This window comes from Melospiza melodia, chromosome Z, assembly GCF_035770615.1.
Source record: "Melospiza melodia melodia isolate bMelMel2 chromosome Z, bMelMel2.pri, whole genome shotgun sequence".
NCBI lineage: Eukaryota > Metazoa > Chordata > Aves > Passeriformes > Passerellidae > Melospiza > Melospiza melodia.
The window spans coordinates 50,991,667-51,198,533 of record NC_086226.1 but is presented as its reverse complement, the minus strand read 5'-3'; the positions used below and the strand labels follow the sequence as shown (position 1 = coordinate 51,198,533).

At 39.9% G+C, this 206,867-nt stretch overlaps 6 protein-coding genes, 1 long non-coding RNA gene and 1 other non-coding gene across 16 annotated transcripts; 6 read left to right on the top strand and 2 right to left on the bottom strand.

Moving 5' to 3' along the window:
• Positions 1–27,451: 27,451 nt before the first annotated feature.
• On the bottom strand, positions 27,452–46,165 carry ACER2 (alkaline ceramidase 2). Of its 3 annotated transcripts, XM_063179775.1 has the most exons (8): positions 46,046–46,083; positions 45,055–45,114; positions 44,693–44,822; positions 40,244–40,358; positions 39,254–39,395; positions 35,397–35,534; positions 31,397–31,534; positions 27,452–30,698 (listed from the first exon to the last, which is right to left on the bottom strand). In XM_063179775.1, exons 3-8 carry the CDS (start codon positions 44,729–44,731, stop codon positions 30,512–30,514), a joined length of 759 nt encoding a protein of 252 aa, XP_063035845.1. In that variant the 5' UTR covers positions 44,732–44,822; positions 45,055–45,114; positions 46,046–46,083; the 3' UTR covers positions 27,452–30,511. The 3 variants fall into 3 exon arrangements, with proteins under 3 accessions (XP_063035845.1, XP_063035846.1, XP_063035844.1); XM_063179776.1 differs by lacking the exon at positions 45,055–45,114 and having other exon boundaries at positions 46,046–46,155; XM_063179774.1 differs by lacking the exons at positions 44,693–44,822; positions 45,055–45,114 and having other exon boundaries at positions 46,046–46,165.
• A 1,219-nt stretch (positions 46,166–47,384) lies between these two features.
• RPS6 (ribosomal protein S6) lies at positions 47,385–52,247 on the top strand. The gene is made up of 6 exons (XM_063179756.1): positions 47,385–47,506; positions 48,264–48,395; positions 49,257–49,467; positions 49,842–49,988; positions 51,101–51,258; positions 52,088–52,247. The coding sequence occupies exons 1-6, from the start codon at positions 47,501–47,503 to the stop codon at positions 52,181–52,183; spliced, it is 750 nt and encodes a 249-aa protein (XP_063035826.1). The 5' UTR covers positions 47,385–47,500; the 3' UTR covers positions 52,184–52,247.
• A 4,317-nt stretch (positions 52,248–56,564) lies between these two features.
• Positions 56,565–129,554, bottom strand: DENND4C (DENN domain containing 4C). 3 transcript variants are annotated; one of them, XM_063180684.1, is made up of 33 exons: positions 129,516–129,554; positions 109,400–109,727; positions 103,100–103,352; positions 102,040–102,109; positions 101,082–101,251; positions 99,358–99,599; positions 98,448–98,514; positions 97,764–97,822; positions 96,250–96,394; positions 95,737–95,912; positions 92,067–92,167; positions 88,828–89,046; positions 87,695–87,840; positions 86,545–86,580; positions 86,190–86,320; positions 85,224–85,356; positions 84,593–84,799; positions 83,357–83,485; positions 82,502–82,646; positions 82,032–82,178; positions 79,723–79,848; positions 78,756–78,896; positions 76,322–77,457; positions 75,261–75,441; positions 73,503–73,612; positions 70,698–70,873; positions 69,502–69,684; positions 67,814–68,003; positions 66,526–66,771; positions 65,087–65,204; positions 63,234–63,387; positions 62,087–62,151; positions 56,565–61,370 (listed from the first exon to the last, which is right to left on the bottom strand). In XM_063180684.1, the coding sequence occupies exons 2-33, from the start codon at positions 109,708–109,710 to the stop codon at positions 61,234–61,236; spliced, it is 5,850 nt and encodes a 1,949-aa protein (XP_063036754.1). In that variant the 5' UTR covers positions 109,711–109,727; positions 129,516–129,554; the 3' UTR covers positions 56,565–61,233. The 3 variants fall into 3 exon arrangements, with proteins under 3 accessions (XP_063036754.1, XP_063036753.1, XP_063036756.1); XM_063180683.1 differs by lacking the exon at positions 129,516–129,554 and adding an exon at positions 120,536–120,683; XM_063180686.1 differs by lacking the exons at positions 82,032–82,178; positions 129,516–129,554 and adding an exon at positions 120,536–120,684.
• Positions 129,555–134,437: 4,883 nt separating this feature from the next.
• LOC134432126 (uncharacterized) lies at positions 134,438–153,568 on the top strand. Its single transcript, XR_010031230.1, has 2 exons — positions 134,438–136,953; positions 147,627–153,568. It is a non-coding gene; the product is annotated as an uncharacterized LOC134432126 (long non-coding RNA).
• Positions 153,569–153,999: 431 nt separating this feature from the next.
• PLIN2 (perilipin 2) lies at positions 154,000–167,427 on the top strand. 4 transcript variants are annotated; one of them, XM_063181477.1, is made up of 9 exons: positions 154,001–154,084; positions 156,129–156,185; positions 156,266–156,461; positions 157,102–157,184; positions 157,699–157,984; positions 158,311–158,495; positions 159,255–159,389; positions 160,038–160,328; positions 166,467–167,427. In XM_063181477.1, exons 2-9 carry the CDS (start codon positions 156,156–156,158, stop codon positions 166,599–166,601), a joined length of 1,341 nt encoding a protein of 446 aa, XP_063037547.1. In that variant the 5' UTR covers positions 154,001–154,084; positions 156,129–156,155; the 3' UTR covers positions 166,602–167,427. The 4 variants fall into 4 exon arrangements, with proteins under 4 accessions (XP_063037549.1, XP_063037550.1, XP_063037547.1 ...); XM_063181479.1 differs by lacking the exon at positions 159,255–159,389 and having other exon boundaries at positions 154,000–154,084; XM_063181478.1 differs by lacking the exon at positions 166,467–167,427 and having other exon boundaries at positions 160,038–161,353.
• Positions 167,428–168,082: 655 nt separating this feature from the next.
• Positions 168,083–189,461, top strand: HAUS6 (HAUS augmin like complex subunit 6). 2 transcript variants are annotated; one of them, XM_063181279.1, is made up of 17 exons: positions 168,083–168,230; positions 169,304–169,399; positions 170,180–170,234; positions 171,206–171,332; positions 171,892–172,039; positions 175,222–175,287; positions 175,415–175,466; positions 175,662–175,835; positions 176,458–176,639; positions 177,223–177,352; positions 177,938–178,007; positions 179,780–179,870; positions 181,144–181,204; positions 181,866–182,045; positions 183,261–183,396; positions 183,739–184,686; positions 187,994–189,461. In XM_063181279.1, the coding sequence occupies exons 1-16, from the start codon at positions 168,097–168,099 to the stop codon at positions 184,653–184,655; spliced, it is 2,619 nt and encodes an 872-aa protein (XP_063037349.1). In that variant the 5' UTR covers positions 168,083–168,096; the 3' UTR covers positions 184,656–184,686; positions 187,994–189,461. The 2 variants fall into 2 exon arrangements, with proteins under 2 accessions (XP_063037349.1, XP_063037350.1); XM_063181280.1 differs by lacking the exon at positions 187,994–189,461 and adding an exon at positions 185,706–186,054.
• Positions 180,922–181,052, top strand: LOC134432642 (small Cajal body-specific RNA 8). Its single transcript, XR_010031383.1, has one exon. It is a non-coding gene; the product is annotated as a small Cajal body-specific RNA 8 (non-coding RNA).
• On the top strand, positions 186,415–204,605 carry SAXO1 (stabilizer of axonemal microtubules 1). The gene is given in 10 exon segments (XM_063181381.1): positions 186,415–186,453; positions 187,994–188,091; positions 198,342–198,437; positions 198,439–198,536; positions 198,908–199,041; positions 202,894–203,074; positions 203,851–204,014; positions 204,016–204,296; positions 204,298–204,496; positions 204,498–204,605. Coding segments are annotated over 10 exon segments (1,398 nt in total).
• The last annotated feature ends 2,262 nt before the right edge of the window (positions 204,606–206,867 follow it).

The window sequence follows — 206,867 nt, the reverse complement described above, 5'->3', positions numbered from 1 at the left end:
TTACTTTGACACCTTGTTTAATCTCCAGGCTGCACAGTCTATTGTCCTTGCCAGCTAGGCTTTTTGTTCTGTTTTGGTTTTGTTATGGTTTTGGGTTTTTTGTTGGTTTTTGTTTGTTTGTTTGTTTGTTTGTTTTTGGTTGGGTTTTTTTGTTGTTTGTTTGTTTTTTGGTTTTTTGTTGGGGTTTTTTTGGTTGTTTGTTTGGGGTTTTTTGGTGGTGGTGGTGGTGGTTTTTGTTATTTTGGTTGTTTTTTTATGGTGGTGGTTTGATTTTTTTTTAGTCTGTCCTTGGGTGAATTATGCATTTAAATGATCTTCAATAAATTACAGTAAAAGAAAGTCAACAATACTAGCATTTTCTCATAATCAACCAAAATTTCCATCTTCACAAGTTACAAAACATTGCACATGGACATTATTACTTAATATTTCTCCAGTTGTAGCCCAGGAAGTCGTCCTCCCCAATGAATTAAGGTGGTTTTTATGAGGCATCATGCCAACGCTGAAGGTGTGAGCTCAGGAGAGTGGTTTTTCATTCATCTTTAACTTTACTAGAGCCTTAAAGTTTTATAATGAAAACAAAAGAAATTTGCAGATAGCTTAGGAGCTGAGAATGATGATTACCCTGAGACAACCATGCCTGCCAAGCAACAAAAAACAACAAGGTAAAACACATCGTACAAAACCTAAAATTGGCTCCAAGTCACAGAGGCACATGTGGGATGTTTCAAAATTTAGATTGGAGATGGAGAGTTTGTAAAAAGACATTTAGTCTTTATCTGAGGAGTGAACATGCATACATACACACAGAGGTGTTCACAGCTTTGCTCTATGGGTGTGTGTTTTCTTACCCTACTGCTTGCTGACATTTGATCCCTTCCTCAACTGCAGTGACTTTTGTAAAACGGAGGATTTTAAATCCTTCAGTGCCACAGCAGGCCTTGATGCTATATGACTGGGTAGAGCAGGAAGAAAAGAAAAACAAATTATGTATCCACCACAATCCTGCCTGGGCGAATGAAGGCAAGTTGCCTAACTATGTGTCCACAAGCAAGTACTTCACTGCCCTAACTGTAGTGCTGAAAAAACCATTTACTATAACTTTTCTCCTTTACAAGTAGTTGCAATTGGATTGTTAATTAACAAGGAGAAAAGCAATGTGCCCATTAAAACTGAATTCAAACTTTCCTTCTGTGGAAACACTTCAGAATCTCCCTTTAAAACAAAGAATTCCTTTTCTGTCAACACATACCTCAGAGAAATAAATATTTGTGCAGAAACTTGCAAAGAGTACAGATTTTAGCCCTGAAGAGATGTTCTTCCCTTCATCTCTTATTTATGCAAATTTTCACATCACGGTTTGAACAACACATCTATTTTATGGACAACGGGATGTTTTTTGGCAGGATGAAACCTACAGTATTGCTTCTGAGGCATCAAACCCAAACCAAACCTTTTCTTGTTAGGTAAATATGAAGATAGTCAGAGAAGTTATCGGCATCCTGTCAGTTTAAATCACTCCAAATAGGATGTTTGAACAACAGTTTTACAGTGAATGAAACTTCAAATGAAGAAGTGTCCCACAAACCCTTGGGTTGCTTGCAATCACTTGTTGCCTGTCCACCAGCAATGATGAGCAAATACTGGCCCTCAGCTACAACCTTCCACTCACTAACTGCTGCTAAAAATGTGAAACTGCAAGTGCTGGCTCTGCTGTGCTGGAGGATTCCCCATAGTGGGGTTGTGTCAGAGCAAAGAGCAGGTCTGGGCTTGCTGAGTGGGGCAGAGGAGGAGGTGGGTGGGCAGGTGGGCCCTGTCTAGCATGGGAAAACAGGCCACTTCATTGGACTTGAATTGACACTGTGATCCAGAGAGCAGGAGGGAAGACTATGGGAAAAACTGACATAAAATTCCATTAAAATTTATGTCTAAAAAGACATATAATAGGTGGTTTTCCCTCCTGGCTCTCTGCAGCCCAGTTTAATTTTGCTGTAAAATGAAGGAGTACAACCCTGAGTAACATTCTCTAGGGGACACTGTGTAAGCAGGGAGGTTGGACTCGATGAGCCCAGTGGTGATGCCTTCCAACCAAATACAGTGATTCTGTGAATGGTTTAGTGAAAAAAATGCTCCCACTGCCCATTCCTCACCCCCACTTATTTCCTATTCTTTGTTACCAACTAGTATGAGGGAAAAAGGAAATTACTCCCAAAATTGTCTAATTCCCTGTGAAGATCTGGACCTGCTCTTGCACTGTACTGCCCGCCTGCTTGCCTGCCTACCTTGATACCATGCCATAGTGATGGTCAGAATTTGTCTCTCACAGCAGTGACCAACTCCTGCCAATTTTGTAGCTTGATTCTCAAGACTAAGAGATTGTAGTCTGATTCTCTGGAACTAGGACATACTGCTGGCCAAAACTATCTCGAAAGAGTTTCACTGAAGTTCACAAAACACAAGACTGTTGAAGAAAAATCAGTTTGAGTCTTGGAAAAATTAGCTTGTTCCAGGCTAACGTGCTGTAGGATTCAGCATTCACGCCTCAGTCAAAAGTATTAGTAAACCCATTTTCTGTTGTTATATAATGAATTTTTGAAAAATTATTCCCTAAAATTCACTTTATTTTCCACTCAGAAGAATAACTTTCAGCAAAGATTTTACCAGAAACTGACTGGAAACAGAAATTGCTAAAGATTAATGATTGTTAATATGCAATTTTTCCAAAAAGAAATTTCCTGGACAGCTTTTCCCCACCACCTGTCCTGCTAAAAACCTATTAAAACATGCCAGGGTGTTGTTGTTCTGAGAAAAGCCAGGACAAGCATGGTGAAGCCAAATCTTCCCTGTCCTCAGGCCTGTTTTTACTGCTCTGGCTCCCTCTACACTCCTGTCCTCTCTGTTCCTCACTCTACTCAGCATCCAAAAGAATTCCTGTCACAAATGGTGCCCCAGCAAGTGGAGGCAGGTGATGCTCAGAGTGAGAAGGTCTCAGGCCAGGCAAGGCCAGCTTTTCCCAGCTGGCACCACAGCTGACACCACTTCTAGCTGTCTGTGGTATCACTTGGCAGCTAAACACAGAGCGGCAAGGTCAGCTCTGCACCAGGCACTGTGGAAGGACCAGAGAGCAACCGGCAGAAGCAGGGCGCCCTCAGTTGTTTCACAGTGGGTTTGTGCAAAGTCTGGGTGCCAACAGAAAGGTGATGCCGAGCACGTGCACCCACTGCCTCACCTGCCCTGGTGAGCTCTGCCATTCCTGCCCTACAGAAAGTTTACTGGCATGAAGGTACTTTGGCACCTGTACCAACCTGTCTAGAGCTGCTGAAGTAACAAACCCCAATATGCATGCCTTGTGAGTGGACACTTCTGGAAAAGGGGAAAAAAATCTCTTCATCACCAGGCCTGCCACAAAATCAAGAAAAGATGAGCACAGTGATCTCCCAGAGAAACATTAATCTTGTAGAATGTCAGAGGAAGTAGATGGACTGAAACACAAACAGGTCATGTCCTCAGTGCATGAAAGGTGGCTTATCTGGATTAATAACTTGTGCTGGCATGGTTGCTGAAGCTTTCATTTTCTTGGAATTACCTTAATAGCAAAGTGTCTGGTAGCAGGTGTGCTTGCGGACATTTGCAGAAAATTATCTCTGCTGACAAGGAGATATAATAAAACCCTTAATGCAGGAAGAGAGCAAGGCACAGCCAGGCAAGGACATTAAGCAGGGCAGTACATCTCATCATGTCCTTGTTCCAAATATATATTTAGCATTACAGCAGCTGTTCTCCAGTCAAAACCCCTGCTGGCCTTCATTGCAACAAAAGCATCCTCCTCTGGGCTGATCTCAATACTAAATGTTAAAGAATAAGGGCAGCGATAGAGATCATAAAGAGTGCAGTAAATTGTTATTACATTTGCCAATACAGGGCTGGTACCTAAACAAATCTCTAGGTTTCTCTAGGCTCCTGCACTAGCCCAAGATACGATAAAGAGCAGCTGGGCTTGCATGGAACTTTGCCTTTTGTTGTAAGGACCCATGTAGGGAATGTCTTAACTTAACTCTCACATGGGGTGAATTTTCCTCAGCCCCACCAATCACCTCTGAATAGCTGTGAATTGTATTTCCCTTCTAGACTGAGGTTCAACAGATTTCCTTCTGTTCACTATGTTTTCTGGTTGCCATGCCAAGTAATGGAGTGAATCCCATCATTTCCTGGGGAAGGGATGGTGAAGGTCTCCGCACCTCCAGGAGGGCTCTGGGTGAAAGCACACATCTGCTCAACATTCCGAGCTACACAAACCCACTGTGCAGCATGCAGCCTGCCAGCAGGCTGCAGGGAACAACTTGTCCAGACTGGCTGCATCTGAAAGCCTTGCTGATTTTGATCTGTGTTCTGAACAGTGAGTCAGCAGCAGAGTAAAATCCTGATGTCTTTGAGAAGCTTGTCAAACTACACTGAGCTAGAAACTGCAAAAGAAGTAGGTTCAATCAACCTCTCTCTTTCTTCTACAGTGCTCTCTGGTTTTAATGTAAGTTAATATGCAGCTAATTCGAAAGAAATAAAAAAAACGGAAAGTCAAATTCATATAAGAAAAGTAATTTTTCTACCCTAAACTATACACCTTCCTCAATTTCTCGTTTATTGGGTAGAGAGTAGGTCTGAGAAGATAACACCTTTCTTTGGCACCAGAAAAAGCAGTCTAACCACAACTAGGTGAAATCAAGTGAGTGTATTTAAACTGGCCTTTCTGTAGAATTGGGAGACAATATCTGGGCATGAATTTCTTGCTTGGAAGTTCGGCTTTGCATGCCAATAAGGACATATTGTCACCAAAACTGAAACTCTCCAACAACATCTTTTCAGTGTCAGAGAATCAAGACATTACCTCATTCTGGCCAGGATGTGCAACTGAAATCATTCCATGCGTCTTTACCAGACTTTTCACATACCTATACTGACAAAACCCAAAGAAATTCTCAGAAATTCATCCTAAATTACACAGTTCTTAGTATTCAGTCTCCTATTGGCTATTGATCCCTTCACCTCCAATGCTGACTTGGTCCTCCCTCTTTGGTTCTCTTATCAATCTTTTCCCAGACCAGGTGTCTCATCAGGGGATGATGTCTGGGGTAATATTTGTTAATGTTCATTTCTGTCATGTGCATCTTCTGGCTACTCCCCATCCACAGATCTTAAACTCATCAGGCCTCTCCCTGAGAACAGAGTCTTTTGTAGAGAAACTTCAATTCCCCTGCCCCTGAGCAAAGGGAAACAAACCCTTTACTAAAGTTACAGTAATTTTTTTTTTTTTAAGTTGTATAATTTCCAACAGTATCTGCTATGGAATAAGGCAAATTTTTTTTAACACAAAATTGCAAACAAAACCATTCCAGGCTTACAGCTATTTAGAATATTGGAAATAGTGCAAATGTATGTTTGTTTCCACCAGAATTACAAAAGAATTATTAAAAATATATCTGGCCTTTATGGTACTTAGTGTCCTTCACCTCGAGTATGATTTGTCCTCATGTAACAATGCCCCTTTAATTTACCCCCTCCCCTGTCCCTGTCTCTCATGAACCAGAAGATGGAGTTACAGGATGTCTGACAACTTGTTTCACATGCACTGCTGGAAAATAGCTTATGCTGCAATTTTCAGGCATTCAGTTGATGCCCTGCTTCTAATAGGAAGGATTGGTGCTAATCTCTTTACAAACAATTTGATGGGTGAGGGTCTTCAGGAGAAATGGGTGTTAATGTCTTTGAAATGGATCTTAATGTCTCTATGACCCTCAAGCCCCACAAGTTTGTTACAGAACCTGGTTGGTTTGACTCCTGAACTTCGGCTAATACGCAAATGGGTCGGCACAAAGTCTGTTGCAGAACCCAGATAGCCTGAATTTTCAAACACTGGAGGAAAATTACATTCTCAAGGGGGGAATATGTGGTAGGTGATTTGGGAAGGCTGTACCTTCCTGGTACCTCAGCCAATGTGGAAAGGAAGGGAGCAACATGTGGCTGAGAGTTGAGGACAAAGCTGCATCCTCTGGAAACTGGAGAGAGGGAAATCCCACAGCACTCCTCTGCCCCTCTGGTTTTCTCCCTTTATACAAATAAAGTTGCAGGATTCCTCTGTCTCCTTTATGGACTGCCTTTTCATAGTGTGATTTCCACACATTTCTTTTGCATTGCCTTCATAGATTGCTGTAGCAAATGTTTTCCTGGCATAACTACTCCTGCCTGCCTATTTTTTGCCATGGACAGTGGCACAGTGACTTTCTGAGGTTACAGCGCCTCATCTTCCTCTGGCTTATGAAATGGTTAATCTCTTGTTTTGTTCTATTTAAAGTCATCTTCCAGAGATTCTCATCTTTATGTTTTTGAATATCTGCTTTAAATAAAACCCTGTTCTGGCATAAGGTATCTGCTGTCTGTGGACTATGACAGGAAGAGATACAGAAATCTATGGGAGAGAAACACTTGGATCCCTTGCACTGCCAGGCCTGTTGACATCTTTCTGCCCTTATACCCCAGCAACTAGGATAAAAATCTAGCAGAACAATCACATTTTTATTAGGCTGATAGTGTTTTTCAACCAGAAAAATCAAATACTGCTGGAAACCACTATATAGTTCATTTTTCAGGGCAACATATGGCAAACAGCAAAGCTTCCTCCGCCAAAACAGGTTTGAGGTAGGTGACTTTGCAGGAAATTATATGACTTTTAATATTCTTTAATGTAACTTTAGTAAAGGGTTTGTTTCCCTTTGCCCAGGGGCAGGGGAATTAAAGTTTCTCTACAAAAGACTCTGTTCTCAAGGAGAGGCCTGATGAGTTTAAGATCTGTGGATGGGGAGTAGCCAGAAGATGCACATGACAGAAATGAACATTAACAAATATTACCCCAAACATCATCCCCTGATGAGACACCTGGTCTGGGAAAAGATTGATAAGAGAACTGTTATGGTTTGGGCCTGGCAAAGCCAGAGCCCCCATGAGTACACCTTCTCCCCGGTGTCTGCTGTGAGATGTGACCATGAATAGGCAAAGCAGGCTCCAAACTTAAACATAAAGAAAATTTTATTAACTAAGCTACACACAAACAATTACTAAACTACACACAAAAGAAGAAAGAAAGAAAAAAACAAAACACGAGGAAAATGAAAACCTCACAAAAAACACTCTCCCCTTCCTCCCCCCCTAAATTCCCAATACAATACATCCTCCAAAAAATCACCAATTCTAGGTCCAACACCACCCTCTAGATTGCTCAAACTTTCAGCTCCTCAAGAGGAGAGGGAGTCCTTCCATGTGTCGTGGTGGCCTTTTCCGTCCTTGTTCTGGTGCTCTCACCACCGAACAGGAACCAGGGCTGCTTCCAGGGTTGTCTTTTTAAGGATGCTTTGTCCAGTTCCAGAAAAGCACAGTATCTCACCTTCCCACCTTTGGGACATCTATCCCCCCCATATTTTATATACCCCCTGGGGCTGAGGGGTACCCACCCTGAATCTTCTTTGGCTCTGGGACATTTCTCCCCCTGGACTCAGTCTCTGTATCACACGGAAACATGGCTCTGTCCATGGCTACACGAAAGAGTCCAGCATAAAATGCCACTCCATCTTCTCCATCTTTCCAACATCTCTCACTCTCTTTCTCTCTGGTCCAGACCTCCATCACTCGCTCATTTCCTTCATCCTCCTCCACTCTTATCACTCGTCTAGGAAGGATTAATGTTCTGTAAGGTTTTCATTGTCCAAAAAAGGGTTAAAAAACTCCTCCAGGCGGCTGGACTCCTGGCTGCACCCCCCCCATCTCCTCAGCTGGGCTGCCCGCTGCCTGCACATGTTTACTGAGTTTCAAGGTAACGACACAGGCTGCACTCTCTCTCTCTCTCTGTCTGTCTCCAAGGGGGGGGGGGGGGGGGATGGCTGCCCGATGTCTCTTGGGGCTCCTCCACCCTTCCATCCTCCAAGGCCTTCTCACCCCCATCTCTGTCCAGGCCCAGGCCTACCACATGGCTGCCCCTCCCCCGCCCAGCAGCAGCGGCTGGACGGGGGAAGGGAGATCCGACCTCAGTCCCTCAAAGTCCCAAGGGAGCCTCCCAGGGCCGAAGCTCTGCTTTTAACCCCTGTGTGTTCTCGGAGGTGTGTCCTAAAACCCACTGGCTACACCAGGTGCCAATATTAAAATCCGAGCACCCATTGGTTTGACCACAACATCCCAGAATTCCCACTTCTTCCTGGTCAAACCACCACAGAACTAAAGAGGGAGGACCAAGTCAGCATTGGAGGTGAAAGGATCAATAGCAATAGGAGACTGAATACTAAGAACTGTGTAATTTAGGATGAATTTTTGAGAATTTCTTTGGGTTTTGTCAGTATAGGTATGTGAAAAGACGCATGGAATGATTTCAGTTGCACATCCTGGCCAGAATGAGGCAATGCCTTGATTCTCTAACACTGAAAAGATGTTGTTGGAGAGTTTCTGGTTTTCCCAGTTTTAATGACAACTTGACTGATAGCATTTCTGTTACTGACTTTTCTTTAATCTGATACCACAAGCTCTAACATGCATTTCAGATTGTTGCCCACAGCAGTATTACTGAGAACCCACGAGGAATGATGAACTCTCCTTCCTAAGGCACCTACCCGAAGCAATACACAGTACATTTTTGCAATTGACAATGTCTGAAGGAAGGTATTTCTGCTGTGTATAGTCAGTGCTCAGTCCTGGAAGCTGAAGAACTGCTGTGAGTTCTCCTAACTGTAGGATGTTATTTGGGTCAAGGGCAATACTGGGAATCATAGGATTAACAGAAAGGAGAGGAAAATGTTCCCTGAGCAGCTGCAAAGAACAACCTGTTCATTTTACCTACAGTGCCTTTGTCAAACGGACAACTGGGGAAAGTTCAGGAGGCAGGAGACTTCAATGACAGAGCACTCTAAAGTCCTCAGATCAAAGCCACAGACAGTACAGCTGTGCTGCCTGAGCAACGATCATCTTCCTGCAAATAGGTCAGGGAGAGAATACAAAAGGGAAAGAGTTTTCTTCATGACACGGTCCCTTGTCTTGTTTCTGTCAGGTCTACAGTTCTTTGTTCTTTTAAACTGGTCTGCATTACTCCTACTGGAGTCTACATTCCCTTAATTTTGTGCAGTGCAAACTCAGTGCAGCCTGAGTTAACCAAGCTAGCTTATTTCACAGTCTGAACAGTGTCTACTGGCCTTGTCATCAGACATAGCAAAATCCCCATGGACTTCACAGTGGGAGATGAAGTAGATGCATGAAGAGTGAGCCTAAAAGAGTGACTTCGTCTCTTACTTGCTGGACTGTTGCATTCAGAGATTGCATGAGGAGAACTAAAAGCAAGATAAATCCATTAGAGCCAACAAAAGATTAAAACTACTCTCAGATGGATATAATTTGTGCAGTACTTCTTCATGAACAAAAGGGCTAGGGTGGCAGTACAGGAGTTCAAATTCATTGTGTTGCTGTAGGGAAAAAAAAGACAAAATGCATCCTGTGGAATGGTAATTGCTGATTTTAGACAATTACCTCTGTCTTCCAAAGTATAATGAAGAAATATCCAGAAGGTATGAAGTCTGCTGCAGCTAAAACAAGTGGGGATCAACAGAAAGGGATTTCCCAGTATCTCGGTTATCTCTCTTTCCTTTAAGAGTCTGATATGATTTCCTTGGAAAATATGACAGGATGCCTGCCTCTTCCAGTGACGACATATTCTTGTATTTTACTCATTGGCTAGTTTCACTCAGATATGACACAAAGGTGAAGACCCCAAAGGCAATCCAGTTTCCATGAGCTACATGGAAGCCAATACCTTAGTGTAGAGCAAATAGTTGCTATCAAGTGCCTCTGTTTAAAAAGAGGTCAATGACATTCTGCACTTTTAAGCATAGAGAATTCATGGGAGGGAGAGACAGAGACATTATCAAAGACATGAAGGCTTTCAATTTGTAAGGCAGAGAACTGTTCTAAGTTCAAGTTCTTCAGCTTGTGGAGCTCCCTGTTTGCTTTTCCTGCCTGGCTAGCTGGCTGGCTTTTGCAGTAACTAAAGCTTTTTCTGTAGCAGCAGTCATGCAAGTGTTGGGGTCAGCAAAAGCAGGGAGTGTTGGAGGGTATGGTTCTGAAGACACAGATTACCTGCTACAAGATCCTACCCAGACACCCCAGGCTGGGGCTGAGGTAGGCACCAGTCCAGTGGCAGTGCCAGCTATAGGCAGGCAGCAGGGGGTGCAGGACTGATTGTTAGCCCGGGTGATTGCTCCCCAGCAGGGCTAACAGTTTAGCACTGCTGCATATACAGTCAGTCTCCTCAGTGGAAGAACTATATGAGTTTTTAAACAAGAAAAACCCGAGCTGTGTATCATGCTCCGTTGCAATGAGGTAAGTAGATGCCTGAGCCTGCAAGACATGCCTAGAGCCTTGAGAAGATAGAGAGGTCAGCAGGAGAGCATCTGAAGGGCAGCTTTAAGGAATTCCAGCCACATCAGACAGAAAGTCAGCCTCATTCGGGGCCCAATTTAAATGTCTCTATGCTAATGCAGACAGTGACATGGGGAATAACCAGGAGGAAAAAGAAACGCGTGCCCACCTGCAAGGCTATGGCTTTACTGGCATCACACAAGCAGGGTGAGATGATTCGTATGACTGGAGTGTTGGAATGGAAGGAACAGGCTCTTTAAGAAGGATGGGCAGGGGAGGCAGGGAGGCAGTCTTGCCATCTATGTCAGCGACCATCTGGAGTGAATGGAGCTCCACCAGGAGCTGGATAAAGAGCTTAGAACTTATGGGTCAGCAATAAAGGGAAGGCAAGGACAGGTGACTTTATAGTGGAAGTCTGCTATGGGCCACCTGACCAGGAAGACTAAGCAAATGAGGCCCTCTAAGACAGAGAGGAGCAGCCTCACATTCACAAATCCTGGTCCTCATGGGGAACTTCAACAACCTGACATCTGTCAGAAGGAGACTTGGTTGACCAAGACATGGAGAGGGCCAAGGAATTCAACTGCTTTTTTGCCTCCATTTTCACCAGCAAATACTCCAGTTGCGTAAAGGTGAGATCAGAGACTGGGAGAATGAAGAACCACCTGCTCTAGAAGACTGGGTTTGAGACCATTTAAGGAAAATGAAGGTTCACATGTCCAAGGGACCTAATGAGATACATCTACAGGTCTTGATGGAACTGGCCGAGGAAATAGGTAAGCCACTATCCATCACATTTGAGAAGTCGTGGCAGTCTGGTGAAGTTTCCACTGAATGGAAAAGGGAAAAAAGGGGAAAAAACACCTCCTCTTTTAAAGGGTAAATAGTCATGTGTGACATCCTTGTCTCTCAGTTGGAAAGACATGGATTTGACATATTGACTATTCAATGGATAAGGAATTTTCTGGAGTTGCAGTCAACGATCTGTTGTCGAAGTGGAGACCAGGGATGAGTGGGGCTCCTCAGGTGTCAGTATTCATAGCAGTCCAGTTTAAAATCTTTATCAGTGTCATGGACAGTGGTATTGAGTGCACTCCCAGCAAGGCTGCTAACAACACCAAGCTGTGTGGTACAGTCAACACGCTGGATGGAAGGGATGTCATCCAGAGGGACCTTGACAGGCCTGAGAGGCGGGCATGTGTGGACCTCATGAAGTCCAACAAAGCAAAGTGCATGGTTCCACACCTGGGTCAGCGCTATATCAAGTACAAACACAGGCGGGGTGGAGAAGGACTTGGAGTTGGTGATGGATGAGAAGCTCAGTATGACCTGGTGTGGTGGTTTGACAGGAAGTAGGTTTTTCTGGGATCCTGTGGTCAAACCAATGGGTGCTCAGATTTTAATACAGGCACCTACTGTGGCCACTGGGACATTGGATCTGCCTCTGAGAACATAGGGGTTAAAAGCAGAGCTCTCCCCTGAGAAGCTCTCTTGGGTTTTCTGGCGGGAAGAGTTCGGATCTCTCCCCCAGCCCAGCTGCTGTCTGGGTGAGGGGAGGAGAAAGCCACGCGGCCTGGGAGAGGTGGGCCTGACCCTGAGGGGCCCAAGGGTGGAAGAGAGAAGTACCGGGAGGCACCAGGCAGCCCATCCCATCCTGTCCCCATCCCCCGACCCCCCCCCCCGACCCCCTGCCCTGGGAGACAGAGAGAGAAGGCAGCCTGTGCTTGTGACTGTGTTACCTTGAAACTTGATAAACATGTGCTGGCAGCAGGCAGCATGGCTGAGAAGGAGGAGAAGGGGGGTTGCACCGAGCAGTCTGGCCGCTTGTAGGAGCTTTTAACCCTTTGTGGACAATGAAAACTTTGCAGAGCATTGACCTTTCCTGGAGGGGAGATGGAGAATGAAGAGGGAACTGTGCAAGTGTTGAAGGTCTGAGCAAGGGAGAGATATGAAAAGAATAGGGAAGAACCTTGGGTGGAAGAGATGATGGAGTGGCATTTTTGCTGGACTCTTTTTATATAGCCATGGACAGAACCATGTTTCCTAGTGATACAGAGACTGCATTCCAGGGGGAGGCAAGGCCTCAGAACCAGGAGGGTGCAGTGTGGGTACCCCTCGGCCCCAAGGAGTGAAAAAATGTGGGGGGGGGGGACAGGTGTCCCAAAGGAGAGACTGTGCCCTTTTTGGAATGGGACAAAACATCCTTAAAAGATGACCCTAGAAGCAGCTCTGGTCCATGTGCAGTGGTCAGAGCACTGGACATGAAGGAAGAGGTCACCATGGCACAAGAAGGACTCCTTGCCTCTTGATGAACTGAGGATTGATTGTCTAAAGGGTGGTGCTGGACCGAGACTTGGTGATTTGGGGGATGTATTGTATTGGAGATTTGGTGGGGAGGAGAAGGAGGAGATGTATTTGTAAGGTTTTCATTTTCCTTGTGTGTTTCCTTTTTTTTTCTTGTAGTTTAGTTAATAAAGTCTTCTTTATTTCTAAGTGGGACCCTGCTTTGCTTATTCCTGATCACATTTCACAGCAGACACCAGGGAGAATGTATTTTCATGGGGGCACTGGCATTGTGCCAGCATCAAACCATGACACCTGGCAATACTGCACACTATACTACTCTGTACTACAGTACTTGCAGCCCAGAGACACATCTGCATCCTGGGCTGCATCCAAAGCAGTGTGGCCAACAGGGCGAGGGAGAGGATTTGCTTAACATGGTAGGATTTTTCATCTGGGTACTAAGCAACTTCAAACATTAAATAGACTGAGAAACGCCTGACATTTCAGAAATTTTTTTCCACAGTCTTTATTAAAAAGGCTATCAGGATTATATCAAGAAGGAAATTTGACATCTGTTTTCTCCTATTGAGGACATATGGAAAGAAACATACAGAAAGACAGCTGACCTTTATATTTGAACTGAAGACTTAATACTGATGGAGGGTAACAGTTTTGTAAAGTCTTCCTTCTCCAGTGGTTGCCTATGGGGTTAACTCCTAGTCTTCTGATTAAAGTTCAACTAAGTATGTTTTGAGGGACAAAAGATACAAATTTTCTTTCTCTAGTGAGAAACTTCAATAGAAATGTGTGATTATCTGCCACTTCTCGTGGTTTTATCATGGATCTCTAGTGGCAGAGAATTACACTGAGAAGACATTTCCAGAGGCCTTTCCCCAATGGTGACTGAAAGCAGGAGAAACCTTGCAACCTGTCTTCCTCCTAGTATCCAATTAGCAATGGCCTGATGAATTTGCATCATAAGCCTCACCCACTGAGGTTTTATTTGGTTTTAATACCTTCCTTCTTGAAGCAAGCTGTTGTGATTTGACACTGGCCAAAAGCCAGGCACCTATGAAAAATTTATTCACTCATTCTCCTCTGCTATAGTTGAGCAGAGGAGGGGAAGGAAAAGTCAAAGGGCTCATGAGTTGAGATAAAAATTAGGAAGAAAAACTCTAAGGGCAAAATAGGCTCAAATTTAAATTATATAGATAAAATTTATTAATAAAATTAAAAGATTACAATGACAACTAAATTAAACCTTTAGAACACCTTTTTTTCCCAGTCCCTCCCTCTTTTTCACCAACAGCATAGAGACACAAAGCACAGGTTTTTAGTGCGCTTGTTATTTCTACAAATCTTTCTTCAGTATGCTTAGGGAAAGGAGGGGTTTTTTTCTGCTGTGCTTCCCATGGAAGACAGTTTTCTGTGAGCTTCTCCAGAGTGGTTTTAATTTTCACAAGCAGCAGTCCTACCTGACCTGCTGCAATGTGAGTCCCTCCCCACCATGGGGAAACAGTCTTCCCACAATTGTTTTGCATGGGTCATTAGTTTCATGGGGTGTAGTCTTTTAAGGATGAGCTGTTCTAATTTGGAAGCAAGGGTCCTCTATCTTCTCTCTCAATTTGAGTTTCCCACTAGATTATAGCTTTTCAGCATCGACTCTCTCTAGTGTAACTGTGGCCACAGCTCTCCACAGAAAGCAGCAGGCACAACTTTCCCTGGAAAAATCCTGGGGAAGGCTGTGAGAAAGTTCAGCAAAAGAAGAAAAAGCAATTCTCATCTTCACTTGCTGCATCTGTTGTTTGGCACGTGTGGAATGTGTTATGGAGATTGTTTACCAAAGAGGGATTGCTTGATTGGACTCTGGTGATGGTTGCTTGGATTGATTGATGAGTTAGGTCAAAGCTGTGTTGTGACTGTCTGTAAGGGGTTTTTCATTAGTATAGTATTAGTATAGTAGTAGTACAGTGTAATATAGTATGGCTTAAAAAAGCATCGAACAGCCTTCTGCAATCATGGAGTCAAAGTTCTTTATTCCCTGACTGGGGGTTGCTCTGCAACAATAGATGAGGACCTTTACTCATGGGCTGCAGGTGAATTTTGCATCCCCCCTTGCGCTTCCTGAATTACAGGGGAACAGTTTGTTGTATTATAGTCCTCACCACAGTTTGCAGAGGAATCTCACTTCCAATGTTTGGAGCACCTCCTCTCCCTCCTTCCCCTCACTGACCTTAGTGTCACCATATTGCTCTCCTCATGTGTTTCCACTTTTTATTTTCTCTGACTCAGGAGAAAATTGTTGCCCGCAAATTTGTTTGTTCTCAAGGTCCATCAGTTGAAAAGTTCACACAGGGTTTTCCAGTGTTGAAAGGTTGATCTCCTCTGGGCTGCATACCAGGGAATTGCTCACCATGCTCTTTGCTGTTGGCCATGTGGTCCCCATCAGCGCCAGATGGGCAGTGCCAGAGTGTGCCACAGCAGTGCCTCCCTCCATGCAGGGCGCTGAAAAGGAGAAGCTGCTGCCACTGCTTCTGCCCTTCTGCTGGCAGCACGGCTGGTTAAAAGTGGCTAAGCAGACAAATTACCTGACGAGCCACGGCGGCGGCCGCATGACCCGAGTGCGTGGTCCTGGCTGTGACGCCTTGGCCGTGTGGGTCCAGCATGGCCTTGTGGTGCCAGGAGGGCCCCAGCCATGGCACCTCCCCACCCCTCCCAAGGAGAAGGACTGCTGGTTTTTTCCTTCTTAAATATGTCATCACAGAGATGTTACCAACTTCTCTAACTGGGCCAGCAAATGTCCATTGTCAGAGCCTTCACAGATTGGCTCTGCTGGATATAGTAGAAGCTTTGAGGAGCTTTCTCTCTCAGAAGCTGCTCCATGGTGTCCTCCACCCATACTAAAAGGCAGCACACAAGGAATGAATAATCTGCCTCACAGAGAACCAATCCTGCATGCTGTCAACAAGACTTCTCTAATAGCTAGCATGAATTTGGTACTCAGGTACTATGGTGTTTACTGACTGTCTTACCCATTTTTCTTAAAGCTTTGGCCTTATAAAAGCAGGACTGTACAATTTTTCACTTGCACATTTTTACAGTCACAAATAACGCCATATATGCTTACATTTACCTATGCTTTACATGTACAGTATATGCTTTACATTTACGGTTTTCTATTGTAGGAGCCATCTTTTTCCTAAAATGAACATTTGGGGTCAGAGAATGGAGGAGCAATGGGAACAGATAAAAAAATGAGATGACTGCAGAATATTTCAAAATTTTTTTCTGCTAGAATATCCACTTTTTCCTGAGAGTGTGGTTATTGCTAGGAACAGTTTAAGGGTCAATCATATATTTCATTATGAATGGAGGAGCAAAGAGCTGGTTTCTCACAGAGAGAGCCTGACATGAGGTCTCCTGGAGCACCTAAGCTGTCATTCAGCTGCAAACGTGTCAGTGATTTCAAAGCTGTTCCACAGTTAAGGCATTTTTTTCTATGCATTTTCTTCACACTATCAAGATGCTATCACCCACATATTCCAGTTAAATGTTATAAAAAAATGACAGCTCATACTGCAGTTCTGCCCTTTCCATTTCTGATTCCAGCTGAGAGACTAAATGGGCTGAAATTCCCTAGGTTGCAGTTACTTCCTAAATGCTGTTTAAGAAATAACATCACTGATACTGCATATAGAGTCTTTTCTAAAATGTAATACTTCTTTCTGCCACAAATGCCACCAGGGGAGAAGACTTCTGTGATTTTCCCTGGTCCATCTTTCACTCTGTTACATTTGCCAATGTCCTGCCTATGCTACAGCTTTGATTGCTGCAGTAATCAGTGAGATCACAGAGTGACTTGTATTACTAACATCACATCCAACCTTCCCAAAAGGAAATAGCAATAAAAGCAGATTATACTGTACTCTAAATAAGTAAATAAAATGTGGTTAATTAAGATAGTAAGAACTATTTACTTATTTAAATGCTCAACTTTATTAGAAACAGTCATAGAGCCTTATAGCAAAAACTAACACTTGCATTCAATTTCTGACCAGGATAAAACATGCATTTTTAAGCTATCTTTATTATTATTCATATTGCAGATAATTATCAGCTATAAAACAGCATGCTACAGTCTGAGGACTGACTGACCTTTACTCCTCAGTTTTACAAGTTGTCTTGGTTTAGAGGAAATTTGGGAGGAAACTTCCAAAGGGAAGTTTTCCTCTAGAAAGCAGATTCAAGCAGTCTCCCCCCCCCCCCCCCCCCCCCCCCACTGGTTCAGGAAAAGATTTCACCTCATGACACAAGTATAAAATATTGAATAAAAAAAACATTTAACACTTGTAAAAATGAACAAAATCTCACACTTTACAATTAAATTCTGAGATTCATAGTTAAAGTTATATTTTATTTGAGTCAGGCATTCATCACCAGTCCTCAGTGGAGGACTAGCATTTCATATAATTTACAGCAATGTGCAGTATTAAGATAACATAGTCTTTAGAGAGCAGCTGATCTCCCCCTTTGCAAGTGATGCAACACCTTTCACTTTCGGCAGAGCATTGCTTGTGGAAGGGTCTTTATATTATGACTTACATTAAAATTTATTTTGTATGCTCAGGTCCAATGTATATTATGTATTTAGACATTTCTATGCTGCTGAACACTGCAGCCACAAACTACCACCAGTATCAGCAGGTTAGAAGATATCTAACAGCTCTGCTGTCTGTATTAATTCTCAGTGTAGCAATCACTGGCAGTGGTTGCACAGACAGAGAATTAAAGATTTAAGAACTCAGTCTAGGAGAGGTATGAGTTTGAGAGCCAGGACACAGGAGTTTTATTTGCTGTGGTGACTAAGAGAGAGAGGAAAAGAGAACTACAAAGACACTGAATTGTGAGAGCACACATCAGGTTAACTAGCAAAATAGGTAACTACCAAGGGAAGATTTGATGAAAAAGTACCAAGCAGTAAGGTCAAAGGACAAGGCTGCTGTGCCACATGGTCTACAATTGCAAAACACCATGAAAGTGCTCACCAACATCACTTATGACACTGTGAAATATTTTCCTTTCCTATGCATTTTATTCCTTGTGTATTTCTCCCTTTCTGCAGTCAAGCTAAAACTGGTATTGTCAACGCATGTTGCAGCTCTTTTCTGGCACACTAGCTTCTTCCCTCCCCAGGTGATTTATTCCTTTCCTTCAGTGGTAAGACATACTGCCATCCATCATAGTTCAGGGAGTGACAAAATTAACACAGACATGAAGTAAGAAACAAGTGTTTGTTAGACAGATAGCAGATGCAACCTTGCCTTTGGTGGATGCCTCATGTCATGCTCTATGAGGCGCTGCAGTGCCATTAACCCTCTCCTCCTCCCTTGTGCTGTGGAGAAGACATGAGCCACTTACCCAGTTTGCTCCTCACGATCTCAACTGAACAGACTTCCTGTGACAGACACCCAATGGATTTTTGTCTTCAAGAGAAGACCATTTATAAAGACACCTTAGTTTGACATGGGTACAGCACTACAGTGTGAAAATAAACATGTGTTAAGCATGGATTGATGCCATGCTACAGTTCAGAGACCAGGAGAACCCAAGCAAGAGAAGCTCTGGCTTCTTCATTCATTCTCCTGAATGGATGAAGGATGGGTCACCCTGGCTTCTTGATGGTAGGCCTCAGTTCTGCATATGGATTGTGATGTCTGGCTCCACAGAAGCAACATGAACTGTTGACTTTAGGCTCAAAGATATAGCTTTTACTTAAAACAAGGAATGGAAATATTGCATGAGTGTGTAAGGTAATACCAGAAAAAAGTCTTAATTGTCTAAGGTTAAAATAGTGTAGCTTTTGACACAAACTTCACGATCTTGGGGAAAGACTCGCAATAACCTATATAGAGCCTGATTGGCTTGACTTCATACGTGGTCCTCAGATGTCTAAGATACAGGACGTGTCACTGACTTGAAAGGGAATTTACCTAATCACCTGCAAGCAGAGTTGGACAGCAGCATATCAGCAAGTCTCTGGAGTTATGAGATATGGTTACAGTAGCATTTAATAGGATTCACACAAACCCATATTTGAATATGCTAGGGTGGTCCTATTGTGGTATGTTTTTAAAGGTATAGGAAACTGATTATGCACTGCCAGAGGAAGGATATACTTTCAAAGGTAAGATAGCACCTTAACACAGACAAAAAAATCAATTCAGTAGCTCTTCATAACACTGCAGCTTCATGACTACCAGGAAAACCACAAGTTAGGGCATCCAGAGATAGAGAATCCTGCTTACAGGTTTAATTAACATTTCATTCTTCCAGCGGCCCTAATAACTACCAAGCGTTTACAGTAATCAAGATAAACAATTCCATTAATAAAATTACTGCAGGCTCTGGAATCAGATTGCTTCAATCCAACTTTCAAATTAAACTTTTCTTCACATCACTGCCTCTTTATTTATTTCAAATAATAGTACTACAAAGATAGTCCAAATTATGTACTCCATTTTTCAGGATCAGGGTTTATTCAGATTATGCAAGTGGATTAGTAAAAGTCCTGTTGTGATTACACCTCTCTATTTTTACAGGAAGATATAATAGGCATCACTAACATACTGAGTGACTTCTGCCATGGCTTTTTTTGGTTTGTTTTTTTGAGGGTTTTGGTGGGGTTTTTTTTGTTTTGTTCTTTTTTTGCTGTTTTTGTTTTCTTTGTGGTTTGTATTTTTTCGTTGGTTGGTTTTAGGGTTTCTTTTACAGTTAAATTCAGAAGGCAAGCCTAAGTTAGCACCTTCTCACCCGTAGCCTGATCCATCCCTTTCACTGCAGTTCACAAAGGTGGCAAACTAGCTAGCATGTTACCCAGGGGACTTCTGCACCATTAAAGCCCTGACTCAGCCAGACATGTGAATGTAGGACAGCAGGAAGCCTTGCCCTACGAAATCCTTCTTCCTCATACTGCACAAATGTGCTGGTAGTAAGTCTTGCACTCTGTTTGCCCACTGTTCCCTTCTGACTGTGTGACTGGAACAAGGGGGAAATGTAGCTACTGCAGCACTGGCATTTTTGAACAGGCTAGGCAAAAACCTTCCTGAGGCTTTTTGAAGGAAAAAACCTTTTGAAGGGCTGAACTTGCTTTTGAGCTTCTGTTGATTTACGTGACTTCCTGATATGATTTCTAGCCCTATTTTGGCATCATTTCATGACAGCAGACTTACACACGGGTTATGCTGTATTGATCAACTTCTCTCCTTTTAGCAAAATAGCTTAGCAATTGACAAAGGTGGTCCAGATACTGTGGTTAGTGAAACAGACCACACCACTTTGCTGTGGAGATATTATGTGCAGCTATGACAGCACAATATTAAAACACTGCGTTGTCTGTTTGCCTAAGACACTGCAATCCTTGCTTGGTGCATGGCCAGCAGAGAAGCAGACCACAGTTCTGTAGACAGACTTATAAGGAGTGCATCACTCCAAAATGTGTTCATGTGGAGAATCACGTTGCAGTGCTGTATGGGTTTCTACAAAAAACTAGGTCATCTTCCCTCCTCTGCAGTCCTCTTACAACGCCCACACTTTGTTTTAGGTTTTTCCCTTCATAGTCTCTCCCCTAGGCAGTTGTCTGCTTGTGACTCTTCCCCTCCTGCCTACCAGTAAGCCCATCATTCACAGTTTCTTTCCCACTTCTCTCACAGACAACTTAGCAACTGACCTCTTGTCAGCAGAAGATCTTCCCTGAACAGACAGTCACCCCTATCACAGCCCTCTTTTCCCCACAGATGACGAGTAAGGCACTTGTTTTGCATCCCAGCTGTTAAGTAATTTCTCCAAGTAGTCCTTATTTTCAATAACAGGTATCACTTCTATACAAACACAATATCTAGCCTTGTGCAGATTTTGCCCTCTGGTGCATTGTTCAAATATGCACTCTTTTTTATTTCTCTCAGAAAACAGGTTTTTTCAAGATCATGTCACTCATCACACTGTAAACTAGCATCTGCAAGGGCTTGTAACTTCCTTTTTCATGGAGAAAGTCTACCCGACACACATTGTGACAACGTGGTCACAAATGATACATTACAAGCAGAGTGAAGTCCCACAGCAAATTATGTAAATATTGAGTGTATGTAGTGTTTTCAAGTAATTTTTATCTTTTTTCATTAAATATACATTTTCTTTTATCCAAGTGCTTTTCCTTCTGTTTTGTACCTGTGTGGTTGCTGAAGACGTGTCTTTCAATACTTGAATTGTTCATGCTGTGACCATTTTGCACCATTCTTTCTTGATCAAAATATGTTTTACCTTTCATCCAGTCACATGAAAGTCATCCAGAGAAAACTTCCAGACCTTTTATATTCTTTGAACTCTTCACAGTCCTCATTGATACCAAGGTTATATGAGAATATGAGGATCAAAACAACTCCCTTAGAATTTTGTTCTTGTTTTTGTAGGTTGTTGATATTTTCCTTCTTTAGTATTTATTAAATGGATCACTTTCTAATTCTAAGAATGTTTTACATGAGCTACATGAAAAACAGAGTTAACTGACTGTGTTGGTTCGGCACAGCCTGGTTTTTGGCAACAGTGGGGCCACTGTGAGGAGCTGCTAGAATCTTCCACCATGTCTGACAGAGCCAATTTCTGATGGCTCTGAAAATGGACATGCTGCTGGCCCAATTAGAAAGGTTGGTAACGCCTCTGTGATAACATATTTAAGAAGAAAATCTAAACAGTGCAGGCAGAGTTTTTTTCCAGGGGTGGTGAAGCACCATCACTGGGAGCCGTCCCCGGCGTGGTGCATGGCAATGCGCTGCTGCAGCTGCCACCATCTCGGTGCAGCCCGTGGCTTCTCCCTGCCTGGCTGCCCTAGCCAGCCATGCTGCAGGTGAAAGGGTGGTGTGGCAGTGGCAGCAGCTTCCCCTTCCTGGCGCCCTGCAGGAAGAGAGGTGTTAAATAGCACCAGCACCGCGGCAGCCACCACTGCCTTGCAATGGCAGTGGGGTCATCTGGCCGGTAGTAGATGAATGACAAGTGATTTCCTGATACAGAACCTAGACAAAATCAACTTCTTGGCGCTGCAGGATCTGGCAAGAATCTTTGAATTGGTGGGACTTGTTGACAATGGTGCCTATAAACAGCAGTTTTTCTTCTAGTCAGAGGAGGAAGGGAGGACATGTGAGGGAAAACAACATGGTGACACCAAGGTCAGTGGAGAAGAAAGAGGAGGAGAAGGTGCTTCAAGTGTCAGGGCCAAGATTCTTCTGCAAGCCATGATGAGGACCATGGTAAAACAAACCGTCCCCTTGTAAGGCACAAAGTCCATGGGGGATGCAGAGATCCACCCACAGCCCATGAGAAAACTCCTCACACTGGAGCAGGTGGATGTTAGAGAAAGCTGTGATCTAGTGGGAGACCCAAAGACAGAAAGAGAGAGAGAAGGCCTTTGCTTCCAAACTAGAGCAGACTGCACACCATGGACAAGTGACCCATGCCACAACAGTTTTGAGAAGACTGCCTGTGGGAGGAACCCCACAGCATAGCAGAGAAACTACTTGCTTCTGCGAGTGAACAGAAAAAAATACCTTCAAATTTGAACCCGTTTTGCTCTTAGAGTGTTTTTTTCTCCCAATCCTTATCTCAACCCCTGAACCCTTCATTAATCTTTTTTCCCTCTCCTCTGCCCAACTATAGCAAAAGACGGTGAATGACTATCATGGGTACCTGGTGTTTGGCCAAATATCAAACCACAACACTGACTTAACAGAACCTTTGCAACACAATAAAGCACTATACTTACTTTGGCACTGAGGTAGGAACCCTGGCATAAAAATACTTAAGATAATGGGAATAGAGACAGAGCCACACTACTTCTCAAAATGTTTTGTAAGCATCTTTAGAGAATGGTAGACTCATAGAATGCTAGGATTGAAGGCATCTTAAAGATCTCCTAGTTCCAGCCTCCCTGCCCTGCAGAGGGATGCCTTCCACTAGACCAGGCTGCTTAGAGCCCCATCCAGTCTGGTCTTGAATGCTTCCAGAGATGGGGCATCCACAGCTTCTCTGGCAAACCAGTTCCAGAGTCTAACTGTCCTCACAGTAAAGAATTTCTTGCTAACATCTATGGTAAGTCTCCTTTTTCAGTTCATTTCCCCTTGTCCTGTCACAACATGCTCTTGTAAATAGTCTGTCTTTTTTTAAGTTCCCTTCAGATAGGCCACAATTAGGTGACCTCAAAGCCTTCTCTTCTTGAGGCCTAACAATTCCAATTCTTTCAGCCTTTCCTCATACAACAGGTGTCCCATCCCTCTAATCAACTGGATCCTTCTCTGGACATGCTCCAACAGGTTCATGTCCCCTCCTGTGCTGGGGACCCAAGAGCTAGACACAGAACTCCGGGTGGGCCAGAGACTGAAATGTTACAATTCATGGCTCAAACACTGTCATAAAGATTTTTGCCCATTATGGCAAAATTGTATAACAAAGCTGCAGCACCAAAGCCCACCCTGAATGGGTCTCCTGACTGAAAACCTTAACTGTGAGTTAAACTGCCTAAGGCTACTCCAGATAAAAGTGACACTACTGTTCAAAGCATCTCACGCCTAGGAAGTAATGGATAAGGCTAGGAGAGCTTTCATAGAAGCCACAAGCCCAGCAGCTTCGGGGTGGAGGTCACAGCTCCAGGCTTATCTGTTGCTAGATTTGTACAGACACTCCACCATGGGGGAGAAGGAGGGTTTTGGCTGCATGTGAAAACCTCTGATCAGAGGGAGTGAGCATCCATCCTCTGCTGTGCACATCTACACAACATTCACGTGAGTAGTAACAGAGTGTGTCATGGCCCATCAAAGGCCCCCGTAAAGGGTTCCCTAGACCCTGCACCAGAGCACTGCATGTGATGCAAAATAATACAACTGATCCAAAGTTGAACCTGGCCATGGCTCTTCTTGAGAGACAACTCTCCATACTGGATTGACTTACTGATGCAGAGGGAAATTCCTCCACCACTCCTTCCTCCCCTGTACATTCTGAACAGCCTGCAGCCATCCACAGCTGTACTACAGAAAGTTATTTCATGGGATTCATCCCACCAACTTTCAGTAATGGCAGCAAGATCATAACTTTCTAGCAGCACAGTGGCTTCCAACTCCAGCTTATTGCCCATGGTGTGAGGATTGGTATAAAGGCACCTCAGCTGGACTGTCAGCAGCGCCGCCTTCTTAGAGGTGCACCCCTTAATTCTTTTGAGATACTTCCTGGTGTTTCTCTGTTGGCTCCTCTTACCTCAGGAGTCTCTGGCTCATCTCTGTAAGACAGCAGGTGCGCTCCAGCACAGTTCACACTCTGAGGGCCCTTGCCAGCACCCTGTCTAACCTTTGCCTCTCATCCTACAGCTTGCCAGGGACAAGACTGATACCGTCCCCCTCTCCCATCAGGTCTAGTTTAAAGCTCTGCCAGTGAGCCCTGCTAGCTCCCAAGCAGTCTCTCCTCCTTTGCTGAGGAAAGTGAGTCCCATCTGATGTCAGCACAACCAGTGCTATGTGGGCCTTTCCATTTTTAAAAATTAGCTCAGTTGGTTAGAGAATAGTGCTGATTACACTATGGTCAAGGTTTGATCCCCATACAGGCCATTTGCCTAAGAGCTGGACTCAATGATACTTTTGAGTACCTTTCTAGTCAGAATATCCTGTGTGATTTTGTGTATTCTGTGCTCTCCAAACAGACTGGACTTTGTAAACTGTCAGTGTCACAGCAGATTTCCCATAAGCATGATCATGGCTTGACCTTTGTGCTTCTGGGGTCTTCCTAACCTAAGAATCTACACAAATTTCAATGGCAATTACTTTCCAGTAATGCCCACAATTATACTGTTATGTACAGGTGGTATTGCTCTGCCAGTGCAATCAGGCCAAGTACCCATCTTCACCTCTGCCCACAATCCATTCTGTCCAGCCCATGGGCACAGCAACAAGAGGAAAAAAAATATCAGTGTCTGAGCATCTGGACTGCCACCAACCCTGGAATTGTTTTAACCCCTCAGGGAAATCCCAAGGGCCTTGCTCTGGAAGCATATACCATAGAGTCTCCACCTCAGCTGAAAGAAAAGGCTTCCCCATGGAGCCTTGCAACACTGATCCACCTCAGTTTGCCTTCCCCGTATGTCCCAAATTCTCATAGTTTCTCCTTTCTCTGTTTCCTCATTGGCTGTGGTATCCCTAGTGGCCAGCCCTGTTTTCCCTGTAGGCCAATGACCTTTATCCTGTCCCTTGTGCTGCCCCTGTGCCCTCAGACCACTGACCCCTACTTAACCTTGTGCACACCACATGGCCTAGTCTTTTGTGGCTGATTTCCCCTTTGGGACGCTGGAATAAACCTTAGCTGGAACTTATCATACAAAAGGCCCTTCTGCCTCTCTTCACTGAGCTAGCCATGCTAAGTGTGGTGTGTGGACTTGACTTCTTTGTCTGAATGTCTACCCAAGCGGCTTTTCCACAGGACATCCTTATTGGGAAATAGGAAGAAGCATCCACCATCTAAACCCCCATGCAGCTACAACCAACTACTCCATCTCTCCCAAGGCAGGATCAGCAGTCCATGTCCTACACAAATGCCTACAGCTTCTCCAATTGCTCCTTAAATATCTGTCTTCATGAAGAGATAGAGATACTGACCCTCCACAGTCTACTCCTGTTTCCTGCACCTACCCTCTCCTAATGCCTGACTCTTTGCACACTTCCTTCTACATACTTGCATCACATTCATATCTATTTCACACTGGTTTTTAAGGCTAAGTTTCTTTCTCCATACATGCCTTTTGTTTTTTCCAATTGTTGGTAATCCTCATCAGTACACTCTGAAGGAAAGGATTTATTCCTGTCTTAAAGGCTTTTTTCAGAATGATTTTGGGTTTTTTCTTTTTAATGAGGTGATATGTTATTGTATTATATTTGGCTCCTGATCCACACTAGTCCTTCAGTTCTTGTACTAAGAACTTCTCCTTTCCTAGTTATTCTGCATTTGGCACTGTCAATAATAACTATACAGATTCAATACACTGTTTTTGGTTTTGGTTCTTGGGTTTTTTTTTCACAATTCAGCCAACCACCTTTGAATTTCAGACTTCTTTCTCAAGGTATCCACAAATATTCCAAGACTTTATCAGTAACTTTTAGTGTGTACTGCTAAGCAATTAACAGAAGGTGACCCAAGAAGGACTCTACTGAAGTCCACTTTGTACCTTTTTCTCATTTTATCATGGATCATCTAGGACAGCTCAGGAACAGCTATTCAAACAATTTTACATAAATCCACAGACAGAACTTCTATCAAAAACAGATTTTCTAGCACTTTCATACTAATGTCCTGTCAAACCATGCTAAAATGCTTTTGTGTCAAAATCTAACAGTTCAGTTTCTTCTATAGCCACATGGACAGAAAATACCCCGTTGTAGAAAAAAACTAAATTAGGTAGACACAACTTGTTTTTAACCAACACCTACTCATCTCCTCACTACATACTGGAAGTTTACAAACAGGTTTTTGTGGTTTCTGAGTTTGTGACATGGAAGTCACCTCCTTCAAACTGCAGTCTTTCTCAGCTTGCACTGTGACAGCCTGGAGCACAGCAATACAAGACATTGCCAACCAACCTCTTGATGGAGTTTCTGCCTTGTAAGTTTGGAGCAAAATGTTGATCTCTGTGTGTTACACAAGAAAGTAATTCCTCTATCCCTGGAACAGAAGCATGTGAAATTCCTTCCATGTGTAAGGAGCTCCAGATGCTGTAGCTGGTACAAACTACAGGAAAAGCAAATCCAGAACCTGAGCACTGCTTAGATTTCCTTCCTGGGTAAATTGTCTATTATTTTAACAATAGCTTGTCTCAGAGGCCTGGCTTTTTTACCTGACTATCTTTTGCACAGTTAGTAGAAAATTACCTGCAAGGCTCTTGCCTTTGTCAGATTTGGACAAAATAAGCATGGAGCTCTGAAGCTGTCAGGGAAGTGTAGTGGTATGATGATGTTCCTCTTGTCTCCATGGGAAACCATGTCCATAAATTCCACATAGGAGCAGACTGAGTGACACAACAATGTATGAACCAACCCACCAGCTGTTTTTGAATTTTTAGCAGCTACAGACATTAATTCTGAGTGAGTAACATTCTTGAATTACAGCTATGCTTTCACACAACAGTTATTTCTAGCTTGATTATAATTGCTTATGAGGACCATGAATGTCTCAAAAATGGTCTTTTAAATGATGTGAGAGGAACCATGGTAAAAGGGAAGCAGGAGGGGAAGGGAGGGGCAAGGCTACCATGTAGCCACAACCTCACTCCCTTAAATTCAAAGTTCAATCTTAGGTAACACTGAAGATCCCCACTTTGTTCTCCCAGATGTACACACTCTGACCCAGTTTTGTCTATTTGTGGAAATACAGGCCACTCATTTTTAACCATTTATTGCTACTTGTCTTCATTGATTCACAGGCTTGCAGTTTTCAAATAGTTGTACTAGTTGCAAAAAAACCTTTGATACACAAAGAAATCACTATCTCACTAATTAATGATCTTCTATCTAATGCAGTCTCCCCCTTCCTCACTGAGTCAGAATTGCTGATAACTGTAAGGAAACAATTATCCTTTTATTTTAAGGCATAATACTGGCAGCTACATTCTTCTCCACAAACACGACGCCTGAAAATGCAAACTATATTTGCTCCAAATACAGTTTAATGTTGCAAAGTATTACATGTTTTCCACAAACATTTAGTATACAGACTTAAATGGAGACGGAAGAAACTCCCAATCCTACACCAGTCCTTACACAGTACTTCTTGAGTTGTTAATGACTGCAAATTGGGTGTTTGCTACCACTGAAAACTAACCATCCTTTTGTAAAAAAACCTAAGTTCAACATTCAAGGAATGATGGATATCACATGTCAATATTTACAATACTGTGTTGAGTGTATTACATCCCACAAAACAGACTAAAATACCACCTGAAGCTAAACACCAGGAACTACTCACCTCCTGCTGGCAGGGGAAGAAAACATTCTGGGCATTTAAAACCTGCAGGTGCATATAAATCACTTTATACTGCAATGTAATACAGCTCCTTGTGCACTCTCTATCAATCTGTACAATCCAGTGCACAAACCCTTCTGTATGTCAACCATATACTTGAGTACTAATATTATTGTGTAGGTGCAATCTGTAAAATTGTGAATCTTGTAAAAATTGTATGTTTTTTATTTTTTAAAATAAGTGTAGTTATGTAGTTTCAGTTATATACGCTAATACTAATTAAATGTAAAGTGTGATAGCTAAATAGATGATAGCTAAATCGGAAAGTGGTGAGCTGCTGCTACAGAAAAATACTCCAACCAATTCTACAGTTAAACTTTGAACAACACATAGTGGCCTTTGTTCACAAAATCTCCCATAAAGGATAAAAAGGCTAGATAATAAAAATACAGAAGGTTATTCTTGGCCTGTTATCTGCATTTATTTACTTCTTCAATAGCTGAATGCCCTACAGAGATTTTTTTTAAATTACAAAATTACTTCTTTGTGAGTTGTCAGACCCTGCAGAGTAGAAGACAGCAACTGACAGCAGATTAACTAGAGGCCTTTGAGTCAGAGGTTGCTTTCAAGCAAAATATTAAGTAGAAAGGCTCAAATTTTTTTAATAGTACGCTATGTCTGCAGTTATTAGGTTCTCAAGCAATACTGAAAAAACAACTCACTTACCATAACATAATAATTTAGCAAACACTATCAAAAAGTCTTACTCAACGTAGGACCATGTTAGGCATCAGAAAACTTAGCTGGGTTCCAGCCAGCACCCTACCTGTATAAGGATCTAATAATAGAACTTTTAATACCTGAGAAGTGTTTGAAGCTGAGCATTTCGTAATTGGGGGAGAGGAAGGAAAAGGAAAAAATAGCTGTGTTTCAAAGAGTAACAAACATCACTACACACATTTTTATAAATAGGTTTCATACAAAAATTGTATCACCTTGTGTCAAAAAAAAAGATGTTTCAAATCTACTACCAAGTGGTATAAATATGAACTGTTCCATTAGAAAAATTCTATGGTGCTTTTATGATTTTGCAGTCATCTACTGCAGTAGTCTACTCATCTATTTTGAAGGTCTCATTAAAAAAATGTCTTATCTCCCACTAACAATTTGCTTCAAGAGTAAGCATACACCTTACTTCTTGCTTTCTAAGCATAAATTTTAATACAAAAGTTTTAAAGGTTTCAAAATGCTTGAAAATTAATTCAGCCCAAAGTTCTTGCTAAAAGTAACTTTCATAAAGATGACACAGCATAGAATACATTTTTGCATTGATAAAAAACAAAACATAAGACGTGTAAACAAAAGAGAAAACCATATTTCATAATGCTAAAAAAGGAAATAACACATTAATAGTAGTGTACATTCAAAGCCTTAACCCACTTAGAGTTTTGATATCAGAGTTCTGAGGAATGTGAATAGACCCTTTTTTCTCCAAAACTGCAGGTATTAGCAGCTACAATTGCTCATACTTGAAAAACATGCCTAACTTTGCACCATTTTTTTAAATAGGCCTTGTATTAATTGCTTGCAAGAACTATAGCCATTCCTGAACCTCAACACTAATAATCTTAAAACTAAACGGACCTAGACACCCCTTATCTTTACAAAATGGACTGAAAAAACCTGGAAAATCCCAATCTTTTGCAAGAATGCAAGATTCAATATTACATCTCACAGCTCACTGAAATGTAGGTCTTCAGCTTGGTTTTTAAGCAGTTATCTACTTTTTTCCTAAGTATAACTAGCAGAGCTCTGGACTATTTTTGACATCACTTGGAATGCATTGGTGAGAAGTCAGCTCTTAAATTAGATGTGCAGCTAGGCATCTAGGAGTCTTTATAGTTTAATCACACTGTCAGTCAATGCTGACCTGAGATCATACTGAAGGTAATTTTCACACTTCAATGTGAGCACTTCAATGCCAAATTCAAGACCAAACATGTCTCAAGAGGTAGAGAGGGATTCTGTGACATTTCTGCAAGAAAATATGCAGCATACAAGTATTCACAGGACAGTGGAAATACAATAAAATCCTCAAACTACTACATAGTTTTAGGGACTTCTGTTAGCTCCCTCTGCATTTACACTGCCTAATTGCACTTACATAGAAATCCAGCTGCAAACACTCATCTCCTGCTGTACTTGAGGAAGCAACCATGTATTCTGTGATCCAAAGTGATGCACAGCCTGGGTTCCACACAGCCTGGGTTCACCAGGCTGGGAATAGCATGGGCTTTGAGCACACTCTTGTGGCCATGTGTAAGTGCAGCAAAATCAGAGCTAAGAAGGACACAGGATGGCACGTAGGCATCTTGGACCGCCTTCTTTCGCAAAGGAAGTTACAAAAGAAGTGGATCAAGCACCAAAGGTGACCTACTACAAAAAGATCATTCTTTGACCCTGGTATTTGAAAAGAGCTTTTATCAAGAGAAATGCTACATCAAAAACACAGTGCAAAAAACAAAGAAGCCATTTTGTTACTTTAATGTTCAAGTGCCCCCATGTTCCTGCTTCCTCTCTTTTCTTCAGAGGAATGAAAACACTTCCCTCCTCTTCCTATGACACCTGAAGTACTGCCTATCTTAGGAAGAAAAGAAAATACAACACTAGTAATTTATCACTATATAAATATTCTCTGTGCTGGAATATAAGTTGAAAATCCATCCCCATTCCATGGCCTCCAAGTTCATGCAATCTTCACAGATGTTCTTTTGTGTGCGCAGAGGAGCGTGACGTAGGGAACTCCAATGAACGCCCACCTTTCACTGGGCCAGAACTTTATGACAGGGCCCTGCTCGGGGATCTCGGAGGCAGCATCAAAGTAAGCAAAGCAGACACATCCTAGATATGCCGCAAGGCAAATCAAAATGTGCCTGAGAACAGCCACCCACACACCAAGATAGGACAAAAAAAAGGAAAGAAAAAAATAATCAATAACATAAATTCAGTAAAGTAATCAACTGTATCACCATACTTTAAAATCAGTCAGTCCTTCAGCATCTTCTCACAAGCCCCCCATAGGATTGTTGTCTGTCCTTTGCATGGAGGCAAAGAATATTTGGAAAGGAAAACCACAAAACTGTAGTTTATCCCTGGTCTAAACGGGCTCCAGTTTTTTGGCTTCTCTTCACCTGTCATATTTGTGCAGAAATGCTGAGATATGGCACCTCAAGTAAGTAACCATGATTTGCTGGGTGGTAAAAGAGAAAAGGCATCAATGCCCTTTACTGCTTCTCCACTTCACCATCATTAATTAATCACTAATCCACATTCATCATGAGGATTACCATCATCATCTATGGCAGTTTAAGTTTTCATAGTCACAGCTATGGTTTTTAGTAACCAGTATGGCATGGAATTCAGTTACAATTAATGAACGTAGTGGCTTAAGAATACAACCAGGCCTAAATCTGCCACCCTGAATAGCGCAAGACTTGTTCTGGGCTTATAAAATCTTACTATATATTCTGTCTAGAGCTAATCAGAAATAGCCACAAGCAGCACAGAAGGGTAATGTGGTGAGAATGGATCATATTTGAATCAAATTCTGGATTTTATACACACCACTTACCATACACAGTGCAAATAGGGAAAGTTAAATGAGGACCAGATCTCACAAAACGCTTTGTCACTGATCCAGCAGAAAAGAGCTAGCATCCACCAAAGACCTGAAAAGAGACCCAGTTTGTATACACGCAGGTTTTCACACCTAAGGAGAAAAACATAGATAAATGATTAAACAATGTCAGACATGCATCATTAAAATGATTCCACCATAAATGTACTTAAAATATTATCTTCATTTACAGTCTGGCTCTGATGCAAGGCAGAGATGAGGTAACAAAACAAGCCTTTTTATCAGTAGCTGTGTTTTAAGACACATTATTGTCTTAAATACCAGTGTATCAATGGTCGGCAAACATCAAATTATTCCTATACCTAGGAAGGGTGTAACTAGTGATTAGTTACATATGCTGTTCATTAACCACCAGCCATGCAGCAAATGGTCAGATTTGCTCGTATTTGTTAGTGTATAAAGACTTCTGTTAATGCTAAGGCATTTATATTCTTCAGTGAGAGGTACTACTGTTCCTAACAGCATTAAACCATGAACCTAAGCAGATAGGCACATGAATCAATTTTGTTTTTCTGATGGATAAAACCAGACTACTGAGATGGAGTACTTGTGTGCTCTGACAAAGGAAAGGGTGTGTGTATTGAGAATGAGGGTTTCCTGGACATATCTGAAGGAGACAAACACATGCAACTGCATCCCTTTTAAGAGGGTTTGAGGGTTAAGAGGGATAAGAGGTTTGGCCTCACACTTAAGGTCTTTTAGTCAGGACCTGACTACCTGAATTCCAGGAGGAAAAGGCAATTAACCTGTGTGGTTCAAAGAACTCAAGGCTGCAAAGGAAAACTGGAGACTTACTTACCCAGTACAAGATCAGCCATAGCAAAGGTACAGACTGTAAAGACAGGTTTGCTCAGTGCCACCATCACATACTTCAAATTACTTTTATAAACTTAAGACAATATTGTAGAGTGCTCTGCAAAGGACTACCTTAAGGTGGAAAGATCACAACGAGAAGAGCACAGCCTGCTGATCTCTGTAATACCCCTGGGTTTTCTGAGATCAGCCATCATGGAGTTTTCAGTTTCTGCAGTAAGTGTGCTTCACATGGGTGAGGACATGCTTGCTGACGAAGCAGGAGACTGCTTCTACTACAATGAAGAGACGTAATGCAAATACCACCTGGACATGTAGCCTTTCTTTTATTTCTCAACAGACATGGATACTGATAAGAACTAAAATAGGACTTGTTAGCTGAGGGTCTAAAAGACATATTCATGCTGCCCTTATCCTATCCTACTCTATTCTGAAAGATAATGGATCCCACAAATCTTCTGCTTCCATTTCCCTTTCATCTACACTGCACAATGTTCTCTGCTTAACAAAACAGTTATTCAAATTTCAGTATTTCTGCAAACATTTGTGAGATCCAGTCATTTGCTATTTATTTAAATACATACTTCCAGCAGCATTATCTTCTGATATCTTGAAACCCACAAAAAAGCATTACAGCTTTTCTTCAAACCAGTGCAATGTTGATTAATTGAATTTTACACAGATATCTCCCTTTCTATCCTAAGGAATATTTAAACTTTTAACTAGCTTAACCTTTTAGTCAAGGGAATAAAGAAACCAGCAGTAATGAAGCAAGGCTCTCCCCAGAGTCAGATTTCTAGTAGAAGAATCAAATAATAATGGTCAGACCAGAAGCTAAGGTAAACCTTCACTACTCAAGGCTCAGAAGTCAGCTGAGCAACAATATTCTAGCAACCATCTGCACATGGAGGACATTATCTCCCTAAACAGTTACTAATTTGATGACATTATAATCTCAATGGCTCGGACTAAGCAAATCAAAGGATACACATCCACCTTTCCACTGATTTCACCTTCTAGTACAGCTTTTTCTTTTTAGATACACAGGAAGGAACTTGCTGTGACAGAAATGAGAATAAAGTTTAACAATTTCTTTGTCTTTCAGGGACACTTGACTATCTTTCACCCTTTTGATCGCCTCCTACCCACAATACTTCCCAGCCATACACTCGACCTTACCAGGTCCACATCTAAGAACTTCATGCTCTTTTGCGACAATATTATCTTCTCACCAAAGACAAACATAAAGCAAAAAAATTTTGTTTGAAACTCAGTAGTTTTGATCCCCCAGAATTCTGTACAAAATTGACACAGCCTAGAATAGGAATAACAACAAGGAGTTGTGGCCTAAAATACCAAAAACTTCAGCATGGAACAGAAGCAATTTTTCTTCCCCAAATATCTATTTCACAGAAAAATTTCCACTGCAGCCTGCCAGACTTGGATGTGAAGTTCCCTCCTGGCTATGGTAGCACAGAATGGAAAAACAGCAAATCTTTTCAATAATGGTTAAAATAATTTTCCTCCTGCAGAAGGGGATGACTCCTTACCTCCCAGTTTACCAGAATGTAACTCTTTAAATTTCAAAAGGATCAGCATAGCTTAAAAGAAAAGTTTTATTTGTCTTTTGCACTTAAAAATTCAACTACAAATATCAGTAGTATTAAACCATTCCAATGCATAGCCAGAGAAGGTCCTATGTCACTTCTGGCCCCTTTTTATCCACCAATGGGAAAATAAGGTCAATCTCTGTCCTTAATTTTCTCCCTGAAAAAAACATCACCAGGAAACTCCAGACATTTTTGTAATAAATGACTGTCTTGGGGTGGCTTTGTGATACTAGATTTCCTCTCAAACCAGGACAATGACCCTGCAGAAAGAGTTTTAAAAAAACAAATACTTATAGGCATACCAATTCCTAGATGTGAAACAACAGTACTCAAACTTAGGAGACACTAACTTGTCCTTTCAAGTTTCTCAGGAGCTCATGCCTGGAAAACTGATATGGAACGGACAGAGAATTCACAGATTATCCCACGCCACAAACAGATGTCCCTCTGCCCTGTCAGTAGTTCTTTGTGCCATCATCAAAATGAGATACCACCAATATTGTTCCACTACTGACCTTGTCCACAACTAACTTGTGCGCTGTTTCCAAGTGTCTTTTACCAAAGAAATACACAGAAGGATGCCTAAAGAGAAACGACTCATGAACACCTTTACAAAACATTGTTTGGAGAGGCTTCCATTCTATAGCAGTGGCAGATCATTACAGGGTAATGTAGCAAACAGAAAAGTCTCTATTCTAACAGACACAATTAGAATGAAGACATTTTGTTCTAACTAATTTTGATGGACATATGCAACATATAAGAACAAGTGTAAGTTGTAAAATTTTTCTCAGACAATGGAGAAGAGGTGAAAAAAAAACAAGTTCAAATGCTAGTACTCCTCTGGTCCTTTTTGCAGTGGGTGAAGAGATGGAAAAAAGGTCTCTGGACAGCTGCTGGTATCACTATAACAGAACAACTCTCTAAAATGTGGAAATCAGTCTCAGGTTCTTCTCTATTTGCATTCTGGTTTTATGATTTCTACAGCCTTGACTGACACCTATCCTCCAAAATGTAGTGATTAACCTTCTCTTTGTAACTCTGACTCCATCACATTATTCATATCAGATGAGACTCACAGTACAACTTGGGGAGTTGGAAAAACTTCCACATGTGCTTGGGCCTTTCTCCCACTAGCATCCAAACTGCAACCATGCCACCACCTCACCCTTATGCACACTATATAGTAAAAATGCTGTTGATAAAACAAAAGCCAGGCCCTAATTTCACAATGAATAAACAAATTTGAGTTAAATCAGGTTGCAGCAAGAGCTATGTTGCAAGAACACACAGAAAAGATCTGACCGACTACAAAGTCCTAGGGAAAAGAAATCCTTGTCAAAAAATGTCTGAACTGCCAAGAAAATTTATACTAGATTTGCTCTTGCTTGTGGCAGAAGCATTTCTGATCTGCTGTGACATGCACTGAAGCCAGATATAGTGTATCACCTCACAGTGTCCTAAGGATCTGAGAAGGCAATGCTGCCTGCATTCTGGAGAACTGCACTTACCTCTTCAACTCAGCAATGAGCAAAGCTGTGCAGGGAACTCCCAGCGTCATTAGCGAGATGTTGTTAATGGCAGGCTTAATGAAAGCCAGGCAGGTGGTAACTCCAGACAGGACACCCACAGCAGCTTTAAATCGGCTCCTGAGTAGAATTTATACGAGCAGAAAAATTTCTTTTAATTCAAAACTTTAAATTACTAAACTCAGAAATTTCAACATTATTAAAATAAGGTAACAAAATTGAGGTCTACCCCTGTACAGAGCACTGTACTTCTTTGAAAATGTTCTGTCTCATCATTCCTCAGGCTCTTACCATGGATTTTTAGGGTATTTTCTTATTGTTAATGCCTCAACTTCTACAGCTATGTCACAGCACTCTGAACATTCTTTTATCTCTTTAGAGCCTTCAAAGATACTGAAACTTACATGCTATATTGGATCACTTCCTTAACCAAATTCAACAGTAGGTGAGAAATTCCCAGAATTTTTTATAAAACCAAGATTTGGTATATTCTTAGCAAACATGAAATCACTGTTGCACCCTATGTAGACAGCCTGACAACTTTGAAATTAAATATATGTTAACTGTTGTTTAAACTCCAGATCTGCATTTCAAACAACCCATTCCAGTCTATGGCTGAAAAAGAGGCCTTTTAACTATTGGCCCATAGCTTTTTAAAATTGCTGTCCAAGGATGGCCTTCTATGTTTGAAGTAGGGTCTCAATATACTTGTATGGTACCATTCCATGGCCACAACTGCTAGGCTCATTTCATTTGCCTTTTGCTTTAAAGGTTTTCATTCTGCTGGAAAGCAACAAGTTATTTAAGTAGGAAGTTCTGATATGACATGAATGTCTAAATGAATAAATACATCACAAATTGATCATGATAGATAATAACATTTTCAGCAGTAAAAATTCAGAGTGTGATGAGGATGATCAAAGTGAACAGTACAGCGGTGAGCACATGATACACATAATACTAGAGGATTAGTCAGGCAAAGCAAAAAACTCGAAAGTATTGACCAAACCTGTTCTAGGTTAGGGCTTTGTCTTGGGTTACAATGTAAGGTATGCATTCTATCACCACCAATAGAACCTTCTGATGAGCTGTTAATGGTCAGTTGTTTCCAACAGCTGCTCAATGCACACTCAGCCTAAAGCAGAGTCATCTCCGCTCATGGGCCATCAAGGACTCCCCAGAATGTGCCACAGAATTACATCATCCCACTGTGAGATATCCACCCTGGGGGGAGGTACCTAACATTCTTACCTGTATATAATCTGGGACCTGGGCACCATGATACCACCAGAGGATTCCCAGTGGACAAGAGCTCTCAATGACCACCACTAGACCTCCAAAGAAGAACAAGACCTTTCTACAGGATCACCGCTTCGACAAGATCACATCCCTCACTCCAACGGGACAGCTGCCACCACCCTGACCAACGGGGTCATATTCTGACTTTGTCCGTTTAAGCCAGTGCTTCTGTACTATTGCCTTTATCGCACATTTTTCCTATTAAATTGTAATTCTTACTTGGAATCCCTCACAACATGTTTGTGTGGAGTTAATTCCTTTGGCTGGTTTGCCTTCAAACTAGCACAGGTTTGTTGCCCAGAGTGTCTGCATACTTCAGAAAGGATTCAAGACCTTCCCTAAAAAGTAACTGTTTTGACACATTCTCTGAGAAGTGAAAGGATATGATAGGATCTTTCATATCAGTATTTACAGTTTTAACACAAAGTTAAACAGAAACAGTATTTTACCCCAGAAGTGTTGTGATTCCTTTACAAACCAATAGTTTACCATACTTGTCCATACTGTGAACCTACCCTGCAATATCAGAAGACACTAATTGGCAAAATGTAACCTCTAGGAATCTGAGAGCTCATTTACAGAGTTTACATAAATTACACATAAATTTAGGACTCTGAATTCTTCACTTGAACTGAACATCTAAGAGTCACACCATAAACAAAGACACCACTAAAGCTTGTTAAGTTGATGATGTTCTCTAACAACATTATACTGTAATATGCAGAAGGACTAAATTTACACCAATGCAAAAAAGCCATACAGAATCATAGAAGATGCTGAGTTGGAAGGCACCCAGCAGGATAACACCTCCAATTCCTAGCCCTGCACAGCACCATCCCCAAGAGTCCCCCATATGCCTGAGAGCACTGTCCAAACGCTTCTTGAACTGTCAGGCTGGTGCTGTGACCACTTCCCTGGGGAGCTGTTCCAGTGCCCAACCACACTCTTGGGTGAAAAACCTTTTCCTGATATTCCACCTAAACCTCCCCTGACTCAACTTCAGGACATTCCCTCAGGTCCTGTCACTGGTCACCACAGAAGGGAGACTGGCTCTTGCTCTCACTAAGGTGTTGAAGACTACAGTGAAGTCTCCCCTCAATCTTGTCTTCATCAAACTGAGCAGACCAAGTGACCTCAGCCACTCCTCACACAGCTTCCCCTCAAGGCCCTCCACCATCCTTGTTACCTCCCTTGGATGCTCTCTAATATTTTAATGTTTTTCTTATATTGCAGGTGCCCAAACCAGCCCCCAGCACGGGAGGTGAGGCTGCCCCAGCTCAGAGCAGGGCAGGACAATCCCCTCCCTTGCCCAGCTGTGATGCTGTGCCTGATGCACCCCAGGACAGGGTTGGCCCTCCTGGCTGCCAGGGCACTGCTGACCCATGTTCAACTTGCCAGGAACCCCAGGTCCCTTTCCATGGCACTGCTTACAGTGTCTCATTCTCATACATTCAGGATTGCCCCATCTCAGAATCCAGCAATTTCTCTTGCTGAACTTCACCTGGTTGGTGATTGCTGTCATTTGTTGAGGCCTCTCTGCCCTCAGGGAATTTAACAGCTCCTCCCAATTTGGTGTGGTCATGAAACTTACTTAGTATTCCTTCCAGTCTTGTGTCGAAGTCCAAGTCATTTATGATGATGCTGAAGAGAAGTGGGCCATGCACATAGGCTGTATACAGTAATTATAGGTACACTGTACCCAGTGCAAGCTATTTTGAGGTATGGTCAGTCTAGGCACCAAACTTCTCTCCATGCATTAGCAACTTCTAATCTGGCATATTGTCAAGAATAAACCAACCAACCAAAAGCCCCAACAATCAAACAAACAAATAAAAAATTAATGCAGAGAGTAACACTGTAAGAATGCAAAAGGCAACAGTCTTAGCAATCTTCAGAGGGAACAACACTGATGCTGCAAATCAAGCCTCTCCATTACCTCAATTTCTTTACTGCATAAAAGAGCAACACAATGGTTTTATTGTGGAGGGGAGCAAACCACAATCAAATGGTTTAAACTGGCTATAAAGTATTTTTTATACCTGCAAGAAAAAAAAAAACCTTTACAACAATAGATTTCTAAAGAAACACTTAGCCTTTGAATACTGAAACACCATTTTTAATCACCATTTTAAAAATTCACATGAACATTAAGCCGACTTCCATAGGTTCACTTGTATATATCCTTCAGGACATACAAAAGGAAGAGTAAAGGACAGCTTCTCCTACATTAGCTGTAAGTTATATAAACTACCCATCATAAAAGTCTCCCTAGAATCAACAAGAAGAGACATTTCCAGAGGCAAGTCATCTCATCTAATCACCTGAAGTTACAGGACATAAATCCCACTACCAGCAACTGCTGACTCAGGAATTTTGAACAAAATGGGCTGAATGAGATACAAGCAACTGCAAGACAATGGAGAGAGAAAAATAGCAGTGACAATGGTAAGATTGATAACTTGGTGCAATTATGTGCAGATTTAAGTGTTAGCACAGGAAGTTTCAAAAAACATGAAAGTGCATATGTACCATTGTATTACCTGTCATTGCGAAAAACTCTGGGCAGGTATCTCCTAGGGAACCACATGGCAAGAGCACACATCAGAACCCAGAGAATGGCCAGCTCATCCAGCATCTGGCCCAAGAAACTGAGGGTAGCATGAAAATAAACAGATCCAATTCCTGGACAAATGAATCAAGAGACAGTATTATGAACAGCTGCAGTACTGGAATAGACTGAAACACCCTGCTCACGCTCAGAATGTCACAGGAAATGGTAGCTACAGGAAATGGTCTACAAAAGGTTACAAAAAACACCAACTTTACTAAGAGGCAATCCAAGCTATCATACTCTTGCTAATCATGAAGAAAAAGTACATTACAAAAGTAGATTACAAAAGTGGCAGCTAAAAATGTAAGCTCCTACTAGAAAAGATGTGCCTGAAGAAACACCACGTGGAAAAGTATAAAGCAAAACCAATTAAAAAATAAATGCCAAATGCTGCTTTGGAATTTTCTCAATAGCACAAGAATGGGTAAGAAAAGAGAAAAAGCAGCAGTATCATGGATACTCTCTACCCATGATACTGATTTACATACAGGTGGAAAGTGTCACACTACCCCAGAGGGCTCAGATTATCCCCTTGAAGTGCCTCCAGGAATGAACAAAATTCAGAATCTCACATCTACATCTCTGGGCCTTCTCAGTACAAACCCTATTCCTCTCCTAAGTTGCGCTGGCACTTCAGCTTTTATTTAAGCAATGAAAACCCAAACACAAGAAAAAAAAAGTATTCAAGGAAGGACTGGAAGGGAACAAAACTATTGTCAAATTTCCCATCAACCTCAGTTTGCAGAAGGCATTTTCCCTCCAGAAATTATGGCTGCTTTGGCTTTAAACAAATACAAGCAAATTCTTCCATAGATATCAGGACTGCTTTGTTTTAAAAAACAGTCAAGTACAAGCAGGAAAAACTGATGTCCTCTCTCAGTTCACACAGGAGTTGGCAAATACAGAGTAATCAACTTACCAACCACGACTAGCAGAATCCATATTAAATATATTCCACTGTTGAAGCAGATTGCGTATTGACGGAACAAGCACATACATATGGGTGGTAAAATGAAAAACAAGATGTTGCTTATCTAGGAAAAAAAACAACAAACAGTCTCACAAAGACAGAAAATAAACAAATCTTAAATATCTTTAGGCTTTCTATAATACCATTTTGTCATTCAGTGAAGCCCCAGTTCAACAAATTATGACCCACTGTTTCTGCCTAAGCTGAGCTGTTTTTGCAAAAGCATTGATTTGTTTTGTTTAACATCATTAAATTAGTAGCAGTATAAAAACTTTCAACAATGTAAGATGTGGCTCTTCAAGTCACAACTCAAGTCAATTCCCAAAGGAGTTTCACTGAGAATATACATTCAAGACTGTGTACAAGATCAAGCTATTGAGGACCAGTGACCTGTCCTCTCACTGGCTATCAAGCCTAACATGGAAAAAGCACTAGAAGTACAAGACAGAGCTAGACAAGCTTTGTGGAAGTCAAATTATTGAGCAATAGTTATTGTCTGGGAAGGTCTGAAATACAATGCTAGGCTAAGAGTTAGAACCCTTTTTGCACAGGGTAAAGAATGCCTGGAGCTTTAAGTCCTTTTACACTTCAATTTTTTTTCCCTTGGTTCTACACTACAGAACATGACTGAAAACTAATTATAGGAAGGTGGAAAGGCTATAATTAGGACGACTGCAAGGTGGTCTAATTTTTTAATTCAATATGCTTGATTTGAATAGAGACATGTTTTCTGTTTTTTCTTGCTTACAAACAATCTAAAGCATGATTCTGTAAATACTGGATACAGTTTACTATCAATTAGCAGGAACTGTCATTGTAGTAGTGATCACTTGGTTCTTCCCGGGAGCTGCCAGCGCCGAGAGCCAGCCATGGCACAGTAATTGAGCAGTTATGAAAAGACTCTATTGCTGCTTCACAATGGGCCAAAGGACAGGAGGAGCCTCCAGCCTCAGCTTTCTCATGTTTGCCTGCTGAGCCCAAGCACAACAGAATATCACCTGTGACAAAACTGCTCTGAAGCTGATGTAGAAAATAACTCTCGGTCAAAAAAATCCTTTGGGACAGATTGCCTCTTCACAGGTTACAAACTTGTGCCAACAATAATGAAAATTTAGTGGAGAACTAGTAAAGAATAACATCGGAATTTTTTCATTCACCTACTGTTGTCAACCTCTTAACACAGTCTGAGAAAAGATTTTAAGAGGCAGATCAAGTTGTTTAAACTCATGTAAAGCAACACATTCAACAAAACAGGTTCACGTGAGAAACTTTCATACACAAAACACCCCACTCAGTCTCCATGCAGCAGAGACTGCCAGCAAAGTTGAGAATACCGTCATGGACCAGGATCCCAGTGCATGATGTCCTGGCACATACACAGAACAGGAAGACTTCCCTCACTCCAAAGCAGGTAGGAAGCATATACAGCGACAGCAGGGATGATGGAATACGAATGAGTCCTCTGGGGGCCTGGGAGTGCCCTATGCTTTTTAGGCTTTTACACACAGTTAGGCTGAAGGGAGGTGTCAAGGGGCAAAAACAGGTGGTTATAAACCAAGTGGTTTGGAAGAAAACTTTTCCATCTCTACAGTTGAAACTGACCACTGTCTATCAAAATTTGGCTAGAAAGTCCGTATTCCAACTAGGAACAAGATGATAAAGGACACACTAGATATACTCACCACAAGTGTAGCAATGTAGATTTATGCAAGTGATTAGCCACCAAGGGAGCAGTTATGTGTTATGGTAGTGCTCCTCTAGGAATGAACTCCCACTCATGCTAAGGTCCTGCCTGCAAATGCAAGAAATCTCTTGCAAACTGGAGCCTGAGCATGACTTGTACTCTTTGCAGTGGTCATCAGGAGGATTTCCTAACATCTCAGAAGCTGATATAATTGTAGTACTAAAAAATATTAAAGTATGGCTTCAGAAAGTACACCGCATGAGCATTTTTTAATATTAATACATCATTGGCCTCCATGATTTGGTAATGTACAATTCAAATACTTTGATAATTAAAATAAGTGCAAAAATTTACATCAGTAGTCCAGAAGATTTCCTTTGGCATCTGCAAAAGGCAATGATTAGATGTTACAGTTATGGCAATATGTTACAAAATAGGCAAGCAGTCCTGCAGTAACAGTGCATTCTTTTGGCTTCATACAATTCTGGACCTTTAGTTTTAATTTTCAGCTAATTAATTATATAATAGAAATTCAGGACATAAGCCTATAGGACAGAGAGAATAGGCTTGCTTAGATCATGATCATACAACTTCACTCACATCTGGCCACTGTCTTGACACAGATGCTTCCTGCAGTCCTTATGTATTTGTCACTACTGATTACATCTCCCAGAGAGCAGCTGCAGAATTCAACTACCACAGGAAAACCTACTGCACCATGTCCTTCTGAGCAGAAAGCAAGACTGGACTAAAGTAGCTGCCAGTAACATCAGAGGGTGTGTATTCTCCACATCCTGGTACCTAAACATGACATCCACATACACTAAAACTCTTCTGTGGTAAAAAAGGATGTGGTGGGGAGAGTACAAATACTCTCTCACACTCTTAAGACTACCTCATAACTTTTTATAACTTTTATTTCCATGCCACCGGGGAGCAAAAGAAGAAGAATAAAACCCTCGCAATTCCCTCAGTAAATGGAAATTACAAGTACAACTAAATGCAACATATTGAATTGCTAGATAGTGACTCTGCCAGGAAAAAATACTGGTTTTAGGTATTTAAAACATAAGCAATATCTTTTATTTTGTAAATACCTCTTCACAGAAAAAATTTGTTTTGATCATTTGGAGACTTTTGTTATGGTGTGGAGTAGGGTTACACTGCATCAGAACACATTACTTTATTAATTTCAGAAAGAAAAAAATAGAAAAAAATGTACTGTTTTTATAACTATTCTTTCAATTTGAGCTACAGAGTGTTTTGTGGCCTCACTTCAGCTAGACAAAAATCATGTTAAGTCTAGCTTGTGTATGTTTTAAAAAATTAGTTTGATCAACTTATACAAAACTTCAAAACAGTTTTCTCCTACAGATTTAATTCTGTTGAACGCTTTTTGTTTTCTGTTTAAGCCCCACCAGAGTACATAATTAATTTTTTAAAAAATACATAAGCAGCAGATAAGCTGTTCCAGTTTGTGCTTACATGAATATTGCATGAGACCTCAACCACAACTCTGACCTCAGCCATGGCAATTTAAAATGCGGATTAGCAAGGTTTTAATCTAAAGCTTAATGACCCAGATGCCAGAGTCAGGTCTGCTGAAGAGAGCTTCCTGGAACTTCAAGGGAGTTTGAATCAGTCAGAACAAATCCACCCTAGAAGGAATATAATTTAGGTGCTACCTAAGGTACTTTTTAGAGTAGGGCCAAAACTTCGTAACTGTCCTGTAAGTATCTGGTTTTTTGAGGACACAGTTGCACAATCCCATCAATCCACTGCAACTCACTGTTTTAATTAGCAGAAGTTGCTAACAGAGAAATCAAGCCATAACAATAACATGGTATTGCTGAAGAGAGCCTAAACATGACTAGTCTCAACACTGCCTCTTGTTCTCCTCCTCTTTCAGCAAACAGCTTACTGATTTGTACACAGCTGCCACAACACAGCAGGCTCCAGGGCAAACTTTCTTCTGTGTCTGTCCACCTGTCTGACACAAGTGCAGCTTCTAGCATTTTGGTAAGCTTCTATACTACTGCTAGTCAGCTCAGTACAGTGTTGTGATTTAATCCCATCCAGCAACTACACACTGCCCAGCTGCTTGTTCACTCCCTTCAGAGCAGGATGGAGAAAATCAGAAGGGTAAATGTGAAAAAACTTGTGGGGGTTGAGATAAGAACAGTCCAATAGGGAAAATATAAGCTCCTCACACAAACAAAGTGAAATAAGGAATTCATTCAGCACTCCCCATGGATAGGCAGGTGTTCTCCATCCCCAGCAAAGCAGGGCCCCTATCACACATAACAGTGATTTGGGAAGAAAAATGGCCTAAAGGCACAAACTGCTTCCTTCTTTTTCTTCCAGCTCTACATGCTGATCATGATGCCATATGGCCTGAAAAATCCACCAAGTCAGTTGGAATCAGCTGTCCCAGCGGTGTCCCCTCCAAATGCTTTCTGCACCCCCAGCCCACTTGCTGGTTGGGTGAGATGAGGAGCAGAAAAGGCCTGAGTAAGCCCTGCTCAGAAGTAATGAAAACATGCCTGAGTTACCAACCCTGTTTCCAGCACAAAACATACCCCCATACCAGGGCCTATAGGGAAAATTCACTCTACCCCAGACTGAAGCAGTGCATACAGTAGAAGGAAACCCATCCCCCTGCATAGTTGGCTACAAAACACATTTGCTGTCTTCAATATCTTGTTTATCCTGACCTTTTCCTCCCTTTGTTTTTGGTTCTTGCACAGTGACATCAGACACACAAAAAAAGCCGACAGTTTCCCTCACACACCCTCAAAATTCTTCAGTGTCATGGACCAGCCACGGTCTTTGGGACTTTGGCAGCTAAGAACAAGAAGAAAACAAGTTAGCAATGTACACAGTGCACCATGGAATTAATTACTTGCTCTGCATGTACAGAGTCTCCCGGGATACACACTCCATCCGGGGAAGCCAGACACCGATTTCTTCCACTATGTTCTGGCAGTCAAAGAGATGTGGCTTGAAAGGGGAACAGAGTTCAGACAAGGATGGAATTTGGGGAAAAAAAAAAAAACATAAACAAAAACCTGCTCACTTTAAAGTACAAGAGACAAAGGCAGTAGCTCCAGCTCCTCATTTGTGCACACACCGCCTCCTATAGAACAGAAAACAGACAGCATTTGCATGTCTGCCCCTGGACAGGTGATTCTCATGGAAGGGCAAACCACCCAAAAGCCCAATGGATTATCTTATTCTAGTGGATCTTTCACTGCCATTCTTTACATCAACAGGATGTCAGGAGCATTTCTCCCTTTCCAAGGTATGTGGTAAAGGGCAATCTGGCTCTGCTGCTCTGGCTGTTTTCATAAGTTCTCTCCAGCAGCTGAGAGGTATTGGGAATGTGTGAGAGGACTCAGGTGTAAACTATGACTAACTGGAAAGAAGCAACAATGACATTATTCCTCTTTCCTCTCTTCCATACTCCAGCTGCTCTCTGAAACAGGTATCTCTGTTGCTTCCAAAAATCCACTCCGGACTTCATCCTGCAACCTAAAGGCAAACTCTCCATGAAACCTTTGCCTTCTTGGAGTCAAACATGTCTGGGAGAAACCCAGTTTTGCCTCCAAACACCAAGGTACATTTTAATCTTGACCCATCACTGCTGTGCATGCCCATCAAGGCGCTGACACCTGTTTGCGTAAACAGGTGATAGACCAGGGCAATCTAGCACCAAAAACTTGGTGCTTGGCCACCACAAGTCTCAACAGAGACGAGGACAGGCCTGCTACACACTACTTACCGGCAGTAGCATGACTAGAAAATCTCCCTGTTTTATACCTGAGAAACTAGGAAAAAATTCCTTAATTTTAGGCATGCCAGCGACCGGAGAAGAAAAAGAAGTCGAAAGCCATAGAAAGGCATGCTACAATCCCAGGAAAACTCCGCAGGAGACGAAGCTGGCAGGCAGCAGGAGCGCCCCGGGCTGCAGCGGGTCCTGCCCGCCGCCGCACGCTCGCCCACCCGCAGCCCCCGCCGCCGAGGCGGCCGCCGCTCCCGCTCCGCCGGGCACCGCCGCCGCCACCCACCGTGTTGTAGAACTCGGCGATGGCAGGCACGATGGTGTAGTTGTCCTCACACCAGTCCACCTCCGAGCTGCCGGCCCGCAGCGGGTCCCACCACAGCAGCGCGCCCATCGCGCCCGCCCGACGGCCGCTCCGGCCCTGCCCTGCCCTGCCGTGCCCGGCAGCGCCGCGGGGCGGGGACCGCGCTGCCGCCCGCGCCTCTCTCCGCCGCCCGCGCAAGTGGCGGGGCGGGGCGGGGCGGGGTGGGCCCGGGCCGGCCCTCCGCGGGCAGAGGCGGCGGGGCCCCGTTCCGCTTGGGTTTCCCGAGCCTGTGCCGAAGGTGCCTGCCGGTGCGAGCGGTCGTTCCTCGCTCCCCGGCGGCTTTGAGCAGCCAGCTGCTCCACAGGCGTGGGCAGCATGCCCGTTGCCCTTGCACGCCTAGAAATATCTCACACAGAATCACAGAATTGTTACGTGTGGAATGGATCCCTGGAGAGGATCCAGTCCAACCTCTCTCCCAAGGGAGGGTCACCTAAAGCAGGTGACACAGGAACACGTCCAGGTGGGTTTTGAGTGTCTCAAAACAGGGAGACTCCACAACCTCCCCAGGCAGCTGTTCCAGTGCTCTGCCACCCTCAGTGTAAAGAAATTCTTCAGGTTAACGTGAAACTTCCCGTGTTTCGGTTTAGGGACATTATGCCACGGGGCACTACTGCAATTTGTCTGGCGCCATCTTCTGGCACCCACATTTGAGATTTTCCTATGTATTGATGAGATCCTCTTTGTCTTCTCCACACCAACCAGTCCCAGCTCCCAGAGTCTCTCCAACTAAGAGAGATGCTCCAGACCCCTGATCATCCTTGTGGCCCTCCGCAGTAGCTCCTTGTCTCTTTCGTGCTGCGGAGGCCAGAACTGGACAAAGGACACCTTGTCAGTTCCAGGCGTGTGATGGAGAGGAGCGGCCGCTCTCCGCACGCCCCTACTCCCGTGCGCAGCAAGTGCGGGACACGGCCGGCAGGGAACCGGGAAGCCCATCTGGGCGGGAGGCGCTAATACCGCGCAAAAAACGCGCCTTCCTCGAAAGCCGATGAGTCGCGTATTGATGGTGCTTCTTTTTACAGGTGCCAGAGCTCCCAGCCCCGGAGCGCCTGCCTGCTGTCCCCCTGGCCGCTCCTAGGGAACGCTTTCTCCCTGGCGAGCGGCGCCTCACGAAGCCGGTGACAGGCCCGGGCCTGGCCCAGGCAGGAGCCAATTGCCCGACGTCGGGCGCGCGGCAGCGCCGGGGCCTGGCCACGCACCGGGACCACGCCCCCGCCTGCTCCTCTTGCCCCCGCCCCTCGTCGTAAAAGCCTCGCTCGGAATTGGTCAGCTCCGGTCACGTGGGGCGCGGGCAGGACTGCTCTCGCGAGAGTTGTGGGTGTATGTAAGAAGTGCGGGCGGAAGTGCGGCCTTTTCCCGCGGCGTTGAGACGTGAGCAGGATGAAGGTGAGGCCGCACCGGGCCGGGGCCTCGGTCGGGCAGGGGGGCTTGGGCTCCCCCGCCGTAAATGGTGGCGGCTCGGCCCGCAGAGCCGCTCTCGGTGGCCGATGGTCCCTGGCGGCGGGGCTGGAGTGCAGCTGCAGGGCGGATGGGAGTGGATTGCTTGCGGGCCCCGTTTCTTCGGCCGGGGCTCTGCTGCCGCGGGGTTGCGGAGCGCCGGGCTTCCGGAGCAGCCGCTTGGCTCGGAAGGGGTTTTGCGGGTGAGAGGCCTGTGCAGGCGACTGCAGGGCCCGGTAGGGAGGTGCCGTGCGCGCTGTGCCCGCGGCAGTGGCGGCTGGCGGCCGTGCAGCGCTGCGCTCTGCGGCGGCCCCCGGGAGGTACGAGTGGTCCCCGCAGCAGGTGCTGCTGGTCCCTTGCAGTGACTTGCGGTTGTGTCTTAATGCGGCGTGTGCTGTGAGGGATTTGTAGGAAGAACGGAACGCAGGTTTCTGCTGCTCGCTTCTCTGATTCACCTCTAGCTGAAATAAAATCAGTTGCGACTGAAGGAGTTGTATATAGCTCTGTGCGGCCGAACCTGGACCTCTTTGCCTTGGCTCTCCCAAGTGTGGTAGTGACAGGTTTTTCTGGTGAGCATTTGTGTAAGCAGCTGGGGAATCTCAGCTTTCGAATGCTAAGCTCTAACCATCAGGTGAATTATAATTTTTGTTAAAATATTTCTGAGAAGTTTCAACCAGATTTTTTTTGGTTTTTTTTCCTTTGTTAGCTCAACATCTCTTTTCCGGCTACTGGCTGCCAAAAGCTCATTGAAGTAGATGATGAGCGTAAGCTCAGGACATTTTACGAAAAACGAATGGCCACGGAGGTGCTGGCTGATTCCCTTGGTGAGGAGTGGAAGGTAAGTAGTGCAGAAGAATGTGTAAGAGTTGTATTTGAGGAGCTTGAAATACAAAATTTCTCCAGTATGCACTTGTCAGCTGTAGTATGTGTATGGTGTGCATTTGGTGGTCAAGTTGACAGGTTCTCTTGCTGTGTGTGTACTGACCTTGCTGCTTAGGCTAGCCTCTTCCAGTATTTTACTTAATGGGGTGGGTTTGTTTTTAAAACCTTGTGGTTAGTTTCTCTCTCACAGCTCCCCTTCACAGTAGCTTATTGCTCTTCATTGGAGTGCTGTCTCTTGGTATTCAGGACAGGTTAAATCTGCAGTATAAAACTGCTGGTTGTTAAGAATTGATTTTGTTTAAACTGCTGCTAATGTGTGAGAAAAAACATGTTTGGCCTGGTGGACAGGCTTGGTCCATATTAGTGCTAATATGGACTGCGCAGCTGAACTTAAAGGATGTGATCTTTTCTGCTGCCATCTTCACAAGGAAAGTGGTCAGACTCTTTTCCTGTATATCACTACTCCAGACACTGCTGCGTTTTCAGTTTGTGACGATAACTGGCTTTATTTAAGCCTGCGGTTGCAGAAAAGCTAAATAATGGTAAGAGGTTTTGTGCTACTACTTTCCAACAAAACTTCAAAGTGATATAAATCACACTAACTGTAAGTTCTGGTATGCAGAGGTACTTTTTTACATTTTTAGAGTGAAATTGCTGAGCTGTTCCAGAGGTGTTGGTTAAAGTTGCATGCACTGCTGGTAGCAGTGACTCCAGCTGTATCATGGACATGCTGCTCCGTTGTTCCGTGCCGTCTCCTGTGGTATCTGCTGCTTGAGGGAATAAGGGCGTGAGTAACTCAGACGTGTTCCTGTCGCAGGGGTACGTTGTCCGGATAAGCGGTGGCAATGACAAGCAAGGCTTCCCCATGAAGCAGGGTGTCCTGACCCACGGGCGTGTCCGCCTCCTGCTCAGCAAGGGCCACTCCTGCTACCGCCCCCGGAGAACCGGCGAGAGGAAGCGCAAGTCTGTCCGTGGCTGCATCGTTGATGCGAACCTGAGTGTCCTGAACTTGGTCATAGTGAAAAAGGGTAAGAGTCTGAGTGGAACAGCCAGTACAGAGGTAGACATAGACACCAGGTAGGAGCCTGCTTGATAGTGGTTGGTAAGCTGTGTGGAGTGGAAATGGCAGTCCCAGTTTCAGAGCACAAATGCATCTTAGCAGTCCTGAGAGCATTGCATTCTTGTAATGCTAAAACTGGTTACTGAAGCACTTCTTGTTGCTGCAGAAATCTGATCATGTCAAAGGAGTTAAGAGTGGCTGGGGTGGTGCTATTGACAGCTGAACCCCAAAGATTACCTAGCATTACCTTGAATTCTTGCGTATTTTAAACGCAGGGTTTTGCTTCTGAACCTGGTGCTCAGTAGTGTAGTAATTGGCGTGTTTAAACTTACATTCCCAAAGGTGAAAAGGACATTCCTGGGCTGACTGACACAACTGTGCCCCGGCGTCTTGGTCCCAAGAGGGCCAGCAGGATCCGCAAGCTGTTCAACCTCTCTAAGGAAGATGATGTTCGCCAGTATGTTGTGAGGAAGCCTCTGAACAAAGAGGGTAAGAGCTCCCACTGGTCCAGCTCCTCGGGTTTCTGCGATTCCTGCCGAGCTGGCCAGCCCACTGCACTGGACAAAGCTCAGGCGGTAGTGCATCTAGGAAGTGACACTCACTGTATTTAAACTTCGTCAGCCATAACTGGTGGAAAAAAAACAGTTTCTTGGTTGCCTTATTTCCTTCACCCTTCTGCTATGTTTTGTCATGCTTCTCTAAAGTTTGATAGACTCTTTCGCTAGTGTTTCTAATTATAACCCAAAAGTAGTTGCTAATGAAAGTTTAATACAAGGTGGAATGTTACTAAAACTTCTATAGTGGGGGGGAGGGAAAGGCAGTGTAGTGCTAAGATTTTTTTCCCCCTCTGCTCATTCCAGGCAGTCTGAAATGAGGTCTTATTGGCAGGGCCCTGCTTTCCTTACTGCCTCTGTATTGCAGTGTAAGATTTTTAATTTGGGGTTTTTGCTTTTGATTGGGGGGGGGGAAGTGGATTTTTAGAAGAATATGATTAGACTTGTGTACTGTGGAAGTTTGGGGGGGAAAGGAAAACATCATAGGAAATGGTTTTATCCGTTAAAGAATATGGTCCTGGTGGGCATCACACTGTGGTGTATGACTTAGTCTGTCAGGATGGCTTAGTAAAATTTTATTTAAAGATATGTGTGGTAGTGTGTTTGCCCATTGTGGGCAAGTAATCTGTTTTCTGGGGTAAACAATGTCAAACCCCTAAGTAAAATTGTAGATGTCTTTTTAGTGCTGGAAACAAGGCTTGTTCTGAAAGCTATATAATGGAGTCCTTTATTATTAAAAAATCTAGGTCTAGGGGGGAGTTAAAGGACACAGGTCTTTTGAGAAGCTAGGAATTCTCACTTCATTTCTAATAATAAGTCCACAAGCATTAAGACAGTATGTTGTTAATGCTGTGTCTGGTGATAATTGATAATTTTTCTTGTAAAATTTGTGAAGGTGCTGAACTTTGTATAGTTGCTGTCATGTGTAGTACTCTAAATCATGTTATTGTAATAGTAAATCAGAGTTACTCTAAAGTTGTCTGGATGAGGCCTGTGGCCCCTTTGGAAGGTTCTGTGCCGCTTTGGCTGATTCCCAGTGGTTTTTAGGCAAGAAGCCCCGAACGAAGGCTCCCAAGATCCAGCGGCTGGTGACTCCCCGGGTGCTGCAGCACAAGCGCCGGCGTATCGCCCTGAAGAAGCAGCGCACTCAGAAGAACAAGGAGGAAGCTGCCGAGTACGCGAAGCTGTTGGCCAAGAGGATGAAGGTAGGTTTGCCATTCTAGCTCAGCTGTGTGGAATATAGCTCCAGAATCAAGGGATTTACTAAATTGGACTGTATGGCAAAGTAGCCCTATGCCTATGGCTGCTCTGCACCTGCTCATTTTGAATATAAGTGCCCAAATATGAGTATAAACATAGCTGGTCAGTTGAGGTTTTGGAATATTTCTTCTGTTTCTGTCATAGAGAATAGAAATTACCAAGCTCACTAATTTGAGAGCCTTTTTTGAAGAAAATTAACAGTTAGGGCCTCTGAGGATATTTTTTTCCATAGCTATTTTAGTTAAAATTAATTCAGGTTTAACCTCGAGATGCCCAAGCATTTGAAGGGTAGTGTGGAGAAATGAGACTCAGTGCTTGATCTTGATGGAGGATAAGTTGGCAAGAAAGTATTTGTTAGTGTGTTTGCCCTTGCTCCTAAAACTGCAGTGACTGCTGAAGCAATACTGAAAGCAGTACAGTTGAAATATTTGGCACAGTGCTTCCTGAATTTCATTACTTCCAGATAGAAACAGAGAGCTGCACCTTTGATGTGTTGGAAACTCTACATCAGTTTCTTAACTAAAATTTTGGGTGTCCAAAGTGACATATTTTGGTGTGCAGTGTAACATAGTTTTGAGTGTTTGCATACAGTGCAAAGACACAGGTCTGTGCTGGTTTGGATACTTTGCAGAATTCTGAGCTGTAGAAGGGAAATTATTTAGCGCTATTGAGTTATAGAATTCATTCCTTCAAGCTGCATTTTCCCTGGTTTGTTCCTTGGTATATGTTTTGAAGTGCTTGATGTGTAACATCCCTGTACTTCATGCCTTTCAGGAAGCCAAGGAGAAACGCCAGGAGCAGATTGCCAAGAGGCGCCGGCTTTCTTCTTTGAGAGCTTCTACATCCAAGTCTGAATCAAGTCAGAAGTAAAGATGTTGTGCACAATACAAAAAAGACTTACATTTAATAACCAATAAACTCCTTTGGTGGTAAACTTTCTGTATGAGACTTTGTAGTACATGTTGTTACTGGCAATTTCTTGAACAGGAGTTCAGACTACTGCATTATGCGCAGCAAACTAGAACCACAAACCATGGTCTTGATGCAGTTCTCTTATGAAAAGATTGTGTCACTCACTTTGATACTGAGTATAACATTGGTAAAACTTTACACCTTCAGCTGATTCTTGGCAGAATTAAGTGCAGTTCAGATGCTCACTGGAACTGGTTCCCCAAGAAATGGCCGTAAGCCTCTGCCAGAGTTGTGGGCATGTCTGGATGATGCTTAGTCAAAAGCTTTAGTGGTGGGTAGTCCTTTAAAGACCCCTGGTGTTCCTCTCTGATCCTTTTGGGTTACTGCAAACATGAGATGCTATGTATTGGAGCATTGTTCTTGAAATTGGTACTGAGCATGATAAGGCACCTTTTAAAGGTTTGACTTGAAAATTTGACTTCGGGATTAGAAACTGCAGTGGCCTTTATTTACTGGGTGAGGATAGTGGGAATTTGACTCAAAAATTCATGTGTTGGATGCTAAAGTGGTCTGCAGCTAAATCAATTGTCTTTGTTCTTAAAATAGTAATTTGGGTCCACTTGTGGTTTTGTTGAGTGTTTCTGTTTCTAGTAAATCAGGCTTCATTGCATCCTAAGAAGTTGGGACGATTTTTATTCCTCTGTGTGTGGCAAGGCTTTTCTGAGTTAGCGCCTCACCAAGCTAGAAGCAGATTTTAATGCATCAGATGAAAAATCTGGACTAACAAATCAAAAGTTGCAGAAGACAAGATCTGCTGCTCATGCATGAGGGGCACGGAAGGATCAAACCTGCGGTCCTTGAAATTTAATGCAGGATACTGGGATACCCATCTCTGACAAGGGCAGAATTTGCCATGAAGCACTTAGGTACAGTGGAACCTTGGACCAAGAGACTTTGCCAAAGCAGTTACCAAGCTTTAAGCCATCTTTCACAGCTGAACTGAGACTGTTACTGAAGGACAACTAATCAGAAAAGTTAAAGAGGGATGGTAATTGTGGTTATGCATGAGTTAAATAATGCTGGCTAGGTCAATAAAGTTTTAAAAGGGTACCATTTTACAATGTAATTTTTTTATGGAGACGATGTTCGTTGCCCACAGTTTAATAGTGAAGATCCATAGGCCCTGTTAAACCTGAGCTTCACTAAATGAAAAGGTCGCCTTTTACTCCACATCACTCAGCTGCAAAAATTAATACGGAGAAAATGCGGGGAAGAGAGTAACACTCAATAAATTCACAATGCTAAGAATTTTACAGTCTGCAGAAGGGAAATAACACTGCCTAGCTTCTTAATGCTAGTAAAATATACTTGCACACAGTTAAGAGGTGCTCTGGACAGGGTGTACAAGCACTGAGGCGTGTCCTGGACAAAAACAAGAATGTTTTGAACAGGCTACTGCTAAGTAGAGTAGTACAGGCTATTCTGTATGACCTGTCCTGCTATATAGGCTGTGATTGCATCTTCCTCTAAAGCACTGCAACTAATACCCAGTTGTATGATTGTGTGGAAAAGGTCAGTGAAGTCCTGGTTGTTTTTATCAAGCTTTGAGGATAAGTGGCCTTATCACTAGTAGCAAAAAAATCCTTTCTGCACTCTTCTCCTTCACTTGTTTCCGGGAACTGCCTCAGTACATCATCTGTTGCTTCCTTCTGCAGTTTTAGGCTTTCAGGTCCAAATTAGGCATGACTTGTAGACTCAAAGAACAATCCTGGCTTGAAGGGACCTTGAAAGATCATCTCGTCTGGCCTGTTCAGGTCTGGTTCTCCTTGCCCCCACGTCCTCCTCAACTGACATCAGTTAGTGACACAGCAAACGTGGTGAGGGTGCTTTTGCTCCTATCATCCAGATCATTCATGGAGATGTTACAACTTGGAGCCTGGTACTGATCCTTAGGGCACCCCCTTGGGACAGGCTGCCAGTCTCAGTACAACAAGCTGATCACCTATAAGATGATTCCTGCTTATCTCACGGATCAGCCCCATCCAGTCTATACTTGACATTTATATAGGAGGTGGCCATGGGAACCAGTGTCAAATGCTTTGCCAACGTCCAGCTGAACAATACTGCTCTCTTGACATGCTATTTTTCTGTAGCATTGAGCCTGGCATGATTTGCCTTTGATAAACTCACACTGAGTTTTCCCAGTCACCTACCTGCTTTGACCATGGCTTTAGGTCATGGATGACTCAAATGGCCAATCCGAAAGAGGCTAATGAAGAAGGAGCATGTTTTCTCTGCCCTCATGCAGTAGGAACTGCAGTAAAACCACAAGGCCAGCAGCTGCAATAGTCCCTTAACTGCTTAACAGCAGTTCAAAACCTGTGATACTAAACACAAGGCCAAGTGCTATCTGGGAATTGCAGCTTTTCCTTGCACGTCTCAGCAGTTTCAACAGGATTTCTGTTCTTTAACGGCAGATTTTCTGCAAGTCTGAAGCTTGGCTGCAAACTCAGACACACCTTAAGTTTCAGGGCAAGTAATGCACCCTGGTCAGAACCTGACCGGTTGCCATTTCACCTCTTTGCAACCAAAGGAACAGAATACACACACCATTGAATTACTTTAAATCAGCAAGGTCTGAATTTCGACAGTGTGACACAGAAAACAAATGAGGAAAAAATGGCAAAGGAAAGCATCTTGAAGAAACCTAAACAAAATGTTGGACCATCCTTCTGAGCTACTCTCGTAACTAGGTGAAGTGAGCCCCTGTTCTTCCCAGCAGTTTCTGTCTGCCACCCAACTCCATGGAACCACTGAGTCTCCTCCAGGCAACTCTGGAAAACAGTAATGTGCAAACACCCGCTGAAGCAGGACAGGGACTGGTCAAATCTGAGCACTTTTTAGAGCTGTCTCAGGGTCAGATTGATGCCCACCAGGAACACAAGGCCTTTCCTGCTCAGCTGCTCTGGCATATGCAATTATTCCTACACAGAGGCAAAACCTTTCAGATTACTTCTGGACTCTATCAGTTTTCCAGCCTGGCAAGTTGGCTCTTCCTTTTCTTTGCAGACAATAGAAGTTTGTCTTTACAGAGATGGAAGTAACTATTATTATTAGCAGGGAACTTGCACTCAAGGGTGTTCTGAACACATGAAGCATCAGAGCTTCCTGAAGCAAGCACCTTCTGCTATTTTACCATCACATTCCCTCAAATTTCCCACCAGATTCTGACAGAGGAAGTAGCAGTTCCTTTCTCTCTACAGCTTCAAACCCTGTGTTCATGCTTCTTTGGGGATTCCTCAAATGGAAGCATTTGTTCCTGTACAGCATTCTTCCTCTTCTGTCTCCTCCCTCAACGGGCCACATGAAGGGTAGGAAATGCTACGACAGGGTAACATTCTTAGCAAAGAGCAATATTGATCAGTCAGCAGTGACAAAAGCAGAGGAAAACAAGGAAAACCAGTGTGATGCTTGCAAGATACACAAATCCAAAAGACTAACTGTTCCTCAGCTCTCTGTCTAAAAATAGGACTAGAAATATGGGCTTATTATGAATCTGCTCCACAAGCTATCAATCTGTGCTATGCACAGCACTCTCATCAGCCAAGAAAGGCTTTTAGGGTCTTGTATTATTGTTTCTGTCAGATTAACGAACTCACTGCCATACATGAGGGGGTTTGAAAGTTGTGAAGGTGAAGGCCTGAGGCACTGGCAATTTCTACTACTTAAATTTCATCTCACCCTCACTCCTATCCTTGCCCCAAAAAAACCAAAACAAAACAAACTCAAAAGAAAACCCCTGGAAACTACATGTAATTCACAACTATGTTATGAGTCAAGAGGTCCACCAATGTTTTGAACAAGCTAGGATGCATCAGGTGAAAGCATCATTCTGTGATCCCGTTATGGAGCCACTGAGAAACCAGAACTCCTGGGAAGTGTTCTCCCAAGTAAAGCCACTAATACGCTGCAGAGAGCACCAGCTATCCTCAGGAAGCCAGAGGCCATGCTTTTCCTACAAACAAGAGTTCACAGATTGTCTGAGCCTGTTTTTCACCTGTTCTTACCTCTACTGCTGCCCAGTGCTTGCGGAAGGAGCCACAGAGCCATCCATACTCTCTAGAAGCCACATCTGCACAGGTGAGTCCCATTTTTTATTTCCCTCTCCCCTGCCTCTGCTCTTTCCCATCATTCAGAAGCCACTGATGTACTGTGAAATAATTACCCAAAAAGAGAGTCTGAAGTCTTTTGCTGAACGATAGGCTGAATTTACACTTAAAGATTAAATTCTGTCAGTCATTTGAACTCCAGAGGTGAAAAAAGCTGAACAATGGCACACTTTTTACACAGGATGCATATATACTTTATTTTGGGAACAACATTAAAAATTGTTTCTTAGTCTAGAATATCTATACAGAATTTAGGATATAGAGTGCCCTTTTAAACTCATTTTTTGTCAAATGTACAAAAATATTACAGAGAAACAATTGTTAATCAAAGCACAGTAAATGGATGCCATTTTTCAACAGTTCAAAACAGTCTCTAAACCAGTGCAAATTTTATTGCATTAAGCTTCCCAGCTCACTTAAGAGATTCATAATTTATTCACGCTACATCATTTCATCCTTGTTACAATATAGTTTATTTTAAGCTCCTAATAGGAGTTTAATGTGCTTCTAAACAACAGCAAACTATCCCTTTTATTTGCACCATTGGTTGATGCAGACTGAAAGAACAAATAAAAACGCCATCTGATCCTCTCATGTATGCATCACAATATACAGCACAGGAGACTACAGAACTGGAATCCAATTCAACCTTTCAGTTTCAACTCTTACAAGTTAAAAGGGTGTTTGTTTTTAAAAAGATACATAGTGAAAAGTGGATATACAGAATGCATTTTAAGATTTTTATTAGTTGAAAGAAAAAAAGAACCCTTTTGTTAAAAATACACAATTATGTGAATAAGATTACCTGCTTACTGTATATAAAATAGGAGTTATCTGCATTGAAATAATTGCTGAATTAAGAAGAAAAAACTACTGAGTGGATTCTTCAGTTCCTTACATTTTAACAATTTGTTTTAAAAATATAATTTCTATTATCTAATTTAATATACATTTTGAAAATATCCCCTATGTTGCAGTTATTCAAGGAAAGCAGTAAACTCAATGGAAGGTATATTCTTTTAGCTGCAGCAATACAAAAAGCCATTAATTCACAGTTAAAACAGAATATTACTCATTCACAAGTGCAATGTAGCTTGAGCTTAACCAATGTGAAATTCCACCAGGAACAAGACTAAGTTACTTGCAAAATTGATTTAGCTGGAAACCCATATAGTAAATAAAGTATTTCCATTACAACTGTATTGTCTAAATTTGTATTGTCTAAATTTAAGTTACATAAAATTTGAAGACAGGATATGATTATAAGTAACATACAGATGCTTCTAGTAACATCTAAAAGCTGTTACCAATTACTGCCCGAACACTGAAGCCACATCAGTCTCCTAGGCCTAAAAGGTTTTCAAAGTTGTCAGGTTTTGGTGATGTGCCAGAATGTAATTGATAAAGAAAATCTTTTTAACTTAAGAATCCTGATTTTAAACTTTTAAAGACCTCATTTGTTGTTTTAATTCCACAAAAAACCCAGCTCTTCGCCTGTGAGTTCACAAGCTGTATATGTAACTGATTTAAAGCTGGGGGAAAGGTGCAAGATAGTATCTTAGCACAACTGGCTGCAGTTCAACATCCTTATGGAAACAATTCAAGGAAGCTTCTCTGATAATTGTTCTTCCAGTACAAACTTTCTAAGTTCTTGGGCATACCTGAAATTCATTGTTTGCATCCACTTCTGTTATCAGGTTGCTCTACACCCTCATTTTGTCCACACATTGCATGTTTTGAAGTTAGTGCTGACTGATCTGCAAATGTTTTCCTCAGGCTGTATGTGGCAATTACAAAATATATAGACAGAAGACTCATCTCCTGAACACTGGCTGTTGAGGTACTAGAAAGAGTATGTGGTGGCAAGCGTTTTACAAGTGAGAAAAATGCTACTTTTTCTGTTTATATTGACAGAAAAACAGAACCAAAATCTAGCTTATCCTCATCTGTCCTCCACAACACTTTGCTCAGATCAGTAATGTATAACGGATTCAGATAAATTTCAATTCCTAGGAGTTGGGTGTCAAACAAGTTAGAAGCATTTGTATGTTACTAAGTCATCCCCATGTAGTTCAAGAAGTTCATCCTGTCAACTAAATTGCAGAAGTGTGCCTTTAGTGCCTAATTTTCAGAAGAACAAAAGTTTGCAATACACTCACAAAAATATTTTGGTTATTTTTGGCCAGATTTTGTGAAACTTACTTTCCCCCCCACTCCAATCAAAGCATCCTAGATGAAAACAAATTGTTTTCAGGTATCTCCCTTTTCATCTGAGCTATGGATTATATTAAAAAACCAACTGATTAATTAGCTACTCTAGAACCTAAGCATTAAGAACTCGCTATAGAAAGGAGAAGGTTTTCCTTTTTTTTATTCTATATTAAAGAATCAATTCCAATAGGCAGGTTCAAGATTTCAAGTAGCTACATGCAGGACTTCTACCACTCTGAAATCCAGGTGCCTACACCAGGAATAGCAGTTAATTTGTAGTGTACAAAAATGCCAATATGCAAGAAGCAAATCAAAGCAAGCCCAATTCTGCAGCTGATTTTTTCTCCTCCTTTTGTTGGGTTTTTTTGTTTGTTTAGTGTATATAGCTGGGAAAGGTTGGACAATTAACACTAGACATTGTGACACAATCTGCTTTGCTGTCTTTACAACACTACTCCCTTATTAGTCTATATTTTCAGCAACAGATGAGAAAGTTGTTTGGAAATGAAGATTATGTGTTTCCAGAAACTAGTTCATAACAATATTATTTACTATGTTTTAAAACTGTTTGGATGTCACGTATCTAAAACAGCACTCACTACACAGATTTTCCTTGTCATTTAATGAGTTGTGAGAATTTTAAAATTACTAAAGTGACTAAAACTTGATTACTTGCAAGTTGCATCACATAATCACATGGTTTGTCAATTTAATACTCAAAAATAATGGTCTTTGTGTAGCTGTCTGTTGAAAAATAATGCATAGAGTTACACAGAAAAATTTGCTGGCTTTGATTTGTAGAAATATCAATTTTTTGGATCAATGCTTTAGATAGACTTGTATTTTAGAAGGATGGAACCATGTCAATTATGTAACTGGAGAAGAGAGGAAAAGATGAAGAATCAAGGGCTGTTCTTTAATTGTGATGTAGGTCAGACATCAGCAAGCAACTGTGCATAAACCCAAAGAATAAAAAAAAATAATTATTGCGTGCTTTCTTGCTTTTAGTTGTTGAGAAAGCACAACAGTTTTATCAGGAGAGAATCTGTCCAGGTAATATCCCCATATTAACTTAGGATCAGCACTTGTAGACAAAATACCAGGCATCAGTCTATGATGTAAATACATTTTGTCATGTATAGTGCAACTCCCTTGTTTTCACCTCATGAAAAAAAAGTTGGTTTTATTGTTTCATATAAAAAATTGTTCCAGACAGATCTTCATCCCTCATCATTTTGAAGAATGAAAAGTTTTAAAAGTAGTATCAAGTAAATACATTCATACCTAGATGCAATTAGTATTTTAAGCTATGCTCCTTTTACATGCTACAAATATATTTTTTTCTCTATGAATTATTCCATTGTAAAAGCCATACCACTACCTTTCAGCAAAAACCTGGAATAAATCTTATCATATTCTTCAAGTAACAGGAACACTTACACTGTTGACCAGTATCCAGGCTTCCCTTGCCAAGACTACTACTACTGTAGTCTATTAAATATGTGAGGTGAGGAAGTGTCTTATCTACTAGAAGCAATACAAAAGATGGATACATCTTTTCAGATCATACACATAAGCACTTCATTTCTGCTAATATACACCTTGAAGACCACATTTATAAATACATCTTAATTGAAATATTGAATCTGGACTATCAGTGCAAAATAATTAACCCACAGGCTAGTACAAAACCAAGGGAGAGGGTGATAAAGAATTCAAGGAGGACACCTCTTAAACACACATGCAAATAGTATAAAGCATAATTTTTTTTTCAGGCAGTATCTGTTGACAACTCTTATGTGTATTCTAATACCATTTGAGCTTCCTACATAATTCTTAGAATGCCATCCATTTCTGAGCTGCTTTGTGTAGAAGCTTATCCTCCTTTGGAGAAAGCAGCCAGTACATTTACAGAATCTTAGTTTATCAGACAGAGAATACAGGAAAGTTGAGTGTAAGTCTCTGTTTTCTCACAGCTGTAGATACACACTTTGAATAGGTCAGCAAAGGTAATTCAGAATACTGACTGGGACAAGAGTCAGGAGAAGGGTAGCAATTTAATGTACTGTCTGATGAAATTTAATGTACTATCTGATGAAAGCAACTGCATTGCAGCTTCCAATCCAAGTTTTCAAATATTTACATTCATACAACCATACTACACATTAATAAAAGGACTCTTCTCTAGGTAAAGGTCATTTTAAAGAAGCATTGAGGAATCTGAGCCCTGGAAAAGTACTTCATTAAAATACACCAATATTGGTGGCTCTTAAGAAAGTCACCAACTATAGATTGCTGTTTCATCATCAGCCTTTTGAACAACTTGATAATATGGAGGAAAACTTTGAGGAAATTAAAGAATATATATAGGAGAAAAGTATATCAACCACTGAAATAAACCCATAATTTTAAAACATTTTGACAAATTTTACAATGTGCTCATGAGATGAATGAGAAGAATAAATGTTGCAGTTCAATGAAACTAATTTGACAAATTGCTCAATTAATACCTTTTGAGACTCAAAAGTGTATATGAGAGAGACTCAAAAGTGTCTATGTCACCATGCTCTTCGGTTTGTTCAGCTCTGCTTTTGTCTCTCCGAAGTACGGTGTGTGTCTTCCTTGTTTTTATATTAAAGGTGCTCCAAACCACTTCCTGCAACACTCAACCCTGCTGCTTGGTGGAGCATCTATTCTCTGCATCTTTTCAAGAATTTCCTCTGGTAGTTTTTTAAGTGCAAGTCTGTATTCACTATCAAAGACCTCTGAAATAGCAAAAGCACAATTGAGATTATTTAAGAAACACTGTACAATGCACACTACTATTCCTATAAAATGCTTTTGGTGATTTTTATATAGTAACAAAATTATCTTCATTAACTAGATGCTGATTTTCTTTCTTTTTTTTTTCAAAATGCACCTTCTCAGAGGACCTGGAAAGCATCCCCATAAGATGGCGTGGCACCACAACACACCACAGTGGATGCCCATTGCTTCTTTCCTGAAGTTCCATTTGCCTGTTCCCAGTGTAGTTCCCCTATCACATTCCATAAGGGAGTCACTTTGATTGTGTAGTACCAAACAGAAGACAGGATAGAAGAGATGAGTAGAGGGTGGGAAATCAGGTGTTTAGATAACAGGTCTTAGGTCTGATTTCAGATGCTAGGTCTGATATCAGGTTGCTAGGTCTGATATGTGGGTCAGAGAAAGATGGACAAGACTGGAAACAAGCTTTCAGATATGAAGAATTACAATTTCAAGCTCTTCAAATACTCTTTGTTTAAAATAACTCATTACTGGTTTCAAACAAAGTCAAAATTAATGGTTCCATCTGAATTATATTTACATAAGAGCAACACCTAAAGACTGACAGTGCAGTTTTTCACTAAAACACAACTGAATCTTAGAAACAGATTTTATACACTAGCTTTCACATAAAATATCCACAGGGACTATGCATTTCACAGTATTTTTTACTTACCAATGTCAATGTTTTCCCTTCCAAGAGACACCAGAGACAGGAAAAGAATTTCCCTGTAAAAACTCCTAGGGGAATATTTTGAAGGCTGAGTTAATGAAAGCTTCAACTATCCTGTTTCCAAAGTCAATATTGAAGACTTCTATTATGTAGCTTCTACAACTGTTCTGTTAACCTTGCTTGTGAAAAAAATGACCAATCTACATGACTACTAGCTTAAGGTTTTTTAATGCTTGAATACTTTTACTTGATGCAGAAAGCCACATTACTCCCAAATCCTAGTAGTTACATTTTCTACAAAAAAATCCTTTGCCATAGAAATGCCTAATAAATAAGAAATATTAAATTAACCACTTTTTTATTATTAATTAATTTCTGCCTGACCATGAAGCAATGTGTGGGTATGGATTTCTTTCAGATCATCCATACTTTTGTTTTTTGTTTCAGAATGTCATAGTCAATCTCAGACACAGGTATCATTAAATAATCAGATATTATTTTTTCCCCTTGTCAAAGTTATAAAGATGCTTCTCTGAGCAGAGCATTTTCTGTTTCTTTTTAGTAACTACAAAACACAGAAACAAAGATGACTTAGTATGACAAACTTCAAACACATCTTGTATTGGCTGTAATTTACTTCAGAGTCTCTTCTTTTGTACAAAGCCTTCCTTGAACTGCAGCGCAGGTTACAAAATACAAGAATTATTTACACATCTCCCTCTCTTTGAGATTCACACTGCATCCACTTTTCATAGCCAATACTCCAGATTGCTAGAATTTCAGAAGATATAACTAGGGAGAATGTTCCACACACTGCAACAGGACACTTGTATTCATCAATTTGCTAGATCTGGAGCAACATCAAAATCTGTGTAATTCATTCCTGCATTTTTCTCACTCATTGCAAAATGTCCATTTTTATTAAAGTATCACATTCATCCATTTGATCTGGATGAACTATGCATCTGCATATAGAGTGCATCTGTTCATAAAACACAGGTGTAAAAAAAAATACACATAGTTTTTGGTGGGCACAAATGAAACGGAATCTTCCCCAGAGGTCTTTATAAAATTATCACTATGAAATGTACACAGTCTGATCTTATTTAATTTTTAGTGGGGAAAAACTAAGAAGAGATTATACCCTCACCTCTGTCGTTTCACATCTGGCTTAACTTTCTGTAGGAGGAGGTTGATTGGCTTCATAACATCATTGTGTTGAATACTTAGTTTGATGCTCTCTAACAATGTGTTTGTTGCCCGCTGATCTTCTGCCAGTGTGGAGGGTTTCTTTTCAGAAGAATCTGGGAAGTGGAAATGTACAGACTATTACAGTAGTAAAGATTTTTTTTTCCCTTTAATAAGCAGAAGTATTTCCAAAGGTGAGATACACATGGGGAACCTCCACTCAATCTAGAGAAATTTGTTATAATGGAAGGACCTTGTCTGCCTATAGTCTTCACTCTGAAGTAACTTTATCCAGAAGTTACAGGATGCATCAAGTATCCATGTGCAAGAGGTCCAACATGACAGAGAAATACATGAGACTGAAGAGTACCCAGCATCAGATGTTGCCTGTGATGGTTTATTAGCTCAGTTTTATTTCTGTACTTAAAAATCAGGTTCACTGCAAGAAGATTATTGTTACACAAGGAAAAGAAACAGAAGTGTCACTTTTCTTAGCAAGGAAACTTTTCTTATCAAAGCCCTTCTTGAAAGCCACCTACAATTAACTGATAACTTTGGGATATATATTGAAATAGAAAATGCACAGTCAAATCAAACAGGAAAGAAAATGACCAAGACATTTACCATCATGATTTGTCACTTAAAATGCCACACTCAGAATAACACTAACTATTATTTTCTAGAAGACAGTGACTCATGAAGGAATAGTAAGTCCATATACTGGCAAAGAAGTAAATTTACAGATTAGGCAGTGAGTACATGGTGTGTAAATGAATTGCAGTCCAAGTCTAGTAATTTTCACTACATTGACATGATGTTTGCATCAAATTGACATATATGATACTTTACAAATGTAATTTTGTGTTTTCAGAATATTTTCTGACACTGCTGTATGGCCTGTCTATTTTTCTTCCACATCTCAAACAGGCCCTTTGCTCCTTTGTTTACATATATATATATACATACATATAAGCAATATAATACATATTTATATATGTAAACAATATATACATATTTGTAAACAATATATATACATATTTTTGCATCTTCATTCATGGCTAGATGATTTGGGGATGCTTTTCATCTACTGTGGTTACACCAATATGCTTTGTAGAATCTGAGGGAAATAACAAATGTTGTTCTGTGCTCTTAACTGTAATTTTCTGATCAGTCTCTTTATTTTAAGGACATTTTTCAATAAACACCTTTTAATTCCTTAGAACCAAAATTAGCACATGACATAGTTTTTAGCATAGTTTTTAAAAGTTAAAAGATGGAATTAGAAGGTTTTCTGATTATCAGAAGTAAGGAAGTCCTTAAGTTCTTATAAACAGTCTGCCTGTTTTTATGCTAGATGAGGCTTTCTTCTATTTTACTTTTTGACAGTCAGGAGAGCTACCAAATGTACCTTTAAAGGGACTGGTAATGTTTCATTCATTTACAGCAGCAAAAGATACTTTTTTGTAACTCAGCCTTCTTGTACATGCCTGCATAGCTATTACCAGATAATGCAGTGAAACTGAAGTGGAACTTAAGGCATTCAAATCAAGTGAGAGTTATTTAGCACCACATCTACAACAATCAGCAATTCCTCTCCTCTTGTAAGTGTATGACAGGTAATGAGCAGATCAAACTTATTTTCACAACAAATTTGATACCCAGACTATGTGAAGTACCTAAGGGATTGCATATGCTTCAGATACTAAAAAAGATACTGCAGATTGATGGGCTGTGTACGCTTCAGCCACTATAAACCAATCGTTTCTTTCCATAGTCTCTTCTTCCTCTGTTTTCTGTAGCATTGGTTTTACTTACTGAGATTTCTCCAAGATATATATAGGGGCTCCCCCGGCTCTTGGTGGAGGTTGATATTGTCCCACAGAAGATGGATGTATACAAGCTTGCTATCTTGAGCAAGAGATGTCAAAGGAAGCTAAAAACACACGAGGAAAGGGAATACATTTTAAAAACACCAGTACAGTGTTATGTTATTTAAAACTCCTGCCCTTTTACTATTTTTGTGAACAAAGCAGGTTAACTTTATTTAACTTGAATCTAACAAACAGGAGCAGATGTTGTCTCACTGCACTCAACCAGAGTAGTTATAAGTACTTCAGTATTTAATTGTCTTTTATAGTTTATCCTAATGTATGAAGAGCATTTAGTTTTCTACAGGCATCTGAAGAAAATATTTTTGAGTATGTATCTGGAAATATCTTTTGTGCATCAGACACAGTACTTGATCTATACTACTAATCATACCGTATTGCAATATTTTCTGACCTGATGAACATTTTGGTATGCATGTCTACGTACTGGCCTTCCCAAAAAGCAGAAAGGATCTTCATATGAATACAAATATGAACTATTTATTTCCATTAAAAATATATGGTGCTCAAAACAACACACATAATTATTTTATAAAATTAAGTGCCTCTGGAATTACTAATACAATAAGAATTATGAGGCAAGAAAAACTTCTCACTTAGTGTGTCTATTTACATAATAATTACATGATATTATGTTCCATCTTGCTGTTTTCCCTGTTAATGCATTGCAGTTTTCCAGGATGCTTTAGATTTCCTTAGTATTGTCTTCGACTTCTTGGAAAATTTTTCTCAGTTCTAGGTGGGCGTTTTTTTGAAAATCGAGGGAAAGAATTTAAAGTTCAAGTGTGTACAAGTATATAGGAAAATACTAATTTTTTGGCATGCACCAGATACAAACACATATTTAATTTCAATTTGTACCTACTCATAAAAATGATATAGGTTTCAATCTACTCCTTTAAATTAGAAAGGCAAAATACTCAAAAGATATATCTATTCTACATTCTTTTGTTCTAGTCATGTAATAATGAAACTTGGAGTTTGAATAGCAGAACGTATTCTTGGAAGAGAAAAAAAAATACTGTCCAGTAACTTTAAAGATTATAAACTCAAGTGTGTAACTCACTCTGTGTACTGCAATATATTACAGTTTTTGAGGTCTTTGCAGACACCTCTTGTTTCCTATTCTTCAATGAATCTCATTCTCTGGCTTTTCAGTAGAGACCATCTTGACTAGAACTTGAAGACTGTTTCACACATCTCCCTTCAAGAATCCTTGTGGGAAACAAACTTATCTACTTGTATGATAAAAACCCAAGAACTCATATTCAGCTGTTCAGGAATTATTTAGGCAGTTGTTTGGAACCCAGCTCCCAGTGTTGCTCACGGTAATACCCGCCGATCTAACACGAGGATGCCATTTACCTGCACTCCCTCATTGCAGTGCTCAGATGTCAGAATGAGTCCAGGTAAGTTGCTGGGCAGATCCAACCGTTGGAAATACCAGACTAGGTTCCAGAAGATTATGGGGTGTTGATTGATGAATTTGGATGTATGAATTACTTGCTCTCCCTCATTCTCCAGGAGTGATTCAAGCTCCTTACGCAGTACCAAAGGGCTCAAGTAGGGTACAGATACAGGGGCAGGGTTCTGTTGTTTTATTAAAGGATCCTAAAAACAGAACATGCACAAAAAAAATTTGGTTTGTTTTTTTGGTTTCATTTGTTTTGGGGTGGATTTTTGTTTGGTTGTTTATTGGGGGGGGGGGGGCTGTTTGTTTTTGCTTTTGACTTTGTTTTTTACAAAACCAAAGAAGATTTTTCTTCCAGAAATACTTTTCAGGATTACTTGCCCTGAAAACTTCCATTGCAGAGTTTCTTTTGACATTTGGAAGAAGCTCTGGAGCTACTGAATGCACAATAACTCTAATAGCATCACCAGTTTTTACCGTTGGAGAGTTCTTAATTTTAAAGAACAATCACCTATGCTTTTCCTATTATGTGAGCAAGAAAAAAAAATGCTAATTTGTTAGAACTTGTTCCCAGTTGTGCAGTTTTAAGCTATCTAAGCTGGTAGCCAGTACCAAGCCTGCAGCAGTGGAAAGTGAAGAGAAATGTCAGTAATTACATGAGCTGTGGAACTGAATCGTGACTTCACATGTTAAGGCAGTCTCTGGAAAATAACAAGTATCAAGAGAGAGGAGAAACACTTTTTTTCACAAGAAAGGCAGGAGTCTCAATACTGCCTCTCACCTTCTCCCATCCACTCCACAGGTAAGCCTAACAGAATATACAGTAGGATATAAGAATATAAGTAAATGCACAGAAACAGAACCAACGTTCCATCTTGCCACAGTAGGAGTATAAGTAAATGCACAGAAACAGAATCAACTTTCCATCTTGTCATGTGTTGCACTATTGTGTTTAGTCAGCTGTTGGCATTGCTTTACTACTGAACTTCCAGTTTTAGAAAGACAAAGACTAGCTTCATTCTGTTAGAGAGACCATTTCAAATCAAGTAGAACTGTTTGTTTGACAAAGTATTGGAAATCAATTTTAGATTAACTGAATTAAGACTTTCTTCAGTAGTTAGGTGAAAATATGCTTGGTCATTCCCATTCTGCAAATGGACAAGAATGCTACTAGTAGAATATTATTAAATTCATTGTTTTCAATATTCTTCTCTCAACTGCATATGCAGCTTCTAGACTTACCACAGCTTCCTGCAAACTGTTGGGAAGACTAACTGTTGAAATGCCATGAGACGGTCTCTGGGAGAGATCAATGTTTTGCAGAGGACCTCCCACACTGTGGCTCCGAGTCAAGGACACACCCCTTTTTGGAGGATTACTGGCATGTGTGGTAATGGTGGTGGGATCTGTAGTCTGTTCTTCTGCCAAATCACTGTGTGAATTTTAGAAGAAAATATGCTAATAGTTCAGCATTTCTATGGCAACAGGAAGGAAGCAGAGGAAGGCTGCCAAGATCCCAAACCAATTTTCTCTATTAATATGAAACTGTATTTTCCCAGTTAGTTCCATTGTTTAGGGATCACAGAACAAAATGCACCTCAGACCAGTATAAACATCCCTCCTGAAAAGCAGCTAGGTATAACTTGAGATATGCATTTGAAAGTACTGCAGTTCTGTACAGAAACCGTTGCTCTTGTATAACTTTACCTTGCTTTAAAAAAAACCCCAAAAAAAGCAGTCCACAGTTTTGCCAATCTGTGAAGATTTCCTCCTTTTGACTACACTCACCTTTACCTCCTCTTCCCTTTATGTCCTAAGTGTCATAAACAGAACAACAGTATAGCAGAAAGTAATTTAAAAATTGCACGCCAATGTAATAACAAAAAAATTGTGTCAAACTCATTGAGCAAGCTAATTTAAGTAAAGTCAGACTTTTCATATTTAATGCCGGCAATCAAGACATTTGCAGATCTGGGAATATTCGTTCGGTGCTCCTTTTAATTATAATGGATAAAATTACAGCTTCAACTACAGTGCAGAGGAACAAAGTGAAACAGAAAGTGTCTGCTTCCAGATAATCTGTAGAGAGCAAAGAGATTATTTAGCGGTGACTTTTGGTTCTAAATTTCACTGTAGTTAAAAATACATTGTCACAATATAAAGATGTTAACATAAGCAGTACCACCTCAAATGTTTAATGTATTAAGATTAACTACTATTGCATTGATTAAAGTTTTAGTTGTCTGACACAGGCATTAGCTCATTACTCTGAGGCACTAATACTCCAGAATTTCAAATTTGATGATTTAAAAAACACCCAAACAATTACAACAAAAGGTAACCATCCCAGCAAAAAGGTCACAATTCATTGCAGAATTATTTTAGTTCTTCCCTCATCCAACATGACACCTTCCCCTTAATGCTTTTTTCATCAAACTGTTTCAAAAATGATATTATTTTTCAGAGTTTCAGTTTTACACAGGTTTTGTTTGACATAGAACACTCAGCACAAGTCTTGAGTGCTCCCAGAACTTTCTCTCAAGCAAAGTATTCCAGCAAATGGACTTATTTTTTCCCATAGTGCCTTATTGTTAAATCATACGTACAAGGAAAGGAGGAGCAATGCTTGAATTTCTGTGTGAGTTTACAGGGTGATTGGGTTTTAACCACACTGAGTATAGGTTTTACCTATTGGTCAGTAGCCCGTGGACATGAAGATTTGTATCTCTAGAAGCTACTCACTTGATGGAATGAGCTTACTTCAAACTGATAAAAGCATGCTTTAAATATGCAGAAAGTGAGAAAGGAAAGAGATGATCATCAAGTTACAACTGTACTTCACCACATTTGGTATAAAAGCCAACCTTACCCCTATAAGTGTGGAAGTACTGATGCATTTCTGACAGAACTAACAATCTTGTTTTACCTACCCCTGCTCAGCTGCAGAGCTGGTTTCTTCAGCTATGGTGTGGCTGGACTGCAGGTGATCTGAAAAACTGATCAAGTCAGCAACAGCTGGACTGGTCAACAGTTTCTGCTCCAGAGGATCTGTGGTTAATGGAAGGGTGCCACTCTGTAAACTATCTCCTGAGGTACTTTGCTTCAGGAAAAAGCTGAAGTTACAACATGAATGGGAGGGAGAAAAATACAAAGGTAAAGATATAAGCATAAAATCATAAACTTATTATTTTCTACATTCACTTTTCAGAAGTAGCAAAAGAAGGAAGCACAACATTAAAAAGCTTGACAACGCACCATAAATTTCATCCTGTTCCCAGGCCTGCAACTTATACAGGCAGAGGAAATTAACACATACAGAGATTTGATTTGCAAAAGAAGACATCCTACACTGGACATAAACCATTACAAGTGAACTTAGTTTGTCATGGCTTCAAATCAGCAATAGTGTATTAATAGGTGACACATCACTGAAAATGGTTGCTTACTGTAATGTGACATTACAGACTACATGATCATACAGCATTCTAAGCACATGACAACACAAATGTGTCTTGCTTTGCTAAGTCTCTGAAGTACATACTCTACAGTTAATACAGATGTTCAATTTCTGCATTAGAGAACTAGTGGAACTTCTGTTTCATAGCAGACCAACCACTACAGTGAGAACTGGAACTTAATTTTAAGTTCCATTTTTCATAGTGCAACTAAAAGACGTTAAAAACAGCAAGCAGAGAAGCTTGAACTGCAGAAACAATAAGGTAGAGCATCGGGAACCAAGTGCTCCTAACAAATTTGGTCTGGGAAAAATTCTTTGCTGACAGATTTAAAAACCTCTTCCTATGCTTTTATAAAGTCCATAGGCTTTGTTTTAACATCAAAACAAAATGAAAACTGACTTAAAGCTTCCATACAGTTACGCTTAAAAAGAAAATATGAAACAAAAAAGTAATAAAATGGCAACCAGTTCTTTGGGTTTTAGCTGTTTAACAATGCTCAATAGTTTACACAATTTATAATTTCATTCAGTGCAATCATGACCATCGAATAGGCAGTAACATTCTTGCTAACATCTGGATGGGGAAAGATATCAAAGATCCTCTTGTGAAAAAATACAACCATGCACAGGTACAAAGACAGAAATTGAGTATTAGTAAAATGCACTGACCTTGCAGAGCCACGAAGGTCTTTAAATTCAACATTAAGCAAAGGTAGGAAGGTACTTTTACAAAAAGGGCAGGTAGTGTTCAGGTTTGAGTCATCTGCTGTCCACCCAGCCATGATTTCTTCATCATAAACCAAAGCATCACAAGCTCTACATTGAGAGCAGCTTGACATCAGGACCTAGAACAGCAAAGAATTAATATTATCAGGGCTCTTTTACAATTTTTATAGGCTTAGTACCCATAGAAGTTTAACAGGTTAACAGAAGTTTAACCAGAAGGCCAGTGGGGAGAAATAGTTCATCACTTCTTTCCCACCATACTCAGAATTATCTCATCCACATTAACTTTTACCTATGAAATAAAGATATAAGTAATTTATTTCTGACATGGAAAAAGCATTACCCCAAAAGGCCACTAATTTAGCATTTGCAATTGCTTGCTTCTATGAAGACTTCAGCATTTACAAATTGTTTTGAATTGTATAAGTAAATGCATGTTTACTTATCCAAAAGAGCAAAGAAATCCCACAAAACCAATCAAACACAGAAGAAACCTTTATAATAGTGTGGTGTGTCGACCCTGGCTGGATGCCAGGCACTCACCAAAGCCACTCTAGCAATCTACCTATTCAAGTGAATAGGAGAAGAAAAATATGACAAAAGGCTTGTGAGTCACAATAGGGACAAGGAGATCATTCATCAATTACTGTCACAATAAGGAAAACTAGGGGAAATTAATTTAATTTTCTACCAATTAGAAGTTCAAGTAGGTTAATGAGAAATTATCTCAAATTTTAAAACATGTTCCTGCTACCCCTCCCTTCTTCCCCGGCTTCACTTTAATTTCTGACTTCTCCACCTTCTTCTTTGAAATGGCACATGGAAATGGGGAAAGGGGATTGTGGTCAATTCATCCCATGTTTTTCTGACACTCCTCACACTCTTCCCCTGCTCCAGCATGGGGTTCCTCCCACAGGACATAGTCCTAACACAAACTTCTCCAGGGTAAGCCCTTCCCATGGGCTTCAGCTCCTTACTAGTTGCTCCAGCATGGATCTCCTGCAGAGTCACAAGCCCTGCTCCAGCCTGGGCTCCTCTCCCCATGAGGTCAAGGTGCAGCCAGGAGCACTGGCTCCTGTCTATAGCGTTAGCTTCCTTTGGGCACCCACCTGCTCCAGCACGGCACAGACGGCTGCAGGCGCACAGCTGTCTCGCTGTGGTCTGCACCACAGGCTGCAGGGAATCCCTGCCCTGGGCCTGGAGCACCTCCTATTCCTCCTTCTGCACTGACCTGGGTATCTGCAGAGGGATTTCCTGTCTCGTGTTTTCACTCCTCTCCTGCAGTTGCTGTTACACAGCATTCTTTTCCCCTTCTCAAACACACTATGCCAGCATTGCTGCCACTGTCACTGCCTTGGCCAGTGGGGAGTCCAGTCTGGAGCTGGCTGGCATTGGCTCTGTCAGACACGGGGGAAAGTTCTGGCAGCTCTTCTGCTACCCAATCCTTGCCATGCAAACCCAGCACAAGTGGAAAATCAGAATGTTGTGTCCTTACCTAATAGAAGTCTCACCACTAAGGTAGACGGATAACTGGAGAAAAATGGTAAAATTAATCCTGGACTAACTGGAGAATGGACCATATACCTTACTCTATCCTTTTACTTCATTGTTTCAGTCAGAGGGCCCCCAAAAACCAGCCTCAAACACAGCTTCCAATAAATTTTACAGCTAATAGATATTCATTATAATGAAATTTTTTACTTTGCTATACCCTTTATATAACACAGTGCAGAAGCTTGACAAGCCTAGATGTCCAGAACACTGAACATAAATGAAAATGACACAGGATATAGCAAAATAACTGCAGCTGAAAGAAAAGCAACCAAGGTAAATGCAGTGATCATTGCCTATGTATCTGAAATCTGAATGTATCTACAGGTAATAAATGAAATAGAGAACCATACTAAAACATAATTTAATTTGGCTGGGATAGAGTTAATTTTCTTGTGAGAATTCTCTGTAGTCCAGTGTTTCAGTCTTGTAACCAGCTCCATGTTAATTGATAACACTCCAATATTTTAGTTATTGCTGCATAGGGCTTTGTAGATCATCATGGACTTTTTTCATTATGTGCACAACTCAGCCAGCAGGCTGTGACAGGACACAGACAGGACAGCTGGCCTCAGCTGACCAAATGACACTGTGTAACATCAAGTTCAGAGATAAAACCCTGTGTTTTCCAAGGTAGCTCTTCCTTGAGGTGTCAGGGTGCTGACTGATCTCTGCATTATTATTTTCTTTTGATTGTGTCTCCCTGTTTTTTATTTTTTCCCCATAATTCATGTATTACATTGTCTTTATCTCAACTCTCAAGCTTTTTTCTTTTGCCCTTTCAATTCTGTCCTCCATTTAAAGGGGATTAAGCAAATACCTGTGTGAGGGCCTTGGTGCTGGCTGCTGTCAACTCATCACAATGATTTAGTAACACAATTTTCATAAGGAAAATAAAATCTAAAAGCCCACAAAAACTCCTGTTTCACCTCTAACTTCTCCTTCATTTCAAGTTTTGACCCTTCCCTCAACAACTTTTTCTCTATATATATGATGGATGCATAGAAGTATTTCAGACACTCTTCTTTTTTAAAGCTGCTGTCACACTGCAAGCTACAAGGATTAAGCATTTCTGCAGTAGAAACCAGGAAAAAAATGTTTTGAAAAAAACCAACCACAATGCAACTAAACAGGTAATCAATGCATACAGTACCATTGACTAATTATAGCTTTCATCTATGAGTTTATTAATCTTACCTCCATTGCATAGTTCTGGAAAATGCTGGATAAACTAGTATTATGTGAAGAGCTGTGCTCTGATTTCTCAGAATCTAGAAGTTTCATACTTTTTGGGAATGAAACTTCACCTGTACAAAAAGAGTCATTTGAGTTTGTTTTCAAGCAAAGAAAAATTAATCCATTCCCAAACAAAATAACTTCCGTTAAACCAAGGCAAGAAAATTGTTCCAAAAAATCTCCAAAGATATGAGTATCTCATTGACATTACAATTACAATATAGATAATGTTCACAATTAACATTTCTATGTTATTATTCTAATAATAGTATCACATTAATAATTAATATATCACAGATTAGTAAAAGAAAAACACAAAGAAAAAATAGACTGGTAAAGAGCAGTAAGATTGCTCAATGTATATTGACCAACTATAAAAAGTTGACTAGCCATGATTTCTTGAATAATACATCCATACGTAAACAGTAAATGTAAGGACAGCACCAGGTGAGGTGTATGATACCAAAAATGCCATTACTGCACATAGATTTTCCACTTCTAACACCGCACTAACCAAATATTTTTTTATTGGTAATGCTAGATTTTATGATTATGAACCTTGTCCAGGACAAGGGGAAAAGGAGTTGGAATGCATTCACTAGAAGGAAATGGATGGGATCACTCCTAGAAGGCAAAATTATCAGAATTATTTTTTTACAAGCCCAAATTTTTCTCAAGAAAAGAAATCACCGCCAGTATCCTCTCATCATAAAGAAGTCTCCTGTGTTTTTTCAGCTCAAGATTATGTTTGTGAACAAATTTTGCATATCCTGTTGACTGCCACTCTTTATAGTTAGTTCTAATAACCCTCCTAACTAACTGGAACTAGAAGACATCTTGTCAAGATTTTGTGATATGGGGGCACTTTATCTCCACTATGCAAGACAGTTCTTCCTCTCGTGATATTTCTCTCTCTGTAAAGCAGGCAGCTTTACCATATTTGCATCACTGAAGTACTGTATTACAAAGAGACCTAAACCAACCCCACAGCAGGTTCAGAAACACATCTTTTTTCTCAAAATAAGAATCAAATCTACCTGAATTAAATCTGAACTGAAAATTACTAGATTTATTTTTCAAGTTTTACATCTGGCAGAGAGGAGGGAAGGAAGGTTTGCAACAGGCTCACAGTCATGAACTATTTACCTACATAAGTTCAAATCAAGTATGTATCCAACAGTTCCTATTCCATGGTAAAGATGGATAATTTTAGCATGTATTGCTTTAGGTTTTTTGTGGGCATGAACTACAGGGTTGTTTTGTTGATTTGGTTTTGGTGGGTTTGCTTCTTTCCTCCCTCAAATGATCTGTCTCTGGTTAGTTATGAAACTATTTGCAGTTGCCAAACTGCTCAGCTTTTCTGTACTAATATTTCACTATTAATACTTCCATGAGTTTACATGAATGAGCAGGTGTTTCTTGCTATAACTAGCTAGTAATCTTCCTATCACATAGACAGGAAGTATTTTATGGTTAAACTCCTGCATATTCTATCAGCTTTTTATACATTCAACAAAGAGAGAAGCATTAGCTACTTGCTACTGCAAGAGAACAGTATAGAATGGAAGTAAAAACTTGCTTGTAATACTCTAAAGGGCTTGAAATATTTTCACATTAACATAGCTTCCATTGTTTTGAGTGATTTCATACACAACAGTTTTCCCTGATTGTTGTATTATAATCAAATTATCAGAGGAAAATACAACCAAATAATCTCACCTGCACTGTAATGCTGTCTTCCTACATCTCCACCACTGCTGCTACTACCAAGACTAGTAGTGCTTTGTGCAAGCTCATTTGTAAGTAGGCCTGAGACTCCAGTTCTTGATGACAGATTGTCTCCTAAAATACTATCTTCAAAGCCCACAGGGAAGTTATAGTCTGGTCGATGGCTTTCTTCCTTTAATGCAAGAAGAAAAAGTAGCATTTTTGAGTATCTCCACTTCCATTTTTATCCTAAAGAATAAATAATTAAACTAGCAGATTAAGATAAATCTCATTGTAACAAAAATTACCAGATGTAAGATTAAACTTTGTAGCCTCAAAAAGATACTGGACAAAGCAGGAGGATATTGAAAAACTGACAAACTGAGTGACAAAACAATAGTGATATAAATTTATTCATTACAGACAGGAAAAATGATGCAGACACATCATTTGAAGGCACAATAACAAGACATCACAAAAAAAAGAGGAAGTTACAATATTAATCTCTCTATATCTTCTTTCATTCTTGTCATTAGTATGTGAAATGTTTTACTCTGAAAAACACTCTGTTAGTCACAGAAGAACCATAACACTTAGTTTCCAAATTCCTGATAAGTAAATTTACTAGATCTCAGGCTGTACCTTATTACTTTCAACTTTGACCCTCACCAATCTGACTTTCTGGGTTTGTAATTTATTTTCACAACCTAGTTTTCTAAAGTAAGACAGGGCAATATGGCATCATTTAAGGTGACATAAATTTGTACTTTCCAGGGTTTCTTGGTTTGGTTTCTTTACATATAAATAAAAAGATTAATAAAGAAATGGGAGATTTTTGTTGAGAACAAAAAGCTAAAACTTACTGCATTGCAACCATCTAATTTCCTTTTGTCCGAAAGGTGAGCGTTTTTTAATGGCAAGGAAAAACACCATAGATAAAGTGTAGTTTTATTAACTAATAAAAGTCAATACTTAATTAAAAAGTAAAAACACCTAGAGAAGCAATCTTCTGGACATAGAAGTTAGCCCTCTAACTTTGTGTCCCCGAACTTTTCATACTGAAAAACACTTACCTCATCATCTGAGTAACTATACGCTGATGTTACCACTCCCCACATCTTACTGGCCACATTGGCAGCCTGCTTCATGCCTGATTTCAAAACATCAATTTTTGGTCCAGACAGTATATTGTCTAACTTCAGACTGGATAAAGTTGTTACGACAGTTCCCAGTGAGCCATGCGGGGAAGAACGAGCCAGTCCTGTCAAAGATGATGACCGCTCCTTTTGAACTTGTGGGTGAGTTTGTTGCTTTGATCGTACAGTGAATGTTTTGGATCTGCAGACAGAAGGACTTCTTCGACTTTCATAACACTTGGAGGATGGCAGGATGGGATCCAAGGGCAGGCTTGACCTTCGTTCTTGGGAGTGACCAAGTGTACCAGAAGCTTCTGCTTCCTTATCTGGCTTGTGCAGTTCCATGCTGGGAAACTTACTACCCAAGGGGTTCTTCAAATTCATATAGCTCTCTATTTCATCTGCCAAATTACGTGCTGCAACTGGTGACATCAACTTTTCCCCAGATTCTGGATAACCTGGTTGTATGCTGTCAGTAGCTAGCAAAGACAGAGGGTCCAAGCCTACTTCAACATCTTCCCTTTCAATAGGCTTAACCACTCCATAAAAGCTATTTCTTTTAGCAGTTGCATCTTTGGATTCAGGTTTCTGGTCTTTAAACTCAGCTGATTGCTCAAGATTTATGTCTTCCACTGTAGTCATGTTTCCATCTCGTCCATTCTCAAGATCCTCCTGTTCTAACCCAGGTTCTTCCAGCACTGGTGAAGACCTATGTTCTAGGTCCCAATCACTCTGAGTCACACCACTCCAAGTGCCACTCATGTCAGAAACCTGCTGGTCAGTGATATTTTCAAAGCTGTGGGATTTAGGTGAAGTTTTGGTCCCAGATAAAGCTGCTGTTAAGATCTTGGCATCTGCTCCCATCATTATTGCTATTTCTTTAGAATGCAAGTCCAAGCTGCCTTTTTTCAGCAGCATTCCAGCTCTGCTTTCACTACTGAAACTGCAGCTTCTCTCTGAAAACAACTTTTGTCTCTTCTGTCTTTTTTCACTTGTCTTCTTAGGAGAAACATCACCAAAGACTGAATCTTCAACTGAATCCTGAGTTATGAACAGTGGGCTAGAAATTGTTTCTGAAAGAGAAAATGCATTAATAATATGGTATCCATAGCCACCAAAAATGCTTATTTCCTGAAACCATGTGAAATCTCCTTAATCTCCTTACATAGAGAAGACTGGGAGTACTACATTTCCAATATATCCATTCAGAAGTTACACTAGCATGAACACGTTATTTCACTGCAAAGACATCCTGCATATCAAAAGCCACCTACTCTTTGGAATCAAAGCTGCTTATGGCTTCTACGTTCTTTCCATGTGCCAACACCCAGAGAGTAAGTACTACATCCATGAACTACAGGAAACTACAATTTTAAATAAAAGTTACTCTGGTTGATTTTGGTTCCCCCCACCAAGAGCCACATTCAAGATTTAAACACCAAGCACCACAGTTCATTCTGGTTCTGAAAAAAACTATAATGTGTGTCTGGTCAATACAGATGCATTATTTAATTTATGACACAGATGTATATTTAGAAAATACTAATTAAGTTTAGCATGTGGAAGCCATAAACAAATCTTATAAATGTTCCTATTTCCTATGGGTAATTTGGAATATTTACTACCTAGATAGTTGTGTTAGCAAAGTAAAAATCTTCATAAGTATGGAAATTCTACTATATTAGGACCTCAAGAGAAGACGTGTTGCACCACATCCACCTGCTGGAGAATGTTTGAGTCTCACATAAATGCTGCTTCTTAGCTAGACATGTGTTCTCATAATTGCCAAAATGTTCCAACAAACTTCTTACCTGCAACTCTATTCTGTGCTATCAAGCTACACTGAAGCTTGACTACCTTATCTTAGTAAAAAACGGACAGAAAGGCAGAAAAAAAAAAAATTGATCCCCAAGATTTGGCTTTTATATATCCATAAATCTTCTTCATCACAAATCTTGAGATAAGTAAATAAATTTTGCACAAAGACAACATACATTGTTCCTGCATTACAGAATGGCAATGTAAGCTGCAGGAATAGAGACAGACTTGTCCAAGATCAGCAAGGTTTAGATGACAAAATCAAGACTGGACACACTATTTCTCTTTGTTTCCTACTGTATTACTGAAACACTCTCAGTGCAGGGCAGGTAAAATCTTGATTTCAGTCTACAGAACAGTGATTTTCAACCTTAGAATCTAGAGGTTCCTTCTATGTTACCTGCACAGGGTAATGGTGGAAAGCAAACATTGTGCAAGACATCTGCACCTTGAAAGAAGTTCTATTTCTTTTCATAATATGAAACAGATTGCAAAACACTACAGCACAACAAGATCAGGACTTTAGCAAGCTCTGTTTCACCCAGTGACTCACCATCACTGCCCTTCCTTCCACTGCTATCAAAAATGCCTGATGGAACTTTCACAATACTGTTACCCCAAGCAGGTGGATCAGCTGGACTCGGAGTTTCTATATTCAGCTGTTGCTTTTCATAAGATTTTTCTGTACAAATCTCTGCAAGAAAGAGAATGTGAACATTAGGAGATAGATAGATATGGATATATAAAGTTAAGATTTAACTTAGTAATTATTTGCACTGGTACATAAAATATAAACTCCAACTGTCACCTTATGTAATAACAAACTAAAGGATCAGTCCTACTGGGTACTGAGCATTTCCTGGAAGCAATACTCAGAAAGGTTGCCAGCATTATGCAGAGAGTGCTTAGCTGTTCACAGGGTTGTAGCATTTGCCAATTCCTCCCTATGGTATGTTTTCAACTAACCAAAGCATAATAAGAACAGCAGTTCACAGATTTTCATGCAGGGCAATTTGTTTAATGAGAGCTTTAAAAGCCCTAACTCACATAATGGATCTCATAAGTCAGATATGAAACAAATTCAGTAAGGAAAACAACAAAATACAGAAAAAGTAAGGGCAAAATTTGAACAGAAGACAGGAGATGACCCTAAGGCTGTCTATAGCTGGGAAGAGTTTGTGAGAAAAAGTAGCACCTTTATTAGGTCAACAGGTACAGCTAAAAAAATTATCAAGATTTCAAACAGATAAAAGAGGGAAATTGAATGTAAATTACTGCATACCCCAACATTTGTCCATTTTTTCCATCTATATTAAGTTGATCTAATAAAAGGCTATTTCTACCTATACAGATTCCACTCCTATAATTTAGGACATAGAAGTAAAATAACTATATGAAATCTACTGTATTCTGAGCACTGGAATACTATTAATTCAATACACTGAGCATCTGTGGTATTCTAATGCATGAGACACATTTATTACCAAAAGCCTTCACCAACATAAACATGCATACTTAACCTCCTATTAAGTCTTCAAGGTTAGAAGAAATATCTTTCTCTATGTGTGTTTCAGTTGCAGGAAGACTATCCTCACCATCTCTCAAGAGTTCATCCTTGGATCTGTAACCCTGGTCTGAATGACCACCTGTTACAAGAAATACAAACACATGCTTCAAGCTCATTTTCCCTTCCTAAATTTGTTTCCAGTAAGAAAATAAAAGATCTGAAATTTATTTGTTTCACATGTTATCTCTCCAGAAAAGTTCATGTTAAGGTTTCCAAAATGTCTAATTTGTAGAAAGACCTACTCAACTCAGTGATGATAACACCAGAGATAATTCAGCTATACTAATCCAAATTTACTTTTCTAATTATACTAAATATGAGTTATTCGCCTAGGAGCACTATGGTGACTAACTATTTTCAATGCACTGTATCTGCTCTCCTTCCTTTCCTATCACATTAGCATGAAATGTTTATCTGCTGGGTAGGCTAAATTCTCAAATGCATTAACAAAAGAAATTTAGACAAGCACAGCCATAATTGAGCAAGCTTCTAACAGTGAATTCAGCCCTGGAAAAAACCTGTACTATAAACTGTGCTATATCTTTGCACTGTATGCCAAAGTATAAATTGTAATAGAAAAAAAAGTAAAACTACAAAGATTTTTTAATAAGTCTGTTCCTCTGCTATACTAGTTAAGCTTGCCAGCTGTAACTCACTAAAAACCCAAAAGTTTACAGTAATCAAAGAAATCTGTCACATGAAAAAAATACAGGAAGTCTCTTTTCTCTGTTTTTTTTTTTTTTTATCTGAAGTGCTGCTGCATGTGCAAAAAGACAAAAATTCTACATGGACACATTTCACAGCAACATGTTAAACTGGATTGTTCATACACTTCAGAGTACCTACTAGCACTCATTACTGCAATAAAAAAGATCAAAGTAAGTTATTGAGTGTGAAAGGTGTTAGGAAGCTCCATAAAATTTGGGTGACAAATACCATTCATCTACCATACATATCACTGCTATTTATTTTACCAACAAATAATAACTATGTTAAAAAGAATTAAAAATTTGAGAAGCCATCAATTAATACATTTGGCTACTATATTAGAAACTTTATATATAGAACATTGAGTTCTGACATTCGCAGGTGATTATTTTTTCCTCTGTCAGATTTTCAGTAATGTTAGTATCCCTGCCTTGAGCAGAAGTATCAATACCCCATCAATAAATGGGTGAATTACCTGCAGGAGTAACATTCAAGGGTAGAAATAATGCACACGTGCATCCAAGGCTTCACACCATAAGTCTGCACCCCACACCGTGATAGCCAAGGACAAATGCGGCACCCAAGAGACAGCAAAGAGCAAAAAGCAGAGCAACAAAGAGCAGAGAGAAGGGAAGTTCAGTAATCTAGGCAGACATATCAGATGAAGCACAGAGATCAGACTCAAAGTTCTCTTTACAGAAGGGCTCAAGATATTAAAAACATGAAGAGTGTGCAAGAATAATTTTGTGCATTAAGTTTTGAAGTACACACAGAAAGGAAGTTTAGTTGAAACTGCACAGGTAGGATGTGATCAGTACTAGAGCAGATAAGAAGAACCATGCATTTTGTCCTGTCATCCTAAATTATTAACTTCCTGTGCACTCTTTTTACTTCAGGTTGTCAGGAGCAGTGCACACTATGTTTAATGTGGAGTTTTCCTCCAGTTTATCACCTGCCTTTCCATTCCCACAGTGTCTCCTGAAAACTGTATGACAAGGTTCTGACAATTTCTGTATTTATTTCAAAGGTTAGCCACTACTATTAAGACACTTGAATACGGTGTTTAAAAGCATAGTTTTACCATAACCTAACATAACATACTAATTCCATGAATGCTAATTAGACCTTTCTGAGATGTTATCAAGGAAAAACATTTTCAAGTGTTACCTTCAAATCACCTCACCAAACATCATTCTTTTCACAGAAAGATTTTACTGACATGGACTACCACTTCTGTGAATAAATGACAGCATGCAAAAATTAAACAGCCTCATATGTCAGAGGCTTCATACCTTTTCTGAAACAGCAAAACATTTCTTTTCATATAACAGTATTTCTGCTATGGTACATTCTGAATTAAAGCATGATGTGAAGTAAAGGAGAAATGTTCAACAATAGTGTGCAACAAAGTGTACTTTTTTATGCAAGTTAACTCCACACTTCTCTACAGCCTCAAGAAGGGAAAGCAGTAGTTGTAAAGGGGAAATCAACAGGAGACTACAAAATTTAGCCTTTTGGGGAACTGTTAGTAGTAAACCCAGCAGAATCTAGTACCTGTGCTAGAGTGATTATCAGCGGAATCAAGCCTGACTAAGTCACTGACGAAGAGGGTGTGCTCCCCACTGTTAGCATCATTAGAACTATCCACGCTACCATGGCTCACCATGTCCCCATCACTTCCACCTGTGGGACTCCGCAGAACTAAAGACATGAACAAGAGCTGGTTAGTAAGAGAGGACTTAATTATTCAGATTTTTAAATAAATCTGACCTCTTCAGACAACAGTAAACACTTCTGCTCACACATATCAAATAAGAGTATTAAATTCTGACAACAGAAATCAAGATAATTAATTCTTCAGTATGCAAAATCCTGTTATAAGCATCAAGTTGGCAAATATCAATTTTTATAGATTTAAGGACAGATTTTCCACTTTCAAAAGCCACAATGTTAGCCGCAATCCCTCTGAAAGTACGTTATGCCCTTGTTCACCAGAAAAAAATCTATTTCAACTAAGTCATTACCTGGTATCACAGGCACTTGTGGGATCTGCATTGATTTCTTCAGGCACTGCCTAAACTGCACTGTGCCATGAACTACATTTCGTACCTTTGTCCACAGGAATATGCCACTGCGGTTACCACTAGGCCAAGAAGACTCTAAAACTGCCTGCAGAAAGAGACATTTTGAAATAACAGAAAACAGTATGGAAGTTACATTAAAAAAACACAGTACGGTGAGAAGCTTCACCCCTGCCACCAATAAAAAAAGCATTTAATGCCAACCATGTGAAGTAGGACAAAAGCCTAAATTTTTATGAGCTCTTCCCTTTTATTCCACAGGTCAGTACAAAATATTTGAGTATAACCAGACAATGGATCAAAATTACTTTAATTAAACAAGGTGGGTTTTGTTCTTATATTTTGATAGCAACAGAAGACCATAGTAACATCTCCTTTCTTTTTCTTTATATAGTTTACCATGAAGTGTCATCAGGAACTTGGAAGCAAGGAAAGAGAGGGAGGCTACTTCAAGTTGCCTAATTCCAGCCTTCATCCATTCTGGATCTTGCCATCTTAAAGAATACACCTTAGAATAGATTTATTGGATGTGGAAGCACTAGATGGTTCCAAAATTTGCAAATGGAAACAGTGTATATCTGTATTTCAATAGAATTTTTGGTTAGCCAAACAGCATGGGAATGTAAATTTAACATTGTAGAACCATTTAGTGTAGATTCAGCCATTCTGTAAGCATGTCCAAAAGGATGGCTTGACTAACAGAATCAGCAAGTCCAAGTGAAGAGCTGCAAGAAACAACCTTAAAAACATGCTACTGGACATTGGGAGTGACAACTGCAAAAGGCACTGGACCCTTACCTTATTGTAATAACCATAGGTGATGGCATTTGGCTGTATTCCAGCATTTTTCATTTCAAAAAGAACTCTCACAGCCTGAACAGGCTGACCCCACAGTCCACAGAGCTGCATTACTACTCTGTAACAGACCTGACAAGATACAGAAATGTGTAAATAGACTAAAGACGAGAATTTTGAAGTGTCTTAAGCTCTTTCATGATTTCCAACTTTTACGCATGTAAAAAGAAAAACTAAGAACAACTAGTTAGTCCATAACATGCTACAGCCAGAAGAGGGAGCAAAAATTAAAGAGCAAGTCACAGAAACTGAAATGACATCAACAGTCACACTGTTGACCATGTCAATTTTTTTTTCCACTCAGATCTGTTGTTTGAGAAATAAAGGAGATAAGGTGCCTGTTGGAGAATTTTGTTCAGACATGGCTTATAGAGTTTTGTTCAGACATGCCATAATCACAAACAGCTGGTTAAAAAGTAAAAGGCAGCTGTAAGCAGCAAGTTCTCAAGCTCGTTCCTGTAAACAGCAAAGTTCTCAGGCTTGTTTTTTAATAACAAGTAAATACCTTGTCCTTGGACAGTGATGGGAAAGCAAAGTGACAAACATGGAGGCCTTGAGAACAGTCAATAACAGGATGAGAAAAACAAGTTTTGGTCTCAATAAGAAACCACAGGTATTGAAAACAAAAGGAGGGGTTGGTGTGTAATCTGTAGCCAATATGTATGAACTTAATTAACACGATTATAAAAATGTGCATGCTGGATAAATAAATTGGAGTTCGATGCTGATCAATTAAGATGGGTTGGCTCATTTCGCTTCCTCAGGTGCCCACATGAAAAGCATGACAACTTGCTGCTATGTGCCAGGGGATACTACTGAAAGAATTGTATGCTGCACACAAACCCATCATCCCTTCAGTGCAGTAAGGCTGCAAAGCACTAATTAAAGTGCAATAAAAACCAGGGATATTCAATAACTTCCTTCTGGAAGTCATCTGTGAGAAGACTAGCAACACTGAGTTGGTGTAGACCCAGCATACACTATACTGGGGATAAAAAAGGAACTTAATTTCCAGTTGCTGTAGTTAATTTCCAGTTGCTGACTTGAGATGATTTTAAGGTGGCTTTAAACACAGGTCTAACCATAAGTATGCTTAACCTGGTGGTGTCAGCAAAACACACTGTGGTTGCACCTTGTCTTCTATTTCACAGTCATGGTAACTTTTTGATTTGCACTTGCCTCATCTAGTGGTTCTACTTCAGTTTTCCTCATTTTAATCAGAACATCATATGCCTGTTGCAGTGCTTTGACCTTGGGATGTGCAACTCTGACATAGGCTGGCAGGCAAATAAACCATAGGCTGTAACTATGACTGAAGAGACACTTAGCCCACTGAGAGGGGCTTACATAATATTTCTTGGCTAATTTATGGGCTGTTTTTATCTCCTGTAAGGGTGAAACAAAACACAAAATCAGATAAAAGACATAAGATCTTGAATCTAAAAATCTAACTTAGATGCTGGCTTCTGAGCATTTAACAAAAATAGACAGACATTCAGCTGAAGATCCCTTTTTACCATTCTCTTATTAAGATGCTCTGCAAACAAACTCTAGCATCAGGATCAATCTTTTTTTCCCACACTAAGCATTAATTTCAATTTAATTTTATATTACAGTCTAAATCTTAAAAATGCATTTGACAATAAACTGTAATCTGAGATGGTAATTTTTTAATCTCTTCTGTTTCTTTTATTTGTAAGTTACAGAGACCAAGTCTCTAACTTATAGTATAAACAGGCAGTGGCAGTTTTACCAAGAAAATTTGTATCTTTCAGTGATCACACAGTGATTACAGTGAGACTCATCTGACCTGTTTTGTCCTCTTTGCCATGAGTGCTGGACTATTTGAAATGCTGTTTCCAGCTGGGTGTCTGCTGAAGGAGAGCTTGAGCTCCTGTGGCCTGTCAAAGAGCTTGAAATCTAGCCGTGGGAAGTTTTTATAGCTATATGGATGATTTAAAAAAAAAAAAAAAAATAAAAGTTTTTCACATACCTGCTCATAGCAGGAAAGCCATACAAAGACAACTGATACGGGGAAAAATAACAAACAGGAGAATAAAGAACCAGGAGAAAAATAAACCAGCAAGATACTTTTAGCCTTATTCACAAATATGCTACAAGAAGATGCCTTGGACATTAAGCTGCCAAAGACAATGGAAATAAGAACCAGACTGCTAACCATGTCATGAAGGTCAGGAGAGCACAGATGGTGATCAACAAGGACAACAGCAAAAACCAGAACACTCATGATCCCATAATCAAGAGAGACAGGAAGAAACAAATTGCACCCAGTGTGTCTGAAACTCCACACTTCTTGCACAGGGCTGAAAAAGACTGAATGCAAGAAATCTGAAAAGCGGAGCACATGTTTTGCTTTTTTGGTTCACCATCTGCAGATCAATAGTACTCAGTAGAGTCATAACCCACCCTTCATCATTCCCAACATGGAAACAAAGAGCACTGCACTTGCTACAAAATACACACAAATGGTTCAAACAGGAAGAAGGACACTGAATACATGCAGAAAAGTATTACTATCAAGGTGGCAAGAAGTTATTGAAAAATTAATACCATATTCCACATGCCCTCACATATACACACCCAGAACACTGACTTCTAGAGGTTCAGAAACTTACCAGATTCTGGGCAGTTCATATCTTTCAAAGAGTTCTTCTGAATGCTGTCTTAAGGCAAGTCTTGCACCAGCACAGAACATCTGCCCTGCTAACCATCATAGACACCCTAGTTTCACTCTATGTGACTGTCTAACTTGTACCTGTATTTCGGTACTCGGTCCTGTCCATCATCAGCTGGTGGTTCTGGTGGCATTATGAACACTGTGTGTTCACTTTTTTGTGACTCATCAAGCTCAATCAAGCGTGTATCTTCAACAGAATCTACATCAACCTGAAAACAGAGTTTGGACATTAAGTACAGAGTTTATCTTTGTAACAAAATGTCCTTTACAATGTCAATTATGTTGGAATATGTAAAAATATATATTTAATATACACTGTATTTGTATATAAATTATACTTGTTCTAATTACTCAAATATCAAGTCTACAGCCTTGTATTTGCATTTTTATTTCATGATCAGATATTCCTAAACATTTTCAAGGGCAAAAGTACCTTCTCTCCTTTTTCCGTTCCTTTATCTGGAAAGAGCTGGGAAAAGAAAAAAAAGATTAAGAGTTTCTTCTCAATTCAAAATCAAAATCCTAAATAATTATATTAAACCTGTGCTACTTGCTGAAATATTAAAGAAGCAATGGCAATTTTCCATATAACTATAGAAGCAATTCACCTCTTTTTCAAATACTTCAGTGAAGAATCAGCAGTAATCAGTAATTCAGTAATCAGCATACTTTCAATCTGCTGACATTATCTACTGAATACAAAACCCTTAATCTATCAAAGGAAAATCCTTTCATTTTATTTAGTTGAGAGAAAGTCCTGTTTTGCAGCTTTTTCCAATATGACAACCTGTAGTAATAAATTATTAACAAAGTATTCTCTAGATGCATACCCCACATTTAGCAGAGAAAAGGAAAGGCAAATAAACTTTTGTCCATTCACAAATATTAATCTAATTAGAATCAACACTAAATCAAAGACTCACAGTCTATAATAACTTGTTAATTTGAAGGCTCAAAAACTTATTAATATGAAGGCTCTCCCAAAAAGAATCATGTACATATGCCTTAAAAAAATACAATTCTATAACTTGTAACTTTAATATTGTAAACTTGGAATTGCAGAGATGAGGCTATAAACTCTATTACCTACCTAGACCAAAACTATACTGATGTGACTACAATAAAAAAAATAAAAATAAAAAAAAGGAGCAATCTTTCTCCTAAAACATGCATGTAATGAAAAAACTACATAAACCAGTCCTGACCACATCTGAAATACTAGGCATGTTTAAAGTTGAAATTGTGGGAAAAACTACAATGATGTTTTTGGTCATGGCAGATGACCACTGGTAGCAATTCTACATTAGAGAGAGGAAATGGATGGTATTTTCCTGAAGTGTCAGCTACTGGCAATTCTCACATTATCTTATATATTGAAATCTTACAGGCCTTTAATTAAAATTTTCTCCAACAACACAGGAATTATGATCACACAAGAAGATGAAGAAAGGAAAAAGCAAAGACCACCAAGAATTCCAGTCCTTTTGAATACTCCCTGCAGAAGTTATGTACCTTCCCAACTAACGGACAGGACAGTAACACAAAGTGAACAGAAGAATATTATGTAGTAGTGTATTTTTCACCTTTTCTATGCAGTCATCAAAAAATGCCAAGCCAGTGTCCTTGTCACTCACAAAACTGCACTCTTCAATAAAGCGGCTGAATATCTGTGTCTTGGTGAGATGCGTGTAAAACTTTGTATAGGCCCGGTCTCTGCTTTTTAAAAATCCTGGTAATAAAAGGGAACACACAACTAAATACCAGTTAAAGTTCCATAAGAAATTAATACATGAAATGAGTTAATAAACATAAATCACATAAATCAATAATCAATATAAATTACTGAAGAGGCTAATACATAAGTGTTTGCTTTATCAATAACAACTACTTATATCTATTTGCATTCGGAAGATTAAAATTAACAGCATTTTTAATAGCTATTTTTTTTACATCCTTGGCCACCAGTCACACCCATGTAATCCTCTCTCACTCTGTTTGTTGATTCATTGCACAAAAAAAAGATTACCTTGTATAAAAGCATCCAACAGCTAAAACAATACTAAAATAAAAATTACGTTATTCTAAAAGGTGATGGGCTTGATAAAATTGAAAACTCTACAAATGATTACCTAAAAATCTCTTCTCAAATATCGTACCCAGTAATTTTTAAAAAATCAACAACGCCAAAAGAAGAAACAAGACCCAAAACACCACCACAGACAAAACCCCTGTGACATTTTATGTAGCATCTGACTCATGAACAGATCTGAATAGTTAACAGCGATAAGGGAAGTGACATTTGCCAAGTATCATTTATTGCTTGCCATATTTCGGATTTCTGCCCCATTTTCTACTATTTTGCCATTTCTATCAAGATCATTATTGAGTTTTTTAGCATTTTTGCATCATAGAGGCTGAGAAATATTTTTTAATTCCCAAGAGATGCCCTTGCAGAATATGCCATGATGAGAGGGAACCATGCTACTAAAAAAAAGCTTTTTCTAATACTGGAGCTAGGGCAAACCTGCAGTCCTATATGTATGTATCTGTGTTCCAATCAACTCTGAATAGCTTAACTTTAGACAACTGCAATTTTAAATATTGCCAAGAACTGTACTGCCAAAGGGAACTTTGACCTTTTACAGTTATGCAGCTCTTCAGCTCTGAAGCTGTAACACTGCCAATGCTATCAGCAGCTTGTTTGCCTCACCCTCACCTTGATGATCAAACAATGAATCAGCAGCAGTTGCTTTATTTGAAGGTGCCTGTGTGATTGGCTTGAGGAATGTTCTGTAACCCTTCAAAATAGATGCCATGAAACGGAGAAATGCTTCCTGGATCAACATCTCAAGTTCTATCATCTTCTTATGCCAGGAGAAATCTGCCTCTATAGGAGTCATTTCCACTGCAGAGCCTTCTTGAGTCTTCCTGTGAACTAGCAATGAGCAACACATACAAGCCTTTAATAAAGATTCAGTGCATTAAAAAATTTGTTTCTATTTGCCCATGTTCATAAGTGATAAGCACTAGAAATCCCGTGATTATTTTCCAGTTGAATGGGTTGACATTAAAGGTTACCTCAAAAGTGTGTTTTCCTAACTCATGTAGCAATCTGTGACACAAAACAAGGATGTCAGCTCAATTAATGTTACTTCATACTCAACTGAATATAGTCTTTAAATATAAACACAAAGCACCATGTGTGGTAGTTTTTTACACTCCCTGCCCCAGCCAAGCTCCTTTTGGGCTGCTTTACAACGTCCAGTTTCCTCAGGCATTCTCTCTAGGCCTTGGCAGTTCAGGTCCCCTTCAGCTCACCAGAAACACTGGCTGTTCTCAGGAACTGCTGCTGCTTAAAAAACAGTTCTTACCTAATGGATAGTCTTGGAACACTATTTGACTGAATCATAGCTTAAACAGATAATTATTATAATAATTATTTTTATTATTACTACTACTACTGGATTTTTTAGGAAAATTCCAGTAGTTTTCAGTCCACAGGATGAAGACTGACAGATGACTGAAGATATTAATTTTGTGACACTATGAAGATTAGTCCTAAGCCAGGTCCTCTTAGCTCTCCTGGGCAGCCATGACTGCACCAGCACCTAATTCTCAGTGGGACCTCTCTGAGCCCACCAGCTCTCTGGTTTGCCACACCATACTCTGAGGACCATGGCTGAAACCTGCTGACAGGGTCTGGGCTATCCCCTCCAGTACTGGGTACCACCCAACCCTCAAAGCTCAACCTGTCACCCCTTGAGTGTTGTCAAGGGATGGGATTACCTCACTGAACTCAAAGTGAATTTTCAACAAGTACATACACATTTGCATACAATTCTTTGGGTCTGTGTGCATGTGCGTGTCAATGGATTTAAACACACAATGGCAAGTACAGTGTCAATATTTCCATCTCAGATCTGTAATGAAGTTACTGTGGTGCTTACAGTAAATCTTAAATCACTTTGTAAATGTTATATCAGTCAAGGACTAAGTGGTGCTAAATCCTTTAGACAAACCTGGGGCTTAGTTTGGATTTGGCCCCTTGGTCTAAGGCTGACTTTGGATTCAGTTGCACCTAGGCTCCATCAGGAATTCAGAAAGCAAGTGGGTCCTCTCTGACTCTTGAGGTGTGCTACTCTACAGAAGTGCCTCCCCTAGCTGTTTATACCCTTGCACTTTTGCATTTCCAGACTTTGTTAAAATCATTCTACCTTGATTCTAATCTGATTTTTCTTTCATTCGTGATCAGTGATAGAGTGAATCTTGCTACTGAACTTTGTTGTGCTTTTGCAAATTCATATTAAGCCTGCTTTTGCCAATAGCTTTGTCGCTGATTCTTTAAGTGACCTAAACCGCTCATTTATTACACCATGTTTTTCCTGTTCTGAAGAATACACATCTAAAACTACTTTTCTAACATCAATCCTAACATTTTAGTGCACCAAATGGTGAAAATAAGTAAGTGACATCTAGAGTTTACTCTTGCATTCTTAAAAAACCAGCAGCAGGCATTGCTGAACATAACAGTTCCACACTTATAACAAAAATATCAGTTATAATAATAAAATATCTCTACATAAATATAAATAAATATTACAACACAGCTATTATAATATTGCCAAAATAGAAAAAAATATTTAACAGAGACCACTGGTTGTGCTCAAGACAGAATTAGGAAGTAATTCCTAATGAATGATATGCACTGCTGATAAACGTAAAAGTTAAGATTTTCTAACAGATGAAGTAAAGGCTATTTGAAAAAAAATCATAGAAAACTAAGGCAGGAACACCTATTTCTTAATTAATATCATTTTTTGCTTTTGTCATTTATGAATTTTCTGTATCTTAGGTACACCTATGAGGTCATTATAGTTTCCTTCCCCACAACAATATAACTTTACATACCCTGAACCATCTTACCTGAAAGAATCTATTTTCAGTTAGAAAGAAACGATACCTGAAAACTGTTACCAGTTAGAACTTTGCTCTTCTCTGTCAAAGACATCAGACTGAATACAGCCAGTCATTATTTTTCTTTTGACAAAACCATTTGCCAAAAATTAGCTACTCTGTTATTGTGGTAGAACAGTCATTATCTAAGCTATTCACAAGCACTGGACCCAGGCAACTACCATCCCATCAGCCTCCCTTCTGTGCCTGGGAAGATCATGGAATAGATCATCCTAGAAGCTATGCTAAGGCACAGGGAGAACAGGGAGGTGACTTGAGACAATAGCACAGCTTCACCAAGAGCAAGTCCTGCCTGCCCAACCCAGTGACCCTCTGTGATGCAGTGACTACATCAGTGGGCAACGGAAGGGCTAGAGATCTCTAGAACTGTGTAAAGCCTTTGACATAGACCCCCACAACATCTTCTCTCTAAACTGGAGACAGATGGATTTGACAGGTGGACTGCTAGATAAGAAATTGGTTAGTCCCATCCAGAGGTTAGTGGTGAATGGTTTAGATCCCTGATGGACATCAGTGGTGTCCCTCAGGCGTCCACATCAGGGTCTGTGTTGGTTATTTATCAATAACACAGACAAAGGGATCGAGTGCACCCGCAGCAAGTCTGAAGATGACATCAAGCTGAGTGATGCTGTTGACATGCCTGAGGAATGGGATGCCATCCAGAGGGACTTGAACAAACTCAGGAACTGAGCCCATGGAAATCTCGTAAGTTTTAACAAGACCAAGTGCAAGATGATGCACCCTGAGGTAGGGAAACCCCCAGTACCAGCACAGGCTGGGGGATGAACAGATCTCTGCCAAGGACCTGAGGGTGCTGCTGGATGAGAGGCTGGACATGACCATGACTAAAGAACAAAAAAAGAGATTCAATTCTAAGAATTCGTATTTTAAGAGTCTAACAAAAAAAATCACACTGCATGTGATAGGAGGAAATCATTACATTTATATACTACTCAGAAGTTCTTATTGCATCTATTTCACCTGCTGCAAGCTGTTGGTGCAGTTTCTTTAAGGTGCTGAGAAGACTTTTACATGGCTTTTTAGGGAACTGCTTCCAGTTGGTGTTCTTCTTATCATCTGATCTAAAGCACAGGAGAGATAAAAAAGGACATATAAAATAGAGACAATATAAAAAAGAATAATGTGAACAGCTTTAAGTTTCTTCATTTACAGAAGATGGTACCTTAAAATTATTTTGAAATCTTGTCACTGTACCTATTTGTTAAAAATAAAAATTGGGACTTACCTAACACAGAATTTTATTTATTCAGATACACAACAGCATAAAGTCAGTAATGAGTAGAGTTTCCTCCAGTCTGCAAGGAGATCTGCCTTCAGATTAATTTAGACTCTGTAGACGATTTCTCTTTCAGATTTTTTATCAGCCTTGCCAGTATTATTGAAGCACATTCTTCTGTATGTGATTATTATACAAAGTCTATTTCTAGACTATGCCAGTCCATAAATCGGCCACACTACTGCTCCTTCAAATAAAGGCAGTTCTGAGTACAACATGTTACTGAAAGAAGCCAGATCAGTCTGACAACTTGATGATCATACGGAACTTTGCTATATGTCTATGGCAACCCAGTTCCATCTTCACAGTCTAACAGGTACTAGAAAGACTGGGAATTCAGTTCACAGCTGGAAAATTATGTGCTTGATTAAGCAGTGGGGTAAATTGCTTAAAGGGATGCTCATCCACTTTATGGATAACAACAGATAAAATATAAATAAAATTAAGGGAATAAATCCCAAGAACTCCTATGCCTCTTTCTGGAAGGTAGAAGATGGGAGAGAATTGCTGTTACAGAGAATATAACAAACCTCTTTGCCCTGAAACCTAACCACTTATTACTACCCAAGCTGATACTGGGACTAGTTGTTTTTGCACTTTGCGTCTGTGTAATACTTGTTCCATTATTATTTGCTTTATTGCCATGAACAGAAATATCTTAGAAAGGAAGCCAATGTTCATGCAGTTGAAGAAAAAATTTCATCCTTTTGGATGCTTTTGCCCATTATTCCCCCACAATAATGGCATGCCTATAAACAATACAAGTAGTACCATTCCAAAAGTGACAGGAAAAAAGTCCTGCCTAGAAAATAAAACAAACTTTCAAATCTTTGCCCTAAAAAGGCTAGCCAACATTGAAGGCTCATTAAGTATCACAGAGAGAGTTAAAAAAATTAAAAATAATAAGGAAGATGCTGAATGAATAAAAGATATTTTTACTTATTTTTAAATTACTTGATTTTATTTTAGATATTTAGGTATTTTATTTATTATTTATTTTGACTAAAAGGTATTTAGTATTTTTTGGTACAGCTTAAGAAAGCAGTATACTTGCTCTGGAAATTGATTTTTCTATTACGCAGTCTTTCCAAGTCAGCAACAGTGCTATTAAATGCTTTCACACCTAAACAAACAAACAAATAAATCAAGCACTACTGCATTGCCATAGAACTACAAAGGGCCAGAAACTGATGTGGATAAAATCAAATGAAAAAAAATCTTTATTCAGTAACAACACAGTATTTTCATAATTCTATACTATTTTCAACACAAAGTGCTTTATGGAGATTTGGGCTTACTTACACACCTCAAAAACTGAAAGATACATTCATTGCCAGGTTAAAAATGCTTTATAATGCAGCTACCAATACCTCACATTTACCAAAGTCAAAAGTTACAGATGCCAAACTCCTCTGGAAGTCAAATATCTATAGATGGGCAGCAAAACCAGAAGAGATAAATTCATTACTGAAAGAGAAATGGGCTTATAAGACAGTAAAAGAAAGGGTGGGAAAGCCTTTCCAGCTGACTGCCTCATAAGAGGTCAGCCATTAGTAGATTTTTAGTTCAACAACCAATCCAAGTAATGTTGGCACTTGGTCTTTCTAACAGTCCTAAAGTATCTTGATATCCCTAACTCCCTGCAAATTTTCCTGGTTTCATCTCTATTTTTCTGCCACACAACCCTCAACTTCCATTCTACTTATGAACAAAAATACTGAGGTATTTTTCCCTGCAAGTATCTTCCAATGATTAAGTCATCTGTCATGACTTTATTCAATACATTCTTCTTTCACAATACCTACAATTACTCTCTTGGTGGCATAATACTTTGTTATAAACTGATGAAAAATTATTTTTGAAGTGTTTTTCATGGAGAGTTAGGGGAAGGAGAAAAAAACACCAGACAGAAAAAACAAACACAATTTGTTTCATTGTTTACCATTTCCTGTGATGCTACTAACAAAAAAATGAATGTCAGTAATGTAAAGGAAACATTGGCATCAGTAGAGGAAGGATCCTTCTGAGACAGTAAAAATCCAGCAAGCATTTCACTGTTCCACTGGTCAAATTACAAACTCTAACTCAAGTGAGTAAAAAAAAAGACAAAAGTTAAAAAATTACATGGTAAGTAAAACAAAATTTGCACAAAGATGTGCACTTGAATTAGTGATGATCACCCTCATCTTGAAGTAGCTTATATCCATCTTTCTATTTATGTTCTAGTTAAAAATGGAAAAGTAGTTACTAATACTGAAAAAAACAATTTTTCCTTTCTGTTATTTGTACTCACATTATAGAAACCCAGAAGAATTATTCTGGATTAGCTTCTCCTCAAGAAGGTGCAAAGAAACTGTTCAAAGAACACTTCAATTTAAGAAAAGTACTATATTACAATACAATAATTAAGTTAAAATACTTTTGAATTAATGTAGTGAGACACCAAATTTTGCTTGATTGGTCTCACAAAAAAACATGGTCCTTGTAACTTCAGAAAAATTTCTTTATGAACACTAATATAAAGTAACCCAAGTTCAAGATAGTGTCAAGAATTATTATGAAAGATTTGGAAGCATTCATATTCATCTAGGTTGCTTTAAGATGATCAAGTCTGACCACCTAAATAACACTGTCATGACTACCACAAAACTATGTCCATCACTAAAACAAGCAATGCATCTATATGTCTTTTAAATACCCTCTAGGGCTAGTGATTCAGCCACTTCTCTGAGCAGTCAATTCCAATGCCTGACCACAAGTGAACAAAGTTTTCCTACTATCTAATCTAAAGCTCCTGTGGTGCAACTTGAGGCCATTTCCTTTAGTCTTGCTGCTTGTTGCCTGGCACAAGAGACTGACCTCCACCTGGCTACAGCCTCCCTTCAGGCAGTTGTAGGGAGTGATAAGGTCTTCCTCAGGATCCTTTTCTACACACCACACAACCCCAGATCCCTCATCTGCTCCTCACACTCCTTGTGTTTCAGACCCTTCACCACCTTCTCTGGATATGCTCCAACACCTCAGTGTCCTTCTTGTGAAGTGCTCAGAACTGAACACAGCATTTGAGATATGGCCTCAGCAGCACCCAGTACAGGGGGAAAATCCTTTCCCTAGTTACTTACCATTGTTACTGCATTTATAGCAAGATCACACTTCCTATAAAAATGTGATGCAGAAGTGTTGATCCTTGACTTACTAAGTTGTAATTTACTTATAGTTTTAGAAATGAGAGAAAAAACAGGGACAGTAAGAAACAAACCATGTCGGATCAAACAGCGTTTAACAATTTTTTCTCCTGAGCACTTCAGCAATCTCTTCATCTACAGAAAAATGTAAAATCTCCATAGAACTTACATGTAGACCATGTTTGTGTCTAAGTCAACGCACACAATATCCTGTGGTGGATCGTACAGATCAAAGTATCGTGAATCAACTCCAACAATAAATGGAAGAGGTGCACTGAGTACGGTGGCCAGAGACAAAGGACAGAGGGGGATATATGGACATTGCCACTGAAACGGAAATATCATCTGAAGGAAAAATTAAATTAAATAAATGCATTAAAAAAAGACAACAGATACTGCACAAGAAAAAACAAGAAGTTACTTGCAGCACATTGAAATGGAATTACTAAAAGCTTTATAACACTATCAGAAAAAGGTCCCCAAGTTTGTTACTTTAATACATTATAACTCTCAGTTAGCTGTGCAAAAATCATGATCTCTAAGAGTTACTAGATAGAGCAATAGAACTAAATGCTGTTGTTATGACCATTTAGTACATCAGTAATTTTAATTTAAAGCCTTGTTACAACTGTGATATTTAAATCAATTTCTCTTACTGCAGTACAGAACACTTTGTACTTACAGCTACTACAGCTTCAGCCACTCCTGTCAACACAGCCGGTCTAAGGGAATGGAGGAGGATCTTGCCTTCTAGTAATACAAAGAGTAACAGAGTGGCACAGTTTTCTGGTCCAAGATTCATGAGTAGAGTGCTAAAGTTTGCTCCACTAAGGAGTGGATGGGAAAGGAGAAGAAAAGAAAAATATTATAGAGTTTAAAAAAAATTCACTACTATTAAATTTTCTGACAACTGCCAATGTTTGGGATCAACTAGTTGAATGGTGCTAATACACATCAAACACCATCTAACTAATAGCTATGACATCATTTTAAGGCTTGTACCACCCGAAAGAAACATAAATTTAAATTCTATTGCTAAAGAAACATACACTAAACCATGATAGTGCTAAATTTGCATTGTTTACAGCACTCTCTCTCAGACATGCACTCACATCTTGTCGTCACACCAACAAAGCAAAGCTAATTCCTAATTCAAACGAATATATCACCAGGAGTTTCATATGATCAGTTATCTCACACAAGAATCACAAACTAGAGTATCCATTTGATCTTAGAATCACAGCATCAAATTCCTGTGTGAGTCAAAATTAATCCATCATTCTCTTGGAGACATACTTTTATTTTCTGTGGTTTAGCCTCTAATCCATTTGTTGAGACTGTATGCATTAAGGAATGGCACTGACATCTATGAGTACACGGGTGTAAAATCTGTCCTTAGAAAGGTTCTTACATGTTGTTCGGCGATTTAGTGCCTGGATGCAATTTTTTATCCAAATGCTTGTGTAACAAATATGATTAAAGATGGGATTCTGCATAAAGAATATTATATGATAATGTTATCATCATATGAGGTTATCATCATATAATCATATGATTGTATGATAATGTTAGAATATTATATGATAATGGGTAGAGAGAATAAAAAGGGAGAAGATTTTGGTTTTTAACATGAAGACAAAGATGAACAGAAGTGTTAAAATAAAACCACGTGTCACAATCATAGGGAGGTCTAACCCTGAAGATGCAGGAAGCATCCACAGACACTGCATCAACCTTCAAGCACAAATACTAATTTGGAGGCATACCCTTGAATTCCCAAAATGTTTGCACACTTGTGCAAACAATGGATTTCACCTAACGGCTTGATCCAAAAAGGAGAAAAAAGCAACATAGCAGTCTCTATGCTATTAAATTTTGCTTACTACACTGGTTCTCGAAATACAAGATCTTTAAATACGGGTACTTTTCTCTCCTCACAAATGTCTTATTATTCCTTTAGAGTTCCTGCAATAATCTGGCAATTCATCTTTATTTCAGGGTAATTAGTGATCTTATACTTCCACAAGGGGCACGTGTATGTCAAGACAAGACTGCGTAACATTATAAACACATATTGAGCTTCCTGTTTATAATACCTCATGATATTGCACTAATATTTGACTTTCTTCTATGATTGACTCCTGCTTGCCTCTGATTTTTTCAAGTAGCATACATTTAAAGCATTAATAATGATACCTTAATGGCAATGGTGTAGAAACTGGCTGTGACAATATTAATGCATCATGGGCAGAAAGCTGAAACACATAAAGTAATATGTGATTGACAAGAACAACCCCAAAGTTAATACAGTATAACATTCCAATATAAATATATATCAATAGTCTCATAAACTGCCTGGCATACAGACACAGTGGCTTTGGGACTCGGGTTCACTAAGTGAACAGAGCTCATATTAGTCACCGAAAGAATTCTGAGAATTACAGGAAATCGTCTGTGACTCAGTGTTGAGCATGTAACTGCTGCTGGGTGACTAAACAGAGAAGCACAAGAGGCAGCACCCCAGGGGACTAACCTCTGCCCCACAGCAGTGGGTGGACAAATGAGGGGAAGTCAGAAAACAACTGAGGTAACGCAAATGGTGCCTATAAAATGAAACCATAATACTTGGCCGATATTTCAAAAGTGCAAGTAGAACACTTTTGCCATCCACACCACCTCAAGTATGAAAGAGTTTGTTTCCTTTGCTAAGTTGTCCTAGGATTATATCAATGTGAGAGAAGGCCAGCCCATCCACCCCCTCCCCTCTCTCTTCCAGGAGGTATGTGTTCAAACCCAAGTAAAAAAAATAAAGAAAGAAACCAAAGGAAAGAGGAGGTTTGCTGTTGCTGCAGGTTAAAATGAATGAAAATTGTTGCTTACCTGCACAAGAATCCTTGGCCTTTGTGGTGAAGGGAAAGGTATATTGTGCATAAAATGGGATATATGCCTGCAAAGAAGACAAGATACTAGAAAAACAGCACCAGGGTGTAATGAAGGCCTGTAAACAATGTTAACTAAATTTTAGAATTAATATAGTAGCATTTTTTAGAAAGACTTTTAAGATTTATTTACTCTTTTCAGAAGTCCAAGAGTCTGTTTATGCAAGCCAAAATGAAGAAGCTTCATTCACTCAATTTCATGTCTGAAAATTAATACTAGCAGCTTCAGATATGTAAGCAAAAGATAAGAACATACTGGCATTTAGGCAAGCCACTTCAAATCCCAGGCAGCCTAACCCTGTTCTCCAGTTTCTAAAGAGATTCTGCTAAGAGAAAGTATTTTGTTGGATTTCTTAACATCTATCTTACTTGAATGTAACATAATTTTCCAGCAAACTTTCAGGACCATGACAAGCATCCTCTGCACAGTTTGCACGCATAATCATAGACGTGAATTAGCAGTAATGCTTGGAAACAAACATAGATATTCACCACTGATGTACAGCATTACTGAGCTTACATTTACTAAACTAAAACACAGGACTGGAAATATAGCATGTATCACAGCACAGCCTGTTCTAGGCTTGATGTAGCTAAAAGAAAGGTAAACAGGCTTAACATACTCTAGAAAAGACCCAAACTAAAATCCAGTTAGCTTTGCTGGCACTGCAAGAGCCAATACTGTTAAACAGAAGCAGCAATAATTTGTACCAGTACAACATAAGCTAAACAGTGCGAACATGACGGTGGGTGAACTATAGCAACTATAGCAACTGTGACATGCACAAATCACATGATTTCTTGAGCTAATGACTACATTCCCACAGCAACTTCAAAAATGTTTTACATACTTTTCAATGGGAAGAGGATGAGGTCCAGAGACAGAGAGTTTGTAGATGAACATAAGAAATTTTCGAAATGCTTCAAAGAAAGGCCAGTGTGAGAGAAGACAGATGCATTTGTTTGAATTGATGGACTTGGAAGTAATCACTTTTCTCTCTACAGTTGTCAGAAGACCCAGCTGTGATTGCTGTTTCTCTGTTAGCAGCTCCCGGGGATAAGGCTCATAAAACTGGATAGCAGCACCGTAAACCTACAAGATGAAGTGAAACAGCTAAGCAGGCCCAGTATTTAACAGGAATATGGGCTAGAACTTTTGATGCACCTTTAAGTCTTTGGAGTTTGCACACACTACAGTGCTTTTGCTGGTACCTTATGAAATTACTTCATTTGTGTAATATGCACAAAGCAACCCTATAAACAAAATGCCTTGAACTTTCCTCTTCATTTTCATTGCACCTTCCTCAACCAGTGAGAACTCACTTGAAAGGGAAGGAACCAAACCTTCATTTTGTGACAAAACCTTATCCATGAATCATACGGGTCAAGAACATCCCCAAAATCTCAAACCCAAACCCTCATGAAATGTTACTGTTCAGTAAATTCCCCTCTCTTTACCAAACTAAACAATAAAACTATTTTAGCTTTGACTTCTCTCATTTTATTTAAAAATATATTTTCTAATACTCCTTATCTATTTGTCTGTGCTTCATAACTGAGTTATTCTGGCAAGCTTAGCAAAAATGAATAAGGAAAGAAACCAGTAGCAGCTACTGCATTCCTCCTAGCAAAAGAAGTATTAATATTTTGAAGCAATGTGGTTTTGTTCTGTTTGGAAATGGACAAGTGTGTAAATATTTTTATTAGGGGAGTGAGACAGAGTGGAAGTTGAGCTGTTATCACAACAGAGACAAACTGATTGAGAACTAATCAATCACACACTGATACAGAGAACCAATAACACATTACAGTCACTTACTCCCTCATACAGTTCACAGACATTCACAATTGGCAAGCTGAAACAATGGCTGGGAGACCAACCCTAAGCAAAGGCTCCCTTGCTTCATCAAGAGTACCTCTACTACCTTCCTGCCTGTAATCTAAGTCACACAATACATTTTTAGTGCCTTTGTATGCTGATGGCCTTATACAGATTCAGCAGACAAATCTGAATGTTAGAAGACAGAATTCAGATGTTCTGAATCTTTTCCTTCATGCAAATTAGAGTCTTTCACATACTACCTCTCAAAGCACACTTCTCTTGTCCCTGCCTTCCTGCTTTCTGGTAACTAGTTTTCAATTCACATGCAGAGATACGTACACGGCCCTATTACAGAAAGTCACAAACCCTGTTATATAAAGTCACATCGAAGTGTCTTTTAAGGTAACCAAGTAAAAATTGTAGCAATTGGCTACATCGCTAATACCTGTGTTAAATTCTCTTTCATATATAGACTACACTTCCATTCCCATCACATGAAAGAACAGGGAAAGCAATGTGCTGTGAGCTTTGGTTTTGTTAAGCGTACATTTCAACCTACATAGGAGTAAACAGCACGTACTCTTCAACTGCTTCCTGATTTGGTCCAGTTTCATCTTACATGAAGGCTTAAGAAATATAACTTTATAAGGGAAGTATTAGACAATGTATTTCTCAAACACAGAAGAAATAATCCCTATCTAGCTCCATAACAGCCATCTGAAATAAAAACAAAAACACGTTGTGGAGCCATACCTTTTCTGCTGAAGAGCAAGTCAGTACAAATGTTGAGAACACTGGTAGTGGATATTTGGTTTGAGGGTCCCAGCATTCAATAGTAGCTCCCATAGGAAGGCAGAAGAGAGGTACAGAGTCTGACAGTGGAAATGACTCATAGTTCTCTTGAGGATATCTGAAAAGTAAGCCTCAAAGAAAAAAGAAAAATAAGCACATTTGCTCTGTAGGCCATAAATATTACAAACAATATATTTTCCACAAAATATGGCCACATCTACACAACGCTGGGTTTATTATTGCTGCTGATCTTGCTTGTTCTGTGAACAGCAACTTCATTATCTATTCTTTCAACTTCTATTTGATAATTTACTCTTTTTAAAGGAATTTACTGTACTTACTACTCAGCAGAAATGCTTCTGTGAGTTTTTCTGGGCTTCTTCATAAACAAAAAATAATCTGTAGCAATGCATTAAAATTTTTTTTTAAAGCCAGACTTGTCATTTATTCAGAATATTTTTCACTCTCTTCAAACAAAGAACAAGAAAATAGTTGCAGAATTGAAGGAAAGGAACACATTAAATTTTCAAATTTAACAGAAGATGTTTAAGCATAGAATGAAATACAAGTAAACCTGAACAGGATTTTAATTATTCCTTCTCCATTATTACCAACAAAAAAATATGAAGTCATTTCTTACATGTGTAATGTTTGCAAAGACAAAAGTTTGCTAAAGCTCCTCAGTTAGCAAGCCTGTCATGATAAGAACTAAAATAATAAAGAGAAATGTTATTCCTTTTTTTTCCTGGGAAAAAATAAGGTGAGCAAAGAAGGCATTAGAGAAGCTGATTTCAACCAACATCCTCCAGGCCCGGTATTCTGACAGACAGCACTTAAATTTTTCAAATTATCATTTTATTTTAACAAGGCATTTGAATCCTTTTGTTAACATGTTTAGACAGTTTCTAAAATTACTTACCAGCTTTATATGCTAAAGAGTTAGAAGCTGGCACAGACTTCTTGTAACAAAGGTATACACTGGAACCCCACTGAAAAACACAAGTTTCATTGCAGAATCAGCAAAGATGACAACAAGGAACAGAAATCACGCATTTGAATAAACTCCCTTTACAAACAAATCAGGTATTTTAACAAAAAACACTACAGAATAAAATGACCAGCTGGCTGCTGAGTGCATGTAAATGACAAAAATGAGAACTCACCCTTCTCTCATTTTTAGACATTACAGGATTTACATAAAATAACCACACCACACACAACCACACTACTCTCTGACCTATTTCAACAAAAGAACAGGCAAAAGTGAAGCAGATAATTTCCACCTTGATGTTTCCTTGGTTATTTAAAAGTAGAGTCTTATGGGGACCCATTACAGGAAGTCAAGTTCTAATCATCCTAAATCATAATTTGAAGCTTTTATTGTACTTCTATAAACTGGTTATTGACACAGTGTTTTTTGCAGTTTGGCTACCTATACTCTATTAAAAACCTATTACTATTAAAAAAAACTCACTTATTCCACTACAAGTAAACTAAATGCAAAACAAACTAAAAAAAAGAGAGAACCAATTAAAGCAAAGCACACTGAGAAACTCTAAGTAGCAATTATCATCCTTACAATGCATTAGTAACACAGGCATTAATGAATCACTAAGAAAAAAGCGCTTCTGCTTCATCCCAAGTGTCAGCCTCTCCTAAGGCTGTGGGAGAGATAATTTTAAAAAAATAAATTAAAACTTCATTGCACTAATCCTATATAGCCCCTAAACATGAATATGCAAACTGAAGTAGCAAGTAATCAGTACGAAACAGTAATTTTCAACATGAAAGGAAATCAAAGCAACAAAACCTACAAAACATCTCACACATGGTATAAAGAATGAAGGAATTCTGATGTAGTGATAGAACACAATTACAATAGTACTAAGAAGAGTTTAAGGAGCCCCTCCTTTAAATATATGTGTTGGGCTAAAAAAGAAAAATGAAAGAAAAAGAAACTCAGTCTTACAGATACTCACCATACCACAATTTAAATTCTTATCCACTTTACAGAATGTGTGAGGAGGGGTTTCCCCTTTGCTGGTAACAATAACACAGATATCTGTCACTGCCAGGGAGTTCTGGGGTCGCACAGGAGGGGCCCTTCGGTAGGTGATGAAGATGCGTTGCGAAGAAGCTGAGCTGTTGTTAACGTTGGCGCAACGACCATACGGAGTAGCTTGGATCACCTCACAGCCCGAAATTATGCGGTCCTTCCCCTCGTAGAGAACTCTGCACAGGAAGGAAACACTATCATGAGCATTTGGAGAAACTGTCCATCCATTAGCAACCTAGGCCATCCTTGCAACATTTTATCATGAATCTTATATATTCTCTTTCATCCTGCAGTACCTGAGGTTGAAGAAACTGCTCAGAAATATTTAAAACTATACTGAACTCTCTGTGGGAACAAACCAGAGTTTCAGAAAAATAAAATCAAGCTACATTGAAAGGGATTTAGTTATAGAACTAGTTGGAATGCTGCACTATCAATGAAAAATAAATACATTTCACTTTAAATTGCTTGCACACATCACAGTGGATAACTTAATCACTAAAATCACTGCTAAGTCTTTTAAAACTTGGGTTTTTTCTGGGTTTTTTGTTAAGTATTTTTTGGGTTTGGGTGAGTTTTTTTGTTTGTTTGCTTTTTTAAAATAAATATTTTTGGAAAATCACAACAGAGGACAGAAGTCTGCTTCCTGTCTTGGAAGGAGACCCGGACACCAGCTGGTTCATCACAGGTCCAGTTTATTGAAAAAAAACATCAAACACTTATACAGCAAATAATAAGCTTATGAATATTCTGTGAGCCAGGCAATCTATTGGTTAAACTATACCATTAACTCATCCTCATTCCTTAGGGGTAACATCTCTCTTTTCTCATGTCTCTTTCACTATTTGTTATTATACTACAGCTAGGCCCAAGGACACACTATCTAGCAGGTGCAGAACTTGGAATTAGCCACGGTTTTGTATTTTTCCAGTCTCTAGCAGCTAAATTCTCAACAGCTTCCCAGATGAATTTTTACAGAAAAAAAACAATCCAAGCCCAGTAATAATTGGCATTCACACTTTGAATAACAGTGCTTAAGAAAATGGGGCAGGAAGACAAACTAATACTTTGTTCCACAATAAAGGAAGAAACAGTAAGTACAATTGACTGTACACCTAGAAAGCAGAATATATATTACATATCTCATATATCTTATACATGGCTGTACAGCAATATTCATGTGGTGCATGACTTTTTTCTTTTTGCAAGATCACTAACTTAGATCATCATATTTTTAGCAAAAACTGAAAGATCCTTAACAGCTTCACAGCAGCTAAATAAGCTATAATGTTTCTTTACCTAACATAAAGCTATTAGAAAGTCATTGTGAGAAAAAATGTGGAAGTTAAAGCGCACACCTAAACATTTCTAATGCACAGATGCTATTACAGGGCAAGCTTTATCTCCCATTCCACACCCAAATATGCAATGGCTCCATTTGCTTGGTTCTCTGCAGTATGTACAGAGTACCTGTCACCTTCAAATCAGTTTTTATCATAACAAGACATAGGATAAAGGTAACACATTAAACCTCTGTACTTTGTGATCTCCAGCTTCTCACTTATAGTCCCTCACAACGTTAAAATAAGAAATAACCAGGCAATATGTATTTACTGTCCCCAAATACCTTTGGTTAAATGTTTGACAGACTAGTACTAAGTACATATTTGAAAACTTCACGAAGTCATGTCTCTAAGCTAAAATAAGTCTTTTTTCATATCCAACTATTCCCAGAACTTAAAAAAAAAAAAATTACTAAACTTCCAAAATTACTTAAAGACTACTTCCACAATTACATTGGAATATGTAAAAATTACTGTTTATTATGATTTAACACAAAATACGTCTTGTCATAGTATTGATAAGAGACATAAATTACAGTCATAGAATACTTTAAAAAAGCAAAGAAATCACATGAGTTGGGACTATATTGATGTAGCTATCAGGCTGCCAATTTATTCACCTAGTTCATGGAGGACAGCAATATTCAACAATGGTTTCAGTGGTAAAGACTCTGACCATCAGACTTCATACATTTTAAACAATGTGTACTTTCAGAACCAGCCCAGTACCAGCATTTCCAAGTCACAACATTAGTGTTAATATACTATGTACTGGTTCAAGATATTTATAGAAAAAGTAGGTGTGCCTGAACTACTCCTAAGCTAAGTAAAATTCTGGAAGAATACTTATTTTGCTCCTCCATAAAGTTAAAGAGCCTCAAACAAAACAGAACCCAAACAACTACAATGGCGGCTGCTTTCAGGCCACATCCATTGTGCATAAGGGAGTTTACATGAATCCTTCACATCACTGTCTACATCAATCAGAAGAAAATACTAACAGAGCAATCTCCAATAAAACTTTCAGTTCAGTTTTATTTCAGTTTCATGTATTTTAAATAAAACAAAAATGATAAATTTATTCCAGAAACATTTATCAGCTGTCAGCTTATGAGAAGGAGCACAACATTAATCAGACTGTTTCAGCAGTCCAATTTAATAACTTTACAAGTATTGTAAGAAAATTACTTTAAGTGTTCAAGACTTTATCAGTGGGGTGACCTCTCACCAAATGAAAAAAGAAAATGAAAGCAATGTGCACCTCTGCATGTACACTGGAGAAGTATTATTAAACCCACACCATTTCCTAACCTCAAGCATAGTTCACAAGTTACAGTATGATGCTGTATCTGGAAGCAAACCGAAGAAAGCCACCACCCATGAACCACTCAAATTAAAACATGGTTTTAAGCATTCAGAGAAAACATTCAGAAGTGATGCGTAAAATAATGCACGACACCCTGTGTATACAATGTCCTCCCTGACAGGGTAAGTTTACTTCCATTTGTTTCAACTTCCAAGTGTCTGCCTTTGATTAATAATTACTGATCACAGTTAGACTTCTTTCCTGCCTTTTTACATATATAGTTTGGTGTCAATCCTAAGTACATATTATTTGCTACATTATTCTATCAATGTCAATACAGTTTCACTTCAAGCAAAATGTAAATCAGTTTCCTCTAGACGTCAGGTCCTTTGCAAGCAAAACCAAAAGAATCTTATCATCTCATTGTAAGACTGTTTGATATTGTATGTGGAAGTTCTCTCACACCCAGTTTTACTGATTTCAAAGTGTACTTCAATGCATCAGGTAATAGAATTTACAAAGAGGAAATACAACCTTGTGGCTGTTGAGCTAAAAATCATAAACCATAAAAAACTTTACTCTGGAAAATCATTTCAAAACAATCGGACTTCTGTAAATTGCATTTGTCTAACACTGCTGTTGAGTTTGACTCCTTCTCTAGGTCCAAACACAATCCTGTCTCTCACAGTTCCTAGGCAAAATACACCTTTATAACTCCTCTTCCTCTCTCATTTTTCAAGTATTGAAAAATGAAGGAATTTATATAAATATTGTAAGGTCAGAAAAGTGGTGGATTAAGAAAAGGGAAAAGACTGAAAGACTTTTTTAAAAGACTTTTACTTCTACTGCCGTCTCTAGTATTATTTGTCTGAACAAAAAAGTTACTAGTTTCATCATTATTACCCTACACTGTTCTAAACAACCAGCTGCTGTTGTCACAGTAGTGGGATTAAGGAACAATTGAAGATGCTGACTGCTAAGAACATCCTCCAGTTTCTATTACTCTTCTTGAAATTTGGGTTCATTTTCTTTCTTGAAATACCTCTCTAATAAAGAGCATCATCATCATCAATTTGTTTAGTTGATATGCCTGCAGACATTTTCAGAAATCAGGCATATAGAATCACAAGGGTCCTTAGCACAGAAACCCTAAATGAAAGCTTCCAATGCCACTTAAATTTTTTTTTTTAAAGTTTAAAAATCAGAATTTCTTTACTTACATAATGCAAGTCAGCTAACTTTTGCATTACTTGGTATTACAAGGACCTCTGCTTCAGGCAAGAAGTCTGGTATTCTTTCGTTTCTATACTAAGTGTTATGAATTGCAAAACAACTTCTATTTTAAAACAAACATTTCTCTGTCCAGTTTTTCTTCCATGTAAGAAACATATACTGAAGGGCTAACAGATCCCTAACTGAAGTGTAAAACATAGAAGTGAGATTTTGTTTGAAAGTCTCACTCCACCTAAACCAAAACAGATCTCAAATCTCAGTTCTTGTCTTTTTTTGGAACACCAGCAAAAAAAACTGGTGAAGAAAAGAACAGAATGACAGTAACTGAATTATTTCATAGACACACAAGCCTAAGATACTAAATTTTACAGCTACATTTATGAAGAGGATCTTAAGAGATCATTTATCCTAGGAATGAACCTTTATTTTTCCAACTAATATTTTTTCCAATTAATCTGATTAATTCTGGAAAATATAACATTCAAAGGCATGACACATGGCCTAACTGTGTGCAAGTGAGTAATTGCAGCACGAATTCACTCTTAGCAACTTACAGACACTTTGATTCAACAAGCAGTGGACAAATGGAAAGGAATGAAGATGGAGGGAACAGAAATACCAAACACAAGGACAGGGGCAGACAAACAGTAGAGCATATCCCTATATCCCTCTCTTCACCAAATGTCATTTTTCCCTGAAAATAACACTGAAGGAAATACAAAGACAGACAAAAACATTCATCAAGAATCACTTGAATGCTCCAACTATGACATAACTCAATTTTATACATACACTAACATAAGAGCACACATTTCACCCTTTCAAGGGATGTACTCTTCCTGTACATATTGAGTTCACTCACCATGTCAGACTGGCTCAAAGGTAAAACATTATTTCACACTGGTTCTTTAATAAAGTAATAGGAAACAGCATAAATTAGCCTTCAGACTGTACATGCATCGCTTGCCTGAACTCTGCTTTTATCTGAACACAATGGCATTCGAAGACAAAAAAAAACAAATAAAAAAAGATTGGTCTACCCATCTCTTGAACATAGTTGCAAAGCAGGAGGAACAGCAGGGGGAGAATATGCATCGTTGCTCAGAGAGAAAAGACTGCCATGATGTATTAGGTGCGACACCCTAACTTGATCTGTCTACAACAAAATACAGAATAAATACTATTTGCCAAATGCCATCATCTTAGCCAACTACTTGCCTACTTTGTTTACAAAATCACCCCAAGCATTCAAGCTGCCAAGGTCATAGGAGACACCAAATACACATATGCTAGCCAAGTTGCTTCCTTAAAGGCACATGCTGAAGACTGATTTTTCATTACTTCCTTTGAGGAAACACTCCCAGTAGAAATGTTTCCTTCTATAGGAACTTAATGAAGCTTAAAAAATCATCCAAAATGTAACTTCACACTGTAATGTCTCTTCTTACAGTGCCAGTCACACACATGGGAAAAGATTAGATTAAAAATCACCTACTGGAATGCAGGTTAGATGATCAAGATGAACACAAGTTAGAATGTACGAGCTTAATTTTACAACTCGAACTATAATCCTTAAGAGCGAACTATCTTGCCATGAAGCTGCTTTCATTATTCAGATTTCACTATCAGTCTCCTCCCTGACTGAACACTGTCAGTAAGCACATAAATTGTAGGTCAAAAACAGAATATGTAGGCTTCAAGCCAAAGCATTTAAGCTTATAAATGAAAATAACTAAATGGATTATAGCATATATATAGATGCATGATTTTTACTCCCTACTATTTATTTAATAACTAAGTAGGGAGAAAAATAAAATTCTTTATTTTGCCCTAATTGTAAAAGCACCCCACAACCAGGCTCTACTTTCTTTCTCGTTATACTTCCAGTCGCTCTACAATGTCCTTATACATTTTTAAGTTGTATCTTTCACCATAAGCATTAAAGTGAATTCCAAAGTGATAATTTTTGACTTCTGAAGTCATAATTTTCAGATAAAGCATGTTAATGTTTCTGGATTTACACTACATATTTTCTATAAATTAGTTCTGTGTTATTCAATTATCTTTCATAAAACTGCAGCAGAGAACTTAATTTCTCATTTTTATCAGCTTCATCTCTCCCATCCTTTCAACTAAAACATCATCGTTAATTTTAAAAAGAGAAATTCACTAGATGACTGACACTTTGTTCAATGTATTCAATACAGAAACACACAGTAAGCAATACAGATTCAAACAGGACTTTTAAAGATGTTTTCTCACAACTGTTTTCACCATCATCTACGAAGAATAAGATTTTATCATTATTTAAGGAGGAACTGAACTGCCATAGAAATCTCACCCGATGTCAGTAAGAGGTGGCTTGTCCCGGCCTCTCTTGTAGCACAGAAAAAGTTCAGGACTCTTTAGACTTCCATAGTTTAAGTTGGCTTGGAGGGCTGTAGGGGTGGCCTCAACACAGGTATATCCCTCTGGGACAGTTTCACCAGCTGATTTAATTATCACAGCAATGTCAGTAATTGGAGCCTTGGGACCAGTTGACTTTGTTTCATGTCGGCTGATTTCTTGGTCCAGGAGGGTTGCCGTGTCTGTATCAGTGAGCCCTGCCACTACGAAATAGTCAGCCACCCGTGGACCTTTGTCTTCTATCATGGTTATGTCAATACTTCCTGGGTAAAAGAAAGAGAGAAATCAAACACTGCGCTTTCAAACTCAAACCCTTCTCTCAGCAACTATGAGGATTTAGAACTTTTGAAAAAAATTTTTTCAACTAGAAAAGTACAGAGTTATATACAGAGTTCATGAAAATTCCATGAAAACTACAAAACAAACTTTGACTTCTGCTGCACAAAAAAGATACTGAAGGATATTGCAGGTAATCAGATTTCAGTTCTAGCACCACAATAGTAATGTTTTCGCACAAGGAAGTTTAAGTGAGATATAGGATAACTCAAAGCTCTTAACATAGCAGCTACACAGAAAAGTAATTTGTGTTATCTATTAGACCAAACTCTTCATGGGCTATACGTTGATGTATGTATCCTGGTCTGAAAGCATTCATATTTTTCTGCCTTTGCATGTGAGCAATATGACCACAGAACCAGGTTGCCTTTTTTTTTTTTTTTTGACACAGAGAGAACAATTCCAAGTACAGGCTCATCACTTTATCTTCTGCATAATTCATCCATTTTGTTTTATAACATAGGCCTAATAGCGAAGTCTTGAGACACTCAGCTGGCAACTGTAACATCTGGAAGTCATTTACAAAAATCACACATCCAAACCCGCATTTCATCAGCTGATCAGAAAGTACACATCACTGCTCAGCTGCACATTCCAGATCTGGAAAGAGCTGTTCTCTCAACACCACTGATGTTCACTAAGCATATGAAATTAAAGCAGTGAAACATAAGTTTCTTTTAGGACCATAAGTTTCTTTTAGGAACCTAGCTGACAGCCTATGCTCAGCTACCTCAAGTACTACTTCAAGTTCCCAAATCCAGTTACATCTTTGATTTTCATAAAATAAGTAAGACATATTTAAACAGTAGCAGTCAAGCAATGAGCCTGAATACTGTTATACCTCTTCAGAAAGCTAAGTATGAAATTTTTCTAGATCTTATTTCCATCACCGATTTTTGGGAATCCCATAGAAAAAGCAAATGAGTAATGGAAGTCTGGTTCCCATCTCTGAAAACAAGACAGCCATAGCTGCCAAGGTCCTACCTACCAAGGAGTGGTGGTTCATGGATACTACCACCAAAGTAATTAGTGCACAAATATTGTGAAATTTCTGGTATACCGAATGCCCAAGGTTGGTAACTGCAGAAACAATGGCCTCTGCTGAAAGAAAGGTAGTTTGGTGAAGGCAATATAATATTGTTCCCTGCAACCTGATTTATGCTCCTGTTCTTACCATGCTCTTTCTTACTAACATTATATTCAAAACGTATTTTCAATCTTCACAGCACACAAGACTTCTAAGACTTCTGATAATAAGGGTACTAAATACCCACCTGAGGTAAAAATCAGTTATCCATCCTGCATATTTACTAAGAAATTTTAGCATAAGATTATGCAACTTGTGTCCAGTGCTATATTGCAAGCAAGAGACAAAAGTAGGGAGAGGAAGGGAAATAACTTCATGTAAATTTGTTGCACCTCTATATTACAAGTACAGTTTTTATTTTCTTACACTGAAATAACAACTTTTCAAATCCCTTCAAACCTGAAAGGAGATGTACCTGCACCCTTTAAAATATTTTTCAATACTACTTTTCACAATATCACTACAATGTTCTCCAAGCACTTTGGCGAACAGCTTTGTAGGGTAATCCATATAGAGACAGAGAAGAGTTTGGCTCCCTTCAAAGGAGAATGCCAAGGGACAGTTATTTACATGACTGGATTTAGGCCTAAAACATGTAGATGCCATATCAACAGAACAATGAAAGGTTTATCAAATTTGTCAGGTCGTCATTTCCTTGCTCTTCAAGGGCCTACATCTCCTGAAGAACAAGGAAATTATTACAGAGCCACAGCTACCTGTGAAACTCCTATCACCTTTATGTACAAAACTTGCCTCAGTTTACTTTTACTTTCATAAAAAGCATGAAATCAGCAACAAAGTGCCTTACAGCTAAGCAAGTCAGCAAGAAATGCAGGGGGAGTGGCTTCAACTTCATCTCTATAAACTGGTCTTCAGTTAAAAGGTCCCTTCTCACACTGCCACGGCTCGTTTCCACCTTTGCTTCTATCTGGAACTATAGTTTGTGCAACCACATAAAGAAATGGAACAAGAAATTGCTCTGACTGAATGCTAACCTGGCAGAGACTTAGCGTTCAACCAGAGCAGCTCTCCAGCAATTGCCTGTGTCAGCACAAAAGCAGTAGCAGTATGACCCTTTCGGCAGCAGCACTGACTTACACTGGATTAATCATAAAACTGTGAAGTCTAAAATGTTTCAGTTTGCCTCTCAGATGCTTGGAATTGTTTGAAGAGTCATAAAAACAATAAAGAAATAAACTATCCACTCTCTGCTCCTCCTAAAAGAAAGTCCTAGGCTAGAATATCTTGCAATCTGTAAAATACCAAATTACTGGGAAAAGCTGATAAAAACAGCAGAAGAGTTGGCATCCTATTATTTGTTTGGTTTTTTTTACCAAAAACCTTTTTTAAATATTCGAGCCTTTTATTAACTGGGTCACATTCACACAGCTCAGTATCATGTTCTCTCAATGCAACACTAAAATCGTGGCCTACATTTACTTTTAGCACGCAGAGCAGCAAAAAAAAACCAAACAGTAACAATAACAGCATACATCAAAAACATCATAAGAGTTTATATCTTTAATCACAGCTCAAGTTTCTGGAATTGCACTGTTATCCTCAAATATGTTTTAAAAGGAGAACTTTGTTTTCCTGGGAAAATGGAGGAAAATTCAAAAGCACGTGAAAAAGTAAATACTAAGATTTGGAAAGTTAGAATGCAAATTAAGAGAATGCATTTGTAAATTTTCATCGGTGGGGATCAATAAAACTGTAGAAATTAGTTGCTAAGGAGCATACGCTTGTATCTCCTTGTGTACATTACACTTTTCTATTAGCCCTGGCTATGTTTTACCTCATAGAAACTTTGTGTAATATGTGGCAGGCAAAAGTCAGTCACCAGACAATTCAGCTGAGATATTTGGCACAAAAGCTTTGTATGTCAGCACAACATTTAGTGAGTTTTTCAAAATGTTACAAGTCTCTCAAAACAGTTCCTTTTCCACAAGGATAAATAAGGTTTCAAATAAGCACTACAAGTCAGCTCTTCAGGAATCTGTTCTCCAGTTTCAAAAAGACTTAAAGAAACAGGATCACTCAAAAGAGACCTGAAAGTAATAGCTCTTAATTAAGCCATGGTGATCTTCACTAATGCAACAGCTTTAGAAACATAAAGAGACAAAGAATTAGCAGACAACCACCAATTCAAATAGAAACAGCAGAATTCACCAAGTCCAAGAATACTCTGCCTTATGAACTGCAGGGAAAAAACCCCACAGGATTTGTAGGGAACAAAATGAATCCACTATTATTTTCCATTATTTTTGTGATGACTCACACAAGAACAAGTATGAACACTGCTCCTCTTAACAGACAGGGGAACAAACATTCTTCTAAGAGCCCATCAAGTAAGTTTTATCAAACCAACATTTCCCAAGAAGAACATCAAAAGCTACTGTCCTCCATCCATTTTCTATGAGCACTGCTCTGTACATCACAAGACTAAGAGAAAACCTCAACATTTAGAAAATATTGGGATTTCTATTGTAACACACAATAGTGTGTTTCCTTGCAGGAAAAAACCTAAATACAAAAACAATTCTCAAATTAAAAACTGCTTATCTTCAGGCTGGACAATGACAATGCAGGATGTATTGGAAAAAAAAGTCTGCATACAAGTCCCATGAAATATCTTTTTTTTAAAGTCTACAAAGATACCTAATTTTAAGCTAAATAAACTGAAAACAAAAATTGGGAATTCCATTTCAAGAACACGAGCAATAGTGCTCAAGGAATTGCTAACTTCAAGGTCCATAGGTTATGAAAAAAATTATTTAAATGAAGTTTGTTTTCTAATTTATTCATAGTCCACAATAGGAAAGTTTGCTGTGAGCAATTTAGGAACAAAATTATTTTATTTTTTTTAAATAAAGGAAGGGGAAAAAAAAGAAAAATGTATTCTGAATAAAAGATGCACTTTTAACACACAACTCCCCCCACCCCCTGTCATGTTCTTCTAAAGCGAATTCCCATGGGCAGTAATTAGTTTCATAAATGGAAAACAAAACCAGTCAGCACACACCACACTTTAAGGCACTTAGTACATCTAGCCTAAGACAAGATTTGTTTAGCAAAAATATGCAGCACTGAAGAAAACAACATATTTTCAGTGTTAAATGCCAGAAACATGACAAAGTGTTCTCTCCCACAGTTCACTTAAGGTTAGCTACTTTAAGAACATAATAATCTTTCTCACAATCAAAATGCAGTTTTATAATTCTTCATAAGGTTCTGCCAAAAATAAAGTTAAGTCGCTATTTTCTTCACAAAGGTGACTGATCTTTCTTAAGGAGAGGTTTCATAGGGAAACTGCCTTGGTGAAAAGGATTCCATTTTTATAAAAATAGTTTTTATAATTTTTGAAAAAAATTACTACATTAGAATTTGCTTCTGTTCTTTACTAGTCTCTAAAGCTTTGGTTAAATTCTAAAAAGGTATTAAGTGTCAAATTATCCTCTAAAATTAGGCTAGAAATGTGAGCATAAGTCAACAAAAAAATGGTACTGTTAAATGTAGTTTTTGACAAGTGTCCTAAAGAAAAGGAAGCATAAGCTTTGCTAGACTGTGTACAGAAGCAACCGAGGGAAAGGGTTTGTTACAAACCCAATCTGATAATTCGCACACAAATAATAACACCTTCAACTAACAAGAAGGCAGCATTCTTGGAAAACTATGTATATATTCACTCTGGAGTAAGAATGAGAGCTGGATTCAGATATAGCTGGTTTTAAGGCTTATGTGCAGGCAAGTCCTTGAGTACTGCTTGTTTCTTTCAGCTCTTGGAAAGTGCTGCAAATGCTGTTATCTCAATGCACAAAGCCAACAAAATAAACTTGCATCTAGATTGTGTGTGGATATCAAGGGGTATTTTTTTCAGCTTATTTCTAACTGGAATGCTAACCTTATGTACTCTCAAGAAAACCAGCACAGGGCTTAGGAGGCTAACTAGCATAGCTTTGCTCAAAATCAAGTTGGTCTTTAAAATCTTGTATTTCCACTTCAGTAAGTACTCTACTACCTGAAAAGGTAGTAATGTCTGTAAGTGATTAATGGCTAACACATGGCATTGCAATTTATTAAACTTGCATCTTCTTTCACATACTGACATCACCCACAAACAACTATATGTGTGGAAACTACTACTCACAAAGTACTTGCTGTGTGGAAGCTTCTAACATGCATACAGAGATGATGGAAGAACTTAGATGAGTTCTTTCCTTCATAACTAGAAATATTTTTGTAACCCAACTGCACAGGAAATGGGTTTTATTCCAGACCGAAGAATAACTTTGGCACTTTTTATTCACTGGAGTTGAAACATCTATTTTGTCAACAGTCTTCACAGTTAAAATTTTAAGCAAGGTAGATGTGAAAATTAACTCAGGACTTCTGTACAAATCTTTAACTTAGCAAGTGAATTATACTTGGCTATTGGCAGTTAAGAAGTTAAAAAATGCACATGCACTCTGCTCTGACATTTACTTTTAAAATTAACTGACCTAAATTCACTGAAAACACTAAATTTACCACACTAATTTGAGAGAGAAAGACATTACTGGATAGATAGAAGACAGTGCATTACAAGGTCATCTGCAAGACTTGGAAAACTTTTTGGCTACCATCTGAGTAAGAGAGAAGCATTACTATATTTCACAACCACTGCCCTAGGCAAAACTTTGTAGACAACACAATGATTACCACAGGCATCTCACTCCTCAATACAGAAATACAGCTATGTGACCAAGTCTTCTCTATTATTTCCAATGAATTAATGAGAAGAGAAAAAGGGTATACAGATTCTGAAAATACAGAAACTTTCCCTGGAGCGCTAAAGAAGGAAGATATCTCATTATTTATTCACACAGACCACTGTTTATCTGGTACTGAGATTAAATAGCACTATTTATGAAGGAATGAGAAGAACAATGTGTTTTCCCTTTGTATAAAAGAAGCTTCATCTATGCCAGCTAAACATTTATTTTATAACAAAACAACCAGTGCAGAATTTATTTTAATCAGTGAATTTGGAAGTGTGCCTTAAAACACACAAAAAGTATTACATAGTATGCACATACACCTCAGACAAGCACATCAAGAAACAAGAAATTATTGAGATAAACAGTATCAGCTTTCTGTTCAAGCTGAAAGGAGAAAAAATTTAAACAAGATTTGTAATTGCCTTTAAATACATGCTTGAAGAAGTTAAATCACTATCATACCCAGCAAAGAGATACTGCTGCTGAGCTGCATTAAGCCTTAATGCATACATTTGAAATACCAGAATCACAAAATTATTTGGGTTGGGAGCACAGTAACCTGAAATATCATCTAGTTCCAACCTCCCTTGCCAGGAGCAGGAGCACCTTCCATTACACCAGGTTGCTCACAGCCCCATCCAAAGTGCCCTTGAACACCTCCAGGGATGTGGCATCCACAGCTCTGGATACCCTGATTCTCTGGGCAAGCTGCACCTCACCAGCCCCACTGAGTCCTACGTACAATCTAAACTCCTCTTCTTTGAATTTAAAATTGTTGCCCCTTATTCTGTGACCTACCGGCCTTCTAAAAAAAATCTCCATGTAGCATTTCATAACAGTGGTAAAGATAACAGCATGACAAAACTGGTGGCAGGAAACAGATGATCAAAGAAGACCAATTTTGGTAGAAGCAAATCCTAAATCAGAACAATTAAGTTTAATCACCTAGGGCACGAGAAAGCAAAACCTGAAGGCCTGAACATAGCAAGTTTGATCAGCATTGAGGATTTAGACACTAAAAAGTTTTGTCTCAAAGACTGCTCATAAAAATCAAATCTAAATACAAATGCTAAAGGGCTGTATTACTGGATATAGTGGTTAGCATTAATACTATGAATTTGGTTTTTTAAAACTTCACATTAGCGAAATACATCAACAATAGTGCTTCCTTTGGCCTTTTTTTTTTTTTACTCTTTCCTAGCTGTATTCCACAGCAACACACAGAACACAGTGGAGGTGGTTCTCAATGTTAACTGTATTCAATAAATCTGCATGGTTGCTCTTATTCTAGTTGCCTCAGTTTTTGTCTCTGTTTGACTAGATTTCAAGACCAGGAAGTTGATAGTTGAGTTCACTCTGAAAAGCAGTAAGGAATGCAACTATACACTATACCTGCCAATCAAAACTTTTTATACTGTTTTGTTTGGTGGGTTTTTTTCCTAGACACAAAATCCAGTTATGATTTGAACACACTCATGTAGCCATACAGGCTTAAATGTGCACAGCAAGTGCAAACAGTCACCAGAACATACTGCAGCTGGCACTCCAGTTGCTTGTCTGCTCCAGCATACCTTTCATTGCTACTGCTCACATCACTGTGCTTGTCCATATCACACTCACTTCTAAGCAAACCCATTTCTACTCCAATAAGTGTGCAATTCCAGCTTATGCATCTCCTTTTCACAGCAGACCTTGCACGCGCATTACAGACAACTTAATATTATGACAGAATGGAATATTATAAACTAGACTATCCCACAAAGTTAAGTGAGTTCAGGAGTAATTATTGAGCAAGGAAGTGATCAAACACTTAAAATGGCACTTGCAGCACACAGGGAAGTCACAGAGACATATCCATAGGTAAGTTCTCTGAAGCATATTTTACAAGGTGTAAGAACATAAAGTGCATCCATATACACACACACACATATACACACCTTAACAAAAGACAAGGTAAAGCAACATTACTTCCAGCATACCATTAGGACTGAACAGGATTAAAATTGAAAAAAAGATGTCCACAAATTATTAGCCAGTCAGTCAGTAGCAAGAGGAAAAATTATTAGAAATGTTTATAAAGACCACCTTTTTTAGATTGCATTATCAGATTGTTATAAAAATTAATAAAGTAACAGTTACAGTCACTTGAGTAAATTACATGAGGATTAGAAAAATCAGAATTGCAAAAATAACTTCAGAGATGAACTGCCATCTGTTATTATAGGACACGAAACAACACAAGTGCACACACTGGTTTTTTAGGGTGAAGAAAGGGAAGTTTATTTTTTGACTTTAACATTTATAGATTTTTAAAAGTGATAGTGGATTGGAGGGTGAAAGTGCTACTTTTCTAATGACACTAGAAAAACTGTTTATCAAATTACTTTATTTTAAAAAAATGCAAAATAATAAGTTATTTACAGAAAGTGCGTAAGAAAGTTTGGAGTGTGAACATCAGAAAGCTTACAAAATTTTTTAAAAATCAGAGCAACAGGTCTCCTTCTGCCTGTCTTAACACATCCAGCTGTGGAACAGGAATGGCTGGATGTCACCTGCATTTTGGTCTGAACATGCAAATATGCAAATACAGGACCATTCCTTCCTAGCAGTTCTCAAGTAAACATTGCAGAATATTATAATTGCACAGCTGAAATATATTACAACCTACATGGTGATTACCTTACAGAGGCCCCTAACGCTGGAAAAATAAACTAAAGGACAAGGTGAAAGATAAAAAACTTGCCAATTACATTTTAATGAAGCATTCCCACAGGATGATTTAGGATTGAGTTAATTGAACTTCATCCAGAAAATAACCTGTATCAAGGTCTGGTACTGAAAATAATCTAGACTAGCTTTTTGCATCAGATATCTAAATTGTTGCAAATTTGAGCATATGCAAAGAAAAAATAGTTGACTCTGCAGTTGCTTTTTGTGTACCAGATTGTTTTCTGACTGCATATGAACACAAAAACCAGGCATAACAAGCAGGTAACCAGGCGTGATGGTAAAGTTTTCAAAAGCAGACAAAACTGATCAGGCCACTACAGTAGGAAGTATCATAGCAAATCACCTCAGGTAAGCAACTCCCAGGAAAGGAAAGCAACCAAGCCTGGAAAAAATCTGATGACACAGCAGAGGTTTTTTCCCTCCACCAGTACAGAAAACAGTTCTCAGAGCAGCAGAGTTCTGCAGACTGTGAATGTTTGAGAACCAAATCACTTCTGCATTAAGCTTTTGGTATGTCAAACATATTTAATACAGTTAATACTGAAAAAACCTGTATGATATAAATTGATTAAATAAATAAATCTTACCATCAAATTACCATGGTTAGAACCCAAACACTAAAGCCTAGAACACCAGAGGTGAGAAATGCAAAGATATTTTTCACGCTTTAACTGTTACTCCTGCAATGACCAGAGAAAACAATTGTTTTTAAAAACCTGGACAGATATTCGGTGTCTCTTTTTGGCAATCTGTTACTAACATTTCCATGAGAGCCAAAAAAACACACCATTCGTATAATGGGAAACAGGTGTCTGTGTTCTTCCAATGTAGACTTTCTTTCCAATTTGCTTGGAGATGATGCAAAAGTGTACATCACAGGAAGAAGAGGATGAGACAAAATAAACTGACACTGCAGATTCAGTATTGTAAGAAGCACTAATGACCTAGCAATAAATATCTAGTTTTCTCAATCATATGCAGTTTGCCATTTATGCATAAGTTTTATAACTGAGAAATCTTACAGCTTTCCAGACATGTTTTACAAAAAGTGGAGAGCCCTTTGGCCTTAAACAAAACATATTATTGTTCCCTATTACCTAGAAATTTCTTTTCATTTGTTTCTTTTCCTGTATGCCAAGATTATCAAAGGAAGTAAGGAAACTAGCCACAATTTTTCAGGTTTATATTTAAAAAATTAAAACTAGATAGAAAAGCAATCTAGTAACAATTTAAGGTTCTGTCTTAAGAAGTAGAACTGTGCTTTTAGTCTGATTTTTTTAGTGACTGCCAGAAAAACCAGTTCCCACTCCCACAAAATAGTGGGGCAATGATGTGATGATATAAATGCCTGTATCAAACATAACAAAGCTTTCAGAAGCAAAGTTTTGTGAAAGCAAGCTGAATAACTACTCATGAATTAAAAATGGCTGAAAATACAATGAAATATCATTAATTTAATGGAGACTGTAATCCAGGACACTCAGAGGTCTGAAAATTTGCACCTCAGAAAAATTTTAAGTTTTTTAAGGAAAAAAAACAAAACCAAACCAAACAAAAAAAACCCCACAAACTCTCCCACTACCACAAAAACAAACCAAACCAACCAAACAAACAAACAAAAAAGGCCACCAAGAAAACAAAACCAAATAAAAAAAATCCCCTAAATCTAAGAAATACCCAACCTACTCCAGACCATCCAGACCATTCTACTAGTAATATTAATATTCAACAATATATTTTTTTCCTATTGAACAGTAATTTAAAGTTGTCCAATGGTAAAATATTGGAGCACTTATAGATATGTAAAGTCAAAACTTAAATGCTGAACTGACCTACACAGTCTTGAGAAGCAGCTGGAACCAATGAAGGCAAGTTTGGTACCAGCAAACTAAGTTCTATTGCCAAGGACAGAAAACAGAAATGGAATATATGTGAGACAGAAAGAATGATAATCAGCAAGCAGTCCAGCTACACTCATTACACAAACCACTTTGTCTTGTTTCATGAGTGTTGTACCGCAAGTGCTCTTTCACATTACAGAAGATGGCAACTACTCCAAAGACTGCAAAGAAAATACCTCAAAAGAGAAAATTTAACAACAAAAATAATAACAACAACATAGTTCTCAGAGCAAGAAGATTACTTCATAAAATGCACTTACTGCCCCAGTGGAAAGCTTTAAAGGTTAGCCATGCTCAGTATTATGTAATGAGTGAAACATCTGCTGCCCTGGAAACATTCTTTGTTAGAGAACTCTTTCTGTAATTGGAAACTCCTTTGGAAAAAAGCCAAATATAGTAGCCTGAAACACAAACAAAACAGCAAAGAAAAAGTCAAGAAACAAAAAGTCCAGTGGTTAAATTTCTTCTGGGAGCTCAAATCTCCAAGATTGCTTTTTGTAGTTATTTTGGTGCCTTTTTTGGGTTGGCGTGACTGGGGACCAGGATTTGGTTTTCAGAGGACAAAGGAGAGAAGAAAGAATGCTGCTTCAAATTCACCTGAGAGGTTACTGCAAGTAAGTGGTAAGAATCAGAGATATTCTCTCTCTTAGTGCTCTCTTTACTAAGCATTGTTAAGCACTAATTAGTTAAGCACTAATATTGAAATTACTTCGCCAGAACGTCAACAGAGATTTGCCAGATTAAAGAATCATGGTTTGACTAGATTTCTGCTAGCCATCTACAATACAATCATTCATATGTCACTTGAAATCATCATCTAAGGGCTCTACAAAACCACAGTGAAAACCCACTCACTGGTTTTGAAGAATACAATTTTCCTCATTTTTATCTTTTGGTAAAAAAGACCACATCACTGCAGGAAAGCATCTTTCTTCTCTGTAGGTCTCTTCCTTGACAGCTTCACGACACCAAACCCAGGCCGTGCCATCGATACGGTCAGAGCCCCACAGCTTATCCCCACCCCACTGAACTCTTCTTGTGCCTATCAAGAGCTATGATTCCCATTTCTGGTTGGCCAATGATAACCAGCCTCAAACCACTTGGCTTCAGCATTTTCTTGCTGAAAAATTTTCTTCCTCAGCTACTTTTCAAGCTTGGTGGGAGCTTATTAACACTTCAGAAGTCTGTCTTTTAATCCTCTTGCCAACTCCTCATTAAGAAACTCTCGTTTGCCAAGATGTCTTAAAATTAAGTCCAAACCACACACTTGACAGCAGTTAAAATATTCTTTTGAATATGCTTTTGGTCTTAAGCTGCAGCAGTGCACTACTCACAGACATATGTGCAATAAATATTTTCCTCAGACATGAAGAAAAGCTATCAAGGGTAGCAAGCTTGAGATTCTCTGTCCTGAAGTCCCAACACATACCAGACATGATAAATGTGAAGTCTGACACTACACCTATTTTGAGCCTTCTTTTAATATCATCATATGATACTCAAAATACCAGCACTGTATTACTCAACACACTGCAGAATTCTCAGACAAAATAGTTACAGGAAACTTGATTTTCTAGGATAAACTATACAGATTTTAGGCAGTAGAAGAAGTCAAATCATTGTCAAGAGCATGCCATTAATTTCTGTCATAATTTAACACATGCCCTTATCTTTATATTTAAAATATTCTTCCCAATTGTTTTTATGTTTTTGTGGTTTTTTTACTGTTTTGGCACACAATACATTTCTGGATTTAGTAACTGACTTAGTTATATGTTTAAAATAAAAACCCTGTTTTCCTAAAGTGGGCTATTACTATCATGAATACAATTTGCAATTGTTAATATTTCTATTTCCAATTTCACCATTTAGGAATTAATAAATTTGATTTACTTGGAGAACTGATCTCAGACTTTTCCAAAATTTTTTGAAATCCCATTATTTGATCCCACACAACTTACAGAACAGCACAGTCCCAATGTTCATTTGCTGTAGCATGCACAAAAAGTTTGAGACACTGTACATTCATTTCTCTGCACAGGGTGCAGTGGGATTCACAATTTCGTCCTTTGCAAAAAAACCAAAACAAAAAACCCAAACCAGCCAAAAAAACCCCAAGCCCCAAAACAAAAAAAAACATCAAAACAAACTCCTCAAACCCTGCCCCACCAAACCAAAACCCAAACAAAAACCAACCAACCAAAACCACCAAAGAACCAGACACCTATCCCAGCCTTCACAATGCGCTCCCAAGTATTCAGGAGTGGAATGTCCTCATTTTCCTGCAGTGATACTGCTCCACTGTACACTTTACCAGACTGCTGGTTCTCGGAAGGGACAGGTGGGATGACAGCTGTGGAGTCAGAAGATTTACCTTAGAGATGGGCTACCATCATTTTAGTCCCTGCTCAAAAGAGAGAGCATAAGCCTGTCCTCTGTGATAGCTTTAATTTTTTACACTCTCTTTTTTTAAATCTCTGCCACATCTAGGGCAGTATCAATGCTCCACATAGACAGGTGGAGTAGGAATATAAATGGAGTGACATTACTTTTACACTTAACAACCTGAAGACCTGAAATGCAAGGTAGTTCAACTCAGACATTCAAACCAGAAACCATGCTAGTTAACGCTGAGAATTTTAAAAAGGAACAACAGACAATTAGACACTTGAGGATCAAAGCAGTTTCCCTCCTCAGATCTGTGAATCATCTGGCTACTAATATAAGTAGAAAAGCAGTTTAAGATTAGAGGAGTGACAGTAAATAAGATCTCTTATTCCTAGCAGAATCAGCTGGATCAAAAAGCCTAAGAAGAGGAGGTTTTGATATGTATAGTGCATACACTGTACCTCTGAGTCTCACAGAAGAAAAAACAAAATCTGTAAATGTCTTTGAACAGGAATTGTTCTGCTTTCTTTAAAATAAACTGAAATGTCACATTAGCCACTACGTTCACAGTGAATGAGTCATCATAGTCCAAAAGAATTTCAGGCATTTACATAGAATTATCTTACGCGTAGAAGTTCAAAGCAAAAATGCAGCAAAGTATATGTATTAGAGTTTGAAATGCCCTTCAAGAAAGCATGGGTTTCTTTTAAGAAAGTTTGTGCACCATGCCTTTTTGCAAAGGTGAACTTGCTATTTTGTCTACTCAATCCTGAATGACATACTTCTCCCTTTATTGTGTGTTAGGTAGGTACATCTGGTTTATTTTTAGAATTGTACTAGCATAGCCAGAAGTCCACCAAAGAACTCTGTTCTTCAGAGTCACACAAGTATTCCAATATAAGTCCCTGTGAAAGTACACCACCACTAGCGAAACAAATTTTTGGTTTGCAAAGCCTGTTTTACTTATGCCTTGAGATCTTCTTATATCAGTGCAGCTCCACGTTTGCAGACATTGTTGATTAGTACTGGAAAACTTTAGTGGTATGTCTATACTTAATTCACAAACAAAATGAATGGTCCTGTATAGGGAGATTACTACTTACTTATTTACTACTAAAACATAACAAAAAGTGAAAAGAAAGCTAAGGAAGCATGTATCCCCAAGGTTAAGCAAGAATTTAAGGCCAGAAAAAATTTAAGTCTTTCACTGATGATTCTAACTGCAAGAATTCCCTTTGAATCAAATAAACATTATATGGGAGACATATACACTTGCTTTTTCTGGTTTCAGCAAAACCTTGAGAAAATAGTAACACATTTACGCAGTTACAAATTTTTATCTTTTATGTCCTGCTTACCTTTGAATATTCAGAACTGAAAATAAACCTGGATGTGACCTGTAAGCAGCAGACTGCTCCCAGGCACTAGCAAGCCACATCACAGTGGTTTCATTACTTTGAAACCTTATAATAAAAGCACTTGTACTCTTCCTCCTCCTGCCAAACCCAAATTTTACTCTTAAATGGATGTGGTACCTGTTCAGAAAACTGAACTTCATAGGGTTAGCCTTCCTATATTCCTTCTGCAGGAACTGGAGGAGAAGCTTCAGCTAGTAATTGAGGGCACCTAAAGTTAGGCTTTCATTGTGAATTAACCCCTAAAAAAAAGGTGGTGGATAACAGGGGAAGAAGAAAGCCTAGAAACTTGAGTCTCCCTGGGCTAAAATTAACTTCTGTCAATATTGCTCTTCAGTCACATCTTTGGCAGCTTTAGCAACTTAACAGGTAAAAGATACATATGTTTTACATACATGAAATATTTCTCAAGTTATCCATCTCCTTGAAAGCATTTCCTCTGGTAAAGACACAGCTTATTTTTTAGGATTTATTTCAAGGAACCCAGCAAAATGTATTATCTATGGTGTGAAAAAATACACCTCAGCATACTTAAGCTCATATTACTTGCAAATAGACAATTTTCTGCCACTTCCAGCTAGATACCCAGAATTTTACATTCTCATTAGAATCATTAATTAGTTAAAATGTTAATATGAAATTTCATGCTCAGCTGTGAAAGCACAGGTACAAATGACTCTGTAGTGTAGGCAAGCTGCTACTGCTATTTCCAAGGACGGCTGACTGATCAGCTGTTGAGAACTGGTAACACCAGTTTCCATATTTTGAAATAGTCCCTTTTGATGATTAGAGTAACTAAATGAATTGCTGTGACTCAGCATTTTACTTTTTATTTCCTTTCTATAACCTTCTCTTAGACCCAGATGGATATCCTGCAGAAGCTTCAGGACTCAACTATACAACTACAGGTGCCTTGAATTCTTGAATTTCCTGAAACATTACTTAAGTCCTTGAATTTCTTTTTCTTCATATGCTGCCCATAGGTAGCTGCTTTCTAGCTATGTTCTCTTTCTCTCAACTTCAACCATGCTTTAATCCCTTCTTGAAGTAGAAAAATATACACATTAGGCAGACAAAGCATGGGGATATTTTAATCACAAGACTTCTATCTATGTCAGATTTCTTATCTGGTTGAGAGTATAGCCTCTTCCACAGAGAACAGACAGAGGGCTGGAGCCATGTTATGTGACACCAGGAACAGCAGGACTGGGTTGCTCAACAGGGAAGAAAAAAAATGTCTTGCTTTCAGCAGTCAAGTCCTCTACATTACAAAGATGTGCAAAGGAGAAGAGCAGCACTGAAGAATGCATCAGGAGAGAGACTTCAGCTTATGCATTACTGATCAAAGGCTGAAATTAATTATAAAGACAAAAGCTATCACCAAAATTAGCTGGTTCAGAGAAAAATCAAGAACATCAGAGGTTTTGCCTCTTTGGTAAAAAATGGTTAGGTTTTGTGGTATACCTTCCCTTCGTTCCCAGCTGGAAATCACTTCCATTTCAAGACGATGAAAGCTTCTATGCCTTTGGACACTCATAATTGTAAACTCAGCTTTTGCTGCTAGAAGTGAATAACTTAATTTGCACATCAATCCTTGATTTACACTATTTTTAATATCTTTTAGGCAGAGGAACACAGGCTCTTGGTTTTTGCTTGAAAAGCATCGAGTCTCTTTAGAGAGTATTTGAGAATAAAGGAAAGGAACTGAAGTGTCACTAAATGCAAAGATGAAAGCAAAGTAAGGCAAAACTGGCCCACTACATTTAACTGAAACAAAGCAAATGGAATGTTTAATGACACGCAAGCCAACATTCAAAAAGAAACTGTGGGTACATTTTTACTGTTCTTTTGATCAACAACTCTGAGACGCTGTTAAAAAAGAAGAAAACATAGAAAATAGTTGCATGATTAAACAGAGACCATAATCATAATCTTAGTCATTCTGAAAACTTCTCAATTTTCCTGCCTGCCAAAGCAAACAGTAAACATCGGGACTACATTCATACCCTCAAAAAGCCTGTAAGCAGAAAGAAAGGGCTAAAGTGAGATACTAACCAAGACAAAGCTTTCTGCTAAAACAGAGCTTGGAATGCAGAGCACAGCGAACTTGTACTCCTGGAACTTTATTCTAAAGTTTCTACACGCTCACATTCTGTGAGAGATGCACAAGAATTAACATGAAACAGTAACACTGTACCAGAAACTATGTTTCACTCCAGAAACTGTCTTGAACTAAGTCACTTTGCTTCTAAGAACAGAGAACTGTGAAGCTTTATCTACACAAATTTGCAGAATGAAGCACTCTCATTATCATTACAGGGGTGTAGCATTTCCAACAACACTACCTTTTTATCAGATGGGAAAGAAGCAGCCTCACGTTTCTGTACAACCATGGGCAACAACTTTAACAGAGGGATTATTTTTGTAGCAAACCAGAAATTCCAAAGCAGATAAAAAACCTAAAACATTCAGTTTACTGTTTGAAGCACTACAGGAGGAAAACCGGTCTCCTGATGCAAGTGCAGCAAACTGATTTTCATTTTACAGATCTGAATAAGCAGTATGGACAACTATCAGGCAAGTCACATGGGAAACAACTTAGCAGCTATGACTACGACCCCCAAGACCTATTTTACAGGTCACCTACGCCAAGATCTCCAGTACTGTGAATATCATCCACGAAAGCAGCATGCTGAAGGTGGGCAATCCTTGCCTTGGGATGACTAGCATGCAGAGGAAGAAAAAGATAGCCTTCGACAGTGCAAGCAACCCTTAGACAAACAGACCTGATTTAAAGGTTACAGGCACTTTTTGTTGTTATTTCAGACAGAAGGCCATGAAACAAGTAAGAAGGCCACCGAACTAGCCTTTATGCACACTGCTCTATACCTACAGGGGCCATTTACCTATAGGGGAAATTTATCTGAAAGCTTAACAGTAAGACATAACTGTTAAGAGACTATCTTCCCTTCTTCTTACAACTTTTTCAACATATCTTTTCCACCAAATTCTACCGAGACTTTTCTCCTACTGTATTTTTAAGCAAACCCAGATGGCGTGTCAAGATGAACACTTGAACACACTTTTCCTTAAAGCATATCAAGGCTGAATTCCAAAATCAATTCTCCACTGCTCAAATGCAGGCCTAAAGAAGAACTAAGCTTAAAAAGATACCACTTCTAGAACTGTATTTCAACAATATGTGGCACTAACACTCCAAATGAGAATTAAAAATATGTTGAGCCAGAAGGATGCTATACATACCAACATTTAATATTCCAATTTTGCTCCAGTTGTTTGGTTTTTTTTTTAATGAAAGCCATGTAACGGTTGATCAGAAAGAAATCATACACACAGTCATCATATAAGAAAACAAATATGTATGACATGGTCCAAAAAGATGTCACTACTTTACTTTGGGCTATGGAGGGACCAATCTTAACCGAAGAATAAACAGTCAGATGTAACATTACACTTATCCATAAGTATTTATGAAAATGCCCATCTTAACTTGTAAGATTTCTTTTTTTTTTTTTTTAAAGATTCAAACATTGAAATTTTAGCAGCAATTTTTGTTGAGTTGCACTAGTAACTGTTTTAACACAGAAGTCAGAACTCATGTAGGCAAGCTAATATTTATATTTCTGGTTTCTACTGAACTTCATTGCACTGCTCAAGACAGACACGCACTATTAGCATTTCATATCCACTGGAATGGTAAAAAGCAGCGTATCAGCTAATTCTTAAAAAAAAATTGAAAAATCTTAGAAACCACTTACAGTCACATTTATGATACAAACATTCACAACCTACCTATCAGTTATGGTTTGCTAGTTGGTGTCCTTTTTGCAAAGGATTTGAAATATATATGCTAGTATGGCTGGTTAGTAGTCTGGTTAATCGCTTAAGTCTGGTCATGACTGCTTTTCAAAAAAAATACAAATAAAAAATCTTTTATTTACCAAACAGACATGAAGTAGTTTGCATTCCACCATTATTTTTTCACACAGGAACAAAACATTTACTCCCTAACTCCTAATATGCCAGCTTAAAAAGAGTGATGTAAAAACTTTTACTAACTTTGTGTTTGGTCCACATGAAGAAACAGCCAACAAAACTAACAGCATATCTCTTTTTATTAACATGTCCATGTGAAGGCTCAAATTTACCTCAACTTTAAACTCCTATGAAGTTGAAAAACTTCATAGGAAGCCAAGAAAATACTAGAGAAGTCACGATAACACAACTTAGAGGGGAAAAAAAAAAAAAGAGTCAAATGAAATGTCCTGTTTGTTGTTTGTCCTTCCCTCATGCAGGTATAAAAGGTTAGCCAGAGGCATTGTTTGACAGCAACACAACAGTCCATGTCTGCAACGAGTTTGATCTTAAGAAGAGAAGAGGACTTAACAGAAGAGGACTTAACAGCGTTAAAAAGATTAGTACAGAATTGACATTAAGCTTAGAATTAATATAGTGTTGTTCAGTTTTTGCATCCCTTCTGAGACTGCAGTACCAACAATTTCGAGGACTGTGTTTGGCATTATCAGGACAGTTAATCAACTTACATCATATTTAAACAGTCAGTGAATATTTTTTCACTGTTTATCACACGAAAGCCCTAGCATATCACCAGATCTTTCCGCTCCATAGGCTCTCTGGCTGTGCAGCAATGACACACGAGATATCCTCAGATGACAATACAGATTGATTAAAAGTAATGCATTTAGCTTTTCCTTGTTCTCACGTCTTCAGTACTTTACGTTTCTCACTCATACGACCAACTTCCAAAATACCAGTGTGACTCAGTCAGGACGATCCCTGTTATCCTAACAGCCTTCCAACAGCCGGTGAGAATCTCCGGCAAGGGTTAAACTCGCTGACGCCGGAGCTTAGGGGAGGAGCCGGGCCATGGAAAGGGAGAGGAAAATGGAGAAATACAGGAGGGAGCTGCCCCGGGACTCACCTGCAGCGCCTGCCACCTGCGCCGCTGGAGAGCCCCGCGCTCCCGTGGGGCGGCCGCGCCCGACGGGAGCAGGGAAAGTAACAATTATCATGGTAATAATTATAGCGAAAAAGTCCAGAAAGCGCCTCCGCCTCCCCGGCCGCTCAGAGCGGGTTAAGGACGAGCCCCGGCGCAGAAGCTCTGCCGGGGCAGGTCAGGGCAGGAGCCCTTCCCAGGGACCGAGTAGGCGCGGGGGAACAGCCCGAGCGTCCCTGCCTGTCCGGCGAGGAGGGGAGTTTCCTCCGGACAGATGAGAGGGGAAGGAAGGGGCCGTGTAGCCGGGGGCAGGAGAGGGGTTCCCCCGCCGAGCGCTGCGCCCCGAGGCGGGAGCGGGCGCCAGACCCGGCGGCTCGCCCGCCTGCCCCGCTCCCGCCTGTCAGGCCGCCTCCTCTCCTCTCCTCCCTCCCTCCCTCCCTGCCTGCCGCGGCCGCTCACCTGCCGCCGGCCCCTGCCCCTCGAGCGCGCCGCCGGCCGCGCCGCCCCCGCCCCGCCGCTTCGCGCCGTGCCCGCCGCCGCCTCAGGAGCCGCCGCACCCGTCACCGCTCCTGTTTGGGGAGGAAGCGGCCACCATGTTACTTTCTCCCCCTACAACGCCTACAGGCGGGTCCAGGGCCCGCCCCGAAAGGAGGCGGTGGCGGCGGGGCCGGGGAGCGGCGCTGTGGCGGCCAGGGGGCGCCGGCGGGCGGGCCGGAGGCCGGGGCTCGTCCCGCGGCGCGGGCACCTGCCGCGGGCACCCCGAGGAGCCGGCCCCGTGTGCCCGGGCACCCCGTTCAGCCGGCCCGCCCCGTGTGCCCGGGCACCCCGAGGAGCCGGCCCTGTGTCCCTGGGCACCCCCAGCAGCCGGCCCGCCCCGTGTGCCCGAGCACCCCGTTCAGCCGGCCCGCCCCGTGTGCCCGGGCACCCCGAGGAGCCGGCCCCGTGTCCCCTCAGGCGGGCAGCCGGGCGGGGGTACGGGGGTGCTACTGTCCCCGCTGCGGCTTCGGTGAGGTGTTGGGTTGTAGCAGGAAAAAAGTAGTAAGAAAGGAAACTTGGAAGGGACCCATCGAGGTTCAGTTCTTAGTCCTATACAGGACAGCCCCAAGAATCAAGCTGAGAGCATTGTCCAAATGCTTCTTAAACTCTGTCAGGCTTGGAGAGCCTGTTCCTGTGCTCAGCTACAGTCGGGGTGAGGAACCTTTTCCTAATATCCAACCGAAACATCCTTTAATGCAATATCACATCATTCCCTCGGGTCCTGTCACTGTTCGCCAGAGAGGAGATCAGTGCCTGCCTCAACACTCCCTTTCATGAGGAACCTGTAGACTCTGATGAGGACTGTTCTCAGCCTCCTCCAGGCTGAACAGACCAAATGACCTCATCTTATCCTTGTATGGTTGTGATCATTTCAGCTACCTACCCTGATGAGGCTATGCACTTCATAGGTAGCTCTCATTTAACCAAATAGTGTTTGTAACTTTTTCTGAAAGATACAGAAGTGTAGTGCTACAGAACAAGGTCAGAGGAGCTTACCTTGGGTGAAGGGAAGATGGTAGACACAGGTTTTTTGTATTTTAATGAGGTATTTTGTTTTTGAAGCATCCTTCTGGACAAATCGTACAGCAGTGAGAGGAGTGGTTTTACAGTGCACTGGGTGAAGAATTGACTGACGGGCAGAGCTCAAAGGGTAGCAGCCAATGAGGGTACATCTAGCTGACAGCAGCTCATCAGTGGTGTTCCTCAGGGTTCTGTTCTACCTTCTGATCACAGATGTTTTTATCTGTGATCAGAAGGTAGGAGTTGAAGGCATGTTTAGTATATTTGCTGATGATATTAAATTGGGGGCTGCTATTGACTCTCTTGGGAGACTGGATGCAGAGCAATCTGGATATATTGGAAAATAATAGTGTCTTGATGTCTAACAAGAATAAACACCAGATTCAGCACCTGTGCTGGAGGAACACTAGACACAAGTACAGACTGGGAGAGGAGTGTGGAGCAGCCTGCCAAAGGGCTCTGGGGGTGCTGGTGGGCAGCAGCTCAGGGTGAGCCAGCAGTGTGTGCCCGGGCAGCCAGGAGGGCAAACCCCATCCCGGGGGGCAGCAGACACAGCATCACCAGCTGGGATTGGGATCATCCTGCTGGATTCAGCCCTGCTGCCCTCACCCTGAGTCCAGTGTGCAGGGCTGAGCCTCACACTCTGAGAAGGGGGGAAGGTCCCTGAATGTGTCCAGAGGAGGGGAAAGAAAGCTGGTGAAAGGGCTGGAAGGAATATCCTGTGAGGAGCATCTGAGCACTCTGGGTTTGTCTGGCTTGGAGGAGAGGAGGCTGAGGGGTGACCTTACTGCCCTGAACAGCTGCCTGAGGAGGGGATGTGGAGAGGGAGGTGCTGATCTCTTCTACCTGGGACCTAGGAACAGGATGTATGGGAATGACTCAAAGCAGCACTATGGAAGGTTTAGACTGAACTCTGCAAAGCATTTCTTTACAAAGAGGGTGGTCAAACACTGGAACTGACTTCTTAAAGAAGTGGTCAATGCCCTAAGCCTGTCCCTGAGAGGGTTTAGGATATTGGCATCAAAAAGGACTGTAGCTTTTAGTCAGCCTGGGAGTGGTCAGGCAGTTCGACTAAATGGTTGTTGTAGGTCCCTTCCAAGAGGTACTATGCTATAGTACTCTGTTTGCTTCTACCCTAAGGTGTCTTCCTTTCTACCACCTCTCAGCAACTCTGACATCAGGTGTTCCACTATTCTGGTTTTATTTAATAACTGACTAGGAAGCTCAAGTGGTGTTTTAATGTAATCATTTTTTTTTTCTGAATTCTTGATTGAAAAAAGTATCCTAAAAAGTCACTGAATAGTAGATCTGCCATAAAAAATGAAATGACCATTCTTTTGGTAGTGCTTAGTCATGCTATTGCTCATGCCATCCTTAAATTCCACAATACCCAAAGGAAAAATGAGGCTAAGAGAAAGGCAGCTAATTTATTGGTTTTGAACCAATTTCACCCAGAGAGGTTAGCTCTGATCCTTGCATCTAAAGAAGTAGTGGGTTGGTTTTCTTTCCTGGAAAACCGTGAGTTTCTGGATCCATTCTACTCTTTTTGTCTTTTAACCAAAGCAGATAATCTAAGCATCAATGTTATTTTTTTCATAACCCTCTAAATCATGTGTCAGGCAGCTTGTTACTGACCCTGAAAACCAATAATTTAAGAATTTTATGTTATTTATTCTGTTTAAATCTGATATCTGAGTAGCAAGAAGTCTCCCTCTGTTCAGTGTAGTTTCAGATAGTTTTCAAAAATTGCCTTGACTTTGATTAACCACCAATTGCCAAATTTATACTCCAGGTAGGCCCGATCCTTCAAACTCATTGAAGCAAATAATTTGTCTATTTTGGGTCCTTGGGAATAAAAATACCTTCCCTTTTCAGATTTCTGACAGAACAACTGAAAATTTCTTCATAACTGCTGGAAGATTTAATTCCTTAATCCTGTGGTTGCCTCCACTTAAATGAATTATGGAAATTACATGAGAGACCACTTCATCTTCTCTGGCTTTTGGAACTGGCATATGGAGTAGTAGTTGGGTCTATAAAGGGGGTAGTGAAAATGAATAAAGGGATGGTTGCCTGCTGCCCCGGGGAGTTCTGCTGATCGCAATCTGTTAAAGATTGTGTGAGGGGTAATGCCATCACTGTGATATGTGGAAGATCTGATCACTGTTTACTTTTGAACAGTTACAGCTGTGTTCTGCAATTCCATATAAGACAGAAAGCTCTGAATATGAGTGTTTCTTCTTATTGTGCAGCTGGTTACAGTTTCACTTTTATTTACTCAGACTGTATGATATGTGTGGGAGTTGAAGATTCACAGGCTCTCTCTGGCTTTAGTAATTTAATCAGTGATGTACAGAGATGGGATAAACATAAATTCTTTGTCATATATAGCTTCAGCTTAAAACATGTATCCTGTAATTGGCAACTGTATTTCAGCAAACCTGTCGGAAAAACATCATATTGTCTGGAAGTGTCAGGATTTCAATGCAGTATTATACATTTTTGCTAGTTGTCACTGTGTTATGAGATCAAAACCTGAGATAAGCTAGTCTTGCTGGAAAGGTCTTCATGAATACCAGCAGGGGACGGTAAGGATACCTTTCTTTATATAAAATATTTTTATATGCTGCTTAAAATACTGGCCTAAATTTGAGAATACTTTGAAATTAATAATTTTAAAAAATCTGGTTATCTTGATCTTCTCTGCATAGAATGTGGCAGGATTTTTTGAGATACTTATCTTCCAAAGGTTTTCTCAGTATATTTTTCTGAAAACTATCACATTCCCTTTCCTTGTAAAAGCTTTTGTTTAGAGTCTCTGTGTGTCCAGCTTAGAAGGCAACAGGAATTGTTTTCAAAATGTTTATGATTCCCTCAAGTATTGTTTCTTACATATGTCCTTAGTGGTTGGTAAAAAGAGGTTATTCCTGCTAGAAAGTATTAAGCATGATACTTCTTGATTTTGGCTGCACATAGAAAAGGGGGGTTCCAGAGAGCACAAACTTGTTGCAATGCCTGTTTTTGCTAGGACTTGTTTTTGTCTGTTGTTTGCTGTTAGATTTGGTTCTGGAATTTTTTTAGCAGGTTCCTGGCTTAGCTGTCATACAACAGCCACTTCTCTATACTCACAGAAGGGTCTCTGTGCTGTTGCATGTTGAACCTGACTGATCAGCCCATATGAGCAAAAAGGCAGAAAAGACAGTACTTTTTTAAGTACACTCAGATTTGTGTTTTGTGTAATTTTTGATCTCCCTGTAATTGCTGAGATAATTGATCCTGTTCTAATAGGAACGTCTCTGAACATAAATTCTGTTTTAAAATTCAGGTCAGTTTATGCTGACTCACTTTGTCCCTCACTTACCTAACCTGACTTCTTAACTGTCGGTACCTACTTAGGTCTTAATGGCTGGTTTTAATAACATAACTTCATTTTTAATTCATTTTCCAAGAAAACTCACTTCTTGGAAATGAGAAAACTCTTCTTCCTGAGCAAAAAACTTGCTCAGTTTATCAAAAGATGTGGGTTGACTTGATTGAAATAAGTAGGTACCTTCACAAAGACTAAATAGGACCTTATAATTTAGGGACAAGAAACAAAAAATAATATCTGGAACATAATGCCCTGCAAATTGCACCTGGGTTGAGAAAATCCCTGGTATAAATACAGACTTGAAGATGAAGAGATGGAGAGCAGGTGGATGAGAGGCTGGGCATGACCCAGCCATGGGCACTCCCAGCTCAGAGAGCCAAACGTGTCCTGGGCTGCATCCAGAGCAGGGTGGGCAGCAGGGCCAGGGAGGGGATTCTGCCCCTCTGCTCTGCTCTGCTGAGAGCCCACCTGCAGGGCTGCATCAGCTCTGGGGTCCCAGCACAGCAAGGACATGGAACTGATGGAGAGAGTCCAGAGGAGGCATGGAGCACCTCTCCTAAGAGAAAAGGTCTAGACAATTTGGATTGTTCAGCCTGGAGAAGAGAAAGCTTTAGTGTGACCTAATTACGGCCTTCCAGTACCTGAAAGGAACTTAGAAGAAAGATGGAGAAAGATTGTTTACAAGAGTATTTAGTGACAGGACAACGAACAACTTCAATCTGAGAGCAGATTTAGATTAGATATTAGGAAGAAATTCTTTACTGTGAGGGTGGTGAGACACTGGCACAGGTTTCCCAGAGAAAATGTGGATGCCCCATTCCTAGAAGTGTTTATGGCCAGGCTGGATGGAGGTCTGACCAGCCTGTTCTAGTGGAAGGTATTGCTGCAGGGTGTTTGGAAATAGATGATCTTTAAGGTCCCTTCCAACCCAAGATATCCTATGATTATATGAAACTCAGATGTGAAATAAGACATAGTTTCTTACTGTGTAATAATAAGTGATAGAACCCACTGAAAAAAGGTAGATATTTAATTTCTATATGCTTTTTGAGGCAGCATTGTTTATTTATGGGTAGTCTAAAGAAGGCAATATGAGCTAATAACTTCTCTTGGCTTCAACATCTATGATTAAATCCAATGTTTAGCTCATTTATTTTATAAAATAGGTCCACTCAATTGGTATTTAATTGGTCCTCTGAGCACTGACTGGAAATGCATAACACTGCTAACACAGAGCCAAATTACTTTGTCATTTCATCCATGCTGAACAGAAAGATAGAAGTTAGACCTTGTCAATATTCATAGGATGTTCGTAGTTGAATCTCAAAGATACTGCTGGAAATGGGCATGATCCTACAAAGCTGAACACAAGAGAAACAGGACACAAGAGAAAAGGAATTGGAAGCAAGGAAAACATAAACATTATCATTCTAGTCCTGTTTTTGTTTAAGAATTAGAGAAGCAACAATTCTTACACTGGGGGAGTGCAAAATGATTTCTGGGAAGGGAGTAGGAATGTGGCTAGAAGCTACTGTTGTGAGGATCTTTGGCTAAGAGCCCAGGTGTCTGGGACATACATGGCATCAGTTAACTCACTGGAAATAGGTGGGGGTGTTTCTTCCTGAGATTTAACCACAAGTCTCTCTGTTGCTTGACTGTAGCTTTCTTAATACTTTGTTCTTTGACTTTACCCCTCTTCTAGCAATTTCTTCCCTGTTAACTCCTGTTCTCTAATCTCAGTGACAGCAGTACGTCCTCAATCATCTGACTCCATGAGGATACCTATGAGGGAGAAAGCTCCCTATACAACATAGGACAACAAATATTATACAACATCCTTGCTTATCCTATTAAGAAAGGATATTATCCAAGTGTAGGGGCCTGAGTAAATATATGTATTGTAAATATATGTATGGCAGTAAAAGACCTCTGTATTGTAGAAGTGACCCTGCCCTGATTCTAGTTATTGTAAATGGGCTGCAGCTGTGATGTCCTTGATTGGGCAGCAGCTGTAGCCCATGGAGGTAGCTGGGATTAAAGGGGGTGGGGTGGTCAGGGAGAGCTTTGGAGAGGAGAGGAGCGGAGCCCTGACTGAGAAGCAACAACAACACTGCTGTGAAGATCTGCTGTGAGAAAACCAGAAGGTATGAGACTCTGGAAATATAATTATACAACAATATGAATACAACATCCAAGAATCCTTGACTATATACTAATGAAGACTAGGTTTTCTGTGTCTGCAGAGACAGACGTCTTAATGCAATCTGAGACCTGTTAACTCAGGTTGTGATTCCACAAAAACTTCAAGCTAATGGAGGAGTCCAAAAAGCACAAATTTAGTTTTCTTGTGGCTCCACAGATGCCACAAGACATCAAAACAAATGCTTTGTTTTCCTAGCAAAACAAAGACATCAGTAAAAGCACCCCCTTCCCAAGCCACTCAGTCTGCTTAAAGAGTTCTTCAGAACGTACCTTTGAAAAGTGGTTGGAGACTCATAGTAGTTCTAGTCACAGTGGAAGCAGGTAAGTACTGTTTGATGTGTGAGGCAGCAGGTAGAGTTGCCTTATCCAGACAGTTTGAGTTTCTATAAAAAAACCTATTTACATTTGGTGTAAGTGAACTTAAAAGCTTAGCGCATTTAGTAAAGTCCACTCTTAAGATTTTAATCCTGGAAGCACTTATCTGAGACCCTATCTCAACAGGAAAAATAATGACTCAGGGTGACTAATGGAGTTTGGTCCCGTGTTCCTGAGCATATGTAAATACAGCAAATGGGTGTGTATGTTTGATTTTGTTTTTTCCTTTCACAGTTCCTTTTTCATCTATTAGGTGCCTTACAGGGAAAAGGATGGGAGTTGAGATGGGACAACAGACTATATACAGAGGCTGGTTTGTGTACTGAAATTGAATATTTGACCCCATTGGAGCGTCCCAGAGTACAGAAGTGATTCACTTGCAGGATTCTGCAGGTAAACAGCTATGTGAATGCTGCCTAGCCCTTTTCATTCCTGAGCTAATGGTGTTGTCATTTGAACACCAAAGACTTCAGCATTCCCAGAGTTCCCATTCTCTCTGTTTGAGTTTTCTACCTCCTGCTTGAGAAAGCTAGAGGGAATGACCTTGTAACATATTTCTGGCATCAGATGAGTGAGAAATGAGGTTGGATATCTCCCTACGCTACCGTACCCATTGGCTCTGGAGTGACTCAGTCTTTCATCTTTCCAAAGTAAATAAATAGAGTTCTCTGCAGCTTACCATAGGTGGTGGTTTCACTCATGACCTTAGAAGGTTGTATTCTCTTCACTCTTTTCAGAAGAGTAACTGCTCATTGTACTTTTTTTTCCCCTGAATCTTTGTTACGGTTCTCCACTTATTTTCTAAATTTGTAATGTATAACAAAGAGAAAGCCTAGGTGTATGATCAAATCAGTGCCATTTGATGGCAAAGTGTGCGGATATATTCCAGATGCATGCTGTTAATTTATATCTTTTTAGGCAACAGGAAAATCTAGAGCATATCACAAAGGCGCAAGTAATACATACAGGTCCTGTATTTCCACTCTTCCCTCAGGATTTTAACTACCTCTTATGAATTCCTTAATCTCTCTATGCTATTCATAATATTATAAAATTGATATTTTCTAACATTATGTGATATCAGGATAAAAACACATCAAAAGTGTTAACTGTTGTTATAATTTTATGTTACTACCGACTAACTAAAAAGCCTAGTACTCAAACAGAAAAATATTTCTCTGCTAGAACAATGTTTTCAGACTTCATTTAACTGTTCCACATGTTTATAACTTTGGAACATTGCAAAGCACTGTGAAAATTTTGTTTCAATTGGAGATGATCCAAGCACATACAAACAAAATTTCCCTCAAATTATCTGAAAGCAAAAGTTATTTTACAAACAGAATAAGTAACAGCAATAATAAACATATAGTTAGCACTGGGTGAAAAGCACATGAATTAGTTCCAAAACAATTGCCTGATAAAGTAATCAGCCTTGCTAACATGTTGCCCAAGCACAACTGGATGTAACTGGAGCATGGCCCGTTAGGCTATGATTTTTGTTATGTTGACTATATTTAAAACAATAGAGTGATTCATACTTGATATAGAGTTTAAAGGCTCATAACTGCATACTGTTGTACAGCAGCAGAAGCTATTCCTCTGGTGTTTTACATTAAAAGCATATATAAACAATTTAGTACATGGATACTAATATTAATATCAATCAATTTCAGAATAGCTGTGTACTGTAGCATAAAGACTAAAATTGCTTATTGGTACATACATTTCCCAAAAAATAGGCTTTCCTATTTGCAAAACTGTAGAAATAGAAGGGTTCTTTACCATATTAAAAAAAAAAAAAATAGGCAAAGGAGCTAGAATCTGGATCACTGGATCGCAAGTGTCTTAATAAGAAATCAGTATTGTGTATTCCAGTTTCATATATTTCTATTATGAGTTTTCTGAGTTTTTCTAAACATGACATTTTGCAGAATAGCCAATTTTTAAAGCAATGTTATAATAAAATAGATTTATAAAACAACAAAAACAAAATAATAACATATTTTTCTTTTAAAATCTAATAAAAATTTAGTTGGAGTAGCTGATTTAGGTACAGCAAGATTTTTTCTTAATTCTGAGCAAACTAAGAATCTTTAATGGCCTATTAAATGTAAGTCTGTTAGGACATGTTAATCTACTTTTTAGGGTCTACTCATTCCACTTGTCTATTTAACGCTGGTTTTCCTCTCATCCCTGTGGTTGTGGTGGGGTTTTTTTGGTTGTTGTTTGAGGTTTTTTTTAATGTTTTTACATAAATTCTTTGGAATTTCCATTTCAGTTGTATTCTGGTTTTTCATAGAAAATTTTTAGCTAAGACCAAATCTAAGTCACCGTACTTGCTGACTTAGTATCTAGAACCAGAAGCACATACCATAGGACTAAAAGGCGTGCTATTGAAGGTAATCTGTGTATATCTGAGTAAAGGTATGGATAATTTGAATATTATAAGCCTGAGAACATTTTTTTTTTTTGAAAAAGACAAACCTTTATTTCAAACCTGCCTTAGTAATTTATGGTGCTTTGGGAAAATTTTTTGTAGCTTATTACAGATTGCAGTGTTCATAGGATTATTCAAACTGGACTATTTGCTATAAGAATCCTTCTTATCCAGCCTAAGGTACCTTCACATTGTTTTTCTCAAAATGTGGAAAAAATGTGTTTTCAATTACATCCACTAGAGTAAATACAGAATTTTTGCATGTCTACATTAAAAAACCAAACACCAACCTGATCTGCAGGATGTCACTGAATTGATCTGATGGGCTGTGCTGCAGGTTCATACCTAGTGAAAGAAAACCCCATACCTGCACATACCTAATGAATTACCACATAGATCTTTGAGTGGCATGTGTGAAGGACTTTGGTTTTATCTGCAGAATGCATGTTACATGAGTAATTGATACAGGATGGAACAAAGCTTCAGCAAACAAATCATGACATAAGATTTCACCAGTGTAAGTTCAGGCAGTTCACTCAAGTGCTGCCAGTCTTTACACACAAAGGGCCTTTTCCATTATTTAATGTACAAATGCAGCAATACTCAGGGCACTCACTTTTCTTTGGAAACTACCATGATGCCATTAATCTAGTTACAAGGGCAGCAAAAATCCATTAGCCGTTGAATGCATGAGGTAAAATTGCTTGTGTTCCTCAGTTATTGCTGCTGTAAGTTCTACTTATAGTGGTTATTTTGATAGAATTAGGTTTATTACTTTGATGCACCCTATTCAGTTTTGTCTCCAAACAGTGGTGTAGCAAATAGGAAGTGTATGGAAAAATCTCTTCCTTTCTGACCATTAGGTGGAGCTAAAAATCTCTTATACGGGAAAGTGATTTCATTTCTTTCCATCAAATTTCCCACCTCTATTTGGTTTTGTTGTGTTTTCAGTTTTCCCTGACAGAGAGTGGCAGTATTGTATAATCTCCTTTCAGGAAATTTCAGACACTAGCCTTATTACTAAAAAGCTGAAAATTTTCAAAAGTTCAGCAATAAAATCATTATAATGAAGGCTTCCCTAATTATGAATGTTGTCAAGCTTTTAAGTTAAACGAATGTTAAAGCATTTCACTGGGTTGTGTCTTACATATTCCTTATATGTCTGGATTGCTGCACTAAAATATCTGGTAGCAGGGGGTCTGCAGGGGGAGCTTATCTAGTTAAATACATCTGTTTATCACATGGACCCTAAAAAAGAAATGCATTTACAGACCTCTGTCTAATATAAATTAGTAAAAATGGATGCAGCATTCTAAGACAAGGAACAACAAAGTAGCACCACACAAATACATATTAAAATATGTCATTGTGTAAAATTAAAAACATTTAAACTTCTCTGATTCTCATAATTCCATCCCCAGGTGTAAAACTCATGTTGCTACTTGCCTCTTGAACCTGAACCACGGGACACATTTAAGCCATACAATATCTCTACTTGTGCACTGTGTTCTGAAGTGAAGGAATGCACAAATAAGACACAGCATGCAGCCTGGGCAAAGCAACTATGCCTAGGAAAAGCCAGGCCAGGAGCCATTTCTGTATGTATTGAGTTCATATGAACTTCCTTAGAAGTCTGAAGGTGCTTTCCATTTCCTAATTTGATAATTTATCATTATTATGACTATTCTTACCATCCCTGGGGGAAAAACACACTTCATAGTACTAAAAAATATGACATTTCTGCTACAACTGTTATGTTCCTTTCAGAAAGGAAAACTGAGGCATACAGTAAATAACTTGTTCATGGTCATACACCATACACTGCAGCACTGACAGGATTGAAATTTCAGGTTTCTGACATTCTGTACCTCAGTAACCAGTATCCTCATGGTACATTTTATATCATAGAAAGTATTGAGAATACTTAGACATGTCATTAAGTGCTGAAATATACAAAAAACAAGGACAGTAAAATACAAGAGCACAACTTTGGATAAATAAATAAAGTATGTAACCCAGGCAAACAGAAGTCATGCAAAAGAGAAGCAGGATGCCAGCTCAGCTCTACAAGGCTGGCAAAGTAGAAGTTGTGCAAAACAATGATATTGCACTTACTCTGTTCAATCAATGCTCAGGGCATTCAAATAGAGGAAGGGTCCCCCAAGTGACCAGCATGCTTTCTAATACTCAAAACTGTATTAGAAATTTTCTATCCAGTCATTATCAAACATACTAAGGAATTAGAAGAGTTTGGTATTCCCAAGGTTGTTGTTTTTCTGGTCTTCAGAATATTTGTTTGCATCCAGTAATAGAGTTAAAAAATAAATTCTAAATTACATGAAGTTATAGAGATGAAAGTTACAAAAAATAGAGTCTGCTTTAAAACTATATTCCTCAGAGTATAGATGTCTTCTTTATTCCTGCTCTTATGATTGTCAAAAACACTCATGAGTTTGAGAAACTATAAATTCCACTTAAATACAGAAAAGTTCACCAGAAACTTAGTGACACAAAATTCATGGCCAACATCTACACTAAGTTCCTATTTTTTTTAAAGTAGACATGGATACTTTTTTTAAAGTATACCTCTGATGCCCAAATCTGTTTTTGTTTTAAAATATTTAGCATAGGACAATGCTTTCATAAATGATGTAGAATTTATTCAAGAATACGTTAGCTAAGTGTTTGTCCATGAGAAGATACAAAATATATTTTTATCAATGAATGCATTGCTCACATAAATGAATGCATTTCTCACATCCAATATGAATTTAGTAAATATATGTATAAAACTAAAATTGCTTGCTTATGAACAGCCCTGGCTTGTGATAGATCCACTACCTAAACAATTTTGCTAGCAGTGGGACTTACAGGTACTTTAAATAACAACTGGTGGAGGAAATTCAAGTGAAGTTACAGCAGTAAGCAGAATTAAGAGACCAATGGAATGGGGTTAAACAAGGCCAGGCACTAGGTCTTTCCCTTGGGGCACAACAACCCCATGTAACACCACAAGCTGAAGGGGCAGTGTGCTTGGAAAGCCTCCTGGTGGGAAAGGACCTGGCAGTGCTGGTGACAGCAGCTGAACATGAGCCAGCTGTGTCCAAGTGGCCAAGAAGGCCAATGGCATCCTGGATTGTCCCTCTGTGCTTGGCACTGGTGAGGCTGCACCTCAGATCCTGTGTCCAGTTCTGGGCCCGTCACTCACTGATGCTGAGCTTACAAATATCAGCCATTTTACAGTATGATGCTTTGTTTTTGTATTTTGATTCAGATCTGAATGAACCATTATCTGCCAATAACATAAGAAAATAGGATTTTTTTTTTGTCCAAAAAGGACTGATATAGAAGAGTGGTCTCCAACTCTGAGAGATTTATTCAGTGCCTGTTGGAACCTCTGTCTGCTCATTAAGGGATGTTAGACAGATCACTTGCAATCTAATCCAAAGTTTAGTGAAGTTAATAACAAGTTTCTGATGTATTTTTTAAGTCTGAGAATTAGGACTGTCAGAAGTGAAATGCTTGTTTAATAATAACAATTTTAAAAAGCCCTTTTGCTCCTAATTAAGTTTTCCTACACTTTATTAGTTATTGGTGCAAAATCATTCTGAATATCATTATTATTTCATGTTATTAGCATAATTTCCATGAGGAGGACCATGTTTTGTGCTTTAAATAGTATATAATACATTTGAGAAGATCATGTGGTTTTGGAAAATTATAATTTTTTCTTTTGGATTACATTTTCAGATGTCACTGTAAGTGGCTCCAAAATTTCAAAGTTCTTATGGAGCAATTGCACAGAGCTGGGGTGTGGTTTTCTGTTTGGTTTTTTTTGGCTTTCTTTTTCTTAGTTTCTGCTGCTATAAGAAATATTACATGTCTAAAGGAAGCCATGATGTCTATTTTCTGACAGAAGCTCTATAATTTTGCAGCTTTATCAGAAAGAGAGCTTTATAAATAGGCCATAAAGGGATTTAGCAAAAAGTGAGGTATTGACATCAATTATTTAGAGGAATAAAATAATGGATTTCTGCTACCTGACCAGATCTGTTCTTATTATTTGTGTAAACATAGTTACTGATCAGAGGGATGAGCAAGTAAAAAAAAAGGGAGAAAATACCCTAATTTGTGAATCTGCTGTCTTTCCTTATTTTTAAAATCAAGCGTGTTGGTTTTGCTACAAAAGACTACGAATGTACAAAAAGAAAGGAAAGAGAAACTAGAGGAAAGGTCAAAGATGAAGTATTTAGCAATTCTGTTAAATACATACAGCAGTCTGGCAATCTTTCTGTCTGTCTGACTCATCCCACTGCATTATAGAATAGAAGGGAAATAGGGACTGCTGACTTCACTCAGGAAGCTTGTTGTCTGCTGACTCACTGACTCACTATTGTTCACTTTGAGAAAAAGTGGTTCCATATGAGAAGAATACTTCACGATTAGCTGAATTGTTCTTAGGAAAGTAAAGGAAAAAGACACCGAGGTTTTTAGTATGAAGGAATAGATTTTAACTCCGCATGATATGGGGTTTTCTTCTGTTTTTTTAAAGGCAGCCTAGCTAGAACAGAAATGCTGACTAAGCCAAAAACATACTTGCTTAGTGCAGATAAAACCTGATTGTGACAAAGTATGAAAAGTTGAAGAAACACAGGCTTTTGGTAGATATCAAGAAAAAGGCTAGAGATATTTTTGTAAGTAAAGCTAAAGTAGTTCCACTTGCTTAAGGCACTAAAGAGAGATACCTCCCTTATAGGGAGATGTCTGCAGGTGTTTAGAAAGTAGTTACCCTGGAAGTCTCCCACTGCTGGATTAGGAAGGAAATGGCTATTCGAACTTCTCTTTGCATGCCTTCAGATGCCGTGCCTGCTCCCTGGGATTTGAGTGAAAAATCACTTGTTGAGGTCTCTAGTTGTTCATTTTTATCTGTTGCTAGCAGCAATTTCATGAAATAATTGTTAGTGCCTATCTGTCATAATTCTTGTTTGAAAGAGCATTTATGGCCTTAGCACTATTTTCTTACTAAGCAGTAAATTGGGGTGAATTTATAAATCTATTGTCCTAATCTCTTGAGGAAGAGACATACTGTTACCTTCTTTTAACAGGCATGGAGTAACTTAGCAGAATTAATTTCTGCTTTCTCTTTGTATCATCCTTCTGCTTTTAAACTTCAATATAGAAACCTTAAGTATCTGGCAGAAGAAGGAAAAAAATCAAAGAAATCTGGAAAGAGCAAGAAGTTGGCTTGACAGAAAAACAGAAGAGCTCTCAGCCCTTGTGTTAGGTTTTTTTTTTCTCCTCTCAGTGGTTGTTGGTTACTGGAGCTATGAAATACATTTGTTTAAAGGGCCCTGAGACCATCCCGCCTCCTGGGGGTTTGGCTACCACAGGGCTAATTTAAAATCATTGAGGACTATACCTTCTCTCTGGTAAGCTTGGAGAGATCCCTCCAAGAGACATTCCTTGCAGACGGTACTGCAGAAAGTCCTTACCTTCCTGCGGGAACTGACCTAAGGTGCTGTTCTAGTGATTGGATCCTATCTGAGAAACAGGCACTACTACATCACAATCCTGTCCATGCCTGACTTTTAGCCTGCTAATCTGTGTCCAGACCCTCGTGCACAAGATGATGTCCCATCCTGACCTTGGACCTTCCTCATCACTATGGTCCTGTCAGGTGATTACTTGTTAACCTTACAGTGCCTGGTCCTAACTCTGAATTGCTGGCTCATAATCTTGGCTTTCCCCAGCCCTGTCTCATTACCTTGACCTTGCCTGATGTCCTGGGCTCTGGGCAAACTTCTAGGGTCTCCTTCAGCTCCCAGCTCCCCTCCCTTATGGAGTGGCCAGCCTGTGCAGCATGGTGACCTCAGACTTTCTTGAACTCACAACCCGGTCAGCCTGTGAGGAGGGATGCGCTTACAGTACTTACATTGGCATACATTAGTGTGTGAGCTGACACAGGCAGGCAGAGGGAACAACCACACACTTGTGGCTTGAATACAAAGAGTGAATTAATTTCTGTGATTTTACCCCTGTGAACTGGGGTATCCCCAAAGCAATACCTGGGCAGAGCTATACAAGTGCAGGCACTCTTAAACTCAGTCCATGCTAGAGGATCACTGGCCTGCTTTACACATTTGCTTATCCAGAGTTATTCCCAGCTGTAAAGTTCATTTGAGCAATTTACAATTGTAAATGACTCCTCTCCAGTCTTCTGCTTTTTAATCTATTTGCCACAGTAATTAGTGTATATATTACACTAATTAGTGTGTAAAAATTTGACATTTATTTTGGTATTTGAAGCAGTCATACTGACAGGCATCCTGGGAGAAAACTGTGCTTGTGAACATACCTAACAGTCAGCACAATGAAAGGTGTCTCTCCAGACCCAGAAAATTAGGAACCAGATTTCAGTCTGGTTGTAAAAAACTGTTGCCCAAAGAGGGGAACCAGTCTGTAACTGGCACAAAGGTACATATGTACCAAAGGCACTTATGCCTTCCAGGAATGCCAGGATTATCTAAGAAAAGATATTTAAAAAAAATCCACAAAAATAGTCCATTTTCAGTTTCACCTGGCATTAATAAGCTCTACAAAAGAGGCTGATGATCTTGATCCTTCCATTACATACTTTGATTTTGTGCTCTACCCTGCTTTGTTCTTTACATGTTCCCTTGTAAGAATGGAAGATGTAGTTCCAACAATGTTGAAGTGAAGGGGAGACGACCATCCTTTAACGCATTGAACTCCTATTTATTGATCGATCAGTCACTTTAAATAACAGTGTTAATTAACTTCATGCATATTCCAAAATCCAAGTTTATGATAGGCTAACAGAGAAAACTCTAACCACTCCTTTTGTTTTACAATACCAATAATTGTTTACACAAAACAAAACCAGTGTTCCCACTGTGATATGAAAGGTTCCCAAAACTTCCATATCTGTTCTCAGGGTGTCATCTTTTCCCAGAGAGGGTGTTTTGCTTGTTATGGGAAGACTGTCTGAGAACCTTATTGTTTATAAAGTGATGCCTGAGAGAGTCTAATTGTTTATAGAAATCAGGCTGGGAACTGCTTTTGGAACTGCTTTGCAACTACCTTTTACTTTTCTCTCACTGTATGCCTTCATGGCCTTTTTCTTTAAGCCATGCTTGAACTAAACTCCCGACACAACAAATGACCTTGTTCTGTACACATAATTCAAGCTGACTTTACTTTAGTCCTGGAACCTTTTATGATCACAGTTTCACTGTCTAACTGCAGAGTTTTTCATAGGTTCACCACCTATTGTTCATTTGGTTACAGAATAGGGCTTTACAAAGAGAATGTCAGGGTACTGTGCTAAGCCCTCATTCCAGCTGTTTCAAAATTAAATCCTGGGAGACTACTCATGTATGAAATTATACTTTGGTGAGAATGTAATTCTTCCAAGTTCCCTTCTGTGATGATTTTACTACATGGTTACTGTCACAGACATTTTTTCATAAAAATCCTCTCTTTGGGGTTTTTCCTCTTCTGGGAAGCTGGGGCCCCAGAAAGAGAATGTAAACAATAATTATCTACTGATGTGGAATGCAATAGGTGCGCCTGTGATTGGCTCATGTTCCATGTTTACAATTGGGGGCCAATCACAGGACCAAGCTCCAGGACAGATTCACAGAGAGAGCTCCCTTGTTTTGAGATTCCTATTCTATTCTTAACTTAGCAGCTTCTGAACTTCTCTCTCTGTTCCTATTAGCATAGTAATAATGTAACTTAAATTAATAAGTCCAGCCTTCTGATCATGAAGCAAGATTCTCGTCTATCTCTCTCACCCTGAGGAACCCTCACAAGTCTTGTAACAGATTACAGTATTGTACAGGGGAGATGCAGCTTCTTTTTGTTTCACCAATGCTGATGGAACAGATTGTTATCCTCTACTAAGTTATAAGGGGTTTCACATCTAGATGTTGATCTTTTGTGTAAATTATTCATTCATTAACCCATGTGAGGCAATGTGAGATGCGTTAACAACATTATTTAAGCTATTTGAAATAATCAGGTGTAATTTGATGGACATGGGTGGGGGAGTATTACACAATTCTCTCCTTTGGCAGATCTGAGAAGGTGTTGACATCTCTATCTGAAGAAGAGGAGACACCTGGGAAATGCTAAAGTAGCAATTTTTTCTCTATTTCTTTGTACCATTTTGTCTCTGCATTTAACCTCCAGGGCATCAGAGGAATAAGAACTTGGTGGTTTTGTTGACTAAAATGCCTTTCAGCTCCTCTTCAGTGAACTTTGTACAAGCTTCAGAATATTGTCATTGTACCCTCAACAAATATGGCTGCTCCTCTCCATAACAAATGAGGCATTATTATCCATTAATTATTTGTGAACTTGATACAAGTGGATACTTTAAGATGGGTAATTGCTGAGCTATCCAAATTCTAAAAGTTCATGAGTGATGGAATCTTACCCTGATGGGCATGTGGGAAAGAGGACCAGATTTTTTAACCTTCAGAATATATTTAACAAAATATTATGAATGCTGAATTTCTATCGCTTTCAGAAACTCAGCTAAGTTTATGGAGATACTATTTTTTTTTATCCTAAGTGCTTTTCTTCTCCTTCTCCATTTCAGTTTCTGTTGCAGGTTTTGACCTTTGTGGATTTGCTGATGTCTGTTCTTCTGGCTCTTTAAGAGGAAACAGAAGCTGGCAAAGAACAACCTTCAGCATCTGCCTGTTTTACTACCTTTCCTTGAACTTCAGATGACAGAACATTGAGAAACATCATCTCACGTCCTCATGCAAGTTGCTTGTTATCTGCCTTGAACTTGTCAAGGCGAGCTTAGCTAGATTTATCTTGCCAGAAGTAAATTAAGAAACACTCTCAGGGAGTCCTTTGCCAATAAATCTAAGGAAGAAGTAACCTCATATAGCAAAACAAAGACAAAGAGACTGGGGAAGAGTTTTCCACATGCTCTTAAAAAGAAAAGGAAAGAAGTGTTCTTAAATTTGCCTACTGATTTTACAGTGTATGAAGATATAGTTTTCACACAAATTTACAGTTTAACTATCAGACTTACACTATCCCACTTATATGAAATCTACAAACATTTTTCCTTCATTAGGACTTTTGGTTAATTAGTTCAGATAAAGAATACTTTCTTACTCAGATTAAGAAAACTTTTTCCCCTCCAGTTGTAAGATAAAACTGTAAGAGGGCTAGATTAGATCCAGAGCATAAAATCACAGAATCATAGGATAGTTTGGGTTAGAAGGGACCTTAAAGATCATCTGGTTACAAATATATAGGACTACAGATCAAAACTTTCCCAAAGACTGGAGATCACTGAATGCATTTCATATTTATTTGTTAATAGCAAAGCGAACTCATAATTTTAATTTTACAATTGGGAAAATTGAAGCACTAAGAGAACTAGAATGCAGCTTCTCAGGCAACTTTATTTTGAATATGAGTTGGACATGCCTTTCAGAGGTACTGAATATCTGGAAATTCCTGTTAGAACTCAGGAAAATTTGCCCTTGTTCAAAGTAATGTTAGCTACCAGCCCAGGCTTGCCAATTTGATAGAAAATGCTACTAGATTGTAGCTATGAAACTAAACCCAGTTACATTAACATTCCTATTTTTTTAAGTTCACTTTACTTCTTGTATTGAGCACTGGGGGTGAGTGGCTCTGTTTCTGACTACAAGAACAGCATTCAGAAATAAGCAATTAAATAGAAGTAAACAGCAACCCTGTGAAGAATTTTTTGAGATTATATGGAGAAACAGAGTTAGTAGTTATAAATTCTGTAACTTAGGGTAGGTCAACACTGATGAGCTCTGATTTCACAACATTACACTCCAGTCTGACAGGAAGCCATGTGTCCCTATTAATAAAATGGGATACCTAAACTCCGCTTCTTACTGGAGCTGGTGAATTTGAAACGAATGGCATGCTAACATACCAACAGAAACTTCCAGATCATCAATTTTGTGTTTAGCAAGTATGGAATCTAGGGGAGACCCTTATTGTTTCCAGTGGATTTTGAATCTTTATCTGCTGCTTTTCATTCCCCTGAACCACTGACCAGAATACATAATCTTGTGTACATGCATTGCGCAGTACCATTAAGCAAGCACCTAATAGCCTGATTTGATAGTATAAGATAGTGTTTGATTTAGCAGGTTGGTGAACTCTGTACTGCAAAAAAGATGAGTAATTTTTATTGATTGTGGCAAAACAGCCAAGCGGGCCTTAACCAGGGCATGTGAACATTTCCATGCGTGAGTTGCACATATTAAGAGCAAGATCTTGTCAAGAGGACAATTTCCAGTGCTACCCAGGGATGCTAAAATGCTTCTAAGAGAGAGACATTTAGCCTTTTTCAAGGAAAAAAAGCCACTAAGGTGAGGAGCTTGTGGAAAACTTAGAGTATCAGGAGTATCCTCCACAAACATGGTGGAGTAACAGCAAGGCTTCCATGGAAGCTTCTTTGGGCTGTAAAAGAAGAATGTCTTCCACACTACCAAATATGAGACTTGATTCTGTCTCCAAAAGCTTTTGCCACAGGATCTTTTGCAGCTAAATCAAAATATAACCCAGGAAGTCAGTCACACCAAAATGATTTCCAGCAACTATCTGGCCCTCTTTCCTCTTTTTGTACCAAGTCAAAGAAATCTAAGTAGAGAAAGCTTGGATGTTTGTAGTGCATTCATCTTAGATTCTTATGCAGTATATAAGAATAAATATACATCTAGTAAGGAACTAGATCTTTTGGAATTTAATAAAAGAAACTCTCAGATCTAGATAAAAAGAAAAGATTAGTTGCTTATAAGTGGCTTGTTGATAAAACATTATAAAAGAATGTGGTTTAAGTAGAGAATAACATGAAGTATCTCAGGTTTTGTGGTGGGAATGTCTTATAGTCGAGCAAATATAGTTTTACTAGCTATATTTTATGAGTTACATTTTAATTAGTTATTCATTATTTTAATAGTCCTATAATTGTTACTTAGTTCTAGAACAGGCCTGGACATTTTTGTCCTGTGCATTTTGTATCTACCAACAAAATCCTCATCCATAGCTACATGTCCTGACTGTTTATGAAATACAATTAAACAGTTACAGGATCTTGTTACATAAGTGCAATACTTGGTGTATTGTTTAACTGATGGTACCTAGATGATGGCCAAACAAGGACATTTTTCTTTCTGGTGGTAAGTTATTATGAAATAATTTGTCTTTTAAAATAGACTGCTTTATTGGCAGCATGGCCTCATCTAGTGTGTTTTACTACATAAAGGGTGAAAACTAAATGGGTACACATGGGCTGATTTATGTGTCACATGAGACATGGAGACTTGCTGTTATCTTTCCGAAGTGCAGCATGACACCATAACAACAGGTTGCTGCCTAGCCTTCTGATGATATCAGAAGGTTATAGAGGTTATAGAGGAACTGTAGTCAAATTTTAAAAAAAAATCCTGTATGATATGTAAATATGTATAATTGACTCCCTGTCCTTATCAAGCCAGCACGAGTTAGTCCTGTTCCTTCTTCTTCTGCCTTAATTAAACACGTAACATCTGTTGTGGGGGCGGGTTTATAGTGCCTGTCTGCCTGTAATTGATGATACTGTTGCTTGCTTTTGCCTTTCTTCAAGTATTTAGAGGAGAACTAAGTTTGACCCAGTTAGTCTCTTTTGAATCAGATGTCAGGTTAACTCTGTTACAGCTGAAGAGGAAAGAGGTAATGATCTTTGAACAGCTAACAAAACATAAGACACACTGAAAGATAAGGACGTTCCAGAAAAAAATGTTAAAGTACATAACATTTCTTCATGTTATAAAGAAAACCTGGAGGTTGTGTTACTCAGAAACAATAGGTGGAGGTCTCTAACTCTGGGGGGAGCAGAATAAGGATGCTATTCTTTCTAAGTACAATTAGTGTGGACTTTCAAAACAAGGATCAGGCCTCACAAATCTGATATCCTCTTCTGGAGACAGGAAAACTAAGTGAGTCACAGCAGGAAAACTATTGACATGATTAATCAAGACAAGGGGAAAGCTTTTCATACAGGAATTTACAAAAGGCCTAATCTCAAACCCAAGAAGTAAAGCAAATAAACAGTTTAGGTGCATAAGAAGTTAGTTGCCAGTGCCAAGACAGAATAGTGCAAGACAGGATTACGAAGCCTAGAAACTAATTACTGTGAGACTGGAAAGAAAGGGGAACAGTGAGAAAGCTGAGAGAAAACATTCTTTGATAATTGTGTTATTTGACAATTAACAGTCTTAGGGTGTCCAATGCAAGTAAATTGACTCCTAGTTCATTAGAATCACTTGCATCTCACATGACATCTCTAAACATGTAAAAGAAAAATGTTCTTTGAATATTAGACATCTTCGAGGTCAAATGCATGGGTGTAATGAATTGAATTGATTATTTATGTTATGGACCCATCCATAACAGAACCATCCATGCTTCATAGCTATAAACACCTTTTTTTCCTTTGTGTCCCTGCAGCATTCCTGACTGCTGAGAATACTTCAATGCCTGTGCTACTGGCAAGAACTTGAGGCAAAGATGGCATGTCAGTTTTCTTGTGGCTCTAGCTCCCTACTGAGAGCCTCAAAAGCTGTCTGGAAGCAGTCCTTCAAAGCCTGCTAGCTTTCTAAGGCTGTGAGTGGACATAATTTATTGACAGCTCCAAAGGGATACCCTTCTCTGCTCTCTGTTTGCAGGCCAAACAGATAGTTTTTGGATAGTTTCTCATTACATGATTAGGAGTATGACACCACTTCACTGTTTGAACAGTCATCCTAAAGACTGAGAAGAGGTCATGGCTAGCTATCTCAATGTGCAAGCATGACGACTTTAAAATAAACGTAGCTTCAATCCATGGGAAGGGCTGTCAGTCCCCCATTTTTTTAGTTCCCAAGATTTCCCTCCATCCACCAGCTGTAAGGTCAGGTGAAGATCCCTGTACCTGATCTGGTTAATACACTAGCACTCTAGCTGTCAGTGAGCCCTACATCCACCTACTAGACTATACCTGCTCCTAAAGGAGTATTAGTAGACTACTCAGGTCCCTGCTCTCCCCTTTGGCCTTTCTGTCACCTTGTTAGGGAACAGCTGATAACATGGTCTCAAGACAAGTGGAAGTACCTGTCCCCTGCTGGAACTGTTGGTCAGGGCCTTGATGGCATGGACAGGGTGCACTGTCCCTGCCCAGCCTTCCCTACAGCATCCCACATCCTACCATTTCAGCTTCTCGGGGCTGCCAGCCCTGGCCCAGTGATGCCACAGCAGGGATGCTCTCTGGCTTCCCTGAGCACTGCTAGAGCCTGGCATTGATGTTCCAGCAGCTCCTCCACTTGGCTAAACTAAGATGGTAAGAAAAGCTGAGGGACTCATGCTATCTATTGCTGCTATCTCTGTCAGGGCTGTGTTACAGAGACAGGTGGCTGAAACCTGAGGTGTTCTGTATCATGAAGGACATTAAAGTATGTTTAAAAGAGATGCACCAAAGGATGGATGGATGGATGGATGGATGGATGGATAGATAGATAGATAGATAGATAGATAGATAGATAGATAGATAGATAGATAGATAGATAGATAGATAGATAGATAGATAGATAGATTTGTTGTCTGATCAATTAACTAATATCTTTAAACTTTTTTCCTACAGATCTGTAGCTGGACTTATTTTCTAAAATGTTAATTAAATGGACTTTGATGGTTGAATTACTGTGAATTACTTATTGAAAGAAAGAAACTTCTTAGATACATTATGTGACTTTAAACATCTGCTGTTGCCTCATGAAAGAGAAGGATAGGGTATATATTATATATAGGGTATATATATTATTACTTTCCTCTTTTAGGAAAGGCTGGTGTGTCATGCTTTTGTGTTATCTGTTACTACTGCTTTTCTTGATACTCTTCTGCCTTCCCCTTCATCAGTGTTGACATGGACGACACCACTGCTCTCCCTGGTTTATGATATTTGAGGAATTTGGTCAATCCAAGATGTAATGTCATCCTCTCCCCCTTCCTCCCCCTGCATTCTCCCTGACTGCCTCTGTAACAAAGGCAATGTTCTCAAGAGGCATATTTATGGATTTTCAAAACTTCAGATAAGCCCATCCAAGTTTATAAAATACACCTAGTTGTGGAAAAAACCTGACCACAATCTACACTCTTAGCCTGCCAAGGACTGTCAAGGGGTTGGTACTATCTCTACTTACTGCATTCTGCCAGAATGTGTCACTGGGCTGTGAGAGTCTTGGGTGTTTCTGTACTGCAAATAATGGTGCTACTTGTTAGTAAATAAATCCTGGAACGGTCTAGAATTCCCAGTAGAGTCACTCATGACAAAGGGTGTTATTTAATTTTGTGGTAGCCGTGGTATGCTGAGTGGTTTACATTTGAGAAGCCACATGACCAGGAAAAGAAACAAAGAGTGCTCTCAGATGACAACCATGTAATGAAAAGAGCAAAGCGCGTTTAAGTGTTTGGTATGTATGCTAGCAGAGGTGTAATAAATCTGTTCAAGTAAGTGAAAAATTCTTGTTTGTTCCACTTATTCTGCTCTGCTGTCAGGGGAGGTTTAGGTTGAATACTAGAAAAAGGTTTTTTACCCCTAGGGTGGTTGGACACGGGAATAGGGAAGTTCCCTTCTCCCCAGGACAGTGGTCACAGCACTAGCGTGCCAGAGTTCAAGAAAGCTTGGCACAGTGCTCTCAGGCACACGGTACTGCCGTGTGGGGCTGCCCTGTGCAGGGCCGGTAGCTGGCCTCGATGACCCCTGAGTCCCTCCCAGCTCAGCACAGTCGGTGCCGCGGCGCTCGGCCGGAGCAGCGGCGCAGGAGCGGCGGGCAGGCGCTGCCCTCCCGCTGACCGCGGCCGCGGCGCCTGCTGCCCGCCCGGCCCCGCCCCGCGCCGGCGCTGACGCGCGGCGGCGGTGACGCCCCATAAATAGCGGGGCCAGCGCGGCGCTCCCCACTCTGCGGCGGCGGCGGCGCCCGTGCCCGCGATCCTGCCCGTGCTCCTGTCGGCGGCGGCTCCGGCTCCTCCTCCCGGGTGAGTACGGCCGGCCCGGTGCTCCGGCGCGGCTCTCGGCGGCCGCGGCGGCGCCGGCCCGCCCCGCGGGGCTGACTCCGCAATATGGTGGCGCGGAGCGGAACGGGCGGGGGCGCGGCCCCGGGTGCAGCACTGACCGCCGGGCCGTCCCCGCTACCCCCGCCCCGCGGCCCCCCGTGCTTCGGTGCGCTGGCCGAGGTTCTGCCGGGACCAGAAAGTCCTGAGAGCCTCGTCCGCCCCCGGGAGCGGCGTTGGAATGCCCCATCCCGGAAGCGGCCCGTGAGGGCGCTTGGGAAAGCGGTGCGCTTTCCTGCCTTGGGTACCGCGGCGAGCCAGAGCAGGCGCCGCGGCTGTTGTGCGTGTGGCTCATCGCGCTGCTTTCTCGCACTTCCTTCCGTAGGGAGGGGGAGAATAGGAATGAAGTTTGTGATGTAGCCTGTGTGCTTTCCTCTCCAGAAACTCTTGCCATCTCTGAAATATGCTTGGCCTTGGATTCCAGGCGTCTCACTCACCTGCTCCAGAGGATGGATTGACTCTTGCTAGGGCTGAACTTATTCAGGGGATCTCAGAAAGCGTGCGAGATCCTAGTTATCTTCCTTGTCTTTAGGAGCAGGAATAACTTCACAGGCTAACTGGACTGGTTTATTGACTAAAATTCAAATGCGTGCCCTGTGTGATTGATTTTATGAGACACACAACGAATATTAAATAATCCTTAAAGTAACTGCACTTCTTCCTTCGGAGTCCAGATTCTGTGGCATTAGAGTATTCACCTGTTCTGTAGCATACTTTGCAGTTCATGGTGAAATACAGTTGTACTTCTAGTGATCTGATTTGTAATGCTGTGTGAAAAACATAGCACGTTCCAACAGGTATTTAAATACCTGTTAAGTTAAATAAGAACGTCTTTGTTACTACCATAACCATTGTGTACTACTTGTTTTCCTTGTGTGTTCCATGTACAGTGGTTAATCTCATTACCAGCGTTACCTTATGGCATACGTATGTTAATATGTGGAAATATTCCTGCAAGATGTTAACAGGATGCCTTTGTCCTTGTTGCCCATTATGTAATTATTTACCTCAGATAGAATATTAGCATGTTCCTTTTTTGCTGTCATACATATGAGACAGAAAACTGCTGTTGGCTCTTTGACAAACCTAGCAAACCGAATGTGGCAAACCTTGTAAACCATAACCTTTTTGAGGATGGACTCCTAGTTTACCTTTTTGTTGCCTTCATTCATGCAGATTCTTCTGGAACTTTAGCATTATTGAAATCATTAATGGAAAAGGTGCTTTTTGCAGATTCAGTTCAGCCTACCTGTGTCCATAGGATGACAGTGTGCTTCAGTGTGTTCTCCTTATGTAGTACTGCAATACCCTGCCACTCTATAGGGTTCTTGTGGGGACAGCTGTTAGTATTTTCTCCATATGAGTACATGTTGGAATGAATGTTGAGTACTGTAGATTTGTTGAATGATCAACGTTTGCAGTTTGTTTCAGTGGGGAACATGTAATAATTTAGTCTAAATTAGCATAAGGGAGATTTATTTTCTGCAGTAGGGAAATCCGATGCCCTCTGTATCACAGGAATGCTAACTCCTTAGCAAGCAGAACAGAGTGAGCCTTAGGTGGGCTCCCTAAAAGATCTAATCTGGTTAAAGCTATTGGTGGGGGGTTCTTTGTCTGACTTGGACATTCTAAACTAGATTTTCAGTAACTTGCAGGCTGGCTTTTTTTGTCATGGCTCAACAGATAAGTCTGTCTTAATTCTTCTAGAAAAAATGATCCAACCGCTCGGTTATTCATCAATTAACTGCTGTACCTTAAAGCCTGTCTCGTGCATATGCTGTACTTGCATTACCTAAACCAAGTTTTGGGTTTGTAAATTGTTACAATGGAATCTAATTCCTGTGTGCATGAAACGTGAACATCCTGATCCCAGTAAATGGGGTGGATCACAAGAAGTTTGTTGGTTTCAAAGTTTGGTGCTTAGATGAAGCAGATATGATGCCGTAGCTCATATATGCTTCTTTTGCAGGCTGTGTGAGGTTCGAGACCTGAAAAAATGGCATTGGCAGCAATTGATCCACAGCAGGTATGTCTGAGTTACTCCCATAATTTCCTTGTCTAGATTATAAAATAGGAGTCAACTAACACCTTTCTCTTTTAAAACAGAACATTGTATCGAGGGTTGCCAACCTTCCTTTGGTGAGCTCCACCTATGATATGGTGTCCACAGCTTACATCACCACGAAGGATAACTATCCTTATTTGAAGTCAGTGTGTGAGATAGCAGAGAAAGGAGTGAAGACGATTACATCAGTAGCCATGACAAGTGCTATGCCTATCATTCAGAAACTGGAACCACAAAGTAAGACAAAGATGAAGCTGTTGGTAACTTTAGTTCAACTGATTGTTTTTTATATCCAGATGCGCCTATGGTTTAACATGGTCATGCTGGTCTTGAATGCTCTTTCACGTAGCTGACTGAACCTGTTGCCTGATTTGTTGTGTAACTGATTAAACATTGATAAGACTTAAAAAAAAAAGGTAATAATCCAGAGTGAAAGCAGATTCCAGCTTTCATAACACTAAATTGATGGATGACTTTTATATGTGAGATGATTACGCAGTTTCTTGCTCAACACTTTCGTCACCTTTCACTTGGTTTCATGTGCTACTCTTGTGCTTTCTTACACTGAGAACTGGTTAAATTTGGAAGCTGTGTCACAAGGCTGTTGTAACCAGAAACCTGGTTTCATAGAATGGCAGAGGGACAGGTGTTTCAGCTTCTGCCAGTTGCTTGTAAATTATCAGATGACTTTTCTTTGCCTGCAAGTGAGAATTTTTTTTTTCTGGCACTGTAAATCTGCCTTTTTCTTTGGCTTTGCTAAGAAGAGGAGGAAACTACTTCAAGGGTGTTGCATGACTTCTTTTTCAAGAGGAATTTTCAGTTTGATTTTTACTAGATGAAAAATAATTAAAGCCAACTCTTGTAATTTCTTTTACAGTTGTAGTTGCCAACAACTATGCCTGTATAGGTCTAGACAAAATTGAAGAGAGACTGCCTATACTGAATCAACCCACCGACAAGGTAAGTTCTTTCCATTTATGTATGCTAAGCAGAAGAACCATAAACACTTCTTTTCTATTATCACTAAAACCCAGGGGAGATACATTTCAAAAAGCTGTGCCTGAAGCACAGCTTGGAAGCAATGAGAAAGTCAAGGATTGATCTGTAGAACTGTTGGTTGCCTTTGGGACACCATTAAGCTTTTTGGTTTTTTAAGTTATTTTAAATTGTCCACCACTTGGCAACATTTTTCTGTGAGTGCAGTTCACTGGTGGGTGTCTTTTAAAACTTGAGTCTTTGTCTCTTTCTCGCACAAAGTGCCTGGATTACGTTCACTGAAGTTTTTGAAAACTTCAAAAGCTGTGTGGCAGTCATGCTCTTTTTTTCTCTTGTACCTATTTTTTAGGGCACATTTTCTCCTAGATAACCAATACTTGTACAAGCTTTAGCATATATTTATTATTTCCTGGACTTAAAATGCTGTAGCTCTCACTAGTTAATACTTTTTAGTAAATCTATGTATGTCCCGCGGCAGGTTGTTGCCAATGCCAAGGATGTAGTTGTTGGAGCCAGAGAAGCTGTAACAACCACTGTGACTGGTGCCAAGGAAACTGTTGCTCACACGATCACTGGAGTTGTGGGCAAGACTAAGGAAGCAGTGCAAGACAGCGTAGAAATGACCAAGTCAGTTGTCAGTGGCAGCATTAACACTGTCCTGGGAAGTCGTGTGGTGCAAATGGTGAGCAGTGGTGTGGACAGTGCTCTCACAAAATCAGAGACCCTTGTAGACCAGTATCTTCCACTTACAGAAGCAGAACTAGGTAAGACTACTTGAAGGTTTGATTTTGTTGGAATGCTTATATTGGAGAGAAGCAAGCAATCATCCATATATTGCATACTCATAGTGGGGGGGGGGGGCACATGTCTCCCAAACTGCCTTTTACCTTGCTGATTGTAATAGCAGCATCTTCACAAGGAAGCAGAATGAAAGTAAGGATTTCTCTATAAAGTGGTCTATCAGCCTAATCATGGTGCTAAAGGACTATTCAACAAGCCCTGTATTCAGCTGTTACTAGACAGATGAAATTGTCTCAGACCTCTTAATTTTTCCTCTAGTAATCGATTTGCTTCCTTTCTACATACCTAGAGAAAGAAGCTGCAAATGTTGAAGGCTTTGAAGTTGGAGTCCAAAAGCCAAGCTACTATGTTAGACTAGGATCCCTGTCTTCAAAGGTCCGCACACGTGCCTACCAACAAGCCTTAAACAAAGTTAGAGATGCTAAACAGAAAAGCCAGGAGACAATCTCTCAGCTCCATTACACTGTTAGTCTGGTAAGTCAAACTTTCACTTGATACATAAAAACCATACGTTGGCTTTGGTTTAGTGTGAAGAAAATAGCTGAAAGAGTTGCAGGAAAACTGGGATTGCTCTCTGACTAAATCCATGAACATTATTACATTAAATACAAAGAATTTGCCATTAAGTGATTTTTGTCACCATTCAGGAGAGCTCTAAATCAGGCTAAGCTGTGAACTAATGAGCAATTGCTTGTAGATGCAAGCACTGCAGAAACAGAAGTGATGTGTTTAAATTTATGCCTGTTTTGTAGTGCTGGTTTTGGCACATACTTCATTCGGTGAAGAAAGTGTCATGCAATTTAGAAACACATCAGTCCTTTAAATCCTTTTTATTAGTGAAATTTCAAATTCTTTTGGGATTTGGGATTCTTGCTGCTTTTATCTCTGAGTATTTCTGGTACTTCAGTAGTCTTTATTCCAGCAAATATCTTTATGTACATGACAAACTGCACACAGAGTCATGGCCTTCTATACACTTTCAGTTCCTCCTGTAGGATGCCAGTGGGGGATGGGGAAATTGTCAAGGCAGAGGGGAACACTACACAACATCTTAAAACTGCTTTCAGTTTTCAATTCTTTGATGAGACTAAGCACATGCTTACACTACGCAAAGTTGTTTATACTGAATTTCTGAAGTATTTTAAAAGGAGAGTACAAAACAGTCAGGGTAGAGAAGCCCTAAAGGAACTGTTTGGATTCTTGGCTCTACTTCCTTATTTGGCTCTATTTCAGATTGAGTATGCCAGAAAGAACGTGAATAGTGCCAATAAGAAACTTCTTGGTGCTCAGGAAAAGCTTTATCAGTCCTGGGTAGAATGGAAGAAAAATACAGGCCAAAATGATGGTGATGATCTGCGTAGTGCTGAGGTAAATAGATGTAAATGTACACCAGAAATAAATATATTTTATCTCATCAAGGTAATGGCAAACTAACAGTCTCTGAAGTGTGCAAGAGAGAGGCTGCATGGTGAAGCTAAAGACAGCTGACTTCTGAGAACTAGGGGTCTTGAACTCTTTAAATGGGTCTACTTGCTGCAAACACTCAGGTTCATTCTCCTCTCTTGAGAATGCTTATCCTATTTAGCATGAAAACTCATATTGGAATATCTGTATGTAGATTAGTTAGAAACCAATTATGTGATGTGTCCAGACCAGAAATAATGATTTGTCAGCAGTCTTAGCCACAGACTCACTCAGTCCTACACATAGCTTTCAGGGATAGCTCATTGATTAGAATTACCTGCTGTGACTTGTTATCCAGAGTTGAAATGAGAGTCTGCTTGACTGTCGCTGGGTAGAAGCTATCAGTTTCTTTTCATGAAGTACTTGAGTGTTGAAGAAATATCAAGTACTTCTAAGTCTTTGATGCTTCAGACTAAAAACCTGGTTTATTATCTGCTATAGCTTTATGTCACCTATATCCACTTTACTTTGCTTCTTTATGTATCTTGACCAACATGAAGCTGCTACAGTCATAAAAAGACACTAATTTGCTGTTGTGCTTGTTCTTTCTAGCACATCGAGTCAAGAACTCTAGCTATTGCACAGAGCCTCACTCAGCAGCTTCAGACCACCTGCCTCACACTGGTCTCAAGCCTTCAGGGGCTGCCACAGAATGTACAGGATCAGGTTTACAGTGTTGGGTCAATGGCAGGTGATGTCTACCAGAGCTTTCGGTCAGCATCCTCTTTCCAAGAATTATCAGACAGCTTCATTGCAGCTAGCAAAGGACAGCTGAAGAAAATGAAGGAGTCTCTGGATGATGTCATGGATTATCTTGTTAACAACACACCGCTCAACTGGCTGGTAGGTCCCTTTTACCTACAACTGCCTGGCATTCAGCATGCTGAAAGCAAAGGTGAAGGGGAGGAAAGTTCCAGCCAAAAAGACAAACAGCCTGAACACACTACTGAACAAGCTGCATAGCACACATGTACTCTGCTGACTGACCAAATGAGTGGCCTTACTAAGTGTAGCTGGCAAAAAAATCCATTTTCACCATTTTTTGGTGAACAATTCATAAATACAGGAATAGGGGATTCTAGAGGCCAGGACACTTACACATGGGTTGCATTGTCCTGTGTAGTTAAGCCACTCTTAAAAGAGATTCAAGTGCCTAAGTATTGGCAGCTGACAGTTGTCAAGATGCCCTATTAGTCTGTCAAGCACCTCAATGTGCTTCAGTGGTATAAATACCATTAGTCTTAATGAAACCCACCATAGCTGAAGGCCTTTGATTTTGTTGCCTAATCTCTACCAGAAAGATATAAAAGCTTTACATACTGTGAAATGCATTTAACAGCTCTGCGGTCTAGCTATGTACACTTGAATGTTGTGTTCACTGCAGATCCCACATTTGATAAATATGCATCTGACTTTCAAATTCTATTGCTACATCATTCCTGACAAAAGTTCTGTGAGTGCAGAATGCCAAAGCTGAAAGCGGGGTTTCTGAATGAGTCAGCTGGAGTAAAATGCTGTGGCAGTGTTAACATTAACTGTACAAATTTCATTATTGTATTACACATTAACATGACCACAGAATCATAGATTATCTCAAGCTGGAATGGACCAATAAGCATCAACAGGTTTGACTCCTGCTCTATGCAGGACTAACTGTAAACTAAACCATATGGTTAAGAGCATCATCTAGATGCTCCATGAACACTGTTCCAGTGATTGACCAAATAATTATCAACACACTTTTTAATATGCAGTATAAACAAAAGATTCATGCTGTTTGTACCAAAGTGCCCGCTGTTGTGTGTTTTTGTAGCTATTGCTTTGTAACTCATTTTTGTATGTTAGTAATAAATGCTTTAGTAGTCAAAGCCTGTCTCCTTTGTTTTAAAACAATCTAACTTGCTCTTCTGTGTCTCTCTCAAACTGGGTCCAGCAGAAAGCAAGTTTGACATGCAAACGATGTAGATGTGCGTTGAAAATGTTTGCGTATGTATTGATGGATAGATAAGACACTGCTGCAGCATTTCCTTGCTGTTGAATTTCTGTGTATCAACCCTTTGAGTCTTAGCTTTACTATTGCTTTTGCTGATCCTTGCTGTTGTCACCTTTAAAGATGACCTAAGCTGTGAGCTGCTGGATGTTTTAATATTGAAAACAGATGGATATGGACAAAAGAACCCTCTCAACCCTTCACAGTAGGTGTTGTATGCGCTTGACTTGGCTGTCTACCTGCTTTGTCTTCTGACTCCCTATAAGCAGTGTTTACTTCTCAGCTGCTTCACCATTTTAACTTTCTTTTCCTCTTGAACTTGAGTGACAAATGTATGTTAATGCTCAGTTACTTCAGTGGAATTGTTCTCACTAAGTCCTGTGAACACCTCCACTGGAAGAGAAATAGTTACTAAGAAATAAGCTTTCTTGGGTTAGGGCTGTCCAGGTAAGTTGTATCCTTTTCCTTGATGCATGCCCTATACAACTTTGGGTCACAATCATCTAGTGTAGCAATGCCAGCCACCATTTTCAAAGAAGTCACCAAATAGTGAGGCAAAAACACAGTTCAAAGAAAACTTACCACATAGTCACACATTGCTACATGGAACAAATATCTCCACCTGGTTTGATGTAGGCACTAAAGCAGATTACATGTTGTCCAGCTGTTTAATATGAGAGGGTTATCTGTTGGATCGGGCTTGGCCTACAAGTGTAAGGAAGATTGTTTTAAGCACAGTATTAAATGAAACTGTAGCAAAACGGGATTGCAGGTAAAGATTCTGTAGCTTACAGGTTTTAATACTCCCTTTATATAAGGGCAGTGTTTAACATGAAATAAACATGAGATGATGAGACTCCTTTCCAGCTAGGGCCTGACTTAAGACTATTGGAGACATAGCGCTTTCAGGAATTAATTTAAGTTTACTATTGCAGAGGTCCAGCAAGAATATCCTTTTTATCCCAATTTGCAATAGTACTTGTGGAGTGAATCCACTATTATAGATTGCTCAGAAACGGAATGGAACTAATTAGTTGTGGGAGTAGTGGGCTGTTCAAAGAAGGGAATTCCCATTCTTCTATGTGCATTTTAGAGTCTAGTTGCTCTGGGATTTCATCCTGATGTGATCAGTCAAATAAAATATTCAAACTTTTCAATGTCTTTTAAGGACTGAGAAATAAACAGCATCATCTAGCATTAATGCAGGAGCAGTACATTGTGTCTATTCTGTCTTGTGTTGCTGGTTTGTATTCTTGCATGGCTGTCCATCTTTACTAAATCTCAGCAAGCAGATGAAGTGGAAATCAAGGATGTTGTTGTGATAGATGCTTGTTTTGTAGGATGCTGCCCACTCTGCAAATGTTTTAAAGTTTCTATGCACAGAAACACAACCCTCCAACCCCCATTGGAATTAGGAGCTCTTCCCTAGTGGAAGAGATGGGTGAGTAGCAGCAAATTGGTATTTGCTACTACTGATTTTTTAAATATTATAAAATTCTGTCATTAAGATTATTAGAGTCTGCTAATAAGGACAGCATTGAATATTTAAACTGATTTGCAACTGTACTTGCATGGGTATCTTATTGCAGGTAATTTAGCATAGCATATTCCACACTCCAGTCTAACTGCAGCTCTACAGACAGAACTTAGGGTTTTTCTCTAGTGCAGCTAGAGAAAGGGACTATTAACATATCCAGTGGAGGCAAGAATGATGCCTTCCAAAGTCTTGTCTTTTTGCCACTGTTTTTGACTGAAGCTGATGTGCTTCCTCAAAAATAAAAGAAGGGAAAGCTGAGATACTGCCAACTTACATGTTTCTCTTAAACTGTATGTATCGAACAGCTCAGCTGCACTGCACAAAAGCTTGCTTCCTCTTAGTCAAAATCATATTTGAGAACATAGCTTGAGCTAGAAAACTGAGGTTTCTCTGGAACCTTTTAAAAAAGGTAGGACCAGATGTGTTGAAAATTATAGGAAGTAGATTCAACTATTTTCAACAAGGCAGGTAGACTAGATTAAATGGAAGAATGTCAAAAGCTTCTAGTCACACAAAACTTGGGATGGTAAAGGTTAGAATACTAACCTGATATTAAGATCATTATCACTTGTAAAGTTATTTAGGATTTATTTAGAATTCAGAAAATTACTTTTTCTCTTTTGGAGATCACTCAAAAATTGTTCATGCTAGTTGACATTTCCTCTTCCCAGGTGCATTTTAAGAGAGAACTATTATTCTATCATTGCTGATAATTGTTTTTTAGAAAAGCTTTTAATATAAGCATTTGTAAATAGCTCCATGTGGTATACAAATTTTGCAAACATATTTATATCATTGGTCAAAGCCAAATTATAAGATTTGTATAAGGCCTGGAGATGCAGTTAGTTTGCCTGAATCAAAAGAAAGGTGTAAAGATTTGGAAATGTCTCCTATTGTTCAAGATTAATATTTTTGCAATGATCTTTTCCAGAATTCAACTTAGGGTAATATTTTATAGCTAGTGAAATAGGTGAAAGGATTTGGGAACATTTCTCATTATTTAAAAAAAGCAGTAACTACCACAAAAAGGCTTTTTTAAACCCTCAAAAAGATGAAATGGAACCAAACTTATTTTAAAGCATGCTTGGTTAGTAGTTTGCATGATCAGAGAGTCTTACATGCAGCAGATTGCTGGAGGTATTATGCACAATGTTTTGTTAAATAAATTGATATTTGTTTATTGCCAATTCATGGCAATTTTATTTCTTTTGGATAATACAGTCTCTTGATGACTAAAAATAAGCGCTTGTTCTGAAAGCTCACAAAATGAGGACACTGTGTCAAAATGCTAGTGGCTCAGTTCTAAAAATTTAGCCCAGAAAAAACCAACCAAACAGATTGAAGCTTTTAGTATTGACATCAACATGTGTATATGAAGACAGCAAAACGCCATAGTATTTTTTTGCACTGTTCTATGTAGGGATTTTGCAAGTATTATATCTTTGTAAATGGTTTACTGAATCATACAGAGAAATTGCATGAAGAAGAGTTTTATCTAGTCTTTTTTATTCAGTAATTGATAGGAAGTTGAAAGAAAATAGTGAGTCAACTGAAAGTAAAGATCTTTTACATGAGGAATTCCATAACACCAAGGGCTTTGCATTGTTTTAGTTAGACTGGTGCAGATATATTCCAATATAATTCAGCATGGTCAAAACTGAAGTGAGTCATACTGACATCCAGTCGGTTTTACTCAGAGATGTACTCCATCTTGAAGTTATCTCATGGCTATCAAAATCTTACATGAAAGGAATCAGGTTCTTCCGCTGCATGCATAAAGGAGATGAAGAAAGCAGAAACTTAAATTTGGGCAATATTTCTGTTGTCACTAAGAACAAAATGGATGTAAGTAATAAAAACCAATTAAATGAATGATAGAGAAAATTCTTACTGGTCAGACACACTTAGTGAACGTGGCTGTGTCCTGGTCAGTGTAAATACATAAAACTGTTCATTTGGGCACGTATGCATATAATACATAAAACTATCCATATGGACTATGGATAGTCTTTTTAGGATATCTCTGTCTGTGCTGCTGTATGAAATACAAGATCATGTGCTGGTAATGGAGAAGTCTGTTGCCTTGTCCAAGCACAGTAATGAGAATTTTAGGAAAACTGCCATAAGTAAAAAGCTGCAAGATAATCTTTGCTGGTAGAAAGACGTGTTTCCTGCATTCCTAGTGCCTTTTTGATCTTTTGGGAAACAAAAATTACTGATCTTATTTTGATCAAGCTTCAGTTCCCAAAGTGGTATATGTATTTCATGGTATTCATAACAATGCCTGGTTAGTCACATGCTTCTTAAATTCTTCTAAAGATCAGTTTTAATAAAAAATTAGTATTTCAAAGATCCCTGGTGTCCAATGACAACCTATTCCGTAAGACCAGTAAATTACTGTGCAGTGTTTCTGTGTTGTGTACAACCTGGTAGCTGAAATAATAGTCCCTTTATTTGACACATTGTCTGCCTTTCTGACCTGTCATCACAGCAGGCAAAGCATAGATTTTTCTTGCTTACTGTCTTTCATTAAAGTAAGTCATAAGATGTTTTGTTTTGTCTCTTCAGTCAGTGCTGAGCTTAAGTTACAAAAATGCTTACAAGCTGCTGTTGCTTTGAAGATGCAGAACCAAGGTCCTGTCAAAATGCAGCAGTAGTTATTTGCTGATACTGTGCCTGATTCCAAGTACATCATATCACCAACATTAAAACTGACCATTAACCATATTACAGATGTGAGTATTTTTCAGTTGGGGCAAAAAACTTATGAGTAAATTGCTTAATTTTATTCCATTTTTCAGAAGTGCCTAAGTAGTCCAAGTCCTACTAAGGGGACTTAAGGGTTGGGACTTAAGCTCCTAAGTGTCTTAGCCAACATTTTTAGAAGTCTGTTAACATCCATGTATCCACTGATGTCTTTCTGGCAATTCCTGAAACCCTATGCTGCTTAGCAGTACAGAATACTATTCATGCAGTTAAAACAGAGGCCAAAGTGAGACTGCAGTTCCAAGTATTTGGTTCATCAGAAAAGGTCTGATGTAGTAGGCAGGCAGAGCAACACAGTATCAATCTGTACCAATATCCACAGGGCAGATAACTTTGTATAGTCCATTGCTTTGGTGAAAAGAAGAAAGGCAACATTAGTTTGAAAACCTCCTTTCTTAAGTTTACAATCACTAGTTTCACTAAATTCAGTCTACTACCTTCAGCTCTTTTCCGTCTCTACTATAAAATCTGACCTTCTGAGCAACTGCTTTCCATCTTGTGTAGTATTTGATTTGTCTTAATGGTTCCTGTTGCCTTTGTGTCTGAGCATATTTCACTCTGTAATCAGGATGTTTGGTCTGATTTCTAGAAATGATGAGCACCTTTGTGTCCTGTCTTCAGTGAAGGAGTACTGCACAAATTTTTTTAGTTTTACTTTTGAATTGATTGAAATTTCATTCCTACACAGGTTCCAGATTTCGCTATTACAGACCTGTCTTCAGAGTCAGATGATGTCCCAGACATTTTGGATTTGGATGAAGAGGATCAACAGGATTTTTCACGCACAAATGGTCCTTACACTACAGGGCAAAGAGCTGAATAGAGAAGCATAAAAATGTTTTTTTGATACAATGTACCTTTGCCATGTTTGATTTAGATTTGTCCTTTTTAAAGATGAACCTGCCTAGTTTAGGGATTATGGGGATACTTTTTTAAAAAATCAGTACTGTTTCACTTAGCTGCATCAAAAATCTGGGTTTTTCAATGTAAGGAATGCATGCTACATTAATTGGTTAGCATGGGTGTCAGGCTCCAGTTCTACAAGCCAGGTGTAGCCTAATCAATATATCCAGCTAATCTGATTTTTATTGATGATTTGTTCTCCTGCTGGTAGCAGCCATGAGAACACCCCAGTGCTTTGCATACAGGGCTGCCAACAAAAGGAGTTGATGAGGATTTGCCCACTTTCAGTCTATGTGGAAAGCAGTACTGCATCTACCTCTTTGCTGCTGGAAGGGGTAAGAGACTGTCTATCGGATTTTCTCAGGTTCTTTTGTTAGGCTCTGCACCTACAGAGCTTAGATGCTTAGAGCTTTCCTCTGGCAAGAGTGCTTTATGCACTAAAGGACTTCCTTTCTTTCCACATGCCTTCTGTGTGCAAATATTATGGCCATCGTGATGCTATCAGTTGTGGCACCTGAGACTAAAGGGAGTAAATGCTTCAATATTAAAGTGTTTTGGGTATAAGAATAGCATTTAAATAAGAAAGAGGAATAGATTGTAAAAAGAAAGGAAAGCAAGAGAGTAAAGACATAAAGATTTCAGACAAAAGAAAATTTGGGAAAAAAGAGGGAATTGAATTTAAGAGTTCTGGCGACAGTTATTTTTTAAAAAATGTTGTAATAAAATCTCAATCAGTTATTTGCTAAGGGCTGGTGAGTCTGCATTTGCTCGCACACAGTAACTTCTCGAGGAGTTGGGGAGAGGGGTTATGGGACTGGAGGCGGACTTGTTGACATTTCTTTCCGAGGACCAGGCCGACCTGTCCGTGTGGGCCGTGTGCCTGCAGCGCCGCACCGGGAGCTGCGGCCGAGCGCCGCTCTCTGCGGCCGCGGGCCTGCTGCGCCCTCAGCCTGGGACGCCTGGTCTTGTGAGGGCCGGCAAGTCTGGCCGCTGAAATGCCTTGGAATAAAAGTTTGAACCGCACAGCACGCTTGTCGGTGCGAGTTTTTCTTGTTAGGGTTAGGGGTTATTTTTTGTTGCTTTTTTGTGGGTTTTTTATTATTATTATTTTGGTTTTATTGGTTTTTTGTTTTGTTTTGGTTTTGGGAGGTTTTGTTTGGGTTTTTGGTTTGTTTCATTTTGGTTTGGGGGTTTTTGTTTGTTTTGGTTTGGTGGGTTTTTTTTCCCCCCCGCGTAAATTCTGCAATCCGATTACAAAAAACGAAGGGCCCTCTGGAGGGATACCGGCACCCGGACTACACCTCCCATGAGGCAGCGCGTCCGGCTCGCCTCGTCTTCGGACGCCGGTGGCGGACGGGAGGTCTCGCGAGGGTATGGGCGGCCCGCGCGCGGGAGGTTTTGGCGGGCTCGGCAAGATGGCGGCGCCTTGTACCCTCTCGTCGCCGGGAGCTGCAGTGGAGGACGCTGAGTGGGAGAGCAGTCACCTCTGGATATGTTTGCTGGCCTTGGGCTTCGACCCGAAACGGCACCCGGGCGTACAACTAGGGAGGTTAGTGCTAGGGAGAGCCGGGGGAGGGCGGAGGCGGGGGGTCCGAGCGGGGCCCGGGTGTCGCTCGGGGGCGCGAGGCGGGAGCGTCTCGCCATGGCCGCCGAGGGGCCCTGTGCCCCCGGCGACAGAGAGCGCCCGGGAAATGCCCGGAGTGCAGCCGCAGTCCACGTTATCTCAGAGCTTCTGAAGAAATGAAACCCAGGAATGGTGAGAACTCCTGCTCCCCCTCACAGTCATGTGGGGAAGGCGAGGTGAGGGGCTTTTTAGCGCGTGTTTTGAAAACTTGCCTTGGAAGGTAACACTCTTGCCGGAATTGTTTCCTAGCGCCGTGACCGTTAGGGGGCTGGACCGGACCTTAAAACATCGCGCAGATCCACCCTCTGCCATGGGCCGGTCTGCTCAAGGCCTTACCCCAGCCTTAAACACTGCCAGCGTTGGGGCATTTGCAACCTCCCTGGGCAACCTGTTCCAGTGTCTCACTAGTGTCACAGTAAAGATTTTTTTCCCAAATACCTAACCTAAATTTTCCCTCTTTCAACTTGTACCCATTACTCCTTGTTCTATCACCACAATTCCTGACGAAGAGTCCTTCTCCAGCCTCCCCGTAGGCCCCCTTTAGATACTGTAAGGTTGCTATAAGGTCTCCATGTAACCTCCTCTTTTCCTCAACAGCCCCAGCTCCCCAGCTCTCTCTGCCTTCGTAGGGGAGGTTTTCCAGTCTGCTTTTCAACTTTGTGCCCCTCCTCTAGACTTGATCCAACAGTTCCGTGTCCTTGTTAAGTTGGGGGCGCCAGAGCTGAATGCAGCACTCCTGGTGGGGGGAGGGTGGGGGGTCTCACACGAGCAGGACAGAGGGGCAGAACCTTCGACCTGTTGGCCGCGCTGTTTTCGCAGCCCTGGATTTCACCCGTGTTAAATAGGATGAAAGGTATGTACTTTTACATAGGAAATAGAACATTCAATTAAATATTCAGTAACATAACACTGTTTTGTAGTCTTTAGCAGACAATAAAAGTGCTTTGTTAATTTGTCACCATAGCTACTTCTGATGTGGGTGTTTATTTTTGTATTAGGGATATGTTTGCTACACCGAATGGCGAAGCGTTTTCTATCATTGCCTACTTCTTGTTTGCTAAGCTGGATAAGCACCGTGCAGGAAAAACTTTGAAGTAAGTATTTGGCTTCTTAGGTTACTGCTGTGCCCTTCATTAAGAGTATGTTTTATAGAGTTGCTGGAGGGGAAGGAGTTGATTTCTTGGGGAATACTGTGGAAGAAGAGCATACAGACAGAGAATTTGTTTCGTATTGATCACAGTTTACTCAATTTTGATCAGTCTGAAACCTTGCCTTAATTAGTTGTTTCTGTTACTTGGCAACTTTGATACAAATTTTAACAGCTGACAACTAATCTACGGGTCTTGTTCTTTCTGACCAAACGGAAAATAATATTTGTCATTTATGGATTGTTTCCAGGACCTTCAACATGGCAAGAACCCTGTGTACTTTAATAGTTTTTTTGTATGACAGAGCTGTATCAGTTATGCATTTGAATGTGTAAGCTGAAACAGCTCTGTCATACAAAAAAAACTGTCTCCATGCATTGCAGGAGGAAGACCAGTGATATGACAATGGTCAGGGTTCTGCCCTCTTTAATTTTTTTTCCTCTTCTTCCTCTGTCCCAAGTTAGAAAGAGCTGCAGACAAACCTTTCTCTGAAATAATCTGTAATTAACTTGGGAAAAGAAAACATTGTAATTTGACAAACCTTGATCTGTTCTTGGTCTGGGGTGTCTGCCCCTCATTTTCTGGCTCAGCATCAATACGAAATCTGTGTCTTACTCTTGATTTTACAGTGGTTAATTAGGAATCTGAATATTTAAATGTGTTTTGACATGGCTTTTTTTTTTCTTTTTTTCCCCCTCTTCCTTTTTAAATGAAAAATCAATCAAGTCTGTCAAGTCCTAGATTTAGGAAGCACTGCTGTCAGTGGCTAAGAGAAATTTCAGTGAGTATTATGAAAAGTGGAAGTTGATGCTCTACTGGTTTCTGTGACCTTATTTTGTTTCTGAGGGAACTGTTTTATATCAGAGTTTCAAATAAGAAATGTTTTATCAAAGAATTCAGTTTTGCTTTGTATATTCTTTCATGTAGTTTATCTTGGACTTCCTTGAAGAAAAGATGTTGGCATTGGGGAATTTAGAAGAGAGAGACCTAGTTGTGTCCTAAAACTGCTGTGGCTTGCTTTTGGGTAACAGTATTTGATTAAATGGAAATCTAGAGAGTCTCTTAACCCTGGGTGGGAATAACTTCCTTCAGCTTGAGGGTTTGTTTGTTTAAGTTGCCTGGGAAGGTGTTTCTTATTGTGAAAGCTGACTCGGATGAAAAACTTAATTAAGAGCATTTTCTTGTATATGGGAAAGGGGCTACAATGTAAGGCAAGCTTTTTAAAAACAAAACAAAAACGCTTCAAGTATTGGTGGTTATTGTGTTGCTTTCTTATGCTGGCTTTGTTTTAATGATTGTTCTAAAAATCTTGTTTTGTGTTCCTCAACACTTTAATATTTTAGTAATAGTGGGTAAGGTGGAAACCAATGCTACAATATCTTTAAATATGATTAAAGTACACTAATTCATGCCTTCAGTAGAATACATGAAAGAAAACTTGAATGTGTTTTCAAAGATAGATGTTAACTGTTAGGAATGAGGAGGGCACCAATTTTTAACATTTATCCAACAGTGATAATAGTCTTTGCATTGAAACCATCTTTTGTACATCGAGTGTTGTCAACATGGGAAAAAGCTATATACTCTTCTGCTGCCTACAGTAGGTGTTAACAGGGGTGGGCAAAGTCATTTAGCTTTGCATCAGGCTTGCTATTGGGTAATCTGCAGCATTTTGGTGTGTAGACCAATTGCTGTTGTTTATGCTTTACTTCTCAGATTAGTTTTGCATTTAAAATTTTTGTACTTTTGTAGATGGAAGGAAGTGTCCCACAAATTACATCTTCCACACTGATTTCTCCTGGTGGTGCTAAAGTTGTTCGTGTGTTGTACCGTTTTGCAAGATACGTAATGATTGAGAACGTGAAAAAGCTCTCTGTAGGTAAGCTGTGTGGGACAATAAAAATGCTTCATATGTTGTGTTTGTAAATGTATCAAGTCTTTAATGTGTGACAGGAGCTTTAAGAAGTTCTTAGTTGGATGCTCAGGTCAGAGTCTTTCTGTGCATTTGCACAGAGCTACTGCTGATAGAACAATGCAGATGGTTTTACTCTCTATTGCTTTATGGGTCTTGTTCCAAGGTTCACCTGTGCAATGCTCTGCACCATTACCCACACAAGCAATGGTTTGGTTCAAAAGTATTGGATGATTACGCTATTTTCTTTTTTGGAACTTGAGGAATTCTGAAGGATCAGATCTGTCTGTTCCAGCATCTTGTGTTATTGTAACCTAAAGAATATAGAAAGGGAGTGAGAGTGAGGGGATGAAAGTGTATACAACAGAAAAAAAGGCAAAAGTGGCAGTACACTGCATGCTATGTTTAAGTCCAGGTAAAAATGAGCATCTTGATTTGTGATTCTTGCAGTTTGATCTAGGTAGATTAGGAAGAGGCCAATTTGCTAAAAGCAAGTAATGTGATCCAAACCGTGGCTTCTGTTTAGGCACTGGTATACCTTCTGCTGAAGCTGTAATGCAGAGACCTCGGAATATGTACATAGCAAAAGCAAGACACAGAGTTGCATACAATAAACTGCTGCAAATTCTTCAAAGGGAACATTTTATTTTTCAAGAATATAGGAGAAAAGCACAGTAAGTAATTAAAAATGGTGAGTCTTTTCATAACTTGTGTATGTGTTTTTAGAAGGATTTGAAAAGTCTGCATATGCTTTACATCACAGAAGTCATTCTGTTGAACTCCTCCCATGTTTTCCCCCTTTACTTTTTTTCATCAACAGTTCTACTGCTTGTAGATCTTTTATGAAGCATAGTAGTCTAAAGAAATGAACTGTTTAGGAGATTTTATTTGTTACTTGAGCATTAAAATGGTCAGGGAATTCTGCATGTATAGCAGTATGATTTCTTCTGAAGGGTAAAATACAACATTCTGAAGATGAAACATTTGGGTTTTTTTAATTGACTGCAAGATATATTTTATTTACTTAAGCCTTAATTATTTCACAAAAGTATACTATTCTTAGTTCTTGTTTATGGCAAACACTCCAAGCTTGAGAAATGTCATGAGCTGGAACGTTCCATGCAAGCATAGAGTTATGTATCATCAGAATTTACAGAATTGTGTGGGATAGTTTACATGACTGGAGCACTGTCATGGACAGTTGTGAGTTGTTTAGTAAATGGCAGAAAAGGGCGAGGGGTTGCACTGTAGGTAAAAGAGCAGTGTCAGTAGTAAATGTGCATGTAGTACATGTAGTACAGCTCCGTACAAGAGGACCGGTCATGTTTCATGCCTTTGGAGGAGGGTTTAGCCTCCAGGGAGACCTTGTGACGGGTTTCTGCTGACCTTGATTCTTACAGCGGACTTCAGCTTATCCTGGTATTTGCTGGGAAAGTGGCTCAGTGATACATTAGCAGTGTAAGAACGGGGGAGTACCTGGAAGATGACCTTGTGATGCAATCACTAATTGTGCTGAGTAGGAGCAGTACTCTCTTGAACTCACTGTGTGTAAATAAGAGAAACAACTTCTTTGGAGATGTTACAGGGCTTTTATGGTCACTGCAGCCAAGGCTGTAGAACTTGAAATGCAAAGGAATGTGAGGAAGACAAGAAAAAAACTGATGGCACTGGCCTTTTAATTTGAGCGTATTTCCACTGGCCTAGACAACTGTAGGAGGTATCTTGTGGAAAGCAGGAAAGCTCATGAGTGATAGGAGACTTTCTGAGATCCTTGCTGAAGCTCATGTGTGTTCCATCTTCTTAAGTCAAAAAACAAAGAGGTGCAACAAGGAACTAGCCTGATTAAGACAGTGTAGCAACATATGGAATATAGAAAAGGGAACTGACTCTTAACGACAAAAATACAGAAATATTTCTCAGGTGTGCAGTGATGTATCTAGGAAGGCCTAAGTTCAGCTAAAGTTCCAAGAGGCCTGCTAAGAGCTTGAATAAAGAATCCTTTAGTATGTTATTAGGAGGTGGAGGTGCATGGACAGTTTAGATCTGCTCCTGAACAAAATGGTAAGTTGCAAATCTCACAGGTTGGGATACCCAAGATGTACCTTGCCTTAGGCTGCATGGGTAAGATCAGTAACCCAGTTCTGTGCCAAGAAGCAGTGGGGAAAGAAGCAACACAACACTTTCATCCAACGGCACAGGGATACTTTTCTGACATTGTTTCAGAACATATCTGACATACTTGGAAAGACAGAAGGCTAGTTAAAGGGGTGAGCCCAAAGGGTGACAGTGCCTCAAAGTTCCTCATGTAACTGGTCTGTGAATGGAATTCCATGAGGCTGGTGCTGTGTCTTCTTAAGGAATATGGATGACAGGCTTGAATACAAACCCACCAAACTTGCAGATAGTGCCAAACTGTGAGGAAGGAAGATGCTGCAGTGGGGAAACATGTCACAGAGAGACCTTACTGGGTCTGGAGACTTGCACAACAAAAATTGTGTGGGGTCTAACAAAGACCAGTGTGGGGTCCTGCAGCTGAGAGAGACAATAGTCCCCAACAGCAGCACAGGTTTGTGGGTGATTAGCTGTGATGTAGCTCTGCTAAAAGGAATCAGAAGTGAGAGTAGTGTGTGGCCATAAGCTGAGCATGAGTCAGCAGTGTGTCCTGGAAACCAGGACTAGCAGCATGCCATGTTGTGTGGTAATGAATACTGGTCAGCAGATGGTGGGCAATTGTATTATGCATCACACATTTTTCTTCAGTTTTACTATTTTCTCTCTTTTTCCTTTACATCTGTGCTATAGTATTTTTATTTCAGTTATCTCAGCCCATGAATTTTACCATTTTTCAGATTCTTCCTATTCTTTTGGGGCTAGGGAGGTGGGAGGTGAGTGGACAGCTGTGTGGTACTTAGTTGCTGGCTGGAGGTGACAATTCTAATGCCACACGTGGAATACTATGTTCAGTTTTAAAAAATCAGCCCACTTGAATGTAGAGAATGAAAGATGGGAGAGATACTAGCAGAGGACTGCAGTGGGTTAGAGGGTTTTAGAGTGTGAAATGCATAAGGTGTAGAAACTTGGTTTGTTTAGCTTGAAAAAGGCAATGCTAGGGGTTTAATCAGAGTTTCAGTATCTAAAAGGTAGTTGTAGAGAATGTGGAGGTACACTTCACAAAGATGTGCCCTAACAGGACAAGGCAGCAGGTGTTTTGGGGAAAACTCCATGTGGAGATTAAAAAAATCTCTTGTGACAACAATTAAACGGAAAAAGTCTGCCCTCAGAAGTGAAATATTGGAAATATTCAAGACTTGGTTTGACAAGATCATGAGTAGCATAATTAGGGGCTCTGCTTTCAATGGAAGGCTCAAAAATACAATTTCCAGAGATCAAAGTCTCCTAAATGTCTCTGATTTCTGTAATGCTGTGTCTCCTGTGACCTTGTTTGGGAAGTATTACTACTGTTTGAGTGATACTCTTCAAAAATTAAACTCTTGATAGTTTTTTTTCATTCTTGACAGTGCATCTGAACTCCAAAGATCCTTTTGAATGCAGCATGATTTAGGCACCTAATTTATCTGAAAATCAGACTACTACATTTTTACATGCTTAAAATATCAATAAAAGCACTTTGACAAAAGAGCTTCTATGGTCCAGCTGCTTGTACTCCAGTATTCTGTTCTCTGGTCTTTTGAAAGTGAGGGATTTAGCTACTGTAGAATTGCTGAATATATTTGTAGTTCACATTGCTAATAGATACTTAGAGTAACTTACTTATTGCTGCTGGGATGAGAAACAATTGGTTAGTGACTGTAAGCAATTCTGATAAGCCTGTGCTAGCTGTTGAATTTTTTCCTAGGATTTTATTTAGAGCAATAAAGCGGACAGAGTCTGAATATGCAGTTGCGCAGAAGCAGTTTTGCAGGTAAGGAAGTACTTTTCCTTGTAACTAAGTTAGGATGTATGAAATAGATTAGATGCTCGGTTTTATGAAATATGAACTGTAATTTCACTGTAGTCTGCTTGAACTTTTGTTTTGCATGTGCATATAGGATGAAGCAAAATGACCAAAACGAAAATGACATAACTGAGAGAATTCAGAAGGTGAGCATTTTGTTCTTGCTGTGGCAGTGTGTTGAATTCTAACATTTCTGCAACACCTACTGTCAGATACTGTTATTTGCACTTGTCTGCCTGTGATTATGCTAGCCCTTTCATCTGCCTTCATGCTGTTTTGGTACTCTGTCATTGTAGGTATTACAACATTTTAACACAGCGTTTTTCTCCTTTCTTGTTAAGGTCCGCAGTATGTGGGCACTTATAGTGGAAATGGTTACATCTCTGAAAAAAGACAAGGAAGTTGTGGATTCGGTACTTGAAGACTATGTTGACCCATGTATTCTGGATGGAAGTGATGTTGTTTTGAGTGTTCCAGCATTGTTGACTTCCAGGGTTGAAAGTAACATATATAGAGTAAGTGGTTTTTGTCCTTCTGCTGAATTGCTAAACTGTTTTCATTTAGTCCCCAAGAATGCAGTTAATTACCTTAAAAAATTTAAAAAGTACTTCATGGATTATTAGAGGTAATCGCAGAAGGGTGCATGAAAAATGTATAATTCATATGCAGAGATTTTTTATTATAGTACTGTTTTGTATTTGTTATTTCTAACCCATTAACTACTTCAGCTGAGCAAATACATTGATAAGTATTGATAAGTACTATAATCTGCTTGATTATAGTACCTGACTTTTTTGTGGTTTAGACATTAAAATTATGTTGACTGTTTTAAGCAGTATTTCAACCAACTGGCTTTTGTTGCCATACTGTAGTATATGGTGTTGTTCAGTTACTGCATCAGTGCTGTTTGGGCTGTATCTTTTGGGGCAGTGGTCAAACAGTGCTCCAACTCATTGTTGGAGTTTTCTCGACTTGTATTGCTTTAACGTAGACTGTATTTTTTGAAAAATGAATCTATCGGGACCTGAATCGAAGTATAAAATATATACAGTGTCCTGGCTCTGCCTACAGAAGACAAAATTTCTGATATTGGTGGTGTTCACTAATTATTTTTTTAATTGCTTGTTCTACTTCAAGTTTTGTACAGGAAATTTATATGAAGAGGGAAATCTGAATTTCCTAACAGTTATTCAGTTATTAAATGAAGCCCTGATGACATTGAGAGATGAACGTTGTCCATGTAAATTAAAAGAACTTTACAGAATTGAGGATGTGGTTGCATCCTACAAGAATGCACTACGGGAGTTGAACACTGAAAGGTGATTGTTGAGAGATTTTCTCTAATTGCTTGTTCTTAAATGGTAGGATCATATCTACTGGAGTCTTTTCTAGAAAAATGTTACAGCAAAAACATGTTGGTTCAGTCTTATGCCTCTGGGAAAATTAGTGTTTGTTCTAATTATTTAGATGACTTTTTATTGAGATTCTTCTCTACTTAGTTTCAGCTTTTTGCCTTTGTTTCATTAATGTTTTGGTCTTTGTTCCTGGCGATCTCATTTGCTTGCTGATTTGATTTTTGCTTTTTTTTGTCTTGTTGCATTAATAAGTTCTGAGAGTTTTAAAACTTTCATCTGTAACTGGCTTAGAGAAATTTAAAGTGTTTATTGTATATATGTTTTAGTGTAGTTTTTCCAATTCTGCTGTAAGAAACATGAAGACTGCCTAGCAGCGGCTTTTTTGGTTGTGAATTTTAGTTCTTAGTGTTTGCATAAATGCATGAATAAATTGATACATATCAAAGGTTTGTCAGGATAAGGGAGAACACATAATACTCTCCCTCTTTATGTGGAATTGTTATCTCTGCCAACAGGTGTCTTCATTTTCTATGTTTATATATTACAGTCTAAGAAGAAAGCAAGAGCATTGTGAGCCAATGCATCAGTCTCTTCTCAGAAAAGAACAAATCTGGGAGTCAAAGTGGAAAATGATTCTTGGCCAGTGTCCTTTTAATTTAATCTTAAGAGATGATCTGGTAAGTAGTATTAATTTTAACTGATTTTGGGAAAGAGAAAAAGGTGAAGGTGAGAGAGGATGTAGGTCTAAACTAGTATGTTCTGTTACAACACTTCAGCTTTATAGATAAGGTAAGGGGACTCAGGTAGTGCAGTATACCCAATTCTGCTTTAAGAAGTAAGGAGAATACATGTTTCTTAAGGAGAATACATTTCTTAAAGAGAATACATTTGACTGTCGTACTGATGTATTCACTGGAGATGCTGAGATGGTAGGTCAGCATAAGAGTGAGCAGATTGCTTTTTGGTTTGTTTCTGTCTGTCCCCTTGTGGAAGCTGAGCATTTTGTATGTTCAGGCTGAATATTTGCTGATTTCTGTTATCCCCTTTTAAAGTGATGTATTTGATGAAGGAACAATAATTTTCATTTTGATGCTCACACTGACAGAGATTGTACCCTTATGTAGCTACCCAGCAGAGAGAGGAGAAGTTGAGTCTGACAGCTGGTTAGCAGGAAAATTGTTTTAAATAACTCTCTGTTAAATGCTGTTGATAAACTGACTTTTTCTGCCTGCTTGTGTAACTTTTTCTTTTCCTTTTGAAAGCAACCAGCTTCATCACTTCAATCTTTTAGTTCTTCAGACAAAGATGGTGTCCTTAATCAGTCATTTTCAGGTGGGTGAACAGGAGAAGCTTCTTTTCCTTCTTTCCCACCACCACAGTTGTTAAAAGTTATGTGGAATCAAAAAGGCTCTGTTCTTGCATTTGCAGATGATCTTTGGTAGTCTGTGGTAATTGGTTCTGAATGATTCTTTGCCAAAATTGCCTTGCATATTTCAACTTCGTAGTGTCTTGGAGATTCTCTGAAGTTTGGCAAAAATCCACTGCTGAGTTGTTTGATATTTTGTTGTTCTTGCGCAAAGGATGTTGAGACAGGTGCCTGTGTTAATAAAGGTTAAAGGTTTGTTTATTCATTGATTCTAGAGAATACATTCGGTCTAACAGTAAAGGTTATTTTAGGTTGGCGGAGTAATAGAGAAAGAAGGTGAAACTTTCCCGTTGACTATCTAAGAAAAGAAATCGAAGGTGTCCTCCCACATAACTATCTTTCCCTGGTACACTGAAATAATTTATTCCTTAGTAACTGTTCCATTTGGTCAGGATCTCACTTGATTTGTGTTAGTTGCATTCAGTTATTTGGTTAATAGTGTTGATCAGAGCTCACTTTGATCAGACATGGTTGTTGCACATGCTAATTGACTGATGATATTTTACTGTGTGACCTCATTTTACTTATTGACCAAGTCTTGACTGTCACTAGTACGGAGTTATAAGTTTAAAGCTACAAAGCAAGGAGGAAGACTGCTTGAATGATGTCATTTAGAATTCCTTTTAGGAAAATGGCATAACAGAGGTGTATTGGAATTGCAAGATTCAAAAAATTGGTGGGAAGATCCTTTTGGCTACAAAGGTGAAAGTACTGCTCCAGCCATCTGAGTCTATGTGGGGGTAAGGCTAGACGCTGCAGAGGAAAAGCTACAGAATTGGATTTGGAACATAGTTTGCCTTAAAAATTTAAAGATTGAAGCACTGTACTATGATGCTATGAGCTGGTAGAATCAGAAAGCTTGAGACAGATTGTGACATTCTCTCTGTGGTTGAGATTCATTTTCTGATAATACAGCCATTAAGAAAACTTCTGTCTGTTAATAGGGTCAAGCCCAAAAGCAGAATAATGACCTCACCTAACTACTAGAAGTGAGCTTGGATTTTTGATGTGTTGAGTTAAATGTGATGGAAAATGCCATTTTCCCCTGCAAAAGCTGAAATTTAGTATTAGTAGAGAACTACTGAGGTAAAACTTTGGCTGTGTATTCAAGGATGTGTCAGAGTTAGTACATTGTTCTGGACAGGCCATGACTGAGGTATGTGCATCTCCAGTAATGTTCAAAACATTTACTTATGCAAAGCTTCACCTTGCTTGGACTGAGGCAGCAAGAGGAATGAGTATATCCACAAAGATATTTATTGATTAATGCAGTTGGAGTAAAGGTGGGTGGAATTGTGCTTTGTGGAATTGATGTACTGTACAATTGGGGTCTATGTGGAGAGAAGGGGATAATGGTGATGTGGCTGGGACTGTAGTTTGGAGGAAGGTAAAAGGTCTGATTGCTATGTGCAGGGCAGCAGATAGAATCATGTTCTTGAACATGTGTTCGGGAACAACAGAAAGACGTGCTGGCTCCTAGGGGCATCTGTTGCTACAGGTACTGCGTGAGCAAAAGGATTGATAATACTGTCCTGCTTATGTATTAATTTATTTTTCTTGAAGTGTAAAATCCATCGTGTGTGTTGTCTACAGAAGTAGTGTGTGTGAGTTGTGCCACATGGGAAGCCTAAGTGAAGAAACTGGAAGCAATACTGAAACTTTTGGGTTGCTTTTCTAGATAATTATGACTATGATCATGAAGAAAGCCATGAGGAAAGTGATGGGTGTTTGGAAACCATGACCGATGCAATATTAGTACCCTCAAGAAGGTATGCTAATAAGAATTTGATAAAAAAGCAGTAGAAGAATTAGATGTTTACTTATTGGACCTGAATACTTTGCATCGCTTGAGTCTTAGTAGAATATTTTAGTAGCCCACTCCTTCCATCACAACTACTTGCTTTAGCAAGGTAGTCCTAAAGTAACTGCGGCTTTCTCCAGCTAATGACAGATTGATCAACTGATTGCTGCTGAGTAGGAGGAGTAGCAGTCAAATTGCAAGATTTTTTTCTTGCTTTCTATGTTCGAAGATTCAAGAGACAGATGGAGAGAACAGAAGCTTCCGTTTCTCAGGCTAAACCTACTCTACAAGGCTTTTTTCATTACTTTTCTTGAGACTTACAGTCACATTGTTCTGTAGCTACTCTTCCCACAGTACCAGCAAAGGGTTAAACACAGAACAATGTTATCCTAGAAGGTTTTTTCCCTTTTGTAATTTGCTTAGTCCAGGAATATTTCATGACCTTTTGAATAATGCTGTCTTTCATAATATGAGTCCCACAAATGTTTGAACACTACCTGCTAAGGGACTAAGGGAGTTAGCAAAGGAAGGCTGTAAAGCTATCCATTCTTAGACATCAATAGATGTAGTTGCATATAAGTCTCATAGGCTCTCAAAGTAGTTAACAATTAAATCCTGGGTTTCTTTCAGTGACTTCATACAGTATGGAGGCATGTCTGCTTCTGAGGCTACAGACAAATAACATCAAAAACATTTTAAGATATGCTTTCCTTAGCAAGTGGGAACTGTGCAGTTTTGAGAGCTATGCCATTGGCATGAAACTTACTAGAAGTGATAAAGCTGAAGTTTTTGGTAGCCAGGTGATTGTTAAATATCAAGTTTACATAGGAACAGACTTGTGGATGCCAGAAATGGTTCAGACAAAGACTACATAGGAAAAAGAATGTTGTCAAGTGTGCAGAAGATTTTCCAGTTGTCTTTTATAGTAGAATGCAGAAGACTTGTTTACGAGTGTATTGAGAAAGCCCTTTTTTTTTGTGTGTGCTAATCAATAGCAGAGTTTATTAATTTACTGGTTTTGGGAGGCTGATACACAACTAGGGCTAAAGCTGCTCTAATTGTCACACTGTTCTCCCTATAGTAAAACTGCTTTCTGATGACCGGGACGAATTGAGGGAAATCGTAACGGACAGATACGGAGCACACAGTGTATAACAGCCTTCTAAGATTTGCATTCTAGTTGTTTAATTTGTCTCTAAAATTGTTGGGTTTTTTTTTTTTTGTCTCTCTCCCCTCTTGAGGAGCTCATCGGTGCTGTCGTCGTCAGAGGCGTCTGAAAAGGAAGACCTGTTAATTAAAAATGTATATATCTTTGAAATAAGTTAAACTTATGGCATGTCCTTTTTATATTGGTTGAAATTTAGACTTCATGGAAAATGATTTGGGGCATGTTTTTTTGGGGCTTTGGTTTGTTTTGTGAGGGTTTTGGGGTGGTTTTTTGTTGTTTTTTGAGCAATATTTTTACACATTTGAGTTAGTCTGGCAAAATTGTAAAAGTTAACTCTTGGTGACTTCACTAACCTTTAGGAAAGAACAGCAGGAAGTAGGTGCCCTTATATCTGACTTCCTGTGTAACATGCAGTGTGTGACTGATTCCTTGTTTGCTGAAACAGTCTTTTGATGTGGGCAGTGGTCAGACTTTGTTTCTTTAAGCTATAAATGAAATTTAAGTGTGAAAATGTAGGGTAAAAGGAACCTGGATGTACAGTTGTTCACTGTAGTGTGATCAGAGTTGTTGCAAGTGAGTCATCTATGTTGTATGTAACACCTATCCTAGTCACTACTTAGGTCCTACTTTGAATACAGTTGTAAAAATATTTTGTATTTTGTTAGAATTCAAGACTGAAATATTTTTGTTGACTAAACACTGTGGGGCCATTGCAGTTCAGAAATTTTACAGTAGTTTATGCTAATACCCTTTCTTGATTTTAAAATGACTAATAATTCCTTTGTATTCCTGTAGAACTTGAATACTTGTGTGGGAAATGAAAAACCTGTGCCTCAAAAAAACTTAAAAAATGGAAAGGAAGAATTCCCTGCTTCAGAAATGGAGGAGAATGCAGGTGAAAATGTTACCCAGCCAAAGTCTCCTGCGAAAAAAGATTACCTTCTTGAGAAAGCCAGAGATGAACTGGCAGAAGAGGTTAGGATATAATTTTTGTTAGTTTTTAAGTAAATGATCACTAAGTTTGGAGAACAAATCACTAATTATAACAAAAAATGTCTCTTGTAATCCACATACATCGAAAGATGCCTTTTTCTGCTAGGTGGTTATCAGTCATGGAGTTTTAGAGTGGACTGATAAAGTACACACTGAAAGCATGGAGTTTGTGCAGATATCATACTTAAAAATCATGGTGAAGTGAATAGTATGTTCAGTAGAATCGTGGTATGATTACACTTAAGTCAGTGAAGTACACTGCATATATTCAGTAACAGAAAGAACTGTTGAATTCTTAAGATATGTGTTGCTATCTTGTTGTATTTCATATTTCTCGAGTCCCATACTGTTGTTATGACATTCTTAAAGTCCATAGGTTCTAGCTGGTTTTCTACCATGCAGTTCTTCTCTGCAGCACAGCTCCTCGTGGCTTCACAGGGGCTCCTCCAGGGCTCTCGAGCCACCCCTTTTATCCCAGTTGTCTTTACGAGCTACAGCTGCTGCCCAACTAAGGACTTCGCAGCTGCAGCTCATTTGGAGCAACTAGGACCCACTTATCCAATACATAGGACTCTCACTACAGATATACATGTTAAATATTTAACAGGGACTTGGTAATTTTAAGCAGGAATGTAAATATTTTTCCTTTTAGGTATTCCATTTAATATTTGAGGAATTCCTTCACAAGGGTTACTGTCAAATGTGCCACTTCTTATTTTGGAAAGTAAACTGCATTTTTAACTGAAATGGTAGTTGTTTTTCATCTGCTAAAATTTTTTAAATGTGTGAATATATCTCTAGTCTTCAAGCTTATGCAGTTCGTGGCTAATGTCTTAAATATATTCTATCTGAGCACATTTTCTTATTTGAAAGGTGGAATCATAGATGATGAGTGAACTGAAAATTGAATCTGATCTCAGTCCCTTACCTTCATTTTGTGTTTAGCCTTCATTTTAGCATTTTGCAATTAGAAGCATTTTACCTTCATTTTCTGTTATTTACTACTTAGGTTCACAATGACCATACTATGGTCATTGTGAACCTAAGTAGTAAATAACAGAAAAGTTAGGATATTCCAAATTCTCCACATGATTTGGAAAATGAGATTTATTTTTAACCATAACTGACAGAAATGAAGAGGTTATAATGGTTATAATTTTGATTTCTTAGAATTTCCTGTTCTTTCACATCCTACAGATTGCAAAGTCGGTGATGTCTGAGTCACCTCAGAGTGGTGAAGAAAAAGGAATGCCATTACATGATCTCAACAGCTCACTGTCTTTTTACCCATTTATAACGAAGAATCAAATACCCCGAACTCCAGAAAATCTGCGTGAGTTTGAAACTGTTTTTATTATGCTCGTTGATAAAAAATGTGGTTAGTTCATTGACTTGTAATGCAAGAAGAAAAATATAATTATTTCAGTGATGTTGTATGTTTTTCTAATGGCTCAAACTAATACAAAACAGTAGACCTAGTAATAAGTTGTGAATACTTTGAATTTGATTTAAGAGATTTTTTTTTCTTACATAGAATTCCCTTTGTTTTGGGGAAACATAAACAATATAAAGCAGCTATATGTATTCCCTCTTGGATTGCTGTATCACTGAGGGGACAGAAAAAAACCAGACTGATTGAAAGCATTAACATTTCACCTTGGTTTGTTTCATTTAGTTGCTGAAATTAGAAGTTCGTGGAGAAAAGCTGTTCAGACTGAGGGCTCATTAGACCCAGAGCTGTCCTCAGCTGGAGTGGTGACAGAAGAATCTTCAGTGAATGCCACACCCGGTATGCAGGAGGAGATGGGCTGTTCCTTTGTGTGCTCTGAACCTGTGTCTCCTGTATGTGACTTGGATGCTCCTGTATCACAGAAGAAGTCTCAATTGATTTCTACAGAATCTGCTTCTCGGGAGCAGGTGATTGTAAGTCATACATTTGAATCTTCAAATTCAGACACATCTGGAATTCAAGAAAATGAGAGAACTGAGTCAGAGGAACCAGATTGTTCTGCTTTGAGTGGAAGTTCTGTAGAAGATCTAACCCAGACTTTGCAAAATGTAGAGAACATGAATATTTATTTGAAAAGTGGTAGTAGAACAAATACACTACCTTCAGACCACTGTTGCAGTTTTCTAATGGGTAAGACGCTATGCTGGAATGCATCTGCATTAAATTCTGCCCTTCATGAATCTCCTGACATGGGAATATTGGATGAGACGCTTCCAGAGTGTGATGGTATGGATCCCAGCATATCTGCAGACTCAGACTCTTTTTTTTTAACAAGGGACAGTGAAAATTTAATGGATGAGTCAGAAAATAATGAGGATATTAAAAAATTGGACCTATATTTGCAGTCCCTGTCCAACTCACACGAAGTGCTAAAAACGACTGCATCTAAGAGTCATAATAATGGAGACAAATCTCAAAGTTATAGAGCTAAACTAGGGATATCCGAAGAAGGAGAGGAAAATGAGGATGATCCTCCCACGGATGAAGGATTTACCAAGATGCCATTGCCAAGCTCTCCTGATGAAAGCAAACATTCCCTGTCATCTTTGCTGGTATCCTGTCAACAGAAGGATGGTACATGAAGTCCCATTAGACTTACTACATGAATTGAAGGTAAGTTTCTGTGTTCTTTGTGCATCAAGATTTTGTCCATTCTGTCACTAGATTTACTACCATGAATAACATCTGAGTAGTTGGACTGTGCTGTGGAAGTGGAGGGAAACTTATTTGTATGCTTGTTTCTCATGGAACATGAGATGTGAAAAAAAAAAAAAGGAAACAGGCTTCCTCTAGTTCTAGAGTTCTATCAAACATCTTCCAAGTACAATAAAAGATGTTCATCTAACTTTCTGCTGTAATCCGGAGTGGTTAAAAAAAAAAAAGCCTCAAAGTGCATTAACTGCAATCTGCAGTTAGATTTTGAATAATCTGAATTTAGATGTTGAGAATTCACAAAGGTAGTTTGAAGTTTTGTGTTTACTCTGAACAAATTTGGCTATTTAGAAATGTGTCATATATCATTGAAACTTCTGTGAGTTCATTAAGGTGTTGATAGAACTATCCTGCATTCCAGCCTGCCTATCCCCTTATCCCATTTCCAACAGAGGTGTCAACTGTTTAACTGTTTATTGGAGTGTTTAGTTACATGTTCAATTAAATCATTGAAGTGCATTGATAAAAATTAACTAGTAATGGAGGACTTCCATGAAAACAGATGGTATGCAGGGATGTGATGAGGCAGGCCACCACCCACTTGGAATTGAGTCTGGCAAGGGATATCAGTGGTAAGTACATCAGCAGGAAAAGGAAGATTAGGGAAAGTGTAGGGCCATTGTTGAAGCAGACAGGTGTCCTGCTGATGGAAGACACAGTTAAGGTGGAATTAGTGAATGCCTTCTTTGCCTCAGTCTTTACTGCTGACGCTGTCCTTCAGGAATCCCAGACCTCAGAGGTAAGGGAGGAAGGCTGAAGAAAGGGGGACTTGGCCCTGATCATAGAGGGTTCAGTTAGAGGTTAACTAGACAGACTTAAAGCCCATAGGTCTGTGGGCTCCAACGGGATGCTCCTGTGGATGCTGAGGTAGATATCCCGTGGCAGATATTGTTACTAAGCCATTCTGTGTTATCCTTGAGAAATGGAGAACAGGAGGTGCCTGGTGACTGGATGAAAGCCAGCATTACATCCATCTTCCAAAAGGGCAACAAGGAGGAACCAGGAAACTACTGGCCAGTCAGCCTCACCATTGTTCCTGGAAAGGTGGTGGAACAGATCATTCAGAAGATCATCACCAAGCATGTACAAGAACTGGTCAGGATGGATTCACCAAGTAGTCAGGATGGCAATTGGGAGTAGACAAGTGGAAATCATACTTTACCATGGCCTTCTGAGATGACATGGCAGGGTAGGTTGTCTAGTGGAGAGCAATGGATATTGTTTGCTTTTAAAGAAACTTCCCGGTGTGGCCATTCATGAGACTCTGGCAGAGACAGTTCCCAACGTCAGAGGCTTTCACTGTTGGGAGTGAAGCCCTTCTCCGTGGGTGGCTCCAGCGAGCTGATGGGTGCCCTGCTTGACTCCTCACACAGCCCACCCTCACATGCACTCAGAGCAGTTTCCTCGCAGCTCCCAGGTGTCCCATAGCAGTGTCTCACGTGTCTCAGTCCATAAAGCCATTTATTCACAGTGCAGTAACACAGAAACAGCTCGAGCTGGTCCCTCTGGGCAAGACCCCCAGCAAAGGAGCCCCAGATCTTGTACAGCCTCAGTCTCCCCGCATGCAAGTCTTGCTCTTCCTCCTGAGTCATTAGCTTCTGTCCCCACTCTCTGTTTTCATCCGCCTAGATGGTGTCACCAATCTTCATCTCCTTTGTTATCCCAAAGGTAGGCAATTCCCAGCTCCTGATGTGTCTGTCACCATCCATTCACCTGGCTGCTGTCATCCATATTCATACTCCTTGTTATGCTGAAATTTGGCAGTTCACAGGCTCCCACCCAGAGCTCAGATCTCAGTCATCAACTTTGGTGTCTATCAGATGGTATCAGCACTACCTTAATTTCAGCAAGGGTTTTGATAACATCCTCATTTTCCATAACATCCTCATAGGTAGGCTCAGGAAATTTGGGTTAAAGGAATGGACAGTGAAATGAGTCAAGTACTGGCTGAAGGCAGAGCTCAGACAGTCATGATCAGTGCAGCAGAGTCCAGCAGGAGGCCTGCAGTCAGTGCTATTCCTAAAGGATCAGTACTGGGACCAATCCTACTCAACTTGTTTATCAGTGACCTGGAGGAAGGGATCAAAGGCACCCTCAGCAGGTTTGCTGGTGACTCCAAATTGGGGCAGTGGCTGATGCACCTGAAAGCTCTGCTGCCATTCAGTGGGACCTTGATCAGCTGGAGGGCTGGGCAGAGAGAAACCTGGTGAGGCTCAACAAGGGCAAGTGCCAGGTCCTGCACCTGGGCAGGAACAGCCCCAAGTGCCAGCACAGCCTGGGGCTGACCTCCTGCAGAGCAGCTCTGTGGAAAAGGAGCTGGGACTCCTGGTGCATCACAAGCTGCCCGTGAGCCACCAGTGCCCCTGTGGCCAGGAGGGCCAATGTCATCCTGGGCTGCACTGGCAAGAGTGTGGCCAGCAGGTCAGGGAGCTGATCCTCCCCCTCCACTCAGCCCTGGTGAGGCCATTCCTGGAGTGCTGTGTCCAGTTCTGGGCTCCTCAGCACAAGGGAGACAAGGAGCTACTGGAGAGGGTCCAGTGGAGAGCCATAAGGATGATCAGGGGTCTGGAGCTTCTCTCTCATGAGGAGACACTCTGGGAGCTGGGATTGTTTGGTCTGGAGAAGACTGAGAGGGGATCTCACCAATACACAGAAATATCTCAAAGGTGGGTGTCAGGAGGATGGTGCCAGACTCTTTCCAGTGCTGCCCAAAAAAGAGGCAAGGAGCCGTGGCCACAAACTAAAGCACAAGAAGTTCCACCGTAACTTGGGGCAGAAAGTCTTTACACTGAGGATGGCAGAGCACTGGAACAGCTACCCAGAGAGGTTGTGAAGTCTTCCTCTCTGGAGACACTCAAAATCCAACTGGATACATGTCTGTGTCACCTGCTTTAGGTGACCCTGCCTTGGTGCAGAGGGTTGGACTGGATGATCATCAGGGGTCCTTTCCAATGCTACCTGTGCTGCGATTTTATGAAGTACTTGGAATTTAATGTTTAAAATTTAAGAAGTACTGTAATTTATTTCTGCAAAAAAGGTTTCATTTAGAATGGTAGCCATGTTGCTAACAACTGATGAGAGTACTTATCAAACGGTACTTAGAGTACCATTTTATATATGCTTTATTAATACATGTGAAACAGCTTCAGTATTTCTGTCTTAATAGTTGAATACTATAGAGTGCAAACTGGTATGTTTTCTCTTTCAGGTAAGAATAGTTGAGTTGGAAGCTGAGAACGAAGGAACATTCATCAGGATGGAATTTGTAAAGCAGCATAACCAGAGCAGTGCATCTATGATTCACTTGTATCCTCTCCAAGCATTATCTGCATTGGGAAGTTGGAATCGTTTTGGTCTGCAAGGAGACCCTACTCCAGTCTCCTTGTTTAGGAGTGTCACTTGCCTGCTCTGACACTGCCAGTTTCGTATCATTCACTGTGGCTTTCTATATACAGCGCATCATTTATATACAGAACTATAAGCTTATTTTGAACAGCAGATGTTGAGTAAATGGCATAACCTAGAAAATGGAAAAATTAGATGTCAAAGGAGAAATAGTGAAATCTGTTAATTTGCTCCTAATCCACATCTCATACCCCATCCCAACCCTTAATCCAACAGATTGGTATTTTTCTTGGTGCTCTACATTCCATTACATTCATCTCTCTTACTGAGATTTCTGGTCTACACTGCCATCAATTCTGCCTTTTGATAGAGGCTGTTCCCTTTTTCTAAGCTTCACTGGAGTGCATATTTCTTTCGCTATATTACTGAAAAAATGCTTTACACTAAAGTTACAAAAATTTATTGTTTGTGGTAGCGCTAATGATTTTAACAACTTCTTGATTTTAACTTCTAGTTTTTTAACTTCTTGATTTTAACATCACATCATATACAATATGTTGTGATGTAAAGGGTAATAGACCCTGTGGTAACAGCAGAATGCAGCGAGGTGTATTTGGCCTTCTAGAGCAGAGGAGGTCAGAGTCCAGCTAGCTGAGGTTAAGGCCGACACCCAGCTGCATAACCTGCCAGCGCCCCTCCGCGGCTAAGGCCTCGGGCTGGGCTGGCTGCGGGATGGATCGCTGCTAACGACGAGAAGGAAGGAGCTGGACACTCGCTGGCGGCGAAACAGGTTTATTGGAAAGCCCACGATGCCAGCCAGGGAGGGATGCCAGGGTTATAAAGGCAAGGGGTGGATCCGGGAGGGGTTTACAGAAGACCAATGGGGGGAGAAGAGGGGATGAGCTTAACACAAATGACAGAGTGGAGAGCCCAATAGGTACCAGGTAAGGGAGGGGCCCCGGGACCACAGCCAACCACAACCCCCAAGGAGAAGCTTCTGGAATACTAGGTGGAGTGATTGACTAGCTCAGGGAGGAGGAAAAGCATACATATAAGGGAAAAAGGGGAGGGGGGAATTATATAACCTAACAGATTGACAATAGAACTGGCAGGGCTGTGGTGGGAAAACTGAGGAGGGCAGAACCATTTTACACAAAATGGGGGGGGGGGGGGGCAGATACATATAATGGGGGAGGAATTAAATGAACGAACACATTACAATAGGAGAAAGTACAACTCTAGATTCCGAGAGGAAAACTTACTGTTTTAAAATACTGTCTCCTAACCTAATGTGTTTAGAGGCATTTTTAAATAAAGTTGTTTTAATGTTCTGCATTGTCTTCCTCCTTTCTTCCATAACAGTTACCGTGGGTTTTAAGAAGAAGCTCCACCTGTATTTGATATCTTCCTTATAAAGAGAATTTGACAGGTTCTGTGAAAAGCCATGTGGGTGGTTGAGGAAGCTGTAATATCTATAACACACATTAGAAGATAAGAGGGAAGTGCTGCTTAATAGCCAAAGGTCTTTTCAAACCTAAGTTCTATGATCCTGTTACCACTTAGTTACTGGCTGCCTGGAACAGGTCCAGCTGTGTTCTGTCCACACGTGGACTCTAGAGCTTGGCACTGGTGACTTCACAAACATTGCCCGGGTAGCTAGATGGGCTGTAGAGTAGCTACATATAAGGATGGGGATAATAAGATTGTGGCCTATCTTTAGAAAAGTCAAACTGCCTTTTGTGTTGTTACTGCATTGACAGTTTGGGATTAAAAAATGGCATTTAAAAATCTTGAGTTTTCTGTGAAGACCTTGCTTCACATTTTGAGTTACATATAAAAGCAGAATCTTTCCTCCTTGTAGTTAAATATAACAATGTTTGAATTGTAAGTAGTAGCTCTCCTGTCCACTAGTTTGTGTTGGACGCTTAGGTCATTTTTGGTTAGGTTTACATTGGAAATCCATCATAATAAATTAGAAATTCTAGGTAAAATTCTTATTTAGAGCAGTAATTTAATGATTTGTAAAGGGAAATTGAGAACAGCAGGGTATTATGAGCAGCCAGAAATACAACTCTGTCTGTATTTCTCTGACTTCTTTAAACCTAGGTATTTGCTGAAGATTAACACAGTATTCCTAATGTGCAGTGTTAAATATCTTAAGATACCTATGAGAAGTTCTTGCCCATTAAGCCTGGAGAATTCTGTTCCTCGTGAATTTCCTAATCAATAGATTCCTTTGTGTGACTTCCTAAAAGTATGTAATTTGGGCTTCTGAAGTTAGGTGCACTGTATTAAAATTAGCTGAAATACAATGCAAGGTACAGTACCTTGCTTTCCTTTCCAGAGGAGAGTATGCAGGAGGAGATAATTTTGTGCAGCACTCCAGAGCAGCCAGTATTTCACACTTTATAGACACCTATTATTACTATGTAAGCTCCAAAAGGATAGCTTTATGCACTTCTCTGTTCCTTGGTCTCTTTCATTTTTTTAACTTTGGAATATTAGACTTAGGTTTTCTTGCCAGAGCTTATATACACTGCTCACAAAGGTTTGATGAAGTGCCTGAAATATTTTTCCTCCAAGTTCTATAGTATTTATTATATCATGAGCAATGTGATATACAGAGAGAGTTGGGCCTGTTCAGTCTCAAGAAGAATCAACTGATAGGGAGCTCATCAGTGTCTGTGTCTGAGGGAGGGGTGTCAGTGGATGGATCAGGCTCTGCTTGGTGATGCTGAGCAATTGCACAAGAGTCAACAAACTGATGTGCAGTTAGTTCTATCTGAACATGGGGAACTTTTTTACTGTGCAGTACAGAGCACCGGGAAAGATTGCCCAGAGAGGCTGTGGGGGCCTCCCTCACTGGAAATACTCAAGACCCATCTAGATGTGATCCTGTGCAATGTGCTCTGTGATGACCCTGCCTCAGCAGGGAGGTTGGACCAAATGACCTGCTGTGGTCACTTCTGGCCTGACCCATTCCGTGATTGGATCAAGTGTTATGGTGTCTGGTAGTGGCATATCCAAAGATCAGTTTGTAGCTGGGACAAAACATAAATTGCTCTTAAGTTATATAAAGGATAACACATAACTTGGCAGTCTGTACTTTGTATGTTCTCTCTGTACTGAGCATATATCAGTCTCTTTTTATTGAAAAGTAAAGCTGAAAGAATGTTTGAAATATCACTAATTCACTGGGCGTTGAAAAATGCAAGTACAGTCTTGTGAATTAATTTCTGCAAGTAGTGGGAGAGAATCAGAAGGGTGAAAACTACAAAATTAGTGGTTTGAGCCCAATACTGGCCACTGTGAACAAAATCAACTCTAGCCCAGCTAAAACAGACTGGGGGAAGATAGGATGAATAGAGACTGAAAATATGAGTACTTAGATTAATTTCAGACAGAGAGTCTTTTAGCAAACCTGAATTGCATTCATGGCTTGATAGTTCTGCTTCAGTCTTCTGTGTTGCATCATTTAGAAAAACTTTGGCAGAAATTGCTCTGTTGGTGATGGCAAAACACTGTAGGAGAGCTCTGTCTTACCCCCTGCAGTGCTTAAGTTCAGCTGGGTTAGCTCCAGTGGGGCACTGTTTGGAGGAAGCTCTTCTGTATGGGAATGCTTTCAGACCATCCTCCCTGGAGATGCATACCTACACTTCAGTCTGTGTGGAACTGTTGAGCTGTGTCTGCTGATTGTGGATGGGGTTACACCTGGGGAATTCTGTGTGTAACTAGAAAAAAGCACAACTGCAGAGAGTTAGCATACATTTTTGTCTCTTGTGGGCATTTTATCACTTCTAAATAAGATCTTACTTTGGTTCGTGTTTTTCTGTGGCACAAAGACTAGTTTCTGATTAATTTATGTGTAGGCCGTCATCCCAAAGTGTGAATCTAATCCATAGTCACACACAGGTTTTATGTTTCTGGCAGTCTGTCTGTTGAAGCTGTATACATTTTACTTCTTTGCATGTAGAAATACAGTCAGAGAAAGCTGCAGGAAAGTTTCTCATATTTATTATAAAGTACTCCACGAGCCAGGGACACAATCATTTCACTGGTGTTGGGACATTATCAATTGCTTAAATAGTCGATTTACGCACTTTTTTTTTAAGGAGTTTAGTTAATGAGACAAATAGAAACAGTCATTGTTCCAAGAGGCCTTCAGACTAAAATCTAGTGAAGAATCATATTGACCCATTTATTCATCCTGTTGAGATCCCTCTTGATGGCAACACACGCATTGGGTGTATCAACCTCTTCTCCCAGTTTTGTGTCATTTGCAAACTGCCTGAAGGTGTGTCATGTATCCCATTATATATGTAATTTATAAAGATATATATATAATAGCTTTTACCCCATTTCCCAGTCATTGGAATCACAGCTGGTGGTGGCCCTCTGGACTTTGTGCCACTGATCACAACTCTTTGAGTCTAGCAGCTCAGAGCATTATTTATTTTGCCTCAGGGTCCACTTACCTGGCCCATGTTTCTGTCAGTTTGTTGATGAGGTTCTTGTGGGTGACAGTGTCAAAAAGCTTATCAAACTCAAGATATGCAGTATCTACGGCTCTGTGCCTCATCCTACAGAAGACTGTACCAAGCCAGTCTTCTTGTAGAAGGTTTTCTGTTTGGCTTAAGCATGATTTCCCTTTCATGCTGACCACTCCAAATGATCTCCTCCAGCTCACTTGACAGCCAGTATTGGGAACTGATTTTCCAAGATTATTTACTCAACCATCTTTACAAGGACTGAGGTTAAAATCTTTCTTGCCTTTCTTGAAGGCATGTGATGAATGATGTTTACTTTCTCCTAGACATAAGGAACCTCTCCTGGTTGTCACAACCTTTTAACGACAGAGAAAATGCCTCAAAATTGCATTACGATACTGCTGTATTTCTTGCGGGTACTCCATGGACCCAAGCGTATCATTTGTTTAAGTGCTGCCTAACCTGTTCCTCTTCCTTGACTCAGTCTTTTCTATTGATCTCAAGGACATGGGGTTGCTTAAAGCTAGTCAAACCAGTAAAGAACAGGACTGAGACTCAGAGTCAGTGGTCACACATTGCTTTTCAATGTAGTTTGTGTAGTCAGGGAGCATGAACAGCCAGTTCTTGCAAATCAAAGCTGTTGATCCTGAAGAATGATAAGAGTATTGGTGTGAGCCAAGAAGGGTTTCTTGGGGGTTGATCAGCTGTGCTGGTTATCTTTTTAGGCAGATACTGGTCAGGCAGGTAAACTTTACTCATCGCTTATTTCTAAGTGCTCTCCCTGCTGCTTAGAAGTTTAGATCTGGAAACCTGTATTAGTCATCAGTTAATATTTCTTGCAATCATTGTTTTTCAGTTAGTGGGAAGTGCTAGAGGTTAGAAAATCATGACTTTATCAAGGACTTACAGTTTAATGCTCTGGCAGTAATTTTTTCACTTACTGCATAAGTAGGAGGCCTAAATTAATATCTTCCTAAATTTTATTTCAAAATAGACATTTTGGAAATATTTATATAAAATATAAATATTTTATAAAAATCAAAATGTACCTAATTGTAACGCAAGTGGATTAAGAAAGGATGCTGAAGGCACCTTGTTCATCTGACAGTCCAGGTTACTGCATGTATGGTAAAGGGTCACTTAAGGGGACTTACGAAAAGGATCCTTAATCCCTGTGAGATCAATGACCTTCTTGTTTCTCTCGAAGTACTTACTCCACAAGTAATATTACATTGTCTTCCTGTGGGATAAAAGTCCAAGACAGTGGGGACAATTGTATTTGCTGTTGTTTAATGGCCTGAACTTTTTACCAGAAGATGGCAGCAGGCTGACGTTAGTCACAAATATTTCTACTGCTTATTATTGGATAAACTTGCTCCATCAGTTCCATGTCCTTGCTGTGCTGGGACCCCAGAGCTGGATGCAGGGTTCCAGGTGGGCTCTCAGCAGAGCAGAGCAGAGGGGCAGAATCCCCTCCCTGGCCCTGCTGCCCACGCTGCTCTGGATGCAGCCCAGGACACGTTTGGCTCTCTGGGCTGGGAGTGCCCATGGCTGGGTCATGTCCAGCCTCTCATCCACCAGCATCCCCACATCCTTCTCAGCAGGGCTGCTCTGATCTGCTCATCCCCAGCCTGTGCTGCTGCTGGGGCTGCCCCAACCCAGGTGCAGCACCTTGCACTTGGTCTTGGTAAACATTATGAGGTTCCCACTGGCCCAATTCTTGAGCTTGTCCAGGTCCCTCTGAATGGCATCCTGTCCTTCATTTGTCAGCCACATCACTCATCTTGGTGTCACTTCCAAATTTGCTAAGAGTGCACTTGATCCCTTTGACTATGCCATTAATAATGATATTAAATAACACCATTCCCCATACAGAGCACTGAGGAACTGTGCTTGTCACTGTTGGATTGCTGGGCTGTTTATTTTTCTCAGCTTTGATGCTTAGAAATCCTCATACTTACACTCTGCCCATTACCCTGATGGAATTAAGTTCTGGGGCTTTTCCCTGCTCCTTGGAGAATGATGTTTGAAGTATTTGTCCACAGAAGGAACTCATGAATTCATAAGTAGGAATCTGATCCTTTAAAATGGATCTGAGAGCTTCCCTCTCTTCAAATGGTGGCTGTTGCCTGATCTTGATGCTTACTTCTTATGTCATCTGAGGCAAAATCTTGAGTAATACCACTGTTGTCTTTGCTGAGTCAAAGTAGAGACCTAAGAGAAGACTATTGAAGTCTTACCAGCTAACACCACCCGTTTGTCCTCAGAGAATCCTTTAGTCTGGAAAAACCCCAGGAACATCAAGCCCAGCCATTAACTTAGCCAGGTCTACCAGTAAACCCTATTCCTAAGAGCCACACCTACGTGGCTTTTAAATACCTCCAGGAGTGGGGAATTCAACCACGTCCCATGGGCAGCATGTTCCAGTCTTTTACAATCCTTTCTGTAGAGAAATTCTTCTTAATATCCATTCTAAACCTCCACTGGTGCAACTTGGGACCATTTCTTGTCATTCTCTCAAGGAGAAAAGAGTCACCCCCAGCTGGCCACATCCTCCTTGCAGGTAGTTACAGAGTGTGATAGGATCACCCCTGAGCCTCCCCTTCCCCAGTATGAACAACCCCAGCTGCCTGAGCCACTCCTCCTAGGACTTGTGCTTCAGACTTTTCACCAGCTCCATTGTCCTTCTCTGGACGCATTCCAGCAATTCAGTGTCTTTCCTGTAGTGAGTGTAGTGTAGTGAGTGCACTCACTACTTACTACTCCTGCAGTGAGTAGTGAGTGTAGCCCAAAAGTGAGCACAGAGCGGCCTCACCAGTGATGAGCATGGGCCATGATCCCTGCCCTGCTCCTGCTGGCCACACTGTTGCTGGCACAGGCCAGGATGCCACTGGCCTTCTTGGCCACCTGGGCACAGCTGGCTCGTGTTCAGCCGATGCTGACCTGCATCCTTGAGTTCTTTGCCTTGGGCACCTTTCCAGACACTCGCCCCCAGCCTGCAGCACTGCCTGGGCTGTTGTAACGTGTCAGGTCCCCAGAGGACAGTCCTGCACCTCCTGCTCCGAGGGAGCCCATGTTCTCAAGCACTCATGGGCTGAATTACGGCAAAACAACGCTGTGTGATTAATTAAAAAGTTTTACTTATGGTAGGAACGATCTAAATCTTCTGGTAAATTGAGAGGTCTGTGGCAGCAATGATTTAAACTTTTCTGGACAGCCACAGATTAAACCTTTCTGAACAACGGTGATTTTTGAACAGCCTGCAGCAGCAGTGATTCAAAGTTTTTAAGCAGAGGAAGAAAGGAAGAAGGAGAGTTAGGAAAGTAGAAGTAAAGAAAACAGATCTGTGTTACCACCCAGGGCACCAGTACTGCCTCTAGTCTCGTTCCTCTGGATGGTAGGTGCATGGATGATGGAAGCATACCCTCACTTCTCGCTGTCACACCATTTATAGACTGGTCCTTGCAGGTGCATCTTGTTATTCCCAAACTTTTCAGAAGGGGTTGAATGGTCTCATGGTTTCAAATCTGTTCTTAAAAATAGTTACCCAAGATAAGGAAGCTGGTCCAGAGATGCACTATGCTACTTCTGCAAGACCCTCTTTTCTAACCACATCTTATCTAGTTGGCATGGTAACATTCCTTTTCTCTTCTGTCAAATGTTTGAGACATTAGCTCTTTCAGGTTAATTCTTTCAGGTTTTCAGTCTCTCACACGGATGAAGGGCAGGACTTGGCATTTGGCCTTGTTGAACCTCATGCCATTGGCCTTAGCCTATAGGTCCTGCCTGTCCAGATCCCTCTGCAGAGCCCTCTGACCTTCTGGCAGATCAACACTCCTGCCCAGCTTGGTGTCACCTGCAAACTGAGTAAAGTTGCACACAATTCCTTTGTTCACATCATTCATAAAGATACCAAGTAGGGCTGACCCCAATACTGAGCCCTGGTGAGCACCACTGGTGGCTGGGCTCCAGCTGGATCTAACTTCATTCACCAACACTCCTGGGACCCAGCCATCCAAGCAGTTCTTTACCCAGTAAAGAGAGCACCTGTCCAAGCCAGGAGCGTCCAGTTTCTCAGGAGAATGCTTTGGGAGATGGCATCAAAGGCATTACAAAAGCCCGGGTAGACACATCCACAGCCTTTCCTTCATCAATGAATCCCGTCACCTTGTCATAGAAAACAATCACTTTGGCCAAGCAGGACAGGGGACCTGTGTTTCACAAATCCAGGCTTTATCTCTGGTTGTCTTGCAGTTGCCTTAGAATGACATTCCAGATTATCTACTTTGTGGCTCCTCTGACACCGAGGTCACGCTAACAGGCCTGTAGCTCCCCATGTCCTCCTTCCAGCCCTTCTTATAGTTGGGGGTAATAATTTGCTAACCTCCAGTCTTTTGTGACCTCCTTGGTTAGCCAGGGTGGCTTGTAAATGATGGAGAAGTGGCTTAGTGATGACTTCTTTCAGCTCTCGCAGAACCCATTCTGATGTAGAACTCTGCTAACTCCATCCCCTTCTCATACTTCCAGAAAACACTTCATCACTGTGGTAAAGTACTGCCTACCTGTGATCCATTTCTTGGCTCTGGTACATATTGACTGTTTTAAATATGGAACTGGGCAGTGACTGGCTTGGAAAAACCCTCTCCATTACTGGGCTCTCCCTGCTGCTGAGGATGGTGAATGTGGTGTTGCAGCTTGTCTCTTCCTGAGCCTTCTTAAAAAATAAATTTGCTTCAGATTGCTGAAAACAGAATGCCGAGCGGCTGGAACATGTGTGACATCTACATAAGGACCCCTTGATGTTCTTGATTATTTTTCACTTCTGAATTTCTGTTCTTACCACTATACCTAATACTTTGCAAAGTGAATTCTCTCTTGTGCTTTACACGGACTTTTGAGCGCCTTGTATATTTTGCTAAAATGTATCACTAATACAGTGTATTCAGAGGCTCAGGCTCCTGCTCACTCAGCATCACTCCAGAAGCAAAGTGCAATATTAATACTTTAATAGCTCCTATACTGACTGCTTCTCCTGGCTGACTGCCAATGGTCTAAACAGATATGCACACAGTGGAGAAAGTGCTTCTGAGGTAAGAAAGTGAATTTCCTTGTGCCAGGCAGCAGACTCTCTGCCCTGTACCAAAGGATTTGGGCAGTGAAATAGGTTCAGGATGATGAATGTTGGAAGGTCAAGTTTTCTTCTCAGTCTTGTTGTGCTTCTGCAAGGTTGCCTGAGAGTTAAGTTACACTACCCTAGCATCTTAAGTAGCTCTTTTAAAGCAAAAGCTGAGAAAAAGCTGACTGTCTGGCCATGCTGATGTTTCCTTGCCCAACTGGTGTTTTGCTGTAAAACTGTTCTGATGTTACCTCCCCAGCCTGGTCTGGGAAGGCTCTTGTTGCCTCTCTCCTTTGTTTCCTATGCACAGTAGATAGCCTGCTATAATTACTGCCCTTTAAAAGGAGTTATGTATTCTGGTGTAATTCCACTGTAGAACAGAGATGGGTGGAAAGAAGGGGAAACCTGGCCTGGCCTGGCTCTGTTCCTTTTGCAGCATCCATGTTTTAAAATGTAAAAGGCTTGTGTATTTCACTAAGTGCTTGCATCATATCCAAACTTTCTTAGCTGGGGGAGGTGAGGGGAAGTATTCAATTCTTTGTGTGTCCAGAAAAAGGAGCACATTTTTTTCTGGAACAAAAAAGAAATAATGAAATTATTCTTCACAGGAGAGATTACATAGCACATGAAGAGTTGCCACAGAAACCTAAACCGTCTGAAAAGCATGTCAAGAGACATGAGAATACAGATTTGACCTCCACTTACCTCCTCCTACACTATGTCTCAAGTATCTTCATGTCTGTCCTGGAGGATGAGGAGACATACCCCCAGGACCAAGACGGATATAAGAACCACTTACAAAGGTAAGCTGCCCCTGCAGCTTTGTTCAGGACTTCACAGATAACTCCACTTTTGAAGAAGACAGATCAAAACACTGTGCAGTTTTTATTCCTTCTCTATATGTAGGCTAACACGCTGTGCAGGAATCATGCAGACAGAAGTAGGTAGTTGGTAATACAGCACTGCATTAATGGCAGCATTGAGATCTCTCTGTTTTCACCTCCTTTCCATACCTAACAGGCCTACAGGAATCCTCGGTAGAAACAGGGCCATGGGAATTCCTGTATGTTGATCCCACAACAGGATCTTTACATTTAGGATGTACTGCACATACTCCTGGTACTGCATAGCTGATCCCCACATTCAGTGGATAAGGCATGTGTAAAATATACAGAATTTTCTAGGTCTGAGCAGCTCATGAAGCATGAGACCCTTTTTGTGTTTGCTGTGGAGTTATTCCGTGAATGTACAAGAGATGCATACAAGAAGTACAGACACAATGCACGAGCTCTACTGCTGGTAAAACAGGTAAGGTGTGCCTCTAACTATGTCCTTGTTTCTCAGTTGCACTAACTTGGTGGCTTGTTTCTCTGGGAGCTTTTCCCCCTCCTCCTCAGCAGCACTAATTGTCTTCCCCGTGCACTGGGAGAAAACTTTGAGTTACACAGTTAGAGCAACCCTCCTAGTTATGGTAGGAAGTCATAAATAGAAAGTCAGAGGATTTTACCTCTCCTCTGATCACCTTTCTGCTAGCTAACATGGATAGGCAGATAAATAGTTTTGTGTGTTTCTGTATTTCGTTTTATTATACTGTGCAAATATAATAGCTTATGACTGGTGCTTATTACTGCAGATTTGTCCCAATGTACACAGACAATATTTTCTTGGAAGTGAAAATGATGAAAGAACTTGGGGAATAAAAGGCATGTGAATGCATCATTAAAATTACCTGGCTGAAATGATTGAAAGTTGTACTTTATTCTAATTGCTGCATGTTTGCAGCTGTGTGTTTGCAACAGCATAAACTGCAGTTTGTACTTTAAACACACAAGAAATGTCGATTTAGAATTACTTGAATTGTGAAGACTATGACCCACAGGTGCAGAATATCCATATCTACACACTTTTGAACACTTTGTTTTGCATAGGCAATGTCACCAGATGGTATTCATTGGAATAACTTTGGTGAAACCAATAAAAAGAGCTGCTATATGCAAGGTGTGGATCTATCCTTCTGTGTTTAGATAGCCTTAACCTCTCCATATCTGAAACATATGCATATTTTGGTCTTTTTTCAGTGTTTAGGTCAGCACCTTAAGTGTAACTCCAGAGCTCTAATAAAAGGTATCACAGCCACATTTGGTTACAATTTACAGTATTTTTCCGAACTCTGCAAATGGAAATTTTTGTCCAAGCCCCCTCAAAGATCGAGTTGCATACTGAATAAATTCTCTTAAAGGCCCAGATTCAACAAAAATTGCAAGTTTTCATTGCACCATTCTCTAAGCATTGCTAGGTTTTAGTGGTCCCTACTGTCATGGCTTAACCCCAGGCTGCAGCCAAGCCCCAGGCAACCACTCGCTAACTCCCCTACCAGCAGGATCAGGGAGAGAATCAGAAGGGTAAAAGCTGGAAAACTTTGGGTTGAGATAAAGACAGTTTAATAAGGAAAGCAAAAACAGTGCACAAAACCAAAGCAAACCAAGGAATTAATTCACTGCCTCCCATGGGCAGGCAGGTGTTCAGCCATCAAGAGGAGAGCAGAGTTCCATCACAGGTGACAGTGATTTGGGAAGACAAACACCATCACTCCAGATGCCTGCCCACAATCCCCTTCCCCCCACTTTATGTACTGAACATGATGCCATGTGGTCTGCAATGTCCCTTTGGTCAGTTTGGGTCACCTCTCCTGGCTGTGTCTCCTCCCAACCTCCCAAGCACCCCCAACTTCCTCACCAGCATGGAGTACAAAAAAGCAGGGCTGTGTGTAAGCCCTGCTCAGCAATTACATAAATATCTCTGTATTATCAACTCTTGTGTTCAGCACAAATCCAACACACAGCACTACACCAGCCACTGTGAAGAAAGTTATCTCCACCTCAGCCAAGTGTTTAGAACATTGTATTCAATTAATTATCATAACTAAAATATTGGAACAGCATCTAAAATAGTGCTGCTCTGGTATTAAGTTACCTTTCCTACTGTATTGTCATGTTCTTTCCCACTGAACACATCATATACCAAATGACACTGTAGGGTTAAGTTGCTGCTATTGCTTGTCACAGTTCATGTCAGATGACTTTGCAACTTAAAGTTTCAAAATTCTCATCTCCTCTAGGCTACACATGTAGCTGTTTCTGCCTATCTTCAGATATGTAATCTAATTTTAATTAAGCCTTGCTTGGTTATAAGGAGATGTGCCTAACCCTCCAACAACATATGGTTCATATCCTGAATTCCCTCCTGTACCCCCTAATGTTTTCAAGATTGTCTATATGGGAAACTATTAATATCTATGGTTAAGAATTAGAGTTGAAATAAAACTGTAACATATTTTGAAGGAATAGTAGCACTGCTGGCTTACACTAAGTAAAATAAATTCATAACACCTATGAGGTCTCTAAATGTGTAGAGCTTATAAATTAAAAAAATTGAAGACAGATGGACTTGCTTATCATATTTTGAATATTTTGCAAGAGCTGTGGTTACATCCAAAATGCACAGAGTGTTCTCCAACAAAGATGGTGGGAGAACCTGAAAAGTTTTTTGGTAGCTCTTGGTTGGCAGCTGAAATGTGAGATCTCTGAACAAACCTCCTCTTAGCGGTGGTCTGAATCTCATTAGCTTCTCATTTTTTAACACTTTATTAATGCATTTCCTGTAAAAACACATCTGTGTATGTTCTGGTTCACCCTGTTGGACTGTTTCGACTGTTTCTCCAGGAAAATTATGTACCCTAGGCATGGGCACACAGTCAGCATCTCACCATTGTGGTGGTGCCTGGACATCTCCTACTTCCCAAGGGAAACAGGAGCGCCAAATTCTGATTGGACTGAAGAATTCAAATATCCTGATACAAATACCCTAATTGCATAATTTACTCTACAGTGCTTTGACATCTAGACTTCCTTCCTGTGCAGAGTCAGCTGGAAGCCTATTTGCCTCACGATTCTTAGTGTGGTTTGAAAGGAAGGAAAATTATAAAAAGAAAACAAATACCACCCATTGGGTTAGATCCAAGACTATTTCATTTCAGCTTCCTACCAGTAACCATAATGGTCTCTAGGGAAAGTTGCACAAAATTACTAGTAAGGGGAAAAAACTATGGTCTTCCTCAGCGCTGGTCAAAGAGGCAGTTTTGCAATAGATTCCTAGTGTGACAGCACAAATCTTTTCAGATTACAGGGCCTCATTTATTTCCCTGATATCCTGTCAAGAAAGGAACATATGAATGTCCCTAAAATACCACCTAAAATGTTTTCTTAGTCATAAATTTGGATTCAAGATTTCTGGAATACGGGCTATTCCTGCAATATAATTCAGTGCTTCACATTAGTGCAGACTTATTCTGCAAATTTCAGCACAGTTTTTCTAATAAGGAAGAATTGGGTCAGCGTTGCAAGTTCTTTCTCAGTTTCTGTTTGTTCTGAGAGCAGGGGCATCAGGGAGAGCAAAGCCAAGGGCCGAGGAGATGCCACAGAGCACAGCTTGCTCACACCAAGATGAGCTGCAAGCCTCTGAACCTGGCAAACCATAGGCAGCATTCCAGCTGTGCAGCTGAGGAATGGGGTCAGCAACCAGGCCAAGTGAGAAGGCAGAAAGAGGAGGGGTGGCACTGCAGCTCAGCCTTCAGAGTGGATGTGCGGTTCTCCTTGTCCCAGAGATGCTGTGGGAGACATCCAAACCTCCTGCAGACACGGGCATACTCTGTGCCCGGAGCCAGCCACAACACAGCAGCAGGAAGGTGTTTAAGTAGCTACATGCCACACCTCCATAATTCCTGGTTACTGAGCATGAGGATGGCACCCACTCAGCTACCTGCAGAAAATGTCTCTGTGAGACAGAGAATACAATTGAATCTTCCCTCATGGTATTTCATGGTCTCTGTAGGCGTGAGTGGGTACAGGTCTGTTTGATTCAACTTTCTGTGTAGATGCACAGCGTTTCTGGGGCGTAACACAGTAGTGTATAATGTATTCTACAGCTGCTCTTTGAATAAGAGTAGTGAAACACTACATCACAAACAAATATTTATTGAAATAGAAAATGTAATTATCATAATATTGCTATATGGCTGGACTTGTCAAAGGATTTCAGTTGAGCATCTCAATATGATTCCTTTTTCATTTCAGATGTCTGTGTGTTACAGAATGAACCAAGACACAGCAGACCAGACCAAACAATGGGTTTGCTCCATCAAAAGAGAAATTTTACCACAGAACCATTGTCCAGAAAGACAGTTTCTACAGGGGACTTGTTGCCACTCAAAGCTGTAAACCTCTGAATCCGGGCCAGAAAAGCAAGGCTCTCTTTGAGTACATAACCAATTACAGGATGAATTATGGATGGGCAGAGTGCAATAAGATGATGTTTAACAAGTCCAAGTGCCAAGTCCTGTGTTTTGGCCACAATAACCCCTGCAGCATTACAGGCTGGGGATGCTGTGGCTGGACGGTGCCCAGAAAGGGACCTGGGGGTGCTGGTGACAGCAGCTGAACATGAGCCAGCAGTGTGCCCTGGGGGCCAAGAAGCCCAAAGCATCCTGGCCTGTGTCAGGAACAGTGTGGCCAGCAGGAGCAGGGAGGTCATTCTCCCCTGTACTCAGCACTGGTGAGGCCACACCTCGAGTGCTGTGTCCAGTTCTGATCCCTCAGTTTGGGAAGGACCTTGAGGTGCTTGAGCGCATCCAGAGGAGGCAACGAGGCTGGAGAGGGGCTGGGAACACAAACCCTGTGAGGAATGGCTGAGGGAGCTGGGGGGGCTCAGCCTGGAGAAAAGGAGACTCACAGGTGACCTTATCATTCTCTACAATCTCCTGAAAGGCGGCTGCAGCCAGGTGGATGTCAGTCTCTTTCTCCAGGCAGCAACTGACAGAACAAGTGGTCACAGTCTAAAGCTGCACCAAGTGAAATATAGGTTGGATATTAGGAAATTTTTTTTAATGGAAAGAGTGATAAAGTACTGGAATGGTCTGCCCAGGGAGGTGGTGGAATTACCATTCCTGATGTGTTTAAAAAAAGGTTGGATGTGGCACTTGGGGCCATGGTTTAGTTGAGGTGTTAGGGCATGGATTGGACTCGATGATCTTCAAGGTCTCTTCAAATTAGTGATTCTGTGATGTGCCACCTCCTCTGGTGAAACATTATGTCCATAAAATTCAGATATACAAGGTCAATTATGTTTCATTTGATGGTCTCACTACACACAAATTTTCCTACCAGGGGTGGGCTGGTCAGCCAACTAAGCTTCCAAAACCATACCAGAAAAAACCAGCCCTGTCTTCCTTTCTCCACTACAACTGGATTTCAGGAAAAACATAAAGCTTGACTACAGCCTCCTGTATTCACCAGAAAACCTGATATTTATCTTCTTCCTCTGGAGAAAATGGACATTCACACCACTACTTGGACACACTGGAAGCACCTAAATGAAAAGCCAGCCAAAATGTGTCGATCTTTGGCCCAGCTTAATAAAATTACTGAGGCATTTAACAGCTCTTCTACAGTGAAGGAAGACTATAAGCCTTGGCTATGAAATGGACTAAAACCCATCACTCATGCTCCAGACTTTCCCAGCAAAACCAATAGATTTCTTGGCTACATTTTGGACCCAACACGGACCTCATTCTCTCACAGTTACGTAAACCTACAAGCCTGTCTGGTCAGGCCCAAAGCATCACAGTCTCCCAGATGCTAAAACAACCTACACTGCCAGTTACACACCAAAGAGCTTTGCTAGATGCCTGGCCCCTTACAAAGACCCATCCCAGTTACATCTTTGAGAAAACTGACGCTGACAGCTTGATTTTGTTTGGTAAACAAACTTCTTATAAACCAGTTGCTGTTTTCATATTTGGAGAACTCTTAAAATAAACTTAATTCCCTGGCACTGACTCTTTCTAGTAAATTCATACAAGTGAAGAACATAAAATCCAGGGAAAAGACATTGATTTTTGTATCTCTGTATTTTTTTTTTTATTTTTTTCCTACCTAACTCTTGCTTATTGATTGAGAGATGTCCTCCTCCTGAGACGGTAATAGAAAGATCTCTTAGTAATAAACTTTATTATGGATGAAAAGGGCTCCATAAAAACAGAGGTGGAACAGGCGCATTGCCTGATGTGAAGTCATATGTAAAAGTCATTGCTGGACAACAAAGTCTGATATCTGACCTTTTCCCGTATTCCCATCAAAGACACATACAAAAGGTACAACTACTGTATAAATATTATTGAATATTGCACCTTCATAAATTGTGTCACCGTGCTGTCCAGAACTAGGCTATCAGATGGGAGGTTTGTGTGCCAAAGATGCCACCCTAGGCTGACATCTTGTAAGAGAACTTTTTCAGTAAAAGCTCTTCACTTCAGGGTTCTGGAGAGGTACCAGAAACATCAAAGAGTTGAAATTGTCACATGTTGCTGTAGCTCAGCCAGCAGCCAGAGTTGCATTATGTTTTGAATAAAGCCATTATTGAGTTTCTGACCCTAACTGTTCGTTTCTGTGTCTAAAGTGCTTTCTGTAGGCTTATGAGAGTTCTATTGGCACTCTGAAACTTCCTGACTTCTTAAGCACATTCTACTTCCCTAAATCCTCCTCTCCCTTACTCCTGGCAGCTCTGGCTGTTTCCTGAGTATTTAGCTCAAGTGCTAGGTAAAGTTGTTGCATGCTTGATGGTTCTTGTGGGTCCTTTCCAACTCAGAGTATTCTATTTTTATGTGACTATGATTCCATGAAAGGCTTCTGTCTGACCATAAAGCAGCATTTAAAGAGGAAGATAATTTTCTGTGTAAAGGGATTTTAAAAATTTGGGAAAGCTTTGAAACCTGTTGGGATAAAAATTCTTCCTAAGTGCTGTCAAGTTAAAGCTAAACACATTCAGTCTGAAAGCAGGAATGCTTAACCCTGAGGTTGGGAAGCCACTGGAACACCTTAGGGGCACCGTGGTTCTGCTTCCCTTGAAGTCCTTGAATCAGTCCTAGAGGCCTTTTCTAAACATATGTCCTAGTTCAATGAAAAATTATGTTCCTTACCACAGGAAGAACGTGGCAAATCTCTACAGATTACACTATACAAAAAGGCCAAACTATGCAGTCATTGATGACTTCACACAGCCTTCAGAAATTCAGTAACCCATAAAATATTCACTCACCTGTGGTGAGGTATTGACTGAGAGTATGTTTGGCCTTTTTTTTTCAGCTCCTCTTATTTTACCAACTACTCTTTTTGAATCTGCATTTCTTTAATATTGAATTTCTACAAGAAAGTACTTTTTCTTCCCCATCTCTTTTTCACTAGTTGTTTTTCTGATTTTATTTATCAACCTGTAGTTCTGCCAATTCTGAAATAGAATTTACATGAAAAAAAACAGCTGAGGCTTGTGACTGCAGAAAAGACTGTTCTTTTATGCATAAGAGCTCTCCAATGTTCTTTCAATGTGACTGGCAGGGAACACAGAGCAAGGAGAGTCTAGTATTTACATTTATTTTCATTACAGGTTTGTGTGGATCTTTCTTGCTAGGTGGAAGTTAGTCTTATCAAGCTCAATAGCAATGCAATATACCACTTAGCAATAGTAATTGCTGGGTTTTGAGTGTTAACAACGGGAATCTTGATTTTCCATGCTGTGGACCAGCTAAAGCAGACCTGGCTGGTTTAAGTCCAATCCTTCCAGAGCATGAGACACAGCTGTGGGTTAGTTTGGTTTTTTTTTTTTTTTTTTCTGTTTTGTACCTCTATGTGTTAAAAACTTATTAAAACCAATAAATGATAACACTTCAGAAAAAATGGGATTTCTGTTTTGTGACTTAGGGTGTGGTTCCACAGAAGTTAAGGCCGATTAAAGCTTGGGCTGCTGCAGTTTCACATTTTGTTCTCCTGCAGCTGCATGGTTTCCCATTGTGCCTCTTTTGATAATAACATTAATGCTGTCTGACTGCATGATGGGCTAAATCAGAAGGCTTACCTGGCTGGGTGAAAATCAGTGTTTTACTAAGATTAAAACCCATTTATTTAATTTCCCTGAATGACTGCATGACACAGACATGCAGTTATCAACTTAGGTGCAGATGGTCAGTGAAGAATCACAGGGATCTGGTAGCCCAGGCTTGACTTGGCAGTCCTCCCTTTGCTCAG

What these genes read in the sequence shown, in the direction of transcription:
- ACER2 (XM_063179774.1), bottom strand. Translation starts at nt 46,153, where the DNA reads ATGGGCGCGCTGCTGTGGTGGGACCCGCTGCGGGCCGGCAGCTCGGAG. An exon ending in AGAGTTTTTCGCAATGACAG is followed by an intron (nt 35,535 to 39,253) that starts GTAATACAATGG and finishes AATTCTACTCAG; the next exon opens with GAGCCGATTTAAAGCTGCTG. An exon ending in CTCATTGCTGAGTTGAAGAG is followed by an intron (nt 31,535 to 35,396) that starts GTAAGTGCAGTT and finishes TTTTCTCCTTAG; the next exon opens with GTGTGAAAACCTGCGTGTAT.
- RPS6 (XM_063179756.1), top strand. An exon ending in GAAGCCTCTGAACAAAGAGG is followed by an intron (nt 49,989 to 51,100) that starts GTAAGAGCTCCC and finishes AGTGGTTTTTAG; the next exon opens with GCAAGAAGCCCCGAACGAAG. An exon ending in TGTTGGCCAAGAGGATGAAG is followed by an intron (nt 51,259 to 52,087) that starts GTAGGTTTGCCA and finishes CATGCCTTTCAG; the next exon opens with GAAGCCAAGGAGAAACGCCA.
- DENND4C (XM_063180684.1), bottom strand. Translation starts at nt 109,710, where the DNA reads ATGATAGAAGACAAAGGTCCACGGGTGGCTGACTATTTCGTAGTGGCA. An exon ending in TGGCTGAAGCTGTAGTAGCT is followed by an intron (nt 95,913 to 96,249) that starts GTAAGTACAAAG and finishes TTTTTCCTTCAG; the next exon opens with ATGATATTTCCGTTTCAGTG. An exon ending in ATAGTTACTCAGATGATGAG is followed by an intron (nt 75,442 to 76,321) that starts GTAAGTGTTTTT and finishes CTTGCATTAAAG; the next exon opens with GAAGAAAGCCATCGACCAGA.
- PLIN2 (XM_063181477.1), top strand. Translation starts at nt 156,156, where the DNA reads ATGGCATTGGCAGCAATTGATCCACAGCAG. An exon ending in TCCATTACACTGTTAGTCTG is followed by an intron (nt 158,496 to 159,254) that starts GTAAGTCAAACT and finishes GCTCTATTTCAG; the next exon opens with ATTGAGTATGCCAGAAAGAA. An exon ending in ATGATCTGCGTAGTGCTGAG is followed by an intron (nt 159,390 to 160,037) that starts GTAAATAGATGT and finishes TGTTCTTTCTAG; the next exon opens with CACATCGAGTCAAGAACTCT.
- HAUS6 (XM_063181279.1), top strand. Translation starts at nt 168,097, where the DNA reads ATGGCGGCGCCTTGTACCCTCTCGTCGCCGGGAGCTGCAGTGGAGGAC. An exon ending in AGTGGCTAAGAGAAATTTCA is followed by an intron (nt 170,235 to 171,205) that starts GTGAGTATTATG and finishes GTACTTTTGTAG; the next exon opens with ATGGAAGGAAGTGTCCCACA. An exon ending in CCGAACTCCAGAAAATCTGC is followed by an intron (nt 183,397 to 183,738) that starts GTGAGTTTGAAA and finishes TGTTTCATTTAG; the next exon opens with TTGCTGAAATTAGAAGTTCG.